The sequence below is a fragment of the Elaeis guineensis genome, chromosome 5 (genome assembly GCF_000442705.2).
Source record: "Elaeis guineensis isolate ETL-2024a chromosome 5, EG11, whole genome shotgun sequence".
Lineage (NCBI taxonomy): Eukaryota > Viridiplantae > Streptophyta > Magnoliopsida > Arecales > Arecaceae > Elaeis > Elaeis guineensis.
Window position 1 is genome coordinate 61,370,909 of NC_025997.2, and position 288,358 is coordinate 61,659,266.

Genomic DNA, 288,358 nt, shown 5'->3' on the forward strand with positions numbered 1-288,358 from the left:
TACCCCATCTGCCTCTGCCACGAGCAGGAGAGCGAGATGAACTGGGAGGCTGAGAACGCTGAGATGCTAGGGACTGAACAGAAAGGGTGAGTCTGATAGAATCAAGTACGTTCAGTGCTCTAGAAACAGATTGAAGTAGAGCAGTGAACTGGGTGGTAGCATGCTCACTTGATCCTCGGATCTCTTTCCTCAGTAATTCATATCCACCTTCTAGTGCTCCTCTGAGCCTGCCAGCCTCTACAGTGAGGTCTGTGACCTCAATAGTAGACTCCTGTGGCTGGGGATGGGCCAATGCAAGGACTTGCCCCTGCAAGTCAAGAACTCTGCCAGTCAGTCTCCAGACTGTGTCCTCAAGCTGCTGGATCCTGATGGACTGATCTGAAATCATCTGAAACACAGTGGAGATGTGGGGAGTAATGGTCTGATCAGAAGAGGTAGCTCCAGGTGCAAAAGAAGTACTACTCCACTGGCTAGACAGCAAAGAAGCCACACGCTGTGAAATATGCTCGATCTGATCGTCAGCCAGTCTGAACTCTGAATGAGGTGCTCTGCTCTCTGGCTGATACACTGGTGTGGGCATCCTAGTAAACTCAGAAGGGCCAGCCTCAGTATCAGGAATGAACTGGGTATCTGGTGAAGCTGCCCTGAAGTCATGTACAGGAGAAGATGGACCTTCTTCTTCTACTCTGCCTTCAGTTCTGTCTTCAGCTCTTTCCTCAACTCTCTCCTCAATTCTTTCTTCAGAGCCCTTGATCCAACCACCAACAGTCTTTGTAATTCCCATTCGGTGCAGGCTGTGTTGGTTGAAAGTGTCCACATGTGAGAGCTTGGTAGCAGCCTCCCCCTCACAACTAACTCCAAACCTCCTAAATACTCTAGTAAGGGCCATACCATAAGGCAAGTGTGCCTTGGATCTGTTCAAAGTTTCTCTCATGGCCTCTATCATAAGTGCAGGAAGGTTTAGGGGGGTCTGAGTGATGATATGAAACATGACACATACATCTCTGCCAGATAGTAGATCATGCCTACCACTCCTAGGAAAGAAGAGTTTTGTTACAATCTGATGCAGGACCCTCATCTCAATGGACAAAATCTTTGCTTCCAATTTGTTTAAATTTCCTGAAAAAGCTTCTCCTAAGATAATTCTGATCCCTTCTTCTTTAATTGGGAGTTCCATATATGAGTATCCTTCACTAGGCAACTGAAGTATTTCTCCCAATATCCTAGAATCCAAGCATATGTCAATCCCCTTGACTGTTGAAGTTACTGACCCATTTTTATAATGTAGGTTCTGGTAGAACTCTCTAACTAGATCAACATAGGTGACTTCCTTAAGGGAGCAGTAAAGTTTCCATCCTTGATTTTTGATCTTGGTAGCAAAAGTAAAGCCTTCTTTCTCAAAGAACCGAAAATCTATATTTTTCTCGATTTCTACTTTTCTATCAGAAAGAGGATTCACTCTGGGGCTTATGGAGGATTGAGAGAGACCTTGAGCAGGTACTGAAACTGGATCGGGAACACTGGAAGACTGAGCATGCCTTTTCTTTCAGACAATTTCCTCAGGCTCACGGATTGATTTCCTTCTTTGGGGAAGTTTCATCTTTGGAGCCATATCCAATAAAGTAGCAGACAAGAAGACTTGAATTGAGTGGAGGAGAGATCACAAGAGAGTAAAGAGGAATTTTAGTGGAGAAAAGAAGTGGATTTTGGAAGTTCGGTGAAGTGCTAGGGCACGTTCAAACCGCGCCAAGAAAAGCGAGAAAGCACAAAAAATCCTTTTGAAGGAGGCGATTTTTGGTGGAGAGGAGGAGGGAGAATTGCCTCAGAATTGATCCTTGGATTTGGAGCAAGAAGAGTTGGAGAAGACGGCTTTTGGAAGAAGAACGATGGGAAGATGAGTCGTCTCACAAACAGTAACCCTTATAAAAACAATGAACCCGTTGAAAGTTGGTGGGATTTACAAGTTTGCCATTGAGTCGACTCATAGGGGTCGACTCATGAAGTTCAGAAATTCAGGAAAAATGCAAATAAATTCCAAAAAAATTCGAAATTTTGGGAGAAGGAATTTTGCTCAATGATAAGTTTTTAGAGTGATAAATCTGAGCTTTTGGGACCAGGATAGATGTTAAAAATTGAGCTCTAAGAGTTTTTGACATCTATTCTTTGGAAATTGAGAAATTTCAGACAAATGGATCTAGAATTCCTAGATTTCTCCTAATTTCACAGAATCTATCCTCACTAAGGGCCTTTGTAAAGATATCGGCTAATTGATTTTCAGTGCAAACATATTCAAGAATTATATTTTTATTTTGAACATGTTCTCTTATGAAATGATGTCTTATTTCAATATGTTTAGATCTTGAGTGTTGAATTGAATTTTTAGATAGATTTATGGTACTTGTATTATCATATTTTATTAGTGTTTCATTAAGTTTGATTCCAAAATCTTCGAGTTGTTGCTTAATCCACAAGATTTGAGCACAACAACTTCCGGCTGCAATGTATTCGGCCTCAGCCGTAGACTGTTGCTCCTAGATTGATTTTGATGATTATAAAGCAGATTGAAGGGATACAAATAATTTTAAAATGAAAAAGTCCTTATGCTCTTCAAGGGCAAAATCATAATTTACTAAAATCTTGATTTGATAGTACCATTTGGTAGAACAAATGATTTGAAATCTATTGGTGAAAATTTCATTGTGTTTGGACTTATATTTTTGAAGTTATGAAGGTTTGAAGTGCATGAGTCGACTCATGAGTCAACTCATGGCACTGTGAGCTGATTGGCACGCAAAAATTCTCCTTGGCACGCTAGTTTTCTGGCTTGGCACGACCTGTGAGTCGACTCATGAGTCGACCCACAAGGCATGAGTCGACTCATGAGTCGACCCCTGCTAATTTGAGCCAAGAATTTCCAGAAACGCATTCTCTGGTTTTTGCAACAGAGGTCGACTCATGAGTCGACCCCTGAAGCATGAGTCGACTCATGAGTCGACCCCTGCGACGGGAAATATCAGCAACGGCTATTTTTTTTTCCATTTTAATTGCCATTTATGCTTCCTAAAAATCCTCTAACGGCTCTTTATCTACCTAAATTGTTTTCTCTTGCTTCTAATGCTACAAAATGCTTTAAATGGTGAAAGAAATTGCAGATTAAATAGCGGATCAAACGTGAAATCAAAAGAAGAGAAGAATAGAAGAAAGGATCCAAAATTTGCAAGAAAAAGCCTGAGATCAACGAAAAATCCAAAAAGAAAAAGAGAGAGGATCCACAATATACCAGAGAGATTGTGAAAGAGAAAAGCAAGATCTTTCAAGGAGAGAATTTTTCACGCCTATTGTTTCAACCTTGATCTAGAGATCGTTCAAAGCTTTCAAGAGATCTTCAATTAACAATCAACCTCTTCTCAAGCATTCAAGCATTCATCCACTTTGAGAAAATCCGAAAAAGGGGTTCTTCATTTGAGTAAAGCTTTTATTGTTATATTCGCTCATTTAAAGGAGATGTTATTGTATTAATTTGTGCTCTAAATTTTCTAACTCTTTGTGAGTTTTTGTTCTTGTTTTTGGAGGATTTTCAAAATAAGGAAAGGTTGATCCGAACCTGAAATCGGAGTGTTTTGGGTTTATTTGTACCCGAAAAATAAGTGATCTAGCTTGGGATAGCTAGTGTCGGAGTTTCCGACGTTTTGTATTCGGGTTGAATACAAAGGATAGTGGATTGAAATTCCCAAGTAGGATCTTGGGGAGTGGATGTAGGTGCAAGATTAGCACCGAACCACTATAAATCCTTGTGTTTGTGGTGTGCTTTATCTCTTCACTTTATTTCTTTATTATATTCTTGCATTCCTGCCTTAGGGAATTAATATTGAATTAAAGTCTTTGTTTTGTTCTTCATAAGTAATCTGTTGGGCTTAAAATTTTTTAGAAACCCAATTCACCCCCCCTCTTGGGTTGCATAGCTGGGCAACAAGTGGTATCAGAGCCGGTGCTCTAGCCCTTCTTTGATCTAATAATCAAAGAGCCAAAGATCTATGGCAACCCATGTTGGTACTTCTCTAGCCGAGGGGCAATCAACAAACCGACCTCCACTTTTCAATGGGTCTAATTACACCTATTGAAAAGCTCGGATGAAGATTTTTATACAAGCACTCGACTATGATATGTGGAGTATCATAGTGAATGGTCCTCACACACCCACCAAGATTATAGATGGTGAGGAGTCAACCAAACCCGAGAAAGAATGGGATGAGGTTGACAAGAAATTGGCACAATTAAATGCCAAAGCCATGAATGTTCTTTATTGTGCACTAGATGCAAGTGAATTTAATCGCATTTCTACTTGTGCATCTGCTAAAGAAATATGGAATAGGTTAGAAGTCACCCATGAGGGAACAAATCAAGTAAAAGAGTCTAAAATAAACATGCTTGTCCACATAAATATGAATTGTTCAAAATAGAGCATGATGAGTCCATAACTGCTATGTTTACTCATTTTACTGATATAATCAATGGTTTAAAGAGTCTTGGCAAATCTTATACTAACAGTGAACTTGTAAGGAAGATTCTCAGGTCACTGCCAAGAACTTGGGAAGCCAAGGTGACTGCCATCCAAGAAGCAAAGGACTTGAACACTCTACCTCTAGAAGAGCTTCTTGGATCCTTGATGACTCATGAACTTAGCATGAAGCAACATCAAGAAGATGAAGTCAAAAAGAAAAGAACCATTGCCCTCAAATCCACAACTTCGCCTGATTATGAAATGGATGACTCTGAAGATGAAGATCAGGATGAAGAGATGGCTCTCATCACCCGAAAATTTGAGAAGTTTCTAAGAAAAAGGAAATAGGGGATGAGAAAGAAATTCACAAAAGGGGATCAAAGTAAAGAAAAGGAGAAAGATCAACCCCCTATATGCTACGAGTGCAAGAAGCCAGGACATTTCAGATCCGAATGTCCACAATTGAAGAAAGGTCCAAAGAAGTTCAAAAAGAAGGCAATGATGGCGACCTGGAGTGCGAGTGATGACTCAAGCTCCGACGAGGAAACCTCAACAGAACAAGCCAACCTGTGCCTGATGGCACATGAAAATGAGGTAACTTCTGAATCCACTAGTGAATTTACTTTTGAAGAATTGCATGAAGCATTCTATGATTCAATTGATGAATTAAAGAAACTAGGGAAGAAAAACAAAGAGCTGAAATTGAAAAATCAGTCCTTAGCGAAACAAGCTGAAAATCTTTCAATTGAAAAATTCATCTTGATTCAAGAAAATCAAAACTTAAAGGATGAAATGAACAAGCTGAAATCTATAGTAGATAAGTTCACCTTAAGTTCAAACAAACTAAATATGATCCTTGAAAATCAGAAAGCTATATATGATAAGGCTGGACTTGGTTATAAACCCCTGAAGAAACAAAAATTTCTGAAGGATATTTATGTAAATTATTCAAGTAACAAGTCTACAAATATTACTTATTTTAAATGTGGAAGAATAGGACATAAATTATACACATGTCTTATTAACAAATATGCAAACACAAAGAAAATATGGGTTCCAAAAGGAACCATTCTGACTAACCTGAAAGGACCCAAGAAAGCTTGGGTACCTAAGACAGAAACGTGACCTTTGCTTGCAGGTGTGTCTAGCATCCCAAGAAGGAAACAGGAAATGGTATCTTGACAGCGGATGCTCGAGACACATGACTGGTGATGAATCACAATTCATCACGCTTGATGCTAAGGATGGAGGGATGGTCACCTTTGGAGATAATGGCAAAGGAAAGATCATCGGGATAGGTAACATTGGTATCACTCCCTCCAAATACATTGAGAATATTTTATTAGTTAAAGGTTTAAAGCATAACTTACTTAGCATTAGTCAATTCTGTGATAAAGGATATAAAGTAAGTTTTGAATCATCTGTTTGCATTGTGACGAGTCCTATTAACGATGGCATTAAATTTATAGGACATAGGCATGGCAATATTTATATGGTAGACTTGAATGATTTAACTAAATTAGACATGCAATGCCTAGTTTCTTTAAGTGCTAAAATAAATGAGACTAGTTGGCTGTGGCATCGTAGACTTGCACACATTAGCATGCATTCTCTCTCAAAATTAATTAAAAAGGATTTAGTTCTCGGTTTGCCAAAATTGAATTTTGAAAAGGATAGAATTTGTGATGCATGCCAATTAGGTAAACAAACTAGAGTATCATTTAAATCCAAAAACACTGTTTTAACTTCTAGACCTTTAGAGCTCTTACATATGGATTTATTTGGACCAACTAGAACCACTAGTCTAGGAGGAAAACGATATGGATTTGTAATAATTGATGATTACTCTCATTTTACTTGGGTTTTCTTTTTAGCTCACAAAAATAAAACTTTTCAAATTTTCACTAAATTTCATCGAAAAGTCACTAATGAAAAAGGGTTTTCAATTCAAAATATTAGAAGTGATCATGGAACAGAATTTGAAAATCATGACTTTGAAAATTTTTGTGATGAAAATGGAATTGGCCATAACTTCTCTGCTCCTAGGACACCCCAACAGAATGGGGTAGTAGAAAGGAAAAATAGAACCTTAGAAGAAATGGCCCGTACCATGCTTTGTGAAAGCAACCTTCCAAGATATTTTTGGGCAGAAGCTATTAACACAGCATGTTACATTTTAAATCGTGCTTTAATTAAATAATTTTTAAAGAAAACCCCCTATGAACTTTGGAAAGGAAGAAAACCAAATATTGCATATTTTCATATTTTTGGTTGTCGATGTTTTGTATTAAATAATGGCAAAGAAAAACTTGGTAAATTTGATGCAAAATCAGATGAAGCAATCCTTCTAGGTTACTCCTCCACTAGTAAAGCATTTAGAGTTTTCAACAAAAGAACTTTAGTAGTTGAGGAGTCCATACATGTTGTCTTTGATGAATCTAACGATCTTCCTTCAAGGAAGAATGAGGGTGTTGATGATGCAGATCCACTAATAGAAGGTATGAAGGAGATCACTCTGAAAGACTCAGCAACTCCAGAAGACAAGGATCAAGAAGACAAACAAAATGAAAGAGGTGAAGAAATTCAAGAACAACCACAAGGTACAAATGACTTACCCAAGGAATGGAGGTATGTTCACAACCACCCTAAGGAGTTAATAATTGGTGATCCTATGCATGGGGTAAAAACCCGTTCTTCACTTAGAGATGTACTTAATCATTGTGCATTTGTATCTCAACTTGAACCTAAAACTTTTGAAGAAGCTGAAAATGATCATAACTGGATTAATGCTATGCAAGAGGAACTTAATCAATTTGAAAGAAATAATGTTTGGACCTTAGTAACAAGACCTAAAGATTATTCAATAATTGGCACAAAATGGGTCTTTAGAAACAAATTAGATGAGCATGGAAATGTAATTAGAAATAAAGCAAGACTGGTTGCTAAGGGATATAATCAAGAAGAAGGAATTGATTTTGATGAAACCTTTGCACCTGTTGCTAGATTAGAAGCCATTAGACTTCTACTTGCTTATGCTTGCTTTATGAAATTCAAACTATTTCAAATGGATGTTAAAAGTGCATTTTTAAATGGATATATTTCTGAAGAAGTATATGTAGAACAACCCCCTGGATTTGAAAATCATGCTTTTCCCAATCATGTCTTTAGATTAAATAAAGCTTTATATGGTCTAAAACAAGCACCTAGAGCATGGTATGAAAGGCTAAGCAAATTTCTACTAAATAATGGTTTCTCAAGAGGCAATGTAGATACAACCCTATTTATTAAAAGAAACCAAAATGATATGCTAATTATACAAATTTACGTTGATGACATAATTTTTGGGTCTACTAATGAATCCCTTTGTCAAGACTTTGCTAAGCTTATGCAGGGAGAGTTCGAGATGAGCATGATGGGAGAACTCACCTTCTTCCTCGGACTCCAAATCAAACAATCAAAAGAGGGAATCTCCATCACCCAAAGCAAGTACACCAAGGAACTACTCAAAAGATTTGGAATGGAGAACTGCAAACCAATTGGCACACCAATGAGTCCCTCAAGTAAGCTTGACAAGGATGATGAAGGTAAAAGCGTAGACTTAAAATACTACAGAGGTATAATTGGCTCATTATTGTATTTAACTGCAAGTAGGCCTGATATCATGTTTAGTGTTTGCTTATGTGCAAGATATCAATCTAATCCTAAGGAATCTCATTTGAATGCTGTTAAAAGAATCCTTAGATACTTAAATGGTACACAAACTATAGGGTTATGGTACTCTAAGGACTCACAAATTAATTTGTTAGGATATTCTGATGCTGATTTTGCTGGATGTAAATTAGATAGAAAAAGCACAAGTGGAACTTGCCAATTTCTTGAAGTAAACCTAATCTCATGGTTTAGCAAGAAACAAAATTCGGTGGCACTGTCTATGTTGCCCAGCTATGCAACCCAAGAGGGGGGGTGAATTGGGTTTCTAAAAAATTTTAAGCCCAACAGATTACTTATGAAGAACAAAACAAAGACTTTAATTCAATATTAATTCCCTAAGGCAGGAATGCAAGAATATAATAAAGAAATAAAGTGAAGAGATAAAGCACACCACAAACACAAGGATTTATAGTGGTTCGGTGCTAATCTTGCACCTACATCCACTCCCCAAGATCCTACTTGGGAATTTCAATCCACTATCCTTTGTATTCAACCCGAATACAAAACGTCGGAAACTCCGACACTAGCTATCCCAAGCTAGATCACTTATTTTCCGGGTATAAGTAAACCCAAAACACTCCGATTTCAGGTTCGGATCAACCTTTCCTTGTTTTGAAAATCCTCCAAAAACAAGAACAAAAACTCACAAAGAGTTAGAAAATTTAGAGCACAAATTAATACAATAACAGCTCCTTTAAATGAGCGAATATAACAATAAAAGCTTTACTCAAATGAAGAACCCCTTTTTCGGATTTTCTCAAAGTGGATGAACGCTTGAATGCTTGAGAAGAGGTTGATTGTTGATTGAAGATCTCTTGAAAGCTTTGAACGATCTCTAGATCAAGGTTGAAACAATAGGCGTGAAGAATTCTCTCCTTGAAAGATCTTGCTTTTCTCTTTCACAATCTCTCTGGTATATTGTGGATCCTCTCTCTTTTTCTTTTTGGATTTTTCGTTGATCTCAGGTTTTTTCTTGCAAATTTCGGATCCTTTCTTCTATTCTTCTCTTCTTTTGATTTCACGTTTGATCCGCTATTTAATCTGTAATTTCTTTCACCATTTAAAGCATTTTGTAGCATTAGAAGCAAGAGAAAATAATTTAGGTAGATAAAGAGCCGTTAGAGAATTTTTAGGAAGCATAAATGGCAATTAAAACGGGCAAAAAAATAGCCGTTGCTGACATTTCCCATCGCAGGGGTCGACTCATGAGTCGACTCATGCTTCAGGGGTCGACTCATGAGTCGACCTCTGTTGCAAAAACCAGAGAATGCGTTTCTGGAAATTCTTGGCTCAAATTAGCAGGGGTCGACTCATGAGTTGACTCATGCCTTGTGGGTCGACTCATGAGTCGACTCACAGGTCATGCCAAACCAGAAAACTAGCGTGCCAAGGAGAATTTTTGCATGCCAATCAGCTCACAGTGCCATGAGTTGACTCATGAGTCGACTCATGCACTTCAAACCTTCATAACTTCAAAAATATAAGTCCAAACACAATGAAATTTTCATCAATAGATTTCAAATCATTTGTTCTACCAAATGGTACTATCAAATCAGGATTTTAGTAAAATTATGATTTTGCCCTTGAAGAGCATAAGGACTTTTTCATTTTAAAATTATTTGTATCCCTTCAATCTGCTTCATAATCATCAAAATCAATCTAGGAGCAACAAATTCAAGCTATAGAAGAATACCTACAATGCTTAATCCAAATTTTAACAGAACCTCCATCAGGTGCCCAAGTGTTCATCCTCCAACGGTGATCGACACAGGGCTATGATCAGGACATCAACTCCTTGAGATAATTTTTTCTTCAAAAATTCTCACTCTGAGAATTTTTTTAGGCACCAAGACTTTAAGACCCTCTTCCTCTCCTCTTAGCCTTCCTATCCCTACCTTTCTTCTCTCCTTATCTTCCTTAATTCTCTTCCTAGGCTCTTGTCCTAAAATTGGACTTGTTTTTACTATTTTTGAATTTATTCTAATAAAAAAGGAAGAGATTATTTGGATAATAGAGAGAGAATGTTAGAAAAAAAAAATAAAAGAATTAAAAATTTGAATGAATCAAATCCCCCCGGTGCACCCCCATTAAATACTTAGCGATAGGTTGCCTTTGGGAATGATTTGCACCCCCTCCACATGCCATCTCGCACCCCAAAAAAATTTCTCACAATCCTAGCCAATTTTTCACACCTATCAAGAGCCTCATGACATATGGTAAGTATCTAGAAAAAATTTGAGAGATGCTTCGTGTAGAAGGACTCTTCAAAATATTTTTCTCGATGTTTCTCCGATGCATCGTGTAGCTTCCCATGGTATAATTTTTCTCTACCACCCATCAGCAATTTTGATCCATCCAATAACTCAAAATTGAGGCACTAACTTGTTAATGGTGTGAAAAAAATCTGAAAATAAGATGAGGTGTGACACATAGATTAGAGTCCTTCACAAGTTGGACTCTTGGTTAGGCGCATGGATCAAATTGGCAGGATTTTAAAATTCAACCAATTTTCATGATTAAATCAGAAGATATTTTAGCCTCAAAAGGATTTGTTTCACTCCAAATTAACTCCAAAATCTTTAAGTATTTTTTTCTCATCATGGAACATTGGATAAGCTTGAGGAAGGGACGTCCCATCTCATAGGACGCAAATCTGTTTCTGCGCACAAAGACTGCACCCCATGCATAAGAAAAATTTTTGATACATGGACACCTAGTTAAATAGCATCAAAATCTTAGTACATGTAGCCAAGTGCTGACCCAACTCAAATTCAAAATTGGTTTGAATTAATTTAGTTTTAATTAATCCAATCTGAAATTAATTTCGAACCTAATTTGAAACGGAGAGCTAGTTTGTGCAACATGTGCTAGTATGTCTATTTTGCAAATATGATCTAATCTAATTAGACCCCTGATCAATTTTCTTTGTGTGTGACCCATTGGGTTCTACATCTAGCCAACATCTAGCCAATAATATAATACTTTTTTCAGTTTGTTTTTCGACCACACTTTGATACTCTTTAAATTTATCCAAGGCTTCGGATTTATGTTTCATAAGACACACATATCCAAACCTAGATAAATCATCAGTGAACATTATAAAATAAGAGTATCTTCCTCTGGCTTCTGTTGTCACAGGATCACATACATCAGTATGTACAAGTCCTAATAACTCACTTGTCCTTTCTCTATATCCACTAAATGGAGTCTTAGTCATTTTTCTCATAAGACAAGATTCACAAGTACCTAATGATTCATAATCATAAGGATCAAAGAACTCTTCTTTGTATAACTTGTTAATCCTTGTCTCACTTATATGACCAAGTCGACAATACCAAAGTAAAGTATTATTCAACTCTTCTCTCTTTCACTTTTTACTTTCATTAATATGAAAAACATTGTCATTATATAGAATTAGAAGATCATTATTAATAATGCTATGACAAATAATTTCATTAGAAAAAGAAATTGAGCAACTATTGCTCTTTCCATTTATTTCATAACCTCGTTGCAATAGTAATGATACAGAAATAATATTTCTAATGATCTTAAGCATATAATAATAGTTTTCTAGCTCTAAGATCTTTTCAGAAGGTAACTTTAACATATATGTCCCTATAGCCTCTGCTTGGATTGACTTTCCTCCAGCACCGTAGAGCTCGAAGTCACCCTTCTTCAGTACTCTAATATTCTGCAGCCCCTGCAACGACTTGCGGATATGAGAATCGCAGGCAGTATCCAATATCATACTCATATTTCTCTCAATCTTATATGATGATTCAATTAATAAAATATTAGAAACTCTTTCTAATTTTTATTCTGCTTTGATCAAAGACTTTCTGAATCATCAATCGATCAGAGCAAGTAGGATACGTTCTCCTCTTATCAGGAGTGATCAATTTTATGTTGACCTACTCACAACCTCCATACATATTCTACCATATCTAGAACACCCCGTACATGACTAAGTCATGAATGAGTATGAATTAAAAAATATGGATTCATGTATACAAGATTCTATGGTAGTCTCAGGTCAAAGGATTACATGCACAACTCCCACTATAAGAAAATACCTCTTGACAGATAAGTAAATTCCATAAGATGTTTCTTAAGTCGGATCAATTCAGTGAACTCATTCTCTAATGAGCATTCACTTCCTTGTATTAGTGTCTCACACAAGTGGCTTATGAGATCTGCCACCCTCTCCATCGAGCATACATAGAAAGTGCTAATCTATCCGAAACATTGATCCCCTACTCAATGCTCCTATGACTAGGAATATTCTAAATCAAGATTTTTAAAATTTTAGGTCTCATAGGTATGATCTCATCATAACCCTAAATCTATTTTCTTGATTTATGGAGTTCATCATAATCATTACTAAAGTAAGATGCAGCATATGATGAAAAATACCTTTTATTATTTAAAGAGTCAATACATAAGTCTGAAAGATTACAAAAAAAATCCATCAAAATATAAATTTTGATTGGCTTGTAGGGTATATTCCTTTCAAGTACATGTCGATCTGATTTGATTAGAATTTAATCTAACCGATCTAGATCCAATCGAGTTAACTCGATTTCAGTAATTAGAACCCTTTCTAATTGACGATCGAATTAAACTCTTTAATTCATTCAAACCCACAAGATAAGATTGATATCTAGTAATATATCATGTCTATCTTAAAGATATAAAATTTTAATAAAAATATCAAAATATCAAAAATATCCTTCAGTGAAAAGTTACCATGTAATTTGATCCTGCGATCTCCCTGCATCCTGAATATGACTCTGGATATGGAATGATGTCAAATTCAATATCATACTTATATTTTTTTCGATCTTAAATGGTGATTTGATTAATAAAATATTAAAAATAAATTTTAATTTTTATTCTATTTTGATCAAAGACTTTCTAAATCATCAATCGATCGGAGCAAGTAGGATGCGATCTCCTCTTATCAGGAGTGATTGATTCCATGTTGACCTACTCACAATCTCCATACACATTCTACTATATCCAGAACACCCCGTACATAACTAAGTCATGAATGAGTGTGAACCAAAATATAGATTTTTGTATACAAGATTCTATGGTAGTCTCAGGTCAAAGGATTATATGCACAACTTCCACTATAAGAAAATATCTTTTGATGGATAAGTAGATTTCATAAGATATTTTTTAAGTTGGATCAATTCAATGAACTCATTCTCTAATGAGTACCCACTTTCTTGTATTAGTGTCTCACACAAGTGACTTATAAGATCAGTCATTCTCTTCATCAAGCATACATAGGAAGTGCTAGTATATCCGAAATATTGATCCCTTACTCAATGCTCCTATGACTAGAAATATTCTAAATTAGGATTTTTAGGATTCTAGATCTCATAGGTATGATCTCATCATAATCTTAAAACCATTGTCCTAATTTATGGAGTTCATCCTAATCATTACTAAAGTAAGATGCAGCATATGATGAAAAGTATCTTTTATTTATAAAATATCAATACATGAATCTGAAAGATTATAAGGAATACCCATCAAAATATAAATTTTGATTAGCTTGTAGTGCATATTCCTTTCAGAAGATAAGTGGGAGTGCTGTTGTCTTCTTAATTTTGTATGTCGATGACATACTGCTCATTGGGAATGATATCCCAGTGATGCAATTGGTCAAGACTTGACTATCGAATAAGTTTTTCATGAAAGACTTGGGTGAAGCATCCTATATACTGAGTATAAAGATCTATAGAGATAGATCTAAAAGGATGTTAGGCTTATCCTCGTCACGGTACATAGATCTCATATTAAAGAGATTTAATATGAAAGCAAGTAAGAGAGGTTACTTGCCTGCAAGTCATGATATATGACTCTCTAAGAAAATATGCCCTAAGACACCAGAGGAGAAGAAAAGGATGAACAAAACCCCTTCTGCTTCGGTTGTGGGATCAATAATGTATACCATGCTATGTATTAGGCCTGATGTAGCTTATGCTTTAGGCATAGCTAGCAGATTTTTGGCTAATCCAATAGAGGATCATTGAAAAGCTATGAAAAATATTTTGAAGTACCTAAGAAGGACTAAAAATATTTTTCTCATATATGGAGGAGGACCAGAGTTGAAACTAGAGGGATATACAGATTCTAGTTTTAAATATGATCCAAATGATAGTAAGTCAATATCAAGGTACGTGTTTATCCTAAATGGTGGGACAGTGAGTTGGAAGAGTTTCAAGCAGCAAATAGTAGCTGACTCAACCATTGAGACAGAGTACATCACTGCAGTAAAGTCATAATAGAAGCTATTTGGATAAAAAAATTCATCATAGAATTAGGATTCGTTCCTAAGATTGAAGGACTAGTGTCACTTTATTGTGATAACACTAGGGCTGTTATTCAAGCTAAAAAATCTAGGTCTCATCAAAGATCCAAGTACATCCTCAAACACTTCTACCTCATTCAAGAAATTATAGAGAGACAAAATATTGTTCTAGAATGAGTTGACACAAAGAATAATATAGCAAACCCATTCACTAAGGCCATATCATAATATCTATTTGATCGCCATCTTAATTGTATGAGATACAAAGGTGATTGGCTTTAATACAAGTAGAAAATTGAAAGAAGAGTATCCTATAAGTCAATCATAAGTATGTTGCGATGGAATTTTTCTTTGTAATTTTCTAACTCATGTAATGACATTTATTATTTGAGGTATTGATTCATCATTTTAGCTGCATCTTATTATGTCTAAGATAATGATGAATTCTAAAGATTAGGATAATGATTTTAGAAGACATGAATGGGTCATGTTAGTATGATCTAAAATAAAATTCTAATCTTAAATATTCTTGATCGTAAGAGCACTGAGTCAGAGATCAATATTTCGGATAGACTGGCATATCCTATATATACTCAATGAAGAGGATGGCAGATCTCACTAGCCACTTATATAGGATACTAATACAAAGATGTGAGTGCTCATTTGAAAATGAGTCTATTGATTTGACTCGATAAAAGAGAACATCTTATGAAAGTCTTACTTGCATATCAAAGATGGTTTTCTAAGTGAAAGTTGTGCAAGTGATCCTTAGACCTGAGATCATTATGGAATCTTATGCATATGAACCCATATTTTGGTTCATACCCAGGCATGGCATTAAGACATGTACGGGGTGTTCTAGATATGATGGAGTATGTATGAAGGTTGTGAGTAGATCAACATGGAATCGATCACTCCTAGTAAGAGGAGATCGTATCCTATGTATTCTCATCCTTAGATGACTAAAAAAAAGTCTTTTGATCAAATGCAGGAAAAAGATTAAAAAGAGTTTCTAATGCTTCATCATCGAAGTCATCATTGGTTGATTGAGAATTGATATGAATATGTGTTTGAGTTTGATATAATTCCATACTCATGAACATATTCAGAGTGCAGGGATGATCGAATGATTGAATTGTATGGTAACTTGCCACCGAAGGATATATTTGATATTTTTATCAAATTTTATATCTTCTGGATAGTCATGATATATTGCTAGATATTAATCTTAACTTGTAGATTTGATCAAATTAAAGAGTTTAATTCGATCGTCAATTAGAAAGGATTCTAATTGTTGAGCGTAGGTTAGCTCGATTGGATCTAAATCGGTTAGATTAAAGTCTAATAAAATTTGATCAACTTGCATCCAGATCTACTGCTAGCTAGATGTGGCACCCAATGAGTCACACACATATAGAAATTAGCCAATGACCCTTTTAATAAGATTGATTAGAATTTTGGATTCAATCAGGATTTTCGATAAGCATGTTAGCATGTGTGAAAATCCTAGCTCCTTGGGCGATCAATTTGGTCTCATCCCTTACTAATTGGCTAGCCCAAATTGGTAGATATTTGGATCAGGTTGTACCACCTAGAAGCAGCCCAAAATGGGGTGCCACATCTTAAATTAACGCCATATTTGAAGAGTCCAAGTTGTGAAGCTCTTGGAACAAAATAGGTTTTGCGTGCACGTGTTGGTGTGAGCAAAAGGAAGAATCCTTCTAGCATGGGATTAAGATGCGTGTGTAGCCCACATCACCCTCCATCCTTTGGTGCATATCTCAAAGTATGAGATGAATTTTTTTTGGATTATTTGGGGTGGAGAAAAAATTGGAAAAGTGAAGGTCTCTCGCATGCACGTTGAAGCATCATATTTTCTCTCATTTCAGAGAGTCCTCCTGATCAAACTCATTCAAATTGAAATAATTTTTTTTGATAACATTTTACATTTGATCAGCTATTTTTGGTGATTTATCTAAAATTTTTCTAGATTTATCAGTTGGCCAAATGGATGCCAGAAACCTTCTTGCATGCACGCATGCGGTGATTAGAACTTGCATGAAGAGGTGCGAGGATAACATCCTTTTATGAGATTTGTATCACCTTATTAAGTTTTTTAGAATTAGAAATGAGTCTCCTATCTACATGGATTTTTGTTAATTTTTTTAATTTGAGAAGGGATACAAAAACATCCCTTCTCTGATCGTGCACGCAGGTGAGGGTGCTGATCAACGTATCATTGATAAGAGTCCTTCTACTTGAAGGAACTCTTATCTCTGATAATCAGATAAGATAAGACTTTTTTATGGGGCATGTCCCTCCCTTTTAGCATCCCTCTGGTGGCTATAAAAAGGTCTGGGTGCTGGGTGTCCGATGCATTTAGATCAAGTTTTCATTTTCTTCTCCATAGCTCTCCCTTCTTTCTTACAACCCATCTTAGTTTTAGGACAAGGCTTTGGAATTTAAGATAAAACCTTATCTGATCCTAAAAAGGGTTGGAAAGGTTTTGAAGAAGAGAAATCAGAAGTTCAAAAAAAATTCTAAGAAGGTCGAGTCAGGTTCTTGGAGAAATCTGACCGGTACAAGACTAGTCGAGTTCTAAAGGCTAGAACTCTTGAAGCAAGGTAAAGGAGGAGCACTGTCTTTGGTTCAATTTTCGTGTGGATCACCGTTGGAGGGTAGATACTTGGACATCTCATAAAAATTGCATTAGTGCTACAGATATTCTTCTTATTTAATTTTATATTAATTGTACTTTGATTTATATAGTCAAAGATTTCTAAGCATTAGGGTTTTCGGTGCATCAAGTGTTTCAAAAAAAAAATTTAAACACCTAAGCCTTCTACTGTACCTCCAGAACCCAACACTTACAACCTCTATGCATACTACACCATATCTAGAACACCTCATACAAGGCTCAAAGAATCAAGCTAGGAAATGAACCAAAACATAGATGCATATACACAAGGAACCATGGTGATCTCAGGTCTAAGGATCACTTGCACTACTCCCATTAGAAAACAATCAACAAACAAGCATATAAGACTCCATCAAATATTCTCTCAATAGGTCAATCCAGTGAACTCATTCTCTAATGAGCACCCACATTGATATCTTACGATGTTATCATTAGGATCATATGATTATCACTTCAATTTTAATTTTTAAAAATATTAAAAATATATAAAAAGTAATGAGTTGGATCAATTTCATAGAGAAGGTAGTGTTGATTTGAAATCTTTAATTTTATAAACAAAAAAAAATTCAAGAAAATAATTGAAATCAGAAAATAAAAATTAAAAGTGCAAGAAAAAAAATTTGGTACTAAGATCTGCTATCTAGATCTCAGCTTCTACTTACGATAAAAATAAAGAACAAAAATTTAAAGAGCTAGTACTAAGATCTACTATCTAGATCTTAGCTTCTACTTTACAATAAAAGTAAAGAATAAAAATTTAAAGCACATAAAATAAAAAATAAAATTTAATTATAAAAAATTTAAAAATATAAATAAATAAATAAATAAAATTGTAACAAAGATTTAAAGTTGATTGGTATAGTCTCATCGAAAAGATAGCTGATGATCTCTCCTTCTTTTTTCAAACTCCTCAGAGCATGATGGGCTTCCTCTTCTTCCTCCTCTTTGGATCCCTACAATTTTCTCTATTTTTCTCTTATTTTTTTCTTTTATTTTTTTCTATCTTTCTACTATTTTCTCTTGTATCATAGCTCCCAATTTATAGCCTTCAGCTCTTCCCCAAGTCCTGGCCTTCCACGGACTCTCAAAACCTTTCAAAATCATGTCCTAAATGCATGCTTATTTTCTGGCCATTTGATCAGCATCCAATGCCTCAAATCATGCCTAAATAGCATGTTATCATGATCAGAGATCACCCTGGCTATTGGATCATGATCAACTTTCATTTTGGACTGTCGAATGGCATAAAATCACCTCTGTTTGAATTCTCCCAACCGACAATGAACGCTGGCCGTTGGATTGCACCCTTGGATGGCTTTGGATCGTCTGATCATGCAAATAAGCTTCTTCCCTCCCTGCATCATGACAAAGATCATGATTCACTCAGTGGACCATGCCTCAATCCTGTGGATCAGTTGGTTGGTCCATGGTACACCAGATGGTTTGTTCAGTTGGTTTGAGCTTGGTTTTGAGTCTGATTTGGGTTGATTTTGAGCCCAATTTGGCTAGAATTTGTGCCTTCTTTGGGTCTCCATTTGGAATCTATTTTGAGTCTGATTTGTCTCCAATTTGAGTCCTTTTAACCTATAAATCAGACTATTTGTATTGGTGATCATCTTTCTTATAAAACATAAATAGAAGCATCAATTTCTAAAGAATAAAGGTGAATTAATATACATTTTGATGCTTCTTATTAATATATTTTTAGTACTTATCACACATTCTCATATTAGTGTCACTACATAAGTAATTATGAGATCAACCATCCTCTCCATCGAGCATACATAGGATGTGTCAGTTTTACCGATATTATTGATCTCTAACTCAATGATCCTATGATTGAAAATATTTTAGATTAGGACTATCAAGAATTTAGGTCTCACTAGTATGATCTCATCATGTTCCTAAACTATTACCCTAGTTTATGGGGTTCATTATAATCTTCAATCAAATATAAAGATGCAGCATATAATGAAACAAAATGCCTAATATTATTAATAATTAATATCAAATACATGAGTTTAGAAGATAAAATATAGAAAATATCCTATCGTATCACCCATGCGATTGGCTTGTAGGGCATTATTCTTTCAGTGGTATTAGAGTAGGTGCTCTGTTATTAGTTGTTGACCTAACAATCTTAAAGTAAAAGATCATGGCAACCTCGGTTGGTTCCTTATTTGTCAAAGAACAATCAACCTTGGGGCCACCACTATTTAATGGAATCAATTATACATGTTGAAAAACTAGAATGAAAATCTTTATACAAGCTCTAGATTATGATATATGAGGAATTATAACTAGAGGACCATACACACCTATAATTGAAGTAAATAGAGTGCTCCTTTCCAAGTCCAAAAAGGATGAGATGTAAATGATAAAAAGATGGCTCAATTAAATACTAAAGCCATCAATATACTTTATTATTCATTAGATGTGCATGAATTTAATAGAATATCAACTTACACATCAGCTAAAGAGATTTAGGACAAATTAGAAATTACTCATGAGGAAACAAGCCAAGTTAAGGAGTCCAAAATTAATTTGCTTATTCATAAGTATGAAATGTTTAAAATAGAACATCATGAGTCAATTTTTGATATGTTTACTAGATTTATGGATATAATAAATGCTTTAAATGGTCTTAGCAAAATCTATACTAATCATGAACTTGTTTGCAAGCTTTTAAGGTCTTTGTCAAAGAAATGAGAAGCAAAAGTGACAGCCATATAAGAAGCAAAAGACCTCACCAAGCTGTCCTTAGAAGAGTTGATAGGTTCACTCATGACTCATGAGTTGAACAAGGCTCAAAAGGAGGAAGAAGAAGAGCTAATGAAGAAAAAGACCATTGCCTTCAAATCTACTGCACATTATGAGGAAAGTAATAAGTCAGAGGAAGAAGAAAATAAAGAAGAGAGTGAAGATGATAAGAACATGGCATTATTGAGCATTGTGTCCTAAAATCAATTATGTGATGATTGAGTTTCTCTTTGTATATAAAATATTGATAAATAAAAATTATTTTGATATTTTTCATCACAAAGTTACATCTTCCTCGTGGAACTCTTGTGTTGTAATGAAGTATTTAGAACTATGAAGTGAATAATAAAAAGAGGATTTATCGTATAGTTCTTAAATATGTTCGCGATTAAATGATACGTCATTACAGAATGACGTTTATTGAGTGAAGGTCATTGTGTACTATATGGATTGGTTGTCCTCTTAACCAAGGAGTATGGTGACACTAATATAGCATATAGGTGAAATATAGGAATACATCGTTACTAAACAAGTAACTCACCTGCTGAGCATTCTGCTGTCAAGAGCTGCTCACAAAGTGTATGGACATAAGTATCCCTCAGACCTAAGATCACCATAGTGACTTACAAACAACTCACTGTGCTTTGATATCAGACTATTTGAATTTCTAATGCAATGATGGAAGGCTAGTAGGTACAGTCAAGTACGTACGAAGTCTATATGTGGATCAAGATGGGATTGACCCCTCCAGATTATAGGAGCTGATGCATCATTGTATTTCAATTTAGTAAAATCTTGATCAGAATAATCCATGAGATAGATTTGAAAGATTGAAAAAAAATATAGATGAAGCACTTTGGGTTGACAGTTAAACTTAGATCATCCTAGAATATTCAGGATCAAAGGGATGAATTATGCGGTAACTATATGCATAGATTTTAAAATATTTTTTTGTAATAATTCAACCTATCTGGATGTCAAAAACTACTATTAGATGGTAGCTTCGATTAATTCAGGAATCGATTCCTATGCTACCGGCTTAGTGTTTGAACCTATAGAGTCACGCACACAAGTCAGACAACATAAAAAAGTATTGGCCTATATTTATCTATCCAATTTGGAAGTACTTGACTTGATTGAACATATAAACTAACATGATTGAGAATTAAGTTATGGATCAAATGAGATTGAAGAATTAATAATGTCTAGCTAGCACTACATATGAGATTCAGGTTCAATCCCGGAAAAGAACAGTTCTTAATCTATGATCCAAGAAACCTATGAGAGATTAGACTTAAGTACTGATTAATTTTAGATTACATCTAAATTAATTAGACTTAATTAGATTCAAAATTCTAAGTGAGACTTAGTCCAAAAGTCTTAAAGAGTTTAGGATTGACGACCTTTCAAAATTATTTTGAACCAGCTTCGAATTGGATTTGAATTAGATCCTTTTTGGATGAGATCTTAGGAGTCTTATTTTCACTGGGACTCTCTCACTCCTTGGCCAATCAGCATCTAGTGTGATGCTGGTTATGGGCCATCCCATATATGTTGGAAAATATGTCTTAAAGTCAAGCATTAGACGATTGTGCTCATCTTATAAATTATATATGAATTTTCATTAATAAAAGTTGTTTGGTATTTTCATTACAAATTATCCATCTGTGAACTCCTGTGCTGTAATAAAGTCTTTAGAACTATGATTAATCGACAAAGAAAAATTTATCGTTAAGTCCTTAAAAATATTCGCAACCAAATGATATGCTATTACTAGGATGATAGCGATATTAAGTGTAAGTCATTGTGTGCCATATGAGTTGGTTGTCCTCTTAATCAAGGAGTGTGGAGACATTATTATGGCATATAGATGGAATGTAGGAGTATATTCGCATCGAACGTGACCATGTGCCGAACACTCTGCTATCAAGAGTAGCTCGTAAAGGGTATAGGTATAAATGTCTCTCCAACCTGAGACCACTATGGTGACTTCTAAGCAACTCACTATACTTTAGTACCAGACTATTTGAGTTTCTAACTCAGTGATGGAAGATTACTGGATGCAATCAAGTACTTATCAAGTCAGTGTGTGAGTCAAGATGGAATTGATCTCTCTGAATTAGTAGGAGATATGCATCAGTGTATTTTAATTTAGTAAAATCTTGATCAGGATAATTCATGAGATGGATTTGAAAGGTTGAAATATAATGTGATCGACTAAATTAGGATTGACAATGAAACTCTAGGTTGCCTTGAGCATTTGGGTCAAAGGGATAAATTATATGAAAACCATACGCCAATAAGTTCTAGAAGATTGCTTTGCAATACTTCGACCTATCCGATCGTCGGGTCATCATTGCTAGATGGTTACATTGATTGGTATAGAAAGTTATTCTTATATTACTGGCTTAGATTCAAAACTATAGGGTCATACATATTAGAAGATTTGGTTAAATCAGATAGCTGAAGAGTTCAATTGAATTATGACTCTGGTGAAAAGTCCTACTCTGACTAGGACCTGGGGGAGAGTCCCACTAGGACTGAAACTCTACTATTTTTGAAGAATTAATTAGTAATTAGATTATTAATTGACTTAATTTGATTTAGCAAAGATCTTTGGAACAAGTCTAATTGAATTAGACTCAGCTCGACTCTGATTGGGTTTGATATGATCGAGCCCGATTACAAGAAAAATTTAATCCTGATTCGATTAGGGCTATGACTCGACTAATTTCTAATTGAGTTAGGAATTTGATGAGATATTTAGATTTTTAATTAGATTGGATTTATTGCTATTAGTGAGTTCAATCTAAATTTGATTTGGATTAGAATTGAATTAGAAATGAAGAGTCCTTGTCAACTAGAACTCTATCCTTATCTTTTGCACCACACCTAGATCCATGCCAATTTCTTCATGCCTAATTGGATTTGGATTGTAATTTTTGGCATCATGATAGAGGATCCAATAAGGGTGGGTGGCCATAGCTGATGAGTCATAATATTATCTATTGTCTAATTCGAATGCTATCCGAATTAGAGATAAGAGGTAAACTAGGAAAGAGATTTTTCGTATATGGAATATTATTGGTGCCATATTAATTTTTTTCTTATTTTTCTTAGAGAATTCTTTGATATGTGAGACTCTAAAATCCTTCTCCATATTTTATTAATTTTTTTGAAATTTTTTGGGATACCAAAAGGAGGTTTTGGTGTTGACTCTTGGTGCCCTTCTTTGGAAAATCCTAATTCCTAGTCTATAAAAAAGGGGTCCTCTCTCTTGGATATCCCATGATCATTCTCTTGGTATTTTTTATTTTTAGAGCCTCTTATCCTCCTCCTCTATTTTTTCTCTTGATCCTCTCTTACTTTGGAGGTACAAGGTACTTGAAGAAGGGGGAACAAATTAGCTGTCGAAGTTGCTTGCAGGCTAGCACCTCCAAGTCCCTGATCTACGCCTGTCTTCGTGTGAATCTTCCTATAGAGGTAAGATGACTTTGTGTAGCTATGAGTGATTTGAAGAATATCTTCTCCAACTATTGGACCAGAGGAGATCAAGATCAAATTTGTTTGATAACGATCTCTAACTTGTTTTGATTCCTATAGTAGATCTAATAGTTAGTCTAGAATTTCAGCATCGACGAGATTGATGCAATTTTTATTTTTAAATCTAAAGTGCATATTTTTCATATCAAAGATCATGATGTGGTAGTCTAAAATAAGATCTTATATATGTGATTAAGATTAAATCATTTAATCTATTATTTTTGCAGTATAATATTTTAAAATTACATGTACTGTACTACCGCATATTTTCTTCAATTGGTATCAGAGCCAGGTTGTTTTGATATGAATCAATATAACTTTGGATCTAATTTTTTTATTTGATTTGATTATTTATAATTTAGATTAGATCTAAATTAGTTTATTTTTAGATCTAATTATTATTTATTTAGATTAGATATTCTGAGTAGCAAAGTACTCAGATTGGGTAATCACCAGGTCATCCGGTCATAGAAGCAAGTAGGATTTCATGATCCTCTTCTCTCATTCAATGGGGTGCTCTTCATGGTGTGTAAGGATGCCACTGTGAGGTCTCATGAAGAAAAAAATGAAAAGAAAAAACTTACTTTCTTACAAAATTCTAGATCTTGAAACCCTAGGTGTTGTTGTATGTGATGCAAGTTGAGAAGATGGTTAGTTATATCTAATCTTGATTAATCAAAATTATTTTAATTTAAAATCATAAAAATTTAGATTTGATCTAAAAAATTTTATGATTTGATGTAAAAAATTTACATGAAAAATTATTTTTAAAATCTTAACCATATTGATGTAAAACTTAATTAAGAATTAAATGTTAAACCCAATAGATCTAGAATTATGATTTAGATCTAATGACATTACATAAAATATGGAGCAAGGGTTAGTACAAATCAGATTCTTCTCTTTAATTGGGTTAGACTTAAAGTTAAAATTAAAAAATTGATTGACCATGTAGAGAAATTGATTAAGTCTAACCAAATATTGAATTAGATTAATCAAAATTTCTCTAGTACAATAGTTGTAGATGGTAGGTCCATGTCTTTGATTAGACTAAATGGACCTTGATTGTGGCTCAGTGGTTGAATCCGAATCATTAAGTTAGTCAAATCGAAACTAGTTAACCAATTGGTATCTAAGGTAAGTTTGGCATTTTGATTGGTGATTTTTAATTGAGAGCGACTTAACTGGCCATTTCGATAGTGTCTAAGGCAAGCTTAGTAGACCCTTCTACCGATCTCACTTACCAGGCCAATTTGGTGAACTAGAGTTTGGTTAAATCGCTAAGTGATTCGAGTTAGCTCATGCCATTAAAATTGATCAGTGTGACTGATCTAGGTGCCAGTTCAATCAGCATGACCTAACCCATTCAGTGACTTGGTGAAGTCAGTGGGAGGATTGTGGTCTACTGATTGATTTTTTCTTCTCTCTTCTTCTCTAAATTAACTAAATTCTCTAAATTATTAGGTCCCTAAAATGAGCTAGTTATGGTGATAATTAGATCATAGCCTTCTATTAAGGTGAATGGTAATGGGTCCATTATTCATGATTAACATTGCAGGCACCATCCATCTGATTTTCACTCTGAATAATAGAATTATCATTCATCATATGATGACTCTGTTGAACTATCTGATGATAGTTGGGTTGATCGAGCCATCCTCGGGTTTGATCACTCATTAGGTAGAATCATTGAGTATGTTCATGTTAATGGTTTGACCTAACCAAAGCTTTCAGTGGAGGCCCATCGCCTATTGAAATAAAATCTGAGGCTAAATTAAATATTAGAAGTTGTTTGGAGAAATAATTGATTGAAAACCTATCCATAGGTGTATATGGGTTGATCGAGCCATCTTTAGGCCTATATGTAGTCTGTGTTGATTCTAGTACCCACTAGAGAATTAAAGTAATTTTTCAAATTGGAGGTAGAGACTACCAATTCGTATAAAATAGTGAAAAAATCTTTAGACTAAAGTCCATATCTTTAGGATCAACAAATGCATATACTAATAGGTTTTATGTTTCCCTTGTGTGTGTAGATATGGCCTCAAACTTGTTGCTTCGATCACTGTGGGACAGTGAGAAGCTTATCAGACTAAATTTTGATAATTGGTATCAAAAATCCTAGAGCACGAGAGGATTTTTTTATGTGATAACGGATCCGACACCTGAGGAGCTTGCTCCCAATGCTCGAGGTGCGATCCGAGATACTTATTTGAAGTGGCTAAATGACCGCACCACGGTTCACTGTATTATGCGGACCTCTATGAACGATGAGTTCAACCAAAAATTTGAAGAGGCTCAACTAGAGAAAATGCTTCAAGTGTTGAGAGATTTCTTTGGTACTCTTGACAATATTGAGCGGCACAAGACTAGTTGCATCATTTTAACACTCAGATGAGGGAGGATGCATCTATTACTGATCATGTATTGTACATGATCGAGCAGATTAAAAAATTGAGCAAACTTAACTTTTTCTTGCACGAATAGCTGGGAAAGAATGCGATCCTGAACTTCCTATCCAAGTCCTACCTGTCATTCCTCAGTCATTTCAGAATAATGAAGTCTGTAGTCAATTATCACAATCTGTTGGGGTTGCTACAGACTTTGAGAAAGATCACCAACTCCATCAGGAGACAATGAATATAGTAAGAGGATCTTCTTCGGATAGTCGTCGTCCCTTTAAGAAAGAAAAAAAGAAAAAAAATAAAAAGGTACCTGGTGCTTGGAGTCAGTCCCAGAAACTCAAGTTCAAGGCTGATCAAAGTCAGACAGAGTGCTTCTTTTGCAAGAAGCAGGGTCACTGAAAGAGGAATTATCCTCAGTATATCGCTACTCTTAACTCGAATAGATCAAAGAAGAAGAAGCAATCAGTTGCTAGATAAGATACTTATGTGATAACACCTTGTAACTTTTCTCTTTTTGATATAATGACCTGAGTATTGGATACCTATAGCCCTATTTACATTTATAATTTATTGCAGAGTTTTCAGATCACTAAGAGATTTAGAGATGGTGAGAGATTTCTGAACGTTGGAGATGGAAGATCAATTTCAGTTCTAGCTTTATGAATCATCAAGTTTGTATTTGAGTCTCAGTACATTGTTCTTGATGAGTGTCATTACTGTCCTAGTTTTTTTTTAAATATTATTTTTGTAGGTCTTTTGATCAATTTCAATTATGAAATATCAATAAAAAAAAAATTTTGTGATATCATTTTGAATGGTGTTATAATTTTGCGTGGATAGTTGAACAATGATATCTATGTTGTATCTAGACCTAATGTAATGTATATTTTAAATAAATATCCTAGAATAGATGATATCACAGATGCCTACCTTTAACATTGTAGGCTAGGTCATATCAACAAGAACAGGATAAACAAGTTAGCTCAAGAAAGAATTCTTGATAAAGATAATTATGAATCGTTACCTACCTGTGAGTCTTGTTTGCTTGAAAAGATGACCAAGTCACCATTTGCTGGAAAAGGTGAATGAGCCAATAATGTGCTGGGTCTGATATATACTGATATATGTGGACCCATGAGCACATGTGCCAGAGGAGAGTATAGCTATTTCATTATGTTCACAGACGATCTATCTAGGTATGGATACATCTACTTGATGAAATACAAGTCCGAATTATTTGAAATATTCAAACGATTCCATAATGATGTAGAGAAACAAATCAAAAAAAAGTATTAAAACTCTTCAATCTGATCGAGGAGGTGAATACCTCTTCAGTAAATTTCTGACATATTTTGAAGAGAATAAGATTCTCTCCCAATAAACCCCTCTAGGGACACCACAGCATAATGATGTCTCGGAAAGGAGAAATCAAAACTTGTTGGATATAGTTCGGTCCATAATGGGGTTTGCAACTCTACCGATCTTCTTTTGGGGATATGCATTTGAAACAGCCTGTCTTGTGCTCAATAATATTTCGAGCAAGTCAGTTAGTAAGACACTATGTGAGGTATGGTTAGGGCGTAGTCTGAATCTCTCTTACTTTAGGATCTGGGGATGTCCGGCTTATGTTAAATGATTACAAACTGACAAGCTCAGTCCTAAATCTGATAAGTATAATTTTATAGGATACCTCAAAGAAATGAGGAGATATTACTTTTATCTGCCTGCTGAACCAAAGGTGTTTGTTAGCAGTAAGGCACACTTTTTGAAAAAAAAAATTCTTAGTGAAGGAATAAGTGCCTCTTAAATCGAACTTGATGAAGTTTGACAAGTAGAAGAACCGACATCAATAATTGAATCTGAATCGAATTTGATAAGATCAAACCCACAGCCCAACCCACAAACATTCTTAAGGCGATCCAGTAGAGTACTGCATCAGTCAAACAAATACTAAGGTTTCTTTGTCCGAGATGAAGATCCTATTAAACTCGATGAGAACAATGAGGATCCGATCACCTACATGGATACAATGTAGAGGTCTAACTCTGACAAATGGCTTGAAGCCATGAAATCTGAAATGGAGTCCATGAAGGTCAACGATGTATGGACATTGGTTGACCCACCTAAAGAGATTAAATCCATTGGGTGTAAGTGGGTCTTCAAGAGGAAGAGAGGCGCAGACGGAAAGGTGGAGATTTATAAAGTCTATTTGGTTGTCAAAGATTATCATCAGCATTATAGTATTGACTATAATGAGATATTTTCTTTTGTGGCAATGCTCAAATCTATTCGGATCATGCTTGCGATAGCAGCATACCTGAACTATAAAGTCTGGCAGATGGATGTGAAGACAGCTTTCCTAAACAAAGAGCTAAATGAAGAAATGTATATGATACAACCTAAAGGGTTAACATCCACAGATAAGCCTAAGGTGTACAAACTTTGAAGATCCATTTATGGATTGAAGCAAGCATCTCGGAGTTAGAACATACGTTTTGATAAAGTGATCAGAACGTATGACTTCATTAGGAACAGAGAGGAACCCTGCATATATAAGTGGACAAATAGTTCAATAATTATATTTTTTGTATTATATGTGGATGGTATTCTCTTAATCGAGAATGATGTCCCTGCATTATAAGAAAAAAAAGTATGGCTTCATCACAATTCTTGATGAAAGATTTAGGAGAAGCAGCCTACATCCTAGAGATGAAGATCTATAGGGATAAATCTAAGAAGCTGCTTGGGCTCTCACAATCTACATACATAGATATCATGCTGAAACGATTCAGCATGGAGAATTTCAAAAAAGGCTATCTTCCGATAGGCCAAAAAATTTCTCTTTCGAAAAGAGATTGTTCAATAACTCAAGAGAGAGAGCATATGAATAGAGTTTCATATACTTCGACAGTGGATTCTATTATATATGCCATGATATATACAAGATCTGATGTGGCATACTCACTAGAGATAGTGAGCAGATACCAGTCTGATCCAAAAAAAAATTATTGAAAGGTCGTAAAGACTATTCTTAAGTATTTGAGAAATACTAAGGACTAGTGGCTTGCGTATGATGAAACTGACTTGAAACTGGTAGAGTTCACCGACTCAAGCCTTCAGTCAGATCATGATGATAGCAAGAGCATGTCAGATTATATTTTTATCCTAAATGGTAAAGTGATCTACTGAAAAAGTTTCGTGCTGCATACTGTGACAGACTCTGTATGCGAAGCGAAGTATATCATGGCATCCAATGCTGCGAAGAAAGCTGTATGATTGCAGAAGTTCATCGATGAGCTTGGAGTGGCACCTTCTGTTGATGGTCCTATCTTGTTATACTGTGATAATATTGGAGCCATTGCTCAAGCCAAGGAGTCGAGATCACATCAGTACACCAAATATATTATGTGTCGCTATCACTTTATCAGAGAGATCATGGATCGAGGTGACGTCGACCTTCAGAAGATCGATTGAAAGAAGAATCTGGCTGACCCATTTACTAAAAGCTCTCAGAATCAAAGAGTTTGATGACCACAAGTTGAAGATGGATATTCGATACTATATCAATTAGTTTTAGTTCAAATAGAAGTTGTTGAAAAATATGTCCCAAAGCCAATTGTTAACGATTGTGCTCATCTTATAAATTATATATAAATTTTTATTCATAAAAGTTATTTAGTATTTTTATTATAAATTATCTAACTTTGAACTCCTGTGTTGTAATGAAATCCTTAGGATTATGATTAATTGACAAAGGAGGATTTATCGTTAAGTCCTTAAAAATATTCGCGACCAAATGATATGCTATTACTAGGACGATAACGATATCAAATAGTAGGTCATTGTGTGCTATATGAGTTGATTATCCTCTTAATCAAGAAGTATGGAGACACTGTTATGGCATTCAGATAGAATGTAGGAGTACATTCGCATCAATCGTGACCATGTGTCGAGCACTCTCTATCAAGAGTAGCTCGTGAAGGGTATGGGTATAAGTATCCCTCTGATCTGAGACCACCACGGTGACTTATAAACAACTCACTATACTTTAGTACCAGACCATCTAAGTTTCTAATTCAGTGATAAAAAGTTACTGGGTGTAATCAAGTACTTATCAAGTCGGTGTGTGAGTCAAGATGGAATTGATCCCTTTGAATTAGTAGAAGATATGCATCAGTGTATTTCAATTTAGTAAAATCTTGATCAGAATAATCCATGAGATAGATTTAAAAGATTAAAATATAATGTGGTCGACTAAATTAGGATTGACAGTTAAACTCTAGGTAGCCTTGAGCAATTGGATCAGAGGAATGAATTATACGCTAACCATACACCAGTAAGTTTTAAAAGGTTGCTTAGCAGTATTTCGACCTATCCAGTCATCAGGTTATCATTACTAGATGATTATATCAATTGGTATAGAAAGTTATTTCTATTCTACTAGCTTAGGTTCGAACTTATGGGGTCACATGCATTAGAAGATTTGATCAGATTAGATGGCTGAAGAGTCCAATTGGATTACTTCGACTAGGACTCTGGGAGAGAGTCCCACTAGAACTGAGACTCTACTATTTTTAAAGAATTAATTAGTAATTAGATTATTAATTGACTCAATTTAATTGAGTAAAGAGATTTGGAACAAGTTGATATGATCAAACCCGATTAAAAGAAAAATGTGATCCTGATTCGATCAGGGTTTTGACTCGACTAATTTCTAATTGAGTTAGAAATTTGATTAGATATTAAGTTTCTAATTGGATTAGATTTATTTCTATTAGTAAGTTTAATTAAAATTTTATTTGGATTAAAATTGAATTAGAAATGAAGAGTCCTTGTCAACTAGGACTCTATCCTTGTCTTTTGCGCCACATCTGGATCCATACCAATTTTTTCATGCCTAATTGGATTTGGGTTGTGATTTTTGGTAGCATGATAGAGGATCTAATAAGGGTGGACAACTATAGCTAATGAGTCATAATATTATCTCTTACCTAATTCGAATGCGATCTGAATTAAAGATAAGAGGTAAACTAGAAAAGGAATTTTTCGTATATTAAATATTATTGGCACTATATTAACTTTTTTTATTTTTCTTGAAGAATCTTTTGGCTTATGAGACTTTAAAATTTTTCTCCATATTTTCATAATTTTTTTGAAATTTTTTGGGATGCCAAAAGAATGTTTTGGTATTGACTCTTGGTGCCCTTCCTTGGAAAACCCTAATTCCTAGTCTATAAAAAAGGGGTCCTCTCTCTTGGACGTCCCATGATCATTTTCTTGATGTTTTTTATTTTTAGAGTCTCTTCTCCTCTTCCTCTATTCCTCTCCTTGATCCTCTCTTGCTTTGGAGTGTCCAAGGTGTTGGGAATAGTGTCCCAAAGCCAATCGTCAGCCTATTGACGGTTGTGCTCATTTTTGTATTTGTACATGAATTATGAATTAATAAAAATTATTTTGGCATTTTTCATCACAAAATGTTTCATCTTCTAATGAACTCCTATGTTATGGTGAAGTCTTTAGAATTGTTGGAGCACAATCCCGGCTCCTCCCACGGACCTTGGGTGCAGTAGAACCAGCAACGAATAGATCTGGAGTCGTTTGGACACGATCCAAGGCCCTTGACGAAATCAGCCTGGTTGCTGTCTTCTTCGTCAGCCTTTCGTTCCAGATGAAGAATACCTTTGAAACCATCTCTAAAAAATCCAAGATCTGGTACCCAACTAGATCAGACCTGGACCGAGGTTCTTCAATTTGTAGATCTCAAATCGGGATATTCTAGATGGGGAAGAAGATAGATGGAGACAGACCTCGCAGATCTGTCCTGCTGCAGCCTTTTTGTAGATCTGTTGATGGAGATCTCACCCATGCCTCAAACGACCTCAGATCAACTCCAGATCTGAGAGGAACTTGTACCAACCTCTTCTCAAGATATTTTAGATCCTGGACCTAGTGTTTGAGTGCCTACAAGAGAGGAGAGAGCAGATCTGGTAGGCGGCTGCAAGGGGGAAGGGGCTAGTGCCTCCCCTTCTTCTCTTTCCTTTTACGGACTGGCGGCAAGAAACCCTAGGGTTTCTTGCTCCTGGGGCATGGAGAATTGCTAGAGAGAGAGAGAGAAGAGAAAGAGAGACTTGGAAGAAAGATTCTTCTATTACTTGGTTTTTTCAAACCTATACACAGTACATGTATATATAAACACCGGGTCAAGTGACCCAAACCCAAAACTCCCTTGACCAACTCTATGGGAGATTAGATTAACCCAAGCACATGTACACCCATGACTCGACCTAATCTCACCTATCCTAAGCCCAGACCTAGCCCATAAAGAGTTGGTCCCTTGAGGCCCACATAACCTAGACCTCAAGAACCCGAAAGGCCCACAGCCTTTCAACCTAGGGCCCAACTAGCCCTAGAGCCTCCATGAAGCCCTCATGAATGATGGACCTTGGCCTTAGCCTTGGGCACACCACCTGGATCACAACAAGAACTATTTAGACTTGACAAAGGAGGATTTGTCATTTAGTCCTTAAATCTGTTCGTGACCAAATGATATGTTGTTACCAAGGATGACAACGTTTATCAAGCATAGGTCATTGTGTGCCATATAGGTTGGTTATCCTCTTAACCAATGAGTGTGGAGACACTGGTATGGCATACAGGTGAGATGTAAGGGTACATCTGCACTGAATGTGACCGACTCCAGAGCTATTTCTGCTATCAAGATTTGCTCCGATGGAATATGGGTATAAATATCCCTCCGATCTGAGACCGCCACGGTGACTTGCAAGCAACTCACTGCACTTAGGCACTGGACTACCTGAATTTTTAATTCAGTGACGGAAGGCTATTGGGTGTAGTCAAGTACTTGACTTGTCGGTGTGTGTGTCAAGATGGGATTGATCACTCCAGTTTAGGAGCTGTGTACAGTCGTATTTTAATTTAGCAAAATCTTGGCCAGGGTAGTCCTTGTGAGGAGTCACAGGACTGTTTGAGTTGAACATGATTCGGATGATCTGATCAGGGTTGACAGTTTAATCCTGAGTCATCCTAAACACAGGGGTCAAAAGGATGAATTATATAGTAACCATATTCATGTAGGTTCTGAGTGTTGCGATTGCGACTCTTCGACCTATCCGAACGTCGGGTACCATTGCTAGATGGTCACTTCGATTAGTACAGGAATTGGTTCCTGTGCTACCGACTTAGGTTCGAACCTGCGGGGTCACACATATTAGAGGTTCCTATCTGATCTGATGGCTGATGTAGAATCCTACACATTTGGGACTCAGTGATCGAGAATCAGGATTCTCTGATCACGAGTTCCACACATTATGGGTATCGAGGTCAAGAGTCCCACTGGTTGGAATTTTTCGATCAAGATTACATATCGATGAATTCTGATGCCTAATTGCCCATCGAATTTAGACTCAATATTTATGAGAGGTTTAATTAGTGATTTGATCACTAATTAACTCAATTTGATTGAGTAATTATTTTTGGATCAAGTTCAATTGAATTGGATTCAGTTGGGTTTGACCCGATTAGGTTAAGAGTTGACCTAATCGTCGAGATGGTTTGGTCCCTGATTTGATCAGGGGTTGGGCTTAGTCAATTCCTGATTTGATTAAAATTTTATTGAGCCTAACTAAACCTAATTAAGTTAGATTTAAATTAGTCTAATTAGACCTAACTTATTTGGTTCAATTAGGTTGGTTTAAATAATTAAACCACCTTGACCCAATCTCCATGCGCCACCTCACTTCCATTGCACCCATTTGGATTCATGAGAAGGAACTTCTCATGAATTTTTTCCTCACACCAAGCCCTCTCCATGTCCCACTTTAATGTGCCAAATGGATGGATAAGGATGATTGGTTGGCCATTCAAATTCAAAATAAAGTTTAAATTTGAATGGGCAATCAATCTTTGCACCTTATCTCTTTTTTTATGCCCTATTTATTACATGAGAAAAGGTTTCTCATGAAATCACTCCATGCATAATTTAAGCCATGCCTCACGCCTTTAGTGGATAAGGGATGAGTTGGTGTCCATTTGAATTCAAAATTTAATTTGAATTCAAATGTGCAATTACTCATCTTTATCCTTTCTTTTGGATAAGACGTTTGACGTTGTTATAAAAGGAGGAGAAGAGTGGGGCGTGCAAGAAGAAGATTTTTGAAGAAAAATTTTGGGGCATGAGAAGTCTTGTGCATGAGAAGGAAGTCCATATCCTTCCAAGAGAAAAAGAAAGAAAAGAAAGAAAAGTGGGTGCAAGATTTTTGATGAATTCCCTAGAGTTTTAACCTGGAGTTCGGGAAGTGAGAAAGTGAGCTACGAGTATCATGAGCTCATAAAATCTCAGAGAGATCTTCAATATCCTCTCAAGCACATCTGTTGATGATCCAGAACATCCGAAGAATCGACAAACATCGATCAAAGGAGTTCGATCAGCATCCACCGTCAAAAGGACTCTACAACGAGCTAGCACTCGTGAGGAGTCGATCAGATCGGGAGCTTCATGTGGACGATCTGCAGAGGCCAGACACACTGTGTAGCTGCATCATGATGATCAGACTCTCCTGACAATGATCAGATTACGGCGATCTACTACCCGCACAAAGGTATTGTGTTCTGAACACATTACAGTAAAGTGTTTACTGTTCGAATTTGAATTTCAAATTTAAATGAATGCATGCTATATATCATATTTAGATCCTAGTGTAAGGTAAATTCATGTTAATTAATTAGATTAATTAATATTTTTTCACTGTAAAATCATAAATTTGAAAAAGTTTTAAAATTACCATTTTACCCCTGCACTGAATTTTTCCCCACAAATGGTATCAGAGCGGGTTCTTAAATATGATATATATATTTACATGTGTAGATTAAGTTGTAATCTAAAAGTTTAAATTTGAAATTTGAAATTCAAAATTTAAAATTTAAAATTTAAATTTTAAAATTGATATATTTAGATATACTTGATCCAAGTAGCAAGTAATCGAATTGGGTTGGTTGGCATGGCCATCCGATCATAGGAGAAAAGTAGGGTTTAAAGGTCCTCTCCTTCCATTCGATGGGATCTCCTATGGCGGTAGGGGTGCCACTGCAATTATATTCTATGCAGATGAAGCAGCGAAAGGAATTAATTGTAAAAGTTCAATTATAAAATTTATCACGAATGTATTAGATTAGATCTAAAGGAATATTCATGATTGAGTTATTTTTTGTTATGTAATTAGCAATAGGATTGCTATTTATGAAATATGCTGATCCATTTGTGAAATGAGTCAACATATTTGGTGAACAGAAAATAAAATCTTTCAAATTTAAAAATTATTTTCGAAATGCCAAACCCTGACCCATCAGTCCAAATACTTAATTAAAAGAATTAAGTGTTGTCTAGTAGGTCTAGAATTGTGAATTAAGACCTAAGACAATTGCATAAACTTGTGGGTCAATGGATTAGATGGATTAGGTCCATAATTGGGTTAGACCTAAGGTTAGCTTAAAGAAATGGACTAAATTAGAGTAATTGGTCAAATCTAATCAAAAGTTGAATTAGATTAGGTCAAGGATACTCTAGACTCAACTCCAATAGTTGTAGTTGAATGGGTCCATGTCTTTAACTAGACCAAGATGGACTTAATTCATGGCTATGCGGTGGAACCCTATTTAATAAGTTGATCAAATTAAAACTAATGAACCGGTTGGTGTCTAAGATAAGTTTGGCATTTTGATCAGTAATTTTTAAGCGGGAGCTACTCGTAGTGATTCGATCTCTGACGAGTTAATGGCTTATCCCTACCACTGATCTCACTTACCTGGCCAACCTGGTGAATTAGGTTTTGATTAGATCACTTGGTGATTAGGGCTCACCCATGTCATTAGGTAAATCAGTTTGATTGATTTAGGTGCTCCTAATGCCAGCTTTAATTAAATCCTTCTTTAATCTGACTTGGTGAAGTCAGTGGGAGGATTGAAATTGACTGGATATTTTCTTCTCATCTATCCTTTAATAAAATCTTCAAAAATTTTTAGGTCTCTAAAAATAATTAAGTTATATTGATAACTAAGTCATAACCTCCCATTAAGTAAGTGATAATGAGTCCACTAGTTTAATAATCATTGGAGGCCCAAAGGCCTGGTGCTTATTGACTAATGGAATTATCATTCATAATATGATAATTTGGTTTGAGTCTTTCTGATGGTGGTCAGGTTGACCGGCCAAAGTCGGGCCTGATCATTTATTGATCCGATTCATCAAATCAAATCATGTTAATGGTTGGACCTAACTAGATCTTTTCAGTGGAGGCTAAAGCCTACTGATTAGGTTCTGGGGCAAAATCAATTACTATAAGTTGTTTAGAGAAACAACTGGTTATGAACCTACCCATAGATGCACATGGGTTGACCAACCAAAGTTGGACTTGTGTGTAGTCTGTGTGGATTCTAGTACCCACTAAGGAATTTAAGTAATTCTTCGAATTGGAGGTTGAGGCTACCAGTTTGTAAAAATACTGAGAGAAACTTTAGACTAAAGTCCAAGTCTTTAGTATTTATAATTTATGTACTAATAGAGGTCTGATTTTCCTTTATGCAGCTATGGCCACTACCCTGTCCCTCCAGTCATTATTAGATAATGACAAGCTCATGGGACCTAATTTTGATAGCTGGTATCGAAAATTAAAAATCATCCTTGAGCATGAGCGGATCCTTTATGTAGTAACGGATCCGGCACCTGAGGAGCCAGCCTCGAATGTTAGAGGGACGATCTGAGACACTTATCAGAAGTGGCTCAACGACCGTACCACCATTCGGTGCATTATGCTGGCGGCAATGAATGATGAGTTCAGCCGTAGGTTTGAGAATGTCCAGCCACATGAGATGCTTCAAATGTTGATGACTCCTTTGGCACGCCTGACAACGTTGAAAGGCACAAAACTGTTGTGCCATTTTCAATGCTCGGATGAGGGATGGAGCCTCAGTCACTGATCATGTACTGTACATGATCGAAATGATTGAGTGCCTAACTAAACTGGGCTTTCTCCTACATGAGCAGCTCAGTAAGGATGCGATCCTTAATTCATTGCCCAAGTCCTTCCTCCCCTTCCTTACTCATTTTTGAATGACAAAGCCTGCAGTGAACTACCACAGTTTGTTGGGGTTGCTGCAGAACTTTGAGAAGGATCACCAGCTCCATAAGGAGTTGGTGAATGTTGTGGGAGAGTCTTCTTCTGGTCGTCGACCCTTTAAGAAAGGGAAGAAGAAGAACAAGAAGAAGAAGAATAAGAAGGTGCAGCTGCATGCTGGGACGTCTGCACAGTGTCAGACCAAGAAGTGCAAGCCCGACCAGAGCCAGGTGGAGTGCTTCTTTTGCAAGAAGCAAGGGCACTGGAAGAGGAACTGTCCTCTATACATTTCTTCCCTGGACCCGAACAGACCGAAGAAGAAGCAAGGTACTTATATAATAACACCTTGCAACTTTTTTATTTGTGATACTACTGCCTGAATATTGGATACCGAAAGTCCTTATCATATTTGCAATTCGATGCAGGGTCTGCAGGTCAGTAGGAGATTTGATGAAGGCGAGAGATTCCTGAACGTTGGAGATAGAAGCAAAGTTTCAGTTCTAGCATTAGGAATCATGAACCTTGTAATCAATTCTCGAAACATAATTCTGAGTGAATGTCACTATTATCCAAACTTTTTATTAATATATTATTTCTGTAGGCCTTTTGGCCATGAACGATTATCAATTTTTAATAAAAGGAAACGTTTGCAATATCATTTTGAATGGTGTTACAATGTTTGTTGGACAACTTAATAATAGAATTTACTTTCTATCACAACCTGTTAATGTGGTTCAAACCTTCGATAAACATCCTAGAATAGATAATGTGTCAAAAGTCTACCTTTGGCACTGTAGGCTAGGTCATATCAATAAGAACAGGATAAACAGGTTGGCTCAAGAAGGAATTCTTGAAGTAGGTGATTGTGAATCACTTCCAACCTGTGAGTCCTGTCTTCTTGGTAAAATGACCAAATCACCTTTTACTGGAAAAGGTGAGCGAGCCAGTGAACTCTTGGGTTTGGTACATTCTGATGTATGTGGATCCATGAGCTCAAGTACAAGAGGTGGATATTTCTACTTCATAACCTTCACAGACAACCTATCGAGGTATGGGTATGTCTATTTAATGAAGCATAAATCGGAGTCGTTTGAAATGTTCAAACTATTTCGAAATGAGGTAGAAAAACAAACTGAAAAGTATATTAAAACTCTTCGATCTGATCGAGGAGGTGAATACCTTTCCAATGATTTTCTGACATATCTTGAGGAGAATGGGATTCTGTCTCAGTGGACTCCTCCTAGAACACTACTACATAATGGTGTATCTGAAAGGAGGAATCGGACCTTGTTGGACATGGTTCGATCCATGATGGGGTTTGCTGGTCTATCGATCTCCCTCTGGGGATATGCGCTCGAATCGGCTTGTTACCTTCTAAATAGAGTTCTGAGTAAGTCTGTAACCAAAATGCCATATGAGATATGGATAGGTCGTAAGCCAGTACTCTCGCACCTTAGGGTTTGGGGGTGTCTAGCTTATGTTAAATGTTTAATTACGGACAAGCTTGGACCTAGGTCTGACAAGTGTAATTTTATAAGGTACCCAAAAGAGACCAAAGGGTATTACTTCTACCTAGCTGATGAGCAAAAAGTGTTTGTCATCCTTAAGGCAATCTTTTTGGAAAAAGAGTTTCTTGGTGAATGGACTGTTGCCTCTAAGGTCGAACTTGACGAAGTTTGGCAGGTAGAAAAATCGACACAAGTTGTTGAACCTGAACCAGATTTGGTTAGATCAGATCCGGAGCCCATTGTTCAAGCACCCTTAAGGCGATCTGGTAGAGTACCACATCAACCGGACAGATACTATGGTTTCTTGGTCTGGAACGGCGATCCTTTCGAACTTGATGAAAACGATGAGGATCCGATCACCTACATGGATGCAATGCAGAGACCCAACTCTGAGAAATGGCTGGAGGCCATGAAATCCGAAATGGAGTCCATGAAGGTCAACGATGTGTGGACATTGGTTGACCCACCCGAAGGAGTAAAACCCATAGGGTGTAAGTGGGTCTTCAAAAGGAAGAGAGGCACAGACAGAAAGGTGAAAACCTATAAAGCCCATCTGGTTGCCAAGGGATATCGTCAACGTTATGGTATAGACTGTGATGAGATATTTTCTCCTGTGGCAATGCTCAAATCTATTTGGATTATGCTTGCAATAGCTGCCCATCTAGACTATGAAATCTGGCAGATGAATGTAAAAATAGCTTTTCTAAATGGAGAGCTGGATAAAGAGGTGTATATGATACAACCTGAAGGATTCACATCCACAGATGAGTCTAAGGTGTGTAGGCTACAGAGGTCCATTTATGGACTTAAGTAGGCATCACGGAGTTGGAACATACGTTTTGATAAGACGATCAAGACGTATGGCTTCGTTAAGAACGGAGAAGAGCCATGCATTTATAAGTGGGCTAATGGTTCAGTAGTAGTATTTCTTGTATTGTATATGGATGACATTCTCTTAATCGAGAATGATGTCCCTGCATTACAGGGAATAAAGATTTAGCTGTCATCATAGTTCTCCATGAAGGATTTGGGAGAAGCTTCCTACATTCTAGAGATGAAGATCTATAGGGATAGATCTAAAAGGTTGCTTGGTTTATCCCAGTCTACGTACATAGATACTATGCTGAAGAGGTTCAGCATGGAGAATTTCAAGAAAGGCTATCTTCCGATAGGCCATGGAATTTTTCTCTCGAAGAGGGATTTCCGACAACACCTCAAGAGAGAGAGCGTATGGATAGGATTCCATATGCTTCGACAGTGAGATCTATCATGTACGTCATGACATGTACACGACCAGATGTAGCATACTCACTAGGGGTAGTGAGTAGATACCAATCTGATCCAGAGGAGAATCACTGGAAGGTTGTTAAAACCATCCTGAAGTATTTAAGAAATACTAAGGACCAATGGCTTGTTTATGGTGAATCAGACTTGAGACTTATAGGGTTTACAGACTCTAGTTTCCAGTCTGATCATGATGACAGTAAAAGTATGTCGGGATTTACTTTTACCCTTAATGGTGGGGCTATCTGCTGAAAAAGTTTCAAGCAGCACACAGTGGCTGATTCAATTTGCGAGGTAGAGTATGTTGCTGCATTAGATACTGCCAAAGAAGTGGTGTGACTGAGAAAATTCATCACCGAGCTCAGAGTAGCACCCTCCCTTGTTGGTCCAGTTCTGCTCTACTGTGAGAGCTCTAGAGCCATTGCTCAAGCGAAGGAACCAAAGACACACCAGCGGACGAAGCATATTCTACGTCGCTACCATCTTATCCAAAAAATTATGGATCGAGGTGACGTCGATCTTCAGAAGATCGATAGAAAGGAGAACCTGACTGACCCATTCACTAAAGCCATTGCGGTGAAGGAGTTCAATAACTACAAGTCGAAGATGGGTATTAGATACTGCACCGATTGGCTTTAGGCCAAGTGGGAGATTGTTGGGAATAGTGTCCCAAAGTCAATCGTCAGTCTGTTGACGGTTGTGCTCATTTTTATATTTATATATAAATTATGAATTAATAAAAATTATTTTGATATTTTTCATCACAAAATGTTTCATCTTCTAATGAACTCCTTTGTTGTGGTGAAGTCCTTAGGACTATTTAGACTCGACAAAGGAGGATTTATCGTTTAGTCCTTAAATCTGTTCGCGATCAAATGATATGTTGTTACCAAGGATGACAATGTTTATCAAGCATAGGTCGTTGTGTGCCATATAGATTGGTTGTCCTCTTAACCAATGAATGTGGAGACACTGGTATGGCATACAGGTGAGATGTAAGGGTACATCTGCACTGAACGTGACCGACTTCGGAGCTATTTTTGCTGTCAAGATTTGCTCTGATAGAATATGAGTATAAATGTTCCTCTAATCTGAGACCGCCACGGTGACTTGCAAGCAACTCACTGCACTTAGGCACTGGACTACCTAGATTTTTAATTCAGTGATGGAAGGCTGTTGGGTGTAGTCAAGTACTTGACTTGTCGGTGCATGTGTCAAGATGGGATTGATCACTCTAGTTTAGGAGCTGTGTACAGTCGTGTTTCAATTTAGCAAGACCTTGACCAGGGTAGTCCTTGTGAGGAGTCACAGGACTGTTTGAGTTGAACACGATTCGGATAATCTGATCAGGGTTGACAGTTTAACCCTAAGTCATCCTAAACACAGGAGTCAAAATGATGAATTATACAGTAACCATATTCATGTAGGTTCTGAGTGTTGCGATTCTGACTCTTCAACCTATCCGGATGTCAGATACCATTGCTAGATGGTCACTTCGATTAGTACAGGAATTGATTCCTGTGCTACCGGCTTAGGTTCGAACCTGCGGGGTCACACATATTAGAGATTTCTATCTGATCTGATAGCTGATGTAGAATTCTACACATTTGAGACTCAGTGATCGAGAATCAGGATTCTCTGATCACGAGTTCCACACATTATGGGTATCAGGGTCAAGAGTCCCACTAGTTGGAATTTTTCGATCAGGGTTACATATCGATGAATTCTGATGCCTGATTGCCCATCGGATTTGGACTCAGTATTATGAGAGGTTTAATTAATGATTTGATCACTAATTAACTTGATTTGATTGAGTAATTATTTTTGGATCAAGTCCAATTGAATTAGATTCAGTTGGATTTGACCCGATTAGGTTAAGAGTTGACCTAATCGTCGAGATGGTTTGGTCCCTGATTTGATCAGAGGTTGGGCTTAGTCAATTCATGATTTGATTAGAATTTTATTGAGCCTAATTAAGTCTAATTAAGTTAGGTTTAAATTAGTCTAATTGGACCTAACTTATTTGGTTCAATTAGGTTGGTTTAAATAATTAAACCACCTTGACCCAATCTCCATGCGCCACCTCACTTCCATTGCATCCATTTGGATTCATGAGAAGGAACTTCTCATGAATTGTTTCCTCACGCCAAGCCCTCTTCACGCCCCACTTTAATGTGCCAAATGGATGGATAAGGATGATTGGTTGAATAGGCAATCAATCTTTGCACCTTATCCCTTTTTTTATGCTCTATTTATTACATGAGAAAAGATTTCTCATGAAATCACTCCATGCATAATTTAAGCCATGCCTCACGCCTTTAGTGGATAAGGGATGAGTTGGTATCCATTTGAATTCAAAATTTGATTTGAATTCAAATGTGCAATTACTTATCTTTATCCTTTCTTTTGGATAAGACGTTTGATGTTGTTATAAAAGGAGGAGAAGAGTGAGGCATGCAAGAAGAAGATTTTTGGAGAAAAATTCTGGGGTGTGAGAAGTCTTGTGCATGAGAAGGAAGTCCATATCCTTCCAAGAGAAAAAGAAAGAAAAGTGAGTGCAAGGTTTCCGGTGAATTCCCTAGAGTTTTAACTTGGGGTTCGGGAAGTGAGAAAGTGAGCTACGAGTATCGTGAGCCCACAAAATCTTAGAAAGATCTTCAACATCCTTTCAAGCATGTCTGTTGATGATTCAGAGCATCCAAAGAATCGACAGACATCGATCGAAGGAGTTCGATCAGTATCCGTCGTCAAAAAGACTCTACAATGAGCTAGCACTCATGAGGAGTCGATCAGATCGGGAGCTTCGTGTGGACGATCCGCAGAGGCCAGACATACTGTGTGGCTGCATCAGGATGATCAGACTCTCCCGACGGTGATCAGATTATGGCGATCTACTACACTCACAAAGGTATTGTGTTCTGAACATATTACAGTAAAGTGTTTACTATTCAAATTTGAATTTCAAATTTAAATGAATGCATGCTATATATCATATTTCGATCTTAGTGTAGGATAAATTTATATTAATTAATTAGATTAATTATTATTTTTTTACTGTAAAATCATAATTTTGAAAAAGTTTTAAAATTATCATTTTACCCCTACACTGAATTTTTCCCCACACAAGGTACTTGAAGAAGGAAGAACAAATTAGCTATCGAAGTTGCTTGTCGGCTAGCACCTCCAAGTCCCTGATCTGCACCTATCTTCACCTGGATCTTCCTGTAGAGGTCAGACGACTCCGTGTGGCTGCAAGTGACCTGAAGAACACCTTCTCCAATCGTTGGAACAGAGAAGATCAAGATCAAATTTATTTAGTAATGATCTCTAACTTGTTTTGATTCCTATAGTAGATCTAATAGTTAGATCTAAAATTTTAGTATTGATGAGATCGATGTGATTTTTATTTTCAGATCTAAAGTACTTATTTTTCATATCAAAGATGATGTGATAGTCTAAGATAGGATCTTATATATATGATTAGGATTAAATCATTTAATCTATTATTTTTACTACTTAAAATTTTAAAATTACATGTATTGCACTATCGTATATTTTCTTCAATATGGGTGTGGGCATGGGTGCAAAGTAGGCACCATATGTGGTGCTAATCCTATCTCAAGTAGGAGTCCTTCTTTGATAAGTTATGGACTGATTCAAAATATTTTTGAATTAGGAGTCCTATACTTATTGGGTCATGAGAGTCATCTATAAATAGAGAGAGTCTCTACCTATATATGTATAACAACAAGAGAGAGCATAGAAATCAAATTGAGAGAAGAGAGAAAGAGAGAGAGGTGTGAGCTTATGGGCGTCCCTTCCCTTTTGGCGTGTCCTCCTCCTTGCCGCCCCCTCTTCTTCTTGGCATGGGCTCTTCTTAGGCATCCCCTTTGCTGGTGTGAAGGGTCACACCAGCACCTCTCTTTCTTCTCTTGGTGGCTTTATGAAAGTACATCAATCTAAAGATTCATCTCACTTTCCTGCATTGCCTGACGTACAGGCAAAGTAGAGGACCTGCAGTTTCAGGCCTACACGAAGATTGAATCTAGATTTTGAAATTTTGATCCTCAATTTTACTGCAATCTAGGTTTGAATTTGATCCTTATTTAGATAGATTTTATAAAAAAATTTTAGATGCAACCCTGGTTATCCGCGAGAAATAGGTTTCTTTCCCATCAATTGATATCAGAGCTAGGCTTTGATGCATGAATACATAACTAAATTTTTCTAGATTATTTATATATTATATGTGTTGGTGCAAAAATCCGTTTGCGCCGGAGAAGCTGGAGTCGAGGGAGTCGCGGTCGCCGTCGGGACCTACAAAAGAAGTCTAAACCGGAGGTGGGGTTGCTCCGGTAAGACCCTCCGATGCTCAAATCAGTTCTCTGTCTTAACAAGAATGGAGTGCTCGAACGAGAATTTTAGCAGAGTTTCTAGGTAAAAAGAGCCTATAGAACAACGTATCTGGGGCCCCCTTTTATAGGCGAAAGGGGGCAGCAGACTGATAGCGATATCTGTAACCATCTGGCAGTGGGCTGCCCAGAGTCAGGTGGAGTTTGTTGCGAGGAGTAGTGGAGTGAGATCGTGGCCACTATCGGGACGTGCCATGTGGAGTCTGTTGCGGGTAGTGGGACGGCGTCCGTTGTCGCGACTCGCCAGGAGGTGGGAGGAATCGCGCGGTATCCATCGCGGAGAGTGGAGCAGAATCGTGGTCATTATGGCGATCTGCCAGGGAGTGATGGAGCCGTGCGAAATCCATCGCAGGAGGCGGAGCAGTGTCGTGGCCGTCACTGCGGCCTACCAGGGAGTGATGGAGACGCGCGGAATCTGTTGCAGGAGGTAGAGCAGGGTCGTGGCTATTGCTGCGGCCTACCAGTGGGCCCAGGCCTGTCGGTCGACATCCGGAGAGAGGTGGCTAGCCATCCGTCTGAGAGGAGCTCGGAGTCTGACTCCCGTAGAAGTCTGGATGAAATCTTCTTGCAGCTGGAGTTGGAGACGAGACCCGATTCCCGTAGGAGTTCGGGTAGAGTCTTCCTGCAATTTAAGTCAGGTGCGAAGTCCGGCTCCCGTAGGAGTCCGGACGGAGTCTTCCCGTAGTCGGAGCTGGGGACGGAGCCCGGCTCCCATGGGAGTCCGGGTGAAGCCTTCCAGCAGTTGAGGATGGGGATGAAGTCCGGCTTCTGTAGGAGTCCGGACTAAGTCTGCCTGTAGCTGGAGTCGGAGACGTGATCCGGCTCCCGTAGGAGTCCGGTCGAAGCCCACCTGCAATCAAGGTCAGGGATGAAGTCCGGCTTCCGTAGGAGTCCGGACGAAGTTTACCAGCAGCTGGAGTCGTGGGCGGAGTCCGACTCGCATAGGAGCCCGGGCGGAGTCTGCAGGTGAAGTCACGGGCGAGGTCCGGCTCCCGTAGGAGTCCGGACGGAGTCTGCAGGTGAAGTCATAGGTGAGGTCCGGCTCTCGTAGGAGTTCGGACGAAGTTTACCTGCAATTAGAGTCAGGACAGAGTCCGGCTCCCGTAGGAGTCCGGACGAGGTTTACTGCAGCTGGAGTCGTGGGCGGAGTCCGGCTCCCGTAGGAGTCTGGACGAGGTTTACCTGCAACTGGAGTCATGGGCGGAGTCTGGCTCCCGTAGGAGCCCAGGCGGTGTTTGCAGGTGAAGTCACGAGCGAGGTCCGGCTCCCGTAGGAGTCCGGACGGAGTCTGCAGGTGAAGTCGTAGGCGAGGTCCGGCTCCCGTAGGAGTCCGGACGAAGTTTACCTGCAATTAGAGTCAGGACCTCATCCGGCTCCCGTAGGAGTCCGGACGAGGTTTACCTGCAGCCGGAGTCATGGGCAGAGTCTGACTCCCGTAGGAGCCCGGGCGGAGTCTGCAGGTGAAGTCGCGGGCGAGGTCCGGCTCCCGTAGGAGTCCGGATGGAGTCTGCAGGTGAAGTCGTAGGCGAGGTCCAGCTCCCGTAGGAGCCCGGGCGGAGTCTGCAGGTGAAGTCGCGGGCGAGGTCCGGCTCCCGTAGGAGTCCGGACGGAGTCTGCAAGTGAAGTCGTAGGCGAGGTCCGGCTCCCGTAGGAGCCCGGGCGGAATCTGCAGGTGAAGTCGCGGGCGAGGTCCGGCTCCCGTAGGAGTCCGCACGGAGTCTGCAAGTGAAGTCGTAGGCGAGGTCCGGCTCCCGTAGGAGTCCGGACGAAGTTTACCTGCAATTAGAGTCAGGAAGGAGTCCGGCTCTCGTAGGAGTCCGGACGAGGTTTACCTGCAGCCGGAGTCATGGGTGGAGTCCGGCTCCCGTAGAAGTCCGGGTAAAGCCTTCCAGCAGTTGAGGTTGGGGATGAAGTCTGACTCCCGTAGGAGTCCGGACGAAGTCTGCCTGCAGCCGGAGTCGTGGGCGGAGTCCGGCTCCCGTAGGAGTCCGGGTAAAGCCTTCCAGCAGTTGAGGTTGGGGACCAAGTCTGGCTCCCGTAGGAGTCCGGACGAAGTCTGCCTGCAGCCGAAGCAGGGGGCGAGGTCCGACTCCCGTAGGAGTCCGGACGTCACGAAGAATCCGATCGATGCTGGCGGGGTCCTGCCTGTCGGCAAAACTTGGGAGTGTGGTGGAGGCTCGACCGCCCAGGAGGTTTGAAGAGATGTTGTCGGAGGTCGAAAGACAGTTGGATCCCCGGAGGGTCACTCCCATCACGAACTTCGGCTGGGGGGTATTTTATACCCAACACCAGTCCCCCTACTTTCGAGTTCGAATTTCGAATGAAGGAAGTACAGAGAAATTTTCGCAGCCGAAGTTATCCCCTTGAATCTCGTGTACGATCACCCTCAGATATTTTGGCATTAAATATGCGCGTGCTGGTGTCTTTTCGAATCAGGGCGATTCGAAGGGACCCTTCAAAATTTTCGCTGGTACGTTGGCCCAAGTACGGCACAGTAATGGCTCCGTCAGCTGTCAGCCACTTTTAGCCGCCTGCCGAGGTGAGTGGGACATGCATCGAGCGCGCGTCGGCCTGGGGGATTCGCAATCATTATGGCATCGAATCCCAGGGTCTATTTAAACCCGCCTTTCCGCCTGAAAGTTCTATCGGTATCCGCCTTTTCTTCGAGAGCCCTGCCCCTCCTTGGCATCTTCTTTGGCCCTAGGCGTCTTTCGAGTCATTCCTGTCCTCGCCCTTCTGCATCCTCCAGAGCGATCTAGGTTAGTCCCAGGACCTTCGCTTTTCTTCTTGCCACTTAGGGGCCTTTTCTCCTCCATTTTCTTCTGTCGTATTCTCCCGATTTGGTCTCCCACAACCTCTCGTCCTTTGTTCCATCTGATTTCTCTGGGATCTTTAGGGTCTTCATTTGAAGTCATTCGAGATGTCTTCCGGCACCTCCGCCTCTAGTGGTTTAGGGAGTTCTTTCGCCTCAGCCCCACAGGACCCCCATTCTATAGACGAACCCACATTTGGGATTGGGCTTCGTCCGATTTTTGCGCCAAGTGCCATTCCCTGCTCCCTGACTCTGGATGAACTCCTACTGATAAGGGTTCAGTACAGAGTTTCTCCAGAGTATGACCTGGAGCTTCCTGGCCCCTCCGATCGGGCTAGCACTCCCCCACCCAGTCGTTTTTGCCTGTATCAGGAGGCGTTCCGTGCCGGACTCTGGCTTCCGCTTCCGCCCTTTGTTGTCGCCCTTTTTCGCTTCTTAGATATCTCTTTGGCTTCAGTTGCTCCGATTTCCTTTAGGTTTTTGATAGGGTTTCTTTCCCTTTGCCACGTAGTCGAAGTTCAGCCATCCCTTTCTTTGTTTAGGCATTTCTACACTTTCAAGCGTCACCCTTCGACGAAGGACTGGTGGTATTTCTCTCCCCAGTTTGGTAAGAAGGGGTTGCTGAAAGGTGCTCCCTCTTCAATCCACAACTGGAAGGGGAAATACCTCTTCGTCCACTGCCCGACCTTGAGGCTGGGCCTGCCCCCTTGGGGCTCTCTGAGGGACTCTGTCCGTCGGGCACCCAGCCTGGGGGAGGATGACCTTCAGGCCGCCCGAAAGCTTCTTGACTATTCCGCTCCTTCCCTTCCCAACCTTCTGAGGGAGCAATTTTTGTTCAACATTGGCTTGAGCCCCCAGGATCCTACGAGTATTCCATCTTTTCTCTTCTCTTCTTTTCTTCCGCCCTCCTTCTTTCTCTCTTCTTTTCTTCTCTCTCTTTTCTTTTTTTTGTGTGTGTCACTGCTTTCTTTTTTACCCCATTACTAATTTTTGATTTTTTTTTTTTTAGGAATGGACGCCGAAGCAGCACGGATGCTTGCCAGGGGCCTCAAGGCCCACAAAAGAAAAGGTGTCGCGGCCTCCGGATCAGCAAAGAAGGCCAGAGTGGAGGAGACGAGCTCGACCGTGCCTGTCCAGGCGGCTCCCGCGATCAATGTTCCTTCGGACGCCGAACCACCGGCCCCCCGGGCCTCTTCAAGGAGTCCGCCGACCGGGGCTCCCATTTCGGGGGTCCGTTCCACGGAGGTGCCCGAAGTCGAGAGGGGGATGAGAAGGAAGTCGGTGGCCCGCAGGGGGAGTAGCCGCCGAGCCGCCATTGAAGAGTCCCTTGGTTCCGAAGATGAGCCGGAGAATCCCTTCAATGACAGGGACTTGATCAAGCGATTGATCGATGGCTGCATTCTGCCTGAAGTCATCGAGCGGATTGACCGCGCCGATCCTGAACAGAGGGTTTGAGACTCCCTAGGGTCCTTTCTCGAGGTAAACAAATCTTCATTTAATTGGCTTTTCGACCCTTGTTCTGACCCCCTAGCCGCCCTTGTAGATTGGGCACCAGCTCCTTGCCAACATCGGGGCGACGAACCGGGTGAGGAGGGACGTCATCCAGGCGGAGGAGCATCACCGGGCCGAAGTCGCTCGTCTCAAAGAAAAGGCCGTCGAAGTAGTTACCCTCCAAGAGGCCCTGGAGAAAGAAAAACAGGCCCGGGAGGAAGAGAAGCAGACCTCGGAGGAGACAGTGAGAAAGGCGGAGGTCGAGATCGCCAATTTGGCGGAGCAGATTTCGGTCCTGGTCTCGAAGGTCAGGGTTCTTACGGTAGACGAGTTCAAGACCTCCACGGAGATGAGGGACCTGAACGTCCGATTTGGCCAGGAAGCATTCATCAAGGGGTTCGAGCTCTGCTAGGAGAAGGTGGTCAGGAAATTTCCCGAGCTCGACCTCAGCTTCTTGGGCGAGGAGTCTGGAGATGAGGCCGGTCCCTCTCCTGCCGCTACTGCTGCCGCAGCCCCCCTTCCAGGGACATCGAGCTCCCAAACTCCTACCGCAGAGGTCTGAGACCTCCGACCTTGTATTTTTCTTTTACTGCAATTTTTTTTTATCTTTAAGAAACATTCAATCAATAAAGTTGAATTTCTCGTTGTGGATGGCTTCTCCTTTCTTCCTTTCCCCTTTTTTATTTTTCTTTCTGCAATGAGACGCGCCTTGATGCTTTTGTCTCCCGATGGCAGTGTCCTGCCGAAGTACTTCTCCTGCCCCTGGGGATTCCGCTGAAGTCTACGATCCAGCGGCTGAAGAAGGAAGTTCTTCATTTGACAAAAAGATCAAAGAAGATGGAAGGCGAGCTTCGCAGGTTGAGGGAGGGTTACTCTGAAGCCACCTCGGAGGCCACCCGCTTTCAGAATCTCCATGTGAAGGGGATCATGGAGTACAGTCAGAGGAAGGCGGACTTCGCGAAGGAGCTTGAGGAACACAAGAAGAGCGCCAGCGATCGAATTTGGGCTCAAGCTGCCAAGATTAGTTCTCTCAGGGTGGAACTGTCAGCTGCGCAGGAGAGGATTGGCCAGCTGGAGGGAAGTTCGTCCCGGCTCTTGGCTCGGGCCGATGGTGACCGGGAGTGGTCGAAGAAGGTCTCCGACCTTCAGCAGCAGCTTCAGGATACCGAGGTGAGCTACGACGTGCATCGGGTCGGCTGGCGCAGGTAGGTGAATGAATATAAAGGGAGACTCAGGGTGGCGACCGACGAAGTCACCCATCTTCAAGGGCAACTGGCTGACAGGACTCAGCTCACTTCTTCTCAGGATTCCAATGAACTCCAATCCCTAAGAAGAACTGCAGAAGAGCTTTCTGTCGCCCTTGGGGAGAGGACGGTTGAGCTGCAGTAATTGAAGATCCAGCTGGCATGTGAGCAGCAGGCCGTCAAGGATGCGGAGGCGGAATCCGAGGTCCTGAGAAAGAGGCATCGAGAGGCAGAGAACGAGAGTCAGCGACTCCGTCGGGTGCTCCAGGATGCACTGCTAAAAAAGAGAGAGCTAGAAGAAGAAGTTAAAAATTTGAGGCAGTCCTGGATAAGGGGTGATGCAGATAATTCGAGGTCGGAAGGAGCAGAGCTTCCCTAGGGCTCTTTTTGGCCTTCCGTCTTTCCATGCATACATTTTTTCTTTTGTTGTTTTCTCTTGCTCTTGTCGTTTTGCTTTTCTTCCTTTGGCCTTCTAGGCTTCGTGGTGTATATTTCGCAAATGGAATGAAAAGGAGATTTCGTGTTACCTCATCCACGTATTGTATTGAATTGTCGCCCTCCAGACTTCTTTTGTCTTTTGACTTGTCCGACGTTGACGTCGTTTGGAGGTATCCAGCCGTCGCTACGCTGACTTGCTTTTTTTGTCATCCATGGCCGTAGGCTCGAGCTTGGTGGTCCGAACTCCGCATTACCTCGAAGGTGTCACTGTTTTCTTGACTTGTGTCGAGAGCCTTCTTAGAGGCCGAGGATGTTTGGTAGGAACTTCCCATCTTTGTTGAGACGAGGTTCCTTAGGTCTTTGTTTTTCGTCTGTTGCCGGCGTAATTCATCACTTTCCTTTTTAATTTTCCTCCTCTCTTTGAGTGAGGGTCCTCCCCTTGCTTTTTGAGGGGTCGCATAGAAGTGTAGAGGTGCCATTGAGGGGACTTTTTCCTTTATCTAATTTTATTGGGCGGCCGAGTTTTTATCATTGTCGGGATGAGGTTCTCCTTCCATTCTTGACGTAGTCGATCTCAGCTCAGGTTAGGACGAGATTCTCACCCTGTTCCCAATGGGGCTGTGGGGGCACATAAGGGTCATTGCAAGGGTCTCTCCCCCATCCGGTCTAAAAAAATTGGGCCTTCGACTTTGCTCATGTTAGGGCAAGGTTCTCCTCCTGTCCCTAACAAAGCTGTGGGGGTGCATGTGGGCGCTGTTCGACCTCTCCCCCCATCCGATCTAAGAGGAACCAGGCCTTCGACTTTGCTCATGTTAGGGCGAGATTCTCCTCCTGTCCCTAACATGGCTGTGGGGGTGTATGTGAGCGCTGTTCGGCCTCTCCTCCCATCCGATCTAAAAGAATCGGGCCTTTGACTTTGCTCATGTTAGGGCGAGGTTCTCCTCCTGTCCCTAGCATGGCTGTGGGGGCACATTAGGACGTTGTAGGGCCTCTCCCCCCATCCGGTCTAAAAGAACCGGGCCTTTGACTTTGCTCATGTTAGGGCGAGGTTCTCCTCCTGTCCCTAACATAGCTGTGGGGGCACATTAGGGCATTGTAAGGCCTCTCCCCCCATCCGGTCTAAAAGAACCGGACCTTTGACTTTGCTCATGTTAGGGCGAGGTTCTCCTCCTGTCCCTAACATGGCTCAGGGGGCATTCAAGTGCCATTATATGGGCCTCCCCCCCGATCCGATCTTAAAATAATCGAACTTTCATTTAGCTCATGTTAGGATGAGGTTCCCCTCCTATTCCTAACATGACCTTGTTTTAATTGTTTGAAGGGGTCATCCCCAATCGTAACAAATCCATGCCAAAAGGGAAAGACATGCAAAGTCGAAAGGAATTTAGATTCAGAGCAAAGTCGTGAGCAGTACATTTACAGATTTCTCGAGTTCCGTAGTCGTGGAAGGTCTGCTCCTCCTTGAGGCCCTCCGGTGATGGAGTCGATGGTCCCGATTGGAGGCTGATCTCCGGGCTGCTCCTCTCTCCTTGGCGGTTCAGGTTGCGGTAGGGCGCTTGGCCGATCTTCTCTACCCTCAGGCCGACGTCGAATGAACTTATCGAGTCGACCTCACCGGATGAGCTCCTCGATCTCATCTCGGAGCTGGATGTATTCCTCCGTGTCGTGGCCGTGGTCGCGAGGGTAGAGACAGAACTTGTTGGGGTTGCGCTTCCCGGGGTGTGTGCGCATCCTCTCTGGCCTAGGGAGCTGCTCCCTGACCTCCATCAGCACTTGGGTTTTCGAGACATTGAGGGGGGCATAGTTGCGGAATCTTCCCGGTGGAGAACCCCGCCGGACTCTGCGGTCCGGACTTCTCTGCCTACGTACTCGGGGAGGAGTACGGACACGTTTGTGCTTGGGAGGAGTTTGAGAATGTGGCCGAGCTTCTCTCGACCCTTTTTTGACTGCGGGCTTACTCGAGTCTCCCGCCTGTCGTTCTCTCGCAGTCTCCTCATCCTTCATTTTGAAGGCTTCTTCCTCTCGGGCGTACCCTTCAGCCCGAGCCAACAGATCAGCAAAATACCTGGGGTACTTCTTCTCCAGGGGGAACAAAAGGTCATTCTTCTGAAGGCCGCCCTTCAGAGTGGCCATTGCTACCGACTGGTCCAAGTTCCGGACCTCCAGTGCGGCGATATTGAAACGGTTGATGTAGGCTCGAATGGACTCCCCCTCCCTCTGCTTGATATTGATGAGGGACTCCGAACCCTTCCGGGGGCACCGGCTACTGACAAAATGGGCCACAAATTGGTGGCTCATCTTATCGAAGGAAAAGATGGTACCCGACTTCAGCGTCGAGTACCAGTTTCTCGCCGCTCCCTTCAAGGTGGATGGGAAGGCTCGACATAGAATGGCGTCGGGTGTGCCATGAAGCAGCATCATCGTCCGGAAGGCCTCCAGATGATCAACAGGGTCCGAAGTCCCGTCGTAGCTTTCGAACTGGGGGAGTTTGAAGTTTGGCAGGATCGGTTCCTGCATGATCATTTGAGAAAAGGGAGGGTCAGTGCAAATATCCTCACCATAAGCGGGGGGTGCGTGGCGGAGTTCTTCGATCCGTCGGTTCATCTCCTGGAGTCTCCGATCCAGAAAATCCTCTCGACTTTAGATCTCGAGGGTCCTCTGGCAGAATGGGGGTAGAGATCTTCCAGGGGTGGAGTCATGGTCGGATTGGGGGCTTTCCACCCTTGGATTCGTCTTTCCGGAAAAGGCTGGGTGGCTGGCCCAAGTGGCCCGACCCGCCGTCGGATTTTGGAGTTCTGGCGACGCTCTTTCCGGCAGCACCGATGCCTACGGCTGCTGCTGCTGTTGCATGGCCTGCACAGCTTCAGTGAGGCCTCTGACCTACTGCACCAGTAGGTCGAATTGCTCCGTGCCAACCGCCATTGTCGGAGGAGGAGGAGGTAGAGGCTGGGAGACTGGAGGTGAGGTCGGAGCCTGAGATCTGGCCGCGGAGGCCGTGGATCGCCATGTGGACGCCTTGCAGGGAGGCATCAGGCGAAGATCAAGTGGGGAAAGGAGGAGTGGATGCCAGGGAAGATGACCAGAGGCGGTCCAGCTGAGCACTCCTTTAAGAACAAGGGTACTGCGAAGACACAGCCCCCTTCCTCTAGCGCCAATCTTGTTGGTGCAAAAATTTGCTTGCATCGGAGAAGCTGGAGTCGAAGGAGTCGCGGTCGCCGTCGGGACCTGCAAAAGAAGTCTAAACTGGAGGTGGGGTTGCTCCAGTAAGACCCTCCGACGCTCAAGTCAGTTCTCTGCCTCAACAAAAATGGAGTGCTCGAACGGAAATTTTAGCAGAATTTCTAGGTAAAAAGAGCCTATAGAACAACGTATCTGGGGCCCCCTTTTATAGGCGAAAGGGGGCAGCAGACTGATAGCGATATCTGTAACCGTCTGGCAGTGGGCTGCCCAGAGTCAGGCAGAGTTTGTTGCGAGGAGTAGTGGAGTGGGATCGTGGCCACCACCGGGACGTGCCACGTGGAGTCTGTTGTGGGTAGTGGGACGGCGTCCGTTGTCGTGACTTGCCAGGAGGTGGGAGGAATCACACGGTATCCATCGTGGGGAGTGGAGCAGAATCATGGTCATTATGGCGATCTGCCAGGGAGTGATGGAGCCACACGGAATCCGTCGCAGGAGGCGGAGCAGTGTCGTGGCCGTCACTGCGGCCTACCAGGGAGTGATGGAGCCGCACGAAATTTGTTGCAGGAGGTAGAGCAGGGTCGTGGCTGTTGCTGTGGCCTACCAATGGACCCAGGCCTATCGGCCGAAGTCTGGGGAGAGGTGGCTAGCCACCCGTCTGAGAGGAGCTCGGAGTCCGGCTCCCGTAAGAGTCTGGATGAAGTCTTCTTGCAGTCGGAGTTGGGGACGAGACCCGGTTCCTGTAGGAGTCCGGGTAGAGTCTTCCTGCAATTTAAGTCAGGTGCGAAGTCTGGCTCCCGTAGGAGTTCGGACGGAGCCTTCCCGTAGTCGGAGCTGGGGACGGAGCCCGGCTCCCATGGGAATCCGAGTGAAGCCTTCCAGCAGTTGAGGTTGGGGACGAAGTCCAGCTTCTGTAGGAGTCCAGACTAAGTCTGCCTGTAGCTGGAGTCAGAGACGTGATCTGGCTCCCGTAGGAGTCCGGTCGAAGCCCACCTGCAATCAAGGTCAGGGATGAAGTCCGGCTCCCGTAGGAGTTCGGACGAAATTTACCTACAGCTGGAGTCATGGGCGGAGTCCGGCTCCTGTAGGAGCCCGGGCGGAGTCTGCAGGTGAAGTCGCGGGCGAGGTCCGACTCCCGTAGAAGTACGGATGGAGTCTGCAGGTGAAGTCGTAGGCGAGGTCCGGCTCCCGTAGGAGTCCGGACGAAGTTTACCTGCAATTAGAGTCAGGACGGAGTCTGGCTCCCGTTGGAGTCCAGACGAGGTTTACCTGCAGCTGGAGTCGTGGGCGGAGTCCGGCTCCCGTAGGAGCCCAGGCGGAGTCTGCAGGTGAAGTCGCGGGTGAGGTCCGGCTCCCGTAGGAGTCCGAACGGAGTCTGCAGGTGAAGTCATAGGCGAGGTCCGGCTCCCGTAGGAGTCCGGACGAAGTTTACCTGCAATTAGAGTCAGGACGGAGTCCGGCTCCCGTAGGAGTCCGAACGAGGTTTACCTGCAGCTGGAGTCGTGGGCGGAGTCTTACTCCTGTAGGAGTCCGGGCGAGGTTTACCTACAGCTGGAGTCGTGGGCGGAGTCCGGCTCCCGTAGGAGCCCGAGCGGTGTCTGCAAGTGAAGTCGTGGGCGAGGTCCGGCTCCCGTAGGAGTCCGGACGGAGTCTGCAAGTGAAGTCGTAGGCGAGGTCCGGCTCCCATAGGAGTCCGGACGAAGTTTACCTGCAATTAGAGTCAGGATGGAGTCCGACTCCCGTAGGAGTCCGGACGAGGTTTACCTGTAGCCAGAGTCATGGGCGGAGTCCGGCTCCCGTAGGAGCCCGGGCGGAGTCTGTAGGTGAAGTCGCGAGTGAGATCCGGCTCCCGTAGGAGTCCGGACGGAGTCTACAGGTGAAGTCATAGGCGAGGTCCGGCTCCCGTAGGAGCCTGGGTGGAGTCTGCAGGTGAAGTCGCGGGCAAGGTCCGGCTCCCATAGGAATCCGGACGGAGTCTGCAAGTGAAGTCGTAGGCGAGGTTCGGCTCCCGTAGGAGCCCGGGCGGAGTCTGCAAGTGAAGTCGCGGGCGAGGTCCGGCTCCCGTAGGAGTCCGGATGGAGTCTGCAAGTGAAGTCGTAGGCGAGGTCCGGCTCCCGTAGGAGTCCGGATGAAGTTTACCTGCAATTAGAGTCAGGACAGAGTCTGGCTCCCGTAGGAGTCCGGACGAGGTTTACCTGTAGTCGGAGTCGTGGGTGGAGTCCGGCTCCCGTAGGAGTCCGGGTAAAGCCTTCCAGCAGTTGAGGTTGGGGACGAAGTCCGGCTCCCGTAGGAGTCCGGACGAAGTCTGCCTGCAGCCAGAGTCGTGGGCGGAGTCTGGCTCCTGTAGGAGTCTGGGTAAAGCCTTCCAGCAGTTGAGGTTGGGGACGAAGTCCGGCTCCCGTAGGAGTCCAGACGAAGTCTGCCTGCAGCCAGAGCTGGGGGCGAGGTCCGGCTCCGATAGGAGTCCGGACGTCACGAAGAATCCGATCGACACTGGCGGGGTCCTGCCCGTCGGCAAAACTTGGGAGTGTGGCGGAGGCTCGACCGCCCGGGAGGTTTGAAGAGATGTTGTCGGAGGTCGAAAGTCAGTTGGATCCCCGGAGGGTCACTCCCATCACGAACTTCGACTGGAGGGTATTTTATACCCAACAATATGTAATTAAAAATTTATGTTAGATATTAAATCTAATTTAAATCTATTTAAATAAAATTTTTGATCTGATTTTGATTAGATTAGATGAACCTAATCAATGGTTGATTAAGGTTGTTATATGTTTGTTATAATAGAATTTTATTGTTACTGAATTTTTATTGAAATAATAATCTGATTTAAAATCTATTTTAAATTTATTTTAATAAAATTTTAATATTGTTATTTTAGTTATGAAGTGGAACTTATTTCAGATCTGAAGTAGATCCATTTTGATGGATATTTAGATCTGAATTCTAATAAAATTCAGTACTGTACCAAAATAGATTTAACCAAAAATTTAGTCATTATGCATTCATATTTGCATCTGATTAATTTTATATATGATATCAGATTTAAAATTAATATTTTATAATTAGCATAAGATATGTTTTAGATCAGATATGATGTATATGATGCATCAAATCTAATTAGATTAGATAAAGAATATGATTGATGAGATCAAGGATATCTTCATGACATAAACTATTTTGTCAAAATTGCATGTTGATGTGATTACATATGAAATTAGATTTCAGATCTTAGTAGCTCAGTACTCGAATTAATGAGATCACCAGACCGTCTGATCATAAGAGATCGAAGGGATTAATCTCTCTCTCTTACCCATTCGATGGGTTCTTTTGTGACGTGTAGGGGTGTTATTATGATCCAATTTTATAAGAAAAAAAGCAAATAGATTTTTATGAATTATTTTGATCATAAATATATTTAGATTAGATCTAAATTAATTTATGATTCATTATAATAAGATAAATTTAGATATAAAATTATTTTAAAATATGAATAGTATGTTACATAAGATGTAATTAGTATTGATCTAAAAGTTGTCATGATACATGAGATGTATGTATGAAGTTTAGATCATACCTATGTTTGTTTAATTGTTAAACATATTATGAAAATTTATTTTTATAAATTAAAATATATGGTATGCTTTACCTAATATCCTGATAGAATAGTTCTACTGACTGAAATACATATTTCACATACTTAATTTTGAATTAAATTTGAATAATCTAGATTTGAGAATTGAAAATTATTAAGATATCACATAAATCGATGAACAAAGGGTTAGCATGAATCCGATCCTTCTAATGGGTTATACCTAGGGTTAGAAATATATATGGACTAAGTAGAGAAATTAGTTAAATCTAATCAAGTATTGAATTCGATTAGGTCAGAATTTTTATAGATCAATCTCAATAGTTGAAGTTTGATCAAGTCTATATTTTTTACTCTAATAAATGGATCATGATCATGGCTCTATAGTTGAGCCCGAACCTTTTGGTGGACCAAATCAAAACTAATTAACCAATTAATATCTAAGATAAGTTTGATAGATTCGATCAAGTAATTTTTAATTGGAAACTACTCACCTAAATGCATCTACGATGAGTTAATGGCACATTTCTCCCACTGATCTCACTTACCTGACCAACATGGTAGATTATGTTTTGATTAGGTCACTAGATGATTCGAGTTGACCCATACCATCAAGGTTAACCAGTGCGATTGATTTAGGTGTCTTTAGACCAGCTTATGTCTAGTCTTCTTCATGACTTGATGAAGTCAGTGGGAGAATTTACAACTTGTAGGTCAACTTCTTCTCTTACCCTCAGGTCCATGAAATCAAATCCTCTAAATTTTTAGGCTCATAAAATGATACAGTTATGGGGATAACTTGTTCATAGCCTCCCATTAAGATGCGTGATAATGAATCCAATGTTTCAAATAGACATTGAAGGTGCCACACATCCGCTGTCCATTAGATATTGAAATTATCATTTATCATATGACCATCTTATTGTACCTTTAGATCAATGATCAGGTTGATCGAGCCACACTCAGGCCTAGACATCCATCTGTTGGATGCACTTGGTATTATCATGTTAATGGTTGGATCCAACTAAGATTTTCAATAGAGATGCCACACGCCTACTGAAGGGATACTTGGGGCAAAATCTTATTACTAGAAGTTGTTTGGAAAAATAATTAGTTATGAACCTACCAATGGATGCACTAGAGTTGGTCGAGCCACACTCAGATATGAATGCAGTCTATATGAATTATAGTACCTGCTAAGAAATTAATGTAATTCCTCGAATTGAAGGTAGAGGCTATCAATTCATATAAAATAATGGGAGAACTTTTAGACTAAAGTCCATATCTTTGAGATTAAAAAGTAATTCATATACTAATAGACTTTTATTTTTCTTTCAGCTATGGCCAACACACTATCCCTCCATACGCTGTTGGACAACAACAAGCTCACCGAATCCAACTTCGATAGCTAGTATTGAAAGTTGAAGATCATCTTAGAGCATGAGAGGATTCTATACATCCTTATAAATGAGGCACCTAAAGAACCTGGTATCAACACTCCTCGTGTCACGAGAGATACTTACATAAAGTGGTTCAATAATCGCATGACTGTACGTTGTGTGATGAGGACAGCTATGAACAATGAACTGAGCCTAAGTTCAAAGATGCACAGTCTGAGCAGATCATTCAAAAATTGAATGAGTCTTTTGACACCCCTGAGGATGCAGAGAAACACAAAATCTCCTACATAGTGTTCAATACCCGTATGCAAGAGGAAACTTTAATCACCGATCATGTACTATATATGATTGAGCAGATTGAACGTCTGAGCAAACTTGACTTTCTGTTGTATGAATAGTTAGGCAAAGATGCAATCCTCAACTCGCTACCGAAATCCTATCTATCTTTTCTCAGTCATAACAAAATGATAAAGCCTGTAGTGAACTATCATGATTTGCTAGGGTTACTGTAGATTTTTGAGAAGGACCACCAGCTCTAGAAGGAGTCGGTGAATTTAGTGAGAGGTTCATCTGTAGGTCAAAGATCCTCTAAGAGAGAAAAGAAGAAAAAGGTACAAAAATCCCATGCCATTGATCCTAAGTAGAGTAAAATATCAAAAATAGATAAGAACCAGGCAGAATGCTTCTTGTGTAAGAAGCTGGATCATTGAAAGAAAAATTGTCTTGCTTACATAGCCACCCTTGACCCAAACAGGCCTAAAAATAAGACAAAGAAGTAAACAATTACTTCACAAAGTACTTATATGATAATTCCTTGTAATTTCTCAATTTGTGATACTACTACTTGGGTATTGGATACTGAAAGTCCAATTAATATATACAATTCGTTGCAGGGACTGCAAGTAAGTAGAAAATTTCGAGAGGATGAGCAGTTCCTGAATATTGGAGATGGAAGCCTTGTTCCAGTTCTGGCCTTGAGAACTTTATAGCTTGTCTTCGAGTCCAGTAGTGTCATATCAGATGATTGTCATTACTGTTCTTTCTTTTTGATGAATATCATATCTGTAGGCCTTTTGGCCAAACTTAATTTTAAGTTTATAATAAAGAATGATTTTTGTGATATCATTGTGAATGATACTGTAATTATGCATAGATAATTAAGATATGTGTTGCTCCAAGAATTGATTTTGATGATCGCAAACCATTTGAGGAGACTACTAATGTATTTCTTGTCTTTGGAGAATATTTTTTGTGATATTTCAGGTATTCCAAAAGATTGAGTTTGAAAAGCTTCATCAAGTAGGCCAAAATTAAAGTTTCTGCAAGTTATAGAAGTTTTTGAAACTTTATGAGAGTGTCCAATTGATTTGAAGCCATTTGAGAGTATTTGAAAGTGTTATAAGTTTCGAACCTTAAATGCATGAAAAATTAGGTTGCAACAAAATGGGATGACCCATTTGGGTCATTCCTTTTCATTGAGTAGCTGGCACGCACTGTTTTGACTTATGGCACACAGTGAGATGATCCACCTGAGATGACCTCTGAAATCCTGAGATCAAAACAAAAAGTTTGATTTTCATACTGACCAAATGAGGCATCCCATGGGACTTTCCAGTCACAATGGGACGACTCATTCTGGACGAGTTCATAACGACTCATTTTCAGTCTATTTTTGTTACATTTAATGCACATTAAACACTCTCCAATAGCTCTAAATCAACTCTAAGACATTCTCAAGAATAAATGGTGACTATAAATGCTCTCTTAAAGTGAAAAATTACAAGTTTTGCAAGCATTCAAGTTCACATCCGAGAAAACTCAAACAAGCCCTAAAGAGAAGAAAAGAAGCATTTAATCACTTCACCAACCACTCTCCAGCTGCAATCAAGTGTGCAATTCATTGAGGGTGTTCAGCAAAAGCTTCTTCTCCTTAAGTATTGTATTTCTATTATGTTTGTTGTGTTTATTTAAGGGGATATTGTGCTAAATTTTCTGTACCCCATTTTTTCCATATTGTTTTTGGGTTTTTGAGTTTTGGGGGGGGTTCCAAAACTCGATTGGATTGATCCGAACCTTGAATCGAATTATTGAGGGATGGTTTGTACCTGATAAACAAACATTCTTGCTTGGATAGCAAGGATCGGAGGTGTCCGACATGTAGTATTCTTGAAATCTGTTTAGTGATTGGATTTCTAAGTAGGGATTTGGGGAGTGGATGTAGGTACAAGGTTGGCACCGAACCACTATAAATTCTTGATGTTTGTTGTGCTTGCATCTCTTTACTTGCTCTTTGTGTTCAATACTTGTTTATCTCTCATTTATGTTTGATTTCAACTTTATTACAAATCAACTCATTCCACTCAATACCTTAGCACATTATTTAAGTGCACTAATTTTGAAAATTTTAAAAAGACCCAATTCACCCCCTCCTCTTGGGCTCCATATCTGAGCAACAAGTGGTATCAGAGTACGGTGCTTTAGCCCTCGCTTGATTTAACTATCAAGAGTCAAAGGTCAATAGTAGCCCAATTTGACACATCACTAACCGAGGGGCAATCCACAAATCGGCCTCCACTTTTCAATGGATCAAACTATACCTATTGAAAAGCTTAGATAAGAATTTTTATTCAAGTACTTAACTATGATATATGGAGTATCATAGTACATGGACCATACACACCCACTAAATTGATTGATGGTGTGTCTCTCCCTAAGTCGGAAGATGAATGGGATGAATTTGATAAAAAAATAGCTCAGCTCAATACTAAAGTCATGAATATTTTATATTATTCTTTAAATATAAATGAATTTAATCATATTTCTACATGCAATTCTGTTAAAAAAATTTGAGATAGTTTAGAAGTCACACATGAAAGCACAAACCAAATAAAAGAGTCTCAGATAAATATGCTTGTGCACAACTATGAACTGTTTAAAATGAAACCTGGAGAGTCAATAACTCAAGTGTTCATCCATTTCACTGACATCATAAATGGTTTAAAAAATCTTGACAAATATTATTCTAACAGTGATCTTGTGAGAAAAGTACTCAGGTCCTTACCAAGATTGTGGGAGACAAAGGTCACTGCAATTCAAGAAGTCAAAGATTTAAATATTCTATCATTGGAGGAACTTCTTGGATCCCTCATGACTCACAAATTGATTATGAAGCAACACTCTAAGGAGAAAATAAGAAGAAAGAAGACTATCGCTCTCAAGTCGATAGCTTAGGAAGAAGAAGACATAGAAAAATCAAACAATAGTGAGGAAGATGAAGATTTGGCCCTGATCACCAAAAAATTTAGATGCTTCGTGAAAAAAAAGAAACAAAAGATCAAGGGAAGACCACTAACTAAGGGGGAGCTGAGTAAAGAAAAAAAAAAGATCAGTCCATCATTTGTTATGAGTGCAAGAAGCCAAGCCACTTCAGATCAGAATGCCTCCAGCTTAAGAAAGGTCAAAAGAAGTTCAAGAAGAAAAAGACTGATGGCTACATGAAGCAACAGTGATGACTCCACCACAAATGAAGAATCTCATGAAGAAGCCAACCTGTGCCTTATGGCACATGAAAATGAGGTATCCCCTGAAACTCAAAATGAATTTACTTATGATGAACTGCTAGAAACTTTTCAAAAATTTTTGGATGATCTAAAAGAATTAGAAATAAAAAATAAAAATCTAAAATTAAGAAACCAAGTATTAGTTAAATAAAAAAAAAAGTTGAAAACAAAAATAAAGAATTAGAACTAAAGAATCAGTCCCTATTAAAAGAAAAAGATGAATTTTTAAGCCAAAACAAAACTCTTATAAAAAAAATCAAAAACTAAAGGAAGAGGTAATCAAGTTAAAACCTATAGTTGACAGATTTATATTAAGTTCAAATAAACTTCAGATAATCATTGATAGTCAAAAAGCTGTATATGATAAAGTCGGACTTGGCTATAACACTCTTAGAAAATAAAAGTTTTTAAAAATATTTTTGTCAATGCATCTATAAGAAAATTATCACATATTATTTATTTTAAATGTGGTAAAGTAGGACATAAAGCTTATTCATATTTATCAAATAAAGTTGATGATAGAAATGTTAAAAAAATATAGGTTCTAAAAGGAATCATTGTGACTAACCCCAAAAGACCCAAGTTAGCTTGGGTACCTAAGGTTAAAACTTGATTTCATATGTGCAGGTGTGTCTTACATCCCAAGCAACAAAATGAAAGTGGTATCTTGATAGTGGATGCTCAAAACATATGACTAGTGATAAATCTCAATTCATCACATTGGAAGCCAAGAATGGAGGGATGGTCACCTTTGAAGATAATGGCAAAGAAAAGATAATCGGTATTGGTAACATAGCACTCCCTCCACTTTATTGAAAATATATTACTTGTAGATAGTCTTAAGCATAATCTTTTAAGTATTAGTCAATTATATGATAAAGATTATAAAGTAGTTTTTGAATCATCTATGTGCATTGTAACTAGTCCCTCTGATGTTAGCACTAGATTCATTGGACATAGGCATGGTAATGTATACATGGTTGATTTGGATAATCTATCCTTACAAAATATGCAATGTCTTGTGGCTATGAATGCTAAAATTAATGAGATTAGTTGGCTTTGGCACTGTAGGCTGGCACATATTAGTATACACACACTTTCTAAAATTATTAAAAAAGATTTGATTTTTGATTTATCAAAAATTAATTTTGACAAAAACAAAATTTATGATGCATGTCAATTAGATAAACAAACAAGAGTTTTCTTTAAATCTAAGAATATTGTTTTAACTTCTAAACCTTTAAAGCTCTTACATATGAATTTATTTGGTTCTACAAGAATAACTAGTCTAGGAAAAAAAAGATATGATTTTATAATTATTGATGATTTTTTATGTTTTACTTGGATTTTATTTTTAGCTTCTAAGGATGAAGCATTTTTATGTCGAAAGGTTTTGAATGAAAAAGGTTTTGCCAATTGTTTCTATATGAAGGACCATTGCACTGAATTTGAAAATAAAGATTTTGAAAAATTTTATGATGAAAAGGATATAGATCATAATTTTTCAGCATCTAGAATATCACAACAAAATAGAGTTGTTGAAAGAAAAAATAGAATCTTAAAAGAAATGGCCCGTACCATACTATGTGAAAATAAACTCCCAAAATATTTTTGAGCAGAGGCAATTAACATAGTATATTACATTTTAAATCGTACTTTAATAAGATCTTTTTTAAAAAAAATACCTTATGAATTGTGAAAAGGTAAAAAACCTAATATAGGTTATTTTCATATTTTTGATTGTCGGTGTTTTATTTTGAATAATGGCAAAGATAGTTTAGACAAATTGGATGTTAAATCTGATGAAGCTATCTTTCTTGACTAATTCACTTCTAGCAAAGCCTTTAGAGTATTTAATAAAAGAACACTAGTAGTGGAAGAGTCAATTCATATTATTTTTGATGAAACTAATAATCTTCCATCAAGAAAGAGAGAGGATGCTGATGATGCAGGTGTCATAGAAGATGGAATGAAAGAGCTCACCATCAATGATTCAAATGAGCGAAACAAGAATCAATTGGATAAAAAATATGAGGATGAAAGTATCAATGATCAGAACATTCAAGAATAATCTCAAGATACAGATAATCTTTCAAGGGAATGGAGGTATGTCTACAATCATCCCAAAGAATTAATAATTGATAATCCGACACAAAAAGTAAGAACTAGATCCTCTCTTAGAGATATTTCTAATTATGTAGCTTCTGTTTTATATCTAAAATCTAAAATAATAGATGAAGCTGAAAAAGATCATAACTAGATAATTGCCATGCAAGAAGAGCTAAACTAATTTGAAAAAACAATGTATGGACACTAGTTGCTAGCCTAAAAATCACCCCATAATAGGAACTAAATGGGTATATAGGAATAAATTAGATGAAGATAAAAATGTAATAAGAAATAAAGCAAGATTAGTTGCTAAAGGATATAATTAACAAGAAGAAATTGATTTTGATGAAACATTTGCTTCTATTGCTAGACTAGAAGCAATAAGAATGCTACTTGCTTTTGCTCATTTTATGAACTTTAAATTATTTCAAATGGATGTTAAGAGTGCTTTTCTAAATAGTTATATTGCTGAAAAAGTATATGTAGAACAACCTCCAAGTTTTGAAAGTCATAAATTTTTAGATCATATATTTAAGTTAAATAAAGCATTATGTGGTTTAAAACAAGCTCGTAGGGCTTGATATGAAAGATTAAGTTCTTATTAGAAAATAATTTTTCAAGAAAAAAAATTGATACTACTCTGTTTATAAAAAAAAAAGATAAAGAAATTTTAATTATACAGATATATGTTGATGACATTATATTTGGATCTACTAATGAAGATTTATGTCAAGAGTTTGCCAAGCTTATGCAGGGGGAGTTCGAGATAAGCATGATGGGAGAACTCACTTTCTTTCTCGGACTGTAAATCAAGCAAATGAAGGAGGAGATCTCCATCACCCAAAGTAAGTACACAAGAGAACTATTAAAGAAATTTGAAATGGAGAGCTCAAAAATTGTAAGTACACCTATGACCCCTTCTTGTAAATTAGAAAAAGATGAACATGATAAAAATATTGATTCAAAGCTCTATAGAGGCATGATAGGCTCTTTATTATATCTTACTGCTAGTAGACCTGATATAATATTCAGTGTATGCATGTGTGCTAAATATCAGTCAAATCCTAAAGAATCTCACTTAAATGCAGTTAAGAAAATTTTTAGATACTTGAAAGAAATATAAAACCTAAGACTTTGGCTCTCAAAACAATCTTCTACAGACTTAATAGGTTTCTCAGATGCAGACTTTGCTGGATATAAACTAGATAGAAAAAGTACTAGTAGAACTTGCCAATTTCTAGGAGTGAACTTAATCTCTTGGTTTAGTAATAAGCAAAATTCGATAGCATTGTCTACATCCGAGGCCGAATATATTGCAGTCAAAAGTTACTGTACTCAAATCCTATAGATTAAGCAATAACTCATAGATTTTGGTATTGAACTTAAAAATATTTTCATAAGATGTGATAATACTAGTGCCATCAATTTGATCAAAAATTTAATCCAACACTCTAGATCAAAATATATTGAAATTAGATACCATTTCATAAGAGAATATGTTCAAAATAATGATATGGTACTTGAATGCATAAACACTAAAAAATAACTAGCTGACATTTTCACCAAAGCATTAAATAAAAATAAATTTTATGAAATTAGAAGAAAATTGGGCATCTTAGACCCTTCTGCTTGAACTTCAATCATAATTTCACTCCAAAAATTTTTCTTAAATTTTTTGGATAATTAAAGATAATTAAAAAATCATCAGTGCTATTCAGATATCTTCTCAAATTTTTTTCTATTGAAATATTTAATCAAAAATTATACCAAAATTTATCTAGACTTCTCATGATTATCTCAACTCAATATAACCCACTTCAAATTTTTTCTCTTAAATTTTCCTTCATTTTTAAATATTTTTTCCATTGCCTGATGCAACCCTAGATGGGGCATCCCATGAGATGTCCCAATTGAACGGGCATGAGGATTTCTTTTGAGCCGACCCGTTTAATCCCTTTTTTAAAACCTATGTAGGGTGACTCAAACACTATACCTCTTCTTCTTCTTCTCATCCCAAACTTAAGGGTCCTCTCCTAGCTCTCCACCTGCCTCAAATTCATCCAAAATCTTGGATTTCCATCTCAAATTCTAGAGCAAACACTCTCTCTCGGCATACCCCCTTGCTTTCCATCAAAATCTCAAATCCTAGTTTGCAAAATCCATGACAATCACCCCGAAATCCTCTTCTTTTCTTCATTTCCATCCATCATTCATCCTTCTCTATCTCCTTGACCAGTTCTCCTACTCTCTTTGGGACAATGGCTCCCAAAATGATGTTGCTGCAGAGAAGGAAGTCAGTAAGGTCCTTAGAGGCTGAGAAACAAAGGAAGATATGATTTGATGTCTGGTCGAGATATCTGCTTGATGCACCATGTGGTCTCTGAGTCTCCCCTAAATCTACCATTCTTGATGATCGATGCCATAAGAGAGGCCTTAAACAGATTCAAGACTCCCTTGCCCTATGGTATGGCTCTTATAGTGATATTTAGGGAGTCTGGAGTGAGCTTTGAGAGGGAGGTTGTTTGTAGATTATCAAACATTGACACCTACAACGACCACCCCCTTCAACGCATGGGATTTATCAGAGTGGATGGCTGTTGGGCCAAGGGCCGTGCAGCTGCAGCCAAGGAGGAGGATGATGAGGAGGAGGAGCATGCTGAGGGGGAGGGTCCACCTTCACCACCTGTGTCCAGGCAGAGTCTAGTTGATCATCCTGTATCGGAGCCTGAGGTAGGATCCTCAATCAGAGTACCCCCATCAAGCCGTACCATGCCATCATTTAGCTTGGGGGATGATGATATGGGACTGTTGGCTGAGAGAGTGGTAGAGATTCTATCTATTCAGCAGCAGTGGTTCCAGGATCAGGTTCTTTAGCAGCTTCACCAGTTTCAGTAGTATCAGGAGCAGATTCTCCAGTAGGTTCAGCAGCAGCGCAGTATCGCCAGGCTCCATCGAGTTCTTTCTCTGATCCTTCCTCAGACTTTTCTGTCGTGCTACACATATCTTCATTGATGGAGCTCTTATCTAATCTGAGTACTAGACTAGAGAGTGTGGAGAGCTCCCTACTCAGATTCAGTGACAGAATTTTTGATATTGAGAAGGAGATCAAATGAATTTTAGATTCTCTATTGAAAGAAGCAAGCACTTCGACCACCACTTCACTTCAGTTGGATGATTTAGCTCGAGAGATAGAGAGACTCTACAGCCAACTTCGTTCTTCTCTTGAGCTGATTTGGACAAACATCAAAAACTCCAGAGACTTTGTATCTGGTGATCTAAATGGGCTCCAACTTACAGTGAGGGGGATCTTGTCCCAGCTTGATGTCATTATGACTCAGCTTCAGTCTAGGCCCTCTACATCCAGTGAGCCAATCTTTGTCCAGTCCATTGTATTTCATCTTCCAATATCTTTTTCTCGGATCAGACTTTTCGATCGAGGACGAGGCTGATATGTTTCATCGATCTTGAACTTGAGCTCAATGCCCATTCTCACTGATTTCATCATTTTGTATTAGATTACTTAGTTGTATTTTGTAGATTGGATGTATGAGAGCTTTATGCTCATGGACATATATTATGACTCTTGTAACCTCTCTTTTTATTATAATTAATGAATGAGATTATTATCATGGCTTACTTCTTTTTTCTTGGATGAATGAATGAATGAATAACTGTTATACTTGAATGAATGCACTATTACTCTGATACCTGACATAAAACCATGAAAAATCTTACTCCCTTTAGTTCATTTTTTTTTATGATGTCAAAAAAAGGGAGAAAGTAATGTATTGTCTATCTGAATTTTTTAAATTTAAATATTCTTTTAAATTTTTTGCTCTGATACGGTATTTTACACTGATACGCCTCTGATACACCCATTTTTTACTCTGATGCATTTGTTTTTATCTTTATTTTGATACTATTTAAAAAATTACTCTGATACATCTATTTTTCTTGAGTACTCTGGTATTTCTAACAATTTTATTTTTGCATGAATGCCAAAATATCTCGATACATTTATTTTTGATTTTACAAAATACTCTAAATTCTTCTATTTTAATTCTTGATTTCATCCTTGCTTTGATATCAAAATGAGAAAAAGAGAAAGAAACATTTCTTTTACATTTATTGCTCTGATATTAAAAATAAAGAAGAGAAGAACAAATTTTTTTTATGAACTATCTCTGCTTCAATAAAAAAAAATTTATAAATTAAACACTCTTTATATAAAAAAGAGGAAGTTCTTTTTCAAAATGATCAAAATAATTATTTTTATCTATTTTATACAAGAATGGGAAGGATTTTAACTGGCTAAGAATAATTCTTAGAAAAATTCTGATACCTTCATAAATGAGTTTTAGCAAAATGAATTGAAATATTAAAATTGTTGAAAATGTATCTTACGATTTTCTATCTTTGGCATAATTTTATAAGTGCTTCATAAACCCAAATTTTTTGAGCTTTAAGGACTTATTTTATGAACACTCAAATATTTTGTCATCATCAAAAAGAGGAAGATTGTTGCTCCAAAAATTAATTTTGATGATCGCAAACTATTTGAGGGGACTACTAATGTATTTCTTATCTTTGAAGAATATTTTTGTGATATTTCAGATAGTCCAAAAGATTGAATTTGAAAAGCTTCATCAAGTGTGCCAAAATTAAAGTTTCTACAAGTTAGAAAAGTTTTTGAAGTCTTCTGAGAGTGTCCAATTGATTTGAAGCCATTTAAGAGCGTTTGAAAGTGTTCTGGTAAGTTTTGAATCTTAAATGCATGAAAAATTGAATTGCAACAAAATGGAGCAACCCATCTGGGTCATCTCTTTTCATTGAGTAGTCGGCACGCACTGTTTTGACTTGTGGCATGCAGTGGGACGACCCCTGAGATCCTGAGACCAAAACAAAAAGTCTGATTTTTAGACTGAAAAAATGAGGCATCCTATGGAACTTCCCAGTCACAGTGGGACGACCCATATGGGACGACCCATTCTGGACGAGTTCGTAACAGCTAGTTTTTAGCTCATTTTTGATGCATTTAATGCATATTAAACACTCTCCAACAGCTTTAAACCAACTCTAAGATATTTTTAAGGATAAATGATGACTATAAATGCTCTCTTAAAGTGGAAAATCATAAGTTTTGCAAGCATTCAAGTTCACATCTGAAAAAAGCTCAAACAAGCCCTAAAAAGAGGAAAAGAAGCATTTAATCATTTCACTAACCACTCTCCAGCTACAATCAAGTATGAAATTTATTGAGGATGTTTAGCAAAAGCTTTTTCTCCTTAAGTATTGTATTTTTATTGTGTTTATTTAAGGAGATATTATGCAGAATTTTCTATATCTTGTTTTTCTCATATTGTATTTGGGTTTTTGAGTTTTGGGGGGTTCTAAAACTCAATTGGATTGATCTGAATCTTGAATCAGATTATTAAAGATTGGCTTGTATCTGAAAAATAAATATTTTTACTTGAATAGCAAGGTCGAAGGTATCCAACGTGTAGTATTCTTGAAATCTATTTAGTAGATTGAATTCCTAAGTAGGAACTTGAGGAGTGGATGTAGGTGCAAGGTTGGCACCGAACCACTATAAATTCTTAATGTTTGTTGTGCTTGCATCTCTTTACTTGCTCTTTGTGTTCAATGCTTATTTATTTCTTATTTGTATTTGATTTCATCTTTATTTCAAATCAACTCATTCCACTCAACACCTTAGCACATTATTTAAGTGCACTAATCTTGAAAATTTTAAAAAGATCCAATTCACTCTCCTCTTGGGCTCCACATCTGGGCAACAATATGGCATATAAATAATATCACGACCTGTTGGTATAATGTACATAGTCAGTAAACATCCTAAATTAGATAATATCAGTGAATCCTACTTTTGGCATTGTAGGCTTGATTATGTGAACAAGAATAGGATTGACAGATTGATCAAGGAACATATCCTTGAAGTAGATGATTATGAATCATTGCCTAACTGTGAATCATGTCTACTTGGTAAGATAACTAAGTCATCTTTTAAGAAAAAATGTGAAAGAGCCAATGATGTCTTAGGTCTAATACATACTGATGTATGTGGACCTATGAACATAACTATTAGAGGAGGATACTACTACTTTATTATGTTTACAGATGATTTATCGAGATATGAGTATGTCTATCTTATGAAGCATAAGTTAGAATCATTTGAAATGTTCAAATGATTCCGTATTGAAGTAAGAAAACAAACTGAAAAGAGTATTAAGACTCTTCGGTCAGACTGAGGAAGTGAATACCTCACCAGTGACTTGCTGACATATCTGGAAGAGAATAGGATTCTCTTACAATGGATCTCTCTTGGAACACCACAACATAACGGAATGTCTGAAAGAAGAAATCAAATCTTGTTAGACATGATCCAATCCATGATGAGCTTTGCGAGTCTGCCAATCTCTTTTTGGAGATATGCTCTAAAAACTGCCTGTTACATTTTGAATAAGGTGCCAAGCAAGTCTGTCAATAAAACTCCATATGAGATATAGACTGGGCGTAAGCCAGTGCTCTCACATCTTAGGGTCTGTGGGTGTCCAGCTTATGTCAAGCATTTAAAGATAGATAAGCTTAGATCTGAATTTGATAGATGCATGTTCGTGGAATATCCAAAGAAAACTAAAGGGTACTACTTCTATCTCGTTGTAAAGCAAAAGGTGTTTGTCAATAGTAGGATAGTCTTTTTGAAAAAAGAGTTCTTTAGAGAAGGAATCAATGCCTGTAAAATTAAACTTGATGAAGTTTAAGAGGTAGAAGGACCAATACACATAGAATTAGATTTGATTGGAGAATCAAATCTGGAGCCAGTAGAGACATCATTAAGGAGATCCGATAGAGTATCATATTAGCTGGACAGATACTATAGTTTCTTGATCCAAGATGGTGATCCCATCGAACTTGATGAAAATAATAAGGATCCGTCATCTATATGGAAGCCATGCAAAGGCTTGAATTCTAGAAATAGCTTGAGGTCATGAAGTCCGAGATGGAGTCCATGGAGATCAATGATGTATGGATACTAGTTGATCTGTCCAAAGGAATAAAATCCATAGGATGTAAATAAATTTTTAAGAGGAAAAGAGGAGCAGATGGGAAGGTAGAGATCTATAAAGCCCATCTAGTTGTCAAATATTATCATCAGCATTATAGTATTGACTATGACGAGACATTCTCTCCTATGACAATGCTCAAGTCCATCTGAATTATGCTTGCTATCACAGTACTCTTAGATTATGAAATCTGACAAATAGATGTCAAAACTACTTTTCTTAATGGAGAGTTGGAAGAAGAGGTGTATATGATACAGTCTGAAGAGTTCACATCCACAGACGAGTCAAAAGTGTGTAAGTTGAATAGATCTATTTATGGACTTAACCAGATGTCTAGGAGTTGGAACATATATTTTGATAAGGTGATCAAAACGTATGGCTTCATTAGAAATAGAGAAGAGCCTTACATCTACAAAAGGGCTACCGATTCTGTTGTCATCTTTCTTGTACTGTATGTGGATAACATACTATTACTAAAAAATGATATCCCAACTTTACAAAGTGTGAAGCTGTGGTTATCATCATAGTTCTCTATGAAGGACTTGAGAGAAGTATCCTACATCCTAGGGATAAAGATCTATAGGGATAGATCTAGAAAATTATTTGGATTGTCCCAATCTATATACATTGATATCATGTTGAAGCAGTTCAACATGGAGAATTTCAAGAGAGGCTATCTTTCGATAGACCATAGAATTACTCTCTTCAAGAAAAATTATCTGACAACCTCTGAGGAGAGAGAGCATATGAGTAGAATACTATATGCTTCGATCGTAGAATTTATCATATACACCATGACGTGTATGAGGCCGGATGTGGTCTATTTGCTAAGGATAGTGAGTATGTATCAGTCTGATCTAGATGAGAATCATTGAAAGAATGTGAAGGCAATCCTTAAGTATTTGAGAAATACTAAAGATCAATGGCTTATCCATGGAGATACTGATTTGAAACTTGTGGGATATACTGATTCTAATTTTCAGTCAGATTGTGATGACAGCAGAAGCATGTCGGGCTACGTATTCATTTTGAACGGAGAAATTGTTTGCTAGAAAAGTTTTAAGCAACATACTATGATCGATTCAGTATGCGAAGTAAAATAAAATACTGTATCGGATGCTGCAAAAGAAGTGGTATGGTTGTGAAAATTCATCATCGAGTGGAGAGTACACCTTCTATTGATGGTCCTATCCTACTGTATTGTGACAACTTTGGTGCCGTAGCTCAGATGAAAAAACCAAAGTCACACCAGCGCACCAAGCATATTCTATACCACTATCATCTGATACAAGAGATTGTAAATCGAGATAACGTCGAGCTTTAGAAGATCGATAGAAAGGAGAACCTAGCCAACCTCTTTACTAAAGCTCTCAGAATCAAAAAGTTCAATGACTTCAAATGAAAGATAGATATAAGATACTACCCTGATTGGCTTTATTTCAAGGGGGAGTTGTTGGAAATTGTATCCTAAAATTAATCGTGTGATGATTGAATTCCTCTTTGTACATGAATTATTGATAAATAAAAGCTATTTTGATATTTTTCATCACAAAATTATATCTTTCTTGTAGAACTTTTGTGTTGTGATGAAGTTCTTAGAATTATGTTATTGAATGATAAAAAGAAGATTTATTGTATAGTTCTTAAATATGTTCGTGACTAAATAATACGTCATTACAGGATGATGATATTTATTGAGTGGAGGTCGTTGTGTGCTATATGGGTTGGTTGTCCTCTTAACCAAAGAGTGTGGTGACACTGGTATGACATACAGATAAGATGTAGGAGTACATCATCACTAAACAGTGACTCACCTACTGAGTGTTCTGCTATCAAGAGCTGCTCGTGAAGCGTATGGGCATAAGTGTCTCTCAAACCTAAGATCACGATAATGACTTGCAAGTAACTCACTGTGATTTGATACCGGACTATCTAAATTTCCAATATAATGATGGAAGGCTATTGGGTACAGTCAAGTACTTGCAAAGTCTGTGTGTGGATCAAGATGGGATTGATCCCTCTGGATTATAAGTGCTCATGCATCACTGTATTTTAATTTAGTAAAATCTTATTAGGATAATCCATGAGATAGATTTGAAATGTTGAAATACAATGTGGATAAAGCACTCTGGGTTGATGTTAAACCTAAATTATCTTAGAGCATTCAAGATCAAAGGGATGAATTATGTGGTAACCATATGTATAAGTTCTGAATTATTCTTTTATGATAATTCAACCTATTCAAGTATCGAAAATCATTGCTAGATGGTAGCTTTGATTAGTATAAAAATCGATTCTTGTGCTACTGACTTAGTATTTGAATCTATAGAATCACGCACATAAGTCAAACAATGTAAGAAAATATTGGCCTATATTTATATGTCCAATTTGAAAGTACTTGACTTGATTGAATATATAAACTAATTTGATTGAGAATTAAGTTATAGGTTAAATGGGATTGAAGAGTTGACTATAACTAGTTAGCACTATACATGAGATTCAAGTTCAATCCCGGAGATGAATAGTTTTTGATCTATGATCCAAGAAGCCTATGAGAGATTAAATTTAAGAGCTAATTAATTTTAAATTAGATCTGAATTAATTAGACTTAATTGAATTCAAAATTTCAAGTTAGACTTGATCCAAAAGTCCTAAAAAGTTTATGATTGATAGCCTTTTGAAATTATTTCAAACTAGCTTCAAATTGGATTCGAATTGGATCTTTTTTGGATGAGATCCTAGGAGTCTTATTTTCATTGAGACTTTCTCACTCTTTGGCCGACCAGCACTTGGTGTGATGTTAGTTGTGGGCCATCCCACATAGGTGTGGGCACGGGTGCAAAGTAGGCGCTATATGTGGTGACAATCCTATCTCAAGTAGGAGTCCTTTGATAAGTTATGGGCTGATTCAAAATATGTTTAAATTAGAAGTGCTATACTTATTGGATCATAGAAATCATCTATAAATAGAAAGAATCTCTACCTATGGATGTATAACAATAAGAGAGAGCATAGAAATCAGATTGAGAGAAGAGAGAAAGAGAGAGAGAGGCATGAGCTTATGGGTGCCCCTTCCCTTTTGGCGTGTCCTCCTCCTTGCCGCCCCTCTTCTTCTTGGCATGGGCTCTTCTTGGACATCCTCTTTGTTGGTGTGAAGGGTCACACTAGCATCTTTCTTCCTTCCCTTGGTGGCTTTGCAAAGGTACATCAATCCAGAGATGTAATTGCCTGGCGTGCGTGCGAAGTAGAGGGCCTGCAGTTTCAAACCTATGTGAAGGTTGAATCTAGATTTCGAAGATTTGATCCCCAATTTCGCTGCAATTCAGGTATGGATTTGATCCTTATTCAGATAGATTTATAAAAAATTTATAGATACAATCCTGATTATCTACGAGAAACAAGTTTCTTTCCTTTCAGGCATCACTCACAAAAAAATTCAAGAAGTTTCTCACAAAGAGAAGTATGAAAAAGAAAGAAAACAAACAAGAAAAAGAAAAAAAGAGGGTCACATGCTACAATTGCAACAAGAGAAGATACTACAAACTGAATTATCCTTTACCCAAGAAGCACCCAAAAAGGACCGAAAAAAGAGCAATGCTAGGTATTGGAAAAAATAATGACATTTCAAGCCCCGATGAGGAAGAAAAAGCAGTAAATCTTTGCCTCATGATCATTGAGGATGAGGTAAATTCTGAAAACTCTTTCTAATTTATATTTGATAAATTATTTGAAGCCTTTAATGACTTAATGGATGAATTTAAAAAAAGAGGGCTGAAAAACAATGAATTGAAGAAATCAAATCTTCTTTTGGCTAATGAAAAGTGTAAATTATTAATTGAAAAAGAAGATTTGTTAAAAGAAAAGAATGCTTTGACTGAAGATAAAGAAGTACTCCTAAATTCTGAAAAAATTTTAGTTGAAGAAAATGATAAGCTGAAAAAAAAATTTAAAAAATCAAAACTTTATAAGCAGAGTTTGACTGGTGTTCTTCATCGTTGTCACTGTCAGGAGATGACTGAGCCTCGGATCCTTCTGATGGATTTTCTTCACTAGGTTCCTCATTGTGTTTGAAAAAAAAAGTTTACTAAAAAAAAATCTTCTTTAAAAGATAATGTAAAATTAAGAAAAGAGATTGAAAACTTAAAATCCATGCTTGAAAGATTTACAATTGGATCTCAAAAACTTCAAGCAATTTTGAATAATCAAAAGGCTATTTTTAATAAAGCTAGAATTAGTTACAATCCATTAAGAAGATAGAATTTTGTAAGAAATATGTTCACAAGAGCTTCATCTAAAAATCATTCTATGGTTTGCTTTAAATATAACAAAATTGGCTACAAAATTTTTGAATGTGATATTAAAAAAATTGATCAAATTTTAATCAAATAAATTTGAGTTCCAAAAGAAACCATATACTCTAACCCCCATGGATCCAAGATGGCTTGGGTACCAAAATTTAATAAATGATTTTATAAGTGTATCAAGGATCCAATATAATAAAAAGAGAAAACTTTTTATGGATGGATGGGTTGGAAATGAAATTGGATGGATGATGTTGTTTGATAAAAGCTAAACTTTTCTCCTATTATATCATCATTATTTACTGAATATATTCTGATTAATTAGTTGATTTTGATGATTTATTAATGCTCATAATGATTGTGATCTAAATGTCAAACATATAGATCTTATACAAAATTCATAAATTAACTTGCTCTCCTCTATGCATCAAATTTAAATTGAAATCAGTTTAAATTATTTTCAAATTCAGCATGATTTTTTAGCTTCCCCATATCACTTCATTCTTTGAATACTTAAATTAAAACAAGCATGATTGTACATGGATTTATTTGATTGCAAAAATGATAAATTAAATTAAATTTTGACATTCTCCCATAAAATACTTAATTATTGATTTTTTTTAAAAATTACATGAATTAAGTATTTGAAGATAAGAAATTCTATTCATAAAAGATCATGTGATTAATGCTTAATAATTTGCATTGCATTTTAGTTTGAACCTTAAGGAGTTGAAAATTTTCTAGTTAAATCTAATCCTTAGAGCCATCATCTAGTTTCTACTTGATTTGATCTTGTTTAATTTGACTAATTATTGTATCCTCCAAATGATTAATTTTTGATCTCCCAAATCAATTTGAATGTCCCTCTTGAATATTGATTAGATTACCTATTGATCCCTCTTCAATTTCAGTCATTATTCTTGGATCAAAACTTTTTGGACTATTTTTTTTATATTGAGAAGTTGACTCTTGGACCTAGGGAGTCAACTCATGATGCTAGGATTTTTTTTTAGTGCATTAGTATCTCTAGCAATCCATCTTTTTAATACAGATAGCTCTCATACTTATTGAATGTACTAATGTATTGTACTTATATTTTGATAAATATATAAAAATTAAATTTTTTTAAATTAAGAATGCTTGATGATGCTTACATTTGTGTATATCTATTTATTTAAAATTATACATTATTTATAAAATTAAGGAGAAGTAAAATATTCTAAAATAAATATGCACAATTTGAAAGAAAAAGAAGGAGAATCAAGAGAAAATAAATTTTTTAGCATTTATCATGAAAAATAGAAGAAGAAAATATTATTGAAATATTAACAAAAAAAATATTTTGAAAACTCAATAAAAATAAAAATTATTGATGATCATTTATACTTTGTTTGTCTTGATCTATTTGCTCTATTGATTTATTTTTAAAAATCACTATTTATCTCTAAAAGATAATTTATTGATGAATATTTGTATTCTTGATACTTTACTTAGATTGATTTTTTAATAATTAATTAATATCAAGCTTAATTTGAAAAATACTCTGTATAAATAAACTTAAAAAATGACCTTGTTTGCCAAAGTAAAGGGGAGAAAATATTAAAGAAAATTAGAAAATCTAATTTTAACGATTAAACTCTTGCTAAATGTGCCTAATTTGAAAGAAAAAGGGAAAAAAAAGTTGAAACATAAAATTATCCAACAATAATTATGAAAAATATGGTGAGAAATGCTTTTTGTGCTTTATCTTGATTTAATTGAAAATTCTAGTTAATTTGTTTTGATGAAAATGAATGTTGATCTTAAATTCTCAAATCATTGTATTTTGCTTTTCTTAATTAGAGCTTTCATGTGTTTATTTAATTTGATTTGCATGATGTGATTGTCTAATCATTCGTAATAATTAATTAGAGTTAAATTAAATTTGAAATATTTTTTTTACTCTAAGAAATAATTTTGATATATACTTCAAATTTTGAAATATATTTGAAAATTTGAATATGATATAGAATTTTTAACATACCTTGAGAAATCTTTATAAAATTATTTGTATCAAGATAATTTTTGCTTAAGATATGAATTTAAAAACTTAATTCTCAACTGCTCTAATACTACATGTTAGAACCATTGATTTGCTCGATATATTCTTTTTTTAAATTTAAATGATAGATTTTTATTAAGAAAAAGAAAGAATGAATATTGAAGTACATGCTATGCTTGATTTCACCATTCAAATCTTTAAAAAGTCCTATTCCTCTTAAAACTTAAAAGTACTTATTTAAAAATTTGATTAAAGAGTCATATTCATTCAAAAAGGGGAAGAGTTATTGATATTTGAATTCAAGCTAATTTCTGAAAAAGAAGTAATATTTTAAGCATATTTTGAATCAATAGATAAGTTATTTTTTAAAGGGGAGATGAACTAATTTAAATTGATTTGATGATATTTTTTGATTTTTTTCTTATGCTTTTTGATGTTGTCAAAAAGAAAGAGAGTGATAATGAGTATATATTTAATTTGCTTGAAAGGCTCTTAATTTGAATGATATGCTCATATGTTTACTTGAAATGATCACTTTAAAATAAGTACATGTATATGTATGAAAGTTGGTATTAAATGTATCAAATGTGAAATTTTTGGATAAATTGAAACATTCATGGAGTGTATATTCACATGTGTTCATCTCATTACTTTATGATTCATATTAGCAAAATAAATTGAAACATATTATATCTTTTATTGAGCATATACTAAAAATTTTATCATCATCAAAAAGAGAGAAATTATTGACCTTACGATTGATTTTGATGATCATAAATATTGAGTAAAAATATTACTAATCATGTGTTTTAAGATTGAATGTAGGGTTTCTCAAATGCTCACATTGAAGAAATTATTTTTAGAAAAAATGCTCTCAAGGTGCCAAGCCAAAGTACTTAAAAGAAGAAGTTTTCATTATTAGATGTATGACCTAAAAAGTCAATTATTGGCTGACACATTGTATTAATTCTAAGATAGATTTTTTGTACTTGATCTTAGAAATTAATAAAATAGATAATTATTTTCATTCTAGAGTAATGTGTCCTAGAATCGTCCAAAGAATTAATGGTCCATGATATATATTCTCAAGAGTTGAGAATTTAAGATATATGTCATTATAGATTAATTCCTAAACTGCTCCCAATCGATGATCATCATGAAGATGATGATTGATCCGATAAGATTGGTGCACAGATCGCTTCTCTTTAGATAGATGGATCTTGAGTTTATAATATGGAGATACTGGAACGAGAGTATAGGTGGTTATTAGAGAACAACGGCACTGAACATGATCAAGAATGAGAAGTCATTTGGATATCTACTCACTCGTCAATAACTATCTCGATGCTGTAATTGTGTGAGTAATTCTTTGACCTGCAGTGCGTCAGCTACTCACAGTGGAGTTGTTGTAGTTTGACAACACATAAACATGGTCCCAAGCCATTTGGGATCTTGCGGTATTTGTTGACTATAATAAGTTTGCTGTAGAAGTAGGACTGCACTTATAGGGGATCTATCGGCCTTCCTAGTTAAGGAGTAGTCCTATGCGACCTAAGAGGCTAAGTCCTTAAGTCCGTGGCCACAGCAACGTGATAATGGAAAGAAATTTTCATGAGATTCACGACTGGGCTCAAGCTAATTAAGTCTGGTATATGACGAATGCTTAGAGTTTGATGAAATTTCATGACCTACATCCTGTCGAGACTCTTGATAGAAGAACTTGATTGCACAGTAACTAGACTCAGAAATTCATATTTTTTTGTTCTATTAGGTTGTCACTGCATGCTGCTAGGCATTATTGGTGGATTATGAGAACTCACTAGGATCATTTTCGGATCAACAATCTTTGTTGGATTGAGTTGGAATCGTTCCAGTCCTTCGAAAGAAGTTTTGATGATATTGTGATGGAGATCATGGTATATCTCACTACCAGACAGAATAGTATTGAGAATTATGTCCTAAAGCAAATTATTTGATGATTGTGCTAATTATAAATGTATATGAATTGATACATAATAAAAATTATTTGGTATTTTTCATCATAAGGATACATCTTCTAACGAACTTCTATATTGTGACGAAGTCCTTAGGACTACTTTGATCGATAAAGAAGAATTTATCGCATAGTCCTTAAATTGGTTCTGACAAAACGATACGCTGTTACTAGGACAATAGCGTTATAAGCATAGGTCATTGTGTGCCATATACGTTGGTTGTCCTTATAACCAAATAGTATGGAGATATTGGTATGGCATGTAAGTGAGATGTAGGGGTACATCATCATTGAACGTGACCAACTGCAGAGCACTCTGCTATCAAGGATAGCTCACGAAGGGTATGGGTATAAGTGTCCCTCCGACTTGAGATCATCATATTGACTTACAAGCAACTCACTGTACTTTGATGCTGGACTAACTGAGTTTTTAATTTAGTGACAGAAGATTTTTGGGTATAGTCAAGTACTTATCAAATCGATGCGTGAGTCAAGATGAGATTGACCTCTCCGAATTAGTAGGAGATATACATTAGTATATTTTAATTTAGCAAAATCTGAGTCTGAATAATCTATGTGATGGATTTGAAACAGATTGAAATATAATGTAGATGACTTATCTAAGATTGATAGTTAAATCCTAAGTCATCCTCGAGCATTAGGGTTAAAGGGATGAATTATACGGTAACCATATGCCAATAGGTTCTTGAATGTTGCTTCGCCATCATTCGTCCTATCCGGATGTTGGGTCATCATTGTGAAATGGTTACATTGATTAGTTCAGAAAGTTATTTCTATGCTATCGGATTAGGTTTGAACCTATGGGGTCACACTCAAAAAAATTTTCTGACTGATCATGTGGCTGATCAATGATTGAGAATCGTTTAAGGGTTTAATCATTAATTCGATTGATGATCAACTTTATACAAAATTGTAATAAATTAATTCATCAAGTATTAGTAAATTAATGAAAGATTAATTAGTAATTAGATTACTGATTAGCTAAATTTGATTGAGCAAAAAAGATTAAATAAAATTAAATTGAATTGGATTCAATCAGGTTTGAACCGATTAGATTATGAGATGATTTAATCACTAAGGAAGAATTATCTCTGATTTGATTAGGATTTTGATTTAATTAATTACTAATTTGATTGAGATTTGATTAAAAATTTATGAATCTAATTAGATTGAGTTTCATATATTTTATTTGGGTTAAACCAGATATGATTTAGTTTGGATTCAAAAAAGGAAACTTAGAGTCTTTATTGGAATAGGACTCTTCTCCCTACGCCAACCCAGTTTGTATGCCATATATCTCTACACACAAAATTATTTTATAAAATTTTTTAACATCAAATATTTCTTTGCTTTCTCTATCTCATGTCTAAATTTAATTTAGTTTTGATAAAAAAAAAGGTTCTAAAATTGGATTTCAAAGTATTTCTTATCAGGAGAATCTATTCTCATCCAGATCAACCTCTCCACGCTAATAAATTTTTTTCTCCTTATATGTGTAACATTTTGAGGAGATTTTTTGTGAAAGATTAATCAAAGAATTGATTTACTATGAAAAATATGGGAAGGGGCATCCCATATTTTTTTGGTGTGTTTTAGGATATGGAATTGTGAAGGGAGGTGGAATCCTGTAAGAGTCCATAATCACTAGGACTCTTCACCCACCTCCTTACACACCTATAAAAGAGGCTTTTGTAGTTTCTTTTGTGTGTGTAAGATATCAGAAAAGAGATTTTCATATGAAGAAAGTTTGGGCATAGTTCATGATGTAAAAAATAGAGAGGAGGGTCCTCTCTCTTGGGGTATGCGTAAAAATCTGAATTTCAGATTTTTGGTTCTAAGGGTTTGGAAAGAGAGAATAAATTAAAAAAAAATTATTTTTTTTTATCCTTCTTTTATATTTTAATCTTTTTTATAAGTTCATATTCAACCTCTAAAAAAGTTTTAGAGATTTAAAAAAAAGATCTAGTTCAGTCAAGAAGAAGATCTTCGCGCGAGCTAGCACTCCCAAGAAGATCGATCAGACCAGGGCTTCGAGTGGATTTCTAGTAGAGGTCAGATGCATGTGCAGCTACGAGCAACCAACAAGGATCCTCTCCACCATATCTCTCAGTAGCGGAGATCGTCGACCCATGATCAGGTATGAAGTTCTGAACTCAGATTAGAAGTAGACGTGATCTACTGCTCACATGCATGCATGCTGATTTTGTCTTCAGATTATTTTAGATTTTATATGCAATATATCATGTCATAGATCTTAGAGTAGGTTGATTTGATGATTAGATCATATACATGTTAGATTAATTTGATTAATCTAATTATCTTCTGCTATAATTTTTTCAAAAAAATTTCGAAATACATGCATGAAATCATCTATGCATCCCAACAGTGGTATCAGAGCCTAGGTTCGTAACAACATAATTTATATGCATATTAAATCTGAATTTTAATTTTATTTAGATTTGATATATGATATTCTGATCTAAATTTAATTAATGGTTGATCATACAAACTGACATAAGATTATCCTACTGTAGGATTTATCCCTTACAGTGAAAAAGTTGTTCTAGTTTGTGCTGATCATTGATAAAATCTGATTTTATATCATACATATGATGTTTATGATCTGATTTAGATGTGATCTAAAATGATAATCAGATCTGATATAATTTAAATCAGATCTAAATTCATGTATATATGATATGTGATTAAATTAGATGATCCAATTTGTAAGTACTTGGATTAGGTTGATCACCAGACTGTCCGGTCATAGGAGCAAAAAAAATTTAAAAGCCCTCTCTTTTCATTCGATGGGGTACTCTTATAGTGTGTTAGGGTGTCATATGATTAGATCCCATAAAGAAGAACACGAAAGAAAAAACTGATTTTTTTGCAAAATTCTAGATTTTGAAATCCTAGGTTTGTTGTATGTGATACAAAGTTGTATGAAATATAAGATATTTAATCTATGTGATTAAAATTATTTTAATCATGAAAAAATAAAATTTTGAATCATAAAAAATTTTAGATATAATCTAAAAGTGTTATGATTGATTTTATTTTAGTGTTATGCAAGAATTTTCAGATCTAAAACTCTTTGAATCGTGCTCGCACAATTACTGAGCCGATCCAGTTTTGAACTAAGTCGACCCAGTTTCTATATACAGCTGGCTCAATATTGATTGAGTCGATCAAGTTTCAGAATAGAAAATTTTTGTATAATATTTATTATAAATTATTTACAAAATGAAAGGTTGAAATTATTTCAAACCATAACCTAAACTCATGTTGGTGCTGAACTTAATTGAGAATTAAGTGTAAAATCGATTAGATCTAGAATTATGAATTAAAGATCTAATATCATTCATATAAAACATGGAGACATGGGTTAGCTCAAATTAGGTCTTCTTAATTAGATTAGATCTAAGGTTAGAATCAAAGAGCTAATGGACTAACTAGAGAAATTTATTAAATCTAACCAAATATTGAATTAGATTAAATCAGGATTTCTCTAGAATCAATACAATAGTTGTACATGGTCAAGTCCATGGCTTTGATTAGACCAAATGGATCTTAATTATGGCTCAGTGGTTGAACCCGAATCATTAGGTTGGTCCAATTGAACTAATTGATCAATTGGTGTCTAAGATAAGTTCGGCATTCTGATCGATAATTTTTAATTGAGAGTAGCTACCTGACCATTTTGATGGTGTCTAAGACAAGCTTAGCAGACCCTCCCACCGATCTCACTTACCTGGCCAATTTGATGAATTATGTCTTCATTAGATTGCTAAATAATTCGAGTTGACCCTGTTAGGATCGTAGCCCCTAACCAACTTTCCAAAAGGTAAATACTCATTAGGAGGCTGGGTTATTGGCTTTTATCCACTAGGCACAGTAGCTTCATATTTGAGTTGATCCGCATCAAGCTAGATCATCCTCAATCAACAAGCTGGAAAGTTAGACCCATTTAATCTTACCAACCAGGCACCAATCGACCTTTCTTGTCGACTCCTATAATTGTTGTCAATACGTCAACCACATTCGACTATCAACCCCAACCTGAGTCTCACCGAACCCCCTCAGCTATCATCTTTTTTTAGAGTCTCGATTCAACCTGAGTCTCACTGAACCCCCTCAGCTATCATCTTTTTTTAGAGTCTCACCGAGTCCTCTTTGGCTACCTCATGAATCTCCTCGACTACCATCCTCTCTCAGAGTCTCACCGAGTCCTCTTCAGCTATCAACCTCTCCCTGGGTCTCACCAAATGTGTGCTAGAACCTTGCACAATAATTTCTCTCCCCAACGATATTTTTTTTTAACACTTTGGGGGCCAGTCAGGTTTTGAACCTGCAACCTCACTCTGATACCACAGTCATCTCTTGTTGGGTGGATATCTGGCCAGAACACCACCTCCCAAGATCTTTTTGGTACTGTGCGATGTAATAGAAAGAAACAAAAAATAAAAGAAAAACTAATCAAAATATGTAGATCAGTCAAAAATGGCTCACCTCCATGGGGCATGCAAACTTCACTATGAGAAAAAAAATATTACGAGGGGAGATCTCACCCTCAACCCTTGTACACCCAATTTCTCTCTCACAGAAAGTTCTTCCTCACAAAAGCTCTCTTTCTAGGAAGATTCTCTTGAACCTTTGAAATAATCGATGTCTGCTGTCCAGGAGCCTCCTGCTGCTCTCAGCGATGTGCTACTTCTCTCTCCGTGGGTTCACTATTTTTTGGTTTCCGCACGAAGACATCCGTGCCATGGGTAGAACACCAGGCCACCACGTCCATGGGTCTTCACGAGCAAAAAACCACTACACAAGGCCACAGTTCCATGTAGAGGCCCTTTTAAAGGGCTTAAAACCTAATTAGAAGATGTTTATGACTCCTAATCAAGCCCAGATTAGTCCCTGAACTATTGAATCATCACCGCAAGCCTCCTAGAGACGTCCGATCATGATCAGTCCATGGAATAGTGCCGTAGACTGCACAAAATGCGTGAGAAATACCCATGTGGTCCACATGCCCGGTGGTGGACCACCCGGTCCATCATGGATTGAGGTACATGGGCTACTGAGCCCACCAAGTGTGCGTGTGGGCTTGGGCTAGCCTGCACCCATGCACCCCGCATGCCCAAGCCTGGGTCTGGCCTACCTGTTGGGCTGCACCCTGCATGCCCAGCCCACGCACTGCCGTGCACTGGGCCGCTCCCCGCCACATGCGGCTACACCGTCGGCCCACCGTCGGCCCACCGCCAACCGTCGATGGTCTTCCACCACCTCGAATTTCATGCCTACTTCAAATGCACGTATCTCCTCTGTCCGAGCTTCATTTGGAGTGATCTTGATCTCGTTCGACTCTATTTTTCATCACAGACCTCACTATGGGCTCAATATAGATCAAATCTCAAGACATCAAATCCTAACAATTTCCATCTCGACTCGATATTCGGCCTCCTCTTAACTTTGAGAGCTTTTGGATCTCCTCGCCCTCATGTCCTGGGGCAATCGTCCGCTGATCATAGATGGGCAAACATGGGAGTCGAGCCAGGCCGCTTGATTTCATCTCCATCGTATGCTGTGCTTCTCTGGACCTGAGACCTGCTCGGGGTATCATCCTGCAGCAATAAGAATCTCACCTTACGATATCGCCTCTCATCGTCCCGAGTCTTCTATCTCATGCCCGATCCATCTCCACCTGGAGCTCCACCTCACTCTGAGCTTCACCTAGCTGCTAAAGCTTCACTTCACACTGGACTCTCTATCAGGTAATAATATCCTCTGCTCTCCTTCTTCTCCTCTAACATAATCCTATCGCCACATAGCACCCTCAGGATTTCTCCACCAGCTACCATCTTGTAGCCTCTCGAATCCAGTCTGCTCAATGAGATAAGATTCTGCCTGAAATCGGATATGTATCGGATCTCTCCTAATCTCCTCACTACACCATCATGTATCCTTCAGCTGACCATTTCAATACCTCTAATCGTACAGCTCGATCCAATCGATAGATATATAGTGCCCTCACTATTTTCCAGGGAGTCAAACTGCTCCTCTCTATAACATACATGATGGATGCATGCAGAATCTAATATCCACTACTAAGAAAAAGTAGATACCTCAGCAGATATCTCCATGACATCTCCCTCTGAAATGCTACTGGCCATCGCTATAGCAGCCATCGTCCGATCCCTGAGTTGAAAGCAATCTCTTGCTAGATGCCCCAACTCATCACACCGATAACACCTGATTTTACTCAAGTCCCTCCTGGACTTGGACCACCCTCATCGCGATCTCTTGTCACTCCATCTACCACCTCCTGCTCCTCCAAAAGCCACCAAAGCCTAGCTACTACCACCTGAGCTCGAAGCTGGATTCTCCCTCCTGAGAATCTATCACCGCGGTGACCTCATCCATATTGATGGTGCTCTTTCCCACTAGAAGAGCAATCATCAAGAACTCGTACGAAGGGAGAAGCGACGCCAGCAAAACCAGTACCCTGGTCTTCTTCTCAACATTCTCACCGACACTGAGGAGGTCGGTGAGGATCTTCTAGAAGTGGCTGAGATACTCCTGCACGCTTTGTCTCTCAGCCATCCACAATTGATAAAACTGTCTTCAGAGAAAAAGAGTATTGGTGAGAGATTTCACCATGTATAACTCCTCGAACTTCGACCACAGCACCATCCGAAAAGTCTCGCTAAGCACGTGGATCACCACCTCATCCACTAGATACATGCAGATGGTACTCACCACCTACATCTATAGCCATCTCCAATCATGTACTTCCATGGTGGTTGGCTTCTCCTCGCACAAGAGAGCATCAATCAACTCTTGTTGGATGAGCACGTCCTTCAACCTTACCTGCCACAATGAGAAATTATTTTTTCTATCGAACTTATTGATCTCCATCTTGATTGATCCTGTCTTCTCCATCTTCAGTCTTACTCACCACCGCTGCAATCTGCATCCTTGTACCATCTTACTTTGATACCACTTGTTGGATAGATGTCTGGCAAGGATACCACCTTTTAAGATCTTTTCGGTACTGCACGATGCAGCAGGAAGAAAGAAGAAATAAAATAGAAAACAATCAAAATATATGGATCAGCCAAAAAAGACTCGTCTCCATGGGGCATGCAAACTTCACTATGAGAAAAAAAATATTACAAGAGGAGATCTCACCCTCAACCCTTATACACCCAATTTCTCCCTCACAAAAAGTTCTTCCTCATAAAAGCTCTCTCTAGGAAGATCCCCTGAACCCCTGAAGTAACCGCTGTCCACTGTCCAGGAGCCTCCTATTCTTTCTCTCAACGATGTGTTGTTTCTCTCTCTACGGGTTCACTATTTCTAGGTTTCCGCATGAAGATGTCCGCACCACGAGAAGACCACTAGGCCACCACGTCCATGGGTCTTCACAAGCAAAAAACCACCAAACAAGGCCACTGTTCCATGCAAAGGCCCTTTTAAAGGGCTTAAAACCCAATTAGAAGATGTTTAGGACTCCTAATCAAGCCCAGATTAGTCCCTGAATCATCGGATCATCACCGCAAGCCTCTCAGAGCCATTCGATCGCGATCGATCCATGAAATAGTATCGTGGATCATGCAAAATGCATGGAAAATGCCCATGCGGTCCACGTGCCCGACCGTGGACCATCCGATCCACCATGGACCGAGGTTCATGGGCTGCTGAGCCCGTCGCACGTGCGTGTGGGCCTGGGCCGACCCATGCCCATGCGCCCCACGTGCCCAAGCCTAGGTCGGGCCCACCTGTCGAGCTGTGCCCTGTGCACGCCCAGCCCATGCACGGTCGCACCACCGCCGCTCTGCCGGCCGGCCACCAACGGTCCTCCGCCACCTTGAATTTCGTACCGACTTCAAATGCACGTACCTCCTCCGTCCGAACTCCATTTGGGATGATCTTGATCTTATTGGACTCCATTTTTCATCACGGATCTCACTGTGGACTCAATATGAATTGAATCTTTAGATATCAAATCCTAACAGATCCATATCATTAAGATTGATTAATGTGACTGATCTAGGTGCCATTTCAACTAGTATGAACCTGATCCAATTCAATGACTTAGTGAAGTCAGTAGGAGGATTATGGTTTACTGATTGATTTTTTCTCATCTCTTCTCTAAACTGTTCTTAAATCTTTTAAATTATTAGGTCCATAAAATGAGATAGTTATGGAGATAACTAGATCATAGCCTCCCATTAAGATGAATGATAATGGGTCTATTATTTCTGATTTACATTGCAGGCGCCATCCATCTGGGTCTCTCTGAATGATGAAATTATCATTCATCATATGATGATTCTATTGTACTATCTGATGATGGTTGGATTGATCGAGCCATTCTCAGACCTGATCATTCATTAATCAAAAATACTGAGTAGGTTCATGTTAATAGTTTGACCTAATCGAAATTTTCAGTGGAGGTCCATCACCTACTGAAATAAAATCTGAGATAAAATTAATTACTAAAAATTATTTTAAAAAATAATTAGTTGAAAATCTACCCATAGATGCATATGGGTTGATCGAGCCATCCTCGAGCTTGTATGCAGTCTATGTGGATTCTAGTACCCGCTAAAGAATTAAGATAATTCTTCAGATTGAAGATAGAGGCTACTAATTCGACTAAAATAGTAGAAGAACCTTTAGACTAAAGTCCAAATTTTTAGGCTCAATCAATTCATAAACATAGAAGTCTTATGTTTTCCTTTTAGTTATGGCTAGATGTCCGTTGCTTCATTCACTGTTTGACAGTGACTAATTTATAGAACCTAACTTCGATAATTGGTATCGAAAGTTGCAAATAGTTTCAGAGTACGAATGGATCCTAAATATGATTATGGATCTAGCACCTGAAGTTCTCACATCCAACACATGTGATGCGATCAAAGGCACTTATCAAAAGTGGCCACATGATCAAATCATCATGTGATATTTTTGAGAGCAGCAAAAAATATGAATTTAGTTTTAAATTTGATGATGCTCAGTGAAAAAAATTCTTCAAATGTTGAAGGAGTTCTTCTGTACCTCTGAAGATGTGTCTTCAGTGGGGAACAATTCATTGAGAAAGAAAAAGAAAAGAAGGTGCAAAAGAATCATGCTTAGGCTGAGGAGCCGGAATTGACAAAATAAGTCTAAGGTTAATCTAGTTTGACAGAGTCTCTTGATCTAAACAGACTAAGGAAGAGAAATCAGCAAAGAATTACTGGACAACGTACTATATGATAACATCTTGTGATTTCTCTATCCGTGATACTACTACCTCAGTATTGGATATCGAAAGTCTATTCAAATTGTTGCAATGACTTCAATTATTAGAAAGTTTGAAAACAGCAAGAGATTTCTGAATGTTAGAGTTGGAAGTCATGTTCCAATCCTGATTTTAAGAATCGTCGAGCTTATTTTCAATTCCAATAATATCATTTTAGTAATTATCACTATTGTCTAATAATCTTATGATATCATTATGAATGATGTCAAAATCATGTAGACAATTGAGAAATGATATTTATAAATAGTCACGGCCTGTTAGTGTATTATACATAATCAAACAAACTCTCTAGAGTAGATAATGTCATGAAAGCCTACCTTTGATAATTTAGGCTCGATCATATAAATAAGAATAGGATCAACAGGTGATAATTCTTGAGGTCAATGATTGTGAATCATTATCAACCTGTCAATCCTATCTCTTTAATAAGATGATCAAGTCAACTTTTGCTGGAAAAGATGAACGAGCCAATGATGTTCTAAATCTGATATATACTGATGTATTGGATCTACAAACATGTTTGCCATAAATTTAGATTATTTGAAATGTTCAAACAATTCCATAATAAGATAGAGAAACAAATTGAGAAGTGCATTAAAACTTTTTGGTCAGATCAAAGAGCAAAATGCTCTTCTGATAAGTTTTGACATATCTAGAAGAGAATAGGATTCTTTCCTATTAAAATCGACTTTGTTAGACATAGTTCAATCCATGATAGGGTTTAAAAATCTACCAGTCTTCTTTTAAGGTTATGCTCTTGAGACTACATATTATATTCTGAATTGGATTCTAAATTAATCAGTCGTAATGACTCCATATGAGATATGGACTAGACATAAGCCGATACTTTCTTACCTTAGGATTTGGGAGTGTTTATTTTATGCCGAACATTTGCAGACCGATTAGCTTGAATCTTGATCCTATATATATTATTCTATAGGATAATTTCAAAGAATCTAGGAGATATAACTTCTACCTTGGTAAAGAGCAAAAGTTGTTCGACATTCCTTTTAGAAAAAGAGTATCTTGATGAAGGTACTGATGCCTTTAATATAAAACTTATGAAGTTTGACAGGTAGAAGAACCGACACAATCTAGTGAACCCATAGAATCAGCTTTGATTAGATCAAATTCGAAACTTATTGTAGAGGCACCATTAAGAAGATCTGGTAGAGTACCACATCCGTCAGATAGATACTTCGATATCTAGTTCTGAGACATGATCCTGTTGAACTCGATGAGAATAATAAGAATTTGATTACCTACATGGATACCATGCAAAGGTTCGACTTCGATTAATGGCTTGGAGCCATAGGTCTGAAATGGAGTCCATGAAGATCAACGGTGTATGGATACTCGTTGATCCACTTGAAAGGGTAAAACCTATAGAGTGTAAGTGGATCTCCAATAGGATTAGAGTAGTGCAGACGAGAAGGTGGAGATCTACAAAGCTCGTCTGGTTGTCTAAGAATATCGTCAACATTATGGTATTAACCATAACGAGATATTTTTTCTTTTGACAATGCTAAATATTTCAAAGTTGGAACGTACATTTTGATAAGTGATCAAAATGTATGGTTTCATTGAGAACGAAGAAGAACCCTGCAAGTACAAATGGGTTAATAGTTCTGTCAGTATATTTCTTATTTTGTATGTGAATAAAATTCTCTTAATTGAAAATGACATTCCTTACATTACAGAGTATAAAGGTTTCGCTGTTATTATTATTCTCCATAAAGGACTTGGAAAAAGCATCCCTCATCCTAGAGATGAAGATTTATAGAGATAGATCTAAGAAGCTGCTTGGGTTATCCCAGTCCAACATACATAAAGTATTTATGAGTAAAATTTATTCTATCATGTACACCATATATGAGATCGGATATGGTATACTCATTGGGGTAGTGAGTAGATATCTGCAAGATCCGGATGAGAATCACTGGTAGGACATCCTTAGATATTTAAGAAATACTAAGGACTGATAATTTGGTTATGGAGAATCTGACTTAAAACTTATAGAATTTGATTTTATTTTTTAGTTGGATATAATAATAATAAGAAAATATCAAAATATATCCTTATCTTAAATAATAGAGTAATCTGCTGGAAAAATCCCAAGCAAAAAAATATAGCCAAATTCAAATTGCGAAGCTGAATGTATTGCAGCATCTGATGTTTGTAAGGAAGCTATATAATTGTACAAGTTCATTGGCAAGCTAGGAGTGGCACCCTTCGATGATGATCCTGTTGTATTGTACAGCACCAAAGCCATAGCTCATGCTAAGGAGTCGAAGTCCCATTAACTTACCAAGCATTTTACATCGCTACCATCTTATTCGAAAAATTTGTTAAGGTAACGTCAATCTTTAGAAGATCGATGAAAAAGAGAACTTGACCAATCCATTTACTAAAGTCTCGATATCTAAGAGTTTTGAGATGATAAATCAAAGATGGGTATATGATACTATACTGATTGGCTTTAGTCCAAGTGGGAGTTGTTGGAAATTATGTCCTAAAGCCAATCGTTTGATGATTGCACTAATTATAAATGTATATAAATTGATAAATAATAAAAATTATTTAGTATTTTTCATCATAAAGATATATCTTCTAACGAACTCCTATGTTGTGATAAAGTTCTTAGGATTACTTTGATCGATAAAGAAAGATTTATCGTGTAGTCCTTAAACTGGTTCGCGACCAAATGATACACTATTACTAGGACGATAGCGATATCAAGTGTAGATCATTGTGTGCCATATGCATTGGTTATCTTTGTAACCAAATAGTATGAAGATACTGGTATGGCATGCAGGTAAGATGTAAGGGTACATCATCATTGAACATGACTAACTGTGGAGCACTTTACTGTCAAGGGTAGCTCGCGAAGGGTATGGGTATAAGTGACCCTCCAACTTGAGATCACCATGTTGACTTATAAGCAACTCACTGTACTTTGGTATCGGACTAACTGAATTTTTAATTCAGTGAAGAAAAATTTTTGGGTATAGTCAAGTACTTGTCAAGTCGGTGCGTGAGTCAAGATGGGATTGACCCCTCCGAATTAGTAGGAGATATGCATTAGTGTATTTCAATTTAGCAAAACCTGAGCCCGAGAAATCTATGTGATGGATTTGAAAAAGATTAAAATACAATGTGGATAACTTATTTAGGATTGATAGATAAATCCTAGGTCATTCTCTAGTATTAGGGTCAAAGGGATGAATTATACAGTGACCATACGTCAATAGATTCCTGAATGTTGCTTCACCATCATTCGACCTATCCGGACGTCGGGTCATCATTGCTAGATGGTTACATCAATTGGTTTAAAAAGTTATTTTTATACTATCGTGTTGCCCAGCTATGCAACCCAAGAGGGGAGGGTGAATTAGATTTCTAAAAAAAATTTTAAGCCTAACTTATGACTTATAAAAAATGTTTGGCAATAGCTAAATGAATATGGAGAGTTTAATTAATTAATGACTAAAAACAAGAATGCAAGAAAATAATGAAGAGTTAAAGGAAAGCAATTATGCACACCATAAACAAAAGGATTTATAGTGGTTCGGTGCCAACCTTGCACCTACATCTACTCCCCAAGCTCCTACTTGAGAATTTCAATCCACTAATCTTGTATTCAACCCGAATATAAACGTCAGAAACTCCGACTCTAGCTATTCCAAGCTAGACCACTTGTTTTCCGGATACAAGCCAACCCAATACACTCCGATTCTAGGTTCGGATCAACCTTCCCTTATTTTGGAACCCTTCTAAAATAAAAACAATCACTCAAACTGAGTAAAATAATTTATAGCACAAACAAGTACAAAGAAAGCTCCTTTAATGAGCGAATATAACTTTAAATACACTTTACTCAAGAGAAGAAGACCCTTTTTGGATTTCCTCAAAGTGGTTGGAGACTTGAATGTGCACTTGAGGAGTTGGTGAGCTTAGTTTAAAGGCTTCTTCAAAGCTTTGAATGAACTCTTGATTAGGACTGAAAAGTTGGCTTGAAAAACCTTTTTTCGAATTCTCTCTTTTGAATGCTCTTGAATGCTCTCTTGAATGCTCTTCTAATCTCTTCAATTTCATACTTTTGTTTTCCACCTTTTTGATCTTTTTATAGCTTTTTGAAATAGAGAAAAATATTCTAGGCTGAAAAAGAGCCGTTAGACCACATTAAATGAGCATTAAAAGTACTTAAAATAGGTTAAAAACTAGTCGTTGCAGAGAAATCCCATCACAGGGGTCGACTCATGGGTCGACTCATGCCTGGGGGTCGACTCATGGGTCGACCTCTGTGGAAGAACATCAGAGAATCATCAGAAAACAAAGTTCTGTGATTTCTGGCCTAAAAACTGTAGGGGTCGACTCATGGATCAACTCATGCCTTGCGGGTCGACTCATAGGTCGACTCACAGGTTGTGCCAAGCTAAAAAATCTGCGTGTCAAACAGCTCATGTGCCATGAGTTGACTCATGGGTCGACTCATGATTTTCAAACATGCATATCTTTCAAAATACAAGTCCAAAAATAATGAAATTTTCGCCAATAGATCACAAATCTTTTGTTCTATCATTTGATACTTTCAAATCAGGGTTTTGGTAAAATTATGATTTTGCCCCTGAAGAGCAATAAGTCTTTTTCAAATAAAAATTATTAGTACCCCTTCAACCGCTTTGTAATCATCAAAATCAATCTAGGGAGCAATAATCTTCCCCTTTTTGATGATGACAAAACACTTGAACAAAAGCATCTATGTGAATCATGAATTTCAAAAGGATGCATTATAAGTGTATTTGCTTGAAAAGAAGATTGATTCTTTTGGCATGTGATACAAGTGCTCATTTGCATAAATAGTTTGCCCATTGCTTAATAATTTGAAAATTTGCTCATTTGATTATGTGATTTTGGTATTAGAGTAGAAAAGTTGTTTTTGTTATCAGAGCAAGTTGTATCTTGAAAATTTGCTCATTCTCATTTGATTATTTAGTTTTAGTATCAGAGCAAGTCTAATAATTAAGTGTACCAATGCATGTCTAAGAATTAATTGTAAAGTATATCAGAGCATGTCAAATTTTAAGATGTATCAGAGCAAGTTTAATTTTAAAGCATATCAGAGCATTTCTAAAAAGTAATTTTAAAAGTTGCTCATTTGCATTGTACTTAGCAATTTACTCATTGTATTTTTAAGTCATTTAATAATTTTACTTTTGATATTATTCTTTAATTTCTTCCCAATTCATTCATTTTATTTTCAAGTCTTTTAATAATTTATAATTTTGCTTTTGATATGTTTCTTTTTCTTTAATTTCTCCCCCTTTTTGACATCATCAAACATTGTTAACTCCCTCTCTTTTTCTGAATACGTTTTCTCTTTAGTGTTTCTTCAAACTTCTTGTACTAATCATTAATGTTTGCTCCCCCTGAATACAGCAATCATTAACCAAAATATGCCATAGATTACCATAGATATGAATTATCAACAAAGAGAAGATATATAATCAAGAGATGATTGACACCATTACAAAGAGTAGATATATAATTAAAAGATGATTAAAACCATAATTTTTTTTTTTTACATATTTCATAAAATAAAAGTCAACCAGTTAATATCATTACATGGCCCAAAAGATAGATCCTAGAAAGAACAACAGACATGACTAACACTTAGGATCTAGTAAAGCTCATGACTAGATGGATCGGAGTCATCAGAGATAGGGTGAGGAGATGATGGATCTCGACCAAGAGCACGTCCTCTACCCCATCTGCCTCTGCCACGAGTGGAGGTGCTGGCACGAGCAGGTGAGCGAGATGAACTAGGAGGCTGAGAACATTGAGAGGCCAAAGACTGGACTGAAAGAGTGAGTCTAATGGAATCAAGAACGTTCAGTGCTCTCGAAACAGACTGAAGCAGAGCAGTGAACTGAGTAGATGCATGCTCACTCGAGCCTCTGATCTCTCTCCTCAATAACTCATAACCACCCTCCAATGCACCTCTGAGCCTGCCAGCCTCTACAGTAAGGTCTGTGACCTCAATAGTGCTCTCCTGTGGCTGAGGATGGGCCAAAGCTAAGACTTGCCCCTGCAAGTCAAGAACTCTCCCAGTCAGTCTCAAAATACAATCTTCGAGCTGTTGAATTCGAATAGACTGATCTGTGATCAACTGAAATACAGTGGAGATATGGGGGATCAAGGTCTGATCAGATGAATCTAATGATGTGGATCCCGGTGCAAATATAGAAGTGCTCCACTGACGAGAAAGCAAGGAAGCCACACGCTGAGAAATCTGCTCGATCTGATCATCAGCTAATCTGAACTCTGAAGGAGGTGCTCTGCTGTCTGGCTGCTGAACTGGTATGTACCTCCTGGCAGAAACTGAAGGGCCAACCTCTGGATCTGAAACAAACTGGATATCTGGAGATGCTGCCCTGAAGTCATGGAGAGGAGATGAGGGACCTTCTTCTTCAGCTCTGTCCTCTACTCTGTCCTCAGAACCCTTGATCCAACCACCATCAGTCTTAGTGAATCCTATACGGTGCAGAGTGTGTTGGTTGATGGTGTCTGCATGAGAAAGCTTAGCAGATGTCTCTCCCTCAAAACTGACTCCAAACCTCCTGAAAACTAGTGTGAGAGCCATACCAAAAGGCAGATGTGCCTTGAATCTGTTCAGTGTCTCTCTCATGGCCTCAATCATTAAAGCAGGGAGGTTTAATGGGGTTTGAGTGATCACATGAAATATTATACAAATATCTCGGCAAGAAAGGAGGTCATGCCTACCACTCCTTGGGAAGAAAAGCTTTGTCACTAATTGATGTAAGATTCTCATTTCAATTGACAAAATTTTGGCTTTCAATTTATTCAAACTTCCCGAGTAGGTTCCTCCTAGAATTACATTGATCCCCTCTTCTTTCACTGGGAGTTTCATGTAAGAATATCCCTCACAGGGCAAATGTAGTATCTCTCCCAAAGTAATAGGATCTAAGCATATATCAACTCCCTTAACAGTAGAAGTTACTGTTCCATTGCCATAGTGTAGATTTTGATAAAATTCTCTAACCAAGTCTACAAATGTAACTTCCTTGAGAGAGCAGTAAAAACCCCAACCCTGATTTTTTTATCTTTGTCCCAAAGGAGAAACCTTCTTTTTCAAAGAATCTAAAATCCACATTCTTGCCGGTTTCTACCTTCCTATCAGATAGAGGGATTTTGCTAGGGCTAAGGGGAGACTGAGAGGGACCTTCAGCAGACACTGAAGCCGGAATGGGAGCAGTGGAGGACTGAGCAGCTTGCCTTTTCCTGCGGATGCTTTCTTCCAGCTCACGGACTGATTTTCTTCTTTGAGGGAGCTTCATCTTTGGGGCCATTCTTACCACAAGAGCAGGCAAGGAGACTCGGAGGATCAAATGGATGAGTAGAAGGAGGGTTATAAGAGGATGGAAAGGGATTTTGGCGGAGAGAAGATGGTTTTGAGAAGAACGGTGGAGGCTAGGGCATGCTCCAACCACTTCAATCAAGGGAGAAAGATACGAAAAGCTCCTTTCTCAGGCGGTGATTTGAGGTGGAGAGGAGAAGGGAGAATGTTCTTGGGTTAAATCCTTGGTTTTGGAGAGAAAGAAGATGAGGATGACGGGTCTTGGAAGGAGGAAGATGAAGAGAATAGAGGGTCGGCTCATGAACAGGTTTTAAGACAAAATGGAATGAGCCCGTGGGATGTTGGCCGAAAATTACAAGTTTGCCAATGGGTCGACCCTAGGGGGTCGACTCATGAATCACAAAAATTCAAAAAAAATATGAATAAATTCTGAAAAAATTTAAAATTTTGGGAGAAAGAATTTTGCTCAATGACAGGTTGTGAGAATGATAATCTTGAGCTTTTAGGACCAAGAGAGATGATGAAAATTGATCTCAAATCGATTCCTTGAAAATGGAGAAACACTTAGGCATAAGGATCAAGAATTTCTAGATTTCTCCTAATTTCAAAGAATCTATCCTCGCTAAGGGCCTTTGTAAAGATATCAGCTAATTGATTTTCAGTGCAAACATATTCAAGAGTTATATCTTTGTTTTGAACATGTTCTCTTATAAAATGATGTCTTATTTCAATATGCTTAGACCTTGAATATTGAATTGGATTTTTAGTTAGATTTATGGCACTTGTATTGTCGCATCTTATGGGTGTTTCATTAAGTTTGATTCCAAAGTCTTCGAGTTGTTGCTTAGTCTACAAGATTTGAGCACAACAACTTCCGGCTGCAATGTATTCGGCCTCAGCCGTAGACAGTGCTACCGAATTTTGTTTCTTGCTAAACCAGGAGATTAGGTTAACTCCAAGAAATTGGCAAGTTCCACTAGTGCTTTTTCTATCTAATCTACATCCAGCAAAATCAGCATCTGAATATCCTAATAAATCAATTAGTGAGTCCTTAGAGTACCATAACCCTAGAGTTTGAGTACCATTCAAGTATCTAAGGATTCTTTTAACAACATTCAAATGAGATTCTTTAGGATTAGATTGAAATCTAGCACACAAACAGATACTAAATATGATATCAGGCCTACTTGCAGTTAAATATAATAGAGAGCCAATCATACCTCTATAGTATTTTAAGTCTACACATTTACCTTCTTCATCCTTGTCAAGCTTACATGAGGGGCTCATGGGTGTGTCAATTGCTTTGGAGTTCTCCATTCCAAATCTTTTGAGTAATTCCTTGATGTACTTGCTTTAGGTGATGGAGATTCCTTCTTTTGTTTGTTTGATTTGAAGTCCGAGGAAGAAGGTGAGTTCTCCCATCATGCTCATCTCGAACTCCCCCTGCATGAGCTTAGCAAAGTCTTGACAAAGAGATTCATTAGTAGACCCAAAAATTATGTCATCAACATAAATTTGTATTACTAACATATCATTTTGATTTCTTTTAACAAAGAGGGTTGTGTCTACATTACCTCTTGAAAAATCATTATTTAGTAAAAATTTGCTTAGCCTATCATACCAAGCCCTAGGTACTTGTTTTAATCCATATAAAGCTTTATTTAACTTAAAAACATGATTAGAAAAAGCATGATTTTTAAAACCTGGGGGTTATTCTACAAAGACTTCTTCAGCAATATATCCATTTAAAAATATACTTTTGACATCCATTTGAAATAATTTGAATTTCATAAAGCAAGCATATGCAAGTAGAAGTCTAATGGCTTCTAATCTAGCAACAGGTGCAAAGGTCTCATCAAAATCAATTCCTTCTTCTTGATTATAACCTTTAGCAACCAATCTTGCTTTATTTCTTATTACATTACCATGTTCATCTAATTTGTTCCTAAATACCTATTTTGTGCCAATTATTGAATAATTTTTAGATCTTGATACTAAAGTCCATACATTATTTCTTTCAAATTGATTAAGTTCCTCTTGCATTGCATTAATCCAATTATGATCATTTTCAGCTTCTTCAATAGTTTTTGGTTCAAGATGAGATACAAAAGCACAATAATTAAATACATCTCTAAGTGAAGAACGAGTTTTTACCCCATGCATAGGATCACCAATAATTAATTCCTTAGGATGATTGTGAACATACCTCCATTCCTTGGGTAGGTCATTTGTAGCTTGAGATTGTTCTTGAATTTTTTCACCTCTCTCATCCTGTTTGTCTTCTTATTCCTCGTCCTCTTGAGTTGTTGAATCTTTCAGAGTGATCTCCTTCATTCCTTCTATTAGAGGATCTGCATCATCAACACCCTCATTCTTCCTTGAAGGAAGATCGTTAGATTCATCAAAAACAACATGTATGGACTCCTCTACTACTAAAGTTCTTTTGTTAAAAATTCTAAAAGCTTTATTAGTGGAGGAGTAACCAAGAAAGATTGCTTCATCTGATTTTGCATCAAATTTACCAAGTCTTTCTTTACCATTATTTAACACAAAATATCGGCAACCAAAAATATGAAAATATGCAATATTAGGTTTTCTTTCTTTCCAAAGTTCATAGGGGGTTTTCTTTAAAATTTGTCTAATCAAAGCATGATTTAAAATGTAATATGCTGTGTTAATTGCTTCCGTCCAAAAATATCTTGGAAGGTTGCTTTCACAAAGTATGGTACGGGCCATTTCTTCTAAGGTTCTGTTTTTCCTTTCTACTACCCCATTTTGTTGGGGTGTCCTAGGAGCAGAGAAGTTATAGCCAATTCCATTTTCATCACAAAAGTTTTCAAAGTATTGATTTTCAAATTCAGTTCCATGATCGCTTCGAATATTTTGAATTGAAAATTCTTTTTCATTAGTGACTTTTCGGTAAAATTTAGTGAAAATATGAAAAGTTTCATCTTTGTGTGCTAAAAAGAAAACCCAAGTAAAACGAGAGTAATCATCTATAATTACAAAATCATATCATTTTTCTCCTAGACTAGTGGTTCTAGTTGGTCCAAATAAGTCCATATGCAGAAGCTCTAAAGGTCTAGAAGTTGAAATAATATTTTTGGATTTAAATAAAACTCTTGTTTGTTTACCTAGTTGGCATGCATCACAAATTCTATCTTTTTCAAAATTCAGTTTAGGCAAGCCAAGAACTAATTCTTTCTTAATTAATTTTGAAAGAGAATGTATGCTAATGTGTGCAAGTCTACGATGCCAAAGCCAACTAGTCTCATTAACTTTAGCATTCAAGGATACTAGGCATTGCATGTTTATTTTGGCTAAATCATTTAAATCTACCATATAAACATTGCCATGTCTATGTCCAATAAATTTAATACCATCGTTAATAGGACTAGTTATAATGCAAACAGACGATTCAAAAACAACTTTATATCTTTTATCACAAAATTGACTAATGCTTAGTAAATTGTGCTTTAAACCATCCACTAACAAAATATTTTTAATGTATTTGGAGGGAGTGATACCAATGTTACCTATACCGATGATCTTTCCTTTGCCATTGTCTCCAAAGGTGACCATCCCTCCATCCTTAGCATCAAGCGTGATGAATTGTGATTCATCACCAGTCATGTGTCTCGAGCATCCACTGTCAAGATACCATTTCCTGTTTCCTCCTTGGGATGCTAGACACACCTGCAAGCAAAAGTCAAGTTTTTGTTTTAGGTACCCAAGCTTTCTTGGATCCTTTTTGGTTAGTCATAATGGTTTCTTTTGGAACCCATATTTTTTTTATAGTTGATTTTGCAGATTTGTTAGAGAAGCAAGTGTATGATTTATGTCCTACTATACCACATTTGAAACAAGTAATTTTGGTAGACTTGTTACTTAAAGAGTTTATATAAATATTTTTCAGATATTTTTGTTTCTTCAAGGGGTTATAGCCAAGTCCAGCCTTATCATACACGACTTTTTGATTATCAAGAATCATATTAAGTTTATTTGAACTCAAGGTGAACTTTTCTACTATTGATTTCAGCTTGGCAATTTCATTCTTTAAGCTTTGATTTTCTTGAAGCAGGGTGGATTTTTCAATTGAAATATTTTCAGTCTGTTTCAATAAAGATTAATTTTTCAATTTTAGCTCTTTATTTTTCATCCCTAGTTTCTTTAATTCATCAACTAAATCATAGAATGCTTCATGTAATTCTTCAAATGTAAAGTCACTAGGAGTTTCAGAAATTACCTCATTTTCGTGTGCCATAAGGCACAAGTTGGCTTGTTCGGTTGAGATTTCCTCATCAGAGCTTGAGTCATCACTCGCACTCCATGTGGCCATCATGGCCTTCTTCTTGAACTTCTTGAGACCTTTCTTCAGTTGTGGGCATTCGGATTTGAAGTGTCCTGGCTTCTTGCACTCGTAGCAGATAAGGGGTTGGTCTTTCTCTTTTTCTTTGCTTTGTTCCCCTTTTGTGAATGGCCTCTTCCTCATCCCCTGTTTTCTTTTTCTCAAAAATTTCTTAAATCTTCGGGTGATGAGTGCCATCTCTTCATCTTGTTCTTCATCTTCAGTGTCATCAGTTTCTTCATCTGGTGGAGCTGTGGATTTGAGGGCAATGGTTCTTTTCTTTTTGACTTCTTCCTCTTGATGTTGCTTCATGCTTAGCTCATGAGTCATCAAAGATCCAAGAAGCTCTTCTAGAGGTAGAGTATTCAAGTCCTTGGCTTCTTGGATGGCAGTCACTTTGGCTTCCCAAGTTCTTGGTAAGGACCTGAGAATCTTTCTTACAAGCTCACTGTTAGTATAGGACTTACCAAGACTCTTTAAACCATTAATAATATTAGTAAAGCGAGTAAACATTCTAGTTATGGACTCATCATGCTCCATTTTGAACAATCATATTTATGCACAAGTATGTTTATTTTAGACTCTTTTACTTGATTGGTTTCCTCATGGGTTACTTCTAATCTATCTCATATTTCTTTAGTAGATGAGCAAGTAGAAATGCGATTAAATTCGTTTGCATCAAGAGCACAATAAAGAACATTCATTGCTTTAGCATTTAATTAGGCCATCTTCTTATCAACCTCATCCCATTCTTTCTCGGGTTTGATTGATTCCTCACCATCTATAATTTTAGTGGGTGTGTGAGGACCGTTCACTATGATACTCCACATATCATAGTCGAGTGCTTATATGAATATTTTCACCGAGCTTTCCAATAGGTGTAATTAGACCCATTGAAAAGTAGAGGTCGGTTGGTGGATTGCCCCTCGACTAGAGAAGTACCGACGTGGGTTGCCATAGATCTTTGGCTCTTTGATTGTTTAGATCAAAGAAGGGCTAGAGCACCTTACTTTGATACCACTTGTTGCCCAGCTATGCAACCCAAGAGGGGGGGTGAATTGGGTTTCTAAAAAAATTTTAAGCCTAACTTATGACTTATAAAAATATTTGGCAATAGCTAAATGAATATGGAGAGTTTAATTAATTAATGGCTAAAAGCAAGAAAATAATGAAGAGTTAAAGGGAAGCAATTATGCACACCACAAACAAAAGGATTTATAGTGGTTCGGTGCCAACCTTGCACCTACATCCACTCTCCAAGCTCCTACTTGAGAATTCCAATCCACTAATCTTGTATTCAACCCGAATACAAATGTCGAAAACTCTGACTCTAGCTATTCCAAGCTAGACCATTTGTTTTTCAGGTACAAGCCAACCCAATACACTCCGATTCTATGTTCGGATCAATCTTTCCTTGTTTTGGAACCCTTCTAAAATTAAAACAATCACTCAAACTGAGTAAAATAATTTATAGCACAAACAAGTATAGAAAAAGCTCCTTTAATGAGCGAATATAACTTTAAATACACTTTACTCAAGAGAAGAAGACCCTTTTTGGATTTCCTCAAAGTGGTTGGAGACTTGAATGTGCACTTGAGGAGTTGGTGAGCTTGGTTTAAAGGCTTCTTCAAAGCTTTGAATGAACTCTTGATTAGGGCTGAAAAGTTGGCTTGAAAAATCTTTTTTCGAATTCTCTCTTTTGAATACTCTTGAATGCTCTCTTGAATGCTCTTCTAATCTCTTCAATTTCACACTTTTGTTTTCCACCTTTTGATCCTTTTATAGCTTTTTGAAATAGAGGAAAACATTCTAGGCTGAAAAAAAACCATTAGACCACATTAAATAAGCATTAAAAGTACTTAAAACGGGTTAAAAACTAGCCGTTGTAGAGAAATCCCATCACAGGGGTCGACTCATGGGTCGACTCATGCCTGGGGGTCGACCTCTGTGGAAGAACATCAGAGAATCATCAGAAAATAAGGTTCTGTGATTTCTGGCCTAAAAACTGTAGGGGTCGACTCATGGGTCGACTCATGGGTCGACTCACAGGTTGTGCCAAGCCAAAAAATCTGCGTGCCAAACAGCTCACGTGCCATGAGTTGACTCATGGGTCGACTCATGATTTTCAAACATGCATATCTTTCAAAATACAAGTCCAAAAATAATGAAATTTTCACTAATGGATCACAAATCTTTTGTTCTATCATTTGATACTTTCAAATCAGGGTTTTGGTAAAATTATGATTTTGCCCCTGAAGAGCAATAAGTCTTTTTCAAATGAAAATTATTAGTACCCCTTCAACTGCTTTGTAATCATCAAAATCAATCTAGGGAGCAACATATCAGATTAGGTTCGAGCCTATGGGATCATACTCAAAAGAAATTTCTGACTGATCATGTGGCTGATCAACGATTGAGAATCGTTCAAGGGTTTAATTATCAATTCGATTGATGATTAACCTTATGTAAAAGTTATAATAAATTAATTCATCAAGTGTTAGTGAATTAATAGAGGATTAATTAGTAATTAGATTGCTTATTAGCTCAATTTGATTGAGTAAAGAGGATTAAATAAATCTAATTGAATTCAATTCAATTAGGTTTGACCCGATTAGGTTATGAGATGATCTAATCACTAAGGAAGAATATCCCTGATTTGATTAGGACTTTAGTTTAATCAATTTTAATTTGATTGAGATTTGATTAAAAATTTATGAATATAGTTAGATTGAATTTCATATATTTTATTTGGGCTAAACCAGATATGATTTGGTTTGGATTCAAAAAAAGAAACTTAGAGTCCTTATTGGAATAGGACTCTTCTCCCTGCGCTAACCCAGTTTGCATGCCATATATCTCTATGCACAAATTATTTTGTGTGAGATTTTTTACACCAAAGAGTCTTTTCCTTCTCTATCTCATATCCAAATTAGATTTGGTTTTGATAAAAGAAAGGTTCTAAAATTAGATTTCAAGTATTCCTTATTAGGAGAATCTGTTCTCATCCAGATCAACCTCTCTTTGCTCCTTGAATTGATTTTGATGATTATAAAGTATTTGAGGGGGTTACTAATAATTTTGACTTGAAAAAAATTTATTATTTTTTAGGAGTAAAATTATAATTTCACCAAATCCTAACTCAAAAGCCTCAAGAGCAAGAACAGAAGATTTGTGATCTATTGGAGGCAATTTCAATATTTTGGATGTGTATTTTGAAAGAAAATCATGTTTATAAAATTGAGTCGACCCCATGAGTCGACTCATATCAAATGGGGTTGAACGGCACGCTATTTTTTGGCTGGCACACTTAATTGAGTCGATCCCATGAGTCGATCCCTGTACATGAGTCGATCCTATGAGTCGATCTCTGTTGCTATGCACACCAAAATTACAGAACAATCATTTTCTGTTCTGTGCCATAGAAGTCGACCCCATGAGTTGACTCATGTGTATGAGTCAACTCATGTGTATGAGTCGATCCTATGAGTTGATTCCTGCGACAGAAAAATTCCGTAATGGCTAGTTTTTCAGCTTGTTTTGGGGCATTTAATGCTCATTTAATGATCTCCAACGGCTCAAAAACTACCCAGTCACTCTTCACCATCATTTGAAGCTATAAAAGGCACTTAAAGGAGGGAATAAATAAGGTTTCAAAAAGAAATTTTCAAGCATTCATTTCAACCCTAAGAAAGAGCCCTCTTGAAGTTAAAAAAACTTTCATTTCAAGTTCACTAACTCCTCAAGAGCTCATTCAAGTCTTCAACCACCTTGAAGAAAATCAAAAAAGCTTCTTCATTATTGTGTAAAGTATATTTAAAGCTTTATTTACTCATTAAAAGAGCTACATTTATATTTTTATGTGATTAATTGTTATACTCTGTTTTTGAGTTGATCTTTAGTTTTGGAAGGATTCCAAAATGTGAAAAGGTTGATCCGAACCTTGAATCGGATCGTATTGGATTGGCTTGTACCCAAAAAATAAGTGTCTAGCTTGAGATAGCTAGAGTCGAGATATCGACGTTGTATTCTTATTGAATACGGTTTAGTAGATTTGAATTCTCAAGTAGGAGCTTGAAGAGTGGATGTAGGTGCAAAGTTGGCACCGAACCACTATAAATCTTGGTTGTTTGTGATGTGCTTACTTATTCTCTATCTTATTTTCTTTTTCTTCTTGCACTCTTGCATCTAATATCTTTACTTTACTTAAATCACTCACTTCAACTAACTTGTCTTTTATTACTTAATCCTTGTGGTTCTAGATTAATTTTAAATTTTTAAAAATCTAATTTACCCCCCCTCTTGGGTTGCATAGCTGGGCAACACTCTTTATGCCAATAAATTTTTTTCTCCTTATATATATGACATTTTAAGGAGATTGTTTGTACAAGATAACTAATTTTCCATAAAAAAATATAGGAAGGGTTGTCTCATATCTTTTTGGTATATTTTGGGATATAGAATTGTGAAGGGAGGTGGAATCCTGTAAGAGTCTAGGATCACTAGGACTCTTCACCCCACCTCCTTATATGCCTATAAAAGAGGCTTTTATAGTTTCTTTTGTGTGTGTAAGATTTCAAAAGAGAGGTCTTCATGTGAAGGAAGTTTGATCATGATTCATGATGTAAAAAATAGAGAGGAGGGTCCTCTGTTTTAGGGTGTGCGTAAAAATTTAAATTTCAGATTTTTGATTCTAAGAGTTTGAAAAGAGAGAATAAATTAGAAAAAAATTATTTTTTCTTCATCTTTCTTCTACCTTTTCATCTCCTCTAGAATTTCATCTTCAACCTCTAGAAAGGTTCCAGAGATTTAAAGAAAAGATCTAGTTCAGTCAAGAAAAAGATCTTAGTGCAAGCTAGTACTCCCGAGAAGACCGATCAGATTGGAGCTTCGAGTGGATTTTTCATAGAGATCGGACACATGTGCGGCTATGAGCAACTAGCAAGGATTCTCTCTACCATATCTCTCAATAGTAGAGATCGTCGACCTGTGATCAGGTATGGAGTTCGGAACTCAGATTAGAAGTAGATGTGATCTACTGCTCACATGCATGCATACTGATTGTCTTCAGATTATTTTAGATTTTATATGCAATATATCATATCATAGATCTTAAAGTAGGTTAATTTGATGATTAGATCATATGCATATTAGATTAATTTGATTAATATAATTATCTTCCACGATAAATTTTTCAAAAAAATTTTGAAATACATTCATAAAATCACCTACGCATCCCAACAAATAGAACCTGAGGGGTCATACACTAAAGGAGCATGACCTAATCAATAGTTTAGATTATAATCAAATTATTAATGGGATTAATAATTTGGATCAATTTGTAAGAGTTACAAATTTAGTAATTGCTAATTATGTAAAGGTTACATATTTAATAACTGCTAATTATTAGTAAAGGGACATAATTGCAAGTGTTGCAATATAATTAGGCCTAATTAAATTATAGATCAAGTTTTAATTAATTTAAATCATATTGAATTTAATTGGACTTGACTTAATTTGAGATTAATTGGATTTTATTATCTAAGATGGACTTGAATTTCAATCCTAATTAAATTAATATTGGCAGTCTTTTCGAATTTGATTCGAATCGGATTTGAATCGGATTCGAATCAAACTAAAATTGAAACCCAATCAATTTAGGAAGCCAAATATCTTTTTCATTAGGATTCTTTCTCCTATTTCATGCCAAAAGGAGGGTGGGATGCATGAAGATGTGCCTCCTTTTTCTTTACGTGCGTGAAGGGTGAAGGTGCGCCAATAGTTGGCACCCCTCCTCTTTGGGAGTCTCTCTCCTTTTTGGACTCTTCTTTCTTATTTAAGTTTGATTCAAATAAGGAAGAGGATTCTATCTGATAAGGTATGGGCATTGGGAATATTTTTTGTGTGATAAAAATAAGAAGGGAAAAGGTGGGCGTGCGCTATAAGGTTGCGTGAGATTTCTCACGCCTGATCTATCTTGCTGCAACTTCTCAACACCTCATCTCCCTTTCTTTCTTCCATCACCACGCCCACCTTGTTCTTAGATCAGATCTGAGAAAGAGAGAATTTAGAGAGAGGAAAGAAGAAAAAAAAGTTTTTCATCTCTTCTTGGCATCCTGTTTCAGATCCTGACAGATCAGCGTGAAGAGTTCGTGCAGCAGGGTTCTTTTTCGAGTTCTAGAAGAGGATCTAGATCTAAGCAAGGAGTGAGGTATGCAAGGTGCTAGCACTCTGATGGTCTTAGTACTTCGATCAAACCATCTTCTTATGGATACTAGTAGAGGTCAGATGCGTGTGCGACTCCACTAGAAACCCTAGACATCCGTCGGATCCGATCCGAGTAAGATCAAAGGAAAGTGATTAAGGTAATCGTTCTTTCTCCTCTATTTTAATTTTTAGATCTAAAATATTTATTTCATAGTATATTAAACAATCTCTAGGTGATTGTAGGATTAGATCCAAGCATCAATAAAATTAAAATTATTTTAATTTTATCTTTCTGCTGTGTATTTTCATAAGATGAAAAAAAATCTACATGCTAATCATCTAGAAATCCAATATTCACAAGTTTGGATTACTCATTATGAAGAAAATAAAGTTGGAAGAAGTCAATATCATTTGGGATGCATTTGAGATAAGAAAGATCAAGTTTGAAAGTGATTCAAATGAAAAAATCTAAGTCCAGATCTTTGAGTCGACTCATGTGGTAAAGGAGTCGACTCTGGTATATTTTGGTACAAGCATATAGTTCTAGCACACAGACGAGTCGACTCATTTCTGAGACGAGCCGACTCCATTCGCAGGACAGAAAGCTGAATTCTATATGTCTAAGATCGAGCCGACTCAAAATAAAAATCAAGTCGACTCCAAATGAAAATTGAGACAGCCTGTGACTGGAGACTGTACTAACGGTTAGTTTTTCTATACTTCTCCAATGGCTAGTTTTTACTTTTAACCACTATTTCAGCCGTTCCAATAGCTAGAACTCCTTCTCTAACTATCTCTAAGAGTATTTAAGGCTAAAGAAATATTTGAAAAAGTAGATTAAGTGGATTAAAGGGGAAAACTTTTAGATTGAGTGAGCTTCATTGAAAACCATTGAAAAGAGAAGAAAAGAGAAGATTTAGTACACTATTTGAGAGTCTTCAAAGACTGATCTTCTCAAACATCTTCTCCATCCTCTTAAGTATCAATTGAAGTGAAGTTAAGCTTCAAAAGAGTAATTCAACAGCCACTTATTTGAGTTTCAAAGAGTTTATATTTTTTGTTGTTTCTTTTTATGCTAAAATTCATCTATTGTATTTTTGTTTCTTTATAATTTTTTTAGAGGAAAGAAACTTGGAGATTAGACCCATCTAAGTTCGAAATTGGATATTGTAGATTTTGATTAGTGAGCCCATAAAGTCAATTGGGTTGATTGTAAGTCCAAAAAATAATCGATGTAAGATTTTGGTTGGTGATCCCAGAAAACCAACTAGATTTATTTATGAGCCCAAAAAAATAAACATACCATAATCAGGCTTATTATAGTAGAATTTTTAAGAAAAACTTGGAGAATGGATATAGATATGAGGTTGCACCGAACCACTATAAAATCCTTATCTTTATATTGTGCTTTGTGTGCTTACTTTTAATCCTTGCTTTACATTCTTACTTTACTTTTGTTGAGAAAAGTATCTCTAATTCGACCCACAAGAGCAAAAATCCAGATGCGGAGAAGCCTAGATTGAAGAGCATATCGTGAGAATCCTAAAGATACAAAATAGTGGGACCTACAGCATGTGGAGCAATGAGGCCCATAGTGCGTAGGCCAAAAGGTAGCCAAGGGGCTGCAGGGGGCGGCCCAGCAGCCACCACGGGCTAACCACATGTGGGCACGGCCCATAATGCATAGACATGTGCAGGCGCATGCAGGCCGGCCAGAGGCATGGCCCACGCGACCTCTTCACGTGGTCCACGTGTGGTGCATGGACCGACGACATTTCACACCGCATTTTATGCAGTGTATGGTGGACCGACGGGCATTTTGGGTTGGTTTCTCATGGCTCACAGTAATCTCATGGATTAGGTGGCCTGTTGCAGGATCCGACGGCTTGCTGAGTGTTGCAGGATTGATCTGATGGTCCAGATGGCTTGCAGGTATGATCTAAGTGGACTAGCATGCGATCAAGCAGATGGCAATGCATGTAGGAGCGATTGGACAAGCCAGAGATCGGTTAGACTTCGATCATGAGTCTTTCTTCGACTCAGTATGGGTTTCAGGGCTTTAAACAACACTATGGGCAAACAGAATCGTGAGGTGGTGGCAGAGAGAGCCGTGAGGGGTGAGAGCATCAGTCAAGGGAGGCTTAGGTAGCAGTCGAGAGGAGTTTGACAGGCATCGATGCATGTAGCAGGCATGACAGACACTGCAGAGCACCGATAGGGGATCGGGAGCAGAGCAGAGCATTAGGCACAGAGCTATGGAGAGGCATGATGTAGCGGTTCACTCCACAGAAGCGTCTAGAAGTATCAATGATCCTAATACTGGCAGGTCTGTGAGAGGACCTCCTTGGAAGATTTTGAGAGAGCTTTTATGAGGATAGCTTCTAATTGAGAGAGGTGTATATATGAGAGTTGAAAGCGGATGTTCTTTTTTGTATTGTTTTCTCTTTCATAGTGAAGTTTGCATGGCCCATGAACATAGCACTCGAGCTATTTCACATATTTGATTATGTATTTTATCTTATTTCTTCTTTCTTCCTACCATAATGGGTGATATCGGATCTGCAACAAGTGATATTAGAGCAAGTGATATCACAACAACTTTTGTTATCTCAATTTCGCTGTTGCTTGCATTATACACATCTTAAATACACAAATTAACTTAGATTAAAGCACATATTTGCTTAAGGTCTAATTTGGTTAAAATTTTTAAAGAACCCAATTCATCCCTTCCTCTTGGGTTGCTATCTTTTTGGACAACAGAAGTCCTTCCTTCTTTGACCGTGTTGATTAGAAAGAAAAAAAATCTATTTGATTTTATTCTAAAAATTTTTCTACCCTAATCTTCAATTCGAACTCCCAAAGGGGCATGATTCAAAGCAGTGATTTTATTTTCTCAATCCAATTACAATAATCTAAGGCTTTCCTCTTATTTCATATCTTCTTACATTTTTTTCTTTTCAATTTTATATTATCTCAAATAATATACAAATCCATTTGAGATATGTCAGGGATGTTTTTGGTATTATATGATCGATGATCTTGGATTCTCATAGCATACTAAATAAGTTGCTTGTATATACCCAGAGGTCATTAATCACTGCACTATGATAAATCAAATATAGTGATCGTAGATCACTAGAGATTAGATCACCCAAGGATTTGGATCATCAGTGATCTTAGATAACCATGGTAATCTAAGTTGGATCACCAAATGCCCCCTTCAAGGGTTGGAGTTGGCTTTATACTTTCTTCACTTGATGTTTTATGGTGTGGCCTCTTTGAACAAATTTTCAAGATCGGAAGCATGTGATTCTTTGAGACATAACTTTAGCTTCTGAAAACTTCTTTTCAAAAACTCAAACAATTTATTAGTATCAAATATATATTCAAATTTTTATTCTTATCAAAATCAATTCTAGAGCCAACAGATTAGAAAAGAAAAAATTTTTTTATTATTTTTACCCCATTAATTATATTTTTAAATTTTAATCCCATAAAAATGCCACATATGCACTTGAGATTACCAGCTAGGATTTTTGGTGAGAAAAAATTATTGAAAACCTATTTGAGAACCACATTAAAATGATCCACAAATTAGAGGGACTAAATCTTAGATTTTTGAACTTTGGGGATCCTTAAAAAGATGCACTTTAGTTTAAAGACAAGAAACATAATCTTCTATTCAATATATTAAAGGGGCGTTTGGTATGGGGTGATCCACCCAAGATCAATGATGATGTGAGTGGAGGTGACGAGATCACTGTGTTTGATTGCACCGTGATGTCCTACATGGCAATAATTTCAGATCATCTCCTCCTCAAATCACTCCCCAACCTAGTGACGGGATACTCATCTTCGAGGTCAAAAATTCCAGATCACCTCGAGACAGTGATCTTGAGCTAAAATGTACGGATAAAAATATCCATCACTCTAGCAAAATAAATTGATATATCAATATACCGTTAGTATATTATATCAATATTATATATTATAGTATATTATATTTAATATTATATATTTATAATATATATATTATATTATAATATATTATTAATCATATTATTGGCATATGATTCAATGATAATTTTAAATTAGAGTAAAATTATCTTATTATACTTTATATTTTATAATAAAAATATTTAATATATTACTACCTTATTTTTCTAATCAAAATAAATATTCGTATTAATAAATAATATATTATAAGTATAAATAAAAATATAAATTCTATAATAATAATTAATATATTTTTATAGGATTAATAATTTATAGAACTAATATATATATTTTTATAGAATCTATTATTTATTAATATATTAATAAATATAATAATAATATTTTATTAATTTATATATATATATATTAAAATAAAAACATCAACCTTTCTTTTATCATGTATGTATTTTTTTCTAAGGCACCATCTACCATGTGTCCAAGGCAACTTTTTTCTTTTTTTTAGCATCTAAAGCCAACATTTCTAAGTTTGGGGGGGGGGGAGTGAAAGACATTGGGCTGGCTCTCAACATGGACGATTTTGCCTGGCTCGTAGATGTGGAGCCTTGAGATGAGGAATCTAACGTCCTCCATGGGCTCTGATGTAGGGTGGCCCCTTATTTGGAAGAAGGCCTTGAGGTGCCATAAAGTGTGGCCATGGACAAGATCCAACCATGGATCCATGGCTGGCTGGAAAAGAGAAACAAAGAGATTATAGTAGAGCAAATCTTGAAGACATATAGGTAAAGGTGTGCAGACCACGACCGGCTCAAACAGAGAATCAGAGAGAAGCAAAGGAAAGCTTGAAGACGTATGTATGGGTGAAGGCGTGAAACAAAATTTTGTTTATAGTTTCTTGGACTGTCCCAATTTGATCAAGACTCGGAGAGAAGACAGTCCTAATTAGATCATGAATTGGAGGAAGCTCTTCGATTCCTAATGGCTGCTTTTTTTTTCAAGAAAACCTCAATGGAGCTAATGGCTTTTTGTTTTCCCTTTTTTGATTCTCACTTGGTATCAGAAAATCGAAAAGCCACGCCTGCGCTAACAGTTTACCTTTTCTTGGAAAAGAATTAATGAAGATTCTATCCAGTTGGTTGGTTTTGGAGAATCGAAGAGTAATAGCTTCACTAATGATTGGGTTTTTTCTCAAATATACGAGATTTTGTGTAAGTTATGTTTGAGAGCACAATCTTGATAGAAGCATGATATTTTACGGGGTCGGAGATTTTTGATCGAAGGATTCTTCCTTGGCAACAAAATTTTCAATTTATGGGGCTCTATTCTCATGATAACAATATGGGGCTATCCATATTTTTGGAGATGATGCAGGCCTCTAGAGCGGAGTTGATGTTCAGACCGTAGATATATAAGTGGGCGTTGATATATTGAGATGATGCAAGCCTCCAGAGCGGAGTCGAGGTCCAAATCATGGATATGTGAGTGGACACTGATATGCTCAATCCCGATGAGGTTCTAGCTTTTTGAGAGCCTATTGAACTCCATGATGGTAGCAAAAATGGAGAAAAGAGAGCGAGCTCCGCAGGCAAAGAATAAAGTAGAGAAAAATGAATGTTAATATGGGAAGAGGACAAGGATTTTAGGAGGAGCTAGACCGTAAGAGGCCCATGAAAAATCTCAAATTTATAAAAAAATAAAATAACTTATGATCTACACTATACATAAAATATATTTTTTCATTATTTTAATTATTTTTAAAATATATATAGAATAGATATTAATAAATCAATAAAATAAAATATTTTTTTGAAAAAATTGCATGAGATTATAAGCCAGTAATATATTATATATAATTAATAAATATATTTTTATAGAATATATTATTGATAGTTTTGATATTATATAATTAATAATTTTAAATTTTTATAAAATATTAAATAGATTATTTATGAATATCTGAATCTATCAAATATAGTGATCTTGGATCGTCAATGATCAAATTATCATAGATTATGATCTGGCTCATCAATGATCTGGGATCATCTGGACGATCTCTTGGGTCATCTAAAGATTCAGATCTCTACTAGCACGCTAGTGACCACCTCTGGACTTTCTACGCTTTTCCGAGTTTTCACGGATGCCCACCTCCTCCTTGTCGTCACCTGCCGCCGGTCTCCACCGTCACCTTCCTCCTCATCATCATCGGTGTCGGTCTTCCCCCTCCAATCTCCTTCAGGTGCGCTTTCCTTCCCACAAATCTTCGAAAAAGAGAGACGCCGACCTCCTTCCTGTTCTCCTTGCTGCGACCATCGGTCTTCGCCATCGCCTTCATCTCCATCATCACCAGCGTCGGTGTTCCCTTTGATCTTTCTCTCTCAGGTGCTTTATTTTTCATAGATCTTCAAAAAAAAAAAAATAAAAGAGAAATTAAAAAAAAAAAAAAACAAATTGATCAATCTACGCGGTAAAAGGCCTTGTCTTTTAATTTTTGCACCGTTCCTTTGTTTTCGTTGATTTTTCTTAAAAACCAAACGACATAAGTACGAATAGTCCAAGTGTCGGGCTTGCGCACCATCCTATCTGTGCGCACACCCTGTTTGTGCGCGTCCCTGCACTCAATTGGAGTCCGGTGAAGGAAGGGTTTATTTGGCAGTTTGGATTTCATCTTCCTTCCAGCTAACTCGCTACTTTCTCGAAACATAAACAGCGATGAAGCATAGGTGTTTGATCGATTAAAGGGAGGGAGATGTCGAAGATACTCTCCAAGTTACGGGGTTTCTTCAGCTCCCGTACAATGGTGGGCGTTGACAAGGCTGGGAACCGCTACTTCACTCGGAAGGAGGAGATCGATGGAGCCAGTAAGCGTCTTCTCTCTCTGTCCTCTCCTCTCATGTTTTGTGGATTCTTTAGTTGGCCACCATTTGTATAACTGTGTCGAAAGACGAGATTTTTTGTATGTTTAGTGATTTTCCCCCACAAAACCTGGATGTGATATTTGATTTTATTTCTTGAATCTTTTGGGAAGAAAAGTTGGATGATTTTGTTCGCTCAATTATTGTTGGCATGTAAATTTTGATGGTTTCGGACACAATGGTGGTATTTGAAATTGTTGATCGTGAGTCTTTATCTGGCTTTTATAGTTGATTCTATTAATCGAGAGCATTGAATAAAATTTGGAAGGCTTGAAATAATGTTGCTGTCCTGTCGTCACTGATTCTTCTTGGATTCTTTAGCTCGCCACCTATTTGTATTAATGGTACATGGCTTGCTCATAATTTGAATTGACGAGCTCTAAAGGTGCAGTTTTTGATTATTTAGTGATTTGTTTTATAATCTGGATATCTTTATTTGGTTCTATTTTTTGAGTCTTATGGGAAAATGTTGGATGATCTTGGTTGCTATATTGCTTATGTAAATTTTGATGGTTTCTGCCACAATGGTGGCGTTTGAAATTGTGGACCATGAATCTTTGTCAAGAGCATTGGGTAAAATTTGGATTTTTTTCTCTTTGTTTATGTTTCTTGCAATGCTGTCAGGGTTGATGGTAGTGTTTGGAAGGCTTGAAAAATGATGGATGTATATATTTGTATCATCTTAGTACTTGAAGTTGTGTGTGAAGTGTTGCTAACGGGTATCAAGCCTTGAAACATTCAAAATGTGATCACTTTTTGTATGTAATGGATGCCATTTTTAAGAATTGTGCAGGTGTCTCAGATACAGTTTGGCTAACTTATCTGCATGTTTTGTCCACTGATTTCTGTTTTGTGGGTAACTTATCTGCATGTCATTTCCATTGAATCTATTTTCTTCTACTTGTGTCACTAGCATCTACCTCTCGATGGTGTGGTTGACTTTGAGGGTATGCCTTGAAGTACTCAACAGAGCTTGGGTCATTGTTCATAGTCTACAATCTTATTCTATACTATGGAATGCAACGCTGTCTTGAAAGGCATGCAGCTTGATGATGCGAGATTCAAAAATATAAATATACATATAGATAACAATGAATACATGATTCTAATGTTCGACAATAAATTATCAATTCAAGAGCGCAAATACAAAATGAAATATTTAAAATTTAAAATATACACATGCGAAAATATGGCATGTCAAATACCAAAATTTCAAATATGATGATAAAAAAAGTAGAAGAAGAACAAAAGAGGTGCTGTGTGCTGTGTTCATTTGAACGGAAATGGATTGAAGTTAATTTATAAGTTTGCTTGATGGGAACTCAAGAAAATTTGGACAATGTGGGACCTGAATGAGATAGAAGGTAACAAATGTCTTTGATTTAGTTTCTTCTTTATGAATGTATTTTGTAAACATGTGCTGATGGTATTGTGATAAAAATTATATGGATAAAAATTATGTGGATTTGACTTTTTTAGACACATTGACACTGAAAGACAATAAATAGAAGATGAACCAGCCAACCAACTTAGAATAACATTCTGCAAAGTTTTATGCATGGGGCTAGAAGCATTTTGGTAAAATATTGAGTATTCTATGCGATATTGTTAATGGCTCTAATTTGATGATGGCTTGGAGTAAAGTTACTTTAAAGTAATTTTGTAATATAAATGATGATATTTCTCAACCAACAATTTCATAAATTTTTAGATACCTTCTCAGTTTGCAAGATTATTAAAAGGAACGAAAGGAAGGCTTAAAAGGATGATGAATGTGTGGGCATGAGTTGTAAATAAACAATTCATGATGATGCAGCTACCACTCCAGGGGGAAATATTGTTATTAGAGGCCCAGTATGGGAGTACTAGAGGAGAAGAACATTGTGGTGTGGAGCGGATCTGCATATTTCAGCTCTAGTTTCTTCTAAATGCACTTATCCTCAACCTTAGATCGTAGTGGATATATATAAGGCTATTGAGGTGTTTCTGTGCCAGATGGTTCCTCTATTTATTGTAGATGAGGGCAAAGATGGACTAATTGTGCTTATAGCCACTTGAGGAGACCATTTGAGGAAGGATCTGGATGGCTTGCGACTTAAGATTTTTCACTAACAGACCAAAATAAATCCACCATTCGGTTGCAAAAGCATTGAAGAAAATTACATAGAAGAGAGTATCATATCAATAATAATAAAATGTCAGATAATAGTTACAGTTGATATATAATATACCTTGATTTATAGATTGCTTATTTATGATGGTTGTTAAGACTCCAAAGCTGTTAGTGCTCTTTCTAGACATTTTCATCTGTAGAATAGAAACATACTATACTATGTTAATAATTGAAAATATGAGTTAACTTATGCACGCCACTTAAGTTAACTGAGTAGACACAAGGCCACGACTTTTGAATTAGGCTCTATCTTATAGATCACATGACGTATGGCAGTCAGAAGTTCCTTATTCATATCCATTCTAGGTACAGTGTCTTGGAAGTTGGAACCTTGAGTTCAAGTAGCAAGCTACCAATAGAGTTGGCAATTTTTTAGTAAAATAAGTATAGGAGTAGTTGATGAATAAGTATTTCAAAATTACAATGTTCTTGCTTATCTGCTAGATGCAACTTCCTACTCATGTTATAGCCCCACCTCTGTTCCATGACATCAATGTACTGTTGGGCATGCTTCGGATCTATCTCCCTAATATGAGTCTTTGTACTCTCTATTATATGATACATGAAGCTCATTTGGGGAATCCTTCACTAACCATGGCCCAATGCACTCGATATAATGGCTTAATAGCCTTTACTATCTCCTCGATTTGCTGCAAGAATGTTTGCATCATCACCAAGCTCTCTACATAGCTCCCCTTAGTGCCGACCCTCGTATATTTGCTCTCTTGCCGCTTGACAGTGATAAACATCCGATATTACTTGCTTTCCATTCAAGAAGGCTACTAAATGCAATTTAGTTAATAGCAAACTATGTGATAGTTAGTCTGAAGATCTCCTCTCCTATGTCCTTTGTCATAAGTGATAGGCCTTATATGCCGCAATAAATAAACCTGATGATGGACTGGTCTATCTCCACTATCTACTGCATCCCACCAGTCTTCCTAATCTCTATCAACATGAGATCGATAAAATATGCAGCACATGGGGTTTAGAAAATATGTTGCTGCTGCTCAGTCAAGATCTTATATTTGTGTAGCACCCTATCGTGGATGCTCCATATGTTTTACTAAGTCCATGGGTATGCATGGAAGGCTATTTATTTCTCAATTTTATTCAAATTTGGGCCTAAGCCACTATGCTTACGATCACATCCAAATTTGAATAAATTGAAACCAAATTTAACCAAATTTAGGCCGAGAGTAGCTTGCATCTCCCTAAACAAGCTTTTGATTTTACAATTATTTTTTTAAAATTTTAATCAAAAATATATTTTTTAATTTAAAAATTACAGATTTAATGATATTAAAGATTTTAGTGTCATTACAAGGATCATTCATAGATCTACAATATACCATGAAATAATGTCAAAATCAAAAATTTTTGCATGACATTCCCTTATTTTTCAGTTTTCTTGCCAATTACCAGCCTAAAAAAGGAAAAAACAAGAAAGAAATAGAGAGGAGGAGAGGGAGAAAACCTTAAAACAAGGTTGGATCTTGCCTTTGATTGTTGAAATCATTTTTTATTTTTTAGATTTTTGTTGGATTTTTGAGGGAAGAATGAAGAGAAGAGGCGTGAGAAGGCTCAGGAGCTTCTCAGACACTCTCTCTTAAATGATTAAAGGGAGAAGAAGCCAAATCCACCTCGAACCTGTGTGAATCGCTTGGTTTGGAGAGGTTCACAACGGTTTGGTGCCCTTTACTATTTTATGGCGGGGAACTGGGCACGGTTCTGCCTTGGTTCAGTTTGGTATGCCTTGAACCGGATGATTCAGGGGTATGTGAAAAATTGAATAACTCATGTTAAGATTACCTGTCATGGCTTTAGTTTCAAAGTTTGTTAGTTTCTGTTCATACCGGTATCTTCTTGAGGATTTTAGGTCTTTTCTTGAAACTATCACCACCGAGGACAGCAGAATCACAAAAAAAGGTGAACCATTGGAGAACTCTTTTGTTAAAATTGCCTATCGTTGCTCCTTTTAGTTTCATCAGTTCGTTAGTTTCTGTTCATATCCCTTATCTTCTTGAGGATTTCGGATTTTGCTGGAAAGTATCTCCATTGGGGACCACAATCACAAAAAAGGAGATGAGATAGTGGACTGTAGTAGGAGGAAGCGTAGAAGACATTCTAGGGAGTTGCATACACTTAATTTTCTGGTTTTGATGTTCCTATTGTTGGTAGTCACATGAGCATAGAGTCAGTAGCCAAAACTGGGGAGGGAACCTAGCAAGGTAGATTTTTATGTTTTCGGATAATTTTAAGCAAAAGATGGCTCCCCATTGTTAGTGTAACCTATATATCAAGTTCAATGATAAACTATGATAAATGAAATGAGTGTGAAATTGTTTCTAAGCCATCCCTGAAAACATGTTTATGATAGAATGGGTTTTAAATGGGTGTTTTCAATTAACATTTTTCCTAACTGGTCTGTCAAACACCCTTTAGCATTGTAGTAGGAGGTTAAACTTAATGATTGTGTCCTTCTAGAACACCATTTTGAGTTGAGCATTGTTTTGTTCTGCCATATTATTACCTAGCGATGTAGGACAGTCTATGGAAGAGGACCTACTAGTGTTTAGGAAGAAGACTAAATCTATATGTTGCAGGAGTTTCAGATTAAGACCTGCATTTTCAATAAAACTGAACTAGAAAACTATGTTCTCAAATAAAATAAACAATGGTTGACTGTAATCTATCCTAGGGCTTGGGATTTAGGCCTTGATAGCATTTTTAAGTGTTTGTACTTTGTACAACAGAACTGTTGAAATCATATGCTTGCTGGAATTTCCCATGAGAAATAATCTGAGATGCACGTGATATGACAGATCTATGGCAATAAAGGAGGTGTTTTTGATGAAGAACAACTAGAAAAAACATTGATTATGTGTAGAATAAAAAAAGAAAAGAGGAGAAGGAAAAGAGGGCTAAAGGGAAGAGGAAGGATGATACTAGAGTCACTCTTGGAGCACGAGAAAAAACTGAAAGTCACCTTTTCTTCATTAAACAATTATCCAACTCTGTTACATAAAATATCAAGACCCCAATTTATGACAAAAGAAACCTTAATAGGACTTTTAACTCCTTAAAATACCCTCAGAACTTCTGGTTACCATTCACAGGTATTGTAGCTTGAACAGGATCATGAGCAGTACTGCTACAGCAACTTGCTCATCAAGCTATTATATAAAATAAGAAATCTTTTAATCTCAGCCACTGATTTTAAATTGCCCTTTTCATCAATAAAACTAAGAACATATATAGATTAGTTCTAAGAAAAACCCATAAGTTGCAGCCTTAAATGCATTTGACATGATTTTGGATCTCCATCACTAGGATTACTCAATTAACATTACATTTATGAACTTCAAGTATTAAGAGAATACACTTGAAGTTTATAGATGATTTGGATTTAAACCGGTGTTTTTATTTAGGGTCACACTTAAAGCTGGAGTTTAATTAGATGAAATTCCATTGTCACAAAGGTTTTAAATTTTGTGGGATGGGGTTTGTCCTGATTTTCTAATGGAATGGGATGCGCCACCGTCTTGTCCGGTCCTAAGTTGTGCCGATCGGAATGCTGGAATGACGGGACGATCCTGTCTCGATACTTGGGATGGGACCCCATACCAGTGTCCCGTGGGATGTCCCGCCAAGACTCAGAGCCCTTGACTGTGACCAAGGTTTCCTATACCAATCGGTACTATATTGTACTGAGCATATCATACCATACTGATAGTGACTTGGTACATAGTCGCATACCATACTGACACTTGGTATGTCTCACCGTCTCGTTCTGTAGCACGTACCGATACTGTAATGTAATTGTACCAGTAGGGTCCAATATCGAGACAATGTAACCTTGATTATGACTTTTGATAAGACTAGTGTTTTTGTTTAGAGTCACAAGTAAAACTTGAGTTTAATTAGATGAGGTTCCATTGTCATATATTGCTTTTAGCTTTTGGTATTACTTTGTGGTTTAAAGAAGTTAACTAAGCTAGAATTCTGAAATGTATTTCAATATGAAGCCATTGGTTGATCTTATGCCATGCCCTTGGCTGTAATGAAATGCAGCTAGTGCATAGTGCAAATTCTACATGAGGTGGTCAACATGTAATTTAATTATGATATATATTATTAATGTATGTGAATTAGTAGTAGTCTCAGCATGAATTTACTCACACAATTCCCCTTTGTTTTCATCATTACTGTTGGAAACTTAATTCTATTTTTCTCCATAATAATGCCAGTGAAGGAGAAAAGATGGGTGGTTTTCAAAGGTGAAGAGGACCCCACTTCCATTCCAGGTTAGTTTTGGAATAATTCTCTGATCATATTCTTATGCTTCTTTAAACACGAGGTTAGGTGTTGGGATGAGTTATTGCGTGAAGTCAAACAGTGCATAAGACGTATGTTTATAAAAAAAGTTCAATGTACTTCAATATGAAATTATTACACTATTGCTTGGCACTTAGTGAACTTAACTCTAATATCTTTGATGGTTGCAGTTGAGTGGATATGCTGGTTGAATGGCCAAAGAAAGAAAGCTCCAACTCCGGAGGCAAGAATGCATTTAATTCCCTCATTTATAATATAAAATTTTGAAATTATTTTTTTTTTAATCTTGACAAATGGTGGTTTCTTTAGTTGCAATATTTTTCTTTTTTATTAATTTTTGGCTCATTATATTATGTTAATTTGAATAACTTCAGTTTCCTTTATTTTTAATAATAAGATATAACATTTACATTTGTCTAAACTGAGGATATTACTAGTCATACAATCCTTGAAGAATTGCATCCTTGTGGGTGTCCATCTATTCTAAATGTTGAGGCCAAATTTTTTATAATCTTTTAAAATATTAGAAGTTTAGAAATACCAGACTCTAAGATTTCATGCCCATTATTTTTTCATACTATCTCTTCCCACTTTGATACAATTTTTGTCAACCTTATGGACAAAGAAATTAACTCAAAAATTTTCACATTTAAGACAATATGGCTCGAACGGCAAACGTCAACAATTTCTTTGTTGTATTTCGCAAAGCACTCCCTACCTCTTCATGATGACATGTCATTATCACTTGTGAATGGAACTCATCTCTTAAGGAAACCACATTTATATCTTACACCATGACACTTCAATCTTATCTTTTTTGTCACATTTATCTTTTGCTTTGTTTTTTTTTTAAAAGTTCAAGCCCATAGAACTTTGTAGGTTGAGAAGTTTTCCTTTTATTGCAAGGCATGCAAATTTAGTAGTTCTCCAATACTTTTTCTCTTTGCATTCAAGTTAATTTTTATCACAGGAATCTAAGGTTTCTTGCAGCCACAAAAAATAGTGTTATTTTAGTCATAGTTTCTTACATTATGCTTTACATAAATAACATATTTTCCTTCTTCTTTGCAAATAGGACTGGAGCTCTTTAAGGTGATACATTGGGTCCAATGAAGCTCTTATCTAGTAACTCTTGGAGTTGCTTTTATGTCCTTCAACTCAGTGGGATCCATTCTACATAGAGCTTCAGAAATTAGCCCTGTACCTGGTACTAGATTAATGGAGAATTCAATCTCCCTATCCCTTGGCAAGTCCTCTAGCAAAACATCGGGAAACTTCCCCACAATAGGGATGTCTCCTAGTTTTTCTTCTGTTGAGTATCCCTTAGAGTAGCCAGATAATCTCTACAAACCTTCTTTAACATTTGCTTAGCCTGCAAGCAAGGTAGCGTATGTTGATACTAGGACACTAGTTGCCTGATGGCATCGTTTGGTACGGTATTGTGCCGCGCTGGTACCGATACAGCAGAGTCTTGCAGTTCCGGCGAGGCATGGGGAGAGGGAGAAGGAAAGAGGTGAAAAGAGATAGAGAGGGAGGGGGAAGAGGCGGAGTGAGCCCTCTGGGTCCCATGTTTTGAATGAAACAGGGGCCAGAGGCGCTTTTTTTCTAGGGTTGCGTGAAGTTGGCAGGGCATGCTGACTTCACTTAAAGATTTAAAAATAAGAAAAGGGGCTCTATTTTATTTTTTGAATCGTTAAGTTGACACACTTTACTGACTTCAGTTAATGCTTCAGGAAAAACGGCCTCTGACTCTTGTTTCATTTGAAATAGGTTAGTCGGAGGGCTCCCTACACCTTCCTCCTCCTCTCCCTCCCACTCCCTCCCTCCCTCTTCCTCTTTTTCCTTCTCGCTTTCTGCTCGCCAGTTTCTTGAGCTGAGGTGCAGAACCATTCTGCTCTGCCCTTGGTACAGCTCGATATGCCTCGAACCAGATGGTTCGGGGTGGTACAGCATACCATGCCCGCTAGGTTGATAGTGGTGGGTAATTAATTCTTGTGCTTTCTGCCAAACTGAACTCTGATTGATATGGAATCTAGAAATTCAGAGTCTTCTCGTAACAATTAAATGACACATGATAGGAAGCAAGCCAATACATTTCCAGTTTAGTATCAAAATCTCTCATTTCAAATGCTATTAGATCTACCAACAACTGTCTTTCTCTGATTCAAATAACACGAGACTTGAAAACATAATCAGTAGCCAGTACATTCCCCAATCGGGGTTTCAACATATAGCTCAATTTCTAAAGGTACACATAGTATGTTATGTTTTTCAACCAAAGTAGTGCTTGAGCCAGGATCAAACGGAGCATATGTATGAGTATTGAGTACTAGAAACCTACATGCCACCATAATATTAGGGGCCAGGCCATCTTATCATGTGAGAGCATAGAGTTGGCCCTGAGTCCTAGGTCTTTGTTTCTTCCGTCTGTTATATCTAGTAGAGGGGTTCTACTTGTTGATGCTTGGGCTGGCTGAGATTGTTTGAGGTGTCGAGGCAGTCTGACACTGTTGTCATCTAATATGCTGCTATTTTGTGACTTGCTTGTCCACATCTGAGACAAGCACTAGTGTTCCAAGGGCAATCCTTATTTATGTGACCCATCCCATATTGATGTAACTCGTTTGCTGCTCTCTGGCCATGTTATGCTAGGTGCCTTAGCTTCTTTAATTGCCAATTCGAACTTTGTCCACCTTGTGCCTCTCCCTCTGGATTTTCTTTTCTTTCTATTCTTGATTAAGTTCTCTTTCTATTATTAGTGCCTTTTTACTATTTCTTTATAGGTACTTAATTCGAATGATTTTACGTACTTCCTAATTTTTATCTTAGACCTATTTGAACCTTATGTGCTCAGCTCTCTTCATCTTACACCAACTTAGAGGCAAATTTAGCAAGTTCACCGAACTTGGCCTCATATTAGGTCACTATCATACCTTTTTGCCTCAAGTTTGGAAAGTAGTTAGTAGATACCTGGAAGTAGTTCCTTGTTTTGTTTTATCCTTGAAGGAAAGTATTCTTCATAAAAAGCTTTACAACACCTCTTCCAGCTTTAACAATTGCAAATGCCTTCTCTATTTCATCCAACCAGTTTTCAACCTCTAGGAGTTCAGTGGTTCCTTGAAAGCCAGTGGGACCGCTTTCTTAAATTCTGAGATACTTTTGTGTTGCAGTGACTGGGCCTCAATTCTCAATGGTTGTTCCTTTTGCTGCAGTAGCTGCTATGTTGCAATAGTTGCTGCTACAACCATTGTGGAAATTGTTGTTGTTGCAATTGTGTTGTTGAAACCACTTCTTTTGCTCAAGTAGTTGTTGTTAGAACTGTGGCTATTGTTGTTGCAACATTCCAAGTATCCATAAATTGGAGCATCCCAGGCTGCTGCTGTTGCTCAGTCTGGGTATTTGGAGGTTCTGGCATCCTTCTGCTGACTAGTGTCATCAGCCTATTGATTTGAAGGTTTTCCAGTACAAGAGTCATTAGTAATATTGGTAACCTTCTTAACGCGTTGGAGTGCCATTTTAACCTACACTTAATAACCGAATTTCGTTATAAAATTTCAAATTAACTAAAATTTAAGCATATGTAACCACTTAATGATATAATAGATAATACATGAGCATATCCAAGCATCTAATAACTACCTCATCTATATTCATCCTATCATATCCTTATATCTAGATTAAATCCTAAAGATTAAACTTATACTTTGATATGACTTCAATTGTCACACCCTTGACCCCAAAATCTTAAAAGGGCATGGCAAGCACGACATACTCACACAAGTGGGGGTTGGCCCTATAAGTCTGTAAGGTTTTCAACCTGTTAGTAAATTTAACATAATTTGATAACAATATAGTTCATGCACAAGTAGTAATGATGATCAGAACAACTCAACTCTAGGTAAACTCTCGAGTTAAAACATTATATATATTCTTATAGATTACCAAAAGTCATAAATGGAGTACAACTCTGAACTTCTAATCAGTGATTGCCAAATCGACTCGAACTGGATGGTTTGCTCTATACCAAACTGAACCAACACCAAGTAGGAATAGTTCTGTGGGTCGTGTCAGTTCGGTTATAAACCCTCTCCCCCTTAAGTGCTTGTGATGGTTCAGGAGCACCCCTTATCCCTCATTTGAGGGTTTTGATGGTTCGCAAGCCTACACTGTTGGATGCCACTCACTCCCCTTTGCTTGTCACTAGTAAGCCTTGTATCTTCCACCATCACCTCCCAAATCTCGCTCTGCTAGGTTATAGTTAAGGTTTAGCCCAAGGTTTTCAATTTCGGTATCGGTGGCCGTTTCGGTTGGCCGACGGCATGGTCTGGTACGGTTTTGTACTCGATCGGACCGGCGGGAATCGATAAAGGGAGAAAGGGACGAACCGGGGAGGAGAAAAAGAGAGAAAAAGAGGAAAAGAGAGGAAGAGAAAGAGAGAGGGTCTGTCGGAGAGATCGCTGGAGGACCTCCGGCTGGCCATTGTGGCTGTCAGGCGGTGTAAATGCCGCTTGTGGCTCCGCAACGTGAAACATGAGCTATCGCTCCTGTTTCATGGGTTTTTTTAAAAAGCCCGATAATAGTGAAGCTGGCAATGGATTTGCCGGCTTCATTGTTTTTGGGCTTTTTAAAAAAAAATTGAAATAGTGAAGCCGACAAATCAATTGCCGCCTTCACTGTTTTTAAACCTTTTAAAAAAAAATTCTAAAAAAGTGAAGTCGACAAACCAAGTGTCGGCTTCATTGTTCGTCTTTCTTTTAGAAAAATGTGATCAGGGACGGTCGCCCTTGTTCTGCAGCCATGACTTCGCATGCGCCGCTTCCACCGCTCGATAGCCACAATGGCCACTCGGAGACCTCCGACGGCCCCTCCGCCATCCCATCCTCCTGTCTCCGACGGTTTCTCCCTTTGTCTCTCTCTCTTTCTTTCTCGCTCATTGCGGCAGCCCTATCGGGCGAATCGAGCTTCCATGGGCCTCCGATGGTTATAGAGGGCCACCACTGAGCTCCGGCGGCCTCTCCCTCTCCTCTCTTTCTCTTTTTTTGTTTCCCTCTCTTTCTTCTCCGGCACTGGCATGTGTTGTTTTTGCTGTCGGAACCGTCCCGATTCTCTACCGGTCTGGTTCGGCACGTCTTGAACCGCTTGGTTCGGGATGGTTATGAAACCTATGGTTTAGCCCATGGCCTTCCATTTCTTTGTCTAGTTGCTTGCTCCTTTTTGATACTACATTGTTCACTCATTCTGCTAGATCCAATAAAGCCGTCGGGAGGAGATTCACCAATAGATATCCTCCCTCTCTCCCTCTGCCTCCCTTTCTCCTTTTCTCAATTTTTGATACACCCCAAAATGGTACGGCATGGACTCATACCATATTGAACTAGTCACCAACTGGTACAATCTTCGATACTTGTTCGATGAACCTTGCTTCTAATATTTAGTGTATTTACACAAAATTCTCAAACAACATTTTAATATACTTGACCAAAACTAGATTTAGCCTAACAAGGAGTTGGTCTTGCCTCTACTCTCTCTCGCTCAAAGCTGTTATTAGGCTGGTCTTTAGTTACTAGATTCAAAAAGAGATGGAAAAATAATGAGCCTTGTTGGGGGATACCCACCGACCGACCGACTGACGGCCCGAAGGACCGACCGACTGACGGCCCGAAGGACCGACCGACTGACGGCCCGACCGACCGACTGACGGCCGGAAGGACCGACCGACTGGCGGCCCGACTGACTTCTGCCCCAACCGACCGATTGACGGTCGGGGCGACCGACTGACGCCACTGCCGGCCATTCAACGGTCCATCGCCGACTGGGGATATGTCGGGCGTATCCATCCTGACCGACTGAACCCAGAGGTCCGATGGCCGACTCACGTGAAACTCGCCGACCGACAGAGGAACCCGACGCCACTCTGCTGGCCACCGACCTAGGGTCGGCCGACTCCTCCGATCGCCGTACAGCCGCCAGACCTTGTCAGCTCTGACAGCGACATGCGGTACGGCTACCTAGGGGCATTGTCCCGTCGAGGGCATTGTCAACCCTGGTGATTGGACAGCCACACGACGACATGACATTTTCACGGCGACCCTGACAGTCCACAGTGAGTTGACAGTTCCTCACTTGTCCGCGCCATTAATGACGGCGCCATACCGTGCTCCACTATATAAACCGGGGAAGGCAACAGTGCAAGGGATCGATCCGCTCCGTCTCTCCCAGAAACGCAGGCTCGCTTTTCTCTCTCTCTCTCCCCCAGAGCTCTCTGTCTACATTTCACTGTTGTCCAGTCACCTCTCTGACTTGACCGTCGGAGGGTCCCCGCCGGAGCCGCCTCCGGTCAGTGCAGACTTCATTTTGCAGGTGCACGCTTTCCGGCGATCAGACGACGAGGCGATTGGCCGCAACAGATTGGCGCGCCAGGAAGGGGGACAGCATGACAAAGACAAGAGCTCAACGATCGAGAGTCACTGGGTCGGCCAGGCGTTCTTCCCGTCGGAAGAGGCCTCCCCACCCCCACCGGCGGCGGAGCCTAGCTCTCCGCGCCCTGCAGTGACCACGGAGGCCCAGATTGCGGCCATCGTACGGCAGATGACCGTACTGACCGACGCAGTCAAGAGCCTCCAGCAACAATCGGCGGCCCGACCTATGCCTTCCAGGAGCAGCCGCCGCCGACCGCGCCGATCCCTGTCGCCTCCATGCGAGCGCCCTCAACAGCGCTCCCACGGAGAAGAGGAGGGACGACCATGGCGCGACGACCGACGGTCCCAGCGGCCCTCTCCTCCCCCGTTGGAACGGGCAAGGAAGGAGAAACGGCCGCGCACGCCGTCGGCCTCCCTCTCAGAATCCTCCGGAGACTCCACTCCTGGGGTCTCCCAGCATCGACGAGCGGACGACTACGAGCGACGGTTTGAGGAAATCGACCGCCGACTCGCCCAGTTGCAGATGGACGGCCAGAAGTCTTCAAACGACGTCGACTTCCAGACCGCCCAACCTCTCTCCCGACTGGTCCTCGACGAGCCGATTCCCGGTCGGTTCAAAATGCCGCACGTGGAGCCATACGACGGCTCCACCGACCCAGTCGACCACCTCGAGAGCTATAAAGCTCTCATGACAATCCAGGGGGCAACCGACGCTCTTTTTTGCATCGGCTTCCCCGCCACACTCCGTAAGGCTGCCAGGGCGTGGTACTCCGGTCTCCGATCGGGTAGTATCCATTCCTTCGGGCAGCTCGAGCACTCGTTCGTGGCCCATTTCAGCACCAGCCGAAAGCCGCCGCGAACGTCGGACAGCCTTTTCTCCCTCAAACAGGGGGAAAACGAGACGCTCCGACACTTCGTGGCGCGATTCAACGCGGCCACGCTCGAGGTCCGGGACCTCAACGAAGACATGGCTGTCTCAGCCATGAAGCGGGGTCTGAGAGCGTCCCGATTCACATATTCTCTGGACAAGACCCTCCCCCGGACTTATGCCGAGCTACTGGAGCGCGCATACAAGTATATGCGCGCGGACGAAGGAGCATCCGACCGACGCTTGGCCGAGCCCAGAGGCCCGAAAGAGAAGCGGAGGAAAGGTCGGGAGCCCGCCGAACCCAGTAGGCCCCCGACCGATAGTCGGGTCTCACCACCCCGACGAATCCAAAAGCCACCCCGGCAACAGACTCTGAGGCCGGTACGCCCCAGGTACGACTCCTACACTCCTCTCTCCGCTCCCCGTGCGCAGATCTTGATGGAGATCGAGGGAGAGGAATACCTGCGACGGCCTCCGCCTCTGAAGGCAAAAGGCCTCGACCGTCGGAAGTACTGCCGGTTCCACCGAAGCCACGGCCACGACACCGAGCGGTGCATCCAGTTGAAGGATGAGATTGAAAATCTCATCCGCCGGGGGTACCTCGGCAAATTCCGGAAGGGTCCACCGACCCAACCAGTTGCCGATCGACGCCCCCAGCCGACTGAAGAGCCGGCGACCAACCAGCCGACGGCCGGAGTCATCAACATGATCTCCAAGCGGCTGGGCCCGGGGACGTCTGCAGGGGGGGAGCCGACGAAAAGGCCACGCCCGGACGACGTAATCACCTTCACAGAAGACGACGTTCAGGGCATCCAAACTCCCCACGACGACGCTGTTGTTGTGTCGGCGACAATAGCCAATTATGATGTAAAACGAATTTTTGTTGATAATGGAAGTTCGACAAATGTTTTGTTTTACTCGACCTTCTCCCGAATGCGACTGTCAACTGACCGACTCAAGAGGGTCTCTATGCCCTTGATCGGCTTTGCCGGAGACGCTGTCACGACAGAGGGAGAAATTACCCTGCTCGTGACGGTCGGCACCGAACCACGGCAAAGCACGGTCTCCCTCACTTTCGCGGTTGTCCGAGCTCCTTCGGCCTACAACGCCATACTTGGACGACCCGGATTGAACGCCCTCAAGGCGATCGTCTCGATGTACCATCTTCTTGTTCGGTTTCCGACCAAAAACGGAATCGGGGAGATGCGCGGAGATCAACAGCTCGCCCGACGATGCTTCCAAATCTCCGCTCAAAGCGACGAGTCGAGGGGATCTCTAACGATCGACAAGCTGGACCAACGGGAGGAGGAAGAACGAGGTTCGCCGGTCGAGCAGCTCGAGGCGATCCCGATAGGAGAAAATCCCGACAGGAAAGTTTGGATCGGGTCTCAACTGCCCGACACCGAACGATGCCGACTGACGGAGCTGCTGACGGCCAATGCCGACGTATTTGCTTGGTCGGCAGCAGATATGTCGGGCATCCCCCCAGAAACGATAACTCACCGACTCAACATCGACCCGACGATGAGGCCGGTGAGGCAGAAGAAAAGGTCCTTCGCCCCAGAGAGGCAGAGGGCCATCGACGAAGAAGTGGACAAGCTACTCGAAGCAGGCTTCATCCGAGAATCCACGTACCCCGATTGGCTCGCCAATGTTGTCATGGTCAAGAAAGCCAACGGAAAGTGGAGGATCTGCATCGACTATACCGACCTAAACCGAGCCTGCCCGAAGGATAGCTTCCCACTTCCGAAGATCGACCAGCTGGTGGATGCGACGTCCGGATTTCGACTGCTCAGCTTCATGGACGCCTTCGTCGGGTACAACCAGATCCGGATGGCGCCTGAAGACGAGGAGCACACCGCGTTCGTGACTCCCAAGGGTCTCTACTGTTATCGGGTGATGCCCTTCGGACTGAAGAACGCTGGCGCCACCTACCAGCGACTCGTCAATAAGGTCTTCAAAGACCAGATCGGGCGCAACATGGAAGTGTACGTGGACGACATGCTGGTGAAAAGCACGCAGATCGCGGACCACGTTCAGGATCTCGAGGAGACCTTTCGCACCCTTCGACGACACCGAATGAAGCTCAACCCGACCAAGTGTGCTTTCGGGGTGACCTCAGGGAAGTTCCTTGGATTCCTCGTTTCTCAGAGAGGGATCGAGGCCAACCCTGAGAAAATAAAGGCAATCCTCGACATGTGCCATCCGAACACCAAGAAGGAGGTCCAACAGCTGAACGGAAAAATCGTCGCTCTTAGCCGATTCATTTCCCGATCAGCTGAAAGGTGCCTCCCGTTCTTCAAGACCCTGCGTCAGGCGAATGGTTTCTCTTGGTCGGATGAGTGCCAGCGGGCCTTCGAAGACCTGAAAAAGTACTTGGCTTCCCCGCCGCTGCTCGTAAAGCCGCAGGTCGGGGAGACCTTGTATCTCTACTTGGCCACATCTTCCGAGGCGATCCGTTCGGTGCTCGTTCGGGAAAACGAGTGCCGAACTCATCAGCCCATCTACTACACCAGCAAGGTGCTCCACGGGACCGAAGCCAGATACTCGGAGACGGAAAAGATGATTTTCGCCCTGACCGTCTCCGCGCAACGACTTCGACCATACTTCCAGGCCCATGCCATAGTGGTGCTCTCCAACCAGCCCCTGAGGGCGATTTTGCACCGACCGGACACGTCCGGACGACTGGCCAAGTGGGCGATGAAGCTCAGCGAGTTCGACATTCAGTACCGACCGAGGCCTGCCCTGAAGGCTCAGGTCTTGGCCGACTTCATTGCCGAATGCCCGACGACCGACCAAGGGTCGGGAGCTGAAGACCCGGGACGAGATGCGGTCTCTGAGCCAGACCCGATCTCCACCTGGGTACTCCACATCGACGGAGCCTCGAACGCTCAGGGAAGCGGGGCCGGGCTCCTGCTCATGAATTCGGATGGGGTGGTCACCGAATACGCCCTCCGGTTCGACTTCAAGGCCTCCAACAATCAAGCCGAATACGAGGCACTCCTCGCTGGCTTGAGGATGGCGAAGGAGCTGGGCATCGACAGCCTCTGGGCATTCTCCGACTCTCAGCTGATCGTGGGGCAGGTCAAAGGCGAGTTCGAGGCGCGAGATCCGACTATGATCAAGTACCTTCAGAAAGTGAGGGACCTCGTGGCGCGACTCGAGTATTTCGAAATTTCCCACATCCCTAGGTCGGAGAACGCCCGCGCCGACGCACTCTCCAGATTGGCAACGTCGGCCTACGACTCTTTGGGTCGGACGTTCGTGGAGAACCTCCAGCAGCCGAGCATCGATCGGGTCGAAGAAGTGCAACAGTTAACGTCCGAACCAAGTTGGATGGACCCGATCGTCCGGTACCTGGCCGACGGGATCAGTCCCGAAGATCCCACGGAGGCCAAGCGACTCCGATGGTCGGCCTCGCAATATGTGATCATGGACGGCCGACTCTACAAAAGGTCGTTTTCCCTCCCTTTGCTCAGGTGTTTGGGGCCGACCGACGCCGACTACGCTCTCCGAGAGGTTCACGAAGGAATTTGCGGGAACCACTTGGGGGGCAAGTCCCTAGCCTTCAAGGTCCTGCGACAAGGCTACTACTGGCCAACCATGAAGAAGGATGCGGCAGAGTTGGTCCGGAGGTGCGAGCCATGCCAAAAGTATGCCAATATTCAACACCAACCGGCCAGCCAAATTGCTCCTATTGTCGCTCCGTGGCCCTTCGCCCAGTGGGGAGTCGACATTCTCGGTCCATTCCCACCGGCGTCGGGCCAGAGAAAGTTCATCGTTGTCACCATCGACTACTTCACGAAGTGGGTCGAGGCCGAGCCTTTGGCGCAGATTACCGAGCGGAAGATGGAGGACTTTATCCAAAAATCCATCATCTTCAGGTTCGGATTGCCGCACACCATCATCACCGACAACGGACGGCAATTCGACAACCAGGACTTCAGAGATTTCTGCGCCAGGTTCCACATCAGGCACCGACTGACTTCAGTCGGGCATCCACAGTCCAACGGCGAGGTCGAAGTGACCAACCGAATCTTGCTCCACGGACTCAAGACCCGACTGAATGAAGCCAAAGGTCTCTGGGTCGACGAGCTGGGCTCCGTTCTGTGGGCTTACCGAACGACCCCCCGCGTCCCGACCGGGGAGTCGCCGTTCGGCTTGGCCTACGGGACAAAGGCGATGATCCCCCTCGAGATTGGCCTACCATCTTCAAGGGTCGAGCGGTACCAAGAGCCGGACAACTCCGAGGGTCGGAGGGCCGACCTGGACCTCCTTCCCGAACTACGAGACAAGGCTCAAATCCGGATGGCTTCATACCGACAGAGGGTCGCCCGGTACTACAACGCCAAGGTCAGACCGAAGCTCTTCAGGCCTGGTGACTTGGTCCTGAGGAAGGCGGAGGTCTCAAAGCCCTTGGACCAAGGGAAGCTGGCTCCCAACTGGGAAGGACCCTACAAGGTTGCAGACACCTACGGGCCGAGGGCCTATCGGCTGGAGACCCTTGAGGGGAAGCCCATTCCCCGGACTTGGAATGCCGACAACTTGAAGCTGTACTACCAGTGAATTCTGTAATTCAGTAGTCGGAATACAAATTCAGTTTGAAATCTCGGAGTCTTGACTCTTCGACTAATGATCGGCGCTCAGCCCCAACGTATCGACGTGGACCTAGCATCCACCTAAAACCGACGACCTCATCATCGGTATCGCATCGGACTCTTGCGAGGACCGACGCATCTACAAGAACGGGAGTTGGCACTCCTTCGACAATCAATGATAAATCGGACCCTTACCAGGACCGATGTATCCATATTAACGGGAGTTGCACTCCTTCGACTTTCGGCAACACATCCGCCCTTGACAAAGGCCGATGCATCTGTTGCGACGGGAGTTCATACTTCTACGGTCGAATTTTCGGGCCGAACCATCGGCCGACAGGCCGATCGGGCCCCGACCAAAGAGAGGCTAAAAGCCCACGCGACTGTCGTCGCGATTTCCGACCAGGCTACGGCCGGTCGAGGGATATTCGGCTGACCACCGTCTATCGCACGACGCGACCTTAGTCGCATCCACGACTTGCCGACCGACCTACGGCCGGCTGAACGACATTCGGCTTGCTACCGTATGTCGGAAGACACGGAACCCGACGCAAGAGCATAGGGACCCGACTTACTATCGTTCCCCCGACACTGCGCCGGACGACATTCGACTGAACGCGTCTATGGAAGCCCGACTACCGAACCTTTACCAGGTTCGGTCGGCTCCCGACTCAACAGATGCGCCCGACTGACGACTTCGACTATCGGAAGCCGACCTAAAGTCGGAACGCACTCTACTTTCGGGGCTGCACAAGTTGCCGAAGTCCTACCGACTTACGTGAGTTGGTGACTTACCTAAGTTGGCGACTCACGTTCGACATTGCAGACATGTTCGACATTACAAACAAAGGGAGAAGGTAAAAGAAGATTTCATTCAAGACTTAAAGAAATTTTATCCATTGATAAAAGAAAGTTTACAAGAAAAGGCCGAAGCCCGATTACAAGTGCTTCAGAAAAACAAAAAACGGAGATAATCGGCAGGGCCCGATCATCTGTCCTAGTCGATCTCTTCGACCGACGGAGGATCGGGGATGATCGGCGTATCGGCCATAAGCGGCGTTGGGTCGGCGGCTGAAGGAGGGGCTTCGGTCGGCGAGGGGATATCGGTCGGCGCCTGCTCTGGGACGGCTTCCTCCGCCACGACGATGCCTCCCGACGGCTGGTCGGCCATCTCCTCGGTTCCTTCCCCTTCGGCTCCTTCCTCCTCGGCTAACGGCGGGACGACGCGGCTGACGTCCAGCTCCGGGTACAAGGCGTGGACGGCGTCCCGACCGTCCTCGAACCCGACCCGGTATGAGGCGAAACCCGACTCGAGCATCTCCTCCCGGTATTGGTCGGAGGCCCGGAAATCTTCCACCGCCCGATCGGCCGACTCTTTCGCCGACCTTGCCTCGTCCTCTGCACGGGCGAGCGACTCCCTCGCCGACTCCGCTTCGACCCTCGCCATTTCGACGTCGATCTGGGCGATGGATAACTCCTCTTCGGCTTCGGCGAGCTTCTCCAGGCTGACCCGAAGTTGCTTGCGTTCCCCTTGGAGTTCGGCGGTGGCACCGTCTTGTTCGCGTCGAAGACGACGCACGGCCCGACCCTTGTGCCTGGCCTCCTTCTTGGCCGACCGAAGTTCGGACCCAAGCCGGGAGACCTCGTCGACTAACTTGGCCTCCCGATCGGCCGATTGCTGAAGTTGGTCGGCCAACATTGCCCTCTCAGCTTCGGCCGCCGCCGACCTCTCCTTGAAGGCTGCCCGGACGTTGCCGAACCTTCGGTACCCGGCCTCCAGTTCGGACATCGTGAAGATCAGCTGCCGATGGAAAAAGCTTCGTCAGGATCGTATAACAAACAAAAATTTCTAAGGAAAATTTTCTAAGGGAAAGAAAAGATGATGCGAAGCTTACCTCAACCATGGTCGGGTAGAACCGCGACAGCATCTCGGTCACCTGCCGAGATCGCAGCGACTCTACGTCGGCTGGGAGGAGGATCCCCTGACACAACCTCCTCGCAAGGTTGTGGTCGGCCAATGCCGACGCGCCCTCGGGGTAATGTGCACTGGGAGGCACTGAGCGGCTCCCCGATCTATCCTCCTCCGCGGGCTCCATCGGGGCTTTCCCCCGATCGGCTGCCCCGATCGACGGGACCGGCAGCGAGGGGACGCTTGAGTTCGACCCAGCGCCCCCCGTTGCGTCAACGGACGCCGCCGGACGATGTTCGGTTTCCCGAACGTCATCCGGCTCCACTCGCACCGGTGACGCCGCCGATGTTCCCTCGGCCGCCTCCTCAGTCGGCCTCTCCTCCATGTGGACCGTCGGAGCCGCGAGGGCTATTACGGGCTCCGACTGGTCGGTCGCCGACGCCTCGACGGTCGGCGGAGCTGGAGCTGGTTTCTTCGGAGGGCGCGAAGGACCGGCCCCCGATGCTGGCCTCTTCCTTGTGGCGAACCGTCGAATCTCGGCGTCTGTCGGCCGCATCCTTGGTGGTGTCCCTGCAACACCGACGAAAATGTTAAAGACCGAACCAAGAGCCGAACAAAAAGAAAGACCGGGGGATCGGGCGATACCTATTTGGGGGACCAGACTCAAGCCGGCATCATAGAGAGCTTGTTCGGTAACAAGCTCCCTCTGCTTCGGGACCGACATGTCTTTCAGTCGGTGGAAGTCCTCCCGGTCGTCCGCCTCCACCCGGCTGTTGTCGTTGGCTTCGGTCCGGGGCACGCCCCAGCGGGAAGGAAAGCCCCAGGAAGATGAGGAGGAAACAAAAAAGAATTGGTTCTTCCACCCATGAATGGATGATGGAAGACCGGTGATGAAGGCAAGACCCTTCCGGGGGTTGAAGAGCCACCACCCTCGGGCTTTAGGGTGGGGTCGGAGCACAAAGAATGCCCGGAAGAGTGAAACGCGGGGGTTGGTCGGCAAGAGCTGACACAACAGCGCGAAGGAAATGATTAAACGGACAGAGTTCGGCGCCAGTTGCGCCGGACAAAGTCCGTAATAATCTAATAAATTCCGGACAAACTCCGGAATTGGAAGCCGAAGACCCGCGCGAAGGTCTTCAACATATAGCGCCAGATCGCCAGGCGGAGGGCTGTTGACCCGACCGCCGGCCCCTGGAGCGGAGAGCCGAAACTGCTCCGGGATGCGATATTGCTCCCGAAGCCGATCGACATTCGGCCCCGAAAGCGAGGAGGCCTCATCTTCCGGAGCCGATCGAGAGTCGTCGGTCGGGTTCCCCGACCGAGCTCCCTGAGTCGGTTTCCTGGTCATTGCACCAGAACCGAATGAAGAAGAAGAAGAAAGAGAAGAAGAGGAAGAAGAAGAAGATGGGACCACGAACCAGATGGATCCCTCCGGAAGCAAGAGGGCTCTGCCCGCGACGACTGAGAAATCGCCCGGACAGAGTTTCCCCAGCGAAATGGCAAGTGTGGGTCATGGGTCCGGGAGGTCCTATATATATAGGGCCGACCGACGGTCGAGATGCTTCCGCGCCGACCGAAGGCCCTCAGATGCGCGACGCGTGGCGCTCGCCGGTTGGCGGAGTATTCGGCGCGCCCCGTCCCGGGACGGCCGCACCGCCCACATTAAATGCCGGAGGGGGCGCAGGCCAACCACCTCGACACGCGGCGCGCGGTGCGCGGTTCCGCATTTATGCGCCCGCGCCGATTCGCGTTCCCGATGGGACGCTTGACAGCGGCCCACTCTCCTGCGATCGGCGCCGAATATCCGGTCGTCTGACGCCGTCCGACGCCCGATCTTCTGACACCGACGTAACGTCTGACGACGACAAGACGTGACGTCTGACACCTGACGCCGACGTGACTTCTGACACCGACTGGACGTCCGGATCGCTTGGCATTTATGAGGCGTCTGACGTCGTATCAGCCGGCGGTACGGTCGGATCTGTGCGTACGACAAATCCACTCCCAGTCGTCCGGGATTGCTGCCCGAATGAAAGCATCGGCCAGCTCACCACCCGACTTAGGAGTGGAGGGGGGCAACTGTTGGGGGATACCCACCGACCGACTGACGGCCCGACCGACCGACTGACGGCCGGAAGGACCGACCGATTGACGGCCCGACCGACCGACTGACGGCCGGAAGGACCGACCGACTGGCGGCCCGACTGACTTCTGCCCCAACCGACCGATTGACGGTCGGGACGACCGACTAACGCCACTGCCGGCCATTCAACGGTCCATCGCCGACTGGGGATATGTCGGACGTATCCATCCCGACCGACTGAACCCAAAGGTCCGATGGCCGACTCACGTGAAACTCGCCGACCGACAGAGGAACCCGACGTCACTCTGCTGGCCACCGACCTAGGGTCGGCCGACTCCGATCGCCGTACAGCCGTCAGACCTTGTCAGCTCTGACAGCGACATGCGGCACGGCTACCTAGGGGCATTGTCCCGTCGAGGGCATTGTCAACCCTGGTGATTGGACAGCCACACGGCGACATGACATTTTCACGGCGACCCTGACAGTCCACAGTGAGTTGACAGTTCCTCACTTGTCCGCGCCATTAATGACGGCGCCATATCGTGCTCCACTATATAAACCGGGGAAGGCAACAGTGCAAGGGATCGATCCGCTCCGTCTCTCCCAGAAACGCAGGCTCGCTCCTCTCTCTCTCTCTCTCTCCCAGAGCTCTCTGTCTACATTTCACTGTTGCCCAGTCACCTCTCTGACTTGACCGTCGGAGGGTCCCCGCCGGAGCCGCCTCCGGTCAGTGCGGACTTCATTTTGCAGGTGCACGCTTCCCGGCGATCAGACGACGAGGCGATTGGCCGCAACAAGCCTGATAGTTCAGCAAGTAACAATCTACTTTATATAATTCAACTAAGCCATATAAAATAATTTACCTCGATGATTCATATAAAAAAATTATGCATTTTGTTGGAGTAAAATATGATATCCAATTTCATATTTCGAAACTATACTTGCATTCAAATATTCAATCATGGATATAACATTGCAAATCCATTTTAACTCTACAATCAAAGACTATGGCCACATTTAACCCTTGTGACTAGGTTACAATACTCATCTAACTCTTGCAGTGTAGACTGCATTTAACCCTTGCAGTATGGATCATATAATGTAGGTAGCCCGAGTGTTAGAAAATACACATATACATTGAATTCAAAGTATTCTTTCTTGAACACTTAAAATTTCTAAGTTAATCCAAGCGTTGATAAGATAAATGAATTTTCCAAAATTTCAATTGCAAAATTTATAATATCGTACAAACATACAACTTGGTTTTACAATAGAGTATTCAACAAATGTAATTTTAGCTGCTTGATCCAATTATATAAATATGATAAAATTGCACATAATGAATGAAAACCATTCAACTAATTTACAGTAATACAATCAAGAATCAGATTCATATACTTGCAGAGATTTCTTATGCAATTAAATTTAGAGTCATAATAATAGTTTGCACAATATTTGATGGAGTTATTTTTCAAATAATTTTAATAAAATACTATAAAGTGTAGAATGTTACTTACCTTGTCAACACCAACTACTAAGTAACCTAATCATTTTATCAGGATCCCTTGGGACCTAATAACCCAAAAATCACATATATATTGAACAAGTGCCCTGCTAATATTTTTGTTAAATTAGATAACATATTATGTTAACATATAAATCATTGTGAATTTTTTCTATATAATCCTATTTAGGATATATATCAAATCTGTATAATCCTAAACAGAAAATATATTAAATCCTGTTTAGAAAATATATCATTAGGAGATTAATAGGTTCATTGTACCTAGATCTTTATTGCTTTATATATATAGTCTTTTGTAACATGAAAGATATACAATTATTTTTATCTTTACCTATCTCTTTCTCTCTCCTCTTTTCCTAGTATTTCTAACAAGGATTCTCTTTTTAGATCCTATCTTCTATATGGTATCAGAGCCAAAAGAGAAGAAACCCTAGCTGCCATCCTTTGTCCTGCAGCAGTCCTCACCGTCGTCCAGTCTCTATCCGGTGGATCCCTGTCTTCTCTGTCTGCTGCAACAGTCCTCACCGTCGTTCAATCTTTGTCTGATCGGTCCTTTTTATCTTCTTTGTCTGCTATAGCAGTACTCATCGCTGTTCTTCTTATCCAGATTTTTCTACTTCCCTTGATTAGATTTCTCTTCAATCCAAAATTTGTCCAATGGCTTCTACTTCGGATGTTACCGCCACATCCACCACACCCACCCTCAAGGTGAATACACCTGTCCTCACCGGATCCACTATGATCACTGCTGACAAGTTGAATGGTAAAAATTATTCATTGTGGACTGTATCTGTGGAGTTATGGTGCAAAAGTCAGGGCGTTTCTGACCATCTTACATTCTCTATTGATCAGATCCTTGTTGCTAGTCGAGACCAGTAGGAAAGAGTTGAAAATCCAAACCCACATTCAGGGTGTTCTCTTCAATCCAAAATCTGTCCAATGGCTTCTACTTCAGATGTTACCGCCACATCCGCCACACCCACCTTCAAGGTGAATACACCTGTCCTCACCAGATCCGCTATGATCACTGCGGACAAGTTGAATGGTAAAAATTATTCATTGTGGACTGTATCTATGGAGTTATGGTGCAAAAGTCAGGGCGTTTTTGACCATCTTACATTCTCTATTGATCAGAGCCCTGTTGCTAGTCGAGACCAGTGGGAAAGAGTCGATGCTCAGATTTTTGATTTGATTTGGCAGATCATTGACTCTGACTTACTCTCTATCTTCAGACCGATCCGTACATGTTATGGTATCTGGGTTCGTATTCGAGAATTATATTCGAGCAATTTTACATACTTATATGATGTGATTGGTTCTTTTTTCATCTTTGATAGAGAGATTCTGATATGCAGTCTTATTTGAGGCACCATCAGTCACTTGCTAGTGAGTTACATGAGCTATTATCTTTTTCTCCTGATATTCGGATCCAGCAGGTTCAGTGGGATCGTCTGATTGCTGTCTTATGTCTCCATGGAATTCGTTCGAAGTTAGAGGGTGTTCGCATCCAGATCCTTAGTTCAGATCTTATATCCTCTCCTGCAGATGGTTACGCACGTTTACTCTGGACATCCATAGGGGTAAATCGTTCTGATGCAGTTTTATTGTCACGCCCCCGACCCGAGATTGTGAATCGAGGGTCATGGCAACCGCCGCATACTTATAGAATACTTTTCCCATAAGCATGCAAGGCATCTCATCATGATATCTTCACAAACAGTTAAGTAAATTTTTCTTTATTCAATAATCAAACCTTGGTTCAAATAACAAATCAAAACTAAGTGCTCAAAAGAAAGTAACTGTCTGACAAAGTCAAAACTAAAGGTCTTGAATCAATTCTGAGAGAATCCTAAATCAATGAGTTAACTCCATCTCTAATCGCTCTTCCCAACCGAAAACCCGCATCATGCTAATTTTTCGGATCTGTAAGAAAAAACATAAAACTTATCATGAGCTAAATAGCCCAGTAAGCAGTGTATATCTTTAACTGAATAATCAGGCAAATAATACTATGCATAACAAATCAATATGTAATTTCATGAAATCATATTCATACTGTCAATCATATATAAAAGTCAATTCATTATAATTTTCAATTATGCTTTTCTTCTTAAATTCATCAATTTCTTAAATTCTTCTTACCAACCATGACTATGACCACATTATCCCTGTGGCAGGGTCATAATACCGCGTATCTGCTTGCGGTGGGCTGCGAATCATCTGGCAGCCAAGTCCTTTGAAACCGCTGGTCTAGCTGGCGGTTTTGTCGCTGGTCTATCTGGCGACATGTCGCTGGTCTTACTGGCGACATAAATCCTCAGGACAGTCAATTGCCAACGTATATGCCCCCGTTGGCGGGGTCCTCAACACAGTCAGGTTGTCAATTCTTATTGTTTCTTATATCATAATTCTTCATAAATCATGTTTCATATTCTAATTTCGATAATAAAACATATAATCATGTAGTATCGAAATCAATCAATATAATGCATCATGAAATCAATATATTCAATCATGCTTCATCATAACATTTCAAATAAGATATTTTCATAACAAAAATACCATTCATCCAATTCATGCATCGTTTCACAAATCATGTCAGAAGAATACACTATAATTTGCCGATGAATCTAGAAAAGGTGAAACATTACTTATCTCGAACGCATTCCAATAAATCCATAAAATTCTATAAATTTTCTTCCAAAAATTCTGTTCGTAGATCATATCGCAATATTTCATGATCAAACATCCAAAATCCTATACAGAATCAATTTCAATAATTAGAAAGAATACGAATACCATATTTCAACGGTTTAGATTGTGTCCGATCATCTAATTTTATCTAATCAAAATCTAATTAGGACCTAAATGATCCAAAGTTTGACTATCAGATCAAATCGGATTCGAAGTGATAGGACCGAGGTTTCTTCATCGATTTCATAAAATCAAGTAGAGAGAGAAAATCAGAGGAGAGAGAATTCATGAGGTATAATTCGAATTGATCAGGTGACACAATCCAACATTACGATTGATCCAATATCTCGATTGGTGAAATCAATGTGATCAAATCAAGTCATGGCTAGATCGAAATCATGGATGATCAAATCTAAAGATTCATGGTCTGATTAGAGTGGGTGCCAGTACGTTGTCTGACAATCATGGATCAGGGTTCTTCATTAGAATCAGATCAGACTTATTAAAAGAAATTTCTTCATTCACTAACCTTTTTTTTAGAGAGAGAATCAATCAAGAGAGAGAATATTTTAGAGAGAAAATTCTAGAGAGAGAAAATTCTAGAGAAAGAAAACTCATCTTGAATTCTTCAGACAATATGATTCAACAAATTCGATCGATCAGATCAAATCATGCTAAGATTATCATGTGGACAATTCAATAAGATCATGAGAAATAAAATCTAAAAATACTTGATCTGATCAAAGTGGATATCGGTGTACCGTCCGACGATCACGGATCAAAAATCCATCACGAGGATCATTTAAATTCATCATCATTCTTCTCAAAATTCTAGAAATCTTAGGAGAGAGAAATAATCTAGAGAGAGAATTCTAGAGAGAGAAAGTAGAGAAAGTCTAATTCTAGAGAGAGAAAGTCAGGGTTCAGACTGAAGTGAAGAGAGAGAAGAGAGAGAAACTCTCTCTCTCATCAATTTCAATTTTTTTTTTCTTTTTCCCTTTTCTTTTTCTTTTCTTTTTCCTTCTTTCTCTTTTCTTTTTCTTCTTTTTCTTTTTCTTCTTTTTCTTCTTTTCTTCTTTTTTTTTTTTCCTGGTTCTTCCCACGCCGGAACAGAGGACCGGCGTGGCCCATGTTTTGCCGGGCCGTTCAGGCCACGGCCGCCGCGGCGGAGGCTGGCGGCCGACGGGGGCCACTCCCCCGGTTACGGAGGGGCGTGGCCGGCGATCAATTCCGATCGCCGGCGCCGGAAAATCCAAAGAAAAAAGCTCAAAAACAGGGTCTCTTTCCCGTTCGGAAATCGGCGACTCTCGTCGCCGGCAGCCGCGCACAGAAGCATGGGAGGAAGGGGAAGAAGGAAGGGAAGAAGAAGGAGACTTACCTCAGCCTCCGGAGACCTCGCCGGCGAGCAATTACGGCGAGAATCGAACGGTGTCCGCGGCTCTAATTCGAGGAAATCAGAGAGAAAGAGAGAGGGAGGAAGCCAATGATCGATCTCAAGAGGGAGAGGATCTTCTTATAGAGGACCCTAGGACTCCGAGGGGTCCTAGGAGTCCTAATTTGCCCGGGAATCGCCGGAGAAGAAGACTCCTACCGGGAGTCTTCTTCTCGGTTGCTCTGTTTTTTTTCTGTTTTTTTTTTTTTTTTTTGGGCTTTGATCGACTGGCTGGGCTGGGCTTGGTTGGGCTATCACATTTATCCTCCGATTACTCTGCCTTGTCCACTATATCCTCAGGAGATTCAGATTTTAGAGGTAGACGAGGTGGTCGTCGAGGTCGTGGTGGTAGAGATGGTCGTGGTCATCTCTGGTGTATCCACTGTAATCGTTATGGGCACATCTGGGATATCTGTTACACTTTTCATAGATTTCTACAACGGACTGCACATAATGTGCAGACTCAGTCAACAGAAGATGACTTAGGCAGCAAAGGACAACAGTGTCTGCCCCAGCTTCTAATGATGTTACGATCTCTAGAGAGGAGTATACACGGTTTCTTTAGTTCCAGGCATCATAGCAAGCTTTCTTATCCATCACTGCTTTAGCATAATATGGTAATCCGATTGTCTGTTTTAGTCACTCATTAGGTAACCTTGTTCCTTAGATTTTTGATTCTGATCTCTGATCACATGTGTGGGCACAAACGTAGTTTTGTCCATATCATTGAGTCACAAATTTTACCACATGTTATTTTGACTAATAGGTCCACTACTCCAGTTTAGGATAGAGGAACTATTTTTCTTCATCCTAATTTGCCCTTATCTTCTGTTCTGTATATTTTTGATTTTTCTGTTAATTTAATATCCATTAGCTAATTAACTAAACAATTACATTGCTCAGTTATCTTTTCTTCTGATTCTGTGGTGGTGCAGGACTTGAAGATAGGAAGGACGATTGGTTTCGATTTTGAGTCCTATGGTTTGTATCGGTTGTTTGGATCACCAATGTGTAGTTGCTGCTACGTCTGTTCAAATTCACAACCGGTTAGGTCATCCTCATTTTCAGAATTTTCAAAAGATGGTGTCTAGTGTATCTGGTGTCCGTGAGTTAAATTGTGAGTCGTGCCAATTAGGAATGTAGAGTTGTAGTCCTTTTCCTAGTCGGTTAAATAAACATGCTTTAGCACCCTTTAGTCTTGTTCATTATGATATTTAGGGACTTAGTAAAATTATTTCTTCTTTGAAATTTAACTATTTTGTCACTTCTATTGATGATTATTCTCGCATGACTTGAGTGTATTTATTACGTAATCATTTCGAACTATTTTCAATTTTTACTATGTTTTATGTTGAAATTAAAAATCAGTTTCATATATTCATTAAAATTCTTCCAAGTGATAATTCCTGTGAGTACTTATCTACTAATTTTCAAAACTTTATACTAATATGATTCTTCATCAGACATTCTGCGCTTATACGTCTTAACAAAATGAGATAGCAGAGCGCAAGAATCGTCATCTTGTTGACACAGCACGGACACTTGTCCTACGTATATATCTGCCTGTTCATTTTTGGGATGTCGCTATTCTTACTGTATGTTATTTCATAAATCATATGCCCTCATCCATGTTGCATGATCAAATTTTCTTTTCGATTTTATTTTCTAAGGACTCCCTGAATGTCTTACCTTCTAGAGTCTTTGGGTGCACTTGTTTTGTTCATCAGTTTGGTCCTATTCATGATAAGTTATCCTCGAGATCCATAAAATGTATCTTTCTCGGATATTCTCGATTCCAAAAGGGATATAGGTGCTACTCTTCTGTTCTTTATCGTGTCTTTATATCGTTTGACGTCACGTTCTTTGAGTCCATTCTTTATTTTTCTCCTAGATCTAAGTCTATTGTCCCTCATGAAGAGTCTGTATCTATTGGGCTGCCTGTATCTCTTCCCACTGGTGACACATCCTCGTCATTTATGCCCATTCCTCTATCTCCATCTAGATTGGATCAGCCGAATTTTCAGACATATCAGCATCGTGCACCACCTAGGATCTTTTCTACTGAGCCCACGGATTCAACACCAGCACCAATCGCTTTTCTGCCAGATAGTCCTACTACACCAACTCCTTTTGGTCTAGATGTTCTTATTGCTTTGTGCAAAGGTACTCGAACAAAACATCCCATTGATCGTTTTGTTAGTTATCTATCCTTGTCTTCAAGATATTCTATCTTTATTTTCTCGCTTGCTTCGGTCTCTATTCCTTGTACTGTTACAAAGGCACTTGCTCATTCCGATTGGAAGCAGGTGATGGATGATGAGATGTCTGCACTGCGTGTTTTGGATACTTGGGATCTTGTTCTATTTCCTCTAGGTAAGTCTATTGTTGGTTGTCGCTGGATTTATATTGTTAAGTGTTCTCCTGATGGGCAGGTTGACAGATTGAAGGCTCAGCTGGTTGCAAAGGGTTTTACTCAGATGTTTGGCTAAGATTATCTTGATACATTCTCACTTGTGGCTAAACTCACATCTGTTCGTCTTCTCCTAAGTTTAGCTACTATCTTTCACTGGCTTCTTCATCAGTTGAATATTAAGAATGTGTTTCTACATGGTGATCTTCACGAGGAGATTTATGTGGAGCAACCTCTTGGGTATGTTGCTCAGGGAGAGTATGTATGTCGGTTGAAGAAGTCATTATATGGCTTAAAGCAGTCTCCCCGAGCCTGGTTTGGGAAGTTCAGCTCTTTTATTCTTTAGTTCGGCCTTCTCAGAAGTACTTCTGATTATTCGATTTTCTATAGGTATTCGAAGTCAGGCAAGCATATTCTTTTGATTGTTTATGTAAATGACATTGTTATTACTGGTGATGATAGTGATGGCATTACTGCTCTGAAGGATTATTTATATCAGCAATTTCAGATCAAAAATTTGGGAGAGTTATGATACTTTTTTGGTATTGAGTTTGCTCGGTCTCGTTAGGGTATAGTTATGAATCAAAGGAAGTATGTACTTGACATATTGGAGGAGACAGGTATGTTAGGGTCTCGTCCTGTTGATACTCCCATGGATCCTAATGTACGACTTGTTCCTGGTCAGGGGGAGCCTTTGTCAGATCCTAAAAGATATCTTACAGTCACTAGGTTAGATATATCTTTTGCTGTTAGTGTCGCCAGCTAGTTTTTCGACTCTTCTACTGTTTGTTATTGGAAGGCTGTTGTTCGCATTCTGAGATGTCTAAAGAGTCCACCAGGCAAAAAGTTATTTTACTAGGATCGTGGTCATAGTCAGGTAGTTGGCTATACAGATGCAGATTGGGCAAGATTTCCCTCAGATGGGCGATCTACTTTTGGATATTGTGTCTTTTTTTATGTAATCTAATCTCATGGAAGAGCAAGAAGCAGGGAGTTGTTGCTCGTTCCAATGCTGAGGCGGAATATCGTGCTATGGCTTTAACCATATGTGAGCTGGTATGGTTAAAGTTCTCTTACGGGAGCTTGGGATTATTCAACCTGAGCCTATGAAGTTGTTCTGTGATAACCAGGCTGCTCTTCATATCACCTCGAACCCTGTGTTTTATGAGCCTACAAAGCACATTGAGATAGATTGTCGTTTTGTTTGAGAAAAGCTACAGTCTGATATTATTTTTACGACTTTTGTAAGCTCTAACGATCAGCTAGCTAATATATTTACTTAGTCATTGAGGGGACTAAGGATGAATTATATTTGTAACAAGTTGGGGCTTCATAATATTTACGCTCCAGCTTGAAGGGGAGTGTTAAATTAGATAGCATATTATGTTAATATATAAATCATTGTGAATATTCCCGGTATAATCCTATTTAGAATAAATATCAAATCAGTATAATCTTAAACAAAAAATATATCAAATCCTGTTTAGGAAATATATCATTAGGAGATCAATAGGTTCATTGTACCTAGATCTTCTTGCTCTATATATAGAGCCTCTTGTAACATGAAAGATATACAATCATTTTTATCTTTACCTATCTATTTCTCTCTCCTCTCTTCCTAGTGTTTCTAACAAGGGTTCTTTCTATAGATCCTATCTTTTATAATTTTCAAATTATTTCTAAAAATTTTAAAAATTATAATTTTTGAAATAATGACTATTCTAACATGGGAAGTAACTGTTGTTCTAATAGCTAGGCTGCTAACCTTGCCTCCATAGAGTGGGAGACGGGGGGTGGGGGGCCTCGTTGGGGCTTAGCTTAGAGAAAAAGTGTGAGAGAGATTAACATAGAGAGTGAGAAAATGGGAAAGAAATAAAGAGAATGAGAAAGTCAAAGAGAGAGGGCACAATACCCTCTCGGCTTTCTCTACACACTTGAGGGGAGAGAGAGAGAAAGGGAGAGAGATATAGAGAAAGAGAAAGGGAAGCCATGGGGTGGTGCTCGACAGTGAAGGGTGGAGGAGAATACAGTAGGGAGAGGGGGAGATATGGGAGGATGAGATGGTGGAAGAGGGAGGGCTTGTTACCCTCTCGCCTTCTTCTTTCACACCCACATGCAGAGAGGGTGAGAGAGACAGGCATTAGCATTGGGTGGGTGCGAGAGAGAGAAGGCATGAGAGGAGTGGGGCTAGAGCTGGCTATGGATCATGTGAGAAATAGGGGATTCTCCCCTATTTTTGTGTTACAGTAGGGGAAGGGTACCGCCTCACAGGAGGCCTGGTGAAGTCCGAGGCCGTGGGCTAGGTATCACAAGAAGGCTTGGCAAATTGGATATATTATAATGTATGTGGATTATATAAATTATTGTTCTGATAAATAAATAAATTTTATATTATGGTTCATCTTCACCATGAAACACGTTATTCTTATTAAATAAACAAATTTTATATTATGATTCATCTTCACCATGAAACATGTTATTCTTTTCAGAAATTTAGAAAAAAAAAAAAGACAAGTTTTCTGTCTTCTATTTTTTGGAGCCGGAAAAGTGACATCAGTTCCAAACGCAGCAGGTTATTAGAGCTATGCTTGTTGCTCGTTGTGAATGAAAGGGTGGTGGGAGGTGCAAGTGCTTCCAAAAGTAAATTAAAGAGTTTCATCTACATAACAAAATCGATCTTAGATCTTGAAATCATCGGACAAAAAATCTGAACATGAAGTATATCCAAGTATAAAGCTGTCTGCAGTCTACATTCATGTCAGGGAGATAATAATGTTTGAAAATATAATGGTGTTGCCAGGTCCACCAAGAATCTTTGAATAGAATGAATTGTTGCATCTTGACATTTTCTACAGGCAAAAAGGCTTGAATTTTCCAGGCTGACTATTCACAAATGCCATCCTCTTGCACTTTAGCAAGTCTCTGTTTCAGAAACCTTGTGCATCAAAAATTAAAATGAAGAAATGAAAACCATGTAGCTTGTGATGTATGTTATCCTACATGGATGACTAATAACATATGTTTTTTTCCTGTTTTTCTGAGTGCGTTTCTTTATGTTATTTCTTCCTTATATGTTCTTTCTCGCTTTCTTGTATCTTCTGCAGGTCTCATTCTTGAGTGGATTATACCTTATTTTGTCCAAAGTTACTCTTAGTTGAGATATCTTTATTGAATTTCTTCTTCTGATACAATGTATTCAACCCAGGAGATGATTGAGTTGGAGGCAAGGCGTGAACATGTTAGACAAAATGTTGCATGTATGTATTTGCTGATCTTGATTATCATCCACTTCTGATCATGTTCCTATGTAGTTTTCTAAATATGATAACTTTCTGCTGAAAGGATCGTAAAAGGTATCCTTTTTTATGGAGATATAGATAGCATGACTAGCTTAGCTGGAATTTATTAATCATTATTATTCTAATTGATCGTGCTGTATATCAGTGGACTGTGAATTGATTTCACTTTGTAGAACTGTTTACTTTGTACGGTTGTTTACATTGGATCATATAGATCCGCTCTATAGTTCCTTTCGTTGTTTATTCAATACATTATGAATAAGTAGGGTTTTAGTGGCGTCTATGATCCATACCATTGACAGAATGTATGGTTATTCTACAAGAGAGAACAATGGGCAAACTGCAATTGCATTGCGATGAACATTTTAGAAAAACAGAAAACAAAGTGTGTCAGAAAATGTTAAATCACTGTCGGCTGGTATATATAAAATGTATGTCTCCATCCCTTCTTGGCCTCTCTATATTACCAAATCTTATCTATTGCAGGAAGGTCAAAGACAAGAAACCATGACAACCAAACTGATGCAGGATAGGGAAAGGAATAAGAATTTCTTTGGTTTTGTAGGGCTTAAGTTACAAAGCTGAAAATATGTCTGCTACTCAAAACTAAATTTGAGTTTTGGATAGATCTGAATTAAGAAAATGACTAATTGTTGGATTTGTAAGAAAATGAGTAACTTTTGGATTGTTTATTGTGGATGCATTGGGCCAAGTAGAGAATTGAAAACTGGCTTTCATTGGGGATTTGAAGGAGTTCTATGGAGATACCATTAAAAACATTGATTTGCCTTTATTTCAATGGACATGTTTCAGATAATTTGGGAAACCATTTAGATAAACAAGAGAAGGGCAAGGGAATAAATGAAAAATTGGCTAGGATAGGATATAATGCAGGAAATTTAGGCTTATTGATGAAAAACAAGGGCAGGAAAGAGCTAATGATTCGTTCAATTGGGATCTGTCAAATTAAGGGGTAATTTGGTAATTCTCGGGAATTATTTATTTGGGAAAATAATTGGAGGGAAAAATAAATTTTACCACATTTGATGGTGGAAAAATTACTCCAGAAAATAGCACCAGAAAAAAGATTACTATTTTTTGTTGGAGGTAATTTTGTACGGGAATATTGTCAAATTTCTATTAATACCCTTGAATTGTTCAAGTAACAATATCGTTTTTGTTCGGTCCATTTGTTGGCCATTTATGGCCTAATTACATGAAGGCTATCAATACCGACTATTTTGAATATTGAAATATATTTACTTGAATTAATAAATATTTGTACATTAATTATACATACATTAGAACATATATCTCTTATTATAAGTAAGTTTATCTTTGGTATATTAATAAGTATATGGATGATAAATTTTATAAATACATTTAGTAATAGATAAATATATTACTTATTAGTAAAATACAATGTTAGATTTATTAATTATTTACTAAAAAATAATATTTGTTAGTAAATACATTAATATATTAATTATATTATTATTTATGAATAATATTTTTAGTATTTTATATAATTAGTTTTTGTTAAAATTGATATATTTATTAGTACATGAATTAATAATATATTTATAAGATATTATACTTGTTGGTGCAAAAATCCACCTGCGTCGGAAAAGCTGGAGTCGAGGGAGTCGCGGTCGCCGTCGGGATCTGCAAAAGAAGTCTAAACCGGAGTTGGGGTTGCTCCGGCAAGATCCTCCGACGCTCAAGTCAGTTCTCTGCCTCAACAAGAATGGAGTGCTCGAACGGAAATTTTAGCAGAGTTTCTAGGTAAAAACGAGAGCTTAGAGAATAACGTATCTGGGGTCCCCCTTTTATAGGCGGAGGGAGCAACAGACTGATAGCGATGTCTGTAACTGTCTGGCAGTGGGCTGCCCAGAGTCAGGGGGAGTTTGTTGCGAAGAGTAGTGGGGTGGAATCGTGGCTATCACCGGGACACGCCACGCGGAGTCTGTCGCGGGGAGTGGAGCGGCGTCCGTTGTCGCGACTTGCCAGAGGATGGAAGAATCGCGCGGTATCCGTCGCAGGAAGTGGAGCAGGATAGTGGGCATCATAGTGGTCTGCCAGGGAGTAATGGGGCCGCGCGGAATCCGTCGCAGGAGGTGGGGCAGGATCGTGGCCGTTGCTGCGTCACGTCAGGGAGTGCAGACCTGTCGGCTGAAGTTCGGCTGGAGCGTCTGGCGGAGAGAGGTGGTTAGCTATCCGTTTGAGAGGAGCTTGGAGTCTGGCTCCCGTAAGAGTCCGGACGAAGTCTTCCTTCAGTCGAAGTTGGGGACGAGGTCCGGCTCCCGTGAGAGTCCGGACGGAGTCCTCCCGCAGTCGGAGTCGGAGACGAGGCCCGGCTCCCGTAGGGGTCCGGGCGGAGTCTTCCTGCGATTAAAGTCAGGGGCGAAGTCCGGCTCCCGTAGGAGTCCGGACGAAGCTTACCAGCAGTTGAAGTTGGTGACGGAGCCCGGCTCCCGTAGGAGTCCGGGCGGAGTCTACTTGGCAGTTGGAGTTGTGGGCGGAGTCCGGCTCCCGTAGGAGTCCGGGTGGAGTCTGCTTGCGGTCGGAGTTGTGGGCGGAGTCTGGCTCCCGTAGGAGTCCGGACGAGGTCTGTCTGCAGCCGGAGTCGGGGATGAGGCCCGGCTCCCGTAGGGGTCCGGGCGGAGTCTTCCTGCAATTAAAGTCAGGGGCGAAGTCCGGCTCCCGTAGGAGTCCGGACGAAGCTTACCAGCGGTTGAAGTTGGTGACGGAGCCCGGCTCCCGTAGGAGTCCGGGCGGAGTCTGCTTGCGGTCGGAGTTGTGGGCGGAGTCTGGCTCCCGTAGGAGTCCGGATGAGGTCTGTCTGCAGCCGGAGTCGGGGACGAGGCCCGGCTCCCGTAGGGGTCCGGGCGGAGTCTTCCTGCAAGTAAAGCCAGGGGCGAAGTCCGGCTCCCGTAGGAGTCCGGACGAAGCTTACCAGCGGTTGAAGTTGGTGACGGAGCCCGGCTCCCGTAGGAGTCCGGGCGGAGTCTGCTTGCGGTCGAAGTTGTGGGCGAAGTCCGGCTCCCGTAGGAGTCCGGACGAGGTCTATCTGCAGCCGGAGTCGGGGACGAGGCCCGGCTCCCGTAGGGGTCCGGGCGGAGTCTTCCTGCAAGTAAAGCCAGGGGCGAAGTCCGACTCCCATAGGAGTCCGGACGAAGCTTACCAGCGGTTAAAGTTGGTGACGGAGCCCGGCTCCCGTAGGAGTCCGGGCGGAGTCTGCTTGCGGTCGGAGTTGTGGGCGGAGTCCGGCTCCCGTAGGAGTCCGGACGAGGTCTGTCTGCAGCCGGAGTCGGGGACGAGGCCCGGCTCCCGCAGGGGTCCGGGCGGAGTCTTCCTGCAATTAAAGTCCGGGGCGAAGTCCGGCTCCCGTAGGAGTCCGGACGAAGCTTACCAGCGGTTGAAGTTGGTGACGGAGCCCGGTTCCCGTAGGAGTCCGGGCGAAGTCTGCTTGCGGTCGGAGTTGTGGGCGGAGTCCGGCTCCCGTAGGAGTCCGGACGAGGTCTGTCTGCAGCCGGAGTCGGGGACGACTCGTGAGGGTTAATCCCGTTGAGAACTTCGGCTGAGGGTATTTATACCCAACACCAGTCCTCCTACTTCTGAGTTTGAATTTCGAATGAAGTACAGAGAGGTTTGCACAGCCGAAGTTGCCCCCTTGAATCTTGTGCACGGCTGCCCTCAGATATTTTGGCATTAAATGTGCGCGTGCCCGAGTCTTTTCGAATCGGGGTGATACGAAGGGATCCTTCGAAATTCCCGTCGGTACGCTGGCCCAGGTACGGTGCAGTAATGGCTCTATCAGCCGTCAGCCGCTTTTAGCCGCCTGCCGTGGTGAGTGGGACACGTGTCGAGCGCCGGCCGGCCTGGGGGGATTCGCGATCATTATGGCGCCGGATCCCAGGGTCTATTTAAACCCGTCCTTCCGCCTTTAGGGGCCCTATTCCGCTTGAGAATTCTATCGATATCTGCCCTTTCTTCGAGAGCCCTGATTCTCTTGGCGTCTTCTTGGGCCATAGGCGTCCTTCGAGTCGTCCCTGTCCTCGCCCCTCTGCATCCCTCAGAGCGATCTAGGTTAGTCCCAGAACCTTTGTTTTTCTTCCTGCCACTTAGGGGTCTTTTCTTTGCCATTTTCTTCTGTCGTATTCCTCTGAGTTAGTCTCCTGTGACCTCTCGTTTGAAGGTATTCGAAATGTCTTCCGGTACTTCCGCTTCCAGCGGTTCCGGGAGTTCTTCCGCCTCAACCCCCCAGGTCCCCCGTTCTGTAGATGAACCCGTACCTGGGGCGGGGCCTCGCCCAGTTTTTGCGCCGGGTGCCATTCCCTGCTCCCTGACTCTGGATGAACTCCTTCTGATAAGGGTTCAGTATGGAGTTCCTCCGAAGTACGACCTGGAGCTGCCTGGCCCCTCCGACCGGGCTAGCGCTCCCCATCCGGTCGTTTTTGCCTGTATCAGGAGGCGTTCCGTGCCGGACTCCGACTTTCGCTTCCGTCCTTTGTCGTCGCCCTCTTCCGGTTCTTAGATATCTCTTTGGCTTCAGTTGCTCCGAATTCTTTCAGATTTTTGATAGGATTTCTCTCCCTTTGCCACGTAGTCGAGGTCCAGCCGTCCCTCTCTCTATTTAGGCATTTCTATACCTTCAAGCGTCACCCTTCGGCGAAGGACTGGTGGTATTTCTCCCCTCAGTTTGGCAAGAAGGGGTTGCTGAAAGGTGCCCCCTCTTCAATCCACAACTGGAAGGAGAAATACCTCTTCGTCCACTGCTCGACCTTGAGGTTGGGGCTGCCCCCTTGGGGCTCTCTGAGGGACTGTCCGCCGGGCTCCCAGCCTGGGGGAGGACGACCTCCAGGCCGTCCGGAAGCTTCTTGACTATTCCGCTCCTTCCTTTCCCAATCTTCTGAGGGAGCAATTTTTGTTCAACATCGGCCTGAGCCCCCAGGATCCTGCGAGTACTCCATCTTTTCCTTTCTCTTCTTTTCTTCTGTCCTTCTTTTTCTTTCTTTTTCTTCTCTCTTCTTCTTTTTTTTTTTGTGTGCTACTCCCTTTTTCGTCCCATTATTGATTTCTGATCTCTCCCCTTTTTTTTTTTTTCTTTTTAGGAATGGACGCCGAAGCAGCACGGATGCTCGCCAGGGGCCTCAAGGCCCACAAAAGAAAAGGTGCCACGGTCTCCGGATCAGCAAAGAAGGCCAGGGTGGAGGAGACGAGCCTGGCCGCGCCTGTCCAGGCGGCCCCCGTGATCGACGTTTCTTCGAACGCCGAACCAACGGCCCCCCGGGCCTCTTCAAGGAGTCCGCCGACTGGAGCTCCCATTTCGGGGGTCCGCTCCACGGAGGCGCCCGTAGTCGAGAGGAGGAGGAGAAGGAAGTCGGTGGCCCGCAGGGTGGGCAGCCGCCGAGCCGCCGCTGACGAGTCCCTCGGTTCTGAAGAGGAGCCGGAGAATCCCTTCAATGATAGGGACCTGATCAAGCGGTTGATCGACGGCTGCATTCTGCCTGAAGTCGTCGAGAGGATCGACCGCACCGATCCTGAGCAGCGGGTTTGGGACTCCCTAGGGTCCTTGAGGTAAACAAATCTTTATTTAACCGGCTATTCGACCCTTGTTCTGATCCCCTAACCGCCCTTGCAGATTGGGCACCAGCTCTTCGCCAATATCGAGGCGACGAACCGGACGAGGAGGGACGCCATCCAGGTGGAGGAGCGTCGCCGGGCCGAGGTCGCTCGCCTCAAAGAAAAGGCAGCCGAAGTAGTTGCCCTCCAGGAGGCCCTGGAGAGAGAAAAGCAGGCCCGGAAGGAAGAGAGGCAGACTTCGGAGGAGACGGTGAGGAAGGCGGAGGCCGAGGTCGCCAACTTGGCGGAGCAGATTCCGGTCCTGGTCTCGGAGGCCAGGGTTCTTGCAGTGGAGGAGTTCAAGGCCTCCGCAGAGATGAGGGACCTGAACGTCAGGTTCGGCCAAGAAGCATTCATCAAGGGGTTCGAGCTCTGTCAGGAGAAGGTGGTCAGGAAATTTCCCGAGCTCGACCTCAGCTTCTTGGGCGAGGAGTCTGAGGATGAGGCCGGTCCTTCTCCTGCCGCTACTGCTGCCGCAGCCCCCACTCCAGGAACACCGAGCTCTCCAACTCCTGCTTCTGAGGTCTGAGACCTCCGACCTTGTATCTTTCTTTTACTGCTGTTTTTCTTTTCCTTTTTGTCTTCAAGAATCATTCAATCAATAAAGTTGAATTTCTTGTCGTGGATGGCTTCTCCTTCCTTTCTTCTCTCTGCTTTTCTTTCTGTGATGAGACGCGTCTTGACGCTTTTGCCTCCCGATGGCAGTGCCCTGCCGAAGCACTTCCCCTGCCCCTGGGGATCCCGCTGAAGTCCACGATCCGGCGATTGAGGAAGTTCTTCACTTGACAAAAGGGGCGAAGAAGATGGAAGGCGAGCTTCGCAGGTTGAGAGAGGGTCATTCTGAAGCCACCGCGGAGGCCGCCCGCTTTCGGAATCTCCACGTGAAGGGGATCATGGAGTATAGCCGGAGGAAGGCGGACTTCGCGAAGGAGCTTGAGGAATACAAGAAGAGCGCCAACGACCGAATTTGGGCTCAAGCTGCCAAGATTAGTGCTCTCAGGGTGGAACTGTCGGCTGCGAAGGAGAGGATCGGCCAGCTGGAAGGAAGTTCGTCCCGGCTCTTGGCTCGGGCCGACGGCGACCGGGAGTGGTCGAAGAAGGTCTCTGACCTTCAGCAGCAGCTTCAGGACGTCGAGGTGAGCTACGACGTGCATCGGGCCGGTTGGCGCAGGCAGGTGGATGAATATAAAGGGAGACTCAGGGTGGCGGCCGATGAAGTCGTCCGTCTTCAGAGGCAGCTGGCTGACAGGGCTCAGCTTACTTCTGCTTGGGATTCTAATGAACTCCAGTCCCTAAGAGGAACCGTCGAAGGGCTTTCTGTCGCCCTCGGGGAAAGGACGGCTGAGCTGCAGCAATTGAAGATCCAGCTGGCATACGAGCAGCAGGCCGTCACGGACGCGGAGGCGGAATCTGAGGTCCTGAGAAAGAGGCGTCGAGAGGCGGAGACCGAAAGCCAGCGACTTCGTCGGGCGCTCCAGGTCGCGCTGCTGAAAAAGAGAGAGCTAGAAGAAGAAGTTGAGAATCTGAGGCAGTCCTGGATAAGGGGTGGAGCAGATAATTCTAGGTCGGAAGGAGCAGAGCTTCCCTAGGGCTCTTTTTGACCTTCTGTCTTTTCATGTATACATTTTCCCTTTTGTTGTTTTGTCTCGCTTTTGTCGTTTTGCTTTTCCTCCCTTGGCCTTCTGGGTTTCGTGGTGTATATTTCGCAAATGGAATGAAAAGAAGATTTTGTGTTACCTCGTCCGCGTATTGTATTAAATTGTCGTCCGCCGAACTTCTCTTGTCGTTCGACTTGTCCGATGTTGACGTCGTTTGGAGGTGCCCAATCGTCGATACGCTGATTTACTTTTCTCGTCATCCATGGCCGTAGGCTCGAGCTTGGTGGTCCGATCTCCGTATTACCCCGAAGGTGTCGCTGTTTTCTTGACCTGTGTCGAGAGCCCTTTTAGAGGCCGGGGGCGCCTGGTAGGAACTTCCCGTCTTTGTTGAGACGAGGTTTCTTACGTCTTTGGCGTAGTTTGTCCTTCATCTGTTTTCGATGTAGTTCGTCGCTTTCTTTTTTAATTTCCCCCCTCCTTTCGGAGTGAGGGTCCTCCCCTTGCCTTTCGCGGGGTTGCGTAGAAGTGTAGAGGTGCTGCTGAGGGGCTTTTTCCCTTCATCCGATCTTGTTGGGCGGCCGGGTTTCGTCACCGTCAGGACGAGGTTCTCCTTCTATTCCTGACGTAGTTGATCTCAGCTCAGGTTAGGACGAGGTTCTCCTCCTGTTCCCAACAGGACCGCGGGGGCACATAAGGCCCATCGTAAGGGCCTCTCCCTCCATCCGGTCTAAAAGAATCGGGCCTTCAACTTTGCTCATGTCAGGACGAGGTTCTCCTTCTGTTCCTGACATGGCTGTGGGGGTGCATTCGGGCATTGTAAGGCCTCTCCCCCCATCCGGTCTAAAAGAACCGGACCTTTGACTTTGCTCATGCCAGGACGAGGTTCTCCTCCTGTTCCTGACATGGCTGTGGGGGCGCATTCGGGCGTTGTAAGGCCTCTCCCCCCATCCGGTCTAAAAGAACCGGGCCTTTGACTTTGCTCATGCCAGGACGAGGTTCTCCTTCTGTTCCTGACATGGCTGTGGGGGCGCATTCGGGCGTTGTAAGGCCTCTCCCCCCATCCGGTCTAAAAGAACCGGGCCTTTGACTTTGCTCATATTAGGACGAGGTTCTCCTCCTGTTCCTAACACGGCCATGGGGGCGCCTAAGGGCCGTTATATGGGCCTCTCCCCCAATCCGATCTCAAGATAATCAGACTTTCATTTTATTTATGTTAGGATGAGGTTCTCCTCCTGTTCCTAACATAACCTTGTTTTAACTGTTTGAAGGGGTTATCCCCAGTCGTAACGAATCCATGCCAAATGGGAAGAACATGCAAAGTCGAAAGGAATTTAGATTCAGGGCAAAGTCGTAAGTGATACATTTACAGGTTTCCCGAGTTCCATGGTCGTGGAAGGTCTGCTCTTCCTTGAGGCCCTCTGGTGATGGAGTCGATGGTCCTGATTGGAGGCCGATCCCCGGGCTGCTCCTCCCTCCTTAACGGTTCAGGTTGCGGCAGGGCCCTTGGCCGATCTTCTCTACCCTCAGGCCGACGTCGGATGAACCTGTCGAGCCGACCTCGCCGGATGAGCTCCTCGATCTCGTCTTGGAGCTGGATGCATTCCTCCGTGTCGTGGCCGTGGTCGCGGTGGTAGAGACAGAACTTGTTGGGGTTGCGCTTCCCGGGGTGTGTGCGCATCCTTTCTGGCCTAGGGAGCTGCTCCCTGACGTCCATCAGTACCTGGGTCTTCGAGGCATTGAGGGGGGCGTAGTTGCGAAATCTTCCCGGCGGAGAACCCCGCCGAACCCCGCGATCCGGACTTCTCTGCCTACGTACTCGGGGAGGAGTATGGGCACGCTTGTGCCCAGGAGGGGATCGAGAATGCGGCCGAGCTTCTCTCGACCTTTTTTCGACTGCGGGCTTACTCGAGTCTCCCGCCTGCCGCTCTCTCGCGGTCTCCTCATCCTTCATTTTGAAGGCTTCTTCCGCTCGGGCGTACCCTTCAGTCCGAGCCAACAAATCAGCAAATCCCTGGGGTACTTCTTCTCTAGGGAGAACAAAAGGTCATTCTTCTGAAGGCCGCCCTTCAGAGCGGCCATTGCGACTGATTGGTCCAAATTCCGGACCTCCAGCGCTGCGACATTGAAACGGTTGATGTAGGCCTGAATGGACTCCCTCTCCCTCTGCCTGATATTAATAAGGGACTCCGAGCCCTTCCGGGGGCGTCGGCTGCTGACAAAATGGGCCACAAATTGGTGGCTCATCTGATCGAAGGAAAAGATGGTATCCGGCTTCAGCGTCGAGTACCAATTTCTCGCCGCTCTCTTCAAGGTGGAGGGGAAGGCTCGGCACAGGATGGCGTCAGGTGCGCCATGAAGCAGCATCATCGTCCGGAAGGCTTCCAGATGATCAATTGGGTCTGAAGTCCCGTCGTAGCTTTCGAACTGGGGAAGTTTGAAGTTTGACGGAATCGGTTCCTGCATGATCATTTGAGAAAAGGGGGGGTCAGTGCAAATATCCTCACCGTAAGCGGGGGGAGCGTGGCGGAGTTCTTCGATCCGTCGGTTCATCTCCTGGAGTCTCCGGTCCAGGAAATCCTCTCGATTCCGGGTCTCGAGGGTCCTCTGGCAGAATGGGGGCAGGGATCTTCCAGGGGTGGAGTCATGATCCGATTGAGGGTTCTCCACCCTCGGGTTCGTCTTCCCGGGAAAGACGGGGCGGCTGGCCCAAGTGGCCCGCCCCACTGTCGGATTCTGGCGTTCCGGTGACACCATTTCCAGGCGCACTGATGCCTGCGGCTGCTGCTGCTGCTGCTGTATGGCCTGTACAGCTTCAGTGAGGCCTCTGACCTACTGCGCCAGCAGATCAAATTGCTCCGCGCCGACCGCTGTCGCCGGAGGAGGCTGGGAAACTGGAGGTGAGGTCGGAGCCTGAGATCTGGTCGCGGAGGCTGTGGATCGTCGCGTGGACGCCTTGCGGGGAGGCATCGAACAAAGACCAAGTGGAGGAAGGAGGAGAGGACGCCGGAAAAGATGCCCGGGGGCGGTCCCGTTGAGCGCTCCTTTAAGAACAAGGATACTGCGAAGACACAGCCCTCCTTCTAGCGCCAATCCTGTTGGTGCAAAAATCCGCCTGCGTCGGAGAAGCTGGAGTCGAGGGAGTCGCGGTCGCCGCCGGGACCTGCAAAAGAAGTCTAAACTGGAGTTGGGGTTGCTCCGGCAAGACCCTCCGACGCTCAAGTCAGTTCTCTGCCTCAACAAGAATGGAGTGCTCGAACGAAAATTTTAGCAGAGTTTCTAGGTAAAAACGAGAGCTTAGAGAATAACGTATCTGGGATCCCCTTTTATAGGCGAAGGGAGCAACAGACTGATAGCGATGTCTGTAACCGTCTGGCAGTGGGCTGTCCAGAGTCAGGGGGAGTTTGTTGCGAAGAGTAGTGGGGTGGAATCGTGGCTATCACCGGGACACGCCACGCGGAGTCTGTCGCGGAGAGTGGAGCGGCGTCCGTTGTCGCGACTTGCCAGAGGATGGAAGAATCGCGCGGTATCCGTCGCAGGAAGTGGAGCAGGATCATGGGCATCATAGCGGTCTGTCAGGGAGTAATGGGGCCGCGCGGAATCCGTCACAGGAGGTGGGGCAGGATCGTGGCCGTTGCTGTGTCACGCCAGGGAGTGCAGACCTGTCGGCTGAAGTTCGGCTGGAGCGTCTGGCGGAGAGAGGTGGTTAGCTATCCGTTTGAGAGGAGCCCGGAGTCCGGCTCCCGTAAGAGTCCGGACGAAGTCTTCCTTCAGCCGAAGTTAAGGACGAGGTCCGGCTCCCGTGAGAGTCCGGACGGAGTCCTCCCGTAGCCGGAGTCGGAGACGAGGCCCGGCTCCCTTAGGGGTCCGGGCGGAGTCTTCCTGCGATTAAAGTTAGGGGCGAAATCCGGCTCCCGTAGGAGTCCGGACGAAGCTTACCAGCAGTTGAAGTTGGTGACGGAGCCCGGCTCCCGTAGGAGTCCGGGCGGAGTCTACTTGGCAGTTGGAGTTGTGGGCGGAGTCCGGCTCCCGTAGGAGTCCGGGCGGAGTCTGCTTGCGGTCGGAGTTGTGGGCGGAGTCCGGCTCCCATAGGAGTCCGGACGAGGTCTGTCTGCAGCCGGAGTCGGGGACGAGGCCCGGCTCCCGTAGGGGTCCGGGCGGAGTCTTCCTGCAATTAAAGTCAGGGGCGAAGTCCGGCTCCCGTAGGAGTCCGGACGAAGCTTACCAGCGGTTGAAGTTGGTGACGGAGCCCGGCTCCCGTAGGAGTCCGGGCGGAGTCTGCTTGCGGTCGGAGTTGTGGGCGGAGTCCGGCTCCCGTAGGAGTCCGGACGAGGTCTGTCTGCAGCCGGAGTCGGGGACGAGGCCCGGCTCCCGTAGGGGTCCGGGCGGAGTCTTCCTGCAATTAAAGTCAGGGGCGAAGTCCGGCTCCCGTAGGAGTCCGGATGAAGCTTACCAGTGGTTGAAGTTGGTGACGGAGCCCGGCTCCCGTAGGAGTCCGGGCGGAGTCTGCTTGCGGTCGGAGTTGTGGGCGGAGTCCGGCTCCCGTAGGAATCCGGACGAGGTCTGTCTGCAGCCGGAGTCGGGGACGAGGCCCGGCTCCCGTAGGGGTCCGGGCGGAGTCTTCCTGCAATTAAAGCTAGGGGCGAAGTTCGGCTCCCATAGGAGTCCGGACGAAGCTTACCAGCGGTTGAAGTTGGTGACGGAGCCCGGCTCCCGTAGGAGTCTGGGCGGAGTCTGCTTGCGGTCGGAGTTATGGGCGGAGTCCGGCTCTCGTAGGAGTCCGGACGATGTCTGTCTGCAGCCGGAGTCGGGGACGAGGCCCGGCTCCCGCAGGGGTCCGGGCTGAGTCTTCCTGCAATTAAAGCCAGAGGCGAAGTCCGGCTCCCGTAGGAGTCCGGACGAAGCTTACCAACGGTTGAAGTTGGTGACGGAGTCCGGCTCCCGTAGGAGTCCGGGCGAAGTCTGCTTGCGGTCGGAGTTGTGGGCGGAGTCCGGCTCCCGTAGGAGTCCGGACGAGGTCTGTCTGCAGCCGGAGTAGGGGACGACTCGTGAGGGTTAATCCCGTTGAGAACTTCGGCCGAGGGTATTTTATACCCAACAATACTTAACTATAAATGCATAAATATAATATATTAATTATATATTGTAATATATACAACATTAATATCAATAATATGTTAAATAATATATCAATATTGATTATATTTACTATATATAATAAATATATATTAATATTAATGTAAAAATATATTTCTTATTATAAGTAAGTTTTAGTATATGTTTGGTATATTAATAAGTATATGGATGATAAATTTTATAAATACATTTAGTAATAAACAAATATATTATTATTTATAAATAATATATCTATAATATCTTATACAATTAGTTTTTTATAATTGATATATTTATTAGTACATGAATTATTAGTATATTTATAAGATATTATAATTAATTATAAATGCATAAATATAATATATTAATTATATATTATAATATATACAACATTAATATCATAATATATTAAATAATATATCAATATATATTATATTTATTATATATAATAAATATATATTAATATTAATGTTTATTTAGTAAATATTAATTATATTATTATATATTTTATTAATATAAATATATTAATAATTTTAATAAAATATATAATAATGTAATTAATATATGAATTATATAGTCAATATTAATATTGATGTAATATAAGTAGGGGCATTTCTGTCGTGCATGATAATTTCAGAATACCTCCACTTGATAATCTAGAATTACCTCCATTCAGTAATCTAGCATGGGAAAAAATACCACCTTCTTGGTGGTATTTGGTTTGCTTTCTCTCTCATTAAAATAGGCATGAGACCCACAATTTATTTTACCATCTCTCTCATCCTCGCCAAACATGAAAATTTGATATGGGATTCATTTTCCTATCCTAGATTACCCCCAACCAAATGAACCCTAAAAGAAGATGAGAAAAATCTAAAGTTAAAGATTAAAATGTGGCTTCTCATCATCAAATTACCAACGTGTTACAAAAGGAGTCACTCGCCCAAAGCATAAAGCTGGACTGCAAAGGAAGAGAAGCCTGTCAGTTGAATAAATTAAAGTTACTATATGTTAAGGGTGAGTTGCTTATATTGTCTTATGGTATTTTGCAACTTAACGAATTTAATATATGAAGAGGAAGGAACCCCCATATTTTGTTGAGAGACAACCATGGCCTCCCATTTGAACTCAAAACAATATCAACTTTGATAGTTTTCTCTCTTGTCATGAAGCACATGACAAACACGAAGTATTTTAAGATTGCATACCTTATGCTTTAACAACCATTAACATGTTTGTCAGGATGATTACTTTTGTGATGAAAAGTGTTCGAAAGAACATCATTATGAACATAGAATAATGTTTGCATTAATCTTAGGGAATCAGATAGTTTGCAAAACAACTCAAAAGCATGATGGCTATATTATTGTGTACCACTAAACAAAGTACAACCTTGAGGATGAAATCATTCTAGAAGAGAGGAAGATTAGAAGCTTTATTTTTTCCACATTTAGTAAAAATAGGATATTGCAAGACTAAAGTTGTTTATGCTCATAAGCTATTCCAAAAACATAAATTTCTTGGTTGGTTGCATCACCTGCAAATCATTAAACCATGTTTTGTAGATACTGCACCTCCTGTACATCAAGTCCTGAAGATTGCGTCAAGGCAAATGGTAGTTGAAGAAGCTCCAACCAGTAATGCTGTGCCGTGCTGGAAGTCTTTTCATATGTTCAGTTGAGATTGACCACAAAAAAGATGGTAATGAGCATATTCTTTGGACAAAAGTAATATTTTAGGGTGCTGCAGAAAGGATTTAGAGGAATCCAGGAGGAACGACCTTACAACCCTAGAGAGTGGAGAGGGAGCTCATATGAAAGGCAAAGGGTTACTTTTTGTCATATCTATGAAAATAAATATTTGATGATATTTTAGAAGGAATGAAACAACAAGAATGTTATGTTGCAAAGAAGAACAAAATTCAGAAGTAAAGGAGCTCGAGAAAAATAAGGATGAACTGATTTGTTCCCTAGAAGTGTGTTATACCATGAAAGAGAGACAGCTATGCTTGATCCATCTTATGATGAAGCTATCCCAAAAGAAGTTTATGTGGATATTTAGGTTCTTGAAGGTAAACATGACTGTGAAGTTGTTGAATTAGAAAACCCATTTTTTGAAGTAGATATCACCTTGCCTAAAAAATGTTGAGGGCTCCTTTTTGTGGTTATCAGTATTCCTGCTTGATATGCATATTATGCAACATTTGTTTTTCTTTAGGTAATTTTGCATAACTAAAGAGTGAAAATGTGATGACAGGAGTGAATGAAGAATGTGGACCATGAGGATCATGGGCTGGTCAAAGGGCAAATATTTAATCCCTTATCTGAAAATGATGTTCATGAAAGTGCGATGCGTTCAAATTTCAATGGATATTTATTGGAAATTATAAGGGAAGATTGCAGCATGAAGGCCCTAAAAAGTGGAACAAATTCTTGCATAGTATTATGATCAAGGAATGTCGTACCGGACCGAACCGCCAGATATGGGACGTACCGAACCGGACCAGCGGCCAGTCGATCCGGTTTGGCCATTTTTTTCGGAAAACAGGTCTGAACTGCACTAAATCGGGCGGTTTGGCACGGTTCAGGGTCATACCGCCCGAAATTGGGCGGTATGGCTCGGTACTGTTTGGTTCGGCATTGAACCGAACCGTACCGACAAATATCACATGGGGGGTGGGGGGTGTAGTTGGGTCTGGGCTGTCATTTAATGACAGCCCAGGTGCTTTGTTGAGAGATCCGAGAGCTCTCTCAGAGAACTCCAGAGCTCGCTTGGAGGAGAATGAGATGCGAAAAAAATTAGAAAAAGAGAAAATAATTTTGTCAAATTGCAGCACTGGTTCGAAGACATACTTATTTTTGATCGGAAGTAAGGTAATGTATTATTCTTTTAGTAAATATTTTATTTTTTATATTTTTGTTGTTAAAAAAAGATAAGAACAAGTATGAAAATAAGAGAAAATCATGTCAAAATTATGATTTTGGTATGATTTGATCATATGTGATAAATCTTTGGAAGATCTACGTGATGACACTAAAATTATTGATTTTCATTAAATATATCTTTTTAAAATATTTATATATATTTATTCATAAAAAAATTATTAAAAAATAAATTCAAAAAATAAAAAATCAGAGTTTCAGAATCATGTTTAGAATGATTCAAGCTACTTAAATCTAACCTCAATTTTTTTTTAAATTTTTAAAATTAAAAATATTTTTATAATTATTTAAATAATATAAAAATATTATCAAATAAAAATATGTAAAAATAGTATTATATTTTAGTTAATTTGAAAATATTATTTGAAGCATATAACATATTTTTTTGAATTTATAAGTTTTAAAATTATTATTGAATTTTTTTTGAATTTATATATAATATTTTTTTAATAATTATTAAACTATCGTGTTTTGTTATACTTGTAGAAATTTGTAAGAACAAAATTCAGAGCATGACATTCATTGATTTTTATTAATTATATATATTTTAAATATATATTTATTCATAAAAAAATTATTAAAAAATAAATTAAAAAAATAAAAAATTAGAGTTTCAAAATCATGTTTAGAATGTTTCAAGCTACTTGAATCTAACCTCGGATTTTTTTAAAATTTTTAAAATTAAAAAATATTTTTATAATTATTTAAATAATAAAAAAATATTATCAAATAAAAAATATGTAAAATTAGTATTATCTTATAGTTAATTCAAAAATATTATTTGAAGCATATAACATATTTTTTTTGAATTTATGATTTTTAAAATTATAATTGAATTTTTTTTGAATTTATATATTATATTTTTTTAATAATTATTAAACTGTCATGTTTTGTTATACTTGCAGAAATGAATAAGAAGAGATTCAGAGCATGACGTTGGTCGGGATCATGACAAGATGCTCTCGGCTCGGCATCATTGGAAATGCAAATGGTGCAACATAGAGTTCAAGGGAGGAGAGGTGACTAGGTTGAAGCAGCATGTGGTTGGTGGTTATCCTGATGTGTCAATATGTTAGAAATGTAGGAGTTTTATGGTTTCATGCATGCATAATTTTTCAAAACTAGTACGTAGTGGAATTTAAAAATTTTTAGATTAAATCTAATTTAATCTTAGCATACATAAGATCATATCTTCAAACCATAAATAGGATCATTATATGTGAGATAAGATTCAGATACAGAAATTAAATAGAGAAAAATAAATTTAAAATATACCTGGACATGGATCAATCTTCAACACGAACTGATGATCATAGATGTCTTCCGAAGGTCCCTTATAGCCACACTACGGATATCCACACGAGACTCTGATCTGATCGGAAGCTTTTGATCTCACTGGGATGCTAGCTCTCTTGCAGAGATCGTATCTTGACGGCTGAAAATCTTCTTTTCTCTCAAGACACTCTTAGAGTAAGAAGATGTAGGAGGATTTTGATCTTTACGCTAAAGATCATGAGAAGAATTCTTTCTTCTCTTTTCTTCCTAAAATCCATGCACCAAATCTCTACAATAAAGATATAGAAATTGTCCAACTTTTGGACAAGAAGAAGAGGAGACAACCATGTCTAAACATAGACAAGAGGATGAGAAATAGCTGTCCTAACAACCAACTCTTGGTTGTTGCAAGAAAGAAGGGATTAAACCAACTAACCTCATGCCAAAACAGCTTCACGCCGTGGGCATCTCTCCCTTGATTTTCCACGCACAAAAACTCTCCTCTTCGGCGTCAAACCTGATTCAAATCCATGCCTTAATCGTCCCATATAGCTGGGTATTTATAGGCCTAAGATGAGTTAGAGTTTGGTTAGGAAATCAAGAGTCCAATTCGTTTAGGACTTTTCCAATTTTGTCGCCCACAACCTGATCTCACACTCTCTTTTCTACACGATAACCAGGGGTTTTGGGAGTCCTTATTACACGCTAATAAGAAGGGAAAAGGTGGCGTCAAAGTGGTTTGGGGCGTGGGTCTTTTGGGCGCACAAAACTAGTTAGGCATGGGATTCAATTGATACAAGGGAAGAGTTTTATGATCATAGGACTCTTGATTAAATGGCTATTTTAAATCAATTTAGAAACACCAATTAATCCTAATCACATTAGGACCAGATTAGACTCAAATAGATGGGAATCCAGATCTGATTTGGAGTCCAAACTATTTAGATTTTATGTCTCCTAATTGGAGGAATCCTAGTCCTATTGGACTCTTTCTTGGTGCTTGAGTCAAACTTAATTTTTAATCCTAATTCAATTAGGATTTGGTGCACCCAAGAAAATGAGGATTCCTAGTCCAAATAGAAATTCATATATCTTAGTCTAATTAGGAATTGGGTCAAACCCAAATTCTAATTCAACTGGGACTAATCATTCGATCCTTTTGGGATTATCCTATAACCCAATTGGGGTTGATCAAATCAAACCCATAGTGAGTCAAATTACATCCAATCAAATTAGACTTGATACAAGTTCCATTGCTCAATCAAATTGAGCCAATTAGCACTCCTATTACTAATTAATCCTCCTATAACTCACTAACTCTTTAGCGAGTTACATAATGCAACATTTGCATTGGATCAATTATCAATCAAATTGATAATCAAACACTGTTACGATTCATAATTGTAATTCAACTATTTGATCAGTCAAAAATCTCTTTTGTGTGTGACTCCATAGGTTCTATTCTGTTTGGTAGTGAGATATATTGTGATCTCTATCACAATATCATTGAATATTTTTTAATGGGTTGGAACAATTCCAAGTTTGCCCACCAAGGATCATCGATCATCAAGATGATAGTTGTGAGTCTTACAATCTACCAGTGACACCTAGCAGTATGTAGTAGCAACCCAGCAAAATAAAAGATGAACCTCTAGGTGCAGTTACCGTATAATACAGTTTCTCTATCGTGAGTCCCGATCAGATGGTAGGTCATGGATGAATCGTCAAATCTCAGCATCGATCATATGATAGATTCAAGCAGCTTAAGTCCATATGTGATTCTATGGAAATTCTTTTCTATCAATCACACTGCTATGACCATAGACTTAAGTATTCAGTCTTTTAAATTTCATAGGACTACTCCTTTCTGCTAGGATCGATAGATTTCATTTTGATGGATACCCCACTCCTACAGTAGATCAACTATCGCCAACATCACTACAAAGGCTCCTTGAGATCCATGTTGATGTGTCAGTCAAACTTCAGCAGCCTCACTGTAAGCAGTAGTGCCATCTCAGATTAAAGGATCAGTCATACAACTGCAGCATCGAGAAAGTTACTAACGAGTGAGCAGACATTCATATGATTTCTCGTGTTAGTCACGCTCAGTGCTAGTTGTTCTCTAACAACTACCTGCACTATCGCTTCAGTGTCTTTACATTGCAGACTCGAGATCTATCTGTCCGAAGTAAGCGATCTGTGCACTGGTTTATTCGGATCAATCACCATCTCCATGATGATCCTAAGATCAGGAGCAATTTAGAAATCAACCATTAATGACACATATCTCAAATTCTCAACTCTTTGAGAATGTGTCATTATCTTGTTAATCCCATGGATGATTCATGGACACATAAACATGAATGGTAATATAACTGTTCAATAAGTACAAAATCATGTCCTAAAGATATGAAATATGTCAGTCAAGATTGGCTTCTAGGGCATACATCCAACAATCTCCCACTTACAGTAAAGTCAATCTGTTATGTACCAAACCTCATCTTCACAAGATAAGCTTTAGTCTTAGGCTAGCTAAGTGACCTACTAGTGGGTCAACCACATCACATAAGGAGTTTGCTCTCTGCATCTCTATGTATTTCTACTCGAGGTAGTTGTGTGTTCTGTTGCTCTATGTGCTTGGATATCTGGTGAGACTTAGGCTCCTTAGTAAGGACTATGATGCTTTTGTCTTTGCAGTATAGTGTCATGGTATTTGATGGCATGACAACCAATTCTGCAACTAATATTAAAATTAGAATGTATCCTACACATTTATAGTGTACTCAGCTTCCATCGATCGATTATTTGGAACCTTTCCGAGATATTGACATAGGAACACATCCGATGACGTAGACATTCTACCATCAACATCAGACATAAAATCTAAATTGGTGTATCTTTCCACTCCTATCTTTGATCCTTCTCCAAATTAAGAGCATATCCTTAGTTCTTCTCAAGAGCTTAAGGTCGTTTTCACAGCAATCTAGTGCTCTCAGCTTGGATACAATTGATATCTACTCGTGACAATCACGGTATCAACTATATCAGTTTAAGTACATAACATGGCACATATCTATGTCCGAGAGGGTAGTAGATCCTTCTCTGAGTTTTCTATGCTGAATCTTTTTAGCATCCAGTCTCTATACTTTATCTATGAAAATACAAACATCTAATTGCATCTATCTCTATAGATCTTTAGGACGCTCGCTTTATGTCTTTAATGAAAAAATCTATATTCAACCATATTTTAACCGATGTCAGGTTTGGACACTCCCACTGACCCTTTTGAAAACCCATAATTCCTCTTTTCTGATGTTCCAACTCCAAGATTATTACAGACTTTGTGATCTCCTATTACAAAAAGTGAAATCCATAGATTATTCCATATAGAAATCTTCAGATGATCTCTTCTCAGAAAAGCTATTTCACATCTCTTTTTTGGAGTCGATGTCTCACATCGTCTCGTTGTAGGTTCTGGGATCATCTCTATGCTCTCCATTTCTTATGAAAAATGATTTTCTTTACATCCTCTGTTAAACATACCCAAATACCTTTCGAGAGGATTGGAGATCCTACTATGTGTACGAGATGATGGAGGAATATACGTCTACTGGCTCATGATGATAAATTGGTTCTTAAGGTCCTGTGGCTTGTTGCTTTTCAGAGACACTCTTTTCAAGCTTAATTTTCCTTCCACTGTTTTATCTTGATCAAACAATTTTTCAAGAAGATAACATGTCGGGTCACAATCATATTGTGATCCTTTCAGAAAGTAGTATCCCAAACTCTTTTAGGATGAGCTTTATAGATCTATCCTCTAACATATTCTCCTGCTGTGTTAGACACAGGTTGGACATCCTTGAATCTCAAAATAATTAAGATTCAGTTCTCACCATATCATATCTCATATGGTGTGGTAGGAATAGGTTTAGAGAGAACCCAATCCATATAAATAAAACATGTTCCTAAAAAAATATAAATAAATCAGTGAATTTTATTATGGACCAGACCATATCTCATATAGTCTCTTGACTCTTCTTATCTTGTCGAGTTGAGATTTACTAAGAGGGGTCCAATATGAAACTATGCCATTTTATGAGATAATCGAGAAATTTCTTTCAATGGTATTGCATCATTGATACGATCAAAGTACCTTTAGAAATTTTTTGATTTGTTTCTCTATTTACATCTGAATTCTTTGAACCTTTCAAAAATTTCAGATTTGTATCTCATATACAAAATAGAGACAATTTCTTGGTTAGCACATCATATAGGCTACACACATCAAATGTGTACAAGGATAAGTATCACAGTGGTCCTTTTTTTCTTATCCTACAAGAGTAGCTTTGGTCATATTTCCTCAAAGAGATGATACACAAACTAGATTTGAACTAGATTTGACTTAACAGTCAATGAGTCCAAGCTCATATTTCTCCAGTTTGTTAATCATTTCTTCTTCAATATGACTTAGTATAAGGGTCCACATATACTTTAAGGTTCATCTCAATTCTGGATCTCTCAGATCCAATGGCATTCACTGATTGCTCAATTAAGTTCATATATGCATCACCATGCAAATGATAGAGACCGTCTCTAAGAACTAAATCCAAACGATGATCGCAAAGAATAGATACCTATGGCCATATCAGCAACTGTTGCCCTATAGCCAATTCAAGGGTTACTTCCTCAGCCCTCTACCTTTCCATCGACTTTACACTAGAGTCCATAGCTCAACTGGGAGAAGAGAAAATCATAAAGACAGTATTGAGCAATCTCGACATACCTACTCTAGGTGTGTCTTTGTTTCTTTAGGCTCTTTAGGTATTTACTTCTGAACTCTTTTAAGGTTTCTTTATTATCAACACTTTGACCAATTCAGATAAAGTGCCATAATGGTTTTTCATATGGTAGTTTATCATAAACTATCCATATAAATTAATCAAGGATCGCAGATCAAATTCATAAGCAATTCTTTGTACATAATCATGTCGAGTCTTTCAAGCTCTTTAATTTTTTTGATCATTATCAAATAACGATCATAGACTGACTGTCCATCATACATCAAATGCGCTGTGCGACTCTGATCATCTTACACTTGTAGATGAATCAACATATTGTAGGCAGTGAATGTGTGCTCATGCATAGCACCTATCTTTATTATCATTGTCCATCCACTCATCAAGTATAGCTCGTTGACTATGGATTGGACGGGTTGTTAACATCAGAATAACCTGATAGAGAACATAGCTTAATTTTCTAAAATTAAGAACAATTCTTAAGTTTGTGAGCCAGTCTATGTAATCAGTTTCGGTGAATCGATTGATATCTAGGATTCAAGCTAGAGGGTTGGAAGCTGCACAATAAACAACAGAGAGTAAATATTTTAATTGGATGTTTGTATTTATTTCAATAATTTGCTTTAGGGACTTTTAGATACAAAAAAAGACTCCCATTATTTTATCAGATCTCTCACACTCTCTGGGTAGAGAAATGAAAATTCTGATGCGACAATTGAATTTTTAGTGGATGCTGCGGTCCTACCGATGCCGTGCACCTCACCTAATAGTTATTGGTAACACGAATGAACACCAATGCGTGGACAACTCTTTGTCCAGATGTTTCTCTAAGTATGTTGCAGCCACTTGGTCTCTAAGTTATGTGAGCTCACCTAACAGTTATTGCCCACACTCTTTAGTTAAGTCAGACCCACTGTTCACAAGTAGGTGCAAAGCCGTCTTTGGGTCCCTCATCTAACAGTTATTGGATCCAACCCCATCTTTACCCTGGAGCAACTTTTTGCTAATAGAGTGGTTGCATGTTTCCGATGTAACTGAACCACTGTGGCCAGTCGAGAACAATCAACGTCGGTAGCACGCCCGCACATCTACAATGGTGGAAGATCTTGGACTTAATATTTGATGGAGAGATTTAGATTTAGGTCTCATCTAATCAGTCATCACATGATTGATGTAATTGACACGAGCTAAATCAAACCATCAAGCAATCATATTTGAGACTCAATCTTTCAAATTAGTCAGGTAAGTGGAGATTGGTGGGGGTCCTCCCGTTGCTTTCTTTAGACATCAATAAATTGGTTAGGTAAGCGAACGGAGCCAATTAAATAACCACCTTTCAATTACTTGCCTTAGACACCAATTGGTCAATTGATCCAAACAGGTTAGCTTAGATGAATCAGACTCGAGCTACAGAGCTGAATTAGGTCCTTAGGTTAATTGATTCTATATATGGGTGTCAATCGATTCGATCAACAATAATTGTATGATCTTAAGCTCTATTGACCTCATCCTAATCAACATTTGACTCGATTTGATCAACTGCTAAATCGATTCAAACCCAATGTGATCAAATCAGCAACCCTTACATGTAATCCAATTACAGGACCTAATTTGATCTACCCATGATCAATCCTTCATGCACAAACACCAATTTCAGATTTTAAATCAAAAATTTTCAAATCTAAATTCTTCGCATGAAGAGTAAATTTTGATCTCGAAACAATTTCAGATCATGCATACAAATATGTATCATATACATAAACAAATTTAGGTCAGAAATAATTTCAGCCCTAAACGTACTTTCATATATCATATATATGAATTAAAACAAATCTTGAAACTCTTTTCAGATCTAAATAACAAAACATATATCACATATATGCTGAAAAATTAGATCTAAAAATTCAATCTAATTGAAAATTTTAACATCGTTCTGGGATAATCATTTAGCATAACAAGTTATGCCAGGACAATCTTATTTCAGAACGATATCTAAACTTTTAAGATCTGAAGTTTTTCTCTATAGATTTCAAATCTAAATTTAAATCTTCTGCATATGATGTGGCTTTGATACCACTATAGGAGTTTTATGGTTTCATGCGTGCATGATTTTTCAAAACTACTACGCAGTAGAATTTAAAAATTTTCAGATTAAATCTAATTTAATCTAAGCATGCATAAGATCATATCTTCAAACCATAAACAGGATTATCATATGTGAGATAAGATTCAGATACAGAAATCAAATAGAGAAAAATAAATTTAAAACATATCTAGATATGGATCAATCTTCAACACGAACTGATGATCATAGATGTCTTCCGAAGGTCCCTTGTAACCGCACAAGTGTCTGACCTCTACGGGTATCCACACGAGACTGATCTGATCAGAAGCTTTTTGATCTCATCGGGGTGCTAGCTCCCTTGCAGAGATCGCATCTTGACGGTTGAAAATCTTTTTCTCTCTCAAGACACTCTTAAAGAACAAGAAGATGTAGGAGGATCTTGATCTCTACGCTAGAGATCATGAGAAGAACCTTTTCTTCTCTTTTCTTCTTAAAATTCATGCATCAAATCTCTAGAATAGAGATGTAAAAATTTTGTCCAACTTTTGGACATGGACAAGAAGAAGAGGGGACAACGATGTCTAAACATAGACAAGAGGGAGAAGAATAGCTGTCTTAACAACCAACTCTTGATTGTTGCAAGAAAGAAGGGATTAAACCAACTAACCTCATGCCAAAACACCTTCACGCCGTGGGCATCTCTCCCTTGATTTTCCACACACAATAACTCTCCTCTTGGGCGTCAAACCTGATTCAAATCCATGCCTTAACCGTCCCATATAGCTGGGTATTTATAGGCCTAAGATGAGTTAGAGTTTGGTTAGGAAATCAAGAGTCCAATTCATTTAGGACTCTTCCAATTTTGTGTCGCCCATAACCTGATCTCATGCCCTCTTTTCTACACGGTAACCTGGGGTTTTGGGAGTCCTTATTACACGCTAATAAGAAGGGAAAAGGTGGCATCAAGGTGGTTTGGAGCATGGGTCTTTTGGGCGCACAAAACTAGTTAGGCGTGGGATTCAATTGGTGCAAGGCAGGGAAGAGTTTTATGATCATAGGACTCTTGATTAAATGGCTGTTTTAAACTAATTTAAAAACACCAATTAATCCTAATCACATTAGGACCAGATTAGACTCAAATAGATGGAAATTCAGATCTGATTTGGAGCCCAAACTATTTAGATTTTGTCTCCTAATTGGAGGAGGAATTCTAGTCCTATTGGACTCTTTCTTGTTGCTCGAGTCAAACTCATTTTTTAATCCTAATCCATTTAGGATTTGGTGCACCCAAGAAAATGAGGATTCCTAGTCCAAATAGAAATTCATATATCTTAGTCTAATTAAGAATTGGGTCAAATCTAAATCCTAATTCAATTGGGACTAATCATCCGATCCTATTGGGATTATCCTATAATCCAATATGAGTTGATCAAATCAAACCCATAGTGAGTCAAATTAAATCCAATAAAATTGGATTTGATACAAGCCTCATTGTTCAATCAAATTGAGCCAATTAGCAATCCTATTACTAATTAATCCTCCTATAACTCACTAACTCTTTAGCAAGTTACATAATGCAACATTTGTATTAGATCAATTATCAATCAAATTGATAATCAAATGCTGTTACGATTCATAATCGTAATTCAATCACTAATCAGTCAAAAGTCTCTTTTGTGTGTGACCCCATAGGTTCTATTCTGTCTGGTAGTGAGATATTGGTGATCTCTATCATAATATCATCGAAACACTTTTCAATGAGTTGGAACAATTCCAACTCTGCCCACCAAGGATCATTGATCATCAAGATGATACTTATGAGTTTTACAATCCACCAGTGATATCTAGCAGTATGTAGTGGCAACCCAGCAGAATAAAAGATGAACCTCTAGGTGCAGTTAGCATATGATACATTTTCTCTATCGTGAGTCTCGACTAGATGGCAGGTCATGGATGAATCGTCAAACCTCAGTATCGATCATATGATAGATTCAATCCGCTTAAGTCCATATGTGATTCTATAAAAATTCTTTTTCATCAATCATACTGCTATGGCCATAGACTTAAGGACTCAGTCTCTTAAATCCCATAGGACTATTTTTTTCTGTTAGGATCGATAGATCCCATTTTGATGCACACCCTACTCCTATAGTAGACCAACTGTCGCTAACATCCACTACAAGAGCTCCTTGAGACCCATGTTGATGTGTCAGTCAAACTTCAGCAGCCTCACTACGAGCAGTAGTACCATCTCAGATCAAAGGATCAGTATACAACTGCAGCATCGAGAAAGTCACTATCGAGTGAGCAGACATCCATGTGACTTCTCGTGTTGGTCACGCTCAGTGCTAGTTGTTCTCTAACAACTATCTGCACTCTCGCTTCAGTGTCTCTACACTGCAGACTCGAGACCCATATATCCGAAAGAAGCGATCCAGATACTGGTCTATCCGGATCAATTATCATCCCCATGATGATCCTATGATTAGGAGTAATTTAGAAATCAATCATTAACGACACATGTCTTAAATTCTCAACTCTTCGAGAATATGTGTCATTATCTTGTTAATCCCTTGGATGATTCATGGATACATAAACATGAATGGTAATATAACTACCCAATAAGTACAAAATCATGTCCTAGAGATATGAAATATGTCAGCCAAGATTGGCTTTTAGGGCATACATCCAATAGAAAATACTCGCAGGAGGTCTGACAGTTGATAAAGAAGCATTTCGCTAATTTGAAAGCAACGAAGGAAAGGACAAAGTAGAAGAGGATGGAAGTGGACCGTCGAGCTGCAGAGCCACCTTCTTATCACTCTAGAGAGTTAGAGGAGGCTTCCACTCTAGATGATGAGGCACAGATTGAGGTTGCCATTCAGACGAGCTTGGCTGATTAGTACTGGTAGGAGGAGATGGCAAGGTATAGAGAGTGATTTGGACCATCATGCTATGAATCGGGGTTTGGATCAGCGATCGGTGGAGGAAAATTCGAGTTCAGGACTATCTCAGTCAGAGAGCCCGGTAGTAGAGGGAGCAGACACAGCATATCATCTTTGTTGGAAGCTTTTGGCAGTAGGAGAAGGTCCTCCAGTGATATTCTAGCAGGAGCCACCATCTATGATTTGGATCCACATATTTTTTTCAGTAAGGATTCAAAGCAGCAGAGGATTGATACTATGTATGGTGAAAAAGGATAAGAAGGATATGTGGCGAGTTACTGGATCATGATTTTATTTTAGCCATATTCCAGCAAATACAATAGGCAATCCTTATTATCGATCTGTCATTTCAGCCATAGAGGCTGCTTGTCAGGGTGTAGATTTGTCAGGATCTAAGGACATCTATGGTCAGCTTCTTGATAGTAACAAGGAGGATCTGCAGAGATGGATTGCTTTTTACAAGAATAAATGGCCTACATATGGATTGACAGTGATGTACGATGGTTGGACGGGTCCTACTAAACGGAGCATCATTTAATTTTTTGACATACTGTGATGGAAAAATATTTTTTCACAAATCAATTGATGCTTCAGATAAGATGCACGATGCCACATATATCTTTGATTTGATGGAGGAGGTGATTGATTTAGTGGGTGAGCAGTATGTCGTGCAGGTCATCACGGATAATGGACCACAATATAAAGCTGTCGGAGAGTTGCTGATGGAGCAGCGACTGCAGATATACTGGATCTCATAGGCTGCACATTGCACTGATCTTATATTAATGAATATTGAAAAGATTCGTAAGGTGCAGCAGGTAGTGAAGATTGCCTAGACTATTACTAGATTCATCTACAATCGCACGTGGGTCCTTTCATTGATGTGGATGTATAATAGGAGAATATCTTAAGATCGGATATCACACGATTTGCTACCAACTACATAGTATTTGATAGTCTTCTTTAGAAAAAAGCTGTCTTCGTCAAATATTTGTCAGTGACGAGTGGTAGGAGAGTAGATGATATGCAAGGGTCGGCACTGATGGAAGTCATGTGGAGAACTTGATGACGAATCAGTCATTCTGATGGCAGACTGAGAAGGTAGTGAAGGCTATTAAGTTATTATATGAGGTGCTTCGCATCGTAGATCGTGAAAGATATCCCCAGATGGATTTCTTATATTACATGAAGAGGGGTAAAGAAACAGATCAGTGAGAATGATCCGAAGCATGCTCAAGAATTCATTAACATCATTGAACGCCGTTGAGATGATCAGATGGATTGAGATTTGTATCTAGCTAGTAAGCACGGATTCAAAAATATTTTAAAATATTTTTTTATACTTGTAAAAGTATATTTAATCAATTATAAAATTTATATGCAGCTTATTATTTGAATTCGAGATTTCAGTATACCATTTATGGGATAGATATGGATAACGAGCTTCTTGTTGCTCTTTGTAATGTGATATATAAGATGGTGCTCGATCCAAAAATCGCATCGTTGTATCTGCAAGAGATATGCTAGTTTAAAACAGATATGATTATTCAACTGAATTTGATCTGTACTCAACGATATATTTATAAATTTAATAAATATATATTTTTTTAGACGAAATAATTTAGAGAGGAATTAGACAGCTTTGGAGTCCCATCAGCTATCGTAAGCAAAGAGCAGTTGAATTCAGATAAATTACATATCAATAATGAGCAGTATAGATTGACATCAAATGTCTAATAATATAATTAAATTTGATATGTAATTTTGCTTTTGCAGTTGAATGGTGGATTCATTTTAGAATGTCTGCAGAATATTTAAGAGGTGTGGCTATCTGCATCTTTCCCAGATGGTCTCTGCTAGTGGCTGTGAGCGCAATTGATTGACTTTCGTCTTTATCCACAGCAAACAGAGAAATCATCTGACACAAAAGCGCCTCAATGATCTTGTATATATTTACTATAATCTGAGGTTGAGGCTAAAATGCATTTAAGAGGAAGTGCAACTGAAGTACACTGATCCACACTAGATGATTATGCTGATGAGAATGACGATCCGATCATCGGATGGCTTGCAGATCAGCAGCAAGAGTTAGAGCTTGATGAGTCGGGGTCCCCTCCATGACCAGCCAGTGTGGTAGCTAGAGAGATCATGGTGGATCCAGGGCAATGGGCAGAAAAAATAGTTCACATAAGGTTCCAGCTGATCAGCTACAGCCTTAGAGGACACAGAGGACTCATTCATCACATTATTCGATGTCCGATACATCTTCGCAGAGGTTTGAGCGACAAATGTTTAGATGAGGTCGGCAGTCAGCAACAAGACATCCATCCTCTCAATCACAGGAAACTCAATCACAGAGGGGCATAAGGGGGGAAAGGAAAGATAGTTGCATGTGCACCACTCTCGAGAGTACATGAGCTATTTGGCTTGGAGATCAGGGAGAGTGATGATGATACTAGTAGTAGTTATGGATCTGATGATCAAGGAGAAACTGGAGGATAGAAGATCACTGCTTATGAGACACGATCGCAGGATGATATTCGATTTATCGGTGAGTCTCAGTTTAAATATGCCACACAAGATAGGGACCATGATGGACGAGTCGGTAGAGACTATGGGGAGCCGATTTCATATAGATGATGGGCTCCTAGAGGTTGTCCAGCACACGATGCAGCTGCAGACGATTTTGCACGTAGAGTAGGATCCATAGATGTATCTGGATCATCCTCGCATTATGGATTCTATTACCCACAGCCATCTTATGATTCATATGGATATGGTGCATCCGAGGCATCGTCTTCTAGTGGTTACTACCCTATGCAGCTTGGAGCATCTTACGGATCAGATTTTGCTACCGGCATATTTGGATGGGCTCTTCCATAGCCATATCATCATCCCGAGGATACTTCTCGAAGCCAGAGATTTGAGATGTCTTACAATCCAGAGAGGATGTCTTATGGGATGAATATTCAGGAGTACAGTGCGTCTTGGTTAGATGGATGGACTGATGTTCCTCCAGACTATGCCAATGATCCAGATATCTATGAGCGTCACAGACACTCGACGTGATATTAAATGCAGAGCAGATCTTGAGGTTAGTATATCATTTTTTGTATTTTATACTTTAAAAGTTTAGATATATTTTAAAGCACATTATATATATTTTTTTTAATTTTAGGATGATAGAGTTGTAATATAATGTAAATAAATATATATTTGAAATTTTGGATCAAGAGTCTCTATACCGCTACCGAACTCAAAAATTGAACCCAAATATGTCAATAACATGCAATATAATATAATTTTGGGATTATAATTATGAATTAATAACTTGGAGATCCAAAAAAAAAAAAACAAAACCAAAAAAAAATTGTACCGGTACCGAACCGGTATGTTGGAGCATATCGTGTGTCGGTACGATACCGTACCATATCGTACTGGCCAGACGTCGGTATGCGCACTGGTACCGATATAGCAGATCTTGATTATGATGAATTTAGATCATGCAAGACGTACAAATCTTGCTCATTATAACACAAAGATGGATTATCCACACATTGTTACAGTAATAGAAGGAATCCTCTCATTCTCCTTGGTAATCATGTTTTATAGTCAGAAATCTGATTTGGTAATTTATGCACAATATGGGATTGAAAGAATAATTCTTGAAATGAGCAGTAATCTTAATTTCTTTGACTCTTAATTGAGTATTTTATTTATAGTATATATATGCAGTATATTTATCTAATATATTGTTGTGAATTAATTTCTATATTTTGTCTCTCTCATGACTTGTGATGAAGGATAGTGTTGGAACTAGTTGTAATTGGAGTCTTCCAAAGTTTAAGTACTTGTATGGAGTCTATTGTCTAAGCATGGTTTGGACCTTGGTCGTCTAAAGGTCATTTTGGATTGCTTCTTTGGTGCTTTCTAGAAGGTGTCAGATCTTTGTATCCAGAAGGGAACGGTGTAGAAAATTAGAAATGTCCCCAAGTCATTATATATGCATATTAGGATTTCACTATGTAAGGAGCCCATAGGTGAAAAAATTCCAAGGGCTTGTTACACCGTCATTTCTTTGCCCATGCCACGACCATCGAGAGCTTCAGTGTGTGAGGCCCACCAAATTTCCATAGCTAACAGACCACATAAATAGCAAGAGGGGCTGGCTTAGTGGGCTCGTAGTCAATGGTTTAAACTTGTTCCAAGTCTAAATCATGCTAAAAATTAGCGAGACAGGTGTAGACCAGCATGCATCCTTATGTAGGTTGAACCCGCTTAAAATGCAGGTTGGTTTAAGGAGGCCGTAGGTTGTCCTAGCCTGGCATGCATCCCTATGTAGGCATATTGGTTTCAAGTACCTGCAAATCTAGGTCAGATCGAAGCCCATCATGGGCTCGATCTAAAGTTTGACTGAAACCACACCCATCAACAAATTGGATTGGTCTAGGTCCATTGGGTCCATTGATCTAGTCGAACTCTGTTAAGATCAAGATTTTAAACCTCATGAGATGGAGGTGTCCTGGTTTCACCATAGAACAGGACATCCCATTGTCCCATCCCATCCTGACAACGGTCCCGATTATGCATTTTAGTAGATATTCTCCATCTCTTTTCCCTTCTTTCATTTCTTACTTTTTTCTAATCTTTCTTTCCTTCATTTTTTTTTCTCTTTCTTTTGCCTTCCCCTTTTTTTCTTTCCTTTTTTTTCTTTTCTTATCCCTTTCTTTTTTCCCCCTTTTTCTCTCTCTCTTTCCTTTCTTCCTCCGCTTCCTTTCCTTTTCTTCTCCCTTTCTTTTTTCTTTCATTTTTCTTCTTCTTTCTTTTCATATTTTCCTTTTCTTCATCTTTCCTTCCTATCTTTTTTTCCTCTTTCTTCTTTCTTTTTTCTTCTCTTGTCATCTGGATGGGTTTCGGGGTCCCCAACTGTCCTGATCTCATTCTCACAGGAACGGGATGGGAGGTTTGGGATGCTCGTCCCACTGGGACGTAAAACCTTGGTCAAGACAAGTGCCTTACCCAAGTATGATAATATTTGGATCATGTAAAAATTATTTTTGCTAGGTACTAGGCGGGTATGGTGATTTGGTGAACTTAGTTCCCTTTTTTCCCCCCCTTCCAAAACCCCAAAAAAGAATTGACATAGTTTCAAAGTGTAATCAGTAAATTCTATTAGAAATGTCAAAGGTATCAAACTATGCATCATGGTTTGCTTAACCATGCTGAATCGACTTGTTTAGGGTGTTCCAGACCAAATTGGTTGGTTACCAGCATGGTTCTTGGCATCGGTTTGAAACAGAGGGAGAGGGAAAAGAGAGAGAGAGAGAGGGAGAGGGAGGGAGGGAGAGTGAGCGGGAGGGAGGGGGGCTCGGAAAGAGGGAGAGAGGGCTTGGAAGCCCTTCCTGTTTCGTTTCAAAACAGGGATCCCCTGTTTCATTTCGATAGGGACTCTATGTATTTTTAGCAGATTTTAAATTGATGTCAGCAAATGATTTGCCGAATTCACTAAATCACTTGCCAACTTTAGTTGAAAAATAAAAAAGAAATGCTTGCCTTGGAATGGCATGGTACAGGCTTGTACCAAACTTTGCCAGTCATCGACATAGGTCTTAGATTGGTGCAGCGAACTTTATACATTATATATCAGGTGAACTAGCAATTCCTAATCTGGGCCAGGTCCACATCTGAGTTTGGTTTTGCTCATGAAGAATCAGTCCCATACCCTATGCTGCATTGAGTCCGGGTTGGATACTTCTTGGTAGATCTAGAATTAGACTTATTGTTTTTTCAGGTCGGTCTATAGATGTAGATTGGGTCCAGGTCAGTTCCGGGTCCTTGTGTTGCAATGATAGCCTAAAAAGGTAGGCCAATAAACTATAGTCTTGTGTCTATGTGAAATATCTCATTCTTTGTTTGATTATGTACTTTAATTCATTTTATATATTATAAGATCCATCTATTGCTTTGTGTACATTGATCACCTTGTAGTTATGAGGTTTTCTAATGATATATTGTTAGGCTCAATGCCCTGTGCTGTATGGCATCCACTTGTAAAAAATATTCTTGAGCAATCATATAGTCTAGTATGCAAATTTGTTTAGTTGTTCATTTCTTTTATTAGTCTCATCATTTAAACTGAACAAGCCCTGTTAAATTCCTTTATATATATATATATATATATATGTATGTATAAAATCACTTTTTATAAGGTATCATAATTAACATTTGTTTCATTATCAAAGTTCTGAAGAAGAAAGAAGAAGAGGAAAGAAAGTCCCTTGGTGGCGGTATTCGTCAAAGGAAGACCATTAGTAAGTTATTTTTATTTGTTTTTTAAAGTTATAGTATACATTTAATAGCTCATATCTTTGCTGTTGGAGTCCATTACCCAAATAATATATATTTTTTTTTACAAAACTAATGCATTTTTAAAGTTATTTACAAAAGTAATGCAAAACCATAAAACGTCATTTGAAATGGTATTTTTTGGATAGAAAATGTCATTTCAAATGGCGTTTTATGGATCCACGTCACCTCCTCCCCCATCCCCTGTGGACCATCAAAATAAAAAAAAATAAAAATCACCATTTGTCACCTCCTCCCCCATCCCCCGTGGACCATCAAAAAAAAAAAAATCATCATTTCAAATGGCGTTTTAAATAAAGCGCCATTTCAAATGATGTTTTCAAATAAAGCGCCATTTGAAATGGCGTTTTCAAAGTATCTCCTAAAAAAAAAGAAAAAAAATCAATTCATATCATCCCCATACCGATCTATATCGGTTTCGAGCGGTTGGTGTCTATACCGTACCGTATTGATGCCGTACCGATCTGTACTGCACCGTACGTAGCGGTTCGTGCCTGTACCGTACCAAGATGTACCGGTGCGGTCTGCTTCCTTTCATTTGCCGAAAAATCGGCCTAAACCTTGCAGGTTTCCCACCGATACGGTACGGTACTAGCCGTATCGGCCGATTTGGGCCGGTACAGAATATCATACATCCAGCTGTAGCCCTAGTAGATTTGGGTCCGACACAATCGTCCCATCATTCCTTATCAACTTGGAATCCTCGTCCTCACCATGATTCAGAATGCTTTTTTTGTCGAAATCACCGTAGTCCATCATCCGGTTGTCAGGCTTCAATCCTTCGTTGAAATAAGCTCTCACCATCTGCTCCGCGATACATGTAAAACTGTATCATACCCTCAATGAAAGAAGATGAGGAGAGAGACCAAATGAAAGCAAGTGTACAGGTGAAGAGGTGTGAATATCAGATGCCATTCTATCGCAGTCCTTCTTCATAAACAACTGACTTGTCTGATTTAGCTTATTTTTGGCTATTTCAAAAGATGTAATTAAATTACCCGACATATTATTATTATTTGCATTATAATTTCTATGGCCCTTTTAGCATAACTTTTTCTCTCCTAATCTTCTGGGACACATGAGACTACGTGTATTCATGTCCACAGAGCATAACATCCGATCACTTGAAATTAAATTAATCTCTGATAAAAATAATAATTAATATTAATAATATAAAATAAAATATAAATATCAAGTGTACAAAAAATAGTACAATAAAAGTTTCAAAAATACTAAGTACAAATCTAAAAAATATTAAGTCCCACGAGGACGTTGTGGTGGCCGTGGTCGCTTGGATCTTCTCAGGAAGGTTCTCAACGGCCGTTCCTGCTCCTGTATCTGCTATGATGGCTCCTCTCCCATATCAGTGGACGTCTGCTGGTCATGCTGCTCAGGAATAATTGATGCAGTCGGAGCATCTGCGGACTGAGTGATCCTCTCAACCTCCTCATCTGGATATAAGGATGGGTCTGAAAAGAAAGTGTCATACTCACGTGGCCAATTGGTACCCGATGTCATCTGGGGCATGTAGGAAGAAAAAGGCCCTGCCATCTATGGATCAAAAGGTGGTGGCATCTGTGTAGCGTGTAGTGATGACATCTGTGGAATATGCAGTGATGACATATGTGGAATATATGGTGACGGTGTATATCTCATATCTGACGCATCGGCTGCTCCATGCCAAGGCGCACAGCTATCTCATGCAGTATCCGGATCCGCTCGTCTTCATCAGTCGTAGATAAAGCACAACGAGTGTCCAATATAAGATCAGACATAGAATTAGTCTACATAATAAAAACAAAATTAGCAATATACTGCAAAATATGAAACAAAGATATAGCAGAACTACATAAAATATTTTGCAATCTTCATTATTAGAAGTAAAGACATTGATATAAAGTATAATTTTTGTGGTCTTATCAAAAGATGCACAGCAGAACTCACCCTCGTATCCTGAAACTGCATATCGAGGTTGTCCAATGACTTGCACTATAACGTAAAAAATCAAGCCATGTAGTCAGTATATGCACGGCCTCTCAAAATGTGATCACCATGAATTGTGATCTCGACGTACATTCCAAATGATGATGTATTCTGTATGTCTGATACGCCAGTCAATACGAGCTCTCCCTCGTTGATTAATACGATGAAGTCCCTGACTGATATCAAGCTGCTCTGGGATGCCCTGAATCTAGCCAAATTGCTGCAGCACGATCGGAAAGATGCCACTCCACTACATCAAAACAAATAAGTGGCACCTTAGCAATTCATATGTCATGTCTAACTGTACACATCTGCGGCAATATAGTCAATATCTTATCTGTATATGGCTCTTACAAAAACTGATAAAGTTAAAATAAAAAATAAATTAGTAAGCTAAATTTTTAATAGATTATGAATACTATAAAATGATTTTGTAAATAAATCAAATTTATCCGTCTATGTGTATCAATTAACGTATCCAGCTGGCACCTATAAATTTGTGACACTCTCGTCGATACGTTGTGAATGTTGAATACAACATTCCATCTGCTTGACAGTGTATTCATGTTAAATAAATTTTATCGGATTTAAAACATTACTAAATTTCAAGTAAAGGGAGCAATATTTTTATACCTATATCCCAACTGTTCGTCTAGTCTGAATGGGACATCAGGGTCATGTTGTTCTTGTGGCATTTTGAGCAACTATCGCCATAATAGACTGATAGTTGGCATCCTCTCTAATGCCCAAATCTGTAAATTTCAAAAAAATCATACATGATATATCCAATCAGAGCTAAAATAGAATATTAAAAATATAAACTTTTAATTCACATACCTGTAATAATACAAGATAACCACCAATCTCGCTCTGGTCAGCATAAGAATCCTGGCACATAGCTCTGTACAGGTAAGCTAGTGCTGCATTGCCCCAACTGAGCCTATGAGCGAACTCTAAATTCTCTAATAATGGTAAAAACATCAACTTCATCTTGTTCGATGAAGTATCATGTAATGGAACACCATCTAGCAACTGCAGCACCTGGCCCTTGACATACTGCTACACCATCTCCTCTGGTGTGTCATCTCCAATATGAAAATATCGATAACGATCATCCAAACACTATCTTCAATCATGAATAATCGAAAAATTGAGCCTCGGGTTTAAACCCTAGCAATCGTAAGAACAAAGCCTATCACTCTGGAATGGTAAGCGTGGGATCAACTCTGGTAATTGGATCACCATCAACTGGTAGTCTGGTAAGGATGCTAACATCCTGTAACGTGATGGTCGCCTCATCGAATGGAAGATGAAATGTGTCTCTGAACGCCATCTCTCAAGCAAGGCAGTAGTAAGACCAACATCCATCTGTATGCAACCTATCGATACACTCTATAGAATCTCAGATATCGTAAATAATCTAGCACTCTAGGTGGGATGTGCTCTGTCCTCCAAAAATCAGCATCGGATCGTCATAGTCAAAGATGTCTGGGCTCTTGCAATAAGATATAATAATTAGATAATGTATATGACTTTAACAAGATTTTTTTTATAAAAAATATTAGTAAGACTAGGATTGGAATGCTTATACCGCCATCTAAAATAGTCTGTGATCGATGGTGCTCCTGCAATGTAAGAATACATTTGTCTCGAGGGCTTGGATGTCACAGATCGTAAGCCATAACATGCTAATGAATCTAAAATAATGATATATATCCCAAGTGTATTAGAGCATGAGAAATATTATAGCCATTCATTTTATGAGAAATATAATTTTCAATGCATGAAAATGATGATGTCACTAATTCATTACTAGTAAATATCTGGTAGCACAATATTGTCACATAATACAACTTAAACACAAAATACAGTTTATCTCTGGATATAAAACAACATTGAAAATATAATCCCACAAAAATATATAAAACAATATTGAAAATACATCTTCGGAATGTTTAATTTCTTTCACTGCTTGAAGTTGAAGTGTGTTGCAGTATCGTAGGACAGTGGCGGCGATCATGACCTTGTTCCTTATAAATGCTACAGTGATTCTTATTTTTTATTTGCCTATCATCCATTTCATTTCGCAGTCTTGTTGACTTTGGTCTGTTTTTCTGCTTGGATCTCAAACGATGATGATCAGGAATACATTTGAACATACGTGTATGCATCCAATAATCTTAATGTGGTAATGGATTAAACTTGCCACTCCAAGTATTCATATATATTGTAATTATATATGCATCATCCACAAATCTACTAAAATATACAGCAATTTTTTGGCACAGCTAAAATGTGTGAGCATAGATATTTGTACAAGTTTCACTTTCCACAAGAACGTTTCGTTTCAGTTAAAATAACAGTATGAGAATTTTTTCTACCTCGTAACCTTGCGCTTGCTCTCCTCGTAAGCACTTCATATATGCTTCTTTGAAGGTTGAACGCTGTTACTCAGTGCTGGTTATTTTTAACTTAATTTTCAGCAATTTTAATAGTAACATGAGGAGTAAAAAGATAATTTGGGCTCTCCTGTACATATCTTAAGGCTTGGGCATGTCTTGTATTAAAGTATTTCACAAGACGGTAAAATGTCATTAGAACACAAGCTGTAATTGACATATTTCTAGCTCCTTATAAAATACTGTTAAAAACCTCCGACAAATTTGTAGTTAAGACACCATAGCGCAGGCCGTTATTATGTGCCAATATCTATTTTTCTTTTTCTAACTCAGACAACCAATTTCAAGCCTCTTCATTCACTGTTCTGATCCTACCCATCATAAAGTTGAACTTGCGAACTTGATGAGTACTTCCTGCTTACCATATTGCTCTTTTGAGCTCTACATTTTTAAAATGAGTATTAAAATTACTGCAGATATGTCTTAAGCAGTATCAGTGATAGGCACGTGGCGGACTGCATCCAATAGACTTATCTGCAATGGCATTTAATATACCTGGATGTCTATCAGAAATTAAGCATACTCCATTTCTATCTTTGATGACATGTGGTCTGAGCTGGAAAAGAAACCAACTCCAACTGGCAGTCGTCTTCTTTTCTACAATTGCATATGCTAAGGGAAATATTCTATTTTCTGCATCAATTCTTGTTGCAATTAACTTCTTACCTTTAAACTTTCCATACAAGTGCGTGCCATCAATGCTGATTACAGGACGGCAGTGCCTAAAATCCTGGATGAATAATTTGAAAGCTCAGAAAATATAATTTAAAACTCGGACATCGGAATTTGCAGTTTGAAAAAAATCTCATGAGATAACAGTATCGGAGTTTGCACGTTAGAGTGCAGCCATATAATTGGGTAATTTTGCATAAGACGGCTTCCATTCTTCATAAATATCAACCAATGCCTTCTGCTTTCCACACTATGCTTTCTTGTACGACAATGTGTATTGAAATTGATCATTAACGATTGTCATAATAGCTTCAACTCTAACATCGGGATCATTCTTAATAATATATCGGACTAGTGTGCCAATCATCTTTTCACTGACATGTTTGTGGTCTTGACTCAACTCCATAAACAAACAAGTGTGAGGACCTTCATATTTTGTGATTTGAAAATATCCATGCTTTTTCAACAATGCAGCATGAAGCCTCCATTTACAATTTTGAACATTATTTGATGATGCACATCATACGGACTACAACTTTGAATGTGACTGAACTACATTGTATGTCCGATGCTTCAGAATGTGATAAAGATCAACAGCTCTCTTTAGATAATTTTTACTCTCAAATATTAGACTTTTAAAAAATTCAATCATCGAGGAGTCCCAAAATTGGTAGTCAGAGTTCAATCTTCGATTAGTGCTAACACAATCACCATCATCTAAATTTATGTTGTTAAAAAATTGTGGAGATTTATGCAAACGAGGTTGAGGTTCTCCCATATTAATATCAGGCTGAACATCTTCATCATCATCATCATGACTGCTATTGTCCTCATCCATTCAATAGTCTTTATCCTCATTTTCATCTGACTCAAAGCCTAGATTATTAGAATTTATTTCACCATCTACCCAGTCATCGTCTCCTATATGAGTATCGTATCCTGTACTTACTACTATTTCCATCATATGAGAAGTCATCATGGCAGAAGACACAGGAGAAGTCACCATAGGATTTTGAATAATTGGACAACTAGGACCAGCAGTAGTAGAATGTTGTTCTGCAAATATGACCTCAACACTATCTATTTGCACCATAGGAGTTACGAAAGGCGAGGAAGGCCCAGGAATATTGTCCTCTTGGGTTAAAAGCCAACTATAGTATCCAAAGTTCGGTACATTTTCTTTTTCAATATATAATTCTAAAAATCGATATTCTGAATATTTCAAAGAAAATATCAGCATTTTTTGGACATCTTCATCATCATCAATTGGAACTAAGATATACTTGCTCTGCATTAACTGTTCCGACAGATTAGGAGATCTCCATTTCAAATTGATTTCATATTTTTCTGGTCTTCATTCAATTTGATTTCATATTTTTCTTTATCTACAGGAATACTACTGTATAAATGGTCCAATAATTCTTGACGTGATAATGATGAAGATATCTTAATCATCCGATTTGCAGGATGACTGTATTGCACGCTAGCTTCGCCATTCTGTATTATACTATCATAATACAATAGTAGACGAACCCGAGTACTGGCTATTTTCTCAAAAAAATTTATGACAATATCAAAATCAAAATATTTTGTATTAATAATTATTTTATCATTTCAAATGACTTACATGATAAATGCATCCTATCATCACCTAATAGGCAAAGATAGGTCTTATCCTATTCAGAAATTGCATCAATTCTATAGGTTAATTACAGTAATCAAACGATACGCAATAGGGACCGAAAGAAATTTCAGCAGTATTTCTCCTTAGTTCTCCCTACACGGTTGAAAATGTGTCAGGAGAACTAAAGGAAAATGCTGTCCGAATTTTTTTTTTGAAGCTTCTGTGTATCGTTTGATTACTGTAATTACCTATACAATTAAATACAATTCCCAAACTGTCCAAACTGGACAATCAATTGACTAATTTATATATTTTACGGTATCCATACAAAAATATATAATTAAATTACAAAAACCTCCCTAAGTTTAGGTCGAGATTGTACTTAAGTCCAGTATTTTAAAAAATATACACCTACAGCTCGGTATTTATGAAAAATCTACAATTTAGTCCCCACCTTAGGGGGTACGTGTAGATTTTTCGTAGACGTTAAGAATGTAGGTGTAGGTTTTTCAAAACATTGAACTCATATGGTAATTTCGACCTAACCTCAGATGAGTTTTTATAATTTATTTATATATTTTTGTACGGATGTCATAGAATATTCTGCATTGGTCAACTGACGGGTCTACAGTTCTATGAAATGCAACATATTTAAAATTTTTAAATTAGCATCGGATCCATTTTTAAATCAAATCCGAGTCTATTTTTAAAAAAAATATAGCAAACAACAATATTAACCAAATTGATTAGAGACCCCTCATACATTGCAAATAAATAATAATAATGATAATAATGAGACAAAAAAAAATAAAAAAAATAGAGTGGTGGTGGTGGGGTGAGGGGGTCGGCGGGACGGCACTGAGCGGGGGTGCCACGATGGGAGGGCATCGGGCGGGGAGGGGGACCCACTGGGGGGTGAGGGGGGCAGCCGCTACCGGCGGAGGGCCAAAGGGGGAGGGGGGTTGCCGCCAGTCGGAGGCCTTGGGCTGGGGGGCAGCCGTCGTCGGCAGAGGGCCAAAGGGGGGTGGTTGGGGAAGGGGGGCCGCCGCCGCCCGAGGGGGGCCTGTTGTCGGTTGGGGGCCTTGGGCCGGGGGGGGCGGCCGCTGCCGGCAGAGGGCCAAAGGGGGGTGGTTGGGGGAAGGGGGGGCTGCCGCCGCCCAGAGGCCTTGGGCAGGGGGGGCGGCCGCCGCCGGCAGAGAGCCAAAGGGGGGTGGTTGGGGGAAGGGGGGCCGCCGTTGGCAGAGGTTCAAAGGGGGGGCGCTGCCGTTGGGGTGGGGGAGGTGCCGTCGGGGAGGGGGGTGGGTGGGGAAGGGGTGGTCGTCGCCGGGCGGGGGGGAGGCGTCGCTGGGGGGGGGTGCACCACCGGGCCAGGGGGCTGGTGGGGAGGGGGGGCGCTCGCCGCGGGGGGCTGCCGCTGGGCCAAGGAGGGGGGCGCGGGGCTGTCGCTGGGCCAAAAGGGGGGCGGCTGCCGCCAAGGTGGTGGGGCCAAAGGGGGGCGCGGCCGTCGCTGGGCCAAAGGAGGGGCGGGGTTGCCACTGGTTAGGGGCCGGGGGGGTGGGGGTCGGCCACCGCCGACAGAGGGAGAGAAGAGGGGGAATAGAGACTTACCAGCATGGAGAGAAGAGGAGCTCGTCGCCGTTGGAGAAGGGGAAGAGCTCGGAGTCGCCGTCGGAGAGGGGGAATGCAGGTATGTTTTTTTTTTTGTATATATCAGGAATAAACATCATATGAAATGGCATCTTTGAAAATACCATTTCAAATGACGATTTTGATTTTTTTTTTTTTTGTGGTCCATGGGAGATGGGGGAGGAGGTAACGTGGACCCATAAAATGCCATTTGAAATGGCATTTTCCACCCAAAAAATGCCATTTCAAATGGCGTTTTATGATTTTGCATTAGTTTTGTAAATAAATTTAAACATGCATTAGTTTTGTAAATAAATTTTTTTTAATATTATTTGGGTAATGAACTCTTTGCTGTTGAACAAAGTCCTATCATTTTACATGTTGAAATCTCATGGTAAATTTTCATAAAATGCTTTCCTTCATCTCACTCACACTAATTTTTTTTTTTTTTATGTTGCTATGAATCATTATGTATGATTCTTACGGCATGTAAGAAACTTGTTGAACATATAGACCTTCTCTTAGCTTATTTGAAAGTTATTGAGTTACCTATGGTCTGAAAAAGATGTTGTACTCCAACTCTTCTACTAGCATGAGTTTTGTTTGTTACCTCACATTATTTGAATTTCTCAGTGGTCGAAAAAATGATATTGTGCTTCAACTCTTGTGCTTGCTAATATGGATAAAAAGGCATCCCATAATCTATAATTTTTTGACATAAAATTGTAATATTTCAACCTATATCTTAACATAAAAAGACAAAGAAAGAAAGAAATATGTTTGACCAAGAATATAATGCTGATATATGCTCAAGTATTCCAATGCCATTCAGTCAGCAAGTTGATGTTTCCAACCTTGCAACATTTGTAGATCAAAATCCAAGACTCGAAGTAAATCCATGTCTTTTTTATGCTGAGAAGAATCAATGATGAACTGTCAGTAAACCTTGTGCTTTTGTGATTTTTTCCCCCTCTTTCTATTTTTGTTTTTTAGTTGTTAGAGATGCTATTTGTAATATCTACACTCTATAGTATTTCTTCATAGTAGAAATTTAGTTCTGCTTTGTGAGGCCAAGGTGGCGATGAGAATTAAATTGGGAAATTACAAGTTGTGAAGATAAAGAGGTGATGACTATTCTTACCAACACATATTCTTACCATGACAGCTGACCAAATTCATACAGCTGAACAAATTCATGGCTTAGGACTTCACCATACATATGCATGCTTGTGGCTAGCGGTTTTTCTAATTGGTTAGGCAGCTGGTCCCTTAGCATAATTATTTGAAATGGGGAAGTCGGTTTAGCACCTCAAGGGTCAATATTTGCTTTTCTCTAATTTCTATTGCCTGTCATTTTAATCAAGCACGAGAGCCTGTATGTTTGTGCATCTAGTTAGATAGTTGTGGCCTGCTTGACCAAAAATTGACAGAAATGTCTAACGAATCAGATCATGGAGAAGCATAAAAATTGATTTCACTTATTGCATATCAATTGGAGAAAGATGCAGTTAATGAAATTATATGCTTACGGAATATAGATTTAACTGCTGCTAAATGTAAGTTCTTGATGCCTTAATGGCTTGTATATTTTCCTAGGGTAGGTTCCATTCTTAAACAACTCACCTGCTCAGGCTGTCTTAAGCATTCAAACTTCTTCGCATCAACTCTTTGTTGTTTCATTCATGGTTTTATCATGTCAACTTTTTTGCATTTCTTTTGTAATGTTTAATTGTCATATATTAAACTGTTTTGTTCTTTTTATTTAACTGATTTGTTGTTGCTATTTGATTCAACATATCTCTTGCAGGCTCTTCAGCTTAGTAATATCCAGACATGCCTTTTGAATTCCCTCACCTTGTATCTCCTTCCATTTGTTCCTCCTCTAGTCTACTAGGCATTGATATGGATCCTAGGGCAGTTGGCTTTATTTTCAGAAAGATTTCTGATGCCAAGTATTTTATCAATGTGCTTGTCTATTTATTTATTTATTTATTTTTTAAACTGTGCTTCATCAAGGTAATCTTGTGCTGCTTTGTAGCATGTACTTCATAAAAGTAAGTCTCAAACTCATCAGAACCATGATGTGTGGTCATCATGGTTGATCAAAAGCAACATTGAACTTGAACCGTTAATAAAAGCAATCATATGAGCAGATTGATCATAATGAAACATGCATCACAGGCCATAAATCTTTAACAAAATCTACTTCTAAAACTTTCAACATAGTGTATTGTATATCATACATTACATCTTTAGAGGTACAAGGAACTTAACACATGGAAGCTACTTTAATAATCACTCAACTAAGATTTTAAATCCTGTGGGACTAAGGTATCCTGTTTTTTCCATGGAATGGGATGTTCCACTGTCCTGTCCTATCCCGACAACAGTCCCAGTCATGTATCTTGATGGATATTCTTCATCTTTCTCCCCTTCTTATTTATTTTCTTTATTTTATTTTTTTTTCTTTCTTCTTTCTGTTCTTTCTTTTCCTCTACCTTCTTTTAATTTCTTTGCTTTTCATTCTTTTTCTTCTCCTTTCCTTTCTTTATTTCATTTTCTTTTTCTTTTCTTTCATTTTTTTCTTTTCTTTATCTTTCCTTCTTTCTTTTTTTCTCCTTGCATGGATAGATTTCGGAGTCCTGAGCCTGTCTTGATCCTGTTTTCTCGTAGGAATGGAATGGGATGGGACGTTTGGGATACCCTCTGCCCTGTTAGGATGTAAAACCTTGCACTCAACCCAAAAAGCAACTTCAAAGCGCCAAGTCTTCTTCTACAAAAGGTGCACTATAATTGTTGCTAATCATTTTAAAAGGACAGTCAGTGGACGAAGTGAGCTGCATAAATAAATAAATAATGTTCCATTGAAGAATAAATAACTTCTAAATCATAAAGTGTAAATCAAATAGAACATTGGAAAGTTGAAGCGAAGGTTCAGAAAGAAAAATATATTGAAATGCCATAGTTTTTTTAAAGAGGAAAGAGATATTTCAAGTTGAACAAAATATTAAGCACAGAAAGCTTTATATCACGGGTTGTTTTCTATTTTCTTACAAAGGTTCATTTATTACACTAAAATGGTGCCATCTTGGAGTAGCGTTGATATGCCTGGTATGGTATGGGGGTGGGCTGTACATACCAATACTCAGTGCACCACCCTATTGCATAATAGTTTGGTACTGATATGATAACGTATGCTCGGTATGCACCAGTATAGACTCGTATGGCGCATTATACTAAAACCAACATTTTATGTCCCTTAGATGGGGGTGTCCCGATTTCTCTATGGATCGGGATGCTATACTATTCACCCCATCCCGGCAATGGTCCGGGTCAAACATCTTGGTAAATATCCTCCATCTCTCTCTCTCCTTTCCTTCTTTTTTTTTTTTTGTTTCCTTTTGTTCTTTCATTTCTTTTTTTTTCTTTTTCTTCTATCTTTCTTTTTTTTTCTTATCCCCTCCATTTCTTTTTTCGTCTTTCTTCCCTTCCTTTCATTCTTTTTCTTCTTCTATCCTTTCTTTTTTCGTTTCACTTTTTCCTTTTCTTCATAATTCCTTCCTTTCTTTCCTTTTTCTTCTCCTCTCTCTTTGTGGTTGGGTTTCAGTGTCCCGATCCTATCTTGGTACTGTTCTCTCGTAGGAATGGGATGTGATTGCGAGGGTGGCTGCTGTTTTGCTGGGATTTAAACCTTGGCTAAAACCCCTTCTATTAATGTTACTTGGCCATCTGACACAGGTGACAAGTGTCTAGATGTCCTAAAATGTCCAACATGGCAAGTTTAGAAAATGGGACACAAGGACATGGCTAATATTTTAATTCATATATGCAATAATGTTTAAATGTATTTGGGATTTGAAAATATTTGTATTCTAGGTTATCAATTTTGGACCATTGTTTCATGTAAACCCATTATCCGTGGTTCAGGCTGAACTTTGTTTAACCCACCATGTAATTTGATATGGCCCTGGTCTTTCACCCATGCAAATGAGGTATCTAGTTTGCATAGAAAACTGTATACATGCTTCTCAAAGATTACCCATTACATAATTTTTTGATGTATCCATTATACTTCAAAATGTTCGTTTGGTAGATCAGAATTCAGAACTCTTTCCTTTCCTTTTGATTTTCATGAGAAGAAAATCTTAGATCTAAGTAGAAGCAGAGAGAGAACTTCCAATGTTCATATTAGATACCATTGTGATCAGACACTCTAAATCCAAATATCATTGCCTCACTATTGGTGATGGCATGCCTGGTCCTGTCCCTCTAGCCCACCATTGACACCAGCACTCTCCTCCGAATGCGCGAGTGATTCCTTCACCCCATGCCCTTGCTGCCTTCATGCAAGAAAGGTGTGCACCTTCTTTTGTTCTCACACTCATCTCCACCTCCCCCTTCTCTCTATTTCTCTTACTACATCTTTGCTCCCGCCTGGTAACACTACCTTATATTCTCATTTCTAATGCAGCTATTTCAGCTACTCTTGTTGATAATTCAAATGAGCTTCTCATTATTCTCATTGTTGTGTCCTCTGATGCAACAAAGGTTTCAGAACTTCAAAAAATTGCTAGTGTTGATGCAAAAATCCGCCGACGTCGGAGAAGCTGGAGTCGAGGGAGTCGCGGTCGCCGTCGGGACCGGCAAAGAAAGTCTAAACCAAAGTTGGGGGTGCTCCGGCAAGACCCTCCGACACTCAAGTCAGTTCTCTGCCTCAACAAGAATGGAGTGTTTGAACGAAAATTTTAGCAGAGTTTTTAGATAGAGATTAGAGCTTAGAGAATAACATATCTGGAGGTCCCTTTTTATAGGTGGAGGGCGTAACAGATTGACAGCGACGTCTGTAGCCGCCCAGTAGTGGGCCGTTCGGGGCCATGAGGAGTTTGTTACGGAGAGTAGTGGAGTAGAGTCGTGGCCATCGCCGTGGCCTGCAACGTGGAGCCCGCTGTGGAGAGTGGAGTGATATCCGTTGTCGTGACTTGCCAGAGCATGATGGAGCCGTGCGGGATCCGTTATGGGAAGTGGAGCAGAGTCGCGACCATTACTGTGGCCTGCCAGGGAGTCCAGGCCTGTCGGTCGAAGCTCGGTTGGGGTGTTTGGTGGAGAGGGATAGCTCTCCGCCTGAGAGGAGCTCAGATGTTGCTGGCGAGCTTTCTATCGTTGGGTGCCTAGGGCGCTAGTACTGCAGGCGAAGGTCATCCACTGTAGAAGCTCGGTCAGGAGCTTTCTGCTAGAGGGGTTCAGCTGCTGGGGCCCGTGCGTTGTAGGAGTTCGTCCGGAATCTGTCCGCTACAGAAGTTCGGTCGAAGTCTGGTTCCCGCAGAAGTCCGGATGGGGATCATTTGCTGAGAAAGCTCGGCCGAAACCTGCCTGCAATAGAAGTCCGGAAGGAATTCGTTCACCAGAGAAGCTCGGGTGGAGGCTTACAGTAGAAATCCGACGCGGACCGCTCATAGTAGAAATTTGAAGTAGACTGCTTATAGTAGTAGCTCGGAGTAGATCGCTTGTAGTAGAAGCTCGGTGTAGATCGCTTGTGGTGGGGGCTCGGAGTAGATCGCTTGTAGCAGAAGCTCGGTGTAGATCGCTTGTGGTGGGGGCTCGGAGTCCGACCCTTGTAAGAATTCGGATGAGGTCTATCTGCAATGGGAGTTCAGGGCTGAAGTCCGACTCCCGTATGAGCCCGGATGAAATCCAGAAGGCAGTCGACCACCATAGAGACTTGGATGGAGCCTGTCCGTCGTGGAGATCTGCTGTTGGGAAAGTTCGGCCACTAGCGAACTGATGTAGTTCTGGAAGAAATTCGGATTGGAGTCGATCGAGTCCTGTCGGAAAAGATCCGGAAGGGGTCCGGAGAACGGTTGACCCTTGTAGGAGGTCGGCCGATAGTCGAATCCAGAGAGCACTTGGGGCAGCCTGATAGACGATCGAAGAAGCTTATCGTTGGAGAAGTCCGGGAGATGCGGCAGGAGTTCGTCCGTCGGAGGAATCCAGTCGACACTTGTGGAAGAAGCTGTGGGAGTTTGTCCGTCGGCAAAACTTGGGAACATTGCGGAAGCTCGGCCGTCGGAGATGTTCAGAAAGATGTCGCCCAAGGTCGGACGTCGGTAGAACCTCGGGAGGGTCATTCCTGATACAAACTTCGGCTGGGGGGTTTTTTATACCCAACATCAGTCCCCCTACTTCCGAGTTCGAGTTTCGAATGAAGAAAGTATAGAGAAATTTTCACAGCCGAAGTTGCCCCCTTGAATTCTGCACGCGATCGCCCTCAGATATCCTGGCATTTAATGCACGCATGCCGGAGTCTTTTCAAATTGGGGCGACTCGAAGAGACTTTTCGAAATTCTCGCTAGAGCGTGGCTCCAGGTACGGCGTAATGATGGCTCTGCCAGCTGTCAGTCGTTTTTAGCCGCCTGCTGTGGCGAGTGGGACACGTGGCAAACATGGGTCGGCCTAGGGATATCCACCGTCATGACTGTGCCAGGCCCTGTTGCCTATTTAAACCCACTCCCCTCTAGGGACTTCATTTCGCCTGAGAGTCCAGTCGGCGTCTTTCTTCCATCTGAGAGTTCTGCCGCCCATCGGTGCCCTTTTCGACCTTAAGCATTCTTTGCGTCAATCCCCGCCATCTCCGCCGGCTCCCCGCCTACGTCGGGCCAATCTAGGTTGGTCCGAAACTTCTCTTGTCATTGCTGTCGTTCCTTCCTCTTCTTGCTTTGTTTGTTCAGCTTCCGAGGGTTTATTCGCAATCTTTCCCGATCTTTCGGGATTTCCTTCTTTCTTTTCTCTTGTTGCAGGCACGGACGTAGGAGTTGCCCGAGCGGCCCTTGCCGTCGACGTTCCTTAGAACGCCGAGCCTTCAGTCCTTCGAGCCCTTTCGAGGAGTTCTCCTGTCGGGGCTTCTGCCCTGGAGGTCCGTCTCGAGGGGATGCTGCGGATCGAGAGGAGGAGAAGGGAAACAGTGGCCCGCAAGTTCAGCGGCCGTCGAGCTGCCGCTGAGGGCTCCCACAGCTTCGAAGGGGACTCGAGGGAAAATTCCTTTAACAACAGAGATTTAATAACGGAATTGGTCGGTGAGTGCGTCCCGCCCGAGAATTTTGTAGTTGAACAGGGCGACACCGGTCAAGGGAGTAGAGTTGCCATCATAAACAGTGGCGGGCTTCTTGACGTCGACGGGTTCGAGGGACCAGAGGCGGTCGGTGCTGACGGCGGAACAGTAGAACTTATTGCGGGGGCGGTGGAAGTAGCGCATGCTGACCTCGTCGAAGTACTTAGGATGGTAATTATCGGAGAGAACACGGTGGTGGTGCATGCTTCTGGCGTTACCGCAGCCTCCGGGGTACTTCCAGTTCTTCTTGATGCAGGTCGTCATTGCCACCGCCATCGCCGCCGCCGCCCCTTGAGTTCTATCCCCCCTTTTCCCCTTAGGGTTAGGGTTTCGGCAATGGGGCGGAACGAGGCGGAGGGTGAGAGTCGACGGGTTCATCATGCGTACTGGGAAATACTGCTGAGAAAGATAGAACTGGAAGGAGAGGTCCGTACTGGGAAATACTGTTGAGAAAGATGGAACTGGAAGGAGAGGTCCGTACTGGAAAATATTGCTGAGAAAGATGGAACTGGAAGGAGAAGTCGAAAGCTTGAAGCGGTCTCTAATGTATTCCTTTCAGGTCTTGTAGTATTGTTCTTCTTTCCTTGGCCTTCAGGGCTTTGTAACGTATATCTTGTTAATCGAAAATGAAAAGGAGATTTTTTGTTACCTTGTCCGCACTTTGCGTCAAATTGTCGTCCGCCGAATTTTTTTTATTTATTTATTATATTTTTTTTATCTTGTTCGATGTCGATGTTGTCTGAAGGTTCCTGGTCGTCGTCGTATTGGCTTGCTTTTCTTGTCATCTTTCTTTTCCGGCCTTAAGGGCTTTGTAATGCATACTTAGTTAATAAAATGAAAAGAAAATTTTTCATTACCTCTTCTACTCATGTGTTAAGTTGCCGTTTGCCGAATTTCTTTCGATTTTTGCCTTGCTCGATATCGATGTCATTCGAAGATACCCAATCGTCGTCGCATTGACCTATCCCTTTTGTTTATGGCCACGGATTTGTCCGGGGCCACTCGAGTTTGATGCTTCCTTTCGGAGTTCGAGCTCGGGGGTCCGAACTTCTCGTCGCCTTGAGGAAGCCATCTTATCCTCGGTCTGTGTTGAGAGCCCTCTTGGAGACTGGAGATTTTTGATAAGAATCCCCGTCCTCGCTGAGACGAGATCCCCTGTATCTTTGACATAATTTGTTTTTCATTTGTCGCTGGTGTAGTTCGTCGCTTTCCTTTTTAACTTCTCCCCTTTTTCTTTTTCTTTTCTCGAGTGAGGGTTTTCCCTCTGCTCTTAGCGGGGTCGCTGGAGCGCAGAGGGGCCATCGAGAAGGTTTTCTTTTTCTTATCTGGTCTTGAATGACCGGATCTTAGTTGGCGTCAGGACGAGGTTCTCCTCCTATTCCTGATGTAGTCGAGTTCAGCTCAGGTTAGGACGAGGTTTTCCTTCTGTTCCTAACGGGACTGTGGGGGCACATATGGGCATTGCAGGGCCTCTCCCCCCATCCGGTCTAAAAGTAACCGGGCCTTCGACTTTGCTCATGTTAAGGCGAGGTTCTCCTCCTGTCCTTAATAGGACTGTGGAGGCACATAAGGGCGTTGTAGGGCCTCTCCCCCCATCCGGTCTAAGAAGAATCGGGCCTTCGACTTTGCTCATGTTAGGGCGAGGTTCTCCTCCTGTCCTTAACAGGGCTGTGGGGGCACATAAGGGCGTTGTAGGGCCTCTCCCCCCATCTGGTCTAAGGAGAACCGGGCCTTTGACTTTGCTCATGTTAGGGCGAGGTTCTCCTCCTGTCCCTAACAGGGCTGTGGGGGCACATAAGGGCGTTGTAGGGCCTCTCCCCCCATCCGGTCTAAGGAGAACCGGGCCTTCAATTGTGTCGAGACGAGGTTCTCCTCCTGTTCCCGACACGGTTAGTTTCAATTGTCCTGTTGATATAAGCTCGTGCCAAGAGAGAAGACATGTGAATATAAAACTTTTATTTAAAGTAAAGTTATCGGTAATACATTCGTAGATTTTTCGAGCTCCATGGTCGCGGGAGGTCTGCTCCCCCGAGTTCTCTGAGGTAGTAAGTTCCGGGCCGGACTACCTCCTTGACTTCGTACGGGCCTTCTCAGTTTGGAGCAAGCTTCCCTTGATCCTGAGGTTGCGAGACAGCGGCTCGTCGAAGCACTAGGTCTCCTGCTCTAAAGATTTTGTTTTTGACCCGGGAGTTGTAGTAGTGGGCGACTTTCTGTCTGTAAGTTGCCATCCGAACTTGAGCTGCCTCCCGCTTTTCTTCTAACAGGTCGAGGTTGGCTTTAAGACTCTGTGAATTGTGATGCTCGTTGAATGCCACGACTCGTGCTGACGGAAGTTTGAGCTCAATTGGGATAACAGCCTCCGTTCTGAAGGTTAGAGCAAAGGGGGTCTCCCCCGTGGGCAGTCTTTGGGTAGTTCGGTACGCCCACAACACATGATAAAGTTCATCCACCCAAGTTTCCTTCGCCCTTTCGAGCCTTGCCTTGATTCCTTGCAGCAGAGTTCTGTTGGTCACTTCAGCTTCGCCGTTGGCCTGAGGATGGGCTACCGATGTGAAGTTATGGGAGATGTTTAGGTCCTTACAAAATCCAGCAAACCTCGCTCCCGTAAATTGTCGCCCATTATCATTAATTATGGTTCTCGGTAGGCCGAACCTGCAAACGATTGACTTCCAGACGAAGTTTTGCACTTTAGCTTCTGTGATTTTTGCCAACGGTTCGGCTTCAACCCACTTGGTGAAATAGTCAATTGCTACCAGGAGGAACTTCCTTTGCCCTGACGCCACGGGAAAAGATCCAAGGATATCCATTCCCCATTGCGCGAACGGCCATGGGGCGCTCAAGGGTGTAAGTTCGGAGGCGGGCTGTCTTTGGATGTTAGCATATCTCTGACATCGGTCACACTTTCTGACGTATTCAATGGAGTCGCGGTACATTGTCGGCCAGTAATACCCTTGTCGGAGCAACTTATGGGATAAGGATCTAGCCCCCAGATGGCTTCCGCAGATTCCTTCATGCACCTCCCATAAGGCGTAGTCAGCTTCCGAAGGCCGGAGACATTTTAAAAGGGGCAAAGAGTATGACCTCTTGTACAATTTGTCCTCATAAAGAATATATCGAGAGGCTTGATTTCTGAGCTTCCGAGCTTCTTTTGCATCATGAGGAAGAACTCCGTCCCTAAGATATGCCACCAGTGGGTCGATCCAACTGGGTTTATGGCCGATTTCCATCACGGACCGCGATTCTTCCGTACTTGAGCACTTCAGAACTTCAAAGAGGACTTCCTTGGGTAGTTCAGCCGGAGCCATGTAGCCAACTTGGAGAGGAGATCGGTCCTGGTATTTTCCGTTCTTGGAATCTGCTTGATGTTGAAGCTACTAAATGCGGGGACGATCTTCTTTACCTTTTCAAGATATTTGGCCATGCTGTCCTCCCGTGCTTCGTAGTTTCCGCTGACTTGTCCCACCACCAATTGGGAGTCATTATAAATTTGGAGCCGATCTACTTCTAATTCTTTGGCGATCCTCAATCCTGCAATCAGAGCTTCATATTCCGCTCCATTGTTCGTTGCGGGAAATTCGAAGCGCAGTGCGTACTTCGCGACGATCCCCTCCGGATTGATCAAGATCAGGCCCGCACTTGCGCCCGACATGTTGGAGGATCCGTCCACATAGAGGGCTAAAAGCAATCAGGGAGGTCTGCTTCTTCTTCAGAGGAATTCGGTCGGGACTTCAGGCCGTCAGTTTCACCTTGTTCAAGTTCGGCCTCCTCCGGGATAGTGCACTCCACTATAAAGTCTGTCAATATCTGGGCTTTTACTGTCGGCCGAGGTTGATAGTTGATGTCAAATTCTGTGAGCTCGATCGCCCATTTCGCTATCCTCCCAGAAGCATCCGTCCAGTGTGGAATCGCCTTAATCGGCTGGTCGGTGAGTAACGTTATGGTGTGCCCTTGAAAGTAAGGTCGGAGCCTCCGGGCTGCAATCAACAGGGCGTAAGTTAGTTTCTCTAATTTAGTATACCTGGTTTCGGCGTCTCTCAACGCGCGACTGATGTAGTAGATCGGTCGTTGAATTTTTGTTTCTTCCTTAACAAGAACTGCTGCGAGAGCCATAGGGGAGATCGCCAGGTACAAGAATAACTCCTCTCCGGGCTCGGGCTTCGCCAATAGCGGAGGCGAGCCGAGGTAGTTCTTTAGTTCTTCGAACGCCTGTTGACATTCAGTGGTCCAACAGAAGTTCTTCGGCTGCTTGAGGGTTTGGAAGAAGGGTAAGCACCGTTCGGTTGACCTCGCAACGAAGCGATTCAGGGCTGCCACCTTCCCTGTAAGGCGCTAAACTTCTTTTATTGACTTCGGGGCGGCCATCTCCTGGATGGCGCGAATCTTCTCCGGATTGGCTTCAATTCCGCGCTTCGATACCATGAAGCCCAGGAATTTCCCCGAGGTCACTCCGAAAGCACATTTAGTTGGGTTCAGCTTCATCTTATACTTCCGGAGGGCGTCGAAGGTCTCCTCGAGGTCGGCGACGTGGTTCGTTGAGGATTTGCTTTTCACGTGCATGTCGTCCACGTAGACCTCCATGTTGCGGCCGATCTGCTCTTTGAAGATTTTGTTCACTAGCCGCTGATAGGTCGCACCCGCATTTTTGAGGCCGAAAGGCATGACTCTGTAACAGTAGAGACCACGGTTAGTAATGAAAGCAGTCTTTTCCTCGTCTTCTGGTGCCATTCTGATTTGATTATAGCCGGAAAATGCATCCATGAAGGTGAGAAGCTCATGGCCCGAGGTTGCATCCACCAGTTGATCAATTCTGGGCAGAGGGTAGCTGTCCTTTGGGCAGGCTTTATTCAGCTTTTTGAAGTCTATACACATCCTCCACTTGCCGTTTGCCTTTTTGACGAGGACCACGTTGGAAACTCAGTCAGGATAGTTGACTTCTCTAATGAATCCGGCCTTCAGGAGTTTATCCACTTCCTCGGCTATCGCCTTTTGCCTTTCCGGTGCATGACCTCAGATTTTTTCTTTCGTCGGCCGATGTTTTGGATCAACGGCCAGACGATGTTCCATGACCTCTGCGTCGATCCCCGGCATGTCCGTCGGAACCCAAGCGAAAACATCCGCATTCTTTTGTAGGAAATCAATGAGCTGCGCCCGCACCTCTTCCCCCAGGTTGGAGCCGATCTTCACCACATGCTCTTTATTCCCATCATTCAAAGGAACCGAAACAAGATCTTCAATTGGCCCGCCCCTTTCCTCAGTAAGGTCATCGCGGGCGTCCAATTCATCAACCAGACAGAGGTCAGATCGGTCACTTCTTTGCAAGGCTATGCTGTAGTAATGTCTCGCCAAGGCTTGATCTCCTTTGACCTCTCCAACCTCCTGATCCGTAGGAAATTTCAACTTTAAATGGTAGGTCGACACTACAGCTCGGAGGGCGTTAAGGCCGGGTCGGCCGAGTATTGCGTTATAGGCAGACGGCGCCTTTACCACTAGGAAGTCCACTCGCGTCCTGGATTGTTTTGGAAATCGACCTGCAACCACAGTCAGGGTTACCATTCCTTCCACGGGCATGGCATCACCTGTGAACCCTACCAGTGGGGAGTTCATCGGCCCTAAATGATCATCCGGAACGGACATTTTCGAGAACGCATCGTAGAATAAAATGTCGGCGAAACTTCCATTATCGACAAGAATGCGGCGCACATCGTAATTAGCTATATTTACAGAAACTACAACCGCATCGTTATGAGGAAATTGAACTCCTCGAGCATCTTCCTCAGTAAAGGTTATGGATTCCTCAACCCTTTGTCGCTTGGGAGGTTCGGCCAATACACCGGTTGTTCTCCGTCGGGATTCCCCTGAGATGGTGTTGGCGAAACCGATCGTAGGCCGATTATCAGGCTGCTCTATGCCGACCGCCGTTGCTGGAGGAAGAGGAGCCTGGGAATCCGTAGATGAGGCCGGGGCTTGCGGAGCTCGTTGAGATCTGGCCGCGGAGGCCGTTGACCACCTGGTGGATGCCCTTCGGGGAGGCATCAGGTGGAGATCAAGCGGGCAACCGGAGGAGGAGATGTCGGAGAAGATGACCGGAGGTGGTCCCGTTGAGCACTCCTTTAAGAACAAGGGTACTGCGAAGACACAGCCCTTCCTCTAGCGCCAATCCTGTTGATGCAAAAATCCGCCGGCGTCGGAGAAGCTGGAGTCGAGGGAGTCGCGGTCGCCGTCCGGACTTGCAAAGAAAGTCTAAACCGGAGTTAGGGGTGCTCCAGCAAGATCCTCCGACGTTCAAGTCAGTTCTCTGCCTCAACAAGAATGGAGTGCTCGAACGAAAATTTTAGCAAAGTTTTTAGATAGAGATTAGAGCTTAGAAAATAACATATCTGGGGGTCCCTTTTTATAGGCGGAGGGCGTAACAGATTGACAGTGACGTCTGTAGCCGCCCGGTAGTGGGCCGTTCGGGGCGATGAGGAGTTTGTTATGGAGAGTAGTGGAGTGGAGTCGTGGCCATCGCCGTGGCCTGCCACGTGGAGCCCACTGTGGAGAGTGGAGTGATGTCCGTTGTCGTGACTTGCCAGAGCATGATGGAGCCGCGCGGGATCCATTATGGGAAGTGGAGCAGAGTCGCGGCCATTACTGTGGCCTGCCAGGGAGTCCAGGCCTGTCGGTCGAAGCTCGGTTGGGGTGTTTGGTGGAGAGGGGTAGCTCTCCGCCTGAGAGGAGCTCGGATGTTGCTGGCGAGCTTTCTACCGTTGGGTGCCTAGGGCGCTAGTATTGCAGGCGAAGGTCATCCGCTGTAGAAGCTCGGTCAGGGGCTTTCTGCTAGAGGGGTTCAGCTGCTGGGGCCCGTGCATTGTAGGAGTTCGTCCGGAATCTGCCCGCTACAGAAGTTCGGTCGGAGTCTGGTTCCCGCAGAAGTCCGGATGGGTATCATTTGCTGAGAAAGCTTGGCCGAAGCCTGCCTGCAATAGAAGTCTGGAAGGAATTCGTTCACCAGGGAAGCTCGGGTGGAGGCTTACAGTAGAAATCCGGTGCGGACCGCTCGTAGTAGAAATTTGAAGTAGACCGCTTGTAGTAGTAGCTCGGAGTAGATCGCTTGTAGCAGAAGCTCGGTGTAGATCGCTTGTGGTGGGGGCTCGGAGTAGATCGCTTGTAGTAGAAGCTCGGTGTAGATCGCTTGTGGTGGGGGCTCGGAGTCCAGCCCTTGTAAGAATTCGGATGAGGTCTACCTGCAATGGGAGTTCAGGGCTGAAGTCCGACTCTCGTAGGAGCTCGGACGAAGTCTACTTGCCGTAAGAGTTCGGGGAAGAAGTCCGGCTCCCATAGGAGCTCGGATGAAACCCAGAAGGCGATCGACCGCCATAGAGACTTGGATGGAGCCCGTCCGTCGTGGAGATCTGTTGTTGGGAAAGTTCGGCCACTGGCGAACTGACGTAGTTCTGGAAGAAATTCGGATTGGAGTCGATCGAGTTCTGTCGGAAAAGATCCGGAAGGGGTCCGGAGAACGGTTGACCCTTGTAGGAGGTCGGCCGATAGTAGAATCCTGAGAGAACTTGGGGCAGCCTGATAGACGACCGAAGAAGCTTATCGCTGGAGAAGTCCGGGAGATGCGGCAGGAGTTCGTCCGTCGGGGGAATCCAGTCGACACTTGTGGAAGAAGCTGTGGGAGTTTGTTCGTCGGCAGAACTTGGGAACATTGCGGAAGCTCGGTCGCCGGAGATGTTCGGAAAGATGTCGCCCAAGGTCGAACGTCGGTAGAACCCCGAGAGGGTCACTCCTGATACGAACTTCGACTGGGGGGTTTTTTATATCCAACAGTTAGGTTCAAAACACACAATAGGTAAATATAATCTTAAATATAAAATGCATGGTGAAATTCCTTATAAATGGAATCTAAACTCAAATAGGGGAGATGTGAACATACTTATACTGCCAAATGAAATCATCCTTGTTTGATATTCTTGGCCTTTTGTGAATGGGAGATTTAGAAGATGTATTTTCTTTTCATTATCTCAATGAATTTACTATTTTGATTCTAATACTTTTATGAGAACATGCATGAAATGCATTGATGATTTTTAAGATTCCCTCCATTGTTCTTGTTCTCCCCTCCTCCTTTCTCTCTCACTGAAAAGGCCTGTACACTATCTTTACCTCCTTAGCCTCCCATTTAGCCTATACTTATCAGAATGTTTGTGCAGTTAAGCAGGCTATATTGACGAGGTTAATCACCAACGATAGGTTGGTTAGGTCTGTGATTTTGTAGGTAGACTTCTAGAGATACAAAAGAGATACAAACGACAAATGGCAAGGCCAGCAAACATAGCCTTATTTACATATTATGATTTAAGTATTCTATTTATTTATAACTAGTTGAAGATCTGCGCGTTGCGCGGGACCAGATGTATAAAAATAATTTTTCTTCTAGATCTGATCGGATTGAAAAAAAAATTATATATAAATAATAAAATAATATTCATTTAAATTCTTAGGATCACTTCATATTTACAACTACCTATATAAATAGGCTTTATTGTAAGAATATAATAATATCATACATTAATAACATAATTTAATATGAGGAGGTGTTAAGCTTTAATTGTAAGAATATAATAATACCATACATTAACAACATAAAATTATGAGTTTAATAAAAAATACCAAAGCCTTCAAATTCTTGAAGAATAAAAAAATGGTTTCCAGCTTTAGTACGAATTCAGCAGCTTTTAAATGCTAAGGACTTACAAAGGTATTGATATCTTATAATTTTCATCATACCCAACATTCATAAAGTCCAAAAATTGAATAAGTCATCTTAGTCTCCAAGAGATTTCAGTTGAAATGATGCTAACATCACAATATTTGAACAGAAAGAATCTTGCTTGGATGTTCAACCCACTCATTCGTACATAAATGCATGCATGCATATGTACAATAGGTACATAGGTACGTATACATTGGTAAATACATTCATAAGTACATATGTAGATTCATATATGGTAGGTGTGCAGGTACATACATAGGCAATATACATGCATGCTTAAATGTATACAAGCATGCTTGCTTGCATGTGTGCATAATTCATTCGTACTTTTTTCCTTGGCACATGTTGAGTTATTGCTGTATGCAGCTGTAAGCCTCGGAATCATAATATTTCATAGAAATCCTTATGATAGCAGATGCAAACTAAGCATGGTTTTAGGTTGTTTGACTGGTCTATTATCTTTTTTTTTTTTTTAAATGAAATGGGAGGTATAGCCACCCAGTAATTATATTAAAGCAGTAAATGATTACACTATGGTTTAAAGCCAGAGCTTATTTGCATGAATCAGTGTAACTCTGGATCTTGCTTTGAGATGAAGCAAAGTGTTGTGGGAGTTAACACCGCACTTGGGGGGAGTTTAATGATATTAGAATTTAGAGCTTACAGGCAGTCTTTTCCAGCTTAACAACCATGGCAACCATTTATACTATCAACTTTTCGAAGAAGATTAATCCCAATTCACTTTGCCTTGACTGAAGCAGCTGCTTTAACCTCAGTTTTTGTTGTGATTTCTGACATTGACTCCTTGTACCAGCCGGAATAGATAGAGATCCAACTTCTCATTAGAGCTATTCTTTGCTTCAGATCTTTGAGTTGAGAGTTATCACATATGTCTATATGTATGTATGCCCTTCTTTTGCATCATCATATATGTATTTATGTATGCATGTATGTATGTATATTGGTATGTCATCAATATCAAGAAAAGGCTGTGTTGATGGTCAATAACTTCTAGATCCATGAACATATCATATTCTTGTTCTGATTAGTGCCAAGTTAGTTAGTGCAATGTATGGAAATTGATCCATGACTATCTTTTTCGACCATGGAAATGTAGGTAAAGGTGGATCTCTGGACCTTAAAAGTTTCATTCAGCAATTTCCCAGTGCTTCCTTTGATCATAATAGAGGTAGACCCTTTCTTATTTACTGTAGGTAGCAGTTATTTGTTTTCCCTTAGGCTTTGTTGATACTTGAGAATTTAATAAACATATTATGATCGTAACACAATGTATAGAGCTATATTCATGCATGGCACTCTTATTTTTTCATCTTATGTTATTTCCTTCAATTTTTCTCTTAAAAAATATTATTTCCTTCAATAACTTAGATTTATTATGCATGTTTGCTTTGGAATTGGAACAAAATATTGTCCGTATTCTAGTTAGAATATCAAAAGTTAAATTATTGTTTATTTGATTATCACTTGTAACCATAGATTTGAAATCCTGATTTCATGATATTGACAAAGAATGAGAATATTCCATCATTTGAAATGGTGATGAGTTGGAGCATCTACTTTGTTAGTGAAGGTTTTCTAAATTAATATTTTGATTGGACAGGATTTGAGGAAGTATCTGATGAAATTGATGGTACCAAAAACAAAGACAGGTAAAATTCTAGCTTATGTTCTTTAAAGCAATAAAAAATTATGGTTCCTATATGATCCTTTATCTCAAAATTGCAAAATTTTAATTATTGCTTCATTTTCATTTCTCAAGTACATAGCTTAGTGGAAATTGTGGAGATGATCAGTAGATGCTTAATTTAATGGGCATCAAAGAGCTCCACTAACATAATAGCTAACTTTAATTGAATTATCATATTTAGTGAAATTTAGATTTTCCAGGGGGAGTGAGGGAGAGGATAGCTGGAGGAGATGCCAGCAGTGGCCATAGGCAGGCCGTGGGTGCATTCGGAGGGCCGCCAAGGTCTTCGCTTCTTCCATCAAATCGCAGTCAAAACAGAGATAGAGAGAAGGGGAGACGGAGAGAAAAGGATGGAGGGGAAGTCTCGTCGAAGGGCCTCCAACTGGCCATCGTGGCCTCCGGATAGCGAAATCGCAGCTCGCATCTCTGTTGGTTTGAAACAGGGGCGCTCATCCCTGTTTCATGAGTTTATTTTTTTAAAAATTCCGACCATAGTGAAGCCAGCAATAGGTTTGTTAGCTTCATTATTCATCATCATTTAAAAAATACGATTTGTTGGTTTCACTATTCATCATCATTTTTAAAAAAAATATGATGAACAGCAGCGTTCACTCCTGTTCCACGGTCGTGGCTCCATCCCAAAAAAGAAATAGATCTTGTCGATTCGGAACGAATTGAATGTGAATGGTCTTTGTCTGGGGCAGGAGCATGAGAAGAGGCTTTTTTTGTTCATGAATTCGATGTGATAGAAGCAGCTCTTAGAGAGAGTGGCGGCATCCTCTAAAAGAGATACAATATATCCTATAATGTATTCAATTTCCAATTTCAATTCTATTATGGGATACTTTTTTTATGATATTTGTGACTTCGCACCTTTTTCACCATCTGGTGGCCTCTCCGCCGATTGCACCTCCCTTTGGGATCCTTGCTTCCACTTTTTCTTTATTTCACTGGATTAAACATCCGATTAGGTGACATGGAATCGTGGAGGCCTTCGGGGGCCTTCGACAACCTCGACGGACTATCATTGGCTCTCTGGTGGCATCGTCCTCTCTTTTCCTCTCCCCTCTCTATCTCTCCCTCTCTTTCCTTCTTTTTCCCTCTCCTTTGTCCAGTATTCTGATTTGGAAGACCGAATCGTCCCGATTTGTAGCCGATATGCCTCGGAATGCCCCAAACCGTCCAATTCAAGATGGTTTGGCAAAACCATGCTCCGACCCTTCCCTTAACTGGTGGACAAAGGTGAAAAAGGGAGAAAAGGGAAAAAAATCAGAGGAAACCTCTTGCTCGATTTCCCATTTAATACCAGGCATTTCATTTTTATTATGTGATATCAAAATGATCAATTATTTTAAAATTGAGACATTTTTCATATTGCATTGGAAGAGGAACAACATAACCATTGTAATAAAAACAGGCATCTTTGTTTGTTAATATGGAGTTACCAAATGGCCAAAACTCAAGCAAGGACTTGGTAAAAGGTTCATTACCAGTTCCATTAACTATCGACTAAGCTAGAGGTTGTGCTCCATGATCGTGCTTCATACCTCAAAGTGCATAAGAGACAGAAATAGGATGAGAGATATTTATATTTTCTTTTGTAACAAGAAAGTAAACTCCAAAACCCTAACAAAAGAAGACCTAAGTCCCTATTGTACCTTCACTTCTAGTTTTAACATGGAGAAATTCTTTGTACACCTCCTGTGGTATAGAAAATCCAACGTGGAGTGCACCGCTTCCTTCGATTGGATCACATAGCCATTGCTTCCCGATGCACATTTAATGTCTGTAGGTTGGTGTTTTCGTTTAAAAATTATATGACGAAAATATCCTTCATGACTTTCTGATATCTTGTATGACTTTCTGTCATATGACTTCCTATGAATATATATGACTTTCTGTCATATGACTTTGTGTGAATATATATGACTTTCTGTGACTTCCTATAAATATATATGACTTCCTGTGAATACATATGAGTTCCTATTAACATATATGACTTTTTGTGAATATGTACGACTTTCTATGAACATATATGACTTCCTGTGAACATATATATATATGTTCACAGAAAGTCATATATGTTCATAGAAAGTCATATATATTCACAGAAAATCATATATGTTCATAAAAAGTCATATATATTCATAGTACATATTCACAGAAAGTCATATATGTTCATAGGAAGTCATATATATTCATAAGAAGTCATATACGTTCACAGGAAGTCACAGGAAGTCATATATATTCACAGGAAGTCATACAAGGTATCGAGAAGTCATAAAGAGTTTTTTGTGAAGGGATGTCATAATTTTGGATAAAGGTATTTTCATCATACAAAATTTTTAAATGAAAACACCAACGTGCATGCATTAAATGTGTTGGGAAGTGGTGGCTACGTAGTCCAATCGAAAGAATCGGTGCACTCCACGTCGGATTTTCTACATCGTAGGCGGTGCACAAAGAATTACTCTTTAACATGTTATTCAAATTCTACATTACCCATGTCACCAACTCCAGCAATGTGGATTTAGGTCTCCTAATCTTCTTTCTATGCCAATCAAACCTCTTTGGATTCTTTTGCACAACCTTCATTCACATAATTATCTATATACATCGCATAGTGTTGATAAAGTAGTTTAACATTCTAAAGAGAGCACTGAGATCAAGCAGAACATTAATGTTCAGTTTGTGTCGGAGCAGATTAATGATAAAAATTTGCTGGGTGTGATGGAATCAGGCTATCATTTAATAGATTAAACAAAAAATAATTCTCAGATTTGAAATTAGTTTTTCTTAACAAAATCTTATGAAAATAAAAAAAAATGAAAAAGTGAAGGGAAAGAGAATTGATTACGGTCACCGTGTGAAGACACATTGAACTAAGTGCAAATATTCCCCACATATGTAGGGTCTCTCAGTGTTGTCTCCTAGAGATACAAAGAACCATCAGGGTAGCCACCAGTCCTTGTCGGCATGTCTTTGGGGGCCTTTATGAACTCAACCACATTTCCAGGTTGCTCAACAAATTAGAGGAATGATCACAGGAGAACATGAAAGAAAATGGTGGAAAAGAGAGCTAGAAGAGAGCTTAAAAAGGGGTTATTCTGTAATTTTCGGAAATAGGTTGGATGGGGGCTTGTAGTGTAGTTTGCAGAATTTTTCTGCCCATTTAATGCACTTAGTAACGCATCTTTCCAATCAGAAGAGGGATCTCTAAAGGGACCCAGCAGCCATCTCCCAACCACTCAAATTTAATTCAGGGTAGATGAAGAGGCAATAGATTAGTCAAAGGCCTAAGAGCAAGGGAATGTAATTATCGTTAGATTCAAAGCCCAACCAATTGAATTGAGATCAAAATCGTAATCAGATCTAAAATTCTAAATCATCTAGTAACATGAATTTAACATTTCCCTACATGGTTTAAAATTTTAATAAATCACTTAGTTGGGCACCTGATACTATGCAATAGGTGAAGGTACCTTCCGGGTTGAACCTTCACTCAGTGATAACTATGTCCATCTATGAAGCCTTGGTGAACCATACCTTGAAACAAGGCCTGTTGCTTATAAGTCTCTATGTTCCAAACAATATAGCGTGGTTCAAGGGTTCATAGTGAGTTAATGCTTTTATGGTCATGGTTTGGTATACTATTCCTCCTCATGCTTTAGAGAATAACCCACTTCCCACAGTCATCGTTTCACTACTCACATATAGGCGGATCCTCAAAGATTACTTGTAAGGTAGTACCTTGCATTTGGATCTCGGCTTCATTCAGAGTTTAGAAACTTTCCCTTGGATTTGATGAGCAGTGTTGCCTTAGGGATAGGTCATAATGATGTCAGTTCTCCTAGGCTCATTGAACCATTTAAATGTTGGGTTCTACTTAATGTTGACTGTATGGCTTTAACCCTTCCTTAATAATTCTACAACCACTATTCTAGACAATCCCTTTGTAAGCTGAGCAGCCTAATGTATCACATATCAGGTAGTGTGCATGTGGTGGCTGGGGAGTTTCATAATGGATACTGGATGGCAGGCACATAGGAACTGTTCAAAATGGGCTGCTAAAATATTTCAATATTTCTGAGTATCAAATTTCAATACTTCAGTTTTGTGTGAAAAAAGATGAAAAAATCAAGGACAAGCTGCAAAATGTCATCCATCGAACATCATAATATCATATCAATGTCCGTATAATATAAAGATCTATAATCTATTAACAAATATCATCATTCACCAAACATAATAACATCATTCATAAGATGAAAATGTCTGTAATCACATAGTATGGATTATAAGATGTCCCCAATCACATAATATCAACCATAGAAGGAAGATATTTGCCATCATGCAATACAAGTTACCATACAAATATCGTCATTAATAGATAATAAACTCATCTCTCTGGTGTCCACGGTGTACCAGTTGCAGAGTATTCATAGGGTAGTGTAGGAGGGGTGAGAGGGAGGGTGGAGAGGGTCGCCTTCTTCCTCACTTCTCTTTCTCCTCTTCGCTCCCATGCTTCATTTGGCTTGGGCAAGGAAGAACTAGATTGGCCCACACTTGAAGCAACCTATTGGATTGGCTGATTGTTGGGCCAGTCCAATTGGAAACCGGTGTTGTTTGCTATCAAATGAATCATCCATTTTGAACATGTAGCCACCATAGCAGGTTTAACCCGTTATATTTGCTACTTCATGCCAAGTGCCAATGAAGAACTGCTACCATATTTAGCATCCCAGTTTCTTATCGAAACCACTATAGCAGCCCCAGCATAATTGACTGCCATGGTATGATCTATAATTGATATCTTATATATTTATAATAGTTCATTTTCATATTTGCACTCTTTTAATTGGATTTATCATTTGCTGCCTTGTGATACCCTGTAAAGGTATTGGAGGTACAGGTATTTCAGTTAATAGCGTATCGCAATGAATCTTTAAGCCACTTAGCTTCAAGACATGTAGTATCTAATTCAATAATTTCAGATTATTTTTTTTTTTTTTTTTATAATTTCAGATTCTTTAGTGCTGCTACATATCACAGTTTTTCGGTGGAGTGCCAAGATATGGCATCACCTGCTAAAAGGAACACAAATCGAGTGGTAGATTTAATGTCTAGTATGTTACTAATCTAATTAGCATATTATTGCCTTCCAGGCACCAGGAGATGCTATAAAATACAAGCTATAAGACATAGCTTCTTAAAGATATTTTAGCACCCTTTCAATGCATTCCAATATCGATTATTGGGAGTGGTTGTATACCTACTTAATCTATTTATAGCATATGCAAGATCAGCAAATAATTTGTTCGAATTCCTAGTGATCCAATTATTTGTGTGAACTTTGCTTGTGAAACAGGAGTACTTTTTTTCTTCTTTAAAGTGAATGCTTGGATCATAAGGAGTATACACGGGTTTGCTATCAAAACAATTGAATTTCTTGAGTAGTTTCTCTATGTAATTAGTTTATGGCATGATAAATCTCTTGAAGAGTTCTTAAAAATTTAGTGTTTAGTTTTTAGTCTGCCTTACTGGAATTTTTCGTGTTAAAGTTTGAGATACAAAGGATTTAACCATGTTATCTCTTCTAGCTTTGTGCCAATGATGGGAATGTCATATAGATACAAGCATAAGGTGACTATTTGGTCACCAACTACTTTACCATAAATATTTCTATCGATTTTCTACATTTTAAAGCTATGAGATGGAGTAGTTTCATTAAATTTCTGAAGCCATTTCTTTGGTGCTTGTTTTTGGCCACCTCAAGATCTAATTAGCTTGCAAACTTTGTTTTCCTAATTAGAACTATAGATCCTTCTGGTTGGTTCATATATATTTCTTCATCTAAATCACTTTTTAAGAAAGGTGTTTTGTATGTGTTGCGGCCAACTCCCTTTTGTCTGTCGTCGGTGAAGAGCACCTGCAAAATCAAGTCCTTACAGACTGGAGTTGTGTCCGGCGGGGATCCTCCGATGCTTAAGTCAGAGAGGAGTTGGTGAACAGCTAATCAAAGATTTAGCGTGGCAGAGTCTTGGCCCAAAATTGTCTTACCCGTGCTGCTCGTTTACCTCTCTTTTTATAGATGATTCTAATGTAACCGTCGAGCACGTGGTCCTGTTTCTTATGCCGCTAAATTATCGGGCTATAATTGTGGAGCTAGTGGGTCGTTTATTCCCATTAATGGTCGTGACACGTAGTTGACAACCATTCATAACGGTTAGGATATGTTGAGCAGATAAGCCGACTGTATGTCGGTAATATCGATAAATCGGTAAAAGATTCGAATGTTGATCAGCTGGTAGCTCTGATATGCCGATGGTCTTCGGTCGGAGGTTAACTAAGTCATCTGTTGTTGGTCGATAATAGCCGATTGTTGGTCGGTCAGTCGATTGTGAGTTGGCATAATATGTTCACTCGATTGATGTAGAGTCAGAGTCGGGGGTTGATTGATTTATCCCAACAGTTGCCTCTCACTTCTAAGTCCAAGGTGATCCGACGTGTATATTACCACGTGGTCTGTCATGTTGGACGAAGGGAGTCATCACATGTTGCTTCGAGCCCCGACTTGATGGTTAGTCGAGAATTCTCCGACTTAACGACTTGACGACTTGTCGTTTCGATGGCTGCAGAATCATTATTGGGCTATTATGTCGATAAGACAATTCGGTATCGGATGTTAGTATCGAATATTGTTTCAGGAAGATAATTCGATGTCGGATGATACGATCCTGATTAGTAGATTTTAGCCACGTGTCTGAATGATATTGGGTCGGAGCTATTCACACGGATAATGGTGGGTGGCACGATTTGGGACAGGTGCGTCAAACCGTCCGATCAATGGTCAGTCCAGATGTTGTCACGTGTCGTCATTTGATGAGACTGATTTGATCGCTTCCATCCTGGCCGTTGAGAGATCCTATATATATAGGATTGCTTTCGGCCAACCTTTTACTTTTCATTTTGTCTTCATTTCTGCTGCAGAAATTCTGTCGGAAGATCGTCTCAGCGTCAGAAGACTCCAGTCCTTTCCTTCGTCTTTCTTTTTGATTTTCAGGTTAAGTCTTTGTCCTTGGGTCCATCTTCTTTTTGATTTTCTTTCATTTTCTTCTTCAATGGTCAGGGCCTCTTCTTCTTGGGGTAGTCGGTCGGATTCTCCGACCGACGACTCCCCATCGGGTCCGGAAGTGAAGGTTTCTTCACTTTCTGAACCGAATGTTGAACGGCTCTGAGAACAATATCGTATTCTGGAGCAATATCAATTTTTTTTCGCCTGGTGTCGATGGTCGGGTGAACTCTCCTCCTTCGGGTCAAGTGGCCTTCTATGTCGAAGATCTTCGGATGGGTCTTCAATTTTCGATTTCGAAGTTCGTTCGAAATCTTCTGGACTATTATGGTCTCTGTCCCGCTCCGCTGGATCGAACTCAGTCCAGTTGATAATCAGCTTTACTTTGTTGTATCGGTTAATACCGATCGAGCCTCGTCCTTCTCTTTTTTATTTTTTTTATTCTCCGTCCCCATCCAAAGGCCAAGGATTGGTGGTTTTTCAATCCAAGAAAGGGCCTCTCCTTCATTACCGATCTTCCATCGTCTATTCATGGATGGAAGAATCAATTCTTCTTTACTTTTTCTTTTTCCTAAGGCTTCCATTCATGCTGGGACGATTCAAGGATCGGCCCCAACGATAACAGTTGGGTGGAGGTCGGCGATCGGGAGGATTTTTATCGATTGAAGGACATGATGGTCCCACCATAGAGAGAGCTGATGACCGAACAAGCTTTCTACGATGCCGGTCTTAGTTCGGTCACCAATTTAGGTATAGTCTAGTCGATCACTTTCACTTTTATTTTGTTTGTTTTTGAGCTGTACTAGTTTCGATTGCAGCTATGCAGCCGAGGGCGAGTATCGACTGTCGATATTTGTTAGTATGCTGTCAAGAAGAGGGCAACGGCATCTGAAGCTGGACCCTCCCGACCACCAAAGAAGGGTCGGGGAACTACATCTATGCCGGTGAGGGAACCTGATGTACCATCGTCGGTTCTCGAGCCGATTCTGGTGCTGTCGGCTCCGACAGTGCTCCCCAGCATGCCGTCTACTGAAGAAGGGGCGGCAAGAGAAGATGGGGCTACCGCAGCAACATCGGTAGCTCCACCAACTGAGGTTCGGGCCGAGGTGGAGGCCGCTGTTGAATCCGATCAATCAATGGCTGTGCTAGTCGCTCCCCCAGTGGGGCTCTCTCAGGGGCAGTCAAGTTCCAGCTTCTCCGTATTTTCAAATGCGAGACCGCCGACAGAAGATCGGGGGAAGGCACTGGCGATTTCAACGGATGATGCAACGTCGGCGAGGCACGGTTCACTGTGACATCCGAGTGTTCGAGGATGAGTCGGCCTTGGCCAATCCGACATTGGCCGGTGACTCATCCAAGCTGCACCTCCCGACTGATCGGGAGAGCAGAAAGAACAGAACTGTCGTCGAGATGTTCTCTTCTTTTTACTCGATGATACTCGGGGTAAGTTTTCCTTCATTTTTTTTGGATCTGATCCGATGTATCCTCTGTTTATAGTTGGTACATGACATGTTCGATTTGGAGGCTGGCTATGGGAAGGTTGCCAACTTTCGTCGGACATAGATGAATAAAGTGGCGGCTGCCAATGCTGAGAAGGCGGCTGTCCTTGAGCAACTTCGGACAGTGACTGAGCAGGAGGCGAAGCTTTAGGAGGAAGTCTCTCGTCTGTCTGCCGACCTTGAATCCTCTAGAGCCGAACTAAGTCGGCTTGTCAAAACACCTCGGCTCTTGAATTGCGGATCAAGAGTAAAAAATATTCCATCCACCGACTTCGATGAGAAAGAGATGGGTGCATTCTTGAACTCGAAGCTGAACATGGATGACATCGAGCTAGTCTGGAAAGGTTGGCACTGGCCGATGAAGAATCAGCTTCTGCAAGAGCTGATGCAGAGTTGGCTAGGGTGGACGCAGAGTCGGCAAAAGAGGCCCTGAACCGAGCAATCGAGGATTTCAAGAATTCAGAAGAGTTCAAAGAAGAGATCCTTGAAGGTGGGTTTGCTTCCTACTGCGTCGGGTATGAAGACGGCCGAGATGTGGTCGAAAAATTGTACCCAGATCTTGACTTGAGCAGCATCGTCCCTCCAGTGTCGGAAGATGGAGCTGCTGAAGAAGATGTACCGACTCAAGATGGAGCACCGACAGCATCAGAAATTATCCAAGTCTCAGATGCTACACTGGAGTAAAGAGATGGAGACCGCGACTGATGATCGGTGCAATTTTGTTTTTTTTTTTGTAATCAAATACTTGTAATCGGACTTCGATCCAATTTTGTAATCTTCTCTTTCAAATGAATGAAAATAATTTTTTTAAGTATAAACTCTTTTTTGTATGTTTGTAATGTTGTAGAGTAATCATTTAACTACCAAATATCAATCGGCAAACTGAATGTTCGATAGTACTTGTTGAATCGTCTGTTAGTCGAATATCCATTTAACTATCGAAAATCAATTGGTAAACCATACATTCGATAGTACTTGTAGAATCATTCATTAGTTGGATATCCATTTGACATACTTTGAAGCATTAGGATAAACGGTAATAATTCGAATACCCTGCGTCCGACCTTAGTCGGATTAGTACGTCAAGTTATTTGATAATCGGTGGTAAGTCGAAAATTCTTCGATCGACTGTAGTCAAGTCGGTATAAGTTCAATCCGACCTTGGTCGTATTGGCATAGCATTCCGCTTAGTTAAGATTAAGTTGGCATAATAGTCATTTGACTATGATCGGCTTTTACAGTAGAAAGTTGGGATATGTTCGGTATTGAAATAGTCGGTATTGTGGCTTTTACAATGAAAGCCGGAGTATAATTGATATGTCGGTTTTTATAGTGGAAAATCGAAATATAGTCGATAGTCGATGAATTGATCGTCCATCTGTCAGTTCATTACCACTTTATAGTTGACTGAAACTTGTGATTCTGAAATTTCATGTTTCATTTTGAATAATGTATACACGGATAATTTTATTGATAATATATTTTCAAGATGTCGGTATTCTATGTTTGGGGAATAGCTGACCTTCAAGAGTTTCTAGTCGATATACGTCCGGTCGAAGTGTCTCCGTTATTCTGTAGGGTCCTTAGTTCGGAGATAATTTTTTCTGATCAAGAGGTCTTGAGACTTCTGCTTTCCTTAAGATTAGATCTTCAGGATGGAAGATCTTCGGTTTAACTTTTGCATTATAATACCGGGCTATCCTTTGCCGATAGGCTGCCATTCGAAGTTGAGCTTGTTGTCGGACTTCTAGAAGTAGATCTAGATCGGCTCTCCGATATTTGAAATTGCTCGGCTCATTATATTGCTCAACCCTTGTTGAAGGTAGTCCGATCTCAAGTGGAATTATTGCTTCTGTTCCATAGGCTAAATTGAATTACGATTCATCCGTTGGTATACAAGGAGTCGTTTGGTATGCCCATAAGACCGGATATAGTTCTTTTACTCAGAGGTCTTTAGCTTCATTCAGTTTGGTTTTGAGTCCATGCAGAATTGTTCGGTTGGTTACTTCCATCTCTTCGTTGGATTGTGGATGGCCGACTGATGTGAGTTTGTGCGTAATGTGAAACTTCGCACAAAACTCTTTAAAGTTCTGATTGTCGAATTGCCGACCATTGTCAGTGATGATGGTGTGTGGTAAATCGAATCTGCATATAATAGATTTCTGAATGAAGTCTTCTATCTTACTCTTAGTGATTTGTGTCAGAGATTCAGCTTCTACCCATTTGATGGAGTAGTTGATGGCGACCACTATGAACTTTCTTTGACCAGATGTCGGAGGGAAAGGACTAACTATATCAATTTCCCATTGTGCGAAGGGCCATGGCGCAATAATTGATATTAACTGACTCGTCGGTTGGTGTTGTATATTTGCATATCTCTGACATGGTTCACACCTTCGGACAAGTTCAACCGTATCTTTCTTCATGGTGGGCCAATAATATTCTTGTCGTAGGATTTTGCAAGCTAGAGTTTTGCCCCCCAAGTGATTTCTATAAATTCCTTCATGGACTTCTCTGAGTGCATAATCGGCATCTGTTGGTTCCAAACACTTCAGTAAGGGAAGAGAGAACGATCTTTTGTATAGATGATCATTCATTAAAATATATTGAGAGGCCGTCCATCTAAATCGTTTGGCTTCTGAGAGATCAGTAGGGAGAGTCCCATCAGTCAAGTACTGGATAATCGGATCCATCCAGCTTGATTTATTAGTGAGTTATAACATTTCCTCGACTTTATCAATACTCGGCTGTTTGAGGCATTCGACGAATGTCCGACCTAGCGAGTTGGAGGAGGTAGTTGCGAGTCGTGAAAGTGCATCGGTTCGAGCATTCTCTGTCCTTGGGATGTGAAAGATCTCAAAATATTTTAAGACTGAGGTAAGATCTTTCACTTTCTGAAGTTACTTCATCATAATAGGGTCTCGGGCTTCAAACTCACCTTTGACCTGTCTAGCAATCAATTGTGAGTCGGTGACGGCCTTCAGACTGTCGATATCGAGCTCCTTGGCAATTTTTAAGCTGGTTTATAGTGCTTCATATTTGGCTTGATTATTCGAAGCTTTAAAATTGAATCGAAAGGCATATTTGGTAATAACCCCTTCAGAATTGTAAGGATGAGGCCAGCTCCACTGCCTTGTGCATTAGATGTTCCATCAATATGTAGCACCCATGCCGACATCGAGTCAGGTTCAAACGTCCTAGCCTGTTTTATTTTGTCATCAGTTTCATTTTCAGATTTATTATTAGATATTGTATATTCGACGACGAAGTAGGTCAGAACTTGCGCCTTCATTGATGGTCTGGGCGATATTGTATATCAAATTCACCAAGCTTTATTGTCCATTTTGCCATTCGACCCGATGTATTAGGTCGATGCAGGATTGTCTTAAATGGCTGGTCTGTCAAGACAATGATAGAGTGTGCTTGAAAGTATGGACGAAGTCATTGCGATGATATAATCAGAGCGTAGATCATTTTCTTCGCTCTTGAATATCTCACTTCGGCATTGTAAAGCATCTTGCTGGTGTAGTAGATCGATCATTGAATTCGATTTTCATCTTCTTAGATGAGTACTGAATTGATCGCTTCCGCTGAAGTTGCCAAGTAGAGATAGAATTTCTCCTTCGGTTTTGTTAGTAGTGGCGGGGATGCAAGGTATTTTTTCAAATCCTCGAAGGATTGTTGGTACTCATCCGACCATATGAAGTCATTTGATTGCCTCAAGATCTTAAAGAAAGGCAAGCATCTTTTTGCCGATCTTGAAATAAATCGGCTGAGTGCAGCGATCCTTCCGTTGAGTTGCTGTCTCTTTCTTGGAACTAGAATGCTTCATGTTGATGATAGCTTTGATTTTCTCAGGATTGGTTTTGATTCTTCATTGTGACACAAGAAATCAAAAAAAATTTTTGAAAGTCACTCCGAATACACATTTAGTCGGATTTAACTTCATCTGATGTCGTCGAAGTGTGCTGAAAGCTTCCTCTAGGTCCCGAACATGATCTGAGGTTTAGGATCTTTTCACCAGCATATCGTTCACATAAACTTTCATGTTTCGTCCGATCTATGCCTTGATGATCTTATTGACAAGCAGTTGATAAGTAGCTCTGATATTTTTTAAATCGAAAGGCATCACTTTATAGCAGTATATGCCCTTGTCGATTATGAAGGCTGTGCGCTCCTCATTTTCGGGTGTCATCTGAATCTGATTATATCCGACGAAGGCATCCATGAAGCTCAAGAGTCGGTGCTCCGAAGTTACATCAACTAATTGATCAATTTTTGGCAAAGAAAAATTATTTTTCGGACAAGCTTTGTTCAGATTTTTGCAGTTGATGCAGATTCTTCATTTTTTATTGGTTTTTCTCACCATCATTACATTGGCGAGCCAATCGGGATAAGTAGCTTCCTTGATGAAGTCAGCTGCGAGGAGTTTGTCGACTTCTTCGTCTGTGACCTTCTACCTTTCATGAGCAAAAGGCTTTTTCTTCTGTCTCACCGGCTTGATCTTCGGATCAATATTGAGTTGATGAGTTATTACTTTCGGAGGAATTCCTGACATGTCTGTTGTCGACCAAGCAAAAACGTCAGCATTTGCCCTCAGTAGATTTATTAATTGCTGCCGCTCTGGATCAGACAGCTGCGATCCAATTTAGATAATCTTCTCAGGATCTTATTTTATGGAAACTAGTTGTTCGGCTGGTTCATCCCTTTATTCATTTTTTCTTTGGTCCAATTTATCAACGGACAGAGTCTTCAGATTTATTATTTTGTGTGGAAACTAGAAAGCAGCATCGAGCAAGTTGTTGATCTCCACGCATCTCTCCGACCTATTCTTTGTCAAAAATCGGACTAACAGATGATATGTCGAGACTACTGCTTTCAGGGCATTAAGTCCAGGTCATCCGAGTATGGCATTATAAGCCGAAGGAACTCGAACAACCGTAAATATCAAGGGTACAATACTTTGTTGTGGTTCAATTCCTGCGGTTAAGGGGAGAGTAATTTTTTCTTCCACAATAACAGCATCTCCAGTGAGATTGACCAATGGCGTCAAGATTCTTCTGAGTTGATCAGTCGGTAGTCACATTCGGATGAAAATCGAGTAAAACAAAGCATCTGTTGAGCTTCCATTATCTACAAAATTTTTTTTTACATCATAATTAGCTATCGTTGCCGAAAAACGACAGCATCATCATGGGGAGTTTGAATTTTTCGAACATCTTCTAAAATAGTAATTACATCGTCGGGTCGTCGTTTCTTTGCCGACTCTCTTTCGGAAGTTGCCCTCCAGTTTGGTCACTCGAAGATCATGTTGATTACTCTTGCAGTCAGCTGATTGTTGATAGTCTCCTCAGTTTGTGGCTGAGGTTGTCGGTCGGTAGGAGGTTGAGTCGGTTGATTTCTTCGAAACTTTTCGAGGTGGTCTCGTCGGATCAGGGCTTCTATCTTGTCCCTGAGCTGGATGCACTATTCGGTATCATGACCATGATCATGATGGAACCGACAGTACTTCCTATCTCGGCTTTTCGATGGTGCTTTCATTGGTGGGGGGTGTCGTAAGTATTCTATTTTTTCGATCTCCATCAGGATCTGCGCACGAGGAGCAAAGAGAGGAGTACAGGAGTTATACCTATCATAGTTCGGCTTCGGACTCCGTCTTCGAGGTGAAGCTCGTTTATTGACAGTCGGTCTACTTGATTCGGTCGGAGCTTCATTTTTTTTTGTTTCTTCTGACCTTTTTCATCTGTTTGGCGTCGATTAGAAGCAGTTTTATCCATACGAATATACTTGTATGTATGCTTTAGAAGTTCAGCATAGGTTCGGAGGAGAGTTCTGTCCAAAGAGTAGGTGAATCTGGATCATCTCAGATCTCTTTTCATGGCCGATATAGCCATGTCTTCATTGAGGTCCCTGACCTCAAGCGTGACTATATTGAAATGAGTCACAAAGTCTCTCAGTGTCTCTGTCTCATCTTGCTTGATTGAGAAGAGATTGTCGGATGTCCGTGGCGGCCTTCGACTTGTACTGAAGTGGGCCACGAAAGAATGCTCAAGCTGCTCGAAAGAGTTAATGCTCTCCGACTGAAGTCCGAAATACCAGGTTCGAGCAGCCTTCCAAAGAGTTGCCGGGAAGCCAATGTATAAGAAGGCATCGGTTGCCCCTTGGATCATCATGAGAGTCTTATAGCTCTCAGATGGTCGATCGGGTCGGTGGAGCCATCGTATGACTCCGTCTGCAACATCTTCAACCAAAAGGGAATCGGTTCATCCAAGATGTGCTAAGAGAGAGACTGGGCAGTGTGGAAGTCGTAGTCATTAGAAGACTTCCAACCTTCCGCTTGAAGTCGGGTGAGCTGACGATCAATTTTTCAGAACTTACGTTTATAGTCGTCAAGTCGTCGTTGCTGGAAAACTCCAGGGGTGGAACCCCTTGAAGAACTTGAAGAAGTAGAAGGCATCCGCGACTGTTTCCCCTTGATGCTGTGAGCACGAGAAAGAGAGGGAGAACGCTGTGAATGGTGGGTGGCACGATGAGAATGTCGAGAATGTGATTGTTCGTCTCGGCAGGACTGTCAAGACGGTCGCTTCGGAGATGAGGGCAAGCGCTGTGGAGGACGGTGGCTGTGCCTAGACGGTACCGACTGAGCTACCGGTTGCTCCACCGACGGCTGCTGCTGCTGCTGGATTTGCTGCTGTTGGAGGCTTTGGACCACCTCCGTCAAAATCTTTACTTGCTGCGTGAGTGCAGCAATTTGTGCGTCCGTGGTGACCACATGACGCGAGGAACTGGGCTCTGCCACTGGAGGTAAACATCTTCCCGGTGGGAAGACTGTCTCGTCGATCCAGTTGAGTGTTGAGCTCTAGTTTTCGGCATGGTTGACTAGCTTTTCTCTACCTGGCGCGTCAATCTATTGCGGCCAACTCATTTTTGCCTGTCGCCGGTGAAGAGCACCTAAAAAATCAAGTCTTCACAGACCGAAGTTGTGTCCGGCAGAGACCCTCCGATGCTTAAGTCAGAAAGGAGTTGGTAAATAGCTAATCAAAGATTTAGTGTGGCAGAGTCTTGACCCAGAATTGCCTTACTCGTACTGCTCGTTTATCTCTCCTTTTATAGATGATTTTGATGTAACCATCGAGTACGTGATCCCATTTTTTATGCCGCTAAATTATTGGGCTATAATTGTGGAGTAAGTGGGTCATTTATTCCCAGTAATGATCGTGACACATAGTTGACAACCATTCATAACAGTTAGGGTATGTTGAGCAGATAAGCCGACTGTATGTCGGTAATATCGATAAGTCGGTAGAAGATCCGAATGTCCATCGGCTGGTAGCTCTGATATGCCGATGGTTTTCAGTCGGAGGTTAATTAAGTCATCTGTTATTGGTCGATAATAGCCGATTGTTGGTCGGTCAACCGATTGTGAGTCGGCATAATATGTTCACTCGACCGATGTAGAGTCGGAGTCGGGGGTCGGTTGATTTGCCCCAGTATGTATTTGAAGATTTATAAGTTGTTAATCGAGGCTAAGAAATAAGAATTATGGTGGTAACTCTAGTAATAGGGCATAATCAAAATTATCTTCACCTGATTTTGTGTAGAACACTTTGCAATTAAGCTAACTTTGTATTTTCCTACCAACCGATTGGAATTTAATTTCATTTTAAAATTCATTTGCCTCCTATAATTTTACAACCTGGAGGTACATTAGTTGTTACCCAAGTTGGGTTTTGGATAACAGGTTACATCTCATTATTAGTTTTTTTTTCCCCTTACGGTGAAGTAATATGTCTTTTGGAAAGGGTTCCCGTTGCATTCTTCATTTCCTAGGAAATCTTTTTTGATTGTAAAGTCCATGTCGAGATTCCAGCCAAATTTTCTTCCTTCATTATTCTCACCTTTAAGCTACAAATCTTTAGCAACCAATTATATGTTTTATTTTTTGATACATGTCAGATTTCAAATTCCAGTATCCATCATGTAACGATATTTATATTGGAAATACTCCAAAACGGATTGTTCAGCTTACATTCTAGGTTCACATTGTTCTAAGAGGCCTTTGACATTGTTACGTGCATCAAGGGATATGAAGAAACTGGTAAAATGATTATCTCAGTTTACAAGAACCTGATTCATATCTTGCTTTCATATATAAGTTATAATGTGAAAGACCCACAATGAAAAAGTGTGTACTAAGACAAGCAATCCAATTCTGTTTTCTAGCAGTTTCAGAAGAGCTATTGCAGTCTTCTATCTTTTATCAGACAAGCATTGAGAATTGCTACATTTGTTTCTTGAGAAAAGTGAATTTGAAATGGTCATTAATCCAGGCAATGTTTTATGTTATCATTTGTTTTATTATAGTTGCCTGTGAAGTAATATTAACAAGAGACTGTGTTTAACTTGAGATCAGTGTCACAGGATGCATTTGGGTTTATGCACTTACAGAATGATCATTTAAAGCAAAATTTTCACAGCTAAACTGGAATATGGAGAAAGGTGCTGATAATAATGGATCTGTTTATTGAAACCTAATTTCAGGTCCTCAGAACCAACAGGATCTGGAGAATCGTTCAAACCAGGAACATGGCAACCGCCAACATGAAAACCATTCTAATATGAGCTTAGCTGCCGGGCCAATGATTTTAAACTAATCTGGCAATGGGGATTGAGCATTTCATTGGAATGATAGATTGTGATACACTGCAGATGCATTCCTTTCCCTGAAAACATTTCTTGGTCTGCTCTGTAGTTTGGGAAGATATTTCTGATATAACGCTGAGAACCTTACATCACAAGATATCAGATTAGGACGTTTGCCTTCCATTTCTGTTAGGCCAGGGTCTTTCTGAAATCTGTTTCAATTTCATGATGACAAATGTATGATTGATAAACGTTAGTCTTCCATTCTTCTGCATGAGTTATGACTTGTGATCTAAGCAGGCTTGCTCATTATATTAACGGAGAACTGGATCATGTGAATTTGATTGTTTGCAACTGTCAGTTAGAAAAGGTATATTTCATATGAAGTAGCTCATATTTCCGTAATTGTCTATTAAATTTAAGACCTCAGCTGAGGAGTTTTAACCTTTTCGTGCTTCCCGCCATAGTCAATGAACTGGATATGTCATATTTCTGGTAAGAAGCAAGGAGGCTCTTCCTACTATGTTCTTAGATGCGCAAATGTGAGCAGTCATGGCTCCAATCATCTGTTGAAACTATATCAGCTGATATATAAATCTACTCAGTTTGAGCACATTTAGGACCTCTTTTTAAAAGGCACCAGCTTGTTAGTGAGTCATGTCATGCAAGCGTTCGTAGTGACAATCTGTGAAATCCTAGCTGTACATGTATGATATCGTCACTAATCTCAAAAAGAGCAAGGGGAAAAGAAACTCGAAGGAGCTCCTATGCAGCATTATATGCCGGAGAGACACCATTGCTACGGTTAGTTTAGGTAGTGGTATCCTGTTATGTAATAGTTGATGTGCAACTGTTGCTATGGGATGTATCTCTCTACTTAATTCATTACCGGTCTTCCTACCAGAATCAATCCAAAATCTTCAAAATCCATTTGGGTGAGTAAAAGCTGCTGTATGCTAAACATTTTTTTTTAATCAACAAAAAAATTGATTGATGGGCGGTGGTTGGAGTATTTTATCGTATTGATATCTTTTTTAAACATTTTTATTGGATTGATGTAGGTTTGAATTTATTTATCAAATTAATATAAAAGTTGAAAATGCCATCTGGAATGGCATTTTCTACTAAGAAAATATCATTCCAAATTGTGTTTCTTTGGTCCAGTCAGCCATCCTCCCGCAGTTTATATGGAACCACCTCCTTCCAAAAAGAAAAAGTTTAAAAGCGTCATTCAAAATTGTGCTTTTAAAAATATAATTTAGAATGTTGTTTTTAATGACGCTTTTAAAAGTGTCATTTCGAATGGTGTTTTTTAAAATATCATTTTAAATGATATTTTCAGATCCTATTCATTCTCCTTTATCTTCTTCCTGATGTTTACTTCATGTTGCTGCTCCATCGCTTGTCTTAAAATCGGATGCCTTCCCACCATCTGATGCCCGCCCCACCCCTCTTCGAATCTGATGCTCCCCCCCCCCCCATTTGGTTAGTTTTTTGTCCCTTCCAACCGACACCCACCCCCCTCCCCCCATCTGATGCCCTCCCATAGTGCCCCCTCTCCCCCTTCCCCCCCTTGTCCCTTGTTCCCCTATTCCCATCCGACACCCACCCCACCCCCTCGGCCCTCTTCCCATCTGACGACCCCTCTCGGGCCACCACTCTGTCCATGCATCACCTTCCATCAAGCTTCTTTCTCCTTCTTCTAGTACTTTTTTTTGCTCTCATTATTATTTATTTGAGATGCATTAATGGTCTCGTCTTTTGATTATTGCATTGCATAGAATCATAGATCCATCTTTTGATTAATGCATATATTCTACGGTATCCATATATTTATATAATTTTGTACGAATGAGAGAATTATGTATATTGGTCAATTGACAGTCCAGTTTGGACAGTTTGAGAATTGTAATTAATTCTATAGATAATTATAGTAATTAAATGGTATGTTGAGGATTCGAGAGAAATTTTGGACAGTATTTTTTTTTAGTTTTTCTCACACATCTTGAGCCATGTAGAGAGAAGGAAAAATATTATTAAAATCTTTTTTGACTCCTATTGTATATCGTTTGATTACTATAATTGATCTATAGAATTAATGCAATTCCTAAATGGGATAGGATTTTCTATACTTATTAGTTGATGATAGAATGTATTTATTATATAAGCTATTTTATCAAATACATGAATGTTTGGAGTGGTGAGTTTTATCCATTATCATATGAAGACTATTGGTTGTATACACATATGTTTATATGTATTCCTAATCATCATCGTTTGAGGCCTAATCAGAAAGGTAGATCAACAAGATTGCGAAATGAGATAGATGATAGGTAAATAAGAAACAAGAATCATTATGGCATTTGTAAAGAGCAGGGTCATGATCGTCGTCGCTGTCCTAAGTTACTTCAACACATCAACTTCAAGTAGTGGAAGAAATTAAAGACAGCAGAGTGTATTGCTCTATATATTTTCAGAGTTATATACAATTTTATGTATTTTTGATAGTTGAACTGTTGTGTAGTCTATGCAAATAGTTGTGTATTATTCTATGTACTTTTAGAATTGAACTATTATGTGGTATATGTCCAGAGATGAATCCTTGCTCTATGTATGTGCAGAGTTATATTTCTTATGTAACGAATTAGTATCATATTTCTCATATATGTGGTGTCATATTTCGCATGTTCTAATAAACTTGGGATGTATGTCATTATTTTAGATTCATTATTGTGTTATGGCTTACAATCCATAGCATCCAGGCCCTCGAGGTCGTAGTATTCTTTCATTACAGGAGATCCATCGATCATAGATCATATTAGATGTCAATGTAAGCATTTCATTCCTAGTCTTAATATTTATAATTTTATAAAGAGAATCTTGTTAAAGTCATATACATTATCTAATTATTTTATCTTATTGTAGGAGTCCAGACATTTTCGATTACGACGAGTCGATGGTGATTTATGGAGGATAGAGAACCTCCTAGGTAGAGTTGTGGATTACTTACGATATCTAAAGTTCTATGGTATGTATAGGATTGGTCGGATACAGTTGGATGTTGGTCTTATTACTGTCTTGCTTGAGAGATGGCATCCAGAGACATATATTTCACTTTCCATTCGGTGAGGTGACCATCACGTTATAGGATGTTAGTATCCTCACCGGACTACCAGTTGATGGTGATGTAGTTACAGGAGTTGATCCCATACTTAGCATTCAGAATGGCAGGCTATGTACTTTCGATTATTAGGGTTTGAGCTCGAGGCCAAGTTCTTTGATTATTTATGACTGAAGATAGAGTGTTTGGATGCTCACCATCAACATTTGCACATTGGAGATGATGCACCAGAGGAGATGGTATAATAGTATGTTAGGGGTCAGGTATTGCGATTGCTAAGAAATACTCTTTTGCTTGATACTATATCTAATAAGATGAAGTTGATGTTTTTACCATTATTGGAGGATTTAAATTTTGCTCGTAGGCTCAATTGGGGCAGTGCAATACTAGCTTATCTGTATATGGCTATGTATCGGGATTCTTATTATGGTCAGTCAGAGATTGGTGGTTATCTTATATTATTGCAGGTATGTGATATATAAATTTTAATTTTTTACATTCTATTGTAGCTCTGATTGGGCATATTATGTATGAGTTTTTTGAAATTGACAGATTTGGGCATGGGAGAGGATGTCGACTATCTTCCCATTATGGGGACAATTGCTTGAGATGCCACCAGAGCAGCAAGATCCTAATATTTTATTTTAGCTAGATACATCTTGGGGATATAAGTATAAAAATATTAGTTTCATTACTTGAAACTTAGTACTACTTTTAATCTAATGAAGTTCAATTAATATGAACATTGTCAAGCAGATGGAACGTTACATTCAACATTCACCACGTGTCGACAAAGATGGCATGGGTTTATAGATACTAACTGGATACATTGATTGATATACATAGATAGATAATTTTAGTTTATGTACAAATATTATTTTATAGCATTCATAATCTACTGAGCTTACTAATCCGACTTTATTTTTAACTCTATCAGTTTTTGTGGAAGTCATACACAGAGGAGATATTGTCCGTATTACCACAGATGTATATGGATGGACATGATATATAGATTGTTAGGGTGCTGCTTATTTATTTTAATGTGGTGGAGTGACACCTTTCAAATCATATATTACAGCAGTTTGATTGGATTCAGGGCATTCTAGAGCAGTTTGATACCAATCAGCAATTTCATCATGTTGATCGACGAGAGAGAGCTCATATTGACTGACGTATCAAGTATGCAAAGTATATCACTATTTGGAATGCATGGTAAGATCACATAGTTCATGATGATCACATATTGGGAGGCCATCCATATATCGAGGACTACATAGCTTGATTTCTTAACATTATAGTATGAATCATTGGGCAGCCTTGGTATACAGTTACATGATATGAGGGTGAGAGTTTTACTGTGTGTATTTTGGTAAGACAATGAAAATTATGCCTTATGTCAATGTCATATTGAATTTCAATTTATTAAGTTTTCATTTTATTTCTAATCGTTAACTATATTGTATGATTTATGTAGATGGAGCGTTTGGATGAGATAGTAATTTTTATACAACATACCATTGGTGCTAATGATGAATCAAAGCGATTGATTATATTGGGCCGATTAAATGATACTATCAGACATATATATCAGGATATTGGGTAAGTTGACTACATCTCCGTTTATCATACTAGATCACCTACAGCATCATCATATATTCCGATGGCATCACCATATTTTTCAGAGACGTGGTAGTTGGGCTCCTCATATATTTCTGAGATGCAGCATGATACACATAGTCGGGATCATCCATCATCATCGATGCCATCTTTCCTTAAGCAGGTGGACACTACTCCATTATCTGGCTTTTTTGATTCAGAGCATCATGAGGGGGTCACTCAGCTCGCGTATGCTTTGGCAGCATCTGTTATTCTTCATATGCATGACCACGAGATAGCCACTAATATAGGAAAGGGGCCATCACAGGTGACACAAGAGCAGGAGCGACCATTGAGGACTTGCCTGAGAAGGTCCAAACGACCACGAGCACCACGATGCCCTTATGAGACTTAGTATTTTTTGAACTTATAGTACTGTGAGATTTTTTTATAGACTTGATATTTTTATTTTATCTTATATTATTAATTATTATTTTTATCAAAAATTAGTTTAGATATTTTATTTGTTTAATTTCAAGTATTAGGATGCTATGGTTTGTAGACATGGATACAGATTTTCAGATATGTCTCGAAAGGTTGGAGGAAATGCCATGCTTAAAGAATCATATAAATCAAAATATAAATAATAAGAATATATCAAATAATTCAATTACATCTCTAGAAATAGCAAAAAATAAGCTTAGATAAGTTAGCTCCACTTCTCTAATGTATGGAAGAAACATATTATATTAAGGTGCCAGTTGAGGGAACATGGCCCAACAAAAAAATATATTGCCCAGCTAGACAAACCAAGAGGAGGGGGGGTGAACTGGGTTTAAAAATTTTAAAAAAATATATGCACTAGCTATGAGTTAATTCAAGTATTGTATTATGAATTTAAGTTAAAGCAGATTGTCAAGACTTTAGAAGTCAACTCAAACTGACTTTGAGTCGACTCGACTAGTCTTTCAAGACCATCATTTACTCTTTCAAAACTATTTATCCATAAAAATGATACATGTTTAGGTTCAAAGTCTCGATCGACACTACCACCTAGCCATCTAAGGCGCCACCGATGTCACTATCATTATTACCATCATCGCCACCATCAGAGCAAACCAATTGAGATAGTATTTACAATTTAGGTACTAGTCTCACAAGCAAACTCAAGTGCCAGTACTGCTCCAACAATGTCTGATGCAGTCTTAGCGAATAGCAATCCAACCGGTATGTTCTGGCACTATCAATAGTACAACTGCTGCTCGAGCACCAAGATGCAGAGGAGGCTAAGAAGTGCCATTCAAAATGGCACTTTTAAAAGTGCTATTTAGAATGATATTTTTAAAAGTACCATTCGGAATGGTATTTTTAAAATCAAATTTTTTTTTGGAGAAGTTCCATGTAGGCTGTAGGACGGTAACTGATTGGGCCAAAGAAATGTCATTTGGAATGGCATTTCCTCAGCAGAAACGCCATTCCAAATGGTATTTTTAACTTTTGCATTAGTTTGGTAAAAAAATTTGATAAGTGGTATATTTTTGTATTTATTGAAGATATTTTTGATAATTTATAATGCTAACATCTTCTTAAAAAAATTTAATTTCATAAATAAATTAAATTTTTTTATAAAAATAAATAATTTTAAAAAAAATAAAATTAGAATATATTTATAAAAAATAGATGTTGATTTAATTGAGCAATTTAAGCATCAAAATGATGAAAAATTTTTGAAAAATTTAATGCATATTTTTTTTATTTTTCAGACAAAAATCAGAGCAAAAATCAAGCTAAAATATCTTAAAAAATAAAAAATATTACTTTCGATGCACGGTGGTTCGGTCGCTCGGTCCACAAAAGTAAGGACACGGTCCATAGAACAGTTACACAGTCCACAGGCGCGGCTTACAGTGGGTTGAGATGATTTTGCGCGATCCAACGGTCCACAATCATCTCGACTCAGATCCAACGGCTGCTGTTCGTTGTCAGTTGATAAGAGGAAGTTTTTGCACGATCCGACGGTCGAAAATGCATCCATCGTGAGATCCGACGGCTGTCATCATCTCTGACTTGGTTAAGGAGATAAAAGGTGCCATCCGATGGTCAGAATTCAATCTGGAGTGCGATCGAATGGCTGAGAGCGAATCTGACTGTAAGAAGGATTTAAACAGTGGTTTTTTATCAGATCTGGGTGGTCCAAGTTTCATCCGACGGTCAGAAAAATTTTAAGTATTTAATATATTTTCTAAGGGTTTTAGGACTCTTTTTCTTATTAAAAAAATATAAAAAATTTACTTATAAATAGGGGGTTCGAGAATAAGTTTAGAAAGAAGAAAAATTGAGTAAAAAGTATAGAAAAAAATAGAGAAAAAAATTAGATAGATTTAGGGACCCAAGGAGAAGGAAAAAAATCAGTTCGCTCTACAGAGTACGAAGAAAGATGGAGAGGTCATCAACCATCTTTCCGATGAGGCTGGGCTGATCAACTTCAGATCTTTATTGTAGTTTTATTTTTATTTTATTTTATTATTATTTTTAAATTCTCTGTACTTAAATTTTAATTCTAGTTAATGAAAAATTTATTTTCTTACATTTTAAATTTCTGTCTTTTATTTTTTTATAATTAGATGCTAGGATCTAATTAGTAGATCTTAGTATCAATTTATTTTATACTTTTTTAAATTTTTATTATTTATTTTTATTACAAGTAGATGCTAGGATCTAAATAGTAGATCTTAGTACCAGATTTATTTTTTCGTACTTTTAATTTTTATTTTCCTACTTAAATTACTTTCTTCAAAATTTTATTTTTTTTATCAAATCAAAGATTTTAAATCAAAATTCTGTCTTCTCTGTAGATTCAACCTGACTCACTACTTTCTACATATTTTTAATTTTTATTGAAGTCAGAATTAGATTGATAATCATGGTGTCCTAACGACAATATCGCGAGCGTATCAATTTTTGGCACCGTTGTCAGGGATGGCATCAATTTTAATATTTGATTTCTTTGATTTTCTTATGAATATAGCTTACTAACTTTTTTTATTTTTTTATAGAAAAAAAAGAGAGATAAAAAGCTTTCAATTCTTCTTTAAAAAATTAAATAGTAGAAACTTAATTTTTAAAAGCATTCATCATCTTAGATTTACTTTTGGTGATTGCTAGAGATAAGATAAGCTTTCAAGTTTCATTAGTTTCATGTATCTAATTTAGTTGCATAGAACCTCTTGTTTGAAATTGGTTGTGTATATTCATCTCAAATCAATTTAAGGGCAACACTCATAACAAGATAAGATGGAGATTTTATCACCATTTCTTAGCCCAAAAATAACCAACCAGCATCCCGCATTAACCCAAACCTAACTAAAATCAAGTAGACATTGGACCCTAGGATCAATTGAGTTTATTTTAAGTATTGTGGTGAAGTCAAGTACAAAGTAAGTTTGGATTCACTCCTGAAACTGGTGTCTAAGGCAAGAGATTAAAAAGGCTCAGCCTGAGTGGACTCGTAGTTATTTAGTTGATTCTGTTAGCTTACCTGACCAATCCAATTGATGTCTAAGGCAAGCAACGGGCGGACCCCCACGACCCCACCTCTTATTTGGCTACTAGTTAAAGAAAGTGAGAATAAACCCAATTTGTATTTAGGCTAATCCACTCTACATCAAACTGTTAGGTCTAAGAAACCCATAGGTGTCTAGGTTTAATTGTTTGTTAACTTGATTGTAATTAACACTTAACCACAACTAATTCTTCTCATCCTTTGTCATTAGGTCTAGAGCTTTCTTAAGGATCTCACCTTTAGAACTTTTCTCTTTCTCTTTTCTTTTCTTTCTCCTTTTTCTTTAAAAAATAAAAAAAAATTGAACCACACACTTTAGGGTTTGCACTGATACATGCATGGTATAATTTATCTTGACCTAGTTGAATCTAATCTTGAAATTGAACGATTGATCCATATTACACCTGATAATCAAATGGTTAGAAAATCCTAAGAACTACCTAGGCAGATGAAGGAATATTTTATTCGTTCCACCTACAAGTCATCGATGTTTTCATCATTCTATGGGATCAAACATTCAGACTCTAGTCTTAAGATCGATTTGAACCTGATAGCCCAAAAATTAGATAAAGTCGACTTTCTTATAGATAAATGCCTAGCCCTAGATTTACAATCTCCTACGCAATACACATCACCTCCTAATTATCAGGAGATTTATTCTATCTGTGCTAGTCCAGTCCATCATATGAGTGAATGTCCTACGGCTGTACAGTTTTCACCTTTCATCCAAGAACAAGTTCAAGCTGCTTCAGATTACTCCAATCCTGTCAATGATCTATTCTTAAATGCATATAATCCAGATTGGAGGAACCACCCCAATTTTTCTTGGAGACCCCAACAGACTCAGGGTCCGACCTAAATTTTTTTTATATAGAACTTTCAGAATAGGTCCCAATACCAAAATTATGCTTATAATAGAAGTCAGCTTAGTCAGCCTAGTCAACCATCCTATTACAATCAGCCGTCATACCTACCTCCTCAATAGACTAATCTAGCCGACGATAGATTCAACCAACTCCAACAAATGATTATGATCCAACAGCAATCTCTTGCCAGGCTAGAAGTACAAATAAGTCAATTAGCTGAATCTTCTATGAGGAGAGAACTAGATCAATTATCGAGCCAACAAATATCGAATTTTGAAAATAAACCAATTACCCATTAACCATCTGGACCTAGTCAACAATCCAATGTCCCACCTAAGAATCTTCAATTTGAAAATGATAAAGTAATCTCTGAGCTTAAAAGTGATAGGATTCTTAAGGACCCATATCAAGTCCAGATGAGTGAGGTTAGTACTGATGCTAGTCAAAGGATAAATTTAGAAGAGGTGGTTAGTACTGAGACTAACCCAATAGAAGAACCTGAGCCGAGTATTGTTACTGATCTAAGGGAAGAAAAGAAGAGAGCGGATGAGTGACCTGAGATATATAAATCAAGAGTCCCATTCTCTTCAGACTTACAAGCCGGTTCTTCCACTTTAAAATCACCTCCTCCAGAACTGAAGTCATCATTGGTCACATCTAAGGAATTAAGTGATACCCTTTCAGTATCCATTGCTTTGAACTCAACTCCTAATCCAAAAATTCAATTCATAAATATTTTAGAAGAATAAATAGGAGAAATTCTCAACAAACAAGGATCTGTGAATAGATTTGTTAATTATATTCTTAATATTGGAAAGATGAAACTGACAAAAAATAAAATTATAAAATATTTTCTGAAGATTGATAATAAAATACTGAAATTTATTATAGGCCATCTTCTTAAGATTGGTAATCCAAAACCATTTGAATTTGTCAATCCAATATTTGATACGAGATAGATAAAAGAAGGATGGTCTGGCTGAAGATGGTAAACTTAGTACTTTCTGAGAGGCAACCCAGTTCTAACTTTTTCTTTTGCTTTCTTTTTTATTTTGTTAATTGAGTCTTGCTTAGTGTCTTTTGTAAGGATCTAAAGCTTTCTTAAGGATCTCACCTTTAGAAATTTTCTTTCTTTTCTCTTTTCTTTCTTCTTCTTTGTAAGGATCTCAAGATAATTTTGGCTAAGTTAGGAGAGAACCTTTTGAAAAGACTTCTAGATCAAATGGCATCTCTCCTTTTCTTTCTCTTTGTATGCACCCTGCATTTAACCTACTCCATTGAGGACAATGTCGATTAAGTTGGGGAGGTGAATAAAATTTTTTAAATTTTTAAGTCTTCAAGTAAATTAGTATTTAGCATAAGCATCTGATTACACTTAAAGAATCGAGTAAAACCAAATATTTTTAAAAAAAAATTGATGCACAGACTAGAGAGTTTGTGAGATATTGAGGGATCAAGTATTAAGAAAATTCAATAAAGAGTTAAGTTTAGAACTTAAATAATTTTCTTTGAGCATTTTTAAAATTTTCTATCAGCATCGAAGAAGAGTTTACTTCTTATAGACTTGTGTAGGATAACTATACATTTCTTTATATATATATATATAAAGAGTTTTTCAGTACTTCATACTGGATAATCGGGCCTTGTTGCTTAAGCAAGTATTAAGTTTCGCATCAAAAGGTATGAAGGACAAAGAAGCTTGTTGTAAAGCTAGTTTTAACTCGTAGCCTATTTGATTCGAGCAAGTAAGTTCGAGGGGTATTCTATATCTAGTATCCTAAAGCCATTTGGTTTGAGAGTCACTAGCTGAAAATTTGCTACATGGGTCAAACAGAAAATTTAAGGAGTTAAGACACTCAATAGCGGTACAATGTTAAAAAAAAAAATCAATCAATAAATAAAAGACGAAAGTAACAATATACTTGTCCATATGAAAGTTAATGATTTCGAGATAAAGATAGGAATAATTTAGAAAAGTTTAGAAAAATTTTAGTATTCTCAGTTTAACTCTTATATTGATTAGTATTAATACTCCAATGACATACCTCACTTATGCTCTACTGGACATCAGTGATCCTTTTTAAAAATTAGTTGGTGAAATTCGAAACTTTAAGTTAAATGGTACTTAATTCTAAATTCTCTTTTTACTCGAGGACGAGCAAAGTTCAAGTTGGGAGGTGTGATAAGTGGTATATTTTTATATTTATTGAAGATATTTTTGATAATTTATGATGCTAACATCTTAAAAAAAATTAATTTCATAAATAAATTAGATTTTCTTACAAAAATAAATAATTTAAAAAAAATATAAAATTAGAGTATATTTATAAAAAATAGATGCTGATTTAATTGAGTAATTTAAGCATCAAAATGATGAAAAATTTTTGAAGAATTTAATGCATATTTTTTTTATTTTTCAGGCAAAAAACAGAGCAAAAATCAAGCTAAAATATCCTAAAAAATAAAAAATATTATCTTCGATGCACGGTGGATCGACCGCTTGGTCCACAGAAACAAGGATGCGGTCCACAGAACAGTTTCGCGGTCCACAAGCGTGGCTCACAGTGGGTTGAGATGATTTTGCACAATCCAATGGTTCACAATCATCCCGACTCAGATCCAACGGCTGCTGTTCGTTGTCGGTTGATAAGAGGAAGCTTTTGCGCGATCCGACGGTCGAAAATTTATCCATCGTGAGATCCGATAGCTGTCATCATCTACGACTTGGTTAAGAAGATAAAAGGCACCATCCGATGGTCAGAATTCAATCTGGAGCGTGATCGGACGGCTGAGAGCGAATCTGACTGTAAGAAGGATTTAAACAGTAGTTTTTGATCAGATCTGGGTGGTCCAAGCTTCATCCGTTGGCCAAAAAAATTCTTAAGTATTTAATACATTTTCTAAGGATTTTAAGACTCCTTTTTCTATCAAAATAATATGAAAAATTTACCTATAAATAGGAGGTCCGAGAATAAGTCTAGGAAGAAGAAAAATTGGGTAGAAAGTATAGAAAAATAAAGAAAAAAAAAAGATTTAGGGACCCAAGGAGAAGGAGAAAAGCTAGTTCGCTCTACGGAGTATGAAAGAAGATAGAGAGATCATCAACCATCTTTCCGATGAGGCTGGACCGATCAACTTCAGATCCTTATTATAATTTTATTTTTATTTTATTTTATTATTTTTTTTAAATTTTTTGTACTTGAATTTTAATTCTAGTTAATGAAAAATTTATTTTCTTACACTTTAAATTTTTATCTTTTATTTTTTTGCAATTAGATGCTCAGATCTAATTATTAGATCTTAGTATCAATTTATTTTATACTTTTTAAATTTCTATCATTTATTTTTATTACAAGTAGATGCTAGTGGTGCGGACACTAGAGCCATCAAAAATCGACAACATAATTTAAGTTCGATTTGGATCGAAGAAGCCTCATTAAATTGATTCTACTTCAGTTATTTATTTTCAGTCAATAAATTTTTAATGCATTTAGCTTTGGGTCCATAGGGCCATACTTGGATTTATCCATGTCACATTTGGAGCCACCACTCTCCACATGCCAAGAGAAGAAATATGCATGCCAGCATGTGCCATGCTCATGCCAAGTTGTGTCAAGCATCAAGCACCGACATGGAGTTTCATTTCTTCCTTAGAATTCTTTAAGAGTTCTTGGCTACTTATTTTGTTGAAGACTGATTTCTTTCCCATGGTAGATTATAATGCTTTACTTTTTTATGGAGGGTTGATTTCTTCCTTGTAAATATAAGAGATTCCTAAACAAACAGGACCCTTAGAGTCCTATATAAATCCTTGTATCTTCCATGAAGAAAATAATGAATGATTTTACAAACTCTATAAATACTTGTGTCAATCGCTCCAAGAGGGAGAGGGTGTGAGATCCAAAATCGCCCCACAAGAGGAGGGTGTGAGGTCCACTTTCTATCCTACTCCTTCTACTTAAGATCCAGTGTTCCTGCGACTCTGATCGACTCCACCATCTACCCACGCAAGCCTATTCCGTCAAGAGAAGATCTGTCTCCTCCAGAATTTTCATCTGTCATGCTGAGAGGAGTGATTTCTTATTCTACAGATCATATGCTGTCAAGGACCTTCGTTCCTTAACAGTTGATCTTTGATTTTTTTTTTTTAATTTGATGTTGGTAAAGATCTAGTTCTTTATCGATGGATCTGTTTGGTTAAAAGATTAAGAGCCCTAATCAGAGTAGTTTCTTAACTACCACGATCCGGATTCTTATCATCTTCTTGAATTTTCTCACGGATTTAATATTTTTTCCCTCGTTCCATTTTTACTTCTTTTTGCATTTACTCGTGAGCATGTTTAATTTCTGCTATCTGTTTATGAAATTCTCTATTACTAGTTGTTTACTGATCTCTCGAATGGCATTCATCTGTATCATTTAGATTGATCTCGCTTTAGTCTCGTATCAATCAATCACGCCTCCTGAGCAGAGTATAGGCAACTATACTGTCTGTCCTGGGAATAATGAGCCCCTGGTTGGACGTGATTTGTTGTTGATGAATAGAAGAGAGCTTGATCATTAGGATTAATTTTTTTTCTCTTCTTTAGGGTTGTCCTGCATCAATTTAGTATCAGAACCGGTTGATTAGGGCTTTAGTTTAAATTCAGCAATTTAAATTTCTACAAGTTAAATTTTCGTACTCTAAATTTCGTACTTTACTTTCAAGCATTTTAATTTTTATTGCACCTTATTTCTGCATCTTAGAGTTGCATGACCACTAGATCAGGTACCTGGTACCAACATCCTACTTCCCCACCCAACACCAATATGGATCCCAATATAGCAGCCATCATTAATGCTCTGACTGAAAAATTTGATGACATGAAAAATTTTATGAAAGCCATGGATGAGAGAATAGTGATATTAGAAGAAGTTAGGCAGAAACAATCTGAACCTGAGTCTCCCCGACTACCTATAGGACAAAGAGGTAGGAATCTAGAACTTGATCGACCTATAGGGGCACGCCCGCACCATAACCAGTTCGATCAAGATGAGCATATTCCTAGGAATGTGAAAGTCAAAGCCCCAAGTTTTGATGGTTGTCTAGATCCGAGAGAGTACCTAGATTGGGAATCAGGTATGGACCACTATTTTGGATGGTACAAAATATTTGAAGTAAGGAGAGTTAGGTTTGCTAGGATGAAATTGGTGAGGCAAGTCCGACTTTATTGAGAAAGTGTTGAGTGTCTTTTCAATCAGAGAAGACAAGATCCGATAGAAACCTGGGATGAGATGAAAGAAAAATTCAAAGAGAAGTACCTCCCCACCTCTTACCAACAAAGACTTTTAGATCAATGGCAGAGGCTTACTCAAGGGAATAGATCAGTCACCGAGTATATTACGAGATTTGATGAATACCTCATGAGATGTGGAGTAGCCGAAGATAGGGTTGTTACCTTATCTAGATTTAGAGCTGGATTACGAGAGGATATTCAGCGTGAGCTCTTTCTGTGAGAGGTAACCATATTGGAACAAGCTTATCAACTTGCTTTAGATTTTGAGAGATTTTTTAGATATTCGACTCTCCGTCGTCCTGAACCCAGCCAAGTAACCCCTTCTGGATCGAGAACTAATATTAATCAAACTCCTAGTAACGGACCTCCACTTACAAATCCTATTGGGAGAAAAGAAGATAAAGGAAAAGGAGCTATAGGAGAGTTATCAAAAGGAAGTAGTTCTCGATCTCATTGCTTCAAGTGCCATGGTTACAGTCACTTTGCTGCACAATGCCCCAACCGATCATTATTCGTAGAAGAATTAGAAGGAGAAACTCTAGAAAATATTAAGGAGAAAGTTTATGAAGCTGATCCAGATTTAGCCGAGCAATTTGAGAGTACTGAGGATATCCTAGGTTATGCCACACCTGAGTCAGACCTTAGGCTTGGAGTCGTTAGGTATGTCCTAGCACAAACTAAGAAAAGTGAAGACTGACGTAGGACCTCTATTTTTCATACCTTCATAAAATTTGGTGATAAAATTTGTAAGGTGATCATTGATAGCAGAAGCTGTATCAACGCCATCTCCACCGACACGGTTAAGCGATTAGGATTAACTCCTGTAGATCATCCCAGTCCATACTGTGTGTCTTGGATTGATTCCTCCTCTATTCCCATCAAATTTAGATGTCGTGTGCCCATCCAGCTTCATTCCTATCAGGATCATGTGTGGTGCGATGTCTTACCTATGGAAGTCGGAAGTATCATATTAGGTCGGCCTTGGTTATTCGACAATGATGTTACGATTTATGACCATACCAACTCCTGTAGCTTTACTCATCAGGGTAAGAAGATCACGATTAATCCTTCCCCACCAAAAGCTACCAATAGAAAGATAGGCGATGGACCAAAAGAAAATCTTAAGAAGAAAAGCCTCAATCTGATAGGTGCTAAAGAATTAGAGACGACCATGAGTGAAGGATCACCAGTTTGGATGCTTGTTGCTAGAGAAGTTTGTGAGGATTCTAAAGTGGATTATCCTAAGGAAGTAGCTAGCCTTCTTACTGAGTTTCATGATGTCTTTCCTGAGGATTTTCCAGATTACTTACCACCTATAAGAAACATTCAACATGCCATTGATTTAGTTCCTGGATCTACCCTACCCAACTTGCCCCACTATAGGTTGAACCCTAATGAGCATGCCGAGCTACAAAGACAAGTTGGAGAGCTGATAAAAAAAAGATTTGTGATGGAGAGTTTTGAGTCCTTGTGCGGTTCCTGCACTACTGACTCCAAAGAAGGATGATACATGGAGGATGTGCATAGATAGCCGTGCCATTAACAAGATCATCATTAAGTATCATTTTTTCATCCCTAGGTTAGATGACATGTTAGATATGATAGCCGAATCTACTATCTTTTCTAAGATCGATCTTAAGAGTGGTTACCATCAAGTAAGGATTAGATCGAGAGATGAGTGAAAAACTACTTTCAAGATAAAAAATAATTTATATGAGTGGATGGTGATGCCATTTGGATTATCTAATCCCCCTAGTACTTTCATGAGGTTGATGATCCAAGTACTACGATCATTTATAGGAGTATTTGTAGTTGTATATTTTGATGATATTTTGATCTATAGTCGAACCAGGGAAGACCATTTAGATCACCTCCAAAGAGTGTGTCAAGTTCTTAAAACAGAAAGCTTGTATGCTAATCCTAAGAAGTGCACTTTTATGACAGACCATATCATCTTTTTAGGTTTTGTTGTTACCTCCAATTGTGTATCCGTTGATCCTTAAAAGATTAGAGCAATAGTTGAGTGGCCGGTGCCCAAGAGTGTGCATGATGTGCGGAGTTTTCATGGATTAGCAACCTTTTATCGTAGGTTCATAAAAGGGTTTAGCACCATAGTCGCTCCCATCACTGACTGCATTAGAAAAGAAAAATTTGAATGGACTAGGACAGCCAATAGAGCCTTTCTAGACATTAAGGACAAGATGACTCATGCCCCAATCTTACGTCTCCCTGATTTTTCTAAGATTTTTGAAGTAGCGTGCGATGCGTCAGGAGTTAGGATTGGTGGTGTCCTTAGTCAAGAAGGTCATCCGGTAGTATACTTTAGTGAGAAACTTAATGATTCTAAACTCAAGTATTCTACCTATGATAAGGAATGTTATGCGGTAATTTAAGCTTTAAGATATTGGAGGCATTACTTACTACCGTAAGAATTTATTTTGTACTCTGACCATGAGGCCCTTAGATTCCTGAATTCTCAAAAGAAATTGAATCATAGACACGGTAGGTGGGTCGAGTTTTTGCAAGCCTATACTTTTATTTTGAAACACCATGCAGGTGTAGAGAATCGTGCTGCTAATGTCCTGAGTCGTCGTCATACTTTGCTGTCCACCGTTAGTATAGAAGTTGTTGGTTTTGATAAGGTTAAAGAAAATTATGAGGAGTGTCCAGATTTTGGTGACATACTTACCGCTTTACGTAAGGGGCCATCTAGAGAATATAGTGAATATACCCTTCAGGATGGTTACCTATTTAGAGAAACTAGGCTGTGTATCCCCCGTACATCTTTAAGATATTTTTTAGTTTGAGAATTACATACTGAAGGATTAGCTGGACACTTTGATAGGAATAAAACTATAGAGTTGGTAGAAGTCTAATTCTTTTGGTCAAGCTTGAAAAGAGATGTCACCCGAATTGTTGTCCAATGTAGAACATGTGCCGTGGTCAAGCAGAGAAAACAAAACATCGGCTTATATACATCCTTACCTATACCAGACTATCCTTGGCAAGATGTTAGTATGGATTTTATTTTGGGATTACCTAGGACAGCTAGGAAGCATGATTCTATTCTAGTGGTTGTAGATAGATTTTAAAAAATAGCCAATTTCTTGCCCTGTTGTCAAATGTCTGATGCGTCGAAAGTTGCAAGGATATACTTTGATGAGATTGTTAGACTACATGGATTGCCTAAAATTATTGTTTCTGATAGGGATGTTAGATTTATGAGCTACTTTTGAAAAATCCTATGGTACCTTTTAGGCACAAAACTAAAATTTTCTTCTGTCTATCATCCGCAAACAGACGGTCAGACCGAAGTAGTTAATAGGAGTCTTGGAAATCTTTTGCGTTGCTTGATTGGAGAACATATGGGTAACTGGGATCTTTTGCTGTCTCGAGTCGAATTTGCATATAATAGCTCTGTTAATAGGTCCATTGGCATGAGTCTTTTTGAAGTAGTTCATGGATATCAACCTAGAAAATCAATAGACTTCATCCCACTACCCATGCATGCTAGGATTTTCAAATTTGCAGAGTCATTTGCACAGCATGTCAAGAGTCTGCATAAAGAGATCAGTAAAAAAATTAGTATGAGCAATAAAGTTTATAAACAGAATACAGATTTTCATCGACGTGTTCAAGAGTTTGCAGAGAGAGACTATGTGATGGTTCGATTGAGGCCTGAACGGTTTCTCTCCAGAATCGTGAAGAAGTTACATGCCCGAGGAGCAGGTCCGTTTAAGATCATAAAGAAAATCGGATCAAATACGTATGTTGTGGACCTACCTTTTGATTTTGGGATTAGCTCTACTTTTAACATTACAGATCTTATCGCCTATAAAAAACCAACTCGGATACCTAGTGAGCCATTTGAGCCTGAACCAACCTTTGAGAGCGAACCTATCCCTGAGTGTCCACCAGCCAAAATGTCAGCAAAACACGATCAGATTGAGAGAATTTTGGATAAGCAGATCCTTTCCACCCGGAGTCGAGGCTATCAGCAGTATCTGGTCAGATGGCGAGGTCGATCGGAGTCTGAAGATACCTGGATCACTCGAGAAGAGCTGTAATACATTGATCCCGATCTACTTGAGCATCACCAGAGCAGAATCGACCCACACTCGACAGGATCGAGTTTTCCCCACCTCGGGAGAATTGGTGCGGACACCAGAGCCATCAAAAATCGACAACATGATTTAAGTTTGATTTGGATTGAAGAAGCCTCATTAAATTGATTCTACTTTAGTTATTTATTTTCAGTCAATAAATTTTTAATGCATTTAGCTTTGGGTCCATAGGGCCATACTTGGATTTGTCCACGTCACCTTTGGAGCCACCACTCTCCACATGCCAAGAGAAGAAATATGCATGCCAGCATGTGCCATGCTCATGTCAAGTTGTGTCAAGCATCAAGCACCCACATGGAGTTCCATTTCTTCCTTAGAATTCTTTAAGAGTTCTTGACTACTTACTTATTTTGTTGAAGACTGATTTCTTTCCCATGGTAGATTATAATGCTTTATTTTTTTGTAGAGGGTTGATTTCTTCTTTGTAAAGATAAGAGATTCCTAAACAAACAGGACCCTTAGAGTCCTATATAAATCCTTGTATCTTTCATGAAGAAAATAATAAATGATTTTACAAACTCCATAAATACTTGTGTCAATCGCTCCGAGAGGGAGAGGGTGTGAGATCCAAAATCGCCCCACAAGAGGAGGGTGTGAGGCCCATTTTCTATCCTACTCCTTCTACTTAAGATCCAGTGTTCTTGCAACTCTGATCGACTCCACCATCTACCCACGCAAGCCTATTCCGTCAAGAGAAGATCTGTCTCCTCCAGAATTTTCATCTGTCGTGCTGAGAGGAGTGATTTCTTATTCTACAGATCATATGCTGTCAAGGACCTTCATTCCTTAACAGTTGATTTTTGATTTTTTTTTAATCCAATGTTAGTAAAGACCTAGTTCTTTATCGATAGATCTGTTTGGTTAAAAGATTAAGAGTCCTAATCAGAGTAGTTTTTTAACTACCACGATCCGGATTCTTATCATCTTCTTGGATTTTCTCACGGGTTTAATGTTTTATTTTCTCTCGTTTCATTTTTACTTCTTTTTGTATTTACTCGTAAGCATGTTTAATTTCTGCTATCTATTTATGAAATTCTCTATTACTAGTTGTTTACTGATCTCTCGAATGGCATTCATCTGTATCATTTAGATTGATCTCACTTTAGTCTTGTATCAATCAATCACGCCTCTTGAGCAGAGTATAGGCAACTATACTGTCTGTCCTGGGAATAATGAGTCCCTGGCTGGACGTGATTTGTTGTTGATGAACAGAAGAGAGCTTGATCATTAGGATTGATTTTTTTTTTCTCTTCTTTAGGGTTGTCCCGCATCAGCTAGGATCTAAATAGTAGATCTTAGTATCAGATTTATTTTTTCATACTTTTAATTTTTATTTTCTGACTTAAATTATTTTTTTTAATTTTTTTTTTCAAAATCAAAGATTTCAAATCAAAATTCTGTTTTCTTTATGGATTCAATTCGACTCACTACTTTCTACATATTTTTAATTTTTATTGAAGTCAGAATTAAATTGATAATCATGATATCCTAATGACAACATCGCGAGTGTATCAAAGTTCAAACATGCATCAATTCGATAAAAAAATTTAAAAAAGGCATTCGTATGGTAAAGTACTCATGGTGATAGGTTCTCTTGGTGGATGACAAGATACCTGATATTGTATTCTATTTCCAATTTTGCTTTTTCCTTCTTTCCTCTTGTCATGCATTGACTCAGTTGACTCAGTCCACGTAATTTCTTAAATGCGATGAGATCTTAGTTCTTGTCGCTCTCAGATGGGCAACATGGGTCCTGTTAGGGCCTGGAAAAAAAAAGGTGGGGGATTTCCCCATCTACATCCAAGCCCGATTTCAAATCTCCCGAAGGGAAATAATTCATTTGTGGAATCCAGCAACCTGTAATACTCACGTTGGGTAGAAGGGTAAGGTGACCCAAATTTTGGTTTATCATGGGCAAACCAGAAAGTCATGAAAAAAATTGGAAAGGCGTATATAGTTAGATCTAGGCCAATGTTGTTGGATTTCGGTGGTGTAGCGAAAGGTTCAGATATTTAAAATTTTTCATTCAAACACACAGGTACATCAAAACTCAAGAACCCAGGCTTGATAATAGCAATCAAAGCATAAATATACAAGAAGTATTAGGAAAGTATACCTTTTAAATTCTGATTTGGTGAAAAATTATTTCCACAAGGTCTCTAAGTGTTTGCCTTCTAATGGCGATCCACATAGAAATCGATCCAAAGACAATGCTCCTTCTTCACCTTGCTTTAAGAGTTCTAACTCTTAGAACTCGACCAGCCTCCAACTGATCAGACCCTCATCCTGATCTGAGTCTGGACCTCTCAGAATCTTTTTCTGGCCTTGACCTTCTTTAAGACCTCTTAAACCCTCTGCCCTATTAGGAATAGGCTTGTCTTAAAAGAACAAACCTTATCCTAAGACCTAGGGTTATAAGAGAGGGAGAGAGGGAGTGGATAGAGTTGTAAGAATTGCATGACCAACCATATCTATCGCCCCCTATTTATAGAACTAGATGGGGCACCAACCAAGAAGTCACATCCCAAATTAATCATCATATCAGATAACGAGAGTTCCTTCAAGCAAGACTTATCTGGTTTCAGATACGATGATTACTTCTCCCATGTGCGTAGCAAAATTAAGGGATACATTTGGCAACCCATTTTGATTTAGATTAAACCAAAAAATGCCATGTGGATAAAGCATTTAAATCTTAATCTTGACAATAAGTTTATCTGATAGGTGGTGCCTCCTTCTGCTTAAAGTAGAAGGACACTTCTCGCAGCTCTTCGCATGAAGTCCTTATCACCCTCGCATGCACCAAAACTCTGAGCATCCCATGCCCAATCACAAGAATTTTTCATACTTTAAAAAATATGCCAAGGAGATTAGATGTTGATCTCCATGTCCTAAGGGTCAAAGACCCAAAGGAGAAAGACTCTGGTCCTTCTACATGCCAAAAATGAAGTGGACATGCACCCCTTCACAATTAGCACCAAGAGTCCATAACCACTTGGACTCTTGGTTCCAAAATGTGGATAAGGGCTTTAGGTGCCCTATTTTGGATTGCCTCTAAGTGGTTTGGCCTAATTTAGGTTCTCATCAAATTAGGTTAGCCAAAAAGAAAGGATTGAGATCAAATCTGATCTCCCAAGGAGCTAGGGTTAGTCACACGTGCAAGCATGCTTACTGGCTATCTGATTGGATCAAAAATTTCAATCAACTATATCAAATGGATCTTTAGCCAATTTCTTAATATGTGTAACCCATTGGATTCTACATCTAACCAGCAGTAGCTCTGGGTGCAAGTTGATTTGATTAGAATCTTTTCTAATCGATTAAGATCCAAACTGTGTTAATCTGAGTTCAATAATTAGAATTCTTTTAATTAGAGATTGAATTAATTTTTTTAATTCAATAAAATCTACAAATCAAGATTGACGTCTAGCAATGTATCATGACTATCCAAAAGTTATAGAATTTGATAAAAATATCAAATATATCCTTCAGTGGTAAGTTACTATGCAATTCAATCGTTCGATCATCCTACACCCCAAATATGTTCATGAGTATGGAAAGTTAGAAAGTGGATAGGATTGCATGCATAGATTTCAAAATCAATTTTGAATCAACAGCGAAAGCAGATCTAGGTTAAACCCTTTAACCCCACATGTGATAGATCATATCTATTAACTATCCATGTCCAAATCTAAGACATACATATAATCTAAAAATAAAATAAATAACTAATTAAGATCGAATCTGAATACTTTATGCGGGTCGAACTATATCACAGGCGATGATCATGGATCTGAATGGTTCTTTTAGCCACGCACGTGCTTTGCCTCCACAGGTATCCATATGAGGACTCATTTCGATCAGAGGTGGGATGATCTTCTTGGGGTGCTAGCTCCCTTACAAAGATCTCCTCTTTGATGGCTGATATGGTTCCCTCTTAGATCTCACAGATGAAGGAAAAATGGATAGTTCAAAGCATGCATTTTTAAAATTTTTATAGCAAAAATAATAAACAATATAATCTCCTACACATACTTTAGATCTGATCTAAACTATCTTTCTAAGGATCTATGATATGAAATATTCACATAAAAAAATCCGATATAAAAGAAAATATTGCAACGATCATATCGATGTCTTGAATCAGATCTAGCCGTTAGATCTAATCAGATTAGTTCAAAATTCATTATCTTATCGTGGGTCGATGATCGTCGCTACTGATGAATATGGTATAAGGTCCTTCCTGATGTCAATCAGTCATATAGATCGTCCGGCCTCTACAGGTAGTTCACTCGAAGCCTTGAACAGATCATCCTTTCTGAGAGTGCTAGCTTGAGTAGAAGGCTCTGAATGGATGATAAGACTCCTTCCTTCTGATCACCCGGATATCTCCAAATCAAAAGATAGAGCTTATTGTGGAGGAGGTGGTGTGGAAGAAAGAAAGCAAGACTCTCTTATGATTTTCTCACATAAAACTAGAGCAATCAGAAATCCTAGAACCCACCCTAGACCTCACGCCCAAGACGAAGAGTTCTTCCTCAATTTCTCATGCTTGGACGCCCCCCCCTCTCAAATTTTTCATGCCCCTTCTTTGTGAAGTGAATTTTAGTGCAGGGGTAAAACAGTAATTTTAAAACTTTTTCAAAATCACTATTTTACAGTGAAAATTATTAATTAATCTAATTAATTAACATGTATAAACCCTACACAAGGATCTAAATATGATATATACATAGCATGCATTTAAATTTGAAATTCTAACTTCTACGGTAAACATTTTACTGTTATGTGTTCAGAACACATTACCTTTGTACGGGTAGTTGATCGCTGCAATCTGATCACCGTCGGGAGGGTCTGATCATCGCAACGTAGCCACACAGTATGTCTGGCCTCTGCGGATCATCCATACAAAGCTCCCGGTCTGATTGGCTCCTCACGAATGCTAGTTCGTTACAGAGCCCTTTTGATAGCCGATACTGATGTTGGAGCACGATCCTGGCTCCTCCCACGGACCTTTGGTGCAGCGGAACCAGCAACGAATAGATCTGGAGACTTCTGGACACGATCCAGGGCCCTTGACGAAATCAGCCTGATTGCTGTCTTCTTCGTCAGCCTTTCGTTCCAGATGAAGAACGCCTTTGAAACCACCTCTAAAAAATCCAAGATCTGGTACCCAACCAGATCAGACATGAACCGAGGTCCTCCAATTCATAGATCTCAAATCGAGGCATTCTAGATTGGAAAGAAGATAGATGGAGACAGACCTCGCAGATCTGTCCTGCTGCAGTCTTTTTGTAGATCTATTGATGGAGATCTCACCCGTGCCTCAAACAACCTCAGATCAACTCCAGATCTGAGAGGGACTTGTACCAACCTCTTCTCAAGAGATTTCAGGTCCTGGACTTGGTGTTTGGATGCCTGCAAGAGGGGGAGAGCAGATCTGGTAGGCAGCTGCAAGGGGGAAGGGGCTAGCGCCTCCCCTTCTTCTCTTTCCTTTTATAGACTGGCGGCAAGAAACCCTAGGGTTTCTTGCTCCTGGGGCATGGAGAATTACTGGAGAGAGAGAGAGAAGAGAGAGAGAGACTTGGGAGAAAGAGTTCTTCTATTTTCTTGGCTTGATCAAACCTATACAAGTATATGTATATATAAACACCGGGTCAAGTGACCCAAACCCAAAACTCCCTTGACCAACTCTATGGGAGATTAGGTTAACCCAAGCCCATGTACACCCATGACTCGACCTAAGCTCACCTATCCTGGGCCCAGACCTGGCCCATAAAGAGTTGATCCCTTGAGGCCCACATAACCTAGACCTCAAGAACCCGAAAGGTCCACAGCCTTTCAACCTAGGGCCCAACTAGCCCTAGAGCCTCCATGAAGCCCTCATGAATGATGGACCTTGGCCTTAGCCTTGGTTTCCTGAGCTTTGGACACACCACCTGGATCATAACAATCTCCACCTTGGTGTCCCAAGGCCTCAACTAGCTCCACTCTGTCCTTGCGACTGTAGACCCATTTGCAACCAATGGGCCTCTTCCCCTGTGACAACTGCACCAATCGCCACGTCTGGTTCTGGTGGAGAGACTGCATCTCCTCGGACATCGTCTGGATCCATCGCTCTCTGTCCTGACTCTCAATAGCCTCCTGATACGTATATGGGTCTCCATTCACTGTCACCAAGGCATATGACAGCATCTCCTTGAAGCCATATCGGTCCGGTTGCCTGATGGTCCTCTTGGACTTGTGTAGGGCAACACCGATATCACTCTTCGGTCCAGCTCGCTCCTGTTGGACCTCTCCACCTCGATCATCCATCCGAGTCCTCTCCACCTGTGGAGACACCTTAGGTAGGCTCTCCACCTGAATATCATATCCTCCCGTAGTACCTGCAAGAGGCAAAATCAAAGAGGTAAGCTGTCCAGCAACGCCCTGCTGGACCTCCTCCTGCTCTTGCTGCTCTTCCATGCCTGCTCGCCTTTGTAGGACTGACTTCTCATCAAAAGTCATATCCCGACTAATGATGACCTTCTTTTCCAAGGGATCCCACAGCCTGTATCCCTTGACTCCTCGCGGATAGCCTAGAAACACCGCCTTGCGTGATCTAGCGTCTAGCTTGCTCCGCTCACTAGCTCTAATGTGCACATAGGCCGTGCACTCAAATACCCGTAGATGGCCCAGCCCAACTGTCCTCCTAGACCACACCTCCTCTGGAAGCCTGCCATCCAACCTGGTGTCAGGTGATCGATTGACCAAGTAACCCGCTGCGTCTACTGTGTCAATCCAGAATTCCTTTGGAAGCCCTGCCTGCAGCCTCATGCATCGTGCCTTTTCTAGAAGTGTTCTGTTCATCTTCTCTGCCACCCCATTCTGCTGTGGAGTCTCTTTAACTGAGAAGTGTCTCCTGATCCCACACTCCTCACAGTAATCCTGGAACTCTCTGCTGGTGTACTCCCCGCCATTGTCTGACCTCAGACACTTCACGCTTCTCCCCTGCTCCTTCTCCACCTCAGCTCTCCAGATCTTGAACTTGGTGAAGACCTCAGACTTCTCTCTCATGAAGTAAATCCAGAGTTTCCTTGAGAAATCATCAATCAGGGTCATGAAGTATCTGGCCCCATTCCTAGCTGAAACTGGGCTGGTCCCCACACATCCGTGTGTACTAACTTCAGAGGGGCTGCACTGCGGGCTGTACTGATGTTGAACTGAACTCTCCTCTGCTTTCCCATCTGGCAAGGCTCACAGATCTCCCCTGTAGCACCATCCTCCAAATCAGAGATGAGTCCTCTCCTGCTAACTCCCTCAGCCCCTTGTCACCCATGTGGCCTAGGCGGTAGTGCCACATCCTGTAAGCCCCCTGCTGGTCCTGTACTGCAGCTGCTGCATCAGAATCTCCGGTCACCACAGATCCCTCCATGCGATAGAGGTTATTGTCCAACCTCCTACCTCTCATCACTACCATAACTCCATTGAAGATGTTCAGTACTCCGCTTCTAGCCCTACTGCTGAAGCTGTATCCACTGCGCTCCAGGTAGCCTAGTGACACCAGATTCTTTTTCAGCTTTGGGATGTGCTTTACATTTGTCAATGTCCTCACAATCCCATGAAACATCCTCACCCTGACTGTCCCTATCCCAGCCACCTTGCCAGGATGATTGTCGCCTAGAGTCACTGATCCCTCATCTGTCTTGGTGTATGTCGCAAACTAAGACCTGTGTGGTGTGTAGTGATGTGAGCATGCAGAGTCTAGTGTCCACTCCTCTGTGTAATGCCTGTGACCATCTGATACCATAAGTAGATCATCCTCCACCTGCTGCCCAGCAACTGCACTCACTGATTCCATAGTGGACATTCTCGCTTGAAGTGCCCGAACTCTTTGCACTTGAAGCATTTCACCTCTTTCTTTCCCTTCCTGGACTTGGACCGCCCCCTGGACTTGTTTCTGCCTCTGCCTCTACCTGTCCTCTCCCCTACTGCCAAACCCTCCTGGGGAGCCCGATCTCTGGTCAACTTTTCCCTCTGCTCATTCGACCTCAGCACCGAGACCATGTCCTCATACTCCAGAGTCTCCTTGCCGTAGAGCAGTGTAGTCACCAAAGAATCATATGATCCGGGCAGCGAACATAGAAGCAATAGAGACTTGTCCTCCTCATCCAGCTTCACCCTGATATTCACCAACTCCGTGCATAATTGGTCGAACCTCTGAATGTGGCCAATCACATCAGATCCCTCCTGCATCCAAAGACTGTACAACCTCTTCTTCAGCATCAGCTTGTTGCATATATTCTTCCCCATGTACATGGTGTGCAACTTCGACCAAAGGCCCTTCAGGGTCTTTTCTTCCAGCACCGAATACAACGCCGCATCCGCCAAACATCCTCTGATCACCGAGCATGCTTTCTTCTCCAACAATGCCCACTGTCTATCTGTCATTCCCTCAGGCTTCTCATCCAAAGTCTGATCCAGATCTGCTTGCACCAGAAGATCCTCGACCCAGATTTTCCACATGAAAAAATTCTCCTTGCCATCAAACTTCTCGAAATCGACCTTCATATTATTTCCCATGATTGGATCCAAGCCAAACAAGCAATATAAAATCAAGAAGTGTAGAATATACCTTGATGGTACCTTACTGAAAATTTTCAGCACTTGGGATCTTCAACTTCTTGCACTTGAAACCGCTTTCTCACCATCATGGCTCTGATACCAACTGTTGGAGCACGATCCCGGCTCCTCCCACGAACCTTTGGTGCAGCGGAACCAGCAACGAATAGATCTAGAGACTTCTGGACACGATCCAAGGCCCTTGACGAAATCAGCTTGGTTGCTATCTTCTTCGTCAGGCTTTCGTTCCAGATGAAGAACGCCTTTGAAACCACCTCTAAAAAATTTAAGATCTAGTACCCAACCAGATCAGACCTGGATCGAGGTCCTCCAATTTGTAGATCTCGAATCGGGGTGTTCTAGATGGGGAAAAAGATAGATGGAGGCAGACCTTGCAGATCTGTCCTGCTGCAGCCTTTTTGTAGATCTGTTGATGGAGATCTCACCCGTGCCTCAAACGACCTTAGATCAACTCCAGATCTGAGAGAGACTTGTACCAACCTCTTCTCAAGAGATTTTAGATCCTGGACTTGGTGTTTGGATGCCTGCAAGAGGGAGAGAGCAGATCTGGTAGGTGGCTGCAAGGGGGAAGGGGCTAGCGCCTCCCCTTCTTTTCTTTCCTTTTATGGACTGGCGGCAAGAAACCCTAGGGTTTCTTGCTCCTGGGGTGTGGAGAATTACTGGAGAGAGAGGGAGAAGAGAGAGAGAGACTTGAGAGAAAGAGTTCTTCTATTTTTTTGGCTTGATCAAATCTATACAAGTACATGTATATATAAACATCGGGTCAAGTGACCCAAACCCAAAACTCCCTTGACCAACTCTATGGGAGATTAGGTTAACCCAAGCCCATGTACACCCATGACTCGACCTAATCTCACATATCCTGGGCCCAGACCTGGCCCATAAAGAGTTGGTCCCTTGAGGCCCACATAACCTAGACCTCAAGAATCCGAAAGGCCCACAGCCTTTCAACCTAGGGCCCAACTAGCCCTAGAGCCTCCATGAAGCCCTCATGAATGATGGACCTTGGCCTTAGCCTTGGTTCCCTGGGCCTTGGGCACACCACCTGGATCATAACAACTGATCGAACTCCTTCGATCTTGATCTGTCGAATCCTCGGATGCTCTGGATCGTCAGTAGATGCACTTGAGAGGTTGTTGAAGCTCTCCCCGAAGTTTGGTGGGCTCACAACAATCGTAGCTCACGTTCTCACTTCCTGAACCCTAGGCCAAAACCCTAGGGTACTCACCGAAGAAACTTGCGCCCACTTGTTTCTTTCTTTTCTCTCCTTTTTTTTTTCTTTTCTCACGCAAGAAAGCTCTCTCACGCCACCCTTTTTTCTCAGATGTCTTCTACGCATGCCCAATCTTATCTCTTTTTTAAAACAATGCAAGATCGCGTCTTTGCAACATTTTTACCGCGTGAGAGGATAAAGATAAGTAGTTGCTCATTTGAATTCAAATCGAATTTGAATTCAAATGCCAACCAACTCATTTCTATCCACTCTACGCGTGAGAAGAGAAGGGTGTGGGCTCTCTTGTGCGTGGAGAGTTTACACGAGAAATTCTTTCTCGTGTAAAGCAAGGGGCGCACAAGATAAGGTGGGTGGTGCATGGATTAGTTGGTTGCCCATTCAAATTCAAACATCCTTTGAATTTGAATGGCCAACTAACTTATTTTTATCCAGATAATTAGTGCAAAAGGTTGGGCATGGGATGCCTTCTGCGTGGGAGAAAATTCATGAGAAGCTGTTTCTCGTGAATTCAAATGGGCGCAGAGAAGTGAGGTGGCGCAGAGAAGTGAGGTTGCCTATTCAAATTCAAACATCCTTTGAATTTGAGTGGCCAACTGACTTATTTTTATCTAGATAATTAGCGCACAAGGATGGGCATGGGATGCCTTCTGCGTGGGAAAAAATTCACGAGAAGCTGTTTCTCGTGAATTCAAATGGGTGCAGAGAAGTGAGGTGGCGCAGGGAGAAAAGGTCAAAGTGGTTTCAACCTAATTGAGCCAACCTAAATAAAATAGGTTAGGCACAATTAGACTAAGTTAAATCTAACTTAATTAAGCTTAATTAGGCTCAATAAAATCCTAATCAAATCAGAAATTGACTAAGCCCAACTCCTGATCAAATCAGGGATCAAACCACTTCGACGATTAGGTCAACTCTTAACCTAATCGGGTCAAACCCAACTGAATCCAATTCAATTGGACTTGATCCAAAAATAATTACTCAATCAAATTGAGTTAATTAGTGATCAAATCATTAATTATACCTCTCATAAATACTGAGTCCAAATTCGATGGGCAATCAAGCATCAAAGCCATCGATATGAAACCTTGATCAAAAAATCCAAAACCAGTGGGACTCTTGACCCCGGTACCCAAAATATGTGGAACTCATGATCAGAGAATCCTAATTCTCGATCATAGAGTCTCAGATACGTAGGACTCATAGTCTACGAGCATTAGGACTCTTCATCAGCCATCAGATCAGATAGGAACCTCTAATGTATGTAACCCCACAGGTTCGAACCTAAGCTGGTAGCACAGGAATCAATTTCTGTACTAATCGAAGTAACCATCTAGCAATGGTACCCGACATTCAGATAGATCGAATAGTCACAATCACAACACTCAAAACTTACGTGAATATGGTTACTGTATAATTCATCCCTTTTGACCCCTGTGTTTAGGACGACTCAGGGTTAAACTGTCAACCCTGATTAGATCATCTGAATCGTGCTCAACTCAAACAGTCCTGTGACTCCTCACTAGGACTACCCTGGCCAAGATTTTACTAAATTGAAATATGATTGTACACAGCTCCTGAACTGGAGTGGTCAATCCCATCTTGACACATGCACCGACAAGTCAAGTACTTGACTACACCCAGCAGCCTTTCGTCACTGAATTAGAAATTCAGATAGTCCAGTGCCTAAGTGCAGTGAGTTGCTTGCAAGTCACCATGGCAGTTTCAGATCGGAGGGACAGTTATATCCATATCCCCTCGGAGCAAATCTTGACAGCAGAAATAGCTCCAAAGTCGGTCTTGTTCAGTGCAGATGTACCCTTACATCTCATGTGTATGCCATATCAGTATCTCCACACTCTTTGGTTAAGAGGATAACCAACCCATATGGTACACAATGACCTATGCTTGATAAATGTTGTCGTCCTTGGTAACAACATATCATTTGGTCGCGAACAGGTTTAAGAACTAAACGATAAATCCTCTTTTGTCGAGTCTAAATAGTCCTAAGGACTTCACCACAACACAGGAGTTCATTAGAAGATGATACAATTTATGATGAAAGATGTCAAAATAATTTTTATTTATTTATAATTCATATACTAATACAAAAGGAGCACAACCGTCAACAGGCTGACGATTGGCTTTGGGACACTATTCCCAACACTTTGATGTTCCTCATGCCAAAAAGCTCATCTAAAAGAACAAGCCTTCTTAAGGTGGCATCCCATGAAAGATAAGGATAATAATTAGGTAGTTTGGTTTAAGTTCAAACATTGGTTGATTCTTATCACCAATTTAAATCAAATTTGAATTGAACTTTGAACCAAACTTTATCTTCATCTTAGAAACTCAGAGAGTTGGTGACAACCATCAAAATGGCATAAAAAATTAATGCAAAACTCATTTGTGCGTGAGAAGAGGTGGTTGGCAATAAGGGAAGAGTCCAACTTATTTTGGACTCTAGGTTTAAATTCAAATTCAAAAGTTTTGAACTCAAAAATTAATCCAACCAAATCCTAATTTAAAAGGGATAAAAAATGGGCATTTATCCTCTTCTGGGTGTGAGAAAAAATTCATGCAAAAATTTTTCTCGCATGAAGAAAAGAAGGGCACAGAGAAAGGTGGTGCAGGGGATCAATCTTGTTTGAATTCGAATTCAATTTCTCATTCAATTAAGTTCTTAACCCAACCAAATTAGGTTAGACTTAATTAGATCACTAAACCTAATCTAATTAGATTGCAAATAGTCTCAATTAAATTTTAATCAAATAAAAAATTAATCGAGCTCGAGTTCTGATTAAATTAGGAATCGAACATCCTTAGCAATTAAGTTATTTTATAATCTAATTAGGTCAAATCAAATTAAATCTAATTAAATTAGATGATCTAAACCTCAATGCTCAATCAAATTAAGCTAATTAACAATCTAGTCACTAATCAATCCTTTTACAATTCATTAATAATGAGCAAATTAATTTATTGAAGCTTTTGCAAAGGGTTAATAATCAATCAAATTGACTATTTTATCCTAGAATGATTCTTAATCGTCGATCAGCCATATGATTAGTTAGAAATTTTTTTTGAGTGTAACCCTATAGGTTCGAACCTAAGCCGATAGTACAGAAACAATCTTCTATACCAATCAAAGTGACCATCTTGCAATGGTACCTGACGGACGATAGGTCGAAAGATTGAAAGCAATATTCATGAACCTATTGACATATGGTTACCGTATAATTCATCTCTTTGACCTAAATGCTCAAGGTGACATAGGGTTTAACTGTCAACCCTGATATGGTCATCCATATTGCATTTCAGTTTTTCAAATCCATCTCATGGATTAACCCCGATCAAGATTTTATTGAATTGAAATACATTGATATATTAACTCCTATTTATTCGGAGGGATCAATTCCATCTTGACTTACACACCAACTTCACAAGTACTTGACTATGCTCAAAAATTTTTGATAACTGAATTAAAAATTCAGATAGTCCGGTACCAAAATACAGTGAGTTGCTTGCAAGTCACCGTGGTGATCTCAGATCGAAGGGACACTTATACCCATATCCTTTGCGAGCTACTCTTGACAGCAGAGTGCTCAGCAATTGATCATGTTCAGTGAGATATACTCCTACATCTCACTTGCATGCCATGTAGTGTGTCCACACTCCTTGGTTAAGAGAACCACCAACGTGCATGGGACACAACGACCTATACTTGATATAGCTATCATCCTAATAATAGTATATTATTTGATCGTGAACTAAGATTTAAAGATTAAACGATATATCCTCCTATATCAATTCAAATAGTCTTAAAGACTTCATCACAATATAGAAGTTCAAATAAAATATATATAGAGTGATGAAAAAATTAAAATAATTTTTATTAATTTAATAAATCATATATAATTACAATAATTAGCTCAACTGTCAATAAACTGACGATTAGCTTTGAAATATAATTTTCAATAACTCCCACTTAGACTAAAGTCAATCGGTATAGTATCATATACCCATCTTCAATTTATAATCTTCAAACTCCTTGACATTGAGGGCTTTAGTAAATAGGTCAGTCAGATTCTCCTTTCTGTCGATCTTTTGAAGTTCGACGTCACCTCGATCCACGATCTTTCAGACCAGGTGGTAGCGGTGCAGAATGTGCTTGGTCCGTTGGTGTAACTTCGGTTCCTTCACTTGAGCAATGACGTCAGTGCTGTCAAAGTACAACAAGATGGGGCCATCAAGGGAGGGTGCCACTTCGAGCTCTTCGATGAACTTTCATAATCACATAGCTTCTTTCACAGCATCGGATGCCACATTATATTCTACCTCACATGTAGAGTCGGCCACGGTGTGCTGCTTAGAATTTTTCCAACAGACTGTTCCATCATTCAGGATATAAATGTATCTGGATACGCTCTTGCTGTCATCATGATCTGACTGAAAACTGAAGTCTGTAACCCCCACAAGTTTTAAGTTGGATTCTTCATAGATGAGCCATTGATCCTTAGTATTTCTTAAATACTTAAGGATTGTCTTTACGACTTTCTAGTGATTTTCACCTAGATCGGACTGGTATCTGCTCACTACCCCTAGTGAGTATGCCGCATCCGATCTCATATATGCCATGGCGTACATAATAGATCTCACTGTCAAAGTATATAAAATTTTACTCATATGCTCTCTCTGTTGAGGAGTTGTCGGATAATCACTCTTCAAAAGAGAAATTTCTTGATCTATCAGAGGATAGCCTTTCTTAAAATTCTCCATACTGAATCATTTCAGCATAGTATCAATGTATGTGGATTGAGATAAATCAAGCAATTTTTTTGATCTATCTCTATAGATCTTCATCCCAAGGATGTAGGATGCTTCTCTCAAGTCCTTCATGGAGGATTGAGATAACAATCAAATTTTTTTCTGTAATGCAGGGATGTCATTTCTGATTAAGAGAATATCATCCATATATAAAATTAGAGATACTACCATAGAGTTATTGATCCATTTGTATATACAAGATTCTTCTCCATTCTTAATGAAGTCATACGTTCTGATTACTTTATCAAAATATATGTTCTAACTCCGAGATGCCTGCTTAAGTCCATATAAATGGACTTCTGAAGCTTGCACAACTTAGACTCATCTATAGATATGAAACCTTTAGGCTGTATCATATACACCTCTTCTTACAGCTCTCTATTTAGCAAAACTGTTTTCACATTCATTTGTCAGATTTCATAGTTCAAATGTGCTGCTATTGCAAGCATGATTCAAATGGACTCGAGCATTGCCATAGGAGAAAACATCTCGTTATAGTCAATACCATAATGTTGATGGTAACCTTTGGCAACTAGATGGACTTTATAGGTCTCTATCTTTCCGTCTGCACCCCTCTTCTTTTTGAAGTTTCATTTACACCCTATGAATTTTATCCCTTCGGGTGGGTCAACTAATGTCCATATATTATTGACCTTCATGGACTCTATTTTGAATTTCATGACTTCTAGCCACTTATTGGAGTCAGACCTCTACATTGCATCTATGTAGGTGATCGGATCCTTGTTGCTCTCATTTAGTTCAATTAGATCACCATTCCGAATCAAAAAATTATAGTATCTGTCCGATTGATATGGTACTCTACCAGATCATCTTAAAGATATTTCTACAATAGGTTCTAAATTTGATCTAATCAAGTTTGACTCTATGGATTTACTAAATTGTGTCGGTTTTTCTATCGATCGAACTTCATCAAGTTCCATCTTTGAGGCATTAGTTTCTTCGTCAAGGAACTCTTTTTCTAAAAAGACTGCCCTATTGCTGACGAATATTTTTTATTCATCAGCAAGGTAAAAGTAATACCCCTTGATCTCTTTTGGATATCTTACAAATAGATACTTGTTAGATCTAGATCCAAGCTTGTCAATTTTTAAATATTTGACATAAGCCGAATACCCCCAAATCCTAAGATGAGAGAGTACTGGTTTACGTCCTGTCCACATCTCATGTGGTGGTTTACTTACGAACTTACTTGAAATTTTATTTAGAATATAATAAGCTGACTCGAGTGCATATCTCCAAAAGAAGATCGACAGACTTGCAAAACCTATTGTGGACTGAACCATATCTAACAGGGTTCAATTTCTCCTTTCCGACATATCATTATGCTATGATCTTCTTGGAGGGATCCATTGTGAGAGAATCTCATTCTCTTCTAAGTATGTTAAAAACTCACTGGAGAGGTATTCACCTCTTTAGTTGGATCGAAGAGTTTTAATACTCTTTTCAGTTTATTTTTCTACTTCATTACAGAATCATTTGAATATTTCAAATGATTCTGACTTTGTGTCATTAAATAGACAAATCTATATCTCGATAGATCGTCTGTAAATATAATAAAATAATAATATCCACCTCTGGTACTCGTATTTATGGGTCTACATATATCAGTATGTATCAGATCGAGAACTTCACTAGGTCGCTCACCATTTTCAGTAAAAGGTGACTTGATCATTTTCTCAAATAGAGAGGCCTCACAGATTGGAAGTGATTCACAATCACTGATTTTGAGAATTTTTTTTTGAGTCAACCTATTTATTCTGTTCTTGTTAACATGACCTAACTTACAGTGCCAAAAATAGATATCGAAGATATCACTAATTCTAGGGTATTTGCCGGATGTGTACATTACGCTAACAGGTTGTCACAATATATAAATTTCATTATTTAGCTATCCATTCATCATATTAACACCATTCATAATGATATTAAAATATCTTTTTTTATTAAACTTTCATAACCGTATATGGCCAAAAGGTCTACAGGAATAATATTTAATAAAAAAAAGGACAAAAGTGATATTCACTAAGAATAATTATATTGGACTTAAATATAAGCTTAATAATCTCTAACACTAGAATTAGAACTGATCTTCCATCTCTAATATGTAGGAATCTTTCATTTTCTTCAAATCTCCTACTGACTTGTAGACCGTTCAACGAATTACAAATATTAAAAAGACTTTCGGTATCTAATATTCTGGTAGTAGAATCATAAATTAAGAAATTATAAAGTATTATCATATAATTATCTTGTCCAGCAACAGCTTGCTTCTTTCTCGATCTATTTAGATCCAGAGAGGTAATGTACTGAGTACAGTTCTTCTTCCAGTGCCCCTGCTTCTTACAGTAGAAATATTCTATCTGACTCTGATCAGATTTAGGCTTCTTGTTCTGATCGGGCTTGGATGCCCCAGTAGTTTGCACCTCTTTTTTATTCTTCTTATTCTTCTTTCCTTTCTTAAAGGGTCGATGTCTAGAAGAAGACCCTCCCACCATATTCACCGACTCCTTGTGGAACTGGTGATCCTTCTCAAAGTTCTGCAATAACTCTAGCAAACCGTGGTAGTTAACTGCAAGCTTTAATCATTCAATAATGAGTAAGAAAGGGGAGGCAGAATTTAGGCAAAGAGTTTAGAATAGCATTCTTTTCTAGCTGCTCATGTAGGAAAAAATCAAGCTTGCTCAAGCACTCAATCATCTCGATCATGTACAGTACATGATCAGTGACTGACGCTTTTTCCCTTATTCGAGCATTGAAGGTGGCACAACTAGTTTTGTACCTCTCAATATCGTCAGATCTGCCAAAGGACTCATTCAACATTTGTAATATGTCCTATGGTTGAGCATTTTCAAAGCGATGAGTAAACTCATTATTCATTGTCGCTAGCATAATGTAACGAACCATAGTTCGATCATTGAGTCACTTCTGATAAGTGTCTCGAATCATACTGCGGGCATTCAGAGCTGACTCTTCGGGTATCGAATCTGTCAGCACGTATAAGATCCATTCATGCTCTAAGACTATTTTCAGCTTTCGATACTAGCTATCAAAATTTAGTCCCATCAAAATTTATCACTATCCAATAGTGATCAGAGCGACAAGGTGGTGGCCATAACTACAAAAAAAAAATCAAAATCTAATTAGTATATGAATCGATTAAGCCTAAAGATTTTTTCATTATTTTATTCAAATTAGTAGCCTCTACCTTCAATTCAAAAAGTTATACTAATTTCTTAGTGGGTACTAAAATCTTCACAGGCTGCACATGGGCTCGAGTGTGGCTCGGCTAACCTCTGTGCATCCATGGATAGGTTCTTAACCAATTATTTCATCAAATAATTTTTAGTATTCAATTTTACCCTAGACACCTCTTCAACAGGCGTATGGTGGCTCCACTAAAAATTTTGATTAGGTCCAACCATTAACATGTCAAAATTTAGTACATCTGATAAACGAGTGATCAGGCCTGAATATGGCTCGGCCAACCTGACCATCATCATAAAGACACAACTAAATCAATATATTATGAATGATAATTCCAACAACCAGATGAATACTAGGCATGTGGTGCCTCTAATGATCATTTAAATTATTGGACCTATTATCATCCAACTTAATGGGAGGCTATGATTTAGTTATCATCATAATTATTTTATTTTTAGAGACTTAATAATTTTAGAAGATTTAATTAGTTGAATTGAGAGATGAAAAAAGACTTGACCAGTTAATCTTAATCTTTTCACTGACTTCATCAAGTCAGATTAAAGAAGATTAGGCATAAGTTGGTCCAGCCGACTAGTCATAAATCCTCCCACTGACTTCACCAAGTCATGAAGAGAATTTTAGATAAGTTGAACTAGCGGTACCTAAATCAGTCATACTGATTTTCTAGTTAGCATGGGTCAACCTCAATCATTAAATAATATGATCAAAACATGATTCACCATATTAGTCAGATAAGTGAGATCGATGAGAGGGATATGCCATTAACTCCACATAGACTCAATCTATGCGAGTAGCTTCCAATTAATGATCATCGATCAAAGCTGCCCTACTTAGATATCAATTGATTAGTCATTTTCAATTTGATCAACTTATAGACATGGGTTCGACCACGTAGCTACGATCAAAGTCCATCTTAGTCTAATCAAAGATATGGACTCAGACCAACTATAACTATTGAGAATTGATCAAGACAAGAATTGATCCAATCAGAATTAATAATTAATTAGATTTGATCAATTACTAATATAATCCATTATCAATGATTTCTAATCCTAGGTCTAATCCAGTTAAATGGACCTGACTCGAGCTAACCCATAAACCCATGATTTATGAAATTTATGCTTTAGATCTTTGATTTTTAAAACAAGATCACTTAATTCATAATTAAGTTTTGGGCTAACATAGGTTGTAATTTGATGTTTGAAAATAGTTTCAAGTTTTGTAAAATATTTTCATAAACTATTATACAATTAAATAAACTTTAATTTCAGATCTAACATACATTATATCAGGTCTAAATTTTTTTTTTAAGCTCCTTTTATTGTTCATCTTCATAGAAAATAACCATGCAGTACCCCTACACACTATAGGAGATCCCCATCGAATGGGAGGAGAGAACCGTGAAACCTTATTTTCTCTTATGATCGGACGGTCATGGTGATCTATCCAATTCAATTACTACACTACTTAGATATATGATTAATTATTTAAATTTAATCTAAATAATTAAAATTAGATTATAATCAGATTATATGCAAAACATTCATATCAAGAGCAATGAAGCTCTGATACCATTTGAAAAAAAAAAAGGTAGTTCAAAGCATATATTTTTAAAATTTTTATAGCAAAAATAGTAGATTAAATAATTCAATCTCTTACACATACTTTAGATCTGATCTAAACTACCTTTTTAAGGATCTATGATATGAAATATTTATATAAAAAAATCTAATATAAAAAAAATACTGCATCGATCATATTGATGTCCTGAATCAGATCTAGCTGTTAGATCTGATCAAATATGTTCAGAACTCATTATCTTATCATAGATCGATGATCGCTGTTGTTGATGAACATGGTGCGAGATCCTATCTGATATCGAGCAGCCGCACAGATTGTCCGGCTTCTACAAGTAGTCCACTCAAAGCCCTAAACAGATCGTCCTTCTTGGGAGTGCTAGCTCACGTAGAAGGCTCTGAATGGCTTGTGAAGACTCCTTCCTTATGATCATCTGAACATCTCTAGATCAGAAGATAGAGCTCATTGAAAAGGAGGTGGTGTGGAAGAAAGAAGACAAGACTCTTGTGATTTTCTCACACAAAACTAGAGCAATCAGAAACCTTAGAACCTACCCTAGACCTCACGCCCAAGAGGAAGAGTTCTTCCTCAATTTCTCATGCACGGACTCCCACCCCCTCTTAAATTTTTCATGCCCCTTTGATGTTTCTCACACCAAAAAGCTCATCTAATGGGGTACACAAGAACAAGCCTTCTTAAGGTGGCATCCCATGAAAGATAAGGATAATGATTTGGTAGTTTGATTCAAGTTCAAACGTTGATTGATCTTTATCATCAATTCAAATCAAATTTAAATTGAACTTTGAACCAAATTTTATCCTCATCTTAAAAATTTGGGTGACAACCATTAGAATAGTGCAAAAAAATTCATGCAAAACTCATGTGTGCTTGAGAAGAGGTGGTCAGCGGTAAGAGAAGAGTCCAACTTATTTTGGACTCTAGGTTTAAATCCAAATTCAAAAGTTTTGAACTCAAAAAATTAAACCAACCAAATCCTATTCCAAAAAGGATCAAAAATGGGTGTTAATCCTCTACTGGGCATGAGAAAAAAATTCATGCAAAAACTTTTCTCACATGAAGAAAAGAAGGATGTAGAGAAGGTGGCATAGGGGATCAATTGTTGGAAATTATGTCTCAAAATCAATCGTCAGTCTGTTGATGATTGTGCTCACAATTGTAATTGTATATAAATTTTTACTAATAAAGTTATTTGACTTTTTTATCATATTTTGTCCATCTTATTTGAACTCTTGTATGGTGATGAAGCCTTTAGGACTATATTTAATCGATAAAGAAAGATTTATCGCTTAGTCCTTAAAACATATTCACGACCAAATAATATGCTGTTAATAGGATGATAACAATATCAAGTATAGATCGTTGTGTGTCATGTGGGTTAGTTGTCCTCTTAACCAAAGAGTGTGGAGGCACTGGTATGACATGCAGGTGGAATGTAGATGTATATTCGCACCGAATATGACCATTTGTCTAGTATTCCACTGTCATGCAGTCTATGTGCATTCTAGTACCCACTAAAAAATTAAGGTAATTCCTCAAATTGGAGTTAGAGGCTACCAATTCATATAAAATAGTGGAGAACCTTTAGACTAAAGTTCATGTCTTTAGGCTTGATTAATTCATATACTAATTAGGTCTGTATTTTTTTTCTTTTCAGAAAAGGCTAGTAATTTATCGCTCCACTCACTGTTTGACAGTGATGAGCTTATTAGATCCAACTTCGATAGCCAGTATCAGAAGTTGAACATTTGTCTTAAGCCCAATCTAACTAAAAAGTTTAGGGCTAAATCGAGTCAAGCAGACTATGACCCAAATAGAATAAAGAGAAATGAGCAATTAGTTGCTGGTCAAGGTGCTTATATGATAACATCTTGAATTTTTCTATATGTCACACTTCTACCTAAGTATTGGATACTGAAAGTCCAGTTCACTTATGCAATTTATTGCAAGGATTTCAAGTTAGTAAAAATTTTGAAAACGATGAGAGATTTCTGAATGTGGGAGATGGAAGTCAAGTTTCAATCTTGACTTTAGGAGTCGTTGGGCTTGTTTTCAAATCTAATAGTGTCATTTTGAGTGATTGTTACTATTGTCCATCTTTCTTGATGAATATAATCTCTATTAGCCTTTTGACCAAAAGTGATTATAGTTCATCAATAAAGAATGATTATTATGATATCATTATGAATGATGTTATAATAATGTAAGGATAATTAAGAAATGGTATCTATATTTTATCACAGTCTGTAAGTATAATGTACACTCCAAATAAATGTCCAAAGTTAAATAATGTCACAGATGCCTATCTTTGGCTCGGTCATATTAACAAAAGCAAGATAAACAGGTTAGCACAAGAGGGTATCCTCAATATCAATAATTATAAATCATTACCGACCTGTGAGTCTTATCTTCTTGAAAAGATGACTAAGTCACCTTTTATTGAAAAAGATGAACGAGATAGTAAAGTTCTAGATCTAATACACAATGATGTATATGGACCTATGAATATTAGTACTAGAGGAGGGTATAGCTATTTAATTACATTCATAGATGACCTATCTAGGTATGGATATGTCTACTTGATGAAATATAAGTCCGAATCATTTGAAATGTTCAAATGATTTCGTAATGAAGTAGAAAAATAAACTGAAAAAAATATTAAAATTCTTCGATCTGATCGAGGAGGTGAATATCTTTTCAGTGAATTTCTAACATATCTTGGAGAGAATGAGATTCTCTTACAATGGACCTCTCTAGGGACACCACAGCATAATGACATCTCAAAAAAGAGAAATCAAACCTTGTTGGATATGGTTCGATCTATGATGGAATTTGCAAGTTTTGTGGTCAATAATGTTCTGAGCAAGTCTGTTAGTAAAACACCATATGAGATATGGTCAGGGCGTAGGCCAAACCTCACTTACCTTAAGGTCTGGGGGTGTCCAGCTTATGACAAACTGACAAGCTCAGACCTAGGTCTGATAAGTGTAATCTTATAGGGTACCTAAAAGAAATGAGAGAATATTACTTTTACCTCCCTACTGAATAAAAGATATTTATCAACAGTAATGCATACTTTTTGAAAAAAGAGTTCCTTAGTGAAGGAATAAGTGCCTCTAAAGTGGAGTTTGACAAAGTTCGACAGGTAGAAGAACCAACACCAATGACTGAATCTGAATTGAATTTGATAAGATCAAACCCAGAGCCTAATATATAAATATTCTTAAGGTGATCCGGTGGAATACCACGTCAGTCGGATAGATACTTAAGTTTCTTAGTCTGAAATAGAGATCCTGTTGAGCTTGATGAGAACAATGAGGATCCAGTCACCTATATGGATGTCATGCAGAGGTCTGACTCTGAGAAATAACTCAAAGTCATAAAATTTGAAATAGAATCCATGAAGATCAACAATCTGTGGACATTGGTTGATCCACCTAAAAGGGTAAAATCGATAGGGTGTAAGTGGGTCTTCAAAAGAAAAAGGAGTGCAGACGAAAAGGTTGAGACCTATAAAGCTCATCTGATTGCCAAAGAGTATCATCAGCGTTATGCTATTAACTATGATGAGACCTTCTCTCCTATAGCAATGCTCAAGTCTATTCGGATCATGCTTGCGATAGCGGCATACCTGGACTATGAAGTCTGACAAATAGATATGAAGATAGCTTTCCTAAATGGAGAGCTGAACGAAGAGGTGTATATGATGCAACCTGAAGGGTTCACATCCACAAACGAGTCCAAGATGTGCAAGCTTCAAAGATCTATTTATGGATTGAAGCAAGCATCTCGGACTTGGAACATACATTTTGATAAGGTGATCAGAATGTATAGTTTCGTTAAGAATGGAAAGAAATCCTATATATATAAGTGGGCTAATGGTTTAGTAATTATATTTTTTATTTTGTATGTGGATGATATTCTCTTAATCAGAAATAATGTCCCTGCATTATAGGGAATAAAAGTATGGCTATCGTCATAATTCTCCATGAAGGATCTACGAGAAGCAGCCTACATCCTAAGGATGAAGATCTATAGGGATAGATCTAAGAGGCTGCTCGAACTCTCCCAATCAACATACACAGATACCATGCTGAAATGGTTCAGTATGAAGAATTTCAAGAAAGGCTATCTCCGATAGGCTATAAAATTTTTCTCTCGAAGAAGGATTATCCGACAACCCTTTAAGAGAAAGAGTATGAGTAGAATCCCATATGCCTCGATGTGGTTCTATAATGTACGTCATGATATGTATAAAATCGAATGTGGCATACTGACTAGAAGTAGTGAGTAGATACCAATCAGATCCAGATGAGAACCATTGGAAGGTTATGAAAACTATGCTTAAGTATTTGAGAAATACTAAGGACCAGTAGCTTGTTTATAGAAAATCAGACTTGAAACTCATGGGATACACTAATTTTAACTTGCAGTCAGATCGTGATGATAGCAAGAGCATGTCGGAATACATCTTTACCTTAAATAGTAGAGCTGTCTACTAAAAAAATTTCAAGAAACACACTGTGGCTGACTCAATATGCGAAGTGGAGTATATCACAGCATCTGATGCTGCAAAAGAAGTTTATCATCGAGCTTGGAGTGGCACCCTCTATCGATGGTCCAGTTCTGCTTTATTGCAACAGTACTGGAGCCATAGCTCAGGCGAAGGAGCCGAAGGCACATCAGTGGATGAAGTATATTCTGCATCACTACCATCTTGTCTGAAAAATCATGAATTGAGATGACATCAACCTTTAGAAGATCGACAGAAAGGAGAACCTGGCTGACCCATTCACTAAAGCCCTTACGGTAAAGGAGTTTGAAGATCACAAGATGAAGATGGGTATACGATAATATACCGATTGGCTTTAGTACAAGTGGGAGTTGTTAGAAAATATATTCTAAAATCAATCATCAGCCTGTTGATGGTTGTGCTAATTAATATAATTGTATATTAATTAATTAATAAAATATTTATTTGATAATTTTCATCATAAGCTTGTACATCTTCTATATCAAACTTCTATATTATAATGAAAGTCCTTAGGATTTTTTTAAATCAATAAAAGAAGATTTATCATTTAGTCTTTAAATGACTTTGCGACCAAATAATATGCTATTACTAGGATGATAGACATATCAAGTGTAGGTCATTGTGTGCCATATAAGTTGATTATCCTTTTAACCAAGAAGCATGGAGTCGCTGGTATAGCATACAGGTAAAATGTAGGAGTATATTTTACTAAACCTGACCAACTCTAGAGTACTCTACTATCAAGAGTCACTCTACAGGGATATGAATATAAGTGTCCCTTCGACTTGAGATCACCACGGTGACTTGCAAGCAACTCACTATGCTTTGGTGTCAAACTATCTGAATTTTTAATTCAGGATCGAAAGATTTTTGGGCACAGTCAAGTACTTGTGAAGTCGATATGTGAGTCAAGTTGGAATTAACCACTCCAAGGGATTGGAAAGAATGCTTTGTGTTTCAATTTAGTAAGATCTTGGCCAGGACAGTCATTGTGAGGAGTCATAAGATTTATTAGGTTGAGACACATGATAGATATACTGCTAAGAGTTGATAGTTTAAACTCTAAGTCATCCTAGCATCAAGGGTCAAAAAGATAAATTATATGGTAACTGTGTCCAAGTAGATTCTTAAGTGTTGCTTTGCATACATTCGGCCTATCTGGATGTCGGATACCATTGCTAGATGGTTACTCTGATTGGTATAAGAATCTATTCCTGTACTACCAGATTAGATTCGAATCTATAGGATTACACACATTAAAAATTTTTCTCTGATCAGATGGTTGATCTGAAGAGTCCCACTGGACTGGGACTCTGATGAAGAGTCCCACTGGACTGGGACTCTGAAAAAGAGTCCCATTGGACTGGGACTCTATCATTAATGAAGGATTAGTTAGTGATTAGATCACTAATTAACTTAATTTGATTAAGCATTAAAGTCTAGATCAAGTCTAATTGAATTGGATTCAATTAGGTCAGGTCCGATTAAATTATGAGATGACCTAATCGATAAGGCAGAAATGATCTTGATTTGATCGGATCTATAGCTCAATTAATTTACTAATTTGATCAGATTTAATTAAAATTATGGGAGCCTAATTAGATTAGATTCATTATATTTTATTTGGATCTAATTGGATTAGATTTGAAAGAAATCTAATTGGTTAAACCCTAAAGTCCCAAATGAATGGAACTCTCTCCCTTGCGCCACTCAGAAGGACTCACATATTTTCTCATCGCACAAAATTAATTTGTGTGTGAGAAAATCAGAAGCTAACACCCTTTTTGTCACCCTCTTTGGATTGGATTAGGTTTGTTTTAAGTTGGATTCAAAAGGTTTGAATTTAAACCTAAAATTTATCCTTATCCTCCCACACGTTGGTGCCTTATGAAGGACCCTGATTTGTGCGACAAAAAGAAAGAGCTCCCATATATTTTCCATGCCCAAAATCTTTTGGTAGGTCCCTCTTTAGGTCAGATATGGGTGAGAAAAAGTTAGAATTAAATTGAAATTCAAAATTGTTTGAATTGCAACAAACTCTGGCTCTTATCCTATCTAATCTGATGATGCCGGTAACCATAAAAATGCTTGATTTTTGTGCACCAATCACTCTGAAGTTTTCACCATGAGATTTCAGAGGAAAAGAGGGGCCAAATATCCTTCTTGGGGTATGAGGTTTGGGTGGGCTTCTATCTTCTTTGGCGTGAACAAAGGAGGAGATCTATCTCTTCTCAGGTGAGAGACCTAGAATAGTTCTAGGATTTCTGGGTGAGGAAAAAACTAAAGAAAAGAGAGTTTTCATCAGATTTTTCTCCACCATCCAGTATTTTTCTTTGATCTATCATCGACATTGAAAAGGTCCAAGGTAATCGAAGAAGAAAATCCAATCAGATCCATCATCAAAAGCCGACTGTGCGAGCTAGCACTCCAGTGGAGGTCTGATCGATCTGAGGGCTTCATGTGGACCATCCATAGAGGCCAGACACTTATATAGCTGTGCGTGACTAGGGAGGGCTTTCAGATCCATATTTTTTATCATGGAGTTTGACTATCCATGTTCAAGTATTGGGTTCAGAATCCTAATAGTAATAAATTAGATCTATTGCTGAATGCTAATTTTTGGTTCACATACTTATTATTTTAAATTCAGATTTTTATACATATAAATTCATGTCATAGATCCATTTGTAAGAATTTTAAGATCAGATCTTATGCATGTATTTATAGATTAAATAGTTTAATCTGATAATTTTTTACTGCAAGATTTTTGAAATGTATGCATGAACCCCTGCGCATCCCAACACCTAATGGATAATAGACTTGATTGGTTCAAACCCTATTGATTATGACATGACCTTATATCCAAGAAATCAATCCTTAGATTGATGGAATTTTTATCTAACTAATTTTTTAATTGAATTAGGGTCTAATTGATTTTTTAATTGGGCTAGGACCTAATTAGTTAGTTTGTTATAACTAATTTCTAAGTTGGTTAGGATTGGATCCAAAAATTAATTAGAGTTTGACTAAGAATTAGGAGTCCTATTTGGAACAGGACTTAACCAACTCATAAACCCTATATACTATTAATTCTCCATGCCTCCTCTCCTTTCACCATGAGAAACCCATGCCCAAAGAAGAGCCACGCGCTCCCCCCCCCCCCCCCCCTTCTTTCATGAAGTAATTAGATACACCCTTTTCTCCCTTGTCGCCAACCTTTTAGGATGGGGCATCCAAGGGTTGGATGCCCCGTACTCTTCCACATCAAGCCTCTTCTCCAACCCTTTTTGAAGAAATTTTGTGAGAGTTTGCTACTGGTTCCAAGGGATCAAAGAGAGGTCCTCTTACTAGTTTTACAACAGAAAAATAGAGAAGAAAGTTTCTTCCTAACGAAAGGAAGAGAAAGAAGGAGAAAGATTTTCTTTCTAGTAAGCAGCCTTGGAGAAGGAGTTCTTCTCTCTAATTTTTTTTATTTTTTTCTAGCATAAAAATTAAATTAGATATAATTTTTAACATGAAGATTTAGAAAAAAAATCTGGTTGGGGGTTGGGGGCTTCCTAGGGTGCTAGATAAAAGAGAAAAGGGAGAAGAAAGGTCTTCTTTCTAGTACGCATCCTTGAAGAAGGAGTTCTTCTCTCTGATTTTTCTTTTTACTATAAAAATAAGATTGAATCTAATTTTTAATATAATAATTTAAAGAAAAAATATCAAAAAAATCTAGTTGGGCATTTGGGGCTTCCTAGGGCTCTAGATCATGAAGAAAAGGGAGAAGAAAAGAGGAGAATGGTCCTTCTCTTGGGTCTCTCTTTTGGGTTCTTCTAGGATTTATAATTTCATATAATTTTTTGTATAAGAAATTAGATTAGATCTAATTTTTATCATAAAAAATTAGAAAAAAAAGTTCTTCTTGAAGGCATGAAAGGAAGAGAAAAAAATTTTCTCTTATGCGTGGGAGCATTGAAAAGAAAGGATTCTTCTCTTGATCTCTATCGTAGAGATCTGATATATAGATCTAGGAAGAAAAAGAGAAGATCTTCTTATTCTTAATTTTCTTCATGTTTCTCTTAGATCAGCTAACAAAAGGTGTCTTCGTGAGCTAGCACTCCCGAAAAGATCGATAGCATAAGGGTTTCATGTGGATACCCATAGAGGACGGACGCGTGTGGCTACTGAGCATCATGAAGAACTAACTACTATAGATTTTGGATGTGGTGATCTACTATCTGCACTCAGGTATCAAGTTTTAAACTCAATTCATATTTAGATATGATCTAAATATAATATAGATAAGATATATATTTGCTGAATTTTAGATTTTAGATTTACATTCATACATATTAATTTATATCATAGATCCTACATAGTAATTTTAGATTTGATCTATGCATGTATTGTAGATTAAATTATTTAATCTATATATATTCTATTATAAAATTTAAAAAATACATACACAAAACCACCACGCTTTCCTTCATGAACATGTGTGCGGCTCAAGGACTTTCGAATCTAAGATCATCATTAGTGGTGTATTTCAATCCACATAAAGGTATTGAGATTTGATCTCTTCTTTATTTTATTTTTTAGATTATATGCATGTCTTTATTTCTGGGCTCAGGTAGGATTAGATGAGATCTAATGCATGTGGGGTTAAAGAATTTAACCCGATTTATTTTTGCTGCTCTTCAAAAGGATTTTTGAAATCATGCATGCATCCTATCAGGTTTTCTAATAGCATACTGATGAGTGGACAACTCTTGTCCAATACTTCTCTAAGCATATTGCAGCGATTTGGTCTCTAAGTCATATAGGCTCACCTAATAGATATTGGCTACACTCCTTAGTTAAGTCAAACCCACCGTTCAAAGTAAGAGTGAAGCCATCATTAAGTCTCTCATCTAACAATTATTGGGCCCATCCCATCATCACCCTGCAGCAATCTTTTGCTAATAGAGTGGTTGTGTGTTCTCAGTGCTACTGAACCACTGTGACCAATTAAGAATAATCAACACCAATAGTATGCCCACAGATCTATAATAGTGAAAGACTACTAGATTAATATGTATGAGAAGATTTTGATTTAAGTCTCATCTAATTAGTCATCAAAATGACTAGTCCTATTAGCATGGGCTAAACCAAACCACCAAGCAACCTAATTCAAAACATAATCTATCAAATTGGCCAGGTAAGGAGAGATGAGTGGGAGGCTCCTCCTTGCATATTTAAGGGTCCTAATTAAGTAGCCACCATCAAGCACTTGCTTTAAACACCAATTGGTCAATTGGTATCAAATAGGTTAGCTTAAGTGATTCAGGCTCGAGCCACTAAGCTGAATCAGATCTTTGGGTTAATCGATTTAACATATGACTATCAATCAATCTGACCAACTACAACTATTGATTTGATTGTGAGCATTCTTAGCCTAATCTTAATCAACACTTGACTCGATTCAATCGACTGCTTAAATTGATTGGATTCCATTATGTTGAAATCAATTACTTTGGGTGTAATCAAATTACTAGACCTAATTAGATTTAGCCATGACCACTTGTTAATCTTATTAACATTAAATTCAGATCTAAAATCTAAATTTTAGATTTGAATTACATGAATGATTTAACATATTATGATCTCGAAACAACTTTCAGATTTCATATCTAAATTCTAAATTAAGATCTAAACATGTTACAAATTTGAAATTAGTTTTCAAATTTCAGCAATCATTTATACATGATATAATTAGATTTAAAATTAATTTTTATATCTATAAAATGATTCATATATCTCATACATGATAAATAATCGGATCTAAAAAATTAATTTTTAGATCTAAATTCACAATTATATATCTCATACATGATTTAAAATCAAATCTAAAATTGTTCAATATTGATATAAGACAACCTTATTTCGTATCAATGTCAAACAAATCATGATATATTAGATCTAAAAATATTCATACATCTCATATATGAATAAAAATTAGATCTAAAATTTTAAAATTAATTTTTAAAATATCCAACATCGATATAGGATAATCTTTATAATATAAGGGGTAAATCTTATGCCAGGACAACCTTATATCATATCGATGTTAGATCTATATCAGATTAATTTCAGATCTGATTTAGAAATAAGATCTCATCTTATTCTCATGCATATGAACCTGACTCTGATATCACTATTGGATTTAGGTATTTTAAGCATGTAGAATTTTCAAAAATAATTTTTAAATAGCAGTGGAAGACTAGATCAAATCTAATTTAATCTATGCATGCATAAAACTAAACTAAACACCTATAGATCTAGTTCATATGATGATAAATAAGAGAGATAAGCATCTGAGTTCTAAAATAAAATATAATATATGATCAAATCATATATTTAAAATACTGAACTTCTTTAGATCTGGATCTAAGGATGTCTTTTGGTTCTAATGTAGCCACATACGCGTCCAATCTCTACGGATATTCACATGAGATTTGATCTGATCGGAGGCTTCTTGATCCCCCCGAGATGCTAGCTCTCTTGTAGAGATCACATCTTGATGACTGATCTTGATCTTTCTATGAATCTCACAAACTTTCTAGAGAAGAGAAGGAATAATAGGAGGAAGAGGAGATGAGAACACTTCTCTATTATTTTCTCCCTTCTTAAAACCCTAAGGCCCAAAGTTGAACCCCTTGGAAGACCTTACGCCACTCTTAAGAAAAACCCATGCCCTCTCCCTAGTTTTCATGTTAAAAACTTTTTCTCAAACCCTTACACGCCCCCTTATGACCCCTCTTAATTGGCATCCAAAAGGTGTTAGGATAAGATAAGATTAGGTGGAGTTTGAGAAGATAAAAACCAATTCAAACTAGGATTTGAATTCAAACTAATTCAAATTCAAACTTAACCAAACCATATCCTAATCTGAAGAGGGAGAAAGAGTGGTGTGGAGAGGCATCAGGCATGACATATTCTCTCACAAAAAACAAAGGGAGTGTGCAGAGTAGTTTAGGCGTTGATTTATGTGGAGCGCTAGGGAAAGAGAGAGTCCCAGTCAAATTGAAAACTCTCCAGTTGATTTAATTCAATCCTAACCAATTTAGAATTTAGATACACCCAATGATAAATGAATTTTTAGTCCAATTAGGAATCCAATTAGATCTTAATCCAATTAGGAAATTAGTTGACTCACGTCCTAATCAAATTAGAAATTGATCTCTCTTATGATTGGGTCATCTCATAATTCAATTAGGCTTGATCTAATCAAATCCAAATCAAATTAAGTTAAATCTAATTCAATTAGATCTAATTTTAATCTCATTGCTCAATCAGGTTAAGCCAATTAATAATCTAATTATAAATTAATCTTTTGATAATTCATTAACACTTAACGAATTAGTTTATTATAACTCTTGCATTATCAATCATATTAATAATTAAATCTTATTATGATTCATAATTATAATTCAACCATCTGTTCAGTCAAGAATCACTTTTGTGTATGATCTCATAGATTCTATTCTGTCTGATAGTGAGAAATACTATAATCTTCATCGTAGTATCATCAAAAATATCTTTCAATTGATTAGAACAATTCTAACTCACACCCAATAAGGATCATCGATCCAAAATGATTCCAGTGAGTTCTCACAATCCACTAATGATGTCAGTAATATGTAGTGATAATCTAACAAAATAGAAAAATAAAACCCCTACATATAGTTACCGTATGATTTAATTTCTCTATCATGAGTTCCAACAAGATGGAGATTATGAAAACTCATCAAATCTCAACATCTGTCATATAAAAAATTTGATTAACTCAAGTTCAAAATATGAAACTCATGAAAACTCTTTTACATCAATCTTCTTACTGTGGCCATAGAGTTAAGGACTTAGCTTCTCAAATTTTATAGGACTACTTATCTATTAAGGTCAATAGATCCCATCTAGATGCACACCCTACCACAATGAACCTACTATAGCCAACATACACTACAAGATTCTAAATAGCTAAGAGATCATGTTTATGTACGGTCAAACTATAGCAATCTCACTGTAAGCAGCCAAGGCACCATAGGTCAAAGAATCATTCACACTACTACAGTATCGAGAAGATTACCAATGAATGAGTAGACATCCATGTGATCTCTCATATAGTAATGCTCAGTATCGAGTTCTCTAACAACCACCCACACTCTCATTCAGTATTTCTACATCGTAGACTCGAGACTCATCTATCTCGAAAGAAGTGATCCGTGCATCGATCTAATTAGATCAGTCATCGTCCCTATAATGATCCATCAATCAGAAGTAATTTAAAAATTAATTATACATGTCTCAAATTTTAAATTTTTTAAAATATGTATCTTTAAATTATTAATTTCTTAGATGATTTTCAGACACATAACACAAGAATGGATAGAAATTATCTATTTTAATAGTTTAAGTACAAATATATATCCTAAAATTATTATAATATGTCTATCATATTGGCTTCTATGACATACATCTAACATAAAATCTATCTCAAAAGCATATTCTATTCATATATTAGGACTATTATTATATACTTATGTTTTATTATATGCAAGATTAATTACAAATTTGGATATTACAAATATATTTTTCTTGTTATTAAGTGCAACAAATATTAAAATATTTCTCATATGTCATAATATTGTATATAACATAAAATATTATAAATTGCATACAATTGACAACATAAATGAAACCATGAACTAAAACATGTGTTAAAAATTAGCAATATGAATTAACATGAGATTGTTAACTTCAAGAAATAATTTTGATGATTACGAAATATTGGAGCATAAAAATGATATCACTATTTTAATGTTTTCCTTGAGATTATTTATATAGGATATTAACTCTTTTGATAAATTTTGAAATCTCCTGGAAGAAGATTGAACCAAGAAAAATCAAGTTCGGAGATAGATTTCTCGATAAAAATAAGTTTGAGAAAGTTGAGTCAACTCCTAGTAGCAACGGAGTTGACTCTGGCGCAATTTAGGCGTGGCATGCAGTTCTGGCACAAAGATGAGCCAACTCAAGGAAGCCATGAGCTGACTCTCTCAGGTGGATCAGAAAGCTAAATTTTGCAGATTTGAGATTGAGCCGACTCGAGAGTGAAAGAATAGTGCCCTACAAGCCAATCGCATAGGTGATGTGAAGAGACTTTTCTATGATATCTTCCTACTCATTTGCATGACATTAGTTATTTTATTTATGAGATATTATATTTCATCATTTGCTATATCATATATTTATGATTATGATAAACCTCATAGATTAGGATAATAATTTTAGGGCCATGATGAGATCATGCCAATGAGACCTAAAATTTTGATAGTCTCAATCTAAAATATTTCTAGTTGTTGGATCATCGAGTCAGAAATCGATGATATTGATAAGACTGGTATATCCTATGTATGCTCAATAGAGAGGGTGGTTGATCTCATAATCACTTGTGTGGTGATACTAATATAAAGATGTAGGCATTCATTAGAGAATAAGTTTACTGGATTGACCCATAGAAAAAATATCTAATGGAGTCTTACAGCATGTCGACAAATGATTCTCCAGTGAGAGTGGTGCATGTGATCCTTTGATCTGAGATCACCATGGTACCTTATGTATATGGATCTTTATTTTGGTTTATTCTCTAGCACACCACTTTGAGATATGTGTGGGATATTCTGGATATGGTGAAGTGTGTATGGATGTTGTGAGTGGTCCATAAGGAATCGATCACTCTTTGTAGGAGAAAAAAATATCCTATGTGATCTCATAGGATGATGACTCTGAGAGTCTCTGGCCAGAGCAGGGATGAACAATAGAAAAAATTTTTACTAATTCATCAACTGAGTCATTATCATTAGATCGAGATACATATGGATAGGTATTTAGGTTTGACATATTTTCATATCCATGACCTTTTCGGGATGTTGTATGATCGAAGGATTGAATTGCACGGTAACTTACCATGAAAAGATAATTTTGATATTTTTATCAAATTTTAAATCTTTCAGATAGTCATGACGCATTGCTAGATATCAATTTTAACTTGTGAACTCATCAGAATTAAAAAAGTTTAATTTAAGAATCAATTAGGAAGAGTCCTAGTTGATTGAGACTCTTGAGCTAACCTAATCTAATCGGATTAGAGTTATGTCATGAGTCTAGATCCACTGTTGGCTAGATTTAAAATTTAATGGGTCACACATAATAGAAATTTGATCTTGATCCAATCTATTTAGATTTATTATAAATCCAATGGGTTAATTAAATTTCTAGCATATGAATTAATCCAAGTTTGTAATTGGGGTCAGTGCAAATATGTTTGTGCTAACCCTTGACTTGTTGTCTTGACTTAATGTGATTGGATTTGAACCTATAATTTAATAGGTGGCTTATCTGATTTTTATGAAAGAGTTCCATGTGAAATCAATCTCTTCCACACCATAACCATACATAAGAAAAAATATGGCACACCCATTTATTTTGTGCATTGATGAAGAGGAGTCTTTCTCCTTTACTTCGCTTAAATTCCTTACCAAATTTGATGTGTTCTTTTAATTCCGCATATTATGTGATGGGTCTTGAAATTATAGGTGTAGAAGAAAAGGAAGAGTCCTTCTCTGGCAAGAAGTTTGAATGCCAAATTAAATGGGACACCACATATATGCATTGGATGAATATGGAAGAGTCCTTAATGTTTTGGACTCTTAGTTTCTCACCCTATCCATTATCCCACACGCCATATGATGGCATCATGATTTTTCTATGTAGAGGAGGAGTCCTTCTACAGATAAAACTCCTCTTATTCTATGCTATATTTATTTGGTTTACACGCTAAAATTAATTGTTATCATGTAAGGAATATGGGATGCAAAGAGTTGGCATCCCATGGTGTTCCCCTTCTTTCCTATAAATAGGGGGTGCTACACTTGGTTCCACATCCCAATTTGGTCTGAAAGTAGGTGTGGAAATGAGAAAAAAATGATGGAAAAAAAGTCTGGAAAAAAGATAAAAAAAAGGGAGGGAAAAATAAAAAGAAAGGGAAGAGAAAATTGAAAGCGTGTGATGCTTATCCTAAAATCAGGTTATTCATGTGTTGAACATTAAATCTGATTTTTGTGTGGTGAGGTCATTTGAGGAAAGGTTCCTAGGGTGGTCCTAGTGGAGGCCTCAAAGGCATACAAGTAGTGGTGCAATCCATTCTTGTGAAAGATGATCAGCAGCAAGCTTGCAAAGAAGGCTGCAGCACTACGTCGCATTGGGAAGGGCCCTGATCAGTCCCGTGTGGATCACCGTTGGAGGGCTTCTACTTTGGAGTCTTGTGGAGAACTCAAGGTTATCAGATGCTCATCTTTTTGCTAGTATGTGACTTATGATCTCTTCTTGTTATGTATGCTTAAGTTATTTGATTATAATCATCAAGGTGTTCCTAGAATTTTTATGTTTCGGTAGTCTAGTTTAATAGTTAAACATATTTTTAATTATTGAATGCATATAAAAATTTTTAAAATTTACATTCTGCTACGTCATCGAAATTCAGTAGTAGTATCAGAGCTACCCTTGATCAATTCAATCAAAAATCATGTTATTATTGTGATATAGATTAGATCCAGTTCATATTATATCAAAATCAGATTTTATGATTGATGTTTAGTTGATGTTCTTGATGTATTTTTGTTAATGATAAAATATTATCAATTCATGATCAAACCTTGGATATAAAATTTCATGGTCGTTAGACTTATGTGATAAGTTTAAGATTAGATCCCATGATCTAATTTTTGCTGGAATTGTAAATCCAGTGTATGTGATGCGCGGAGCCTTGGAATGCTACATATGGATGTACATTGCCAAGATTTAGGGTTTTTGCATTTAATGCATTCACCTAAGATCCAAGGGCCGACCATCATGTTATTGGGCACTTACCATTGTGGGTCTTCCATCTTGATTGTTGTCCAAGATATGTGTGGAGCCAAAAAAAAAATTTTGATCATGGAAATGAAGCATTAGACATGGATTAGGATTTTTGCCAATGAATTTGTTTAACTATAATTCATTTGATCTAATGTGATTAGAATTAATGATTATAGATTAAATCAAATTCATAATTCTAATTAGATTAGAAGTCATGTTTAATTTAAGCTGATCAAATTGTCATTTACCTAATTCAATTAGGGTTTGAGTCATAGTTGATCGAATCTATGCTAACCTAATTGGATTAGTGTTAACCTAAGAATTGATCAACCCAACTCAAATAGGATGATGAATGATTGACTTAAAATTAAATTTGGATCAAGAGTTGAACCTGAATCAAAAATCCTAGATGGGTCTTATGTCCGAATATTTAAACATCTCCATTGACATGTTTATGAATGATATCACAATTAAGATAACATGAGTAGTTAATTATCTTATTTTATAATTATTATAAAATGCATGTTGAGTGGTTATGAACTATGGTACATCCATATGATGGATGTATGTATAAATATTTTCCTATTGGCTAATTATATAAATGTATCTACAATTATTGCAATAGGGGCTAGGTGCTCCTGATGCATTATATTATCAGTTGAATCTTTCTTTTGTATATTTTTAACTATTGATTGAAATTTTTATATATTGATGTAAAATTATAGAAAAAAATTATTTAAGAATAGATAGAAATTATTCTTTTTTATTTTCAGATAAAGATCGAGCATTCATGGTAGTCTTCATGAAGATGAAGACTAGACTACCAGTCATTTATAGAGCAAAAGCACATTAAGATTGACCATAAGATGGTTCCATCTAACATGCACCCAGGGTTCGACTCATAAACCATCCTATGGCTTGGATGAGTTTTTTTTCAAAAAGTCCATAATCATTAGATTTCCTTTATATGCTTTTACTTGCTGATAGTTAGAATTGAAATTGTATATGATGCATGTATATATATTTTGGATGTGCTTGAGACCTAAGTCCCTCATTTAAATTATATTAAATCATAGTGGTGAAGTGTTAAAAATATTACCCATGCCTTCCTTCATGCTAAGCCAGTATTATGTCAAGAATCATAGTAGGCTTATTATGCTATCCACAAGGCTTGCTGTGGGGACTAATTTGATACTGTCTTAGTGCATAATGAAGCTAATGGTATTTAGCTCATACTAAGTCAATAGAGTATGTCAAAAATTGTAGTGAGTTTGTTGTGCTATCCACAAGGCTTGCTATAGTGATTGGTATGATGTTGACTTAATGATGCTTATGACATATTTTGGTAGTGCTGCATTGTTGTGCTATCCACAAAGATAGTATTATTCATATATGACCATATAAGATTGAAGAGTATGACTTAACTAAAATACTATAGTTTATTATGCTATCCATAAGGCTATAAGTATTTTAGAGGCAAAAGTAATATTGAGAGTTGCATGAGATGTAATTGGTAAAGAGTTACCTATCCTTAAACTCATAGGAGCTTGTTGTGTTATCCACAAGCTTTTTATGAGGAATTGAGATCTCAACCCCACTAAAAAATGTCATGATAAAGTTTTTCATTTTCATACTTGAAGGCTATAAAATTTGCTAAAATAGTGAGAGACACAATTAGATAAAAATCTCATCTAAATTGTATATGTCATCATGAGTAGTCCTTTTATGTTCTTATATACACATTTACATCTTTACTTTCACTGCTTGGTATATTTTTAAATTGATCGAATTTCATGGAATGGTTGAGGAATCCGAGAATAGTTCTCATATACGAGATAGTCACCTATTCTCCTAATTCTGATTTATTCAGAGTTGATACTATAAAGAAGGAAAAACTGTATATGAGATATGGCGAAAATGATAGTATGACTATCAAAATATATCCTAATTGACTTAATCATGCGATTAAGTCAATATCATGGATGGTGAGTTAATTCAGGATTTGATCCTGCTAACTCTTTCAAGTTCCTTCTTTAGCATCTCCCAAGAAAAGAAGGATGAAGATTGTCTTCACTATGGGTGTCTATTTTCATTACAGTAATTATAAGCATTAAAGATAAATTGCAAGAGTAAAGTAATAGCAGAATGCAAAAGTTACATCTGCTAATGGTTTGTATATGATACAAACTAATTAATCATTGAGTGCTTTAGCTTTAAAATTTTGGATATGAGATACCTCATATAGGTTCCACTTATGCAAAGCATTGCTGGACCTATAAAGCTGAAGTGAGGTGACTAAAGTGAGGTGACTACTTATTTTTTGGCACTGATGGATAGTGCATTCATGCTAAGGCTGTAGAAACCTACATATTTATGTTATCTTCTAGCAAGATTTAGAAACTAGTAGACTATTGTTATATGTCTAAATTTATCAAAAATATTATTTCTATTCTTTTGTTATTGTAACATGATTTTAAAATTAATGTAAAGAGTAAGAGTTACTCTTCTTCTGATAAATTTTATGGCTATGGATTTATGATAATGGTCTTATATTTCTATCACTTAATGATATTATTCTTCATATTATTGAAAATAAGAAAAGAATATGTGATGGTCACATATCTTTGGTATTACCAACTTGACTATTTATGTGAGCCAAAGATAAACAAATAATACAAAGAAAAGTTCTTTGTCTGTATGATTTTGAATCATATAGAACTTGTAAATCTTGTCTCATAGATAAAATGATCAAGATCCCATTTACTTGACATGAAAAAAGATGAGCAAGGTATTAGGTCTTGAACAAATGGATGTTCAAAGGCTAATAATATCTCGACCCAGAGATGGACACTTCATATGAGATATTGTATGTTCTTTAATTTGCTTGACAAATCTCATTCTAGGGATATGCCCTAGAAATTGCTGCCTGCGTTATGAATTAGATACCATCAAAATCTGTTACTAGCACTCCATATGAGATATGAAAAAATGTAGGTTGCCTAACTTATGTGAAAAGATTTGATATACATAAGTTTTGTGCTAGAACAGGTTTATATAAGTTTATAGGTATCTTAAAGAATAGTATATGATACTACTTCTACTACCCTACTAGATAAAAGATGTTTTGTTAGTAGATATGCCACCTTTTGGAAAGAAAATTTTTCTAAGAAGGGGACAGTGGAAAGATAATTAAACTTGAGTAGTTCAAGACCTATGAACTATACCATCATAATTTATAGAGTATCCACAAGTTGATCCTCGACTAGATGTGCCCATTGATGAGGCATGACCATGACACACACCTCCTCACCAAAGGTCAATCTAAGTGTGTAATGTACCACTTAAAATATAAATTTATCATTATGAATGGCGACACACCATACATCATTGATAATGATGATTTCTTGATCTATTCAAAAATCGTCATGAGTAGAGACTCTAACAGATGGCTTAAAATCATGGAATCCAAAATGAACTCCCTGTACATCAATCAAATATGGACTATGGTTGAAGCACCTATGGGTGTGACCCAACAGGTTGCTAATAAGAATGTCAATTTAGATTTGTGCTTGCTATTGCCACACACCATCTACAGAGTTTATCTTTAGTGGGAGGACAAATGCATTTATGGATTAAAGCAGGATTGAGGAGTTGATATTTTTATTTTTGATAAAATAGTCAAAATATTTGACTTTATCAAATATGGATGAACTGTGTGTGTGCGAGAAGATAAGTGGGAGACCCACTAACTTCTTATGTATGTGGAAGACATACAGCATATTGAAAAGGTAGTCTTGATATTGCAATCGATCAATGACATCCTTATCACAAAAGTTTTTATGAAAAAAGACTTGGATTAAGCATCCAATATACTTAGCATCTATAGTGATACATGTAAATGGATGCTAAGCTTGTCTCAGTCTAAGTACATGATTTTTGTGTTGAAAGGGCTCAACATAAATAGATATAAAGAAGTTTACTTACCCATGTATCAAGCCTGATGTGGATCATGCTTTATGCATAATCATTGATTTTAGGCAGATTCATGATAAGATCTTTTGAAAATTATGAAAAAGTATTCTCAAAGTACTTGAGAGTACTAGAAGAGCAATGAATTTGAAAAATTCTAAACAACAAACTGAGTTTGACTCAGTTAATTGCTGTGAGTAAAGATTGCTAAGAAAAATTATTTGATGAAAGGGTTCATCACTAAGTTGGGTATGGTCTCACTAGGAACATACGCACATCCTAAGATATTTTCACCTCATTCATGATTTGATCATAAAATGAGTTTATATAAAAAATAGTATAATGAACCAGTTCACTAAGCCTTTACACAACAGCAGTGTGATCACCACCTTGATTGCATGGGTATCAGGTACGGGGCGATTGGCTTTAGTACAAGTGGGAGATTGAAAAAATAGTACCTTACAAGTCAATCGCATGGGTGATGCGAAGAAACTTTTCTATGATATCTTCCTACTCATTTGCATGATATCAGTTATTTTATTTATAAGGTATTATGTTTTATCATTTGCTACATCATATGTTTATGATTATGATAAACCCCATAGATTAGGATAATGATTTTAGGGCTATGATGAGATCATGCCAGTGAGATCTAAAATTTTGATAGCTCTAATCTAAAATGCTTCTAGTCATTGGATCATCAAGTCGAAAATCGATGATACCGATAAGACTCGTACATCCTATGTATGCTCGATAGAGAGTGTAGTTGTCATGGCCCAGCCCATGTAACAAACCCCAGTCCAAAAAAAAAAAAAAGAGGAAGGGAAAACAGAAGAGAAGACTCCCGAAGGGAGTCTTCTTTCTCCTCTCACCGACTCCCAACCGGAGTTGGAAAGAGGCCCCTTCCAGCTCTATTTAAGGAGGAGATCCCTTCTCTTTCCTTCTCATCGAAAATTTCGAAGTTCATTAGCGGCAATCACCAAAAAATCATCATGGAAGACCGACTCTGTGCCCATCCAATTTTCTTGCTAGAAAGCCTCTCCGGCATCGAAGGTGAGCCTCCTCCCCTTCCTCTCTTCTCCTCCTTTCTTTCCATTCCCATGTGCACGATTGCTGGTAACCGGAGTCGTTGGATTTTGTTGTGGAAGAAACCTCTATTTTTGTCCTCTTTTCTTCGATTTTCCGACGTCGATGGTCACCGTCGACCACCGGTTTGGTCCCTCCAGGCCATGAGATCGTCATCCCCTTGTCGCCAGCCACCACCATGCAAGTGTTGGGAATAGTGTCCCAAAGCAAATCGTCAGCCTATTGACGGTTGTACTCATTTTTGTATTTGTACATGAATTATGAATTAATAAAAATTATTTTGATATTTTTCATCTCAAAATGTTTCATCTTCTAATGAACTCCTATGTTGTGGTGAAGTCCTTAGGACTATTTAGACTCGACAAAGGAGGATTTGTCGTTTAGTCCTTAAATCTGTTCGCGATCAAATGATACGTTGTTACCAAGGACGATAACGTTTATCAAGCATAGGTCGTTGTGTGCCATATGGGTTGGTTGTCCTCTTAACCAATGAGTGTGGATACACTGGTATGGCATACAGGTGAGATGTAAGGGTACATCTACACTGAACGTGACCGACTCCGGAGCTATTTCTGCTGTCAAGATTTACTCCGATAGAATATGGGTATAAATATCCCTCCGACCTGAGACCGCCATGATGACTTGCAAGCAACTCACTGCACTTAGGCACTGGACTACCTGAATTTTTAATTCAGTGATGGAAGGTTGCTGGGTGTAGTCAAGTACTTGACTTGTCGGTGCGTGTGTCAAGATGGGATTGACCACTCCAGTTTAGGAGTTGTGTATAGTTGTGTTTCAATTTAGCAAAATCTTGACCAGGGTAGTCCTTGTGAGGAGTCACAGGACTGTTTGAGTTGAGCACGATTCGGATGATCTGATCAGGGTTGACAGTTTAATCCTGAGTCATCCTAAACACAGGGGTCAAAAGGATGAATTATACAGTAACCATATTCATGTAGGTTTTGAGTGTTACGATTGCGACTCTTCGACCTATCCGGATATCGGGTACCATTGCTAGATGGTCACTTCGATTAGTACATGAATTGGTTCCTGTGCTACCAGCTTAGGTTCGAACCTGTGGAGTCACACACATTAGAGGTTCCTATCTGATCTGATGGCTGGTGTAGAATCCTACATGTTTGGGACTCAGTGATTGAGAATCAGGATTCTCTGATCATGAGTTCCACACATTATGGGTATCGGGGTCAAGAGTTCCACTGGTTGGGATTTTTCGATCAGGGTTACATATCGATGAATTCTGATGCCCGATTGCCCATCGGATTTGGAATCAATATTTATGAGAGATTTAATTAGTGATTTGATCGCTAATTAACTCAATTTGATTGAGTAATTATTTTTGGATCAAGTCCAATTGAATTGGATTCAGTTGGGTTTGACCCGATTAGGTTAAGAGTTGACCTAATTGTCAAGATGGTTTGGTCCCTGATTTGATCAGGGGTTGGACTTAGTCAATTTCTGATTTGATTAGAATTTTATTGAGCCTAATTAAGTCTAATTAAGTTGAATTTAAATTAGTCTAATTGGACCTAACTTATTTGGTTCAATTAGGTTGGTTTAAATAATTAAACCACCTTGACCCAATCTCCATGCGCCACCTCACTTCCATTGCACCCATTTGAATTCATGAGAAGGAACTTCTCATGAATTTTTTCCTCACACCAAGCCCTCTCCACACCCCACTTTAATGTGCCATATGAATGGATAAGGATGATTGGTTGGCCATTCAAATTCAAAATAAAGTTTGAATTTGAATGGGCAATCAATCTTTGCGCCTTATCTCTTTTTTTACGCCCCATTTATTACATGAGAAACTTTATTACATGAGAAAAGGTTTCTCATGAAATCACTCCATGCACAATTTAAGCCACGCCTCATACCTTTAGTGGATAAGAGATGAGTTGGTATCCATTTGAATTCAAAATTTGATTTGAATTCAAATGTGCAATTACTCATCTTTATCCTTTCTTTTGGATAAGACGTTTGACGTTGTTATAAAAGGAGGAGAAGAGTGGGGCGTGCAAGAAAAAGATTTTTGGAGAAAAATTTTGGGGCGTGAGAAGTCTTGTGCATGAGAAGGAAGTCCATATCCTTCCAAAAGAAAAAAAAAAGAAAAGAAAGAAAAGTGGGTGCAAGGTTTTCGATGAATTCCCTAGAGTTTTAACCTGGGGTTCGGAAAGCGAGAAAGTGAGCTACGAGTGTCGTGAGCCCACAAAATCTCAGAGAGATCTTCAACATCCTCTCAAGTATGTCTATTGATGATCCAGAGCATCCGAAGAATCGACAGACATCGATCGAAGGAGTTCGATCAGCATCCACCGTCAAAAGGGCTCTACAACGAGCTAGCACTCGTGAGGAGTCGATCAGACCGGGAGCTTCGTGTGGACGATCCACAGAGGCCAGACATGCTGTGTGGCTATGTCACGATGATCAGATTCTTTCGATGGTGATCAAATTATGACGATCTACTACCCGCACAAAGGTATTGTGTTCTGAACACATTACAGTAAAGTATTTACTGTTCGAATTTGAATTTCAAATTTAAATGAATGCATGCTATATATCATATTTAGATCCTAGTGTAGGATAAATTCATATTAATTAATTAGATTAATTAATATTTTTCTACTGTAAAATCATAATTTTAAAAAGATTTTAAAATTATCATTCTACCCCTGCACTGAATTTTTTCCACAAATGGTATCAGAGCTAGGTTCTTAGATATGTTATATATATTTTCATGTGTAGATTAAGTTGTAATCTAAAATTTTAAATTTGAAATTCAAAATTTGAAATTTGAATTTTGAAAGTTGTTCAAAATTCAAAATTCAAAAATTTAAAATTTAAAATTTAAATTTTGAATTTTGAAATTTGAAATTTGAAATTCGAAATTCAAAATTCAAAAATTTGAAATTCAAATTTTAAAATTTAAAATTTGAAATTTGAGTGAAATTTTAAATTTAAATTTTAAATTTTAAAATTCAAATTTTGAAATTCAAAAATTTAAAATTTGAAATTTGTTTGAAATTTAAAATTTAAAATTTAAATTTTGAAATTTGAAATTTGAAATTTAAATTTTAAAATTGGTATATTTAGATATACTTGATCCAAGTAGTAAGTAATCGAATTGGGTTGGTTGCCATGGCCGTCCGGTCATAGGAGAAAAGTAGGGTTTAAAGACCCTCTCCTCCTATTCGATGAGGTCTCCTATGGCGGTAGGGGTGCCGCTGCAATTATATCCCATGTAGATGAAGCAGTGAAAGAAATTAATTGTAAAGGTTCAATTATGAAATTTATCATGAATGTGTTAGATTAGATCTAAAGAAATATTCATGATTTATTTTGATTGAGTTATTTTCTGTTATGTAATTAGCAATAGGATTGCTATTTATAAAATGTGCTGATCTATTTGTGAAATGAGTCAACATATTTGGTGAATAGAAAATAAAACTTTTCAAATTTGAAAATTATTTTTGAAATACCAAACCCTGACCCATCAGTCCAAATACTTAATTAAAAGAATTAAGTGTTGTCTAGTAGGTCTAGAATTGTGAATTAAGACCTAAGACAATTGCATAAACTTATGGGTCAATGGGTTAGATGGATTAGGTTCATAATTGGGTTAGACCTAAGGTTAGCTTAAAGAAATGGACTAAATTAGAGTAATTGGTCAAATCTAATCAAAAGTTGAATTAAATTAGGTCAAGGATACTTTAGACTCAACTCCAATAGTTGTAGTTGAATGGGTCCATGTCTTTATCTAGACCAAGATGGACTTAATTCATGGCTACACGGTGGAACCCTATTTAATAAGTTGATCAAATTAAAACTAATGAACCGATTGGTGTCTAAGGTAAGTTTGGTATTTTGACCAGTGGTTTTTAAGCGGGAGCTACTCGCAATGATTCGATCTCTGACGAGTTAATGGCTTATGCCCACCACTGATCTCACTTAGCTGGCCAACCTGATGAATTAGGTTTTGATTAGATCACTTGGTGGTTAGGGCTCACCCATGTCATTAGGTAAATCAGTTTGACTGATTTAGGTGCTCCTAATGCCAGCTTTAATTAAATCTTTTTTTAATCTAACTTGGTAAAGTCAGTGGGAGGATTGAAATTGGCTGGTAATTTATCTTCTCATCTATTCTTTAATAAAATCTTCAAAAATTATTAGGTCCTAAAAATGATTAAGTTATATTGATAACTAAGTCATAGCCTCCCATTAAGTGAGTGATAATGAGTCTATTAGTTTAATAATCATTGGAGGCCCAAAGGCCTAGTGCTTATTGACTAATGGAATTATCATTCATAGTATGATAATTTGGTTTGAGTCTTTCTGATGGTGGTTAGGTTGGCCGACCAAAGTCAGACTTGATCATTTATTGGTCTGATTCACCAAATCAAATCATGTTAATGGTTAGACCTAACCAGATTTTTTCAGTGGAGTCCAAAGCCTACTGATTAGGTTCTGGGGCAAAATTAATTACTAGAAGTTGTTTAGAGAAATAACTGGTTATGAACCTACCCATAGATGCACATGGGTTGACCAACCAAAGTTGGGCTCGTGTGTAGTCTGTGTGGATTCTAGTACCCACTAAGGAATTAAAGTAATTCTTCAAATTGAAGGTTGAGGCTATCAGTTCGTAAAAATACTGAGAGAAATTTTAGACTAAAGTCCAAGTCTTTAGTATTTATAATTTATGTACTAATAGAGGTCTGATTTTTCTTTATGCAGCTATGGCCACTACCCTGTCCCTCATTATTAGATAATGACAAGCTCATGGGATCTAATTTTGATAGCTGGTATCGAAAATTAAAAATCATCCTTGAGCATGAGCGGATCCTTTATGTAGTAACGGATCTGGCACCTGAGAAACCAACCCCGAACGTTAGAGGGACGGTCCGAGACACTTATCAAAAGTGGCTCAACGACCGCACTACCATTCGGTGCATTATGCTGGCGGCAATGAATGATGAGTTCAGCCACAGGTTCGAGAACGTCCAACCACAGGAGATGCTTCAAATGCTGAACGACTCCTTTGGCATGCCTAACGATGTTGAAAGGCACAAAACTAGTTGTGCCATTTTCAATGCTCGGATGAGGGATGGAGCCTCAGTCACTGATCATGTACTGTATATGATCGAAATGATTGAGCGCCTAACTAAACTGGGCTTTCCCCTGCACGAGCAGCTCAGTAAAGATGCGATCCTTAATTCATTGCCCAAATCCTTCCTCCCCTTCCTTACTCATTTTCGGATGATAAAGTCTGTAGTGAACTACCATGATTTGTTGGGGTTGCTGTAGAACTTTGAGAAGGATCACCAGCTCCATAAGGAGTAGGTGAATGTTGTGGGAGTCTTCTTCTGGTCGTCGACCCTTTAAAAAAGGGAAGAAGAAGAACAAGAAGAAGAAGAATAAGAAGGTGCAGCTGCATGCTGGGATGTCTGCACAGGGTCAGAGCAAGAAGCGCAAGCCCGACCAGAGCC

The 288,358-nt window shown here is 39.4% G+C and overlaps 1 protein-coding gene across 16 annotated transcripts; it reads left to right on the forward strand.

Moving 5' to 3' along the window:
• The first annotated feature begins 112,834 nt into the window (after positions 1 to 112,834).
• On the forward strand, positions 112,835 to 228,456 carry LOC105034361 (uncharacterized). Of its 16 annotated transcripts, XR_012141535.1 has the most exons (14): positions 113,284 to 113,583; positions 120,061 to 120,117; positions 120,319 to 120,371; positions 142,612 to 142,722; positions 147,292 to 147,343; positions 179,986 to 180,054; positions 205,454 to 205,525; positions 205,958 to 206,006; positions 225,981 to 226,088; positions 226,184 to 226,642; positions 226,744 to 226,846; positions 226,932 to 227,748; positions 227,854 to 227,978; positions 228,062 to 228,430. XR_012141535.1 is itself a non-coding variant. In XM_073257941.1 (10 exons), the coding sequence occupies exons 2-10, from the start codon at positions 113,472 to 113,474 to the stop codon at positions 211,185 to 211,187; spliced, it is 693 nt and encodes a 230-aa protein (XP_073114042.1). In that variant the 5' UTR covers positions 112,835 to 112,961; positions 113,433 to 113,471; the 3' UTR covers positions 211,188 to 211,308. The 16 variants fall into 16 exon arrangements, 12 of the variants coding, with proteins under 12 accessions (XP_073114042.1, XP_073114041.1, XP_029117437.1 ...); XR_012141534.1 differs by having other exon boundaries at positions 226,184 to 226,846; positions 228,062 to 228,432; XR_012141536.1 differs by lacking the exon at positions 225,981 to 226,088 and having other exon boundaries at positions 113,285 to 113,583; positions 226,184 to 226,846.
• The last annotated feature ends 59,902 nt before the right edge of the window (positions 228,457 to 288,358 follow it).

What these genes read in the sequence shown, in the direction of transcription:
- LOC105034361 (XM_073257941.1), top strand. Translation starts at nt 113,472, where the DNA reads ATGTCGAAGATACTCTCCAAGTTACGGGGTTTCTTCAGCTCCCGTACA. An exon ending in GGAGGAGATCGATGGAGCCA is followed by an intron (nt 113,584 to 120,060) that starts GTAAGCGTCTTC and finishes TAATAATGCCAG; the next exon opens with TGAAGGAGAAAAGATGGGTG. An exon ending in TCGTCAAAGGAAGACCATTA is followed by an intron (nt 180,055 to 205,453) that starts GTAAGTTATTTT and finishes ATGGAAATGTAG; the next exon opens with GTAAAGGTGGATCTCTGGAC.